We start from the raw sequence: 261,721 nt of genomic DNA, 5'->3' as shown, positions 1-261,721 counted from the left end.
GACAAATCCTAAACCGTACGAGCTCATTCTGTTTGCTCACAGCGGGGAGCCGTAATCTGAGCATGCAGATGACCGGAGGAAAAATCGATTAGCATTCGTGTCAGACACATCATGGCAGCGTCATGTGGAATTGTTGCTAATTGAAAATAATGCCATTTATTTGTTTTACAAGCAGATTCCATGATCAAATGACTTTTTGCAAGCATTGATTTGATGCATTTCACTTGGTTATGGCACATACACTTATCACACCCTTTGGTTTGGTTTTGTGAGGCTGGCAGCTTAATTCTATGTTTCAAAAATACGGTGCATGTGGGCTTGTTTTATTTTTTTTTAAGACTGCAGCCACCTGTTCAAGCTGCTTCTTGTGCTGCAATCACCCACATCTGAAGGATATTCCTCCACTTCCACAATAGATGTAAGAGCTCTCCCATCAGCTCACAATCCAAAGTACCAGTTACTGATCACTAAAGGCGGTCGGATTGAAAAACTATGAAAAACATTCCCACACACGCTGTCACAGTGTGAGGAAGACGGTGAGCGATGATTTAGAGCAAAATAGTCAGAAAATACCAAATCATTTTTTGATAATAATTTGGGCAAACAAACAAAGGCTTTACGATCTCCACCAAGGCCAACAACATGACCACCCATGTTTGTTATGTCTTCCAACATCTGCTGCAGGTGGTGTAGGACCTGGCCTGCCCTGCACAGACCTCTATAATACATACAGCATATTGTCCTTTGGAGGCTATGGAAATATGAAGATTTGTTTATTGATGTTAGTGCCTGTGAATTAATTGGATTACACCCCTTACAAGGCAAGGAGCAGTGTGAATGTTTGTTATGTACTCACTTTAGAGAAGTAGTGATCCGTGTGCACATATTGACACAATGTGCTTTGGTCTGTGCAAAGGCTTAATGCTGAGGTTCAGTTTTTAGCCTCGGCTTTGAATCTTTGTCAGGCGTTCCATGTAAAACAAATTGGGGTTATGCGTATCCTCCTCCCTCCTCCACTGTTCCTCTTTGTTCCCCTCTTTGTGCTGCCTTGTCCTTACTTGCACTGAGGTTGATAAAATATTGCCAAACAGACAGATGAAATATGGCTTCATCTCACGGCCTTTTTTCCCCTCCCCCTTCCCCTCTCTGTCTCTATTTAATTATAACAAAGAATTACCACCACACAGGGGACAGTTGGATAATGAACACACACACACACACACACACATATAAACATGAACACGAGGCATAATGATTGTCTGTCATATCCACACAGAAATGAATATTTGTGAAGCAGATAACTTATTTTAGCCTTTCCTAAATATATTTTATCTGTAAATACGTAAGGCGTTAAGATGAAGCCAGGCCCTAATGGATCATGTAATGGATCGCATCACACGCACACTGGCTATTTGCTTAAATAGCTTTGCATTTCAGTTTTTAAATGTGTTTTTGTCCGATGGGAATAACACAATGCTGTTATTGATGTATGCAAATGGGTTCTTAGTGTTTTCCGCAGGTTGTCAGTTTATTTCAGCGGCATCAGGAGGTAAAACGGGGTTTATTGATGATGTTTCATTGACGTTTCATTCAGGAAGCCCACTAACTCACATTTCTTCCAACACATGCGGTCTCGAAGTCCACTGTAAAATAATGGCCAATGCAACATTAGCCGACTATTATGCTTCCATCTGATTACTCAGGCTATATTTCAGGCCGTGTCTCGGTTCAGTTTGCGTTGGCACAGACCAATGAATTACAATCTTTGTAGTTCACTTACTTGCTTTGGGAGCTTGGCAGAATTAAATGGTAATTGGTTGAAAAATCTATACTGTCACCCATCAGATCCCCTAAGCGAAGTCAAACACACTTGCCCCAGATATTACTATTGAAGGGGAAAAGTTTCTTTCTACAGGCCTACACTGAGTTAACAAAAATAAGTATATTTATATCATTATATCTTTTTTCTTTCTCCCCAGGCCACAGATCCAGATGCAGGGGTTAATGGACAGGTGCAGTACCGGATCGTGAATCATCCAGACTTGTTTATAATTGGTGCTAACGGTAGCATCTACACAAGAGTGCCTCTTGACCGGGAGCTTAGGAGCCAATATGACCTGGTGGTAGAGGCCTCGGACGGGGCAGTGGATCCACGGCGGTCCACCTTGACCGTCTCAGTCCAGATCACGGATATCGATGACAACAGCCCAGCCTTCTCCCAGCAAACTTATGTGGTTAACGTACCTGAGAACAGCCCAGTGGGAACTCTGGTCCTAAAGCTAAGCGTACGTACTTATGTGCATGTGTTTATTGCCAACGTTTTTTCTCTCTCTTTCCTGAAATGTCGTCTGTCTCTCCATTTATGTAAAGTAGCATAAGTGCTTTAAACAACAGATGTAGTAACTGGCTTTTAGCATCTTTCAAGTGTTTAAATGTCAAACGTTTCCAGGCAGAAACATTAACAGTGACAGAAACATACAGGACACCCCCTTACATACACAGAGAGAAACTATTTTTTTCTCATGCCATGACGGCTCTTTGGCCATTTTTAGACTCAAACTGAATAAGAGTTAAAGCTAGATTATTTAAGTCAGAACCAGCCTTTGCCATCTGTCCCTGAATATAATGAATATAATAAATGAATATAACACATGAATATAATACTACACACATTTTGAAACAAATGTTTCAACTTGCTCACGCGTTTGCACTGAAGTGAAGTGTAAGGAAACCGTGTGCATGCAGTGCAAACAGAGCGGAGTTGCGAGTAATTGCTGGCATATTGTGAGTGACATTTCCCGGACAGGGTAAGTTAGCAGGGGGCGAGGGGTGTGAATGATAGTGGCACTGTGACACCATTAATCCCCGAGACAACGTCACCTCAACTCTAAACGGACGGGGCTGGCTGGCAAGACGCCTAAAGAGCAAAAGTGAGATGGATATAAAAAGAAAGTGGATGAGTTCGGTAGCTTGAAACCTAATGCTTATACCTGAGATTATTCTATCCTTTTGTTGTGTGTCAATGAATACAGTTTGTGCACGTGGGCGTATCCAAACAACATGTGTTCCAGCAGCCATATACTGCATCTTATCATTTTCTATTACAGTAGCCTTTGCATTTGATATCTACTTAGAGGTGTGATTTTATGCAATGAGGACCAATTTTATCTCCCCTTACTGGTTTAATTTAATCAGAACCTATTAATGATTGATGTAAGTAACCACTGCAGCATAAAAACGCATAATTCAAATAGAAATATGAATATTCATTTCCACAGCCACAGTGCTTCTATATATATATGTATGTCGAAATTTAGAAAATATATGTCCTCTCTCTTCCCATCACCCCACTTTTTCTCCACAAATGTACTGTAACTTGTTTTCTCACTCATCCTTCTCTTGCTTCTCACAGGCGGTTGACTCAGACCTCTTTTCCAATGTCACGTATCGGATCAAGACGGAGTCGGCCAGGCAGCTGTTTTCTCTGAACCCTGTCACTGGGGAGTTAGCTGTGCTGCAGACCCTGGACTTCGAGGACCTGGCTGGTATGGGCATGGGGGCCTCTATCACTTTCCAGGTGGAAGCTGTCGACCAAGGAGGGGTCATGCCCCCAGGGAAGGCCACCGTCACGGTCCGCATCACGGTAAGAGCCCCCCCCCCCCCCGTGGTCAGTCCACCACAACCTCTTGGTGATCTATTCTCCTTCCAGCCATCCTCATTGTCCCTGAGGCGCAGCAGCAGCACTGGCAGTGAATATGTGGTGACTCATTAGCAGAGTTTTACAGTAATAGTATCTCGTCTAAGCCATAGTCCGAAATCGGATTTGAGACATACTGTACAGAGCTGCACCTGTGCTCCTTTTGTAATATCAAATTCAGTTTTACTCCATTCAGTGTGAAAGCTGAATGCATTTCCTTTGTAAAACATATTTTGGCCTCCCAACCTGCTTGTCCTGGTAACATTATTAGGACAAAGAGAATTTGATGGATAGGTGTTTCAGCTTCGCACACAGTGCTATTCCGAGCTGAACGACTCATTAGCTTTGTGACAGCAATTATGTCAGCTTTTTCAGGAGCTTGAATTCTCCTTACAACCTTTAAAGAGATTAACGGCTGAATCCCAACGAAAGGAGACGCCTTATGTTGTGCTACTATTCATGTGTGTACGCGTGCGCATTTGTGTGTGTGTTAATGGGTGTGTGTTTTTGCTCTGTGGGTAATTCTGCGCTTCAAAATGTGTGCGTTCACGTTCATCTATGCGTGTGAATTCAGTCATCGCAAAGTCTGCAGAATTACGCTTTATATTACAGTACATTACAGTCATTTAGCAGACGCTTTTATCCAAAGCGACTTACAATAAGTGTAGTCAACCTAGGTATTCAAGAGAACTACTCGTCACCAGAAGTCAAAAGTGCATCTCCTTTTTTAAACAAGCATCTAAGAGCATAAACCAGAGCAAAAGTACAATGCAGAAACAAAGTAATACAATAAATGCAACAAACTAATATGAATACAAAAAGTGCTAAGTGGAAGGCTCGGGGTAGTAGTTCTTGAAGAGGTGAGTTTTCAGCCTGCGCCGAAAGATGGGCAGCGACTCTGCTGTCAGTTCATTCCACCACTGAGGGGCCAGGACAGAAAAAAGCCACGACCGGGTCGATCGGCCGCAGGGACCTCTGAGCGACGGGGCAACCAGTCGCCCCGAGGTAGCAGAGCGAAGAGGTCAGGCGGGGCTGTAGGGCTTGACCATGGCCTGGAGATAGGAAGGAGCGGTTCCTTTCACTGCCCTGTAGGCTAGCACCAGAGTCTTAAACTGGATGCGAGCTCTTACAGGTAGCCAGTGGGTAGCCAGTGTAGAGAACGGAGAAGGGAAGTTGTGTGGGAGAACTCGAGGTGCTTGAACACCAGGCGAGCTGCAGCTTTCTGGACAAGCTCCAGAGGTCCAGAGTTCTATATCACACTGAATGGGAAGCATCCAAGTTTATTTAGGCAGGCTCGCTACATGAACTGCCAACCTGTGGAGTGAGTTTGTCCTCTGATAAGGACAAGCTTTGTTGCAGTGTTTGTGCTGTCACCCAGGTTCTGTGTTTGATATGATAAGGCATTGCAGCCACTGATATCAAATCCATGTCTGCTATTTGAAAATGGTAGACATGAATCCGAATGAGCCTAATGGATTCACGCAGGCTTCTCGGGGACTAGAGTTGGAGCTGATCAACTGATTCCATTTCCTTCCTCATATAACACCTCCAGAGGGTTATTTGAAGTCGTTTGTGTTTGATTTCCCCTTGTATTGTTTTGTTGTTGTCTCTTTGGTCGGATGCCTTGCAGTGATGGATTGAGTGTCTTGTCTGTCTCTTTCTTCCGAATGATTCTCCCAAACCTTTTCTTCTATTCTTGTACTTTAGAAATGGGAAAAAGACACTTTGTGTGTGTGTGTGTGTGTGTGTGTGTGTGTGTGTGTGTGTGTGTGTGTGTGTGTGTGTGTGTGTGTGTGTGTGTGTGTGTGTGTGTGTGTGTGTGTGTGTGTGTGTGTGTGTGTGTGTGTGTGTGTGTGTGTGCGATGATCAAGCTTTGTTGTTCAAAGTAAGAGCTGGATCATAGATTTTCTGCTCGGAAACACTCAACCTGTGTATAGATCATAGTGAGGCTGTCCTCCACCACTGAGTTTATATTTTGAGGCCCATGGCTCATTCAAAACAGTGCACGAAAAAAGAGAAAAGTCAAGAGAAAGGAAGATCATGCTCCAGCAGTTTTACCGCAGAACTAATCTATTCCTGACAGCGGCTTACTTCCTTCTCACAAAGCAAAGCAACGGGTGGCACAGTTAACAAGATTCCATTGCGGGCTGATAAAATGGTAGACTTCTGCTGTGCATTATTTACATGGAAAAGGTGATTAAAAGTGGTGGTAACAGAGACCTTCGGTGGCCTTCTGGTTATCTTGAAATATGAAAGGGTCTTCCTAGGGCCAATGTTTGGTTTGGGCTGCTGTAGAAAAATGGTGGTGCAACGCCGCAGACTCCGTGAAGAAGACCAGCTCTCTGTGTAGATATAAAGGGTTCATTCTAAGGTAACAGAAACACAAAGATTAGTAGTTTCAGCTGAGTATACATACACCAATGGAAACATAGTTATGAATAGTATATTCCATTTCTGCTAATATATCCCCCGAAATCCTACACACTGTTCTTTAAACACAATTAACAGCTTTCATGTCTCGTCAGGTATTATGAAGTGGAATGTGTATATCAGTAAAAAATAAACCAAACCCAATATAATAAATCATTATTATGAATAATTCAATTTCACAGCAGCAGCAGCAGTATTTTGTCAAAATGTAATCAAATGTCGTGATAATTTACCAACACATTAATTAACACAGGCCTTGTTAAAAATGGTTGAATTTGCATCGATGTTTTAGTTTGAATCAGCCAGCTACAATGTATTGTGTAATTTTTTAATTTTTTTAATTTACAATAAGGATTGATTTTTTTCATCTGTATTGGTGTGATTACAGTAAACAGTATATCGTATGGGCACATTCAGCTCAGACACAGTTCTTACAGTACATGGACAAAGCCTGGGGCACGGTGAATTGCTGCAGTGGGAATTTTTGCCTGAATCCACAATAACTTGCTTGAAGTGTTAGCTGACATCAAACAAAGCAGCAGCTGCAAAATCTGCACTGCTACAATATTACTCTTTCCTGCATGCAGACAGCATCAGCAAAAGTAGTAGAAGAATACTTTGATAACTGTGTTTGACCCTATAAATGCCAAATCTGATCCGTCACCGAAAGAATATCTGTCCTGCCCGTTCTCTATCGCCTGTTAATCCGCAGTGTAGCTGAACATTGTGTTCTTTGCTGACTTAATAATGTCACACAACTGCAATGTAACCAAGGTTACAAAATATCACCAACACTGATACACCTACTTTCATGGAATCTCTTTTTGTTTTTAGGACATGAATGACTTCTCCCCCATCTTCACCCAAGATCTGTATAAGGGCTTGGTGGCGCCCAATGCAGAGAAAGGAACCGTCATCACAACGGTTTTTGCTGAGGACCGAGACCCACCAGTGAGTATAAAAAAAACACACGTCACACTTTAACTTTATATTCAAAACATGCAATGTAGAGCACATTGGTGGTTCAATTTCAAAGCACACAGAGCATGTTGACTCCATCTGTTTCTAAGGTCACAGCACATGCTGTGCTCTCGGAACATCAGGTAATTTCAGCCATAGCATTTAATACGATGCGTTTTAAAGATGTTTTCGATGCTCTCATTAGAGCTAGTGCTGTGTGTATATGTTGTAATGGGTCTTCGCTTGAATGAGTCGTCTATCAGTTGCCTCAGACAGCTTCATGTTTCCTCAGACTCCTTCACACCACTATATCTGAGCAGGTTCTCGTGGGGCTGGAGCTGCGAAGATCCTTTTTTCCTTTTTTATGGAATCTGCAAAACCAAGGAACACAATGCAGAAGAGTAATTGTGCCACAATAAGTGTAAACATGTACTTTAACAAGCACAATTCTGCTGGCCAAAACGAGATATTGAATTACAAATTAAGAAATTCAGAATCACTTAATAAAGGCTGGGGTCACTGAGAAAAATCTACCAGTTTGTAGTGATGTAATGATGTTTTTTTTATATGGTAGGCCATGTTGCTGTACTGTGTGGTGACGTAGATTCTGAGAGGTGTTGCTAACGGGGTCTCTTGTTCAGATGATGGATCCTGTCTAAAGATTTGGCTCCGGTGAAAGCTTGATCGAGGCCCTTTTTGTTGGAAGCCCTATGTTCAAATCGGTGATACATGTCTTTGGCTTTGTGTTCAAAAATCATTCTCATTATATCTCACATCCCTCTCAGCCTTTGATTACTGGCCATATGCTTAATTTGATATGAGGCATTTCGTGTGGTAACTATCCACCTTCAAGATGGTGACGATCAACAAAAAATGTCCAAAAAATGTGTATTACAAACTGCATTTGATGTTGGGGTTAGTGGTGTTAAGGTATATGAGGTACAAGAATAACAAAAAAGATCACCAACATATATCCTGTTCCACTTGAAGTTGTCTTTGAAAAGATTGGCCTGGCTGTATATGTGCCTGTCTTTCCAAAGTTCCCAATAGATAGAGTACAAAAAGCTGCAGGTCTGCTGAGACCCTCAGCTCATTTAAATCAAGATTGAAGACTTTTCTGTTTGCTGCTGCCTTTAATTGAACCACGTTCAATGAATATATGAATCAATTTCCTGCATTTCTGCATTTTACGACTGCATTTTATTTCTTACATGTTTTAAAGAATGTTCTTAATTGTTTTTGAAATCTCCTTTTCTTTTGCCTTATGTTTTGATGCTTTTAATGGTTTTATGTGAAGCACTTTGAATTACCTTGTTGTTGAAATGTGCTATACAAATGAACTTGCCTTGCCTTGCCTTGCCTTACACACGGCTGTGCCCCTCACCTGTCTGTAAAGTCTAGTTTATGAACTTCACAATAAAGTCTGTGGGAAGAGTTCACATTTGGTCTCTGTTGTAAACAGTGATGAAGCATCGAGGCTGTCAAATAGTCTTTGTTTGTCGACAGAGACTCCACACTATAGTGACTTAGTATGCATCGTCAATGCGCTGTAACTCCTCAAACGTTTTAACACGTGATGTCCTGGAGATATGCTTCCAGAGAGCTGGTGACTGGTTTGATGAGAGAGTGAATGTATTTTGACGCTGGATCAGTGATGGTATCAATGATATTATGATGGGCCTGCCTAGTGTTCAGATGTTGTTCATATTTGAAGGCAAACTAGGGTTTGGAGGCAGAAGGAAGTCACTGTGATCCATTTGTTTTCAAAATAAGTATCTTCCATCGCTTTAAGTTTGTATTCCATCATTTCAGTGGGATTGGAGGTTAAAGGGATATCTTCGCGGAGTTTTACTTTCCGTGATTACGTAGTTCCGCCCTGAGTCTTTTTAGCTACCTTGATTAAACGCATCAAATCCAGTGAACATTTGTTCAGGATTGTCTTCCATTTGTTTTTAAAGTCTGGATTGTCCCTACCAAAGGAGGGAAGCTGATTCTTAAACCTCTGGGCATAATTTCCTCTGTCCAGTTGTCGAAAAGTGCGGTAGCATGTAATTCAAATGTATTGTCCTTTTCTTAGATCCAGGTAAGAGGCCTGTGTGCCTCAGTGATTTATAATGAATCCATGTTGAACAAAGACTCTTTGACAATGATGTCATTGCCTTTTTTCGATGGTGAATGAAAATGTATTACTCAATCTCTGTGACATCCTGACTATAAAAAGGCCCACTATCCGGAGCAGCAGAACGTAGCGACTCGCCAGACTAAGCCCCGATTCACTGATTCTGAAGAAAGAATAGAGCGTGCTGTGCTGGGTCAAGAAACTGGGTGTTGGTGTGGTTGAAGTAAAAATTGGTTTCTCTTCAAGGAAGAGGCAAGTCGTCGAGTAAGAATAAAAACCAATGACTGTCCGGCTCACTTTAAATGAAGTCCATGGTATTGGTGGGTAATCTGAAAGCATCTGAAGATCTCTGATTGTACGTTTTCATTGACAACGGGAAAACACATTTTGACTCAAGTCTTCATCAGGCTATGAAGTGCAATGAGGACAGGTGTTTTTTTGTTCATGGAAACCCATCAGGAGATCATGTGACAAGAGGAAATCAACACGTTATCATGAGCACAGTGGCAGCGAGTGAATGACTCTGTGAAATGGCTTGACAGACAGAGGCATTCGATTTTCTAACAGGACCTGACTAACCTATATTGACCTGGATTTGGGAGCTCAAAGCATTTTATTGACAGGATGCCTGTCATAGACATCTCATAGTTGAACAGGGCTTAGTTGAGTGCTTGCTTTTGTCTGAAGGTTATAATGATGTAGTGACCATTCCTTCTATTTTGAAAAGAGGGCACAATATCTATCCCCCTGCGCCTTGGGAGTTATTCTAATGGTTTTTAAAAAGTGTGTTTTGGGCAGTGCCACTCAAACCAATAGCCTCCATGTTTAATAACACTGTGAATGAGAGAGGAGATCACCATGAAGACAAATGTTCCAGGAAGAAAGCTTGATTCTTCAGCACAAGATTTGTAGAGTTTGTTATTTGTGACTGAATTTGAAAGTTGTTGTTTTCTCTACGGCATTGTGCATCACAGCAGAGAACGTTCCCTGTTATAGAGATTCACATTTCTTCACTATTCTAGTACATTGCATCCCTCCTTGTTTTGTATAGCGCATAACTGTTTCACAACCCAACCATATTAAGTTGTATGAATGTGTTGACTTTGTGTTTTTCACTCTCAGCTTGCTCAATCCTTGTTTTTACGTTGTTTTTCTCTGACGCATCAGTCGGTGCTTCTTCATGCTTCTGAGCTTGTTCTTGAATTCGTGAACCAGCTGTTCTATACTAAAGAGAATTGGGTTCTATGTTGCAACAAGGAGGAATCATTTTGATGCCAAAGTACTACGAACAGTATATCTACATTTTTTTTGTTGCTCATCTGCAAAGTTAATAAAGCAGTGAGGTCACTCAGCGGTGGACATGAAACATTCAGAGTCGGTGAGTTAAATGCCAGACAAGAAAGTTGTCTGTGTAGCTGCAAATGTCTGTCGACAGAGACAGACTGAGATGTCACTGTAACGACGAGACACAGTTTTGAATGGTGTTGTATTATGAGTGAGGGAAATTGTCTCATTTTTGTTTATTTACTGGTTTGCTTTTGGTCCCGATATTCTAACGATACAAATGGGAGAAACAATAAAAGGAGGTTCGCTGCTGCTGCTGCTACTAAGTTGACGATACAATATGTTAATTCTTTGAGCAAAGTACTTTTAACTTTATCTGCTGCCGTCACTGTAAAAGTCTTGCTACTGAAGTCACTGTATTCCACTCTTCTGTGGGAGGTGTTTTCTTTTTTTTGTCCTGACATTTTCTCCATGAAATGTTGGAAAAAACAAGTTGAAGAGCTTTTAGAGATGAGGCCCTTTTTTTTCTGAGAATCCCCTTAGTGAATTCACTCGGATAGTTTTGTAACCTCTTAGAGACGCATTTGTGTGAGTAAGCCTCCCAAGGGATCCATTTACTGCAGGACTTACCTCTCTCTTTAGCCAAATGGTTCTTACCTCGTCCCAGGGGAGCCAAATCAGTTTCAGCAAGGGGGCAAAATCTCAAAAAGAAGAGGCCCAAAGAGATGACATGAATTTTAGATGCGATTACTAATCAGGAACTGTGATTAATCTTAATCAAAGGGTCATACTAAAGTACAGGCTCTCGCGAATGAATGTAAGTGTGTTACTCTGGAGACAAGAGGGGTGGGTTTAATGGAGAAGGTTTTTATTCCAAGATGAAAGGGAAGAGGTCTGAATCAATGAATAACTGTGAGAATACAGTCGACGGCCTGATGTGGAGAGAGACCAGTAAGACATTCGGGTGGTTTTTCAGGTTACATAGAGAGAAGAGCAACCTTTTCTTACTTTAACCACTTCAGCTCTTTATGTTTAAGTTTTTCTAATTGTCGGATACATATCTATAAATATACATACATACATACATACACATGGAATTTGTGTGATGAGATTATTCAAGAGAGTATTTCTAAGCAAACAATATTGCTACTCCCTCATGGCTTTAATACATTCTACAGAACCCAATTACTTTGACACACTGTCTTCCATCTTCACAGCTTCATTTGAAAATGTGAAGGTGGGTACCAGATAAGTGGCTTGATGTGGTTCATGTTCTTCTTTCTCCTTCCTCCAGGGTACTCCGGCAAGTTTTGTCCGCTACAGAGTGGACCTGGACAGGTCGCCGTACAGCGGGAGCATCTTTGATGTGGAAGAGGTAACTGGACGAGTCATCACTAAGGTCAACCTCAATGAAGAGCCCAGTGTCACCTTCAAGGTGAGTGGTGGTGATTATCTGCTGCCCATTGTAATGTCGGTGTGTTGGACTTATATAAAAAGGAAAATGTTAAACTGTCGTTAAAAATGTCGTGAGTATGTATAAAATAGCTACAGTATATAAGCTTTCAACATTTGACTTGAGCCAATAATGATGATGGGGATCTTATGGGGGCTCTAGTAAGTATAATTGATGATTGATGAACGCTATCATAATGATAGTCATCATTAAAATCTCATCCTGTATCACAAACACGAGAAGTTATTTACAGCATGGATGCTTTCTTGTTCTCCTGATTGATGTTAAGTGCTCTGCCTGCATGTTTTAGGGGACTAAAAGTTGCACTGAAGATCAGCGGGTCAGAAATTTGCACATTGCCTTTTTAAAATCGGAGAACAGGCATTATTACTGAATTGTCTCAGTGATCATGTCATTGCTTCTCGTGTGTCTGTAATATTGAGGTTTTTTTATCGATCAAACAAATTCCCTCCCGAGTGCTCACATAAAGGCTATTTTGCAGTGGATCTGGTGCTTTGGGACAATAGCAGATGTGTTGCTTGCGCTCCAATCTTGTCTGGACACCTCTGTCCTCTTTTTGTCCTCCTCTGTTTTTCTTTAAACATTTATCTGTGTTTATTCTTTTTCCGCCTATCTCCCGCTCTCTGCCGCCTCGCTCCCCCTGCATCCCCCCCCCAGGCGCCATTCTCCACAGCCTATGAATGTAGATCAATACGTTCACACTGGCTCTCTGGGAGCTTTGCAGGCTGCTCGCCAGATCATATTTTGCCAGTCTGTTTTTATTAGGATTCCAAACATGTCGAGCAAAAATGCCTGCCAACCTCAAAAAGGTTATTATTTGTGTCGTGAGTAGTAGTATGGTAAAGAACAATAATAATTGTGTGATTGCATGTGCATGTGTGTGTGTGTTGTTTATGTGCTCTCTCCTGCCCACTGCAGTTGTTTGTGATAGCCTATGATGATGGAGAGCCTGTGAAGTCCAACGGCACTTCGGTGGAGATCACCGTTCTTCAGCCTTCCCGCATCCCGATCTTCACCCAGGAGGACTACAGGTACGTCTCCTTGACACACTGTTGATGCAGCTGCCTCTGCCTGTAAATTCACACATCAAAGAGCAGCTTAGGCTGTAGCACCCGGCAGGGAGCGGTTGTGAAAAAAGGCTGGAGTAAGTGGTGGACAAAGAATCTTAAAAAAAAACACACATTTATGTCACATCTTCCATTCAGCTTGTTATTCTATTATTTTATCTCAAGGTAAATTATATGTTCTCACTTGAACTGCCGCAAATGGCTGTGAAGTGACTATTCGTCATACATTTATTGTTTTGTGACAACGATAGCTATCTGGGCATTATTGCGCTTCCCGAATAAAGAGGCCCCGGTTTTGATTCTGTGTCTCCGTCTTTATCGCGCTGTCTTTTCCGTGCATGATTCATGAGTTATGAGTATAAATATGCATAAGAGCTTCGGGGTAGATGCTGCAGATCGTCACTGCTGTAAACCACATTTGTTTCTCTCCGAGGGTAAAGCCTCTGAGTCTATTAAGAGTCTCATTTGACAAGATTAAGTGTTTAGACTGATGAACTGGAAGAGAGAGAGAGAGAGATGCAGGATGAGGGAACATAATCTGCAGTGCTCTGAGATGACTGGCTGCTACACATGCGATATACGGCTGTACCGGGCGAGGGCTCGGTGGAGTTTGTCTGTACTGATGGTATTGTGACTCAGGAGGAGGCCAAGCAAGATGTCATTTATAATTCAAGATAAACATGGATTATTAACACTCTCCAGCTGAAGCTGCTTTGAAAAATCCTCCACGATGAGCGAATGCTAGCACTAACCGTGCTGTCGATTTTGTAACGCTGCGGTATAGGTACCTGTCTGCAGTGTTCAGGAGACTCGAGCCAGACTGAGAAGCTTCAAGGTCTGATGGCAAAGTTGCCTGACACAAAGCAGTTCTTGGGAGCTTAAAGTAAAGCTTGTTTAAAGCGGATTGTTTTCCTAAGTTGCATGTCAGTCAAAGTAGGGAGTCTTGGCAGACTATACTCTAAAACAGAATTTGATATGCATAAGACAGGGAATGTAAGGCCTGGCCAACTTGTCAACACATCAAGCGAGGTGTGCGTATCTTTGTTTGTGCACTAGTATGCCTTTCTGCCCATCTCACTTACTTCCGTGACTGTGTGCCTGTTTGTGTCAGTACTTGTGTATTTCCTAATACAGATGAGTTTGTGTGCATTGCCTACATCCTTTGTAATCCAGCACTTTGTGTGTGCGCTCACGTTCTCCCGCTGCTCAGCTTTATTCAGTGATTGATACGCGGGCACAGCGGCACAGCCGCTGAAAGGCCATTGATTAAGACTTTGAATGAGTGCTCTGTCTGACACACACACACAGAGGGTCGGGACCAAAGGCACAGACCTTTGTAAGGTGTCACATTGACAGTGCCAACCACACGCTGTGGCAGTTCTGCTGTAAATTGTGAGCCATGAAAGCATTAAGCAGGTGCGCAAGCCTCTCCCGCTGGACAAGGCTCTCTCCAGCAGAGAGCGTCCAATCTGCTCGCTCTGCGATGATCTGTCTCCTCGTTCCTCGCCTCTCTATCTCTCCCCATCGTCTTCTCCCTGAGGAACCTTCTGAGCACAAATCACTCTCTAAACGTCCACAGAAGATCTCGTCTGTCTCCGTACAGGCAGTTAGTTATGGCAGCAATCAGGTAAGCTATGCCTACAGCTCCAGAGCACACAATTAAAACAACTCAGCAGGGCTTTGGCTGACTTAATGATTTCTGCTCCTGCTTTATGGTCGGTCCCCTCCATCTGTCAGAGGGAAATGAGGGGCTCCTAGTCGTTGTTGGCTAAAATAAATGGCTTATACCGCAGTTGCTACTGTAGCAACATGTTGCCCCTTGCTTTTCAAAAAGGTTTTGAGCAAAACACCTTGTGTTGTTTCTGTGGAAATACAAATGATATGTTTAGAGTTTCACAGCCTCTCTGAAATTATCTTTAACATAATCCTTGTGGCTACACCGTATTGGGAGAGATTCTCTGGTTTTTTAGAGCCTTAACATCATCTTGATAGCTACAAAATCTGCTGCAACTTTGGCAACACTTTTGCAAAGTATCTGTGTTATAACTGTCATCATCATTCTTTATTATTTTGTTGTTGTTTTTACTTTTCTATTTCTCATAAACACTGTAGATGTCTGATACCAATTCCTTGTCACACAGTCTTGTCTTCAGCCCTGTCTCAAAAAAATACATTTTCAAAATAATGCTTTTACGACACCACTATACAAAATGTATCTTTATTAAACAGCAGGTGTTTTGCAGACATGTTTAGCTCATGATCTAATAACCGAGCACCGTCTTGGCCTTGTTTTTAACTGAAACTTGGCAAGACCAAGAAAACAGTGCAGCAGTTCTTATTGAGTCAACTTCGGTTTCATGAGCGACCTCTCGGATGGTTGGCTAAAACTAAACACGGAAAAGCAGCATTCAGTTTGTATGCACCACATATCTGGAACAAACACCCAGAAAACTTTTTCTCTCTCAGTTCTTTTAAATTCGGACTTTTCCATTCCTTGCACTGCACTGCAATGTGTATTCTACTGTTTGATTTGATTTTACTTATTTATTTGAATCTTATTTTTAGCTTCTATTTTATTTTGCATACTCTTTTTTTTAAATCCTATCTTTGTTTTGTTTTTTCGACTGTCTTTTTCTATTGACTTGTGTTTTTTATATCTTGTCTTAAAGCCTTCGTGTCTTAAAAAATGTGCTTGTGAAAAGATTTTCAAATTTATTTTCAAATAAATGTACCTTGTCTGGCCTGTGCAGTATTAGTGATGTGATGTCATTATTTGATGCATAAAGGGAGAAATTAAAGGTACAGTTTACCCTTAGATCCATGCCTTCTTTCAAATATAATGGGACTAAATGTCACAAAAATGCATTTGAAAAACTCAACAGCAATGTCTCTTTCCAATGACTTGGTTACTCAAGATAATTCACCTTCTTTCGAGCAGTTTCATGAAGGAACTGTCTTTTTTAAGCATAGTTCCTTCATGAAACTTTTCAAATGTCGTTTTGGCGCTTTTAGCCCCCACAAGCCGAGGGCCATAGATATATCCAAAAATGGCAACTTACACCAAAACGATCCAGATTGAGAGACAGCAAAACAGATAAGAGTCATACAAATATGTAGTCTTGATTTTTGGGTGAACTGGCCCTTTAAGTGACTACTTTAGCTGCATCCTACAGCAGCCCTACCACCTCCAAAAATGTTGAAGGGGCGGGGGGGGGGGGGGGGGGGTATGATTAAAGCACTGAGAACGGCTCATTTATACGGTACTCACGGACTCAACCCTTTGGGGAGGTCTTTAGCACTGGGCACATGGGAAGGGAATGAATATGTATTTTTTCCCCTGCGTGTTTGGCTGGAGATTAGGAGGGCTAAGCTGCTATCTAACATGGGCACACTATGTGAATTCCCCTCTCTTGTACTGAGGCCACTTCACTGGCCTCGGTGTTACAAACCTGTGGTCTGAGCAGTTTTCCATGCTGCTTATCTCCCCGCAGCACTTCCCCTTCTAAATCTGCTCGAAATCACATGAGACTTTTGCCTCACTGCTCCTGAGCATGTCATTTTGCTCGCCTGTTCCTTTCATCCCCCCCAAGCCTCCTCTCAGCTTATACCTCTCTCTGTCAGTTTCTCTCACACTTTGTCTTCCCTTTTCTTCTCTCCTCACTGTACAGTCAGTAGCCTTTCAAATTCACCCTCTCAGCGAGAGGGTGAATTTCTTTCTGTGTGATTCAGTGTGCCTGTGCAGACACTTGGATGCGTGCATTCCTTCATATAAAGTCCTCGCCTGATATGTGTTTTGCTCTAGAGATTAACCTATTTTGGCCCAAACGATTCTTTGCTTTTGCCCTCGTAAAACATTTCAAAAGTTGGTCTTTGTAGTGATTGAAGAGGATATCATTTGGGAGTGAAATGTCACGCCATTATTTAGTTCACTGTAGTCGCAGACAGCAGATGTTATGCCATACCAGTCACGTTGTCATGCAGTCTGTCAAATCTGAGAAGAGCACCACAGCCTATTATTGAGCAAGGCTCAAGTTGTACTGCATAGTAAACAGTGTCAACATGGAGTATTACTACAATCAACAACATGATGTCACTATATGCTTGCCCCCCCACTAATTACTCAAATTAGTGACTGCATGCTAAAAAGACTGCGGAGGCATTTTGTTTGCTCCGCCATACATCCATCTGCAAGCACATAAATCGAACATTGTCTTGGTTGCAGCCGGCACTCTTAAAGGTGCATTTTGTATGTAATGGAGAGGCGACTTTTCTCAACGTTGCCTTTTCCTATTTCTCCATTAGCCATTCTTACTCCGGCCATTATTGTGAATGTCGGTGGTAATAGCTCAAACTGTGGAATATTATACAACACGTCTCTTTCCTGCAGTTCCTTGATGTTTACAGACCATGGAGACTGCCGGTGTAAATTGTATGACCGCGGTGTGACCATTGATTTAATGTTCTCAGCGGTCCGCCTCACAAATGGCTGCACCTGAAGTACTTGAAGTAGACATGTCATGTGGCTTGAAATACCAGCCGCACTGGACTCCACAGCCATTGGCCTCTTATCAAAAAGCAATTAATTGCCAAATTAACGTCAAGGAAAAAAACTGCTTCTCATTTTAGAGGATATAAAAGGAAGAAACTGAACTCTGTCCCCTCCATCAATTCTTCCTGAGATGTGGAGGAAAATAGCATTCATCATTTTGAGAGAAAACAAATCCATCCATATCATTTCTAATTCAGACACGGCTACAATTCTCCCATAATTAGGCAGATGCCATGCTTTCATAGCATACAGCTCTTTTATTGGCTGCCTTCTTGGAACTGTTGTCCTGCCAGACGTACACACAAGTGATGGAGGTGCTCACAGCCTACTCGTTTATGCTCATTGCCAGGCATTAAAAGGGTTCGCTGTAAACCCTATACAGCGTGCTCTCCCACACACTGCCGTCATGCCTCACTGCAAACATACATTGATAAAAGCAAACCTCAGCCCTCTCTTATTTCTTTCTATTCATCCATCCATCTATCGTCCCATCCTTCCTCTTCTGCTATAAGGTGTGGAGCGCTCTCATACTTCTGAAGGGCATGATTGATTTTCAGCCACAGGTTTGAATCTGCTTCCCTGAGTCTTGAACCTCTAAGCATCAAGAGTGTACTGACCTTTCACTTGTCTCTGCTAAGTAGGCAAGCATCACTTTGCTGTCGAACAGCCGCCAAGTCACACTCCTAGCACGCATCCCACATGTCTCAGCTAAAGGTCGGTGCAGAATGCCAGGGAAGAAAAGCAAGATGACCTATTATTAAAGGCTAACTTCCCGGATAATTATCAGTAAGTATAAACAGTATGTGTGGATGCAAACGATCTAATCCAGTGCATGCTGCTGACTAATTATAGTGTTTGTATTTGGTCTGAATGGCTATTTCCTGCTAGAAAGCTGAGCAGCTACATTATCCAATATTACTGAGAGTGGTGGTGAAGTTGGACGTTACTGCATGAGATGTTGTGTAAGCTTTTTAAAAAATTTTTTTTTTTTTTTGTGTGGCTCAAGGTGGGGCCATGCCCCATTGCCCTCTGTTGACCTGCCACCTAATTGAACAGAACAAGGGAGGAAAGCAATACAACAGCGTAAATGTGAGAGACAAGTGCAAGTCAAGGGTTTTATTTACACAAATTCCAATGTTCAGGACAAACGCATCATTTTCCTCAACACACATTTAATAGGTAACATGGCAAAATAACAATATTTCTTTGCTGTGAGTGATTTAAGATCAGAATTTATATTTGAAATGATATGACAAATAGTTATGACTTACGTTTGTATCTCTTTTGTAAATGACTACTATGGACATCACCTAATAAACCAGTAAAGGTAAAATGAAACAGTTCAACCCATTCACATAATGGCACATTCATGTCATATTGGAATTATCATCATTCCCGACACACCAGTAATAATTACTCAATTTCTTTCTGAAAGCTCGACTCTATCTGACTTGTCCCCGAATCATTTGGAAGTCGAAGAGTCCATCACTCAATGTGAGTCAACCAAAATGTAATGGATTTGGTATTATGTTGTCAATGCACAGTATTTAAATCCAGTAACAAGACCTTCTCTGCAATCTTGAAGACATGATTTCTGTGGGCCGGGCCTCCTGGTGTTGGTGTGGTGGAATAGATCATCTGTGCAGGAGCAGTAATTTGACAGTAAAACACGCAGGATGGCATCGGTACCTATATGGCACCGTGTATATCACTTTGCAAGCCTCAATGGCCGGGCCAGTTTGGACAACACATGCATTCACCAGCATCCAGACATTTGACGGCCAGGTCTCCTCTCGTGTGCTAAATGACCCAGTGGATGATATGTGAAGTCATGTCCCGTGGGCTCACATTGCTAAGCTGGCACACGGTGTACCACTGTCTGGCTGCACAGTAAATGTTGTTTCTCCAGCTTTGCTTACGTTTTCCATCTTGCCCTCCGGAAGATATTTTTGATTGAAGCCCCCTTTATTTCTCATGGACCTCAGAAAAAGGGCTCAGTGTGAATACAAAAGAAGCTGTGGGTCTGGTGTGGCAAGATAAGTGATCAGAGGAATAGCTCAGGGAGGAACATGACCAGACGAGGGGTTGTAAACATTTATTTTTCTTGTTTCATAGAACACAGTGGTTTAATGTGAAGACTTGCATTGTTTCATGTCAGAGGTGGTGGATTTCTGAGATGTTTGTGAGAACCAGAGCGTTTTAATTGTGTGCAAAATCCTCTCAGCCAGCGAGTCAGCAGCTCATAAACATTATGCGCTAATATCTGCTCGTGTTGAAGTTAATTTACAACTGAGAGAGCATTTGCTGGAGGAGGTGATGAATTGTTCATTTGTACAGAATTTTAAGAATTTGAGGAAGCCTCGATTGGCATAGATAAAACGTGTAATGATAGTCTGGAATGTAAGTAGCTAGGGATAATGTTGTGTTTGAAAGCTGCAGGGCTTTGATACTTAGAATAAGCTGTTCAGTGCTAGGGAGCTCGAACAGCAAATTTACACTTGTTATGCAAAACACAAATATATGTGACACTGAAAACAGTGTCACATATATCTACCGATCAGTATCTACTGTATCTAACCTTTCTGTAATCGTTTACGTGTACCCTGCCCATGCCCTGCACTCTGATGGTGTACAAACACATATGCATCATATAAACAGCTTTCCATACAATCCCCCAGAATGCAGTAGGACCTTTTATCTACCATCACACTTTACCCTGTATTATAATGTACATGGATTATTTTTTTTTTCTTCAGTAGCAGTTTTGTATTTGAGTGGGCAGATCTCTTGTGGAGGATGTGTGCTTATGCATCCTTTAAGAAGTATTAATGCAATTGAATCTGTACTTTCTAACAGGCTGATGCAGTAACCTTTATCCCGCTGGGCCATTGTGGATGTTGCTTTCACAGTTGGGTGTTTTTTTATCCACAATGGCAGTACCAAGAGGCTGGCTGTTAGACCCTGCACTATTTTCCAAAACCTTTCGAATATCTTGAGTGGTTTCAGAATATTGTAATAGCTATTTTTATCTCTGTTTCCCCGTTTACCTTTCTCCATTTCTCCTCTTGCCAACATAACCTATAATCTTTAATACCACAGCTCAAACATTAGGATAACATTACAGGAAATGGGTGACGGTTTATCTCAGCGTGAACTTTGATTTGAATGGACTGCAGTCCTGGGAAAAAAGGAAAATGCGTTCACTGAAGTGTAATGCTGGGCAAGGATTGACATTTAGCACATAAATATGTTAAAGACTCGGTTGCATGGTAAGAAACCAATGTTTTTCTCAAAGAACAGTTATGCATTTTTGAAATGACACACACGATACAGTATTTACAGTTGCTGGCTTAGATTTGTACAATAAAATACAGTTTCTAACATCTGGAACTGGGATGTTGTGATTAAAATGCAATACTTTAGTAATGAGCCAGTCATTGTTTCTGTTATATAAGATCATGAATTTTGAAAACCCGTAATAAGATTAAGGTTAAAAGGCTGGTTCTTATGTACATCATGCTGTGTGACTAAGCCGACTTTGCCTTTGCTGTCAAAATCACTTAGAAATGTGATTTTTTTAAAGAGACTAAGTGATTTTTATAGAGAACATGAGTTCTGGACTCAGCAATGTTTTTCATTTTTGTCTGCTTATGTTCGAGGAGGCGCTGAAATGCATCCCTTATGTGTAATTTGTTTTAAATCAGAGGAGTCTGTTTGTCACTCTCCCAATATGCTTCCAGGCAGGAACAAACAAGTTAACACCAGGGTGACATAACAGCGAGCTAACAAACTCTCAAGCACATATCGCCCTCTAACAGTCAATGAATTAGGCTGATTCATAATTGCTGAACGAAATGTGCCATGCAATACCACCATCAGTAGTCAGGCAGAAATGTGCTGCAACACATTTGCAAGTGCATATATACGTATGTATATGGGCATCCACATCCGCCCGATGTGTATAATGTTTGCTTGCGTGCACATTAAAGTTAAATGACTGATATCCGTCTTTGTTGTTGTTCAAGACCTTTATCCAGCACTGGATCCACACATTCACCAGATGAACACTGAATTAATCAGAGACTTGAGCACAGCGAAGGTCACTCCTTGTATCTCCCCTCGTGTCCATCGGCGCTCGTACACTCTGTGATGCAATCCGTGCATAGAGAGGGGAAAGCAAGGTAGAAAGAGAGTCAACGCGGTAACAGAGGCCCCTGCGGTGCACGATAAGGTTTCTACGCCTCTGCCTTGTCTCGTAAGCATCACTCAGCCATTGGCCCTGGGGCAGAATGCTCGCTGGCACCTGTGTGCCGCCCGCGCTTCTCAGTGGCATGTCATCCACCTTCTCTCATGTTGACACCAAGACTCTCTGCTGCTGCGTGTAGACATATCAGCATCTTTCCCTTCTCTTTATCTCCCCCTCTCTCCCCCCCCCCCCCCCCCTCTCTCTCGGATGGGATTTTTCCTCATCGGAATATTAAAGAAATGAAAAGTGTCTTTGGCCCCGCTCAGTAGTACATGGTATTGCATAATGCATAGTTGAGTCTTTGAATTCGCCCACCACTTGACTCTTGAATACACAATTTATTTACCTTCTCCGGTATCTTCAAGTCTCAGTATGTCTGCCACCTCATAACGCCCTCCATTTAATTATCAGATGTTATTGGAGTGCTTGTGCACAAGCAGCTATTTAGATTGTTGTTCCTCTTTGACATTGTGTGTGCCTACTATAGACACATCTGTCTATTTTTATTTTCGTCTGCTCTTCTGTCTGTCTATCTACCAATATCTACTGTATCCAACCTTTCTGTGTTCATGCGACCCCTTAATACTAATCTGCACACATCATACGCCTTTACACCGCCCTCTGCATTTCTCAGCAGCTTACAACCCTCAGGCAGAGCTACTTTGTAGGGAAGTGATAAGATGTCAGCTCTGCCTCTTCCTGGCAATCACATCACGCAGCCCAGTGCTGGCTTCACACAGAAGTTCCTAGCCCACTCACTCAAAGAACATAATGAGTGGGTGAGCACAGGTTACACAGCCTTCCTCCAGACTACAGTTTTACCAAAGCTGCAACCGCCAGAGCAGATTGCTCCAAGAAAATGAAATATTTTGGAAAAGGCCCAGAATCTCTGTAGAAAGGCATAGGGCCTCATGCAAGAACTACTTGTCCAAACAGATTTGTTCCTAAGGGGCACGTCCATGAGAATTAGTGACATTCACCAATTTCAACAATCTTCTAGTATCCACTGTTCTTTTAGGAATCACCTATTGTGTAATAATCTGGAATCTCTCTCTGTGATTGTCACATCCCCTTGACTTCCTTTAATGATGGACTGCTTTGCTTTAGAGAGCCGCGTCTAACTTCATGTCAATCTATTCACGACCCATGCTGTATTTCGTCTGCTGAAGTTGTAAAGTTCTTATCTTTTTTGAGTGACACCTTTTTTTGTGAATGGCTGACTTGTTCTGCTCCTCTCACCCTATATAGTAATCTGGAGTCATTGAGTATGCTAATGTCCAAATCTCATGAGTGCAAACCTCCTCAAGAACAGGTGATGTTAATCAGATTGAAAAGAGCAATTTACTTTTCTGCAAATGGGCTGGGAGCAATCGTACGACCAAATCGATCATATTTTCTTGTTGTCTGCCATATCTGGTGGTGATTTTGAAAGTGGCTATTTATAACACAGCAAGGCTCAAAAATAAGTGTTTTCGGGGGTATTTGTTTCGAGGGTCTTTCAACCTATAAAGCTCAGCTGGAGTGGTTGGTGCTTGCCTCCACCTCAGCTTAACTCAAGCGTCACACTGAGGCCCAAATTTGTTTTTCTGGCTGCAATAACTGCCAAGAATGGGTTGAGCAGAGAACCCTGCTTCAGGCTTCAGACATGCTACACATGTGGTTGAAACTTCCTGGCTTCCACATTAAATGGCTTAATGTTCCTTAATGCCACAGAGACAGCAATTATTCGGTTACAGACCCAACAGTACACCTAGAGGGAAATTGATCAGAAGTAATTTGGTATTATCCAAACAACACATTATTCACACGTCAATAAAGGCACTGTATGTTTCGTGAAATGCTTTAGGAGCACATTAGGTTCACTGCAGCACACTCTCAACAACATTACCTCCAAGGATGGTTATATCACCCACTGTCCAGGAGAATAACTCGATTCTTCCAGAATTATTCTCAACCCAAAATTTCCTTGGGGAATGTTTGTCTCGAGAGAGACGGTAAGCGCCGTTCTTAAGATGGATAAACGGATCTTTTTTTACTCAAATGTCCTTCAAGAACTTCCGTTTGCACCTGTGTTTGCCTTTGAGAGAGGTAAACACATATTCTAAAGTGACTGTTATACGTGCCAACTGTCCTCCCGTGAAGACGGTGTCATTTATTGCCTTGACACCTGCATATCTTTCTGCAAATGCTCTGCTTCTGTGCGAATGAAGCTCGTCCCTCTCTTCCTCTTCACCCTTCGGAAATTGTTTCAATCGCCCTTGTGAAACCTCCCACAGCTGCATTTATATATAAAATAACAATTAACCCTGATGGAGAAATTTTGCCTGACCGCGTTTTTGTTCTTTGGACAATTTCATTATTCACGAAGTAAAATGTGTTGCAGCTGAGGGGTCAGCAAAGACTCGAGAAGTCGAAGCATTAAATACAATGTTACAGTATAAATATGGACCGGAGGCATCTAATCGCCTCCAGTCTATGTTAATAACACAAACTGCCAAAATAGTCTTCTCCCAAAAATACCCCATAACACTGACGTTGACTGTATAATAGAATCTGACTGTCACAGATTATGCTGTGAATATTACTCCCACGACGATGTCACCGATTTCTTCCTGCTGCTGTGAATAATAATCAAACTTTAAATGAAAACTGCAAAAGAAACCGTACCACCATGCGTGCACAAACGAGTACACACCTCGTACGCAGAGACGAGAGTATAAGTGAGAAAGTAGTATCGTAAGTCACAGTGAGATGACATTATCATCTTAAATCTGCCCGTGCTGACACCCCGCCAAGACAGGGTTCCCTGCCATTTATGGCAGCAGTTATTCCTGTGGAGAGTGGTGACAATCATGCTGGAGATGATTACCCACTATTACGCCTAATACTCAAGTATAGTCATTAGCTGTTACAAAGTCTCACTTATCAGTGAAAAAAACGCTCAAATTGTTTCACAGAATAATTCGTGCTGCATTAACGAATCGAATATTTTGCTTGGATATTTGTTTTTTGTTTGATTATAAAATAGTCTACGTGGAAGAACATTATATTCAAAACAGTTGAATTAATAAATAGACAAGCAATTAAAAATGTATTGTTGAATTGACATTTTTATGTGTGTATCAATATATTTCTGTCAATTCCATGTTTAATTAAGCAGCTTGACCTGGTCAGGGTTTAAGCCACGAATGCATAAGCAGAGCAGCCTAAACATGCGTTACACCGACAACTTCCTCCAGCTCCCTCCTGGTGAAAACCCCAGCGCTCTCCGGGAAAGCTGAAAGATCGAATTCTTCCATAATATGCAGGGTCTGTCCTGGTGTCTCCTCCCAGTGGGTTGTTTCCGAAACCCGCCCGTCAGAAAGTTGTCGAGGGGTATCCTCGCTAAGAGCTCAAACGAGCTCAGATGGTTCCCTTCAACACAAAGGAGCAGCGGCTCAATACAAAGGTTTTCTTGAACCGCTGAACTACTCGCATTATCAAGTCGAGTAAGACCAGAGAGACCTCATCTCAGCTGCTTTAATCTTCAATCTCATTCTTGCGGTCACTACCCAAAGCTCTTGACCATAGTTGACGGCAAAAGGCTGAGCTGAGAAATGAGAGCTGTGCTTCATGGCCTTACCTCCACACTCAGATACAAAGCCAGCACTCACCTTCTGAGTGTTCTTATCCGACTCACTGCGTGGTTATTGTTGAATGAATATGTGGGAAGATATGGCACCAGTCCAAGCAGTTCTGAATTATTTATTTATGAGTCATATTGTTTTTATTCCAAACATTGTATTCTTTCTTAAACTGTACATAGATATACTGTAGCTTATATGACAACCTTTGTATTCATCTTGACTATTTGTATACTGTATCTGTGAAATATGCATCTCTATTGATGGCTGAGTTATGATTTGTGTTCTATGTTTTTCCAGGTTTCCTCTGGTTAGTGAGCTGGCTCCATTTGGCACACCGGTGGGGACTATTCTAGCTGCTGCTGTCAATCAAACCATCTTCTACTCCATTGTGGCAGGAAATGAACGAGGTAGAGTATCTGCTACAGATCATATACAATTAAGTCTTTTTTCAAAGTACAAAATGTTGTTAACCAACACTCCTAAAAACACACTCACTGAAATTATATAGTAGGCGCTGAGTTAGTGCGACAAAGCCCTCTTGGTCCTATTTTTCGTTTATTTTTCTACATAAAGCAAACACATTTTTTGTCAACTTGTCAACTTCAAGCCTTTTGTCCAGACTGCAGACTGCAGATGTCCACAAACCATATTTTATATATTTTATAACAAAACTTTTATTGTAATTTGTGCTTTTACTAACAGCAAAAGGTACAGAAACCAATTCTTAAATACTTAATTTGAAAATTGCAAGCTGCACGTCATAGCCGTAGGGTTTGTCCCGTCTTTGTCTGGAAGTAGAATGTTTTGACATACTTGCCGCTCTAGACTGCTTTTCACACTGAAATGAAGTCTGAAGAGCATCATTTCACCCTGGGAGAGAGCGAGAGAGAGCACAAGACAGGTGTGAGGTTAGCTCAGGCGTTTAGGACAAAAGTCGGAGACGCTAGCTCTGCGCTGGAGAGAGCAAAGAGTGCAGTAGGAAGCTGTCAGTCAGTAACTCCTTCCCACCATGCACCTCACATGGACCCCTGAGCTCGAGTCACTTTTCCTCGTGGAAATCGCAGGCTCGAGACCTAACGAGAGGGCTCTATTTCTACCTCCAGACCCCTTGCAGTAATATTCTCAGGAAAATCAAAAGCATTCTGAATTTTGAAGCATGGCCTTTTTACATAGCCAAATGTATTCCTGTGATTTTAGATTTTTATTTGTCTGTGCTTACACTCAACATTTGTTTTAAAGACGCTGTTAAGGCAGCCTCCATGAGAATTCATGAAGGTTCTTTTGTGATTACAACTGCTGTGTTTTATTCACTCTTTTTCTTTACAGCACATGTGTCAAGATGTACAACTGTGTTAGCATCTGGATAATTTAACTCACCATTGTTGCAGGTTCTTTGTGTGAAGGGTGCTAAAAAGGCCCCATTGAGCTTCACACTGAAGGACCAAGATTAAAGAGCCTGTGAGGGAGTATAACTGCAGTCAGTTGTAATACATGCAGAGTCACGTTTTACCAATATTGACCCGGAGATGTGTTGTGCCAAGAGTGCAAACAAAGCCGAGCCATATAGCTCTGATCAGAACACTACTGTATGTCCAGTATTCAGTGCGTTCATCCATACTTATCTCCTAGTTTTGTCTTATGTCCACTCACCTCATGTGCTCTGATATTGTTTGTGTCTAGGTCATTTTCAGGTGAACAACAGGACCGGTGTCATCTCCATAGCTAAACCTTTGGATTACGAAAATGTGACCAGCTATGTATTCCGGGTCCAGGCAGACTCTATGCTGGTTGTCATGGCCAACCTGCGGGTGCCTTCTAAAAGTAAGAAATAGCATCCAATGAATGGGTGAATAAGGAGGTTGTGTTGTAGGAAATCAGGGATGAAATTCTGTTTCATATTATTCCAGATGCTGCATTTGTATTTAATCATATTAATCCCTCACTGTGACAGACTATGGTTAAACACAGTTAAAAAAAAATTATGTTTGCAGCCTATTTTTAACACTCATATTTATATTCATTTTTACCTGCATTATATATGTTTGTACGTATGTGTGGATTGTTACATGCTTAATTCTGCGCCCTTCACACATTAAATCTATGTCTGCTACCGACACTGATTTGGATCAAGACCAGGAAAACATTGTGTCACAGTGTGCATAGCTGCACTTTTATGCTTTATGCACTGTTGCCTTTCTTCACTGCACTGATCCATCTGTATACTTGTTGGCAGGTTTACTGCAGCCTGTAATTGGTTGTTCAGTTTCCCACTTCAGTCTGCTTGTTTGTCTGACTCTATGTCTGACCACGATGGCATTTTCACACATTCAGACTAAGATGAATTGTGTTATTATTTGAGTGACTATGCTGCATTACCAGCAGTTTTTTTTACTATTCCTTTGTGGAATTACTCAATGCTTTAAGTATGTGGTTAATAATTGAACACCCTCCCTCCGCTCTACCCGCAGAGCACTGGCTCTTTGTCGAGCTGGCGATGCTAGACGGCGAGTAATATGAAAAGTTGAGTGTGATTATGTAGAAATATCAAGTCTGTGATAAATGCATCGACATTTAGAGACTCTATCAGTGATGGCGATTGTTAGAAATAACCTTAAAATATGATTTATCTCTATCTTTAAATCGCTATCTGCTTAAAAAGCAGCTTATCATAAATCACGAAAGACCTGTCTGAATTCGTCGCAAAGGTCTAACGATCAGAAACAGCCCATTTATTTTAATTAAGGAAGAACTCCCCCAAAATGAGGGTGGGTGACAAAAGATTAATCATTACAAATTCTCATATAGTTTGTTCCCTTTCTGAAGGCCTCTGTGTGCTAGTGACCGCATCCAAAAGGCGACGCTAAAAGCCTGCTGTCACAGTCTCATCCTGGCTGCGTCCAACTGCTTCCCCGATCTCTGTCCAAGACTGCAGTGTGTCTTTGGCGTGTCTTTGTAGTCCAAGCACGACGGGGGATAACGCCGCATATGTTCACCCCTCAAAGCCATGTATGACGTTGCACTCGGTTGTACACCCCAACAAAGTCATGGAAGTACTTGAAGAGAGTCGGAGAGACAAGTTCACATTTACATTGTATCATACCTGGGCCAATTGCTGTGTGTAGCGGGCGTTCATTTGTCGGACGCACACGCGGTCAGAAGTGAGGTTTAGACGATGTTTGATAGTTCGCATACTGAGCCCTTCAGACAACGCTCTTTTTTTTTTTGACCGTGCTTCAGCTGGAATATCATTGGGCTTGTTTGTGGACCGTGAAATTTAAATTATCAGCTCATTACTGGACTGATTTGTCAGATATATTAATTGTAACCCTGTTAAGACTAGTACACTGTATATGTACGCATAAGCCTGCATACCCCAACATTTATATGTACACATGTAATAAAATCAGAGAGAAAGTCTTCAGACCTCTTTTTTCCATCCCCTGGAGTCCTCCCTCTGCGCCTCGCACTCCAGCTTTTGTGCCTGTAATTTGATGTGCTGTGTTTTTGTTTGTCCAATTCCCCTGGTGCATCCTTAGCGCCAATGCCACATGGCTTTACATTTTTGCATGCCGCCAGAAGAATGATGGTCCTTGACACTGCATATTTTTTCCCTAAACTGCATTGTTGGAAGGATGCTGTATGTATTTATGCTGTTCATTGCATAGGTGTAACTGTGACAAATTAGGGGGCACACATCTTTATTCTCAATATATGTGTGTTTTCCTCTTTAAAGGGGCAGGATTCATATTTTACAAGCCTCACAAAAAGACCAGTTAACCAACAAATGTATTTTTAAAACACCAAATGATCTGCCTCCTTTCCCCATTTCTTATTTCACAATGTTTTCTCTAACCCCTCTCCTTGATTATTGGCTGCCCTTCAAATTTGTATTTCCTATAATGTGCATATCGCTTGCCAGTTTAGCTTTCAGAGCCTTTTATTTAGTGCAGCAGCAAGTTGTCCGGTAAACAAACTCAACAATAAATGATGCGAGGTAGACCTAACTTAACATTAATGGCTTCGTAGCCAAGATTTCATCATCATTTTTATTGTTTCACAGAGCCATATTTTACTCAGTGTGAATGTTCTCAGTAATTGGTTGGTAAACTAAATGCAAACTTGCTCAGGTGTTTTTCTGATCTACTTGTCGTGGGGCAGTGAGAGAAAAAGTCATCAACACACTTCAGACCCAGTTTCTCTCGATTCAAAATATTTGCTGTCATCAAAACAAACTTCACCTCCTCGTTATTGACTCAAAGTTGTACGCTTCACCAAAATAGCTGCTGACACTGTTTCCTTGGAAAGGGTTGAGTTAGGACTAAGGGAACTTGTGTTTCTTTACAGCATGGAATTACAAATCCACTTTAAAAAATCGTTGCAGCTGAAAATTGCGAATAAATGAAGAGGGGTATTACCAAATTCACTCAGTCCACTTTCGGTCAAAATGAAAACAAGCAAATAGCATCAATATTCCCACGTTTTTTTCAGTCCGATTTTAAAATCTGACTCCCCAATTTATAAATAAATGAAATTGATTTTATTGGCAATGGCCAGCCACAGGATCTTATTTTGAAGACATACTGTGAAGTTTTCAGCAATGATTAACTTTCAAAATATTCTGGGAAGTGATTTCAAGCTGTCTTTTGAAGTTGTGGACCAACTGATGACCATGAAAAACAAATTATATTGACATGACAATTTTGAGGCTAAGTTATGCAACATTTGATCAACGCCAGTTCGGATGACTTCAGAGATGTGTTTATTCAACAGCTAGTGGCCGTGACGACAAACTTTCTGGGCACGTGTGTCCCAATTCTTATTCTGTGAGGATGCAGCAAACCGTGGCTATCAGATGCTTGTAGTTTTAAGTACACAGACTGGAGTTATTTGTTTTCTGCTTCACATGAATTGAAGTGACGTTAAGCCTTATACTATGCTATATACTAGATCTCTATAACCCCAAAGGATTTGAAAGCATTCTGTTGCCATTTGCTTTTTGCAGCCAACACTGCCAAGGTGTTCATTGAGGTGCAGGATGAGAACGACCACCCTCCCGTCTTCTCCAGGAGGCTCTACATAGGCGGCGTGACGGAGGACAGCAAGATTTTCAGCACTGTGCTCAAGATAGTGGTAAGAAAACATCAGCTTTGGTCTTCTTGTTGGTTTGTGCCTGACTCTGGTCCCACATCTTCAACACTTACCCTGCAGCCATGGTGAGATAATTCATTCAATCTGCTCTCTGCAACACAGTTTCATCTCCTCCCACTATCACTCGCTACATCTCTCCATCAGAGTGAGTTGAACGGTGTAATCCCAGTATGTTCACAGAAACATTATCAGCCTGCTCTGCCAAGGAGGTTTCACTTCGTCATCATGTGTACTACACTGTATGTCTGGTTTCTGTATGCGTGGGGGGGGGGGGGGGGGGGGTGTTGGTGTGTCCTCAGGCTTGTGTTTGTGTTCAAAATCCTTGATGTGCCGGTGTGCTGAATGCCTACCTTGAATGTCAGCACTACAGCTGACAAACAGTCATGCATTTAGGTCAATGTGTCACGGCAACAGATTTGTGATTTTGTCAGTCTTTCGGTGTTTGTTGGGGTTATGTGTCTAGTTTGTCTTAACAGGGTGTCTTATCTGTAATTGAAGTACACAGTATTTAAATACAACCATGCAAAAATCTAATTTCCACTTTTCAAAATCCTATTTTTGTCCCCCACACCTTTAATGTGTCGGGTGGATTTAATACAAAATTCTGTGAATTATCCTTCTCTCCAGCCACCAAAGCTTATGTCATTAACAGTTTTAGGTCAGGAATTTGATATCGATTATATTTTCCGCCCACGATCAACCCAAACATCTCTGCTTTCAATGTCAGTGAACAAGCGTCATCAGCTTGACTTTGCCGCCATAGTAATAGCGGTGCCACTAGAGAGCACAACGCATACTGTACATATCAGCCGACGGGTGTGTTTCACTTTTTCTATCCCCCAGAACACGACTTAGTGTAGCATGACCAACGCCAAGCTCCGTCTTTAATGTGATGCTACTCTGTGATGCCTATAATCAGGACTTTGTTGTTGCAATTTAGCTGAAGGAAATTGTTGGGCCACAACTAACCTGTACCTTGAAAGCTGATTTTCAGCTGAGTGTCATCCACCTAACGACAGAAAATAGAAATGTGTCGAAGTGGAGAAATATAAATAGGTATACGGTGGTGTTTCTTCATTTGGTGTAATTTTAGCAAACTCCGGGTCATTTGCCTGTTTGGTTCGAGACTTTTACGCTGCATAAGAATGATGAAAAATCATTTCAACTGCATGTCACTGTGTTGTGGTCACAACACAGCACAGACTAACAAGATAGTAATAGTGCATTATGGAAGACCTTTTCAAATATTTAGAAGCTGAACGAAACTTAATTGTGAGGAACTGTATCTTGTAACTGTAGTTTAAATGTAACAGGGAACTGGCCAGAAACATGGGAACTTTGCAGTATTATGGACGCCAATGGTGTCTTGAGAATAGTTAAGGAAAGATGAAGAAGGTGTAATATACAGCAGGCAAGCAGGAGTCCAAAGGTCATGAAGGGAGATTCATAGAAAGTATTTAAGACCTTCCAGCAGCTGGGGAATTCAGCCTAAATCATCAAAGGATACAGAGGAGGGAGCTGTCACTCAACCTTTAAATCCCCATGAGAATTTATTTTGCTCTCTAAAAGTAAAAGATTGGAATACCAGGGGTAGCCGGGGATTATATTCATTTTATTGATGGTCTCAAATAAAAGTCATGGGTTGCTTTTTCTGCAGGAAATGAGCTTATCCTTAATCTTTATGTTGTAACTTTAAAAAGAAAAAAAAGCTCTCATAGGACAGAAACATTTCTCCAGGGCTTATTTAAACTGTGTGACTCATTCTTTACTGCATTTGACAACTCCAAACATGGGCACTGGAGGAGATTCAGCATAGAACCATTATTCAGTGCATGATCATTGTGTGGTTGGATGTTATAACATCAAACAGAGAGGTTAAAGTATTCGTCTGACACACGTGTATGTCCATGCACGTGATATGAACTTTTTTCAATTCTTGCTAATTCAATTGGTTAAAGTACGAGCTCAGTGTGCATTTTTTTGGACGGTCTCATTCATGATCCTATTGTCATATGTATCTGGTTAATAATCGCATAAGGGCTTTGTTATTTAAAAACTAGAGATTGATTTAACTCAATCTACCATTTAAACAGATACCCATTGAGAAATGTCAAGGGGACTGTAACTAATAGAACTTTGGATAGACATCTTGATTTTCCAGAGCAGGAAATGCACAGGTGTAACTAATAACATGAACAATGAATCAGGTCCATTTACTGTTAGTGTCCCAGGATGCCATACCAGGACCCTGTAACTGGCCAATGTAAATGGGATGGAGAAAATAATAATGAATTTGGCATGGCTGCCATTCAATTGAATTACTTAGAATGTGTTTTAACTGAAAATACATGTCATTTGTTACAATAGCAATTCAAAATCGGATGTTGTGTGAGAGAAGAAATGTGTAAAAATAACGATGTACAAACTGAAACCTGAAAAACATGGCTTGAAGTCATGGGAGCTTTCAGATAAGGAATGATGACGATAATTAGAAAATATGCCCAAGACCTCTGAATATGTAAAAAACATATCTCGTGTCGGCTCAGATGTACAGTAGATCATCAATGACTAAACACAGTGGCTTCAACCCCTCGACCAGCTCAGAATCCCTTTCCCGCCTTTCCTTTAACTTGGAATAGACACCAACGTGTAGAATTATGGGACAAGTGCTATCTATGATTTCCCCTGGGCCGAGGCTTCTTTGGAGTATGGCTGGTGAGAAGTGTTTGTACTTGACTTCATCAGTAACACGGCTGAGCGCTGCTTCCTCTGGAGAAATACCGTCAACGTTTGACATATGCTGACACTTGGTCCAAAATAGTGTAGTCACGTTATACAATCACAAGGAGTAATTTGCAGAGATCTGTATGTCAGCAAATGCACCTTTGCAGTGCCACACAGGTTTCAGTGGTTTGGAAAGATAAGTGGAAAATACTTCATTAGCAAGGTAAAAGTGTTCTGTTCAGAAAGAAATATTTGATTGCATAATTATACCCACTGCTCCTTGTGGCACTTACGTGACCCTTTAATCAGTTAGTTATTGGATTCATGGGTCGCCAATTATTTTCAGGACCCTCTCTGGCTCTTTACTGTTTTAAAAAAGAGTGAAGAAAGCTTTTTGAACAACAATCAAATGCCTTTGTGTTTATATTTTTAACGTAAATCATCCAAATCTACACATTTTCACTTTGTTGTCTTGTGGCAGCTTGCAAACAAACCTCAGTTTCCCCTCAGTGTCCTCAACAACTTTTAAAAGCTTTGCCCTACACACATGATGCTAGTACATATTTTCAATAAATTTGTCTTCACCCAACGCGGATATCTCACTCTGTTGATTTATGCAGCCCTTGCAGTGGGACCCCCCCCCCCTCCTCTTCCAATAGCTGGAGAAAAAAAGAGCGATTGCTCCTATTTATCAGTGTCACATACTACAAGCGCTCTGACTTATTTTACCAACAATGACACAGTGTGGTTTGACAAGCTTCATGGAGATTATGATACTCATAAATGATATGTTGTTTTTGTTGATTTCATGTTTTTTTTAACCCAGGTCATTTACTTGTTTTGATTTAAGAAATGCTATTTTTAATAATCATAAAGTCTTTGCTAACTTGTAATAGCTTTACCAAATTTAAAACACATCATTTATATTTTCATAGAAACAATATATCAAAAAACGACGTTCCCCTCATGTTTGAGTTTGCTGTGATCAGAAAATATGTGCCAAACTGTCGGTGGTTCCCACTCCAGCCAGCTGTAGATCAACACAATGTTATAATGGTTATCCATCAATGGTTCTGACAATATTAGATCACATTTCTTAACACCATGGCAGAAATCATGGCTGCACTAAAGGCAACACTGACCTCAAGAAAAGAAGCTCTATAACCGGACGCCGTGTCTTCAGATTATTGAATCGTTTAAGTTTGTCACATGGCTGCAGAATGTTTGTGTAGTAAATCAATGCAAGATTGATGCATCACGGGGGGGGGGGGGGGGTCGAACAAGAAAATCCCGCCTTCAGTGTTTTCAGCTACCGTCGAGGGCTCAAGCAATGATTGGTGGATTCTAGCTCAGGCTGTATTGAAATCTTAAATCAATACTTTTCTTTCCATGACACATTTCTCTTTTTGTCATTGTTGTTAGTATAACACAATTGTTTTCCTGTCTAACACTCTCTATGTGTGCGCTGCATTTGTCTTACAGGCCACTGATAAGGACACTGGGAATTACAGTAAGATGGCATACCGCCTGATTATCCCACCCACACCGGAGGGCCAGGACAGCTTTGTCATCGAGACATACACGGGTCACGTCAAGTCGGCCACCATGTTTCGAAATATGCGCAGGTCCTACTTCAGGTTTGAAGTTATTGCAACAGACGACTATGGAAAAGGTCTCAGCAGCAGTGCTGAAGTGGTGGTGAGTATCCAGTGTTGTGCCTTTTATAGCGTATATATGTATGGTGATCAATATATATACTGCGCGGAGCTGTGTGCACACTGGTCACCTGCACACCGGTGGCATATTGATTGACAGCATGGTATCTCAGCAGAGAACGGTCCTTTGAAACATGAAATCAGTTTTCAATGTCATCTGTCTATATTTCATTGATAGATGAGCCTTTTCAAAAGGGGCATCCCAGCGTCAAAGTCAATTTAGTAGTCAGGGGAGTGTTGCACAGACTGTGAACACTGTTGAGTGAGATCTTCTGTAGCCCTGGAGGAGTTTTACATGTGTTGTCGTGTCTGAGAAAATGACTCAAGGGTCATCACTTTAGAGCTAGCCTTATATTAAACAGACGGATAAGTCTGCATTATAAACGTAAGAATAGAAGAAGAAGGTGTAAGAAAGGACATTTGGGAAGTGTAGGCTCCAGTGTTGTTTTTAGATTAACCTAGTAAAAGTCAGGATATCTTGGCATCTGCTGCACAGACTTATATTTTCTAAGTCCCGCATTCTTAAATGTAAATTATTGGCCCTTATATTGTCGCATTATATTTTTTATGTTTGTAATTCTGCTCCTGTTAAGCACTTTGTGACTAATGTCTGTGAAAAGCGCTTTATGAATAAATCTTACCTACTATTTTCTGGAAGTTCAATATCAAGTCGCTGGAGTGCACCATAAACATGTTATTTTGTTTTATAGAGTAATGTTTTATGCAGCAGAATTGTTGGCACCAAAGTCTGTTTCAATAATTATGTCAGACTATCAAACGATGTCTGCCATGAAGAAACCATTTTTATTGTCATATACATTTATACATACACAATTTGACGACTGCATTTGACCCATCCCTGTATATAGGGAGCAGTGGGCTGCCATTGATTGGCACCCGGGGACCTGGGGGTTCAGTGTATTGCGCAGGTACACTTCGACACGTGACACATTCCAGTCGGGGATCAAACCGTTGACCTTCCGGTTCCCAGACGACCCTCTTAACCCAGTGAGCCACGGTCGTTTGTGGCGGTCTAGAAGAACCGCCACAAACTAGTTGTGGTTTATTGTTGGAATGCTGTTACGCATTCCAACTATTGTTCTTCGAATCTTTATTGTTGGAATGCTGTTAAGCATTTAATTGCTGTTAATTTCTGATATCTTTTAAACTTTTTGAACTGCAGCAATTTAACTTTTATGATTTTTCAGCCCTTTTCTGACTTTATAATGGGTGTGTATTGCGCAGCTTAGAGTGCACCAATTAGTGATGTTGATAAACACACAGACACACATGCACTCCTCTCTCTCACTCACTCACTCACTCACTCACACACGCACGCACGCACGCTCTCTCTCACACGCACGCACGCTCTCTCTCTCACACGCACGCACGCTCTCTCTCTCTCTCTCTCACACCCACGCACGCTCTCTCTCTCTCTCACACGCACGCACGCACGCTCTCTCTCTCTCTCACGCGCACGCACGCTCTCTCTCTCTCTCACACGCATGCACGCTATCTCTCTCTCTCTCACACGCACGCACGCACACTCTCTCTCTCACACGCACGCACGCTCTCTCTCTCTCTCTCACACGCATGCACACACGCACACTCTCTCTCTCTCACACGCACGCACGCACTGACTCACTCACTCACTCACTCACTCACACACACACACACACACACACACACACACACACACACACACACACACACACACACACACACACACACACACAGTCATTTCAGGTCTTTTAGAGGACCCCCCCAGACACACACACCCACCCCATTTTAAAATAAAAGCCGCACACACATGATTTGTTGCAGCTGTTATGTGTTGCAGCTCGGCCAATCAGATATGAGGATTCTGATAAGTTTCCTGATTCGAGTGACATTTACACACACGCGACACAAGAGGGAGAGACGAGGAAAGACATGGCAGAGCAGGACAACAGTCATGTAAGCTGTAAAAGATAAAACATAGTACAATCTCCAAATGAGAAAGTTTGCCAGAGATATCAGAGTCTCTCTCTCTCTCTCTCTCTCTCTCTCTCTCTCTCTCACTAATTCTTTCCTCTCTCTCTCTCTCTCTCTCCCTGTCTGTGTCTCTCTCTCATACAGTCATTCAGGTCTTAGAGACTTTTAGAGGACCCCCCCCCCACACACACACACACATGCACACACACACCCCATTTCAAAATAAAAACCCCAAAGAGTGGATTCTAATTGAAATGCTTGTGATGAAGCCAGGCATTTAATAACCTCTGTTTATGTGTGTCAGACATTATGATTATGTCTCCTCTCCCCCCCACCCAGCACCACCCTTTCAAAATAAAAGCCCCATGGATTAACTGTATTTAAACAAGCTCAAAATTAGGCTTTTTTGTTAAAAATGAATGCTCTTACTAATACTGCGACAACTACTACTGCTGCTGCTAATATAGTATTACTACTACTGCTCCTACTACTTCTACTATAACTTTTGCTGTTGCTACTGCTACTGCTACTGCTATTACTGCTACATCAATATTATTACTACCACTACTGCTATTACTACCACTACTACTATTACTTATACGACAACTGCTACTACTACTACTGCTATTCATGCTACTAAAAGTAGTAATACTACTACAGCTATGAGTACGACTGCTACTAGTACTACTACTACTGCTACATCTTCTACTGCCATTACTATTACTACTACTACAACTACTACTACTACTGTGATATTAAATACTACGACCAACACTACAGCTATTACTATGACAACTGATACTATGTCTTCTACTACTTCTTCTAATTACTAATACTTCTACTACTAATAATACTTATACTACAACTTATACTACTACAAATATCACCACTGATGAATTTTTTTAAGCCACAGAAACTGTTCAAATATCAAAATGTTCAGCTCTTTCAGGAGAGGTGTGATATGACTTTTCATTTTTGTAATCTTTAAACTTTTTGAATTGTTAAGCTTTTTGCAATTTGTTTTTGAATTGGATATCTATTTTCAGCAATGTTTTTGCGATTCATTTCAGTTTTCAGCATTCCAACGCATTTTCAGCAGGAAATGCTTTTTCTAGTTCATTTTGAAACCTCTTTTTTTTCCCCAAACTAATTTGTTCATGATGAGCCTAGATAGTGCTTTTTTTGTTTGTTTACTCAGTGCCAAATGTTTTGGTTCCAGTCTGTTGAATTATTCACAGTAGGTACAGGACACATAACATGTGGCCTCTGCAACCGGCTGATGATCTAATTACACTGTTTCTTTCAGAAATATGTATTAACTTTGTACACATTACGTGCATTTGTGTGTATCTGTTCGTGTGTTTGCCTAAATGGGTGTCTCTCATCTTTGTCTGGCTTTCTTTTTCCAAATAATTCCCCCACGCACACGCTGTGATTGGGTTCAGCTTTGTTCCCAATTCAATGCTTATCTTTCCTGACTGTTGAAAGGATTATTTTTCGTTTCAGTGAAATATGTCTGGCTAACAAGCCTCTAACGAGACAGAAGGAGGGTCTGGGACATTGCCTGCTTATGGGAGAGCAGCAAGTGCGGAACCATGGTGCTCGTTAATTTTCAAGGGGAAACCTAATTTCACAGGAATCGCATGGGAGATTTGGCTTCAGAGCACAGAGGCTGTTGCCTATGCACTTATATGCGGCATCAGAATTAAAGCCTGTTAAGTTTGCCGCATGCCACCAATGCAGGCAGGCAATTAGAGGGTCCCTTTTGATTTGACCGAAGCAGTCGGACATATGTGACACACTGGCTTAATCGCAATTTATTTCTATTTTCTGCTGTCTGCTTTACCACTTGGTCTGTTGTTTCTCTCTTTCCCTCAATCCTTCTCTTTCTCAGGTTTCTGTGGTCAATGCGTTGGACATGCAAGTTGTTGTGTCCACTGTCCCACCCACTCTAGTGGAAGAGTATAAAGAGCAGCTCATTAGGTAAGACAGCATTGCAAGCTACTGTGTAATAAGAAGGGGAAATATTCACCTTTCAACAAATGACCATTAACTCGTTTTAATCTTGCTCTCTTCCATACAACATGTTATTTTCAGGACATTTCCTTGCCCTCTAATATTCCTTTTGTTAATTGACACTGGAAAATGAATTGCATATTTTTGCACGATGATAAGGGGTGAACTTGGTTCAAGGTGGCACCTTGATTTGCATATACAATTATTATAGAAGGCCTGGAGTGACATATATGATTCAGCTGTCCCAAACGACAATTGGAAATAAACAGGAACCAATAAGAAAAAATGTTACGGACAACTTTGTCGTTATCAATTAGGATCATGGATTAGCCAATGAGACGGTTGAGTCTATCCTATATAGTCTGTTTTCCAAATTAATTAATGATAGAGATTCATGCAACGTCTTTTTGCAGCTCTTGGGGCACCGTGTTTAATCTAATTAGTCAATCTAAAAGGCAAATGGGTGTTAATAGTTGTTTTCAAGAGCTTGCTGTGTCTCTCCCACACAAATGGCACTGCTCTTTAGGCTGAAAAACGCACCCATTAGTCACGTTAAGCTCTTTGCAGTGATGACATTTGAGAGGTCTACGATTTTGCACAGTGCCTTTCATGATCCTGGGCCATTTTACCTGAGTGCTCAAACTGTTTATCCACCTTGGCAAATGCAGACAGCAAAGCACTTCTCTATTGGCTGTAATTTGAGGTGTGGATTGCTCCCTGCCTGAACAGGATTATCAAAGCCTGGCTTTGCCAAGAGCCCAGTTGTGAAGCAAAACGCAGCCCAATGAGACAATCATTGCCAGAACTGGAGTGCTTAAGATCGATGGCTCTGATACTGCTTCGGGCACAGAGGTGCCAAGAAAATATTTGAACGAATGCAAACCTGTTTTTTGGTGTATTTACGCCGTTATTGCTTTCCTCCAGTGGCGGGCCGTCAGGGCCTGCAAGGCCTTCTCTGCTGGCCTAAACAGAACCACAAAGCTATATATATTTATATATATATATATTATAATTTAATCATTTTTCTTAAATGCACTACATGTATTATAATTTATAAAAATATTTTTCCCATTATCTTATTTTCTCATTGCACAGCTACTGTCTTCCTCAGTTGCTCTGCTTCCAATGCAGCTTGTTTTAAGTCGAGCTTTTATCCAATCAGATCTCACCTGTGTGTCTCTAGGTAAGAACAGAGGCAGAGGCCTGCAGACTCTCACCTGCAGCCAGTGCAGATTAAAGTAAATGGGGACGATAGTGTTGATTGTCATGGTGTTCAACCAATCAGATCTTTAGTTTGACATGTTGGACGTATTCTTTGACGTGTCAGCGCCTGCTAGCCGGCCTATAATGACGTCAGCATTACATGCCGCTCAGTGTTCGTTTGTAGCTTTCCCGCTAGGTGCAGAGTGTGCTGTGATTGGTCAGTGGGCGAGCATGTGACTATCGTCAACCGAAATTTAACAGCCAGCAGAGGCTGATGGGTAGTGAATCACATCACGTGATGCAGCTCAGCCAATCAAAATGCACTCTGACTGAGTTGAGCTGCACCATGACAGAGAGTGCTGAGAGGAGGAAAGACACTACAGAGCAGTACGTTCAAGTTGTGAAAGTAAAATCCTATGTCACTCTCTTTGGGTCGCGGCTTGTCGTTACGGAATGACGGTGGATCCCACAGCCAGACCAGCTGAGAACATTATATTTTCCTGAATTTAGGCTTTTGCATTCTCTAAATGCTTGAGCGTCAATCAAACGACGAAAACGTACATAGTTACAGCCTTAAAAATGAGCTGTGTGGTTATAATGTGGTTATAAGGTGGTATTTCAGCTGCAGGACCAGCAGTGAAGGCCCAGGTATGAAATGCACCGCCCGCCACTACTTTCCTCATAAGTTTGACCTGTGGTTTTGTTTTCATTTCAGTGTTTTGGAGCGCCACGTCCAGGACCAGATTCCAGGTGCCAAAGTGATTGTAGAGTCAATCGGGCCACGTCGTCATGGGGATGGCTTTGAACTAGAGGACTACAGTAAGTCGGACCTGATGGTGTACGCCATTGACCCGCTCACCAACAGGGCCATTTCACCCAAGGAACTTTTCAAGTGAGTGGGTGTATTTTATTACACGATGTATAGGTTTAAATGTATGTTCACATGTCCGTGCCGTGCTGCATAGCTTCTTCCCTGCAGGTCTGCCTTTACTTTTTTTATAAGAGTTTGTTTATCCTGCAGGTGCAGCCAATCTTCCATATGTCACAGAAAGGGGATAACATCAGGGAGAAAAAGGAAGGGGTGTGGTTAGGAAGGGACCAAGTGAGAGTGAAGCAGGGAGTATTTCTATCAGTCCACTTAACCCATCATGCCAGAGCCTTTAAAGAGCCTGCAGAAATGCCAACAACACATTGTATTCCTTTTGTTTGGGGACATGGAGATGGAGAGATTTCTGTTTCTGTTGGACCACTGATAGACCATGTTCACATGCTATTAAAGCAACAGAGAAAAAGTGCCTACATGACACTATTTCATCCCTTCAGAAGAAAGAAGAGTCTGACCTGCCACCTGAGAACAATCTCACCTTTCTCATGTTCTGTCAAACCGATCGGACACGAATCTTAAAAAGGATGCTCCATCAGAGCATGACAGTGGCCAATCAATAGGAAACACCCCCTTTCTGAGTTGTCCCCTTCACTCTCTACCAATTGCTCCCCTGCTTGACTTACATTGAACTATCTGACAGTATCTTCGGTCTTTATTTGTCATTATATGCTTCCTGCCAATTCTGTTTTGTGTGTGGCTTCTAAGAAACCTTCCTCCTTGTCTTTGAAATGAGATTGTGATCATTTCAGTTCCTTTTTGAAATGCTCCACTCAAATGACATTTGGAGGTGCTTTGTGTATGTATTGAATTAATCTATATTAGCTTAGTGTCCTTGATATATAAGAGGAGTGCCTCAAACTATTATTTTAAGTGGGGATGGAGGCCAGTGCCATTGAAAAGATGGCACTTGTGTCATCAACCCACATTTGTGACCGTCGCCATCATCACAAATAGCAGCTTTTAAGAGAGCCAAGCTAATTTTAAGAGAGGCTTGCTGCATCCCTGCTTTAATACTGATTCCGTAGACACAGATACTGGCAGGAAAATCATTTAGACTAGAGGAGAAAGGCTTTTTATGTATGCAGTGTGTGTGTCTAACAATGTTGTGGGGTAATTGCATGTAATATATCTGTGACTTGCCTGTCAGAATACAGAGAGAGAAAGAGAGAGACACCATAGTGAGACAATGCTTGTATTATAGTGTCCTTATGCCACCTTGAATACAGCACTCTCTACCATTTGACCTCTCTAGAGGATGGATTGCCAGAGAAAACAGTTGATAACCTTCATCTCTGCTCATTTATTCAGCCCTCTGTGAAGCAGAATGTTTGGAAGCCAATCAAGTTATTGTTACAAAATAACAGTGGGAGAACAATGAGTGGATTGCTCCTATGCATGTTCATTTTATATATGTATATATAATATTGATGCAAATTCTGTCACAAGAGTGAAAAAACACATTTTTGGTAGAAAGGTCACACTAAGAATTTAATTTATCTTCTTTTGACACATCATTTGCACTTAAAGTTGAAAATGAATGAGCAGTATGTAGATAATAATACTAATGTGATGATCTAATTTACCAGATTCCACTGACCTTGAAACAATTGTCTCAGCAAATGACGCACTTAAACTTTTTTTTTTCTTGCGGCAGTGGAAACAAGATGAGTGCACAACATTAACATTTTATCACCTTTTGAGTTGTTGCGGTAGGTTTTTTTTTCTACTTAATGTATTTACCAATCCAGCAGTTACAGATCAGAATCATTCATTTAGCTCTATCTTGGGTCTCTAATATAGACAGTAGATGAGAAGTGGACGGAGTCACTGTGACGTCACCCATTGGTTTGTGGACTGCCGTTCTGAAGCCTTGAGTTTGGAATTTTAGTCGGCACCATCTTGGTTTTTGGTTGTCGTCAGCTTGGCTTTTGTTACAAGTTTAACCGAAACTACCAAAATTATTAAAATGGACTTTTACTAATTGAAAACACAATGTGAAAGGGTTAAAGTTGTAAGATGAAAAAATTGACAACTTCCAGACCAGACAACGCCGCCACAAGGTAGCCCGTCCTAAAGCATACCCTGCTTTGTCGTCTATTATGCTCGAAATGGTTCAATAATTAACTAAATGAACATCATGCTGTATTAAAGAAGACTTGAAACTAGCGACTGAGACATAAACAGATGTTCACAATGTTTACTGAGGTAATAAATCAAGTGAGAAGTAGGGTCATTTTCTCATAGACTTCTGTTCAATCACACTTCTCTTTGCAACCAGAGGAGTCGCCTCCTGCTGGCTATTAGAAAGAATGTAAGATTAAGGCACTTCCGCATTGGCTTCACTTTTCAGACTCGGAGGTTGCAGCTTGGTCTCCACCAGCTTAAAAGGGAAATGTCTTGCTCTTTCGCGGTGCCATCTGCCAGTTAGTGTACAGTGGGGTTTTTCAAACATTTCCCCTGGAAACAGCTGCCTGCTGCAGTGAAAGATGACACTATGAGAGCTGTGGGAGTAAACCAAAACAGTAAAGTTGTGGGCTAAACAATGAGCTAAAACTTTTTAGCGAGTTTTTGTAAAGCTGAGCTGCAGATGTGGGTGATGAATATCTGTAAGGTTGATCATTAGCGAGCAAGCCCTTTCACATTGTCTCATTGTTTTCACATCATCATTTGATACATTGTTTTTACTTAAATATTGATTACAGCTGCTTTAAGATGAATATGAGTTTGCAAGATTAATATTGAGATTATTCTCCTGTTCCTATTATGTGTTGTAAATCACAGATTTCTCGATGGGAACGTGCTGGAAATCAACAAGGAGTTCCAGCCATATCTGGGCGAGGGCGGCCGCGTCCTGGAGATCCGCTCCCCGGACATTGTGGCCAGTGTGAAGAAGGCGGCCCAAGCTGTGGGCTACACAGAGGGAGCTCTCCTGGCCCTGGCCATCATCATCATCCTCTGCTGCATCCCTGCCATCCTCATCGTCATGGTCACCTACAAACAGTGAGTACTCTCGCCTCAGTAATCATCACTGGCTTCTGTAATCGATTAATCACATTTAAACTGTTGTCAGGAAGTTAAGAGGGAAATACATTTTAATTAAGCAGACCGTTGTCTTGGGAGATGTTGTGTTTCACTTGGTTTTAGCGGAAACGTTTGCTCCTCACATGTCCTAATCAGACATTTATTGTTATTTTATTGTTCTCTGTACCCTCTGGCCCGCAAAACCGCAAACAGAATTGTTGAAAAGGGTATTTGTCAGGTTTTTAAGATAAATCGAGAGCAGTTCTTACTTGTTTGCTGCCTTTTTGTGTGTGTGTGTGTGTGTGTGTGTGTCTCTCTCTCTCTCGCCCCCTCTCTGTCTCTGTCGCTCTCTCTCTCACCAGACATGCTGACTGCGCACTCTGCTGGGCTAATCTCCTTGCTCATGCTCTGTGAAAGCAGATTAATTAACACTCATTTGTGACAAATATCTACAGCCAATTGTGACCGTCATAGTGCATCTTCACGCTACTTAATCATCTCTGCCTGACACACACACACACACAATAAACAGAGTCTGGCTTGTTCAAACTCTCTCATTCACACACACACACACACACACACACACACTGTGCAGTTTATGCTTTTTGTTCGAAGGTGAGGTAGTTGAACTCTTGCCTGGCTGGAGTTGGGGTCTTACCTCTAATCGTTAGTATGCTGCAAATGTTCCATACACAGTGATGTTTGGGAAATGTTTGTTCACGGCAGATGGGCAGAGTGGTTGTCCCGATGCACATGCACAGACCAAACACACAGCAGAAAGCTGTTGATGGTGACATTAGACCTAACACACAAACTGTCACGACAGATGGCGCTTTGTTGTTGGCGTCATTACTTTGGTCAAATTAAATGATTTAGGAAATCAGTGTCAACATAATTCACTGCTGCCTTGATTTGGGAATGAGCGTAATATTTAAAACATGAATCTGTTTATTCATGTGGAATAATTGAGTTTTGTTGTGAATAAGTTCTGTTGATATGAAGCACATGAAGATTCACTTAAGGATAAAGCCACGGCTACTTTTGCATGTAGCCCTGCAGTCACGGCTGGAGGCTTGAGTGCTTGCTACTTTGTGTAGAAGTTGGAGTGAACGTACAGAAAGTTTTCTGCTGTTTTGTGGTGTAATAGATTCACACTATCTGTTCTACGAAGATATAATGTTTATCACTTAATCCAACGTGTCTGTGTTATGTCACCTCCCAACATTAAATACCTCCTAGCATTAAAATTGTATGAAGCTTACGCTCTTGACAAATTCTGCAATTACTCAACTTTTTTGTCTCTTATTTCTCTCTCTTCCTGTCTTCTCTCATTTTCTTCTGAATCAAAACCAATAACCAGGTTCAAGGAGTAAGTAATCATTTGTTCTTCATGTTTTACAAGAGATTGCTTGAAGTGCGTGTGTCTCTCTCATATTCATTCTTCAGTAGTTCTTTAAAGACGAGTGGAATGTGTGAAGATAATGAATAAAACGCACGCTGTCTAATGGCACTCTTTGGGAAATGTCTGCCAGTATAATGACATAAAGCAACAGTGACTCATCTTGTAGGTTACAGAATGAATTTTTATTTTGGCAGTTTAGATTCATGTGGAGGAAGGAAAATCAACCCACAGTCAACAAGACATATAGTTCTGTGCAGCTTTCAGAGTAAACAAGTAGCTGGTGAAGAGAACAGAACAAGCTCACAGTAGACAGCTCGCATGTTATCCATAAGAAATTAACCAAATTGAAATAGCTTCTAGTTTGCTTTGGAATCTGTTTTCTGACCTTAACAGTAAAAAAAAAAAAAGAAGCTTACTGAAGTTTTAATAATACAAGAATAGATGTTACCTAAACCTCATCTGGGCATGGGACGACAGGCAAATATAATGTCACGATTGTCCGGGCGAAAATAAATGTGATTCACAATATTTGTATTGCATCACAGTTAGGACACGTATCTCCTTTTAGGAAACAATGTTTGTAGAAAACAAACAATCTTAAATAAGATGATTGTAAATCATAGAGTCCCCCTGCATGAATAAAGGATAAATGCAAATAAAACAAATAGCAACTGTTCCTTTTCCACAAACTCTACATCATCCCATTATATCGAGTTATTCTTTGCCTCTCCCACAATATTTATTTGACATGACCGAACATAACAGGAACTTTACTTTTACTGCCAGTTGCTACATGTGCCTCCTTTTTGAAAAGGAAAACTTGTGAAAACACACCGTTAATTCATGGTCGACTTCATGCATAAGTGATGTGTCTGGCTTCTGCTCACTTTTTAACCACGCCGTTCTAGAAAGGAGTCGTTCCTTCTTAACTACATTAACTGTGAAAGAAACATTTGGGGTTGATTTTCCTTCGTCTGTCTGTGCATGAGGTTTGTTTTTCTGTGGACCAGAAACATTACCTTGGTGACCGTAAAATGTTGACACTTTGCACAGGCGACAGGCAGAGTGTGCCAAAACTGCCAGGATCCAGATGGCTTTACCACCAGGAGGGAAAGCCGCTCCGGCGGGTGCTCCCAGTGCTAACCTCTATGAGGAGCTGGGCGACAGCAGCATGTGAGTCAACCCTGACCCCTTTTTATCGACCTCCCACCTGTTCCCGTGATAAGCAGGTACTCTTGGTCTGCAGGTTCCCTTCTTTTGAGTTTCTTCTCAGAAAAAAAAAGAAATGCTCTCATGTTGAATGCCCGTACCACTGCCTTAGTATTCTCCTGCTTTTGACACCAGCTGTTGTCCACTATTCAGAATAATTCCCCTCTGCTTTTCTAAAATGACTCCTAGCAGCGCTGCATGTTGACCTCAGACATCCACCTTCTGCTTTACACATATTCATACCTACATCAATGGATCTCCCTGCTATTTTGCTTCCTAACCATTGTCCACTTTAAATGTAGCAAACCACACAGCACAGCCTGACTTGAGCTGATATGCGCGTTCTTTTTTGACTGTGTATGCAAGACGCTCTTTCAAGGTAAGAGTGTGTTGTGTTTGTAAAATATCTGTATAGTTTACTGGAAACAAAAACAAATACAGAGTCTGGCCTGTGCGTCGTAATTGTTTTTTATAAATTACTTTAAACAATCCTTTGATTAACACCGACATTAAATGCTTCCTGAGCTTACCTTGATGTCTAGAGTTTTGCCATCTCATTCCTCCTTTCATTTTGAACAATACCCCGAACGTCGAATGAATTGTTAATACTTGCCGATTAAAGGAATTTTAAATGAGACTAAATTGAATTTAAACAGCTGCCCCGCTGGGTTTAATCATTTTGATTTACAGCTATACTGCTATTAACATTACATTTGCCGTGATAAAAAAGAAAATAAAAGCTCAACGGCAAGCTGTAAAGAGCGAGTGTAATGTTTGTAACAGATGTTGACCAACACTCAGCAACAAGCAGAAGCTTTTGATTCTGGAGCAGAAGAGCTCTCGTGGGGATTGGATTGTAGCCGAGCTACGTTTATTTGGGGATTATATTCCAAGAAGAGCTAGTCCTATAAACAACCCCATTAAAAGTTCGTATAAAGTTTTTTATACAGACAGGTATAGTGAGTGTGTGTGTCGATAACGTAAATCATTACATTTTAGGGTGAGGACTTGCTTTAAGGTTACATCTAGATTAAGGTTAAAGTTTAATTTAGGGTTAGGGTGAGGCTGGTAGCGGTTATTGTTGGGGTGAGTCTCCAAAAAATTGAGTGCAAGGCAATGTAATGTCCCCAAAAGTCATGAAAACGCGACGTCTGTGTGTGTTTGTGCCACCAGCATACTCTGCAGGTACACACAGCATATATAAGCTTACGTTTCATCCACACCTCTGACAGTTCTGCTATAGTCCTCTTACATCTGTCTGTGTTTCTATCTTCTCCATCATTTATATTCTTCTGTCTCTTTGGATTCAGACTGCAGTAAGTAATCCCTAAATATATGACGTCTGGGTACTTTGATTAATATTATTTGTATGATATAACACAGGGGAGGCACTCTAGTTTTCCCCCTTGCTGGTAGCTTTTGCTAAGCATATGCATATACTATATATAGTATGTGATTTTGGTATGTACTTAACACTCATTCAAATGGTAAGATTTTCCACCATTAATGCCCCTTGTGCTTAAATATATTTTGTTAATTGATTTGTTAGTTGAAAGGTTTTTTTAGGCTTAGGGAACGACTTTAACTTCCATGTAGTGAGGAAACGTGAAGTACCCTTGTTTAGATTCACTGAACAGTAGATATCACTCTCGCTGTCTCCTCTCTCCCGTCCCATTGAACAATTGTCTCCTCATGTGCTTTGTTGCCTTTACCCTCACGTCTCTTGGTGCTGTGACTGATTGCTGCACTAATGCATCCAATATGGGTTGATGTTGGTTATTTGCATCATAATTTATCGTTGGACCAAAGCCCAGCACATCTGTTGTCATAATCATTTTTAAAATATCAATATTGAATAAATTAAAAAACAAAAAAGTTTGTTAAAAGTCATCTTTTTGTTACTGTGCAGACGTTCTCAGCAACAGTCACAATACTTGGAGTCGTAATCAGTTAAGATGCAGGAACAAGTGATAGCAGTGTTGCTTTCGCCTCACTCTTTTTTTTCTTTGCTTCGCTCACCCTTAGACCATCAATTTTCACCTGTTTCAAGTCTTTTTTTCTTCTTCACCTCCACTTTTTTTTTACTGGGGCAGGGTTAAAAAGTCTGTCATTGAGGAGGCCAACCACCAGAGGATTCTTGGCACCTTTGCCTGTCGCGCCAATGCAGCCCGCGGCAACGGAGCGTTGCGTGTCAACCTGCCCAAATCAGAGAGCAACGTGACCATCCTCTCTGACCGCAACTCACTCACCACTCACAACCCCGTGTACGATGACAGCAGCCCTGAGGTCTCTCCGTCTGAAAAGCGGTTCTCCTTTTCCCACTCAGCGGGGTCGGAGTACGTCTGGTCAATGCCTGCTCGCATTCACGATGGGCTGCCCGGTTATGAGGCGCCAAGGAGACGAGCTCTTTTGGACCCAGACGACTGGGAGCTCCAGTTACGCAAAGCAGCCATGAGCGGTGGGCGAAGGCCGGAGAGTTTGGACACGCTTCGCCTGAGTAGCAGTACAGAGACCAAGTTGTCAGTCCGTGAACATGCCAGGCAGTTTGAGCAACAGGCCCTCCCGGAACAAACCCTCAAGCAGAGCAGTGGCTCCCAAGGCTCCCTCTGCTCCATCGTTGTCAGGGATAGAGACAGCGATGACATGCTGGAGCTGACCTCAGAAGCTCTGCTCTCCATCATGGATTACCCCTACAGCACCACTTCTGTGGGCAGGGATGTGCCCCCCAGCATTATCATTAATCAGGGAGATGACTCAAGGCCCCTTGCTAGCCAGAGACTGACACCACCCGTCCTCAGGAGGTTCAGCGCCAGCATCTCCAGCTCCATGACAGTTCAGCCTTGTCACATCACAGTGGAGATCATACCAGACCCACCAGAAAATCCTGCGCCTCCTCCTCCACGGCGACATCCACCTTCCCCACCCACATCTCCTCCCTCTAGTCCACCTTCTTCTCCACCTTCGCCCCCCTACGTTCATGAACCTCAACATTCCCCTCACTCCTCTCCTCCTCCTGTCAATAAACAGGTTGCGCCCCCACCTCCACCACCTCTTCCTCCACCGCCTCCTCCTCCACCGCCTCTCCCTTCCCCGCCTCTCCCTTCCCCACCCTCACCCGGTATCAGCCATCAGTCACGCCCAGTCATCCAGTTTGTTCCAACTTCTTTGCCGCCCGTCTCCTCGCTTCGCCCCGTTTCAGAGCGAAAACATCCCCCTCCTCTTGACGCATCGCAAACTGGTGTCGGGAAAAAGGAACTCAAAGGGATCCTGAAAAACATCCAGAATCTAGCCGACATAGAGAGATCTGTTGCCAATCTGTACAGCCAAGTAGACAAAACTTGCAAGGTGGCCAAGTTTAACAGGAAACCACAAGTGACTGAAGAATCGGAAGGTGCTAACAAACTGCACAGCTGTGATCCCTGGGAAGAGCAGCGCGCGCCAAAAACAACAAACTCCAGCACTGCAGTCCAAATCAACTCGACAACAAGTGTGAACTATGCTGAAAATGGAACGAGTGAACTGAACATGGCAACAGACGTTCAGCAGACAAGCCAATTGAACTCCAACAGCCCAAACACTGCTGAGCACTCTTCCTTTCAATCCACAGTGTTCTGACTTTTTCTCTCTGTCTCCGCACTCTCATTATTTCCATTTATACATATCCATGCCTGCATTTTCTGGTTTGTAACTATGTTTTATTTTCTGCACAGTTGGTAGTATTTTGTATCAGCGTGAGCCAAGTCTGACGAGTTTGACTGTGTGGGTCTTTCAGACAAAACATTTCTTTCCCTTGATACTTTGTGTGGAAATCAAATTGTAGTGCCACCTGCCAAGAAATGTACTCCGCTCTGCCACATTGACTGTGCAATGTGCTCACAGGCTTGCATTAGAACATCAAAGAGGCTTGCATATACAGGCAGTTTGGCCCCGTTTTGCATGTTTGAATTATCTAAACTGCGATGAGATCTATGGTATGATAGTGTTAAGCGTTACCCAGAGTTCATATTGTAGGTTATAGTTAGTGGTATAGGTTATTTCAGTTCATAATCTTAACATTTCTAAACCAAAGCTCCTTTAATTTGATGATGCTAAACACCGACATTTATAAATCTCAAAGCCCGGCGGTCTGTTTCCTAAACCTTTTTCTGGCTGCATTTTTGACTTCTTCACTGAAGAGCAGACCATGAATATTTAGGATGTTGTTGCTTCATGCAGAATCCAAATTCGGTAAATAATAATGTTAAATGTTTGTTTGTTTTTTCAAATGAGGGGAAATTACCATAACTGTTAAGAATTCCCCAAAGGTATGCAAATACTATGAAACCATGTTACATTTTTTTAAACTACTTCCTGTGATGAATGAATGTGAGGTATAAATGTTTCAGATGAATGATGCAGCGAAAAGCGTTACAACTAATTGTCATATCCACCCTTGAGCAAGGGAACAATATACACAGAAAGAAAAAGAGAATCTAGAAATATATATACAGAGCAACATTACATGAAATTGCACTGGATATTACGCTAAGACTGGCTACAGTAAATCCTTTTATTTAAAATGTAATACAGTTGAAAGCAGATACGACAGGGCCAAGCACTCCTAAGTGAAAACGTCTTATTTTGGCTGTAAAAACACATTGACTGGGTTACCCAGCAGGCTCATGTTGAATGAAGAGAGCCAACCTCTGGGGGACCTGTCTATTCACATGTCTGCAGAGATCCTCCCAGCATGATAAAGTAGTCACTGTGATGTCCGGGTGCACACTGGAAAAGGCTAATTAGAGAACCAATCAATCGTTAACTAGGGCCGCTGCCTGTGGGACTGTCAACTACTGTTACCCTCTCCTTTTCTTTCCATCTCTCTGACCTTCTGCCTTTCCCATTTGTCTGTGTTTCTCTCTCACTTCTTCTCCCCTGTAGTTGGTTCTAATACTCTCCAATCCTTGGCCTCTTCTTGTTAATCTTTCCTGGTGGTTCTCGGGAGATTCTATTACCTTCTTTACACTCATTGCAATGCGGCCTCTGTCCCCCACTCTCTCCCTTTTTTTTTTTGTGCACAGGTTTTTTTTCCCACTTCGACTCCTCTCTGTCTTTCTCCCACATACCCTTCATGTGTTTGTTTCACCCTCCATGGCCGAAGGCAAATGGTCTTAGCGTATACCTCCTTTCCAGAGCAATGTTATGTTTGATTCCTCAAACGTTCCCCTGATGGGTCGATCGAAGGCCTGCTCTAATTCTGTATTCCATGTTCACGACATGGGGTAATCTCTTTTGTAAAAGGCAAGCAGCTTACATGCTGGGTTTTTTCACCCAAAGAGCAGCAGGCGTTAATGAATGGTCTTCTTTATGTTCCATTTTACGTCTTTTTTGTGTGTCCTTACTGATAAATCAATGCAGTAACATAAAAAAAACGATCACTTGGAAGACAGAATTAAAACTTTTTACCAGTATTAATAATTAAAGTAACTTTTCTCAGGAAAAGTTTGAAAATAAGGGATCAAAAATCAAGACAAACTCACCAGATCTCGTCATAGCATCTTCAAGAAAATACAAACCAAAGACCTTATGATATTCAAAATATTAGGCTGCAATCAGTATATATGTACACACAAAATACTATTAAGAGGGATCCTTGTCGCATGAAAACATCCTCCTGCTCTTTCACCATATAGTGCATCATATTTTCATTGTTGGTCAACATTTTGGTCAATATGTTAGTCGCTTTTCTACCGAGAGTTTGATTAGAAGATCAATACCACTAGAGCAAGAATAAGCGTATTTCCCACAATTTGGAGCTCATCCTTTAACTTTCATTTCTGCTACAGCGGGTTATGTAAATGTGTGTTGTTGGTTTGGGTATTTGTGGCAGAATAGTAAAACGTATTGCATTGTTTTCTACATAGAAATGTGTAGTGACAAACATGTAAAGCGAGTTATTAGTGAAGATCACCTTACTGATGTTGATGAAATACACTGGGTTCTTCAGTATTCAAGTCTTGCTGTAATTCTGAGCTCAACTCTCTCACCTCTTTTTCTACAACATTACCTTATCACCCATCTTCCCCCAAGTCCCCTCTTGTGCAATCGTCCTATGGCTGCAGTCCACTGGGCCATTTCTCTTGATGTGGCATGAATCAGCAGTAGCCAGCAGCCAAGCCAACAGGTCATCCATCAGATCCCACTCCCATCATCCACTCTGCCTGGGAGGTGTGGCCATATGGCTGTGCCCTGTCCCCTGGTCCCTGCCCATAATAACAGATTACAGCTCTCCTGAGGAAGCTCACATCATTGCTTGGCCATATATCTGAGTGCGAAAGTCATCATTATTTATGGTCCCAGACAGGTTACAGTTGTACGCTTGTGAAACTGGAGGGTTCAGCCGGGCTGCTCCATTACTCGCCGTTTCTCATTGACTTGTACTGAATGCGCTGCAGATGCATTGTTGTCCTCGGGAGCAGCTCTGAGTTGTTTAAGTCTTTGATGGAGTGGAATTCCTAAAATTTACTTTGCCGTCTGTTGATAGAAAATGGCATATTCTGACGCGATAACTAAAGACGATTTTATTAACATTCTTGGAGTCAGTAAATCCTCCCTCAATCACAATGTCCTTTTTTCATATCTGCTCGGAGATTTATTTCTGTATGAACACAGATTTCTTGTCAAACTCCAATCTTCCCAGCCTCTTTGATATTTGCATTTATTCCATCTTCTTTTTTTTCTCCGTGTTTGGAAGATATAACATTGGGAAAAACAGCCCACACCAGCACGATAACATTGTGGCCTCAGGCATCCTTTTTTTTTCTTTTTTTTTTTAACTGAACAATATCTGCAACTCTGTAATTTAACATATGAAAATGCACAGTAAGTAAATCTGCAATTTACTCACTGGTCAGCAGAATGTAGTGCTGTAGACTTAACAATTCAATTATTTTAAAAGCATTTGAAATGTTCCGGTCAATCCATATTCATTATTTGTCTTGTTTTCTCCTTTCTGCGGCGCACAGCAGGCGAGGCAGACAGGTAAGCATTCCTGTTGTGATGTGTTCTTATCTCATTGTTGCGCCGAGACATTTTGTCACTCTCAAAGCAGGTTGCGGGAGCTTATATCCTATTATTCTTATCTACAACTGACTTGATGGAAAACTCTGAATGAGACTACCAGAAGATCCCGGTGATAGGACTTCTGACACTGACATTACAGTTTAGGTTTGTCAGTCGGTTGTAGTCCTCAATGTTCCTGTCAAACAGCAGATAAGCATTTGGATGACTTTTTCCTCCTGTGTTGGAGAAAGAAAACGAATCAGAGACCAAACAAAGTGACTCTGTTTGACTTCAAATTCTTTCTTTTTTTTTGTCACCTTCAAATAATCTATGAACTGTCAGCATCTGACACACACACAGAGGATGTTTTTGTTGCAATTTCTTACTTGCTCTGATGCTTGACTAACATCTTCCCACTTTTTCCTTGCTTCATTTCCATCAATATTTTGTCAATCTTTTCATCTTGCTCCTCTATTGTGTATAACATAGACCTAACAAGACACATAAAACATGCCTGCACTGTCTGGATCTAAATGTGAAATGGTTAGAGTGAACTCTTCCTTATGTTTGTGTCTCTCCTGACCATCCCTTCCTTTCATTACCTTATCCTTCTTCTGTACTAATCTTTGGCAGCAACAGCAACTGCTGAGGCCATCTCTTCTGAGACCTGAGGTAGAAACCCTCCTGCTTTACTTAATTCACAGGGATTGTCGTATTCTGCTGTAGACTCGCCCTGTATGCTGCTGCTGCTGCTGCTCTTCTTCTTCTGTCTTTCTCCGAGGAGTGCTGAGTAATTTCTCTCTCTGCCTCTCTGAAATGAAGGAACTCTCCATGGAGTCAGGTATCGACCCAGGCCAGGACTACGCACAAGACTACTATAATTACGACCAAGGGTGAGCATGCAGCCCGCTGACCCACTGTCTCATCTCTCATCATTCGTACTCTGATCCATGGAACAGATCTCACCCGGTTCATTTAAAGCTAAAACAATAACCTCATTAGGACGTTATTTATTGTGACCTTGCCTTCCGGCTCCAATGTCTTAGGTCCTTGGGGCGAGGCAAGCATTTTAAAGAAGTTCAGAATAAAATGATGAGCATAACTTGTGCTTCCCCCTCAGCTGTACATAACATCCGAGCTGTTACCCTTTCTACTCCCATAAAATGAGATCAATTATACTGCCTTGAGTCGAGCACCTCAGAGTGTGATAGTGTTTCCCCGTGGTTTATTGGATAGAGGGTGTGTTGGCTTGCCTGTTACATAGCCCATATGGTCTAAAGAGGGAAAACATGGAACTCAAAGCCGTAACAGATGCTGGGAAATTGTTATTCATTAAACGCCCCTGCTCGATGGCAGGTGACTTGAACCATACTGGGGAATTACAAGTTTATCACAAGAGGGAGAAGATTCTGAACTTTACCGGCTTAAAATGCTGAACGAAAATCTGACAAAGTTTAAAACCTACCATATTGAAATTAAGAATTGTAATTGCCTTCGTAGTTGCTCAGCGACTTACTGTATGCAATCTTTACAAACTCTAATTACCTCAGCTGTTGCTCACGCTGTTTGAATCACGCTGGCTTTCATTTGCAACAGGCTGTAATTATATTTGAACAGTATGTCACAAAGTTCATTGTAAAAGCTGCTACTGCCAATCACTGTGACTGGATGCCGTTGATGTGTTTCTATATGCACCGAGCACACTGTAATAGCGGTCAAGCTTTTAATCTGGCAATCACCAGACCGTGCAATGCGCCGCCTTCACGTGTTCAGAAGGTGGCGATGACACAAATTACCATCAGCGTCTTTCCTTTAGGGTCTTCTGTAATTTACTTGAGTAAGAGGAATAATTGATATGTTCAGTATCAATGATCCAAGCTAATTGAGGTCATCCACCACACTAATGCAGACAACCTAATGGTCGAAATGTTAAAAGTGTGATATACAAATATACTAGACAAATGATTAAATATCTTCTTCCTTGTCTTTCATTTTAATCTCATTTGGCAAAAAAATAGAACTACATTCTGCTCTCTTTGGTAGGTAGCATTGGATCTCATAGGCACTCATGCGCTGGAATACAAAACAGCACATTGGAGAAGAGTTATGCAACCAGATTATATTCAAGTTCAAGTGTTTTCATGGCCTTTTAGGCATTACTTAGTACTCCACAGGTCCCCATCTCAGCATGTCTGCATTCTTGCAAGTTGTTAGACCCCTTTGACAAACACAGGCAAATATGTACTCCACTTTGGGTTTTTTTTTTTTAAAAGCTCTGTCAGCCTCTGCAACTTTCTTTCTTTCTATTATATCCCTCCAAACTTACAAAGTGCAGCAAATCACCACAGCAACTACTGCCTATCCTATGCCATCTTGTTTACTTTAGGAATTATTCAAATCACAAGTTAAGTGTCAAGGTAGTCCACAGTAATTATAAACCCTGTGTTCTTGTTCATATTTTGTGTGAATCCATTTCTCAGGTATGACATTCCTCAGTATGGCAGCCGGAGGAGGCTGATATCTCCCATGTATGATGAATATGGAGAGGTGATCTTGGAGGATGATGGGTATTTCTACAGTCCTCAAGGCGCCGAGGTATTATCTTTCCTTAGATGTGAATTTCATACTTGCATTGATAATGTCAAGATTGTTAATTATTGTCTTAACAGGTTGTGTGTCCAATGTGTTATTGAAAGCAAAGTGTCAACCCTGATTTATCATCACAAAAAGTTGCTGAATTAAATATGACTGTCTTAGGATCGGGGCAGAGGCAGGGGACGTGGTCGAGGTCGAGGTGCACCCAAGAGGGTTGCATTTAGGGACATGCCGCCAGGGGATGAAATCGAACAAGCTGAGCCAGCAGAGCCTTCTAAGGCTGCCAAGAGACTGAAGTCTGTCATGAAACTCAGCAAACTCCTGGTAGCCAGCAAGCAGCCGTCTGATGCTGGTCCTTCTCGCATATCTCCATGGAAGAAAGCCAAGATGCTCAAGATGTTTGGTGCCGGGAAGAAGGACCAGGATTACGCCAAACTGATGTCAGCCCGTCGTATTGACAGCCAGGAGAGTCTGAGTGGCGGACCAGCAGTTTTGGGACCTATCGATAGCAAGTCTGATACCCGCAGCCGGCTTGCCAAGGTTTTGAAGAAAATCAATTTGGCCAACAGGTTGCAGTTTCGGAGGAAGTCACAAAGTAGTGTGAGCCGTGGCTCGGCCACAGGCAGCGAGGGAGACGAGGAGGCCTCACAAGTAGCCAGTGAAGATGACAAGTCTAAAGTGTCCATTAGTGTTACAGAAAGTGAGCCAGAAGCAGGTGCAAGCGGAAGCGTTCGGGAGAAAGACTCTGATGAAGAATCCTCTGAGAAAAGCAGTATTGACAGAGATTATCTGAAAGTAGATTTGGACCGGGATGATGCCAATGAAAGCACTGTGGACTCAGAGGAAGAGCCTGATGAGGAGCCGGGGGATTCTGATGAAGAAAGCAAGTCCAAATCTGAAGGAGAAGAAACAGAAAAGGAATCCATCAGTGAGAAAGAATCTGGGACTGAAATAGAATCAGAGTCGGAGAAAGAGTCAGAATCAGAGAAAGAATCAGAAACTGAGAAAGACTCAGAGTCTGAGAAAGAGTCAGACTCTGAGAAAGAAACAGAATCAGGAACAGAGAAGGAAACAAGCACAGAAAAGGATTCAGGGACAGAAAAAGACTCTGATGAAGAGTCTGAGGAAGGAGAGGCTTCAGGGAGCACTAAAGAAAGTGGGTCTTCTGCCCGCTCTTCTATGAGATCATCAGCTACTGAGGCCAGCAAGGGGAGCAGCGCTTCAGGCATCAGTGGGAGTGGAAGTGGGAGTGGAAGTGGGAGTGGAAGTGGAAGTGGAAGTGGGAGTGGAAGTGGGAGTGGAAGTGGAAGTGGAAGTGGGAGTGGAAGTGGAAGTGGGAGTGGAAGTGGGAGTGGAAGTGGGAGTGGAAGTGGCAGTAAGACTGGTACCGGAGTAAGTGAAAGTGCAAGTGAGAGTGGCAGCGGTAGCGCGGGTAGCGCTGCATCTTTATCTGGCTCAAGTGTTCGGTCGTCACAAAGGACCAGATCATCAGGAAGCACAGTGGCCTCAGAGAAGTCCAGTGAAGAACTCAGTGAGGGCGAGTCAGGGACAGGGACAGCCAGTGAGGCAGAGTCAGGAAGTGAAGGCTCTATGTCCCGAGGGTCCAGCCAGAGGAAAATGTCTGGTTCAGAGTCCGGTGAAGGCTCTTCATCCGGCAGACAGATGACAGACCAGAGTTCCCTGGGAAGCGGGGAGAGTTCAGCCGGATCGCGGTCCACCAGTGGCAGCCGGCATTCTCAAAAGTCCATTCTGAGCCGCGGATCTGAGGACACAATCACAGAGGAGAGTGAAGAAGAGGATGAGGAAGAATCTGAGACTGCTGACGAGAGCAAAGAGTCAGCCAGTAAGCTCAGTGATGACGCATCGCCCTCGAGGTCCAGTGTGGGGTCCAGAGACCCTGGGCCCTCTGCTTCCTATACTGGTACACCATACAGCTCCGAGATCAGGAGCATCGGTGACACCTCTGAAGAAACATACGGAGGACTGTCCCCCATCACTGAGGTGGACGAGGACGCCATCTCCTCTGACAAATCCTCAGCCAGTGGATCCGCATCAGAGGCCAGCAGAGCTTCGAAGGATTCGGAATCAGATGAAGCTACGTCGGATGAGTCTGAAGGAAACTCGACTGCCTTCTAGAGAAATATATTGTCCACTGTGAAGTAAGAGTGAATAAAATCAATTACCCTTGCATGGGAGTGAAGAAATATTGCTTGCCACTGCAGAGTGTTTCAAACGTCCACTTTTTCCTCATTTCCCCCAAGCAAGAAAAAGCATTGGTGGTTTCCTGCTGCAAAACATCAGTCTTGCTCTCTTTCTTACACCTTTGACTTATTCCTCTCTTTGATGCGTTCTGAGTCTTTTTACGCCTGTGCCTTTTGTATAACATTGTACTCTTGTTTCTGCTGTGAGATTTTGCATGTTGCAGTACTATCTGGTTTTACTGAATCTTTTCCTGTCATTTTGAACACACAGTATTACTCTTTTCCACAGAAAAATAAGAGTTCTCGCCATAAATTCAGTTCTAACACAGAACTGCAGATACTTGATCTTTCTCAGAGGATATTCTTTCACATTTGTTAGAGTATGATTTATTTTGTAGTACAACAATCCCACTTAAAAGTGCAGTTATATTACTGTAAATACACTATTGTATGGTTGGATGTCCATATTTTATTGGTAGCGTTAATTAGGTTTGCGGAAGACATCTTTGTCTCAGTATATGATAGTCCTCAAATATATAGGAGCATAGATTCTTCTAAAAACATGTATTTATTTTTTTGGGGACAAGGGAGAAAATGATGGCGAGAATTCCCTGTGAATACCGTGATCTTGATACCTAGTGTACAACCTAGCTAGCTATCTGCATTGTTTGCTTTTTTCTATGTATACTGCACCTTCTGTAAAACCTATATATTGACTTTGACCCCTTCGCTCCTCAGCCTGGGAAAAAGAAGCGGATTAAGCTGGTGGTAGATCGGGAGAATGAGACCAGCTCCACAGGAGAGGAGAGCACCACAGAGACTCAGCGAAACCGACTCCCCAACAGCCACAGCAACATCAACGGGAACGTCTATCTCGCACAGAACGGCACTATCGTCCGAACTTGGCGGCCACCCCACCCAAACAACTTGAAGGTGGGCTCTCCGTGCCGGCTCGGTAAGCATTTTAAAAAACTAGACAAGTTGGGGGTGACTCATGAAGAACCCCTACCCATTCTTGGTGTTGATGGCACAGAAAACGATACAGAAAATGGAGCAGGTACATGTGTTTCCTCTAACGTGGACATCAACCTCAACAGTCGGCCCTCCTGTGGCTCCCTTGGATCGACCATCACAGATGTTAAAAGTTTTGGGTCCAAAACCAATATTGCCAAGGTCTTGATTGACAGAAACAGCAGTAGCCCTTGTGTCAATGAGGAGCAGGAGACTTCAGTTGACAACCACAAGGAGAGTAGGGAGACACTGGAGTCTCACAGTGACCACACATTATCAGACGAGGAAGAGTTATGGATGGGACCCTGGAACAGCCTGCACATACCAATGACAAAACTCTGACTTACCATGCAGAAAATACATCTCCTTTTTGTTATTTTCCTATCTTTACCACGTTGTCTATGTGAAGAAAATGATCATGAAAAAATGATTGTGTGCCTCAAGTGGATAAGCTGCGATCACTGTCTACGACAGGTGATTGCACTTAAAGTCAAATTTGATTTGACCATAATACATTAAAGCTTAACTTCACCAAGCGTTTATCAAAGACAGGGCTATTACAGATGGGACCATAGAGCTGCAAGGCAATGAGTGCCTCAAAGAAAAATACATTTTTATGTGAACCGTTGACGGTAATTTTAAGTCTTTATTCAAGAGAGAAGATGGGCCTCCTTTATTGAGTGATTCCATGTTTACCTTTATTTTCTCAGTTTGAGTATTTTTGTTTTTTATTGAACAGATCACAAAGAGATTGTAATTAATTCCACGATAGATATTTACAGAATTGTCATTATACAGTCTATGATAAAGTAAAAGAAAATTATTTTGCCAATAGCATTTTACTTGCAAATAAGTTTGTCTTGATTATTTTATGTCGTGATCACTTGACAATGTTTTTGGAAATTTCTGAAATTATATGAAATTATTTTTGTCTATTTTGTATCTAACAGAGATGGAGAATCTAACATCTGACATTAAAGACAAAATACCCACATGAATGTTGTCGCTGTATTTCAACAGTGAGAGTGTGATTATATTGTTTTTATATAGTTTTATTTATTTTAAGGACTTTTGTAACTACAGAATGTGGTATTTTTAACCCCTTTACGTGATACAGATTCACTCTGCTCATAATAAGTTATTAACCGACACATCAGGAACCCGGGTGGGAATAGGACTGCCAACAAATGTACCAGATTCATCATTAATGTTCGAACCTATTGTAATGCGTATTGTGAAGCATAATTGCAGGATTTGATTATTTCTGCCACTTCATCCGATCCTCAATGTCAAGGTGCAACGTGGACAATTTGGTTAATAGCAGCTTTCATTTTTGAGACTATTGCAGTGCGTCATTGTGTGCCTTCATGACAATGTGAAGAACGCTTGGGGTTATAAAGATACAGTCCTTGGATGTTATAATGGGGATGAAAATAGCACACAGCAGAAGGACTCAGCAGTAAGCACATACAAATATGTCTGCAGAGAGAGCTACCGTATGTCAGAATGAGGCCTTCTCTGTGCAGTGGGCTGTCTTTCTAAAAAAAGACAGCCCACTGCATGGAGATATGGATAGTTACTATATCTCTGAAAAGCAGTGGGGAGTATGCAGGGAAGTCTGAGAAACTGACAGCACCCACTCTCTCACCTGTCAACAGAAACTGCAAAAAAAAAGAAAGAAAAGATGGCAGTGATTGCAACCAAAAAGGCAAAATCTGATGGAAATCTCAAGCACATTCTCTTTGTTTGTTTCTTGGTTGATAGGAGATTGACACTTCCAACACATCTAGAATGACATTTACAAAAAATGTCCTGCAGTCAATCAAGCTGTGAGAATGCCAATCAAGTTCACAGAGTTCTTTGGAGGCTGTAGTTCAGAAAGGAGACTGAGTTGAATGCCAGAGTGAAGTAGCTTGAAAAAGCTGCTCAGAAAAATAGGTCAGGAGGGATCCTGGTTCCCACCACAACGAGCCCGGTGTCCTACAGGATCAAAACAAACCTCTGCACTGTGCTGATGGGAGAAGAACAAGATATGGAAGCAAAAGATCAGTCTGTTTTAATTGTCAGTGGTGTCTTTTGCAACTGTTTAATGTGTGACATCTTGTGTGGCTACATTTTGGGATGTGCACAGAGAAGAACAGGGTTTCTCGTGTTCACTGTCTATCAAGAGCGCTCCACTCTGCATGGACCCTCGCAGGAGAGCAGCACTGTACAAACCCTGTTCAGTGCAGATAGGGCTCAATGTTTTTGGCAGTTTTCTTAGACAACTTTTATTGTTCAAAAATCAGTAACCAGAAAGACAAAATAGAGCACGAGATATGAAATGCATCTGTTCCCTCGTCTTCTCAAACACAAGGACACACTTCACCAATCTCTCCTGATGAATTGGATTAAAGCTGGTCCAACGAACAATGGAAGCGTTTCTACTGAGCATTTCCTTCTGTCACAGGATTATGTCCCGAGCATTTTTTGACTCTTCGCCCCGATCATGTCACTTAGTAGATTAAATTACAGCATTAAGAATGGAAATATCCCTGCGGCCATTTTTCTTTCTTGGGCTCGAGAGAACCCGCAATCCAATGTCTCTTCAAATAGGATTTTCTTATCATTTGCATTTAAATATTTCTAAAACAAGACTGTCAAAGGACAATGAAATGTTGCACACCTACCGGATATTTCTAAGAAGATCTAAAGTTCCATTTACTGTTCACTGTCACAACATTGGTTATCTGTCACAGCAGAGGCAGGAAAAAACAAAGTGATTATCTGCAACAAAGAGATTCCCTGCTCTGATCCACAGAACAACACTGGCATCGCAAATTCTTGAACAGGTTCATTAAAGTTAAATGAGATCAAATGAAATAGCAACTTAATAAAAGCCAGTACAATTGGATAGAATAAGAGGATGAAATATGGGACGTTAAGTTTATAGAAATTAAAAACAATCTTTTAAACTCCATGCAGCACAAAATGCTCGAGCCACTGAGCAAGACAAGGCAATTTAAAAAAAACTAGATGTTAAAAACATTCTCATTTCATTCCTGCCCTGGAAGAAAAATGGCGAAACATACTTTTCAGTGGGAAGTAGGCCACCAACGCTTATTGCTTCAAAAAACAATTCTTAATTTGATAGTTGACATTTAAGGCTGCACAAATCTAATTTCCATCTCCCAATTCGTCTTTATCGTGACGAGACAAAGAAGAGAAGAAAGTTCTCTTCTATTATCTAGAAAACAACCAGAGATATGTATTCCCTTGCTCAAGTTGCATTACATTTCAATCCCCTGACTTTGACCCACGCTGAATTGTAACAGCTTTGGTAACTTTTCAACGAGACCAATCATCAGGTCAACATCTATTATTTGTGAAGTACCTTGTGTTTATGACCAAATACCTACAGATGGCTTTAGTCTTGTGTGGGATATAACGTGAATGTAGATCTCCAGGTGCGTTTCTAGTTCATCAAAACATGAATAGTTGAGCTCATGACAGTTTGCACGAATGGGTGACATCTGCAGTAATATCATCAGTTTCCGTGTCCGTAAATTGTTATGACGGTAATCTGGGCTTCATAGTAAAGCAGATGTGTTGAAATTCCGCTTTATGAACTGATCACAGTTGTGGCATGCAGTATTTCTGTACCCCTTGTATCATATAATCTTCACCTCAGGGTTCATTGAAATGTATTTATACGTCCTGAACAAGAGGTTCTGCCACAGTTTGTGTTCATGTGAAGCAATTTTCTGATGCAGTAATTCTGTAATAGACCCGTGGATGTAAATCACGACAGAAATACTGCTGTGCTTCACAGAGATTCATACATCTTGAAAGGTTTTACGGAGGGTTATTATTCATACACCGGGGGGAGTCTGCAAAGTTGGTAATGCAATGCATGCACCGAACAATGGAGCAGAGTCTCGCTCTGTCTCTATGCTAGATTGTGACAGTTTATTTAATCTAAATGGTCTTTTGAGGCCTTGTTCCTGGCCCTTCAGTTTAATCAGTGCAACGAGCTTGTACATGCCCACCAGATCTCTTCAGCAAGTGAACACATTTATTGGCTTGCTGAGGATGTAGTACCCCTGTAGCTGATAGAGCCACAGAGCTCCTGATATGTGAACATTTAATCTGACAGAAAGAAGAAGTGGGAGCAACTTCACAGAAATGTATCAATATTAAATCACCTTGTAATCAAATATTCATAGTGAATGTAAAATAGAAACATAAGCTCAATAGGAACTTGGATTCAGATCTTTTTTTTTCAAATACAAAAGAGTCGGTAGTCTGTTATGTATCAACCCTGTGGAGTAATGATTCCCTGCTGACATTATATGGCATATTTTTCATCCCATTTTCTTGCATTTGATGTAACAAGAATTATATTCTGGAGAGCTTGCCTGTTGATAGGTTTAAAAAAAAAAGTTATCCGACGTACTTTTGATGCCATTGCAAAGAGCATGCCTATTATTGTTGTCGCTAATGTTTACAAACACAATTCACGTTTCAGGAATGTTCTGTGCTGTCCTGGCAAACTGTCCAATTTTGAAACACTGATGAATCAAAAGTCATGGAAGTGTCACAAATACTGCCTTTGTAGAAATACAGCATTGATAATTGTCTAGAATGAAACAACAGTCCTTGTGTGCGTGTGCAGAGGAGACGCAGCATTTGAATTACTGTTTGATTTGTTTGCCCACATTTGTTGATCTTTACCCAGCGTGTGTGAAAAAGCAAATACAGTAGCCACTTGTATCACATGTAAATACTACATGTCATAAATGCGTGGAGATGTTTGTTAGCTGAAGGCAAAACAAGCATGCAGATTTGATTTTCTGTGTGCACAGGAGGAGCGGCTAATACATTAATGTCATTTTCACTTGGTCAGGAAGAGGATTCCCAGATACAGGTAGGCATTGTTCTCATTCCAACCGGCAAGCCCCCTAAGTTTCACCTGTTAGCATAGCCTATATAGGATATCCTGGCCTACAGCAGACAGTATGGTAATCTACCCATGACTCATTCTAAAGGAGATTATCACAAATCCCCAACGGAGGCAGGAGAAACTCCTCATAATACCTATCCTTCACCATTGCTTATTGCATACCCAGACCTGGAGGGCAGGACTCTTCGGTTCCTCCCAAATAAAATTATCCATTTCATCACTTCAGTCTTGGGAGGTCACGCATTTATTCACTTTTGCAAAATCAATCGAGGATAGGAATACAACTGCAAAAAAAACCAACACATTTTCTGATCCTGAGCCCAAATACAGAGGCCGAGAGTTGTGTGCTTCGTGAACACACACCACAGCTGGTGAAATTACAGCTCATGCCATGCATCTGGGTGTGTCATTGTTTTTGTTATGCAGTGAACTCTGCCTTTTTCCTCATTAAACTAGATCAGATCTGCCCTGCAGCCGCCACAGGGACTGATTGGAATAGTTCAATCCTGCAGGGAAAACTGAGGCTGGTCACAGGTTGGTTATTACAGCGGAGCCACTTTAGTTGGTGCTGTACAATACTGTTCATTTCCAAACACACCATCCAGTGTAGGGGTAATTTCTTTGATACACAAAGCTGTGAGGTGAAGGTCTTTTGTTTTCTTCAGCACACAGGTAGAGTACAGGATTCTGTGTGAAATGTCTTCATTCTTTGATTTGAGGGAAAGATATTTAAATGAATAATATGCGACTGACTGATGCATATGTGTTCAGGACATCTCTGACTACACCCATAATGAAAATCAAACATTTTTACAGCACCAATTAAGACATTTTCCAAAGTAAAAGTCCTACATTTGTGCATTCAAAAAAGCAAATTTCTAAATATTTAAGGTGCTATAAAAAGATGCATATCTAGTGTATTTATGTGACACTTTCATAGCATACTATACTATGACATATGTTATGGCATAGTTTAACAGTTTTTATGACATGTTTACTGCAGGCTGCACTGTGTCATTTTCATGACGTGTTTTATGTCATTTGTTATATTTATGGCATTTTTGATGGCCTTTCGTGTCATTTCATGGGATACTGTACAATCCAAATTTTCATGACATACTGCACAATTACATTGTTTTTTACACTTTGTTATGGCATGACTTTCTTTCTGACTCCTATGGCTTGCTTTACAATGACATGCTTTCATGCATAATATACCATGCATTTCATGACAATTGTATGGCTTACTATGAAATTCGTTTTTCATTTTCAAGACATACGATAAATATGTATTCATGTTTGTTATTTAGTTGTTTTGTTATTTACATTATCTCACAGCAAGGGAAACAACCGAGGAGCATTAGCGACACATTTCAGTAGAAAAAGGTAACGTAACATAACAACAGTAATATCAAACGCCATGTTCTTCCACACAATAATCTTTAATTTAACCTCTGTATGGTTTGTTTATTCACCCCAAACAGCCATAGACGTTGGCATTGGTTAGCTGTAAGCTAGCTAGCCACGGTAGCAGTGACCATGTGTTTGTATTTGTTTAAGGCCGCTATCTAGTGGCTTCCAGTACTGTTTACCTGCAGACGTCATGGCCAAGGTCAAAAATGGTGTCCTTTACCCAGCATGCAACACGCCTTGCTGCATTACATTTCCTGTTTAAGTGCAGTCCCATTATATATGATTGCCACCTAGTGTACAAACTAATGCATTACACAACAGAAAAAGACAGGTTCAGAAGGCACAGGTGTCGTGTCAAAAGTGATCGTCCTCCATAAAACGGATTGCCGTTGGCAGCCTGTGAAAGCTGTCTATCGTGTTTATAGTTCACTGTTGCTTCTTCTGGATCAAACTATCATGACGTGCAAAACACATAAAACTGGATGCCCACGGTGATTGCAAGGCAAGTGTGAAACTTGAACTCCTAGATTAAAAAGATACCCATCAAGAAAAACAGAGATAACAATTTAAGCCAAAAGCTCTCTTTAATCTTTGAATATATTTTGTGGAATACATAGACGCTGAGAATGTCACCTGACCTGCCGGTCTACCCTCTATGGATACCTTAACACTCAGCTTTGAGATTGATCCGTTGTCTTACTCTCAAGAGACGCGGATCAGTGTGGTCTTTTCTTCAACAGTGCTGAAGTTAATGTACTGTATTGTTCTTGTGCCCTCAGCTGAGTTGCTTATCGGGTTTGATGTTTTTGCAGCTCTTGATAGTTAATTCATCCTGCTGACAAGTGATAGTATTGTAGGAGCTTTGGCCTTTACCGATCAATGCTAAATTCATCAAAGCCTCCCCATCGGCCATAACTTGATTAACCACACTAAAGTCCGATTCATAAACATTCTGTGAATTATCTTCGGGGCACTCAGAAGCCACTAATTTCACTGGTGATCTATTTGGCTCTCACTTTTTCAGTTTTGCCCTGCAGCTCAGCCACCTGTTAGGATTACACTTAACCCAGCTTCTTCCCATTTCAGCACATCACTGCTCGCTCATTAGATTTCCTCTTGGGTGCAGTGGAGTCGAAACTCTGATCGGAGAGATGGCAAGAGAAGCCAACTGAGAGCAACTTGAAGAATCCCTGCTTGACCCCGTGGAAGCATCCCAAACTGTTAATCCCACAGAGAGACACCCTGAGAAATGATAAATGCCATGCAAGAACATCATGAGCTGGACATTATTTTCTAAAGGAACATAGTACTTGCATTCAATCACTTCTTACAAGGTGTTCTTGTGCGGGTCTTGCATCATACTCTCTACCTTTTTCAACCTGCCAGGGTCGGCGGCAGCAACATTGTCAATGTTCCACTATTTGAACTGCCTTTGCTTCTCTTGAAGAGTGAATCTTCAGCAGTAATAGTAGTATGTATATCTCTCACTCTGGGTATTCCTCCTGTTAGTAATTCTTACACTGCATTACATTGTACATAGTATCAGAGTAAAACCAGAAAAAAAACATACAAACCATACAAAACTAAAGAAAACATCATCTGATGTTTGCCTTGAACAGTGCATTAAAACCATTTGATTAATTCATGATGCATTTTCGGCCTCATGCGAACACAGATGTTGTACACAAACGGCCACAAGATGGCGCCTAAAACTCACGACTGTGGCTTGACATCTGCCTGTGGCAAATGAAGTGATGACAATTGCTTATAAAGAGGTGGAACTGACAGAGTGGAAATTAAAGATGCATATATTTGACTTTTACTTTCTTTTGACATTAGAGGCCCCGCACCATGGCTGCCTATTTATCTTGTGTGGGTTTATGTCTCCACGAGGTGAGGACATGCTGTAAATGATGACACTGATCATTGTCTTTGACCAAAATAGGAACAGGAAAATGCTCTTAAAAGAGTAGTTGTTGCATTGAACTCGTTCGTATTTTAGGAGTCTTTCTGAACTGAACATATCTCTTCTCTTGTTGTCTGACCTTTTTTTTTTTTTACTTCAATGTTTATGGATTACTCAAATAATAATTTAGTTGCAATGAGTTTTATGCTTTTGCTCTATAAATATGGCCACGATGGTACAGTTAACATCAGTGACTTGTTACTGCTCCTGTCTGCCTAATTAGCTAACATTTCTTTCAATCTGATTTTTTCTTTTCTTTCTGGCATGTAGAGGACAACAGATCACTCCTATTTTAAGAGAGTGGTGCTTAGGCAGAGGGTAGATTCGAGTCCATCATCATCTCCTCATTTCCTGCAGCTATTTAAGACTATGCCTCTCCAAAATAGGCGCCCGATGACCGCAGACGAAGCTATCTGGGGACCTGCTTTCAAGCTAATTTGAGGATATTAGGATGTCTCAGAATGTTTCGTTTTGACATTTCTATATCTTCGTCAGCCGTCGTGTACAAAGCGTGTGCCATCTGACTTAATGCCACTTTAGAAGTCATCTCTGATGTTTTAGGTTTCCATAACTATATATTGTACAGCTTGAGTGCTTTATAATTTCTATGCTGCACATTGTTATTTTGGAAATGTACTCAAAACCCAAAGTGAGGTTTAACTGACAGACAGGTCACACACACACACACACACACACACACACACACACACACACACACACACAAAGTGCAGCTCAGTGAGCCCAGTCCTTTCGACATCCCGCCCAAAGGTTATATTCTATCCGAAATGTTGGGTGTGTAGTAAAATACATGCTCCACACTGTCTGGCTCTCCTAATGAAGGGGTTTATGACTGGCAGTCCTGTGTTTGTACCATGTATCATGCACCGCTCTATCACTAGATACGAGGTCAGATTATATCTCATCCTGTATCTGCCAGCAATGCAAGTCTGCAATGAGAGCTCAGTCTATTAGACACAGTGGCGACATTATTCCAGGATATGAAGCCACTACTGTAAAAAAAAAATTAAATAAATTGATTGCTTTTGAGGCATAAAAATATAATGTAATGCTTTTTGGAGGCTCTCTCTGCTCTCATTGTTCATGACTTTATAAACAGCACATAATGGAGTTTTTCACAAAAAGCCTCTCATTTGTTATTCTGAGACGCAGCTGTACGTGGCCAGACTTGTCCGACTGAGAGCTTTCAGCACCCACAGTGTTAATGTATAATGTCAACGCAGTAGGGAGCCTTGTTAAAAAGCAATTAAGCCAAAATGATTTAAACATCGTGCAGTTTGGACATTGGCGAGCCTCGAGGTACACACTGTGTTGTTGTCTTAAAATGAGAATTTCACTGTCTGCTCACACTGAAAACCGCTATTTGTGTGAGTGTAGCTCTAACCACACTTTCCCACACCCGCCAAACCATACCGAACCACAGACTTCAGATGAGTATGCTCACCACACACGCTCACACACTCACACTGAGACACACACACACACACACACACGCAGTATTCACATGAAGAGTAATTGAGGGGTTTGACTCGTTTTTGGTGCATTAAAACAGTAGCTGTTTTAAATGACAGGGGCTGAGACATACTTGCATTGATGTCTGTGAGGCTGGTAAAGATGGCTGATTACTCAAAGAGGACGTGGCATTCAGTAGCTCTTATTATATTTCTCTTTATTCGGTGGAGTTTGACTGAATCGCACCGTTTAAACTCTTCCTGACTGTAATACATTCTTAATCCAAGGCTTTCTTGCGAGGTAAATTCGTTTCTTGAGTGATTTCAGGCACAAGCCTTTCTGCAAACAGTGTTATATACTTGGTCTTATTTTTGATGACATTGCTGCTGACAGTTGAGACTCTTCAACAGGCAACCCGGAGCTCTTACGTTGTTCGCCCTGTTTCCAAAGCAACAGCAATTTGTGTGTATCTCCCAGTAAGTCTACCAGAGTTACGTAAGCAGCCTCGATTTTAGTTTCAGTGGCCGTTGTCTTCGACTTAGATTAGTGCTAGGCCACAGTCAGACACATTTTAGCTGTTGGCAGATTGTTAGCTAACATTATGTGTGCAAATGTGCTCATCACTGCCAGACGGCTTGGATGTGGTTTGGAACATCTGTGTGGTCCCCGCTCAGAAGAAGACAGACAGGGGAGAGACAGAGTGTGAGGAACAGGCCAGGGGAGGGGTGGTGGGACCCCAGGGCGGCTCAGAAAGAAGCCCTCAGTTTTTCCATCGAAGCTGTCGCCACCACCACGGTGGCGGTGTTGCCTGTGAGCAGAGCCAGGGGACAGTGTGAGGCAGATGCAAAGTGTTAGTGTGTGTGTGTGTGTGTGTGTGTGTGTGTGTGTGTGTGTGTGTGTGTGTGTGTGTGTGTGTGTGTGTGTGTGTGTGTGGTGGGAGAGGAAGCGAAAGAAATATGGAGGAGAGAAAGCAAGATGGGGACAAAGCGACTTGTGGGGAACTGTCAGTCTAGTCGATGGCTGATGAAGTTGATGGTTAGGTCTGGCAATTCATGGAGCTGCTGGTGGGGGGAGGGGGGGGGGAGTTGAAAGGAGCCTTGGTCCAAACCTGCGGTGGGCTCCCCCACCACCAGCAGCAGCAGCACCACAGCCCAGCTCCCTGCCTGTATGCGTGTGGTGTTTATTTACGAGCCTGTTCAACCACGGCGCGGTCCCTGTGGTGGACTGACACAAGATGACAGCAGCCTAAATGTCTTGCCCTTTAAATCCAGCCTAATGGTCGCTTAGTGCGATGGAGACAGGCACTGGGATAGGCGCCTGGGGTCTTTTCATAGGGGCCCTCTGAGTAACACATCAGCTAACACATCTATGGGCCACCATCCAGAGCCTTATTACTACCTGCTTCTGCGGCCATGGCGCCACAGATTTAGCCATGGATATGTATGTGTGTGGGGGGAGTGGGGGGGGGGGGACAATGCAAGCATGGGAATAGACACTATCCATCTATTACAGCTGCTCTGACAATGATTTTGGATATGAATGTATTTTTAATATCTGTGCCTGTGGCGTCTGGGACAGTTGGAATAGCCACTGGGTGGCTGGTTATATGTAGAGTTCAAAAAACAGCAATTTAATATGATGCTTGGTACGTCTGCGCTCCACAAGAGCTGAATTCCTAATTCTAAACCTACAATTAAATTTCTACAGCAGAAAAATTGCAGTCCTTTTCATTGTTGTTATTTTTAACATTCCATTGCTGCCCAGACCAGAACACAAAGAGTTAATCCCTTGTGTTTTTGCCTGAAGTAACTCTGTGGTAAGTTAATAGCAGATGTGAGTGTTATTGGGCAAATCATATGCAATATGAGAGCAAACATACACTTCACATAAAAACAACCTTCGTAAACACACCATTCATACCTGCATACCATTCTGTGTGGGCTTGCCAGCCAATGCAATTAGACGCTTTCTGAGAGGAAGAAAAGATTATCATCCAAAACCTTGTGCCTTGCTCAATTCGTGTGAAAAGAAAAGAGGTTTATTGTGAGTCAGAATCTGCCTGTCAATAATCCACTTCAGATCTTAAAGTCATTCTGATCACACCTCTGGGATCTTATGAGAGGAAACAGGCAAAGGGAAAATAGTTGGCCACAAATCCCATGGGAATCCATCTCTGCAGAAGAGTCGTCTCCTGAATCACCTGTTGGCCTCGCTTTCTGTTCTTACCCCAACCTCAACTTGTTGCTCAATAAAGCACACACGCACACACACACACACACACACACACACACGCACACACACACAAAGGCTTTGAGCTTCAATCTGCATGCTTCGGTCCTGTGCAAACACAGATCAGACCATACTCATTGGGCCGTGTCTCTGGCACTCATCGGGCTGTTTGTACTGCAATTTCCTCCCCGCTCTTATCCATGTTTTGTCCATAGTCATTCCAGCGGGATTATGGGATGCTTTCATCATGCAGGAACCTCAACCGAGGCAGTGGGGGAAATGCAAAGAAGGCATGTTGTTTTGCTCCTCTCATCACACGTAGTGTTATCATCACATGCCTAAATGAATGCTGCAGTCTGGAGTTCTCCTTACAGCTTATTATTATTTTGTTGCTGCTCTCCTGTCCATCTCAACAAATACTGTGTTTGAAGCACCTTCATATTCACTCCACCTCTTCCAGCCACTGGCAAATGCTGAATATATTGTACATGTGTCTTTAAAAGCTATCGGTATTTTTGCAGCAAGAAAGAGTAATACTGTAGCAATATAAAACTTCTAAAACTCATTTACACATACATGCACATACAAACTGTATGGGTACCTTTGACCTTACTACTTTGTAGGAAAGCATGTTATTAGCACCCGCCACAGCTTGTGGCTGGTTATTTTGTCACCTTGTAAGTCTGTGTGTGTGTGTGTGTGTGTGTGTGTGTGTGTGCGTGTGTGTGTGTGTGTCATCATGGCAAACTGTGGACACATCTTTCCTATCGGAGCAATGTCAAAATGTGTTTCACTGTCTTCTTGAAACTAGTTCTTTAGACATGCTTTTGTGCAAAAATCGACATTTGTTTTTACTCTCAGTTGTCTGATTATTTCTTTTAAAAAGTGAAATCGACATTATAAAGTTTTTTGGCAGAAGCATGTGTGCACACTTTACTCGTGTGCCTCTATGTGTAATCTCCTTACTAAACTAGACCAGTGATGTCAATATCCTCATCTGCAAATTCTTAGAATAAGTCATCAGCGTAGATTAAGGTTCCGTCTAGACATAATCTGTGGTTGGTTTTGTGTTTTCTCTTCACATTAGTTAAGGCTTTGGTGAGGTTAAGATTATCCAAAGACAGTGCTCCGAGGCTTCGGCCACTTGTGGCTCTAATCTGCGGGGGGACAGTTTAGTCGATTTTAGTCTTTGATGAGATGCACTCCGTCTCCAATGCTGATGAGCTGTTAGTCGTCACCACTGCCCAGCCTCGCTGCTGTGGTCAAGGCCTGCCGCCTCCCTTCTATCCAACAGACTCATTCATCCCAAAACAAACAGACACAGTCATTGCAATTAAGCAGTGCTATTAAAGGGACAGGCGACTGGCAGATTAAGAGAAGAGAAATGAAGTGGATCAGTGTGTTATTGCAAGCAGTCAACTCTTTAAAGGTTGTGAAGTTTTGTGTGTTAGTCCATGAGTCTAAATATACCTATTAGCGTGCATGTTGGGATTTGTGCAAGTCATGCTCCTGGAAAAAAAAACAGCTTTGTGACTGAAGAAGTTTTTTCTAACTTAAAATTGCACTGCTTTTGCTGCTTTGCGTCTCAAGAGCAAATGAAAACAAGCCAGAGGAGACACTGAGGGCTCAGACTTGGTTCTTAAGGGGCCTTGAGACTTGAAGGATTAAGATTTTGGGGGAGGTTCTTTGAAATGACTGATAGCACAAAGTGAGAGAGGGAGCAAGGCAGGGCAGGGCAGGAGTCTGTGTGGCGGACCAGCAGCAGCTTTACTCTTCAATCAGTGAGATGAAAATTGCCACCCCTGTCAAAGTAGAGGTGTTTACTGAAAGGAGGACAAGGGAGAACAAGAAATAGAGAGAGACCTCTTGAGAGGGAGAGTTATGCAACCTGCATGGTCCAGGGTTCCCATGGAGCAGGGCTGCTACATTTGGCCAATCAGGGCAGAAATAGCAGAGGTGTTGATAGGTAGGATTAGGTATGATCCTGCAATGATGTATATTGACACATAACCAAATTGCACATCTCTGAATGTGGCTAAAATGTGGCAAACAGAATGACAGCTTTCTGGGAATGAAAGTTGGAGCATCGGGGTGTAAGACACACTCTAGATCTCTTTGAGAAAGTAATTCCACAATGTATCAGGGAAAGTGAGGCAAAAATGCAGCATCTGAAACGCCAGGGAACTGTTTAGGGTAAGAGAGGCTGTCAACATGTAAATGTCACTCATGACCTCAGCTGTTAATCATTTGTAGGGGTTTGAACATAAGTGATTCCCATTAGAAGTAGCCTAAATGGGCTTGTGCAGATTGGTATCATGGTGGTCTCAATGGTGATTTATGATACAGTAGGGCCTCGTGGCAATGTGGCCCGCAGTGTATTTTGTGTTTTTCTAGAATTCATTGATCAGTGATGTGATGGACAGATGTAGTCAGGCCTCTTTGTCATTGTTAGGGCGCTTCAGCAGTGAGGATCCCTGAAGTTTTATGACCTCTCTGGCCTTAGTGATTTTCTTGTTTTTAAAAATGTATTTTTAAACATGAGTTTCTTTCAAATGTAAGTTCACTTTCAAACTCTGCCATCATGTTAAAGAACTTTGCGGCCTCCATAATTCAGAGCAATTTGGAATTTGATGTCACGAAGAAAGGCCGCTGGATTAAATGCTCATCCATTTGGCTTTTTAGGGAAAGTGGATCATAATTTTGTGGAGTGCATTGTGACATCTTCATAAATCAGTCTAATCATAGGGTTGTGGTACACCCCTGCTTTGTTTGTGTCTTTTTTAATGCCATGCACATGTGACCAATGACATGCTTGCAGAGATGAGCGAGCGCCAGCGTGCTCTTTCAGCTGTAGAGGCGGTTAGACGTCTGCTTACATTCAAGAACGTACTGTGGGGGGAACATGCCAGACGTTGTTTGGATGTTTTGCTGTGGGCTCTGGCATAAAGCAGTACTCCACAGCTTAAAGCTAAACCCCTACAGACGTGAATATCATCTGTCATTTTATAATTTGTGCCTACATTTTGGTTTGAACTTGTGTTTGATCACCTAGCATTGTCCATTCTACTTTTCTTTACATACTGGCTCACTTTTCCCTGTTGTTTCATACAGCAGAATTATGAGTTTATTCACATAGGAGCACACTAAGAGCCCCTTTATTGCAGCAATATATTTCACCAGGAAGAACTTGACTTGCTGCAGGCTGAACGCAGCTGGGCACCACATGCCTCATATCCTTGGTGCGTTCCATGAACCGGTCAGACATTTCTTTCATCCAAAGATTTATATCATTCACTGTATTTACATGCTGCACCCATCATCAGACACTGCATTTAAGTTGTCTTTAAAGACATCCATGCTGTCTAAAGTGGAGGCAGGCCTCGCTTGTATAAGCAGCTGATGAACGCTGGAATGCTTTTGGTCTTATCGTGTCGTCGTCACTATCCAGCCACAGCAGGCCGAGCCCGAGCGATGCGCAAGCGAGACACGATGTCATCAGGAACTCAGAGGTTTGAGCAACACCGTGAGTCACGCTTTAAATCAACATTTCCCGCTACTACTTTTACAGCTTCAAGTCACAAACAAGCAACTCCTGTGAGAGCAAGAGTGCCACTTTTCATATTTTGAAGTAGATTCCTGCAGGAGCATCTAATTTATGTTTTCGTGTTGAATTATGGCACTTTAATGGTTCACAATCAAATAAAAATAGCTCTTTTAGGGACCAGTTTTTATACACTGTGCTCTTTAGTATCTCCTGCTCCATTCATTTCAATGTCCCAGTGAGCTTGTCCCCTTTTTTCCTTTCGGTTGAAGTATACATTAACTTATTTTATTGTTATTTCTGCACACTGCAATCCCTAATCCTAGTTGACCACATGAAGAAAACTAAATATTAAACCAGTGGGTGAATACAGTTGAACTGAAATACGGCTCGCGTTTCTCTCATACGCAGAGCACTGGTGACACAGGCAACAACAGTACGACTGGCTGTCTGTCAAAGTTTCCAGCGGTGGCTGGTAGTCTACGGTGAGCACAGATCTGGTTGTGATTACTATAACAGAGAGAGTACATCATGACGCAGCAGGAGACTAATTTGTGGTGGGGGGAGGGGGGGGGGCGGTATTTTCTTTATGGAGTCGCAGTTAACTTCAAAAGACACATTAAAAGAACATTTCAGTCGCAGAAGAGCAACCATGAAATTGTATATTTATGTTTCATGCTCATGATATAATGTACAAATGAAGGGAAACACCAACATGAGGTGTCTTAGAAAGGTTCTTCGCCAACATCAATTCACCTCAGCATGGATCCTACACGTCTGTGAACTCTTCTACAGGGATGAAGACCACTCTTTCAAGAGATATTCTCTCATTTGATGTTTTCATGATGGTAGAGGAGAACGTGGGTTAAAGGGCTAACACATCACACACAACACATTACACATGACATAAGTATCATATCCATCAAAGACCCTTTGTGTCCTGTTTATTATGTTCCTTCACTCATTTATGTTACTTGACTTAATCTTAACATTTCAACCAACAAGAAAAACGCAGAATGAGTCATTTTTGTTTGTTAGCTCACCTGTGTGGACGTTGTGCATTTAAACAGGAGTCTTTCTGTCTCAGGCGCAGATCAGATCAGATCAGACGCATTTAAGTCAGAATTTTCCACTCTGGTTGGAGGCATAGTGAGTCAACATCAATAAAAATTTTAGGGCCTATCATGCCTTCTGTGAGCCAAAATTCAGCGCTACGAATAGCAAGCAGATAAAGTGGGATTGTCTCGCATATCGTCTTTCCTGAATGGCTAATTAGAACACTAAATCCCGGTCTGTTTGTTTTGGAACAAAAACATGTGGTTTTTTTTCCACTTTTTACTGTAAAACCACAAAATGTTTGACAAAAGAACATCCTTCCAGCGAAGCCATCGGACTTTGAGATAACTAATAGGCAAAAGACTCCTTCATTTTTCAAGTCTTCCATACAACACAAACAGTGTTTAGAAGTGCTCAGTCTGCCCCTTAATCTTTGGCTGCTGAGATGTTTTTGTCTCCACGGCTCTGCTTTTCAGTTTTAACTCCTTTGAATCTTCCTCTCTGGGTCAAATAATTCCCTGGCTTCACATCAGTTCTGTGGTGGCTCCACTAATGGTGCTGTAATTTTGCATCTCTTTGAAGTTCTCCCCGACCGTTGTGTTACCTGAAGTCTGCGCTTCTCTGAGGTTTTGGGATGGGGCAGGGTAGCTACCCTCTGCAGCCTAATTAAATGTAATTGCTCCATTTTGTAGTGGTGCCCGTGTGGAGAGGGGAAGCCTTGTAATAAGGGAGATTGCGTGAAGGGTCCGAGGATCACAGACGCCAAAGAGGAGCCACGAGGAGACGATCTGGAGACGCTTCCCCCTCTGACGCCTCCTCTGTCCTGAGCAGACCTAGTCATTACCCCCTCCACGCTTCTCATTCTGGCTCTGTCTCTCCTTTCCTCCGTTGTTCTCTTGCTCCTTCATCCTCTCTGTCATCATCACTCTGTCGTCCATTCACAGTCATGCATAAACAAAGCGAGAGCGTTTTGAATATTCCACTGAAAAACACGCTTCTTACGCAGTTAGCGTGTTGTCATCTGGACATGAAAGAGATTTATGTTGCTGCTGGAAGATGAATCCCGAGTGTGCACAGGAAGTGTCTGGTATGATCGCTATGGCCTTCCCTCAGGTGGCGTCACAGTTGTGCAAAAGCTGGAATTCTTGGAATCCTTCAGGCACCTCTGGGACTGAGTCAGACACCAAATTGGGCTGTTTAGCCCCCCGACACTGACTGGTGGAGCGGCAGGAGACACATTCTTTCCGGTAAAAGAGGAGCGGGAAGAAAGGAAATTACAGGAGAGAGACAACATGACACACAGGGAGCGCCAGCTTGGCCGTGACCCTGCGGGATGACAGGCTGACAGGGGATGCGTGTTGATGTGTGTGTTGTGGGTACAAAGGTGACTTAGATCGAGGGACAGGCATCATTCTCTCTCTCTGTCAACCTTTTTTTTTGGGGGGGGGGGAGGAGGTGCCAGAAATCCCTCCATGTGAGGATGATGGCATTCCTTCCTGCTGCTGTAGCACCACATACTTTTCCTGGATCAGGCTGTCCTGCTATTTGCCTCCCTTGTCCTCCTCCTCCTCCTCCTCCTCCACCACCCGACTTCTCCGCTCTGTGGTGCCAGTGCGTCTGCCACACGGCCTGTTAAGTCTAATGCGACACAGGCTCCGGATCACATTTCAGCCTCACATGAACACCCCCCTACTTGATCCCCCCCCTCCCTCCCTCCCTCCCCTTTCCCATCCTCGTCCTCCACACCCTCCACAGTACCTCTCTTCCACGCTGACCAGGCCTGGCATAGGAAGTATCCATTTGATTGGAGAGCGCAGATCAATAAAAGCGAAGGATCCCAAAGCCATCATTTGGTGTTTTATGATCCAGGAAAGTGTCCGCTAAATGATTTCTCTGCTTGTTAGAATAGTTTTGTGAAGCTGGAAATGGGTGGCAGTAGCCAAGCCTCTGCTCAGATGAAGAAGTGCGTCTGTGTCTCTGTGTGTGTGTGTGTGTGTGTGTGTGTGTGTGTGTGTGTGTGTGTGTGTGTGTGTGTGTGTGTGTGTGTGTGTGTGTGTGTGTGTCTGCTTTCCTGACAGTGAGAGTAGGGGTCTCTCGAGGAGCAAAGATAAAAGTTGAAGAGGGAAAACATTAAAAGTGTGGTGGGGAACGAGTGTGGTGAGATCGCACACAGTGCCGGGCCTGCTGTCTCTCTCATGACCTCCCTGTCATGTGGCTTCCATGAGAACCAAACATCCAGCCGCAGTTGTTTCCATGCTAAACCAAGCTGCTTTGGAGATCCGAAAGCTTTTTTTTCTTATTTTTGACGACCACAAAGCAAATCGTTTGGCTGTTTCTGCACCACTGCTTTCTTCATCTTATCATGTGTGAACGTCTCAGCATCACACGCGGTATCATTCTCGTTTTTTTGCAAAATCTCTTCACTCTGAACCAAATTCTCTGTGCCATGTGGTCAGTCCCTAAGTCACACATACATATTCTGGTAAACACAGTTGAAAGATACCAGGGGAAAAAAAGGCTTCTTCAAAACAGTGTTGTGTACGTGTGCACTGCTCCATAAATCTGCCAACCTTATCACGCTCCTATTCTAAACAGGGGGCACAACCAATTAATGAGGCCTACACAGTAATTCGCTGTCTGCGTGTTGAATAACTCCTCAATCCCAGTTCCCATTAGTGGCTTATAGCTGTAGAAGTTCATAATTATACCATGAATTGTATACGTGCTTGATTCGTAATTATACCATCTGTGTAATTATAGATGCATGCTTCCTCTGCTACCTGTTTTGACACATATTTCTTGAACTCATGTGATCAGAGCTATTGGTGTGTAAATGTTAGTGAGTCAGGGATCTCAGTTGATCTTTTGGTAAATGTTTTTGTTGTTTCCAAACATTGGTTAAAAACTGTTTTGGTATTAAAAAGTGGAAACGCTTCAACTCCTTTCATCTGAGGATGAGACTTTCGAATGGTTCTGGCTTATAAAGAAGGCAATGTTCTCCATTTATTTTCTATTTTTTAGCAAATAAGTCATGTGCGTTTTTCTTCTGGGGTGATAACTGGAGCAATGAAGTACTCACAACATGAAACTGCATATTTTCTAACCACGTGTCTGCTCTATGACTACTGCCTTTTCACTCCACAGTCATGGTATAGTAGGTGCCCTGGAATTTATGTAATTGTTTGATGTGTAAAGTGTAAAATCAGCATCAGATTGACTTCATTTATGAGTTTATCAAATCCAGATGGAGCCATATTTTATGCCATATGATTCCATATGGCATATGATTCAAATATCCATCTCCTTGAGTCTGCTTGCAATTAAACCATTCAGTGAATGTTCAACAGCCTGAGAAAAATCCAGTCTTTTGGAATCAGTGGGACACAAAGCAGGGTGAGCTGTTAACACCGGGAAAGACCACCCCTGATTTTGACTGTAAATGATATTATATGTCCGTCAGAGCTCAAAGTCCTACATCAAAGCAAAGCAACAATTCATCTGTGACTGGTTTTTGGCCTGTGTGAAAAATATCGGGAGTGTTTTGAGTGCTGTAGAGTTAATCTCTTCTTTGGATACACAACAGTGATCCTTCCGTACACTTTATGAAACATAGCCAATCAGGTGAAAAGTGAGCCTGCGGACCAATAAAAAGTGCATTATGTGAAACTCCAGATATTCTGTGAGATCGAGAAAAACAAGAAGAATCCCTTTCAGAAATTTCCCTCGGGTAACATGGGGTTAACGCATGGAAAATATTTTTGTGCAGTTGATTAAAAAAGAAAACTCAGATTAAACCCACTGATACAACTAATCGGAATTGTGTGTTTTGTGGCTGAAGAGTAGAAAGGCAAAGACAAATAGAAATATTTTGATATTAAAGTGTAACTAAATGACAGAATGGGGACTGCCTGTAATACAAACCATCTTCTAACCACGTAATGAGGCAGTATAAACATGTTTCTTTGAGATGGCATTGCTAATCCTGAAGACAGCGAATCTGTTGTGCATCTTTCTCACAAAGTTCAAAAGGTAAAGCTCCTGATCGGGTGACAACTGGCTCAAAGGGTTGAAACCTGCATTAGAGTATCTCTTTTATTTCCTTTCACTTTCAAACATTTACTGTCCTACAAGTGTAAATATATACGGTTAACCAGAAAAGGAGAAATGCATGAAAATAAGGCAAAGGAAATTTGCTATTTAATTTCCCTATTTTTATTAATTTTATCAGGGATTGTTATTTTTATAATAATAATGCATTTTATTTGTAACGCACTTTTCATTTAAAAAAAATCTCAGAGTGCCACAGAGCCAGTACATAGTAAAAACATAGTAAAAAACATAGTTAAAACATAGTTAAAACATAGTTAAAAAAATAAAAAAATAAAAATAAAATATATATATATATATATTATATATCATTATATAAATGACATCCAAAAATTTGACCATTTGACAGCATTTGGACTGTGTAAGTTCCCCTCAGGGACAGAGGTGGACCACTGAGCACTGGATAAGCATCACAGGGGTCAAAGGGGCAACATCTAAATGAGAGAAAAAATAAAATACGTTTCAGCCTCTCTCATTAAAGTGCAGCCGTGGGGACTTCCTGGGTTAATAACTGGGATGGGGTTTGCATTACTTTGTGTCTCAGCAGCAGGAGAGGAACACAACCCTTTAATACAGCAGCTTCAATTACACCACATCAGGAAAACGATGTCCCCTCAGATCCCATTAACAAAAATAATACTCAGAAACTGTAGCATGTGTGTGTCTGGTGCCGTGTGTGTTTGTGCATAGGACGAACTTTAAGTGTTCTTTGGTGAGTTAAATTTGGCTCCTCAACTCATATAGCTGATCTGGAATTGATACATTTATCAGAACTGGCTTTTAGTCAGCGCTGGAAAGACTAATGTGTTTAAAAGTCCACCAACATCTGTTAAATTGCTGCCATTGATAATCATCTCAACTACCGGCAAATTGCTGCATCTTATCGTGGGCAATTAACAAAATACGGAACTTCTAAAACACCCTCCGGCTGTCTTTTCTCTTCCTGAAATTCTCTCTTTCTTTTTCTCTCTCTCTTTCAGCTGCTCAGACATATGTGGCCTCATGTCAGGGGATGCCTCTTGTAGTGAATGCCCATTGAAGGAAGCTATTTTGCCAAATGCCAAAGCCATTGAGTTGCTTCATATCCTGTCAGATAAGCGGCCACAAAGAGCTCTCTTTCCCCCCCCACCCCCACTTCCAAACCTAACATCGCAACATCCTCCCCTCTTCCTCCCCGCTCCCCTCCTACTCCACTTGTTAGTTGATAAAGAGCGTTGTAATGTCAGGAAGGACACACATTCCTCACAATGTACTCACAGATCTCTGAGGAGCAGGGGTTAGCTTCCTCGCAATGTGTGTGACAGATCAGAGGCAAGAAGGGTAGAAAAAGAGAGACGGAGACGAGAGGAGCAGCAATATGCAGCATTTGAGAAGAACTGAGAAATACATGCGGAGATAAACTTGAAACACACACAACTCTACCTTCTAGCTTTATCATACATGAGCCACTAAATATTTTCTCTCAATCTCAATTGCATTAGTTATCCCCCTCTTTGGAAAAACTGAAGCCCCGAGGGCCAAACTTGGCACCGTGCCGAATGTAATGTCTCACAGCTCCAAAGTGCACCGAGTTCAAATATCTTCAACTTTATATGATTTCACCGCAGGACTCAACAGTAGCAAGGTTTCTAAGTCCCATCAGTTTGATTGCAAATGACATGCATAGCACAACAAAAAAAGCTTCTGTGTCTCCAGCGAGCCAATGTTTCAAAATCTCCCTTGTAGCAACATTTGGACGCTCCGCAAGTAGAACGCTCAATAAAAAAGCAGACTTGGTTCTCTACCCCAAACCATTAGCAGTGAGCTGAGTCACTCGACGTGGTACACAGGCGTTAATTGCCTCGTTGCCTGTAACTTTTTTTGGAATCCTTTTTTTTAACGCTGTTGTTTTTGTAAACAAGGTTGTTTGGAAGGGATCGTAAACACCTGTGTGCTGGGAAATATCCGATGTGATCGGGACACTTGGATGCTGAAGAGTCTGTCTTGGGCAAATAAGTGAAAAGCTACCAGTGTGATTGTTCGCAGGCTTGTGATTTGTGTTATCTCACAGAAGCTTGTAGTTCTTGTTGTGCAATCAAGGGTCTTTTATCACTTTCTTTTCTTTCATCTTTAAACCATGCTTTGGTTTCTTACACATCTTCTATTCCAAACATGAAGCTGATCTGTAAACTGTCTCCAGATGCTCTAGTTTTTGTAACTGACTCGATTTGTCAAAGCAAGAAAAAGAGTACCCAATAACAATATTAAATGTCACATATGTATTACTCAATACAGTGTTGGCATCACCAATCTTGAAATCCTGATAATAATATGTTTTTAAAGTTTAAGATTTTCACATCCCTGAGCTTTTTTTTTAAACCTTTTTTCCCATTCCTACACAAGTCAACCTTGGCCTTGCTCATTAGATTTACAATCTATAACATTGTACAGTCCATAACCGCCTTGAGTTTCTCTTCATTTTATTTGCACATTTTCAATGTGTCAACATGAACTATTTCAATTTAGTTGCCCTGCTGACTCTGCAAAAAAAGTCTGCTATATGTTGCGCTAGCAGAAACAGTATGACGCCTTCCCAGTTTGGCTCCTATCAAAATGTCTGAGATGCTTGTGGCTTCGTGATTAAGCTGCTGCAAACCACACAGCCCAGGGAGAGTAAACCCAACATTTAAACCAAAACCCAGATACAGGCAGCCTGGGCAACAACAGTGGCATATTAGTAATTACCCCAAGACAAAATGTCCGTCATTTGCGTGTAACCCACATTCAGGCAATTCAGCTTCTCAGCACATGGAATTAAGTTTGGGAGGCTTTATGGGGTTTGGGGGGAGAATTATGCAGCCATGAATTGTCTGCAGGAATTAAGAAAACTGTCTCAGGTGATTAATGTTGAGATTTTCAGCATCATACTGTTGTCATTTTTCATGTTTATTTTTCATTGTTCTCTCTCTCACGGTCAAATACAGATCACCTGATAGTTGGACTTCAAAGCAAGCAACAATTGGAGATCAATGGCACCATTACTTACCAAGTCCCTGTGAATCCCTTTCTGGCCAGTAGGACCTTTTCTAGAGGGGCAAAAAAAAAAACATCTGTCCGGCAAATGCTTCCATATGGACACAAAGAGAGGGGCACATTCTTGTGGAAATGAAAGCAAGTCCTTTAATCTAAGAGACATAATCAATAAATGATAAGGCCTGTAGTCAAAGGGAAAAGCGGTAGTTTGAAGATAACTAAAGACAAGATTAGTGATGGGACAAATGGGGTGGTGGGGGGGATGTTGAATTAAAACATTATGCACGGAGGACTTAGTAATCACGGGGTCCTATCAGCTCTTTAGATCACTTCCTGCAAGCTTAGCTAAGTCGAATTCAAGTGATCATTGTTTCATCTGGAAGGAATGCTAATTGGAGTTGTAGAGAAGCCAACCCTTGACGACATCACCAAAATACATTCTGTGGTCAGTTTAAATGAGACAACAGATGCATTCACAACAACTATTATGCAAAGGAGACATTGGAGTACCAATTTGGAATGCAATCTGAGTCCAGCAAATATTTACCAACAGCCAGAGAACAGAAAAAGAGCCGAAAAGACAGCAAGCTAATGACCGAGTACAGAGAAGGGCTGAAATGTACATTTCAGTAACAGGGGGTTAGGCTGAGGCTGCTGAGTGCGATTCAAGCCCCTCGGGAATGTGTTGTGTTGGACATTTAATGATAACCAAAGATAACCAAAGCAGTGGGCATTTTCAATCAACGTAGACTTTAAAGACCATAATTATATTTGAGTGCCAGGAGAATTTGTTCATCTCTGGAGCTGTTTCTAATGATATGGAATGACCCAGACGGGTGCTACTGGTCTTAAAGTCCCTAAAAATAGAGACGCTTATTTGCAATCCCACATTTGGGAAATGCACACAGAGGATGGCAAACTGTGACACCAGGCAGGGAGTCTAAGTTTCTAGCAAGCCTGGCAGCCTTTGAAATATTAAATATGGAAATAAATCCTTTGACACCTGTATTACTGGTGAAGAAGGTTGAGAGCTCTTGGCATTCACGTTATGATTCAGTCTTGAATCACTCAAGTGTAAGGCAACTGTTCAATTGTTCCCTCTTTTCCCCATGATCTGTCCTTCAATCCAAAACGTATACACCTATTCTTTTCTCTCATGTGAAATCTGCGGTTTCAGGGTGACGTTAAATGCAACAGTGGCCTTTTTTCAACAGACGCATGTTTAGTTTGTGGTTTGTACCGGCAGGCGTATTTGTTAAGGGATCCTTTTTCGATGTCCACAGTTTATAAAATTAGTGGAAAAGATGTCCTACACATAAACGTAATCCTTTGTCTCTGGCTGTAGCCGACAGTGGGTGCTGGAGTGCGTGTGTGTATGATTTATACTTTTCTCTAAAATGTCAGCTGTGAGAGTGACAGTAATATGATGTTTCCCACCCACAACGGAGGAACACACACACAGACAGCAACCTCAACATGGCTGTTTGCTGAGGCTATGGGTGTTCCCAATAATTTTCTTGCCCACAACAGAGACAATGAGCATGCTGCACGAGTTAGGTTTGGTCCTGTGAGTGGAAGAACCAGGACGTACATGAGGGAATAAAGCAGAATTCAGTCAGCATTCAGTCAGCCTGTTATTTGTGGAAATCTTGCTGTTTGGAATTAACATCAAGACTTTTTAAACTTGTGCACTTGGGGCGGGTTTAGCAGTGAATGTTGGCAGTGATGAAGGGAAGAGCTGTGCAAACGTCTGTCCAAAGAAGTGAACTTGACCACTTTGCTCATTTACATTCACTGGGTGTTGCCTTTAGTCAGCTCATTTAGGGTTCCTCAGATGTTGGTGTGAACAAATCAACATTTAGATAGCGTACTAATGTGCGCTGAGGAGACCCTCTGAAGATAACTACCTTTGATATGACCCCCTGCGACTCACACTGTCCCCAGCTTAGCCCCACCAGCAGGGGCAAGACAATCCAATCCATTTGCCCCCCAGAGAGATCAAAGCCCCGACCTCCTCCTTTTTATTCTATTACCAAAGACTCCACCTTTGCAAAGTCCCGACACAAATGAGATTGTGCATCAGCCATTTTCTTTGGTGGGGTTAGGGACAGTGTTTTTGAAAGGACAGAAAACAAGCAGGGACATTAAAGAGTTTAAATGATGAAGGAGAAGAGATGGACTGGGGGGCAGTGTGGCATGAAAGGAGGTGGCAAGTGGCGAAAAAAGGCTCTGATTAAGGCCTCTTGAATGTTAATGGGACAATGGTTTAACCCGCTGGGGCCATTACTGTGCCATTGTCTGATAGGGTGGTTCCCTGTTGAGTAAAGGCCAGCCATTACACAACATTCGGCTTTTGATGCTCCTGCTTAAGCACAGGGATGTTCGTCCATATCCCAGACAGACGGGCTCATCTCCTGTTGAGGACATTTCATGAAATGAACCGAGGGCTCAGAGATACCTATTTCCTGCCCCTTATAAAAAGTAGCCTGCGCTGAGCATACTGGATTCGGCATGGTAACCAGCAATGCCTACAGCTGCCTTGCACTCATACTGGGGTTTGCCAATCATTGGTTAAACTGTCTCTCCTCAGTACTATAAGGTATTTTTCAAAGTATACGGTTTCTGCGGTCACCTCTATTCGATCAGCTGTGCTAATTGACTGTGACTCCATAAGCCTGCCATCTTATATAACTGCATATAACTTTATTTTTTACTGAATAGCGACTAAGTCCGTGTTAGTTTTCCACCAACTCTCTCACTCTGCAATATATATTATTTTTGACTTCTTAGAAAACTACGTGAATAATGAGTAAATTATATGTGTGAAGCAGGATTGCGCAATGTGGTTGTGGCTGAGGCAGACTTAACATAGCAGCCAGGAGCTGAGCCAGCTCTGGCCCTGGCCCTTATCCTAGCCCCAGCCCCAGGCCGCCTGCATCAAACTTCTGGACCAACCATACTGAAGAGTAGTCATTTTTGTCCCCAGCTGTAGCTCTAACCCCCCCCGGGTGCATCTGTTCATTCCCGCTCTTCTGGCAAAGCGGGCAGCAATGGCATATTGGGATTTTATTCGTATAAACAATGGGCAGACTGTTTGTTTGCACTGAAGTGGTCGCAGCTGTGTAAGCACTGGAATATGCTGCACATGGAGGGACTGGAGAGAGTGAGGGAATCCACCTGAAGGATACAGGTGGTGGAGGATGAACTGAAGTGGTCCTCAAGTCCTGCCACCACTGGCTTTGGTGAAAAAGCCAGAAGCAAAGGGAAAATAAACATGTGCACGGGTCCAGAGAGCAACAGAGCATCGCAAAACACATGGTAATGCGGTCAGGTATATCTTTACTTAACATTACACAAGATAATATGACCATTTGTTTCTGTTTTAGCCAAACACACTTACCAACTGTGGGCCTTTACAGCTGAAGTCAGAGCAGCCGAGTTGCCTTCATGTGGTGAACGGGGAATTAAACATGGTATGACATCATCAGAGAGGGACCTGAGACCACAGAGGAGGTGTCAGCTGCAGATGGGAGGAACACCAGGATGGATCAAACCAGCCATTCATGAGCCTCCCCTGGTGTCAGGCCTCTATGTCTGGGTACAGCAGTGAGAGACGGCCTAGCCCTCCAGCACCACACGCAGTTCTCTAATGAAGTGGAAATGTCTCCCAAGCATCACAATGAATGAATCGTTCAACGTTCTGGGAAATAAGATTTTCTCAATCTTGGAAGGAAGCGCATTTCCAAAAGTACACTTCATTCTGAGTAAGATGAAAGCTGGTTAGCCTAGCTTAGCATAAAGACTGAAAACAGGTGGACACAGCTAGCCAGGCCCTGTCTGAAGGTAACAAATCCACTTTTACCAGCATCTGTAAAGCTGCACAGAAGTGCTGGATGAATTGTTAAACCCTTCTTTGACGAGAAATAGCTCCAAAACAATTGTGGGGCCAGAGTCAGGCTAGATATCGCTCACTGTGCCCAGGCTTTGCATTAAGGTAAATGCATCCTGAGTCTATAGTCAGTGGCGTTGTTTTTATCATCTCATTCTAGGACAGATTGCTTATACTTTTAAAATCTGCGCAAATATATGCAAAGAGAGAGAAACACGGAGCGAGAGACGGTGAGGGGTGAAATAGAATATTCAAATACGTAGGAGGTGAGTGAGAACAATTGTCACCGGTGAATTACCGGGTCATGTAACATGAGACCCAATCAAATCGCTCTGTGAAACCCCTTGTTTTTCCTGTTGTACTGACATCATCTAGAAGTTGAATCAGTGGAGCAAATCTGTTCTCCACCTGCATTCACACACTCAACTTATTGTGTTGAATGAGTTGTCCTTTGTTGAATTATTATTTCCCCAAGGATTCCCCGTATTGCTCAATCAGGCAGAGTATTGAGATGAATAGTGAGCATTGTGCTTCATCTCTAGGGCCAGCTCTAAGACGTTCGACACCTCCCTTTGAAATTTTGTTTACATAGCAATTATAGGTTTTGATCCGAATGCTCATTCCAGAAGTATGTCATCTCCTCATCTGACAAATTGACATGCGTTGCCTCTGTGTACACGGCACCCTTTCATCTCTCTCACTCACGAGTTAACTCGGGGATGTCTGTCAAGGGTGTTTGGCAGCGACACTGGAAAAACAAATGCAGATACGCCAGGTACTCAAGCAGAGAAAGGCTTTATTGTACCTCTGAGATCGTGAAGGGAGATTACAGATTCTCAGGTATCAGTATAAACAAATAAGTTCTGGGTTTTATTGCCCATTAAATGTTTTCATATAACACTTTGCTTGATGAATACTTAACCAGCTGAATCAGAGCATGGTTTGTGTTAAGTTTGCAAATAAAACACACATACAATGTAAGCGTTAATCAGTGTATTCTTGAATCGTAGAACGCATGCTTGTTGTTAAGATACATATTTGCTGTAGTTACATTTTTCGGCTTCAGCACAGTAGCATGAAAAAGCATTTCGGTGGAAATGCTGATTCATTCTTGTGGTATGACAAGACTACCAGTAAATGTTGTTGGTATGGATGCCATTGTTTTGGCGGGCATGTTATTCTAAACCTCTCACACCCCAAGATTTGCCCTTACAGTGTAAAGGTGTGTGAATGTGTGTATACATGTGTGGACATGAGTAAACTTGTTTGTATATGTGTAATCGCTGTGAGGTGGCATGTGGGGACACGGTTGTGTGCGTATGTTATCGTGGATGCAGATGTTGTTGCTGCTGTTGTTTCTCTGGAGTCCACTAAATGTAGCTGTGTGTGTGTGTGTGTGTGTGTGTGTGTGTGTGTGCGTGTGTGTGTGTCTGTCTGTGAGTGCCCTTGCTGGAGTTAGGGCACATGCCTGTGGCCTGTGTTAGCCTGTGGTTGGTGTAATGATGACAGGGACACACACACACACACGCAGATTCCAGGACCCCCACAAACATGACTTGGCCGAGCCTGCATGGTATATTGTAGTGCTGACAATGCTCCCATTACTCTTAATTACTCTGAAGAATGGACACTAAATTGTTTAAATGGAGTGTGTCTCTGTATGTCTGCCTGCCTCTTTGTCAATGCATCACTCTTCAACAGTGGAAGAAGTGTTCAGATCCACTATTTCAGTAAGAGTTTCAATAACACAGTGTAAAAAAAAAAATACTCTATTACAAGTAAAATTCCCATATGTAACTTCGGTGATAGTTTTTAAGTATTTCACAGCAAAATTGTAAGTACCATTCTCAGGTAGACTGTCTGACTGACTGGTTACTGTCAGTGTTATATTTTCATATATTATAATGCCGTGTTATTATTACACATGCATCTACATGTAAACAGCAAATTTCAACTGTTATTGCTGTTACTATTGGGTAGTTTAACGTGCTGTTATACAATGCATTGTATTTTATAGGCTCATTATAACTTTTCTAAAATATCGATCTGCTATGTAACCGGTAGTAGCAGCCGCCAGAGAAGTGTTGTGGTGAAAAAAGTACACGGTGTCCCTCTCCAATACTTAAGAAGTATAAAGTATAGCTTAAATAGGAAATACACAAGTTAAGTACAAGTACCTCCGAATTACACTTAATTAAAGCACTTGAGTACATGACATGAGTTACTTTTAAACACTGATCCTCAATGACAGTCAGATTCAACCTCACCGTGTCTTCCTTTGACAAACTTCAAATTAATGTCTATGGAAGTAAACAGATGAAGAGGTTATCTAGCTCGGTCAGATGTGCTCCTTTTGATCTGACATGAGAATCAAGAAGAAAGTACAGTAATTTCCTCACCATCTTCTAATCTAAACAGGTCTAATTACAGACACCATGGTGTATTTGGGTGGATTCATAGCCTACACATTAGAGCACAGCCGCCGCACAACAGCCAGGAACTGGGGTGTGCTGAGCAATTGGATCGAATGAGAACCAAGATCCTTTTTTTTTTTTTTTTGTTGCGTCACAAAAACTGTGGTGCAGCTCATTTCATGAATCCTTGTGTAGATTGAGTAAGATGAAGTAATTAAAGGCTTTAGTTTGGATCGCTAGCTATCTGCTCTTCTGCACATGAAGGCAGGGAAGTAATAGTATAATTAGAAACTAGCCAGCAACACCAAAGGGTTCGGTGGCAAACACTGGCCAGGACACACATACTTTGTTATTACCCCTTTGCAGTTATCACTGGATATGGCAGCATCCTCTCCTGTTTTTTTTTTTTTATCTTCGTCTGATGACATAGCCCTGATGGACCATCATCTGTTTCTAAAAGCAGGATGTGGCCAGCTGAGGCGCCATTAATGACTCATCAACGTTTGTTGTAAGTATGTTTTCGGAGTGTTTGTCTGCACATATTCCAGCAGCTGTGTGTAGTGAGTCTGAGAAGCATATCTGGGCCAAACATTCAAACCATATACCGGTACTCAGCCTCAACCACTGATTTGAGAGTTCTGGGCTACGAGTTAAACACCATCAAGTGATTGTTCAAATAACTTTTGCTTTCCAGAAGGGGGTGGGGGGGGGGGGGGGGTGGGGTGGTTATTGTGCAAGAAACATTTCCCACTTGTATCAGCTGAATATTTCGACTAAATGGTTTGGAGCCTGCTGCAGAAGACTTTATATTCAAGACGTTTTGAGTGACACCTCAAGACATTTCTTTTGTTTTTTTGTAACACAGTAGATCCGAAGACTACTGCCAATAAATGATGGGCAGAAAGAAGGAGTAAGGTTATCACATGATGTTTAATAAAAACAAATATATTCAAATTTTCTATTTATAACATTTTCTTATAAAAAACAATATACATAACACATTTACAAAGCATGCAGCATCATGTCTTTATAATACTAGTGTTGACAGAATTTAATAGCTCAATTAAGTGCCACCTTCAGGATAATATTTACAATACAGTAATTTACTGCAATAACTGAGGCTTGAAGTTCCATAAAAAGAGAAACAAAACAGCTCTGCCATTACCAACGGCATGTATCGATCTTCCCAAGACTTCTGAAATGTCACTTCCTAACTTCCGACTCCTCATTTGTTGATGGGGAATTGGATCAGTCCGTCTTGCACTGTGGCATCCCTCTGGGCGTATCACTTTTCCAGGAATCATGTCTATCCTTCCGGGTGCTGTTTGTGTCAGCAACTTTGGCAGGAAAGAATGTCTTAGGTGTTGGGTGTCTATGCGTGTGTGTGTGTGTGTCAGCATCTCTGGTGTGTGGAAGGCTAAAAAGTGTTTGTCAGTGTCTGTGACTGATTTGCGGGTTTGCTGAATGTGTGTGTGTGTGTGTGTGTGTGAGTAGTTATGTCTCTGTGTGTGTGCACGCTTTGGTGTCAGCGTCTCTGACAGGTGTGTAGGTTCCGGGCTGCTGTCCTGCTGACACTGTGGTCTCGCTCTCCTTTCTCGGGTCGGCAGGCCAGACCGTCGCCACAGTCACAGCGCTGGAACAGCTCCAGGCCGTGGGCGCCTTTCCTGCGGTGGCGCGTACACACCTGGCCCACCGTCAGCACGGGCTTACAGATGCGAGACCAGAAGTGTCTGGCGCAGCACAGGCTCTCAGAGCAGTCAGCAGATCTCAGGCAAGTATCCCCCTCCTGGCCTGGAGATAGAGGGAGATGAAAGTATGTTACATGAAACAGACTTTCCTGAAAAACTGCTTGTGCTGTTGTTGTTTTTTATGTAATAAAGACTGATAATTCTTAACAGGACACTCACCTTTTGAAGCATGAGGCTGATTGCTGTGGGCAGTAGTGGGCTTCTTGGCGTGATGCTCCAGAGTGGTGTTGTGTTTCTGCCAGCCTGTGATGATGGATGCATCTGTACCGTCGATGTCATTTGCCTGGCAAACACCTAGAATGGTCAAAAGAAAGAAATTCAGTTCGGCTCTGTATTTACCACATTCAGCAAACATACAGGCAGTATGACTACATGCAAACTATTCCCAACTATCAGAATTATCATCAACAAATTGGTACATTATGAATGTCAGTAATTATTTCGGATATGATGCCTCTGCTCACCATTGCTGCAGCGGTTTCCTGCGCAACACATGGAGTCCCGTGCGCAACGCTTCCGGCTCTTACGGCAGGGCAGACAGGCGCCGCGGGCGTCGTTGCAGAATTCATCACCTTCACAGTCTTCATCATCCGTGCAAATACCTGACCTGACCTGAAAGTTTGATAGAAACAAAAGCAGCGTGTCATTGGATAGTAAATATAAAACGTTACACAAGCGATAACTTTTGTCCCGGCACGCAGAACTGACTTTTACGCACGGGAAAGCGAATTACCTGGAAGGTGTCCCCGGGTAATTTGTGTGCCATACCACCGGAGGGTGGGGTGCGCGGACTCGGACTGACGGTTTCGGCGCCTTTGCCACCCGAAGCACCGGGCAAGTTTTTGATGGCATTGGAGTTCACCAGGACTGTCCCCGCGTAAACGTCCCCAAGATATCCAAACAGCATGAGACACACAGCCAAGAAGCGATGCGCCGTCGGGAACAGCATGATTCTCCTGTTAAATACTGCTGTGTTGCCAAAACACGGAAAAAAGATCCCGTCTGTTTTGCTGTAAAAAAAAAGTGGCTGTGTGACAAAGTCCAAAGGGCCCTTGAATCCTGAATCACAACGTTTCCAGAGAGTTTTCGGCACGATGCTGTCGGAGCCTCCTGCCTCACAGTCCTGGGATGATCTCTTTATACATGTGGACCTGTTTGTCTTCCCGCCCCTCGCTGAGCACAACAAAGGCGGAGGGGTGGAATTTCAAAGAGAGCCCCACTGTACAGGACTGCGTTTCACAATGTGCGTGTGTAATGATAATGACCTGCAAAGTCTGTATTACCATCACTAAGTTAAAAAAAAAGTATGTGCAGACAGGAATTCCTACAAAAAAAAGAAAAGAAAAATGTTGTCAAGGTCCACCAGTTTTGCGTTTCAACACAGAGCAGGAAAAAAAATGCGATAGTCTCACCACATTGATATAACTCCTACAATATATTATGGTTTTGTTTCCAAATAAAACAGTCATGAGACAAAAAAATCACTTATTCAGATGACGACTTTTCATTTGTTTTTCCTAAAACATTGGAGCCAACAGTTCCCTATTTAATTAATTGTAGTTTATTTGAATGACTTTCTGGCTAAATTAACTTAAAACAACAAATGCATCTGCTGCAAAATATTGCAGCACAATTTATATGCGATTTCTCTTTATAGCTGTGACAGAAACTCAAAATGAGGGATGGTTTCTTTCTTCATGAGCTCCGTTGCGCTTATTTATAAAAGCTGTTTGGTTAAACTAGTTTTCTTTGACATTCAAGTAGCCTGCTACCCTTCGGCTGTGTGAAGACAGCGATTGAAGTTTCTCGCGTCGATTAACTGGGTCTACTTCATTTGATCCTTCTGATTGCAAAGGGGGCAATTATCCTCCAAAGTGTGCTTGATTACACCAGTGGCGGACATCAATGTGTGGGATATGCAGACCATTAAGGGGTGTGAAAAGTTTGCCGAATTAATGGGCTTCCGTGGCGCGGCCTTTCAGGGTTGACTGGCACTCCGAGATTAAAGGCAACTCTGATCTGTCCCGCTCTCTGACCCTTCGGGCTCCACGGCTGGAAGAAATGCGCTCCCTGAAATATTCAAAATAAGTCTTAAAAGTATGTGTTTCACTTCAGTCCACCAACCACAGTCCAAGTCAGATAATTCCACCCTTTTATGTTATCTTGAATTAAGTCACATTTTGCTTTAGCAGTGATGTTAAATTCCTTAATTTGCGCCTGGGAAGTGAAACTGCATTCTAGGACCCCCTTTGTTTAGTTTTTTTAGTTTCCGATATCAAGGTGCTGAAGTTCGTGATGGGAAACGAGACCTTCAGTGTGTCTATGAAGATTTCTTGGCACTTGGACGTCATCTGCTGGTCACGTAGCTTACGTTTGAGTGTGAGGATGTGTGTGTGTGTGTGTGTGTGTGTGCGAGAGAGAGAGAGCGAGAGAGAGATGCGCCATAGACACCTGACAAACACACTGTGGCACTTTGCACGTTTGAATTGCTGTATCTCTTTTGAAGTGGAGCTTTTATCTCCACTTTACTAAATGTCAGTGCTGGTAAGGTGAGCTCCTTTGATGCACTTTGATCCCCTTTGATCTCGCAGAGGTGTCACCCTGTTGTTGTGACTGAAGCCACTTCCCTGTTCCCCCCCCCCCCCAAACAGATTTGTTGTGCGAATAACACCGCGACCAGAGAAACAGAATCATCTGCACTTACCAGTAAGTGGATGCCACTAACCAAAGCACCGATTACTAGATCTCAGGCAACCTTTAACCGGTTCACATCAGGCGGAGCTGGTTCGAGGGAGATCCGTCTTACCTGCAGCTCCCTCTCGTGGCAACGAGCAAACTGTAACGTCTCCCCAGCACCCACGTTCAGTCACTCTTCCGACTTGTTTAAAATAACTTAAGAGACAGACAGCACTCAAAAGTATTGTTTTTTACTCTATAATTTCAAAAATCTTACAGGTGGCACTCTGCAGAATGAATTTACAGCAGAATAAACAACATCACACAAGGCAAATATCAGGTAACATTGCAGAAGGCGGTCAATATAAGACTCTAAACCAGTGGTTTGTAAAGTGATGGCATACATAAGGCTTTGTGATAAACGTAACCTGCCCTTAATACAGCAAAAATACTGATGGTATACCCACAGAACTAAGATTCCTCAGCTCTCCATCGACATCATTCAATGATTTCTATCACGTAAATGTAAGTGTGTCGGTCTGTTTGGCTTCCTGGGATGAAATACGAGTTGAAGCTGTTGTAGAATGAGCATTTGGATGATGATACATTACGATCAATGCCATCATGCCATCAATGATTGTCAACAGTGGTAAAGAGGAATGATGCTTTTCCAATCCGTGAAATGTTCCAAACTGCAAATCATTCTCGCTTTCTCTACATGCTCAGATATCATGACCGAAACAGGTGATGGATGGATGGTCCCTCTGAGCCTTGATTTACAGTTCACTTTACATCAGGCCAGTTGTGGTCGACTTCATGAGACCATATTAGAATGTAGAGACAAGCATGTCATTGCAGGCGTATCATATGATCTATTTCTTTTTCTCCATAATTTAATATCATCATGTTCCTGTGAGAGAAATCAAAAGCAGAAAGCAGGAATTGTATTTCACGTGCAGTTTTGTCAGCCATCAAATGAAATTCTCTTATGGTGATTAATGTATTTATTAGATATAACAAAAGGATGAGAAGCAGCCATCTAAGAGGACACACACGTCTTTTGAGGTGTATATGTGTTCATGCAGCATCGAATAGGACTCGTGATGTTAATTTTGTATGCCATTGATTTAAGGCACTTATATGTCTTTAGATTTAATGCTCTGATTTTTGGACATGAGAGGTGATGAGCTGGGTGAGAGATCGTGGTCAAAGTTGTGAGTTTAAAACAATGTCATCTGCCTATCATTCTTTCTTCTTTGTTTTTCGGAGATATCTTTTTAAATCGATAGTTTTAAGATCATGTGAATCTGGTCTTTCGCCTCTCGAGATGAGGATTGTTAATGTATGGATGAACTCAACCTGTTTAAAAACCTCGAGAATACCACTTAGCACAATGTGACATGGTGTCAAGTGATTTCAAACAAAACTTCACTCAAGTTTACAAATTGACACAAAGTCTCCAATTTTTTAAAGGACGGAAGTCAAGTACGTCACAAAGGAATCGAGCACAAAAAAGCACTTCACAAAACAAAAGCCAGTACTGTCATTTCACCATCGCTTACTATAATTTATCAACAGCACCAAATACATTGAAACCATGTTCACAGTTAAGTCAGAACTATACAGGGGCGAACTGAGGACGAGGCATTTGGGTGATTTCAAAACAAAATTAAGAAGTATGCAGAGAAGCATTCATATGAGTGATTAAAAGCATATTAAATAACAACAAAAAGTGTGTAACTTCATCCAATGAAGCTTGAAATTAGCTGTAACTGCTAATTTATTTTTCAGTCAATGGTCTTAAGTGCATAATGACACATTGCTTCATGGAAATACCAGCTACTATTCAATGTGTGTTGGTGTGTTTCATTAAATATTGAGCAGGGCACTTTTAAGAGTCTATTTCCACTGAATGCACAGTGTTTGTGCTTTTCAAGGTTAATCTCATAGAAAGTATTTAATTTCGCTGTGGTCCTGTGTGTGAATGTACATTCAAATACAAGGTTTCGTGCATGCTGTATGCCACGAGGATGTTAAGTTCGAAGATAATCAGAGACATTCAGGTCAGTCTTGAGCACTTGATACCAGTTTTACTTGGTGTGAAGACCTCTGGAAAGTATCGGAGATTGCAGCAAGCAGCTGCACGTCAGAAACCAGGGAGCAACTGCAGTGACATCTTAAACCCTCCACACATCTCATCAAATATTGCGGATCAACAAACACAGAAAAGAAAAAAAAAATCAATCATCGGCCTCCTCTCTTTTTGAGCGGTCCACATTTTTCACACTCTTATTAGAACCAAAACTTAGACAAACTATCGAACATTCATCCACCCGCTAAACATCTTTCCCCGTTTCAAAAGGGAAACCTGGCTCCATTATCAGCCTATGTTGTGTGTATATGTGTGTGTATCCCTGCACTTTCTTTGCCTTTAGAGCCGAGTGTAAGACAACACTGAAGAAGTGCTACAGCAGTCCCATTATAAATGCTTGTTCCAGAGCCACAGTGAAATAAAGGCATATCGGTGACCCATCCATCCGTTTATCTTCTTTTCCATATCCTCTCTTTCTTTTTAAAGCAGTGTTCTTTTTTTTTTTTTAACAACACAACCATGTCCTCAAGACAGCCTGCAAGCCAACAAAAGAAGAGTTTCTTTTGGTTTTAAGACGAGAGGAGGACTTCAAAAATCAACGTCCCAGCCGGAGTTGTCATCAGGAGGCGGGTCCTCGTTGTCCTCTGGGAAGCTGTCAAAGTTACTTGTGTCGACAGCTGATGTGACCTGGTGGAAAGACAGAAGAATTGTTCACAGAACGACTAAACAAGAAGAAAAAAAAATATATTTTGAATGTGAGATTAATTACAAAAGAGCAACTAGAAAGAAAATGACGAGGAGTATCTGCGGTGTGCACTTACATTAGGGACGATAGGGGGTGTCAATGTACCCTTCTTCAAGCCCTCCCAGTTAAAGCCCTCAAACCATCTAAAGGAAAAACAGCATTGCTTCTTAATTCCATGTTTTACTACACAGTTATACTGGGAGAAATGATTAAATAAGATGATTATAATAATTTAAAGAAAAGCTTACTTGTGCTTTTGAATGTCTTTGACACCATTTTTCAAGTTTCCCAGTCGTTCAGAAGGATTATCCCTGCAATGGAAAAAACCCCAAAAGAAACCACATGATGATTCAGCACACAGACCACTTAAGTGAATTACTCTGAGCTTCAACTATAGCCAGAAGCGCCGGCACTCACCTGCATAGCTTTTTAATTAGGTTGGCAGCATTTTTGGTAATTTTCTTTGGAAATTCGATCATGTCGATGCCTCTCAAGATGATGTTGTAGGTTTTCATAGGATCAGGGCCAGAGAATGGAGGGCTACATAACAGAGGCAAAGATTGTTGTCTTCTTAATAGTATTTCATTTATTGTAGATTTGTATGTTGTTGTGTATGATATTGAAACCATATATGCCATCACAGGGAACACTTAAAAGAGCAGTGTGTAGGATTTGGTGGCATCTAGTGGTGAGGTTTCAGATTGTAAACTGAATACCCCTCTACTCCCCCCTCCCTTTCCAAATGTGTTGGAGAACTATGATGGCTTTCAGGTCCCCCTAAATTCTACACACTGTTTCTTTAAGATATTAGTTGTATGGACATGCCCGGGCTTGTGTGTACCTGCCAGTTAAGAGCTCAAACATGAGGATTCCTAGAGACCAGTAGTCGGCTGAGATGTCATGGCCCTTGTTCAGAATGATCTCTGGTGCTACATACTCCGGCGTCCCACAGAAGGTCCACGTTTTCTTTCCAAATCCGATCTTCTTGGCGAAGCCAAAGTCGACCTAAGAAGAAGAAAGGTTATGTTCCGTCAGTCAGATGAAGTTGAACGGGAATATGAATTCATGTCAAAACAATTTCTTCCTAATTTGAATCAGAGCATGTACATTCTTGTCTCTAATAAGGGCAAAGTTGGAAATGGTGTAATTATTTCAGTATTGCAGTTATCACTTGATGCTTTGACATGATGGATATAAAGAGTTGAGCAGCTGGTTGCTGCTCTGCCAAAAGCAACAAAGGGAGTGGCGGAACCCCAAAAAACACAGAACTCGACTAAGCCTCAATTATACTTTTCTTTATAGTTTAATTATACTTGTATTTACTGCCAACATGAGGCTAGTGTACAAGTTTCATTTGCTTCTTCATGGTAATATTATAGGAAGATGATATTTCTCTCACAAAAGACACAGAAAGGCAATTTTTTTTGGTTGGTAATCCCTTAATGGTCTCTTACCAGTTTGGCATATCCCCTGTGGTCCAAAATAAGGTTCTCTGGTTTGAGGTCTCTGTAGATGATTCCTTTGGAATGCAGGTAGGCGAAGGCCTCCACCACACAAGCCGTGTAAAACCTGGTGGTTGAGTCCTCAAATGAACCCCTGGCAACACAGCAGGACAACAGATACTTGAGGTTTTAGGACTATTACTGTCACTGCAACTCTATTCAGGTCGCTGTACTTACGGTTAGCATCACTCACATGAACAGAAATCTGACACAGCTAAAACGATTCACTCGTATCCGACCTGGTGAAAAAGAAGCTTACCGGTCTCGAAGAATGGTCCACAACTCTCCTCCTAAACAAGCCTCCATCAACATGTAGAGGTACTTGCTGTCCTTGAATGTTCTATAGAGTCTGAAAACACAGAAGCCAATGTTACCTAAAACACCTTAAATACAAAAGCTGTGAATATCTAGTCGGATAAGTGCAATTAATTAATATTCCAAAGTTAAACTCTTACAAAATGATTGCTGACACTAGTATGCGCACAGTGCATCTAAATTAAAAATCTGTATGAATGCTTTTGAATGTAATCATTTTATCAACACAAATACAACCTCCAGTCAAATGCCTCAGGTATCTATCTTTATATGGCCAGAAATAGAGCCGTTATGTTGATACGACTAGACCTGTATACACCTTTAACTGTACAGTGTAGAATAACAACAACTCTCGTGTGCCTTCTTATTTTCTTTCAGGGTCACAAGAGATTCAAACATCTTCCAGCATACACAGAGAAGACAACACGAAGCATCGCATGAGCGTAGTTAGACACACAAGCACACAAAGAATCAGGTCCTCTGAGGCAAAAAAGCACTGATTCTTGTGACACGAATGGAGAAAAACCAGTCAATGAAGCTGCTCAGGGGGGTGTACCTAACAATGAAGTCAGAGTGGGCCTCCTGCATGATGAGTTTCTCTGAACGAATGTGCTCCTGCTGTCTTGTGTCGACAATGTGCCGCTTCTTCAGGATCTTCATGGCGAAGGTTTTGTTCTCATCGCTCTTGAGCTGAACCTGCATTGAGGAAAAGAAAGACATTGAAACACAAAGGATGGGCTGCACATTAACCCGCACAGCTTGCTGCTGAGACGACTGTGAAGATGTTACTGTCAATGTGCAGCGCTCCCCCACCAGCTCAACGCGGCCAAATCCACCAACTCCCAGCGTGTCGATGATGTTGAAGTCAGCTAGGTTGAGATTGCAGAAAAACGCATTCTCTGCTTCATATCTGCGGTGCCGGGAAAAGACGGGGGAAAAAAAGACAGAATAGGAAAAGGATTAGAGATGAGCTGAAGGATGAAAGAAGAGATAATCCACTTTCAACAACCTGAGACAAAATATCTGTGTGCTCATTTGTTTGCAAATCTTAGAGGGCTTAACTCAGAGTAATCTAACAAGGATGTTATTGAGGATGTGGATTGTATTAATGGGAACAGGATGTGTTTGAGTTTAGTCCTCTGGCAAACCACTTTGACCTCTCTTTGAACACATACTGTCTATCCCCAGGCTTGATAGAAAAAACCCAAAGATGGGACATCCGCCACACAAGCTCACTGCTCATCTGGCTGTGAAGACATGCGCCGGCTCTGCCACCGAACACCCCGACATGGCACTGCAGACCTGCACATGTCGGCAGAAAAAGATTGCTTCCTCGTGTCCGACCTGTATCTCCAGATGCTTACGACGGTTCTGAGCCCGGACAGCCTTTTCTGGGTCAGTCAGAAAAGACTATCGCCATCAACATCAGGCCTTTTCTTAACAGCACAGCTGTATTCCACTGGTGGACATTTACCAAAAATACCCCTACAAGGAATACTTGTTCAGATAAGTCAGAAGTCTTCCTCCATGTTGCGGCAGGGATTGAGTTTATTTACATAAAAGTTAAACAATGACTCAGTTCTGGGTTCGAATTTGATAAATAAAATGGCAAATGATACTCTGAGCTCATGTGGCCATTTGAGATGTGGAAAGAGGATTTTACTCCACCAGATCCACCAGATGCATCGGTTACACTGCAAGCCAGGACAACAAAACCTTTTCCCTAAGCTGCATACCAGCAGGCACCGTGAGGGCATGTGTTGGCAGGTCACTGAGCCACGATGTTTCTCAGAAACACATCGGGTTTCTAGGACAGTCACTGTTTATTTGTGTTTAAACAGGCACTACTACAAGCATGTAAGATTTGTAGGTGATCCTTTCATCTTTTCCTCCCCTCCCATCACCTGGAAGCAGGCCCAGAAAACACTCCAAAATCCCCAAAATGCGCTCTGCTTAACAAAAGGATGGAGAGAAGCAAACGAGAGTACATGCATTCCTGCGTGTGGAGCAGGATTATTAATGAGATCGTGATGCCTGACACGTACGCATACATGGACTTACCATAATGAGGGAGTTCCCGTAAATTCTGTATCGATATAAAGGGGTCAGGAATGAGGGGATCATTTTACATCACGCATCATTTTACATCACGCAGGCCATTAAAAAGGTTTTAAAGTAATAGTAGGATCTGGCCAACAGATGGCAGCCTTGCTCCACAAGGAGCTTCAAGGTAAGGACCAAATACAATACTCACTCTATTCTGTGCGAAGGATGAACTCTTCTTGAAATGAATACAATGTAACAACCTTGAAACCAGCTGGTGAAGTTATCAGAGCATTGCAATGAATGGGAATGAATCGTTTTGTTACAGGAAAAACATTTCCCTTCGCTGAATGTCTCAGCCGAGGACACGTAGGCTCTGTGGTAGTCGATGTATTGTGGAGATATTTACAAAAGCGGCAACACAAACCTCACTCGTCTATGTCCATGGCTGAAGAAGCACTGTGGGATACTGGCGAGTAGATCCAGCGTGATCCAGCTAGCTCGTGTACATTTACATTTGTATGAATGTTGATTAATGCACATTGTCCCTTTTCAAAAAAAGACATTAGAATTGAACCCTAGTACGTCACATGGAGGCCTTTGTGTATTCTGAGGTGCCTTACATGAAGTTGAACTGTAACTTATTACTGTTAAGTAGAAAATCTGTTGCTAGCACTGAAATGCAAAGTGTTCCTATGCAGGTCAAATAGCGCCCCAGTGAGTGATAATCTGTGTGAGTGAACGGATGAGATCATAATAAATGATGCAATCCCCATGTGTCTAAGTGTGTGAGAGTATCGTCCTCATTTCCTTTGGTCTAGCCTGACTCAAGGGAGCGGAAAGAGGAGAAGACAGCATCTCTGACCTTAAAGCTGACTCTCATTAAATGTCACATGTATTAACCAGTAATTCTCGCTCATTGAACTGCTACACCTGCTTAACAGATACTGGACGTGGTGAGTCATACTGAGTTCGTATTTTCTCATCAATCTTCATCATGCTGGACAGGCCATGATTAGCAGTGAGTGGAAAGTAAAGTATTTATACTAAATACAGGACATTCTGCAAGTTTCATGAACTTAGATTTGAGAAATTTCATTGACAGTTTGAAAGGAAAACAAGATCTTCACAAAATAATGGGAAACAAAAGCAGCTGTTGACCTGTCAGAGGATAGTTTAAATTACTTTTTGAATTTGAGAACCAGGAAACAGAAGTTTTAAGGAATGAAATGCAACAATATCCCTGACCGGATGCAAACCATGATGTTGCAGTTTGAGGTCGGAGGAGCTATAACCCACGGCCCAATGTTTTAAAGACTTTTGCAATTGTATTCAAGATAGGGGAATTGAGATAAGACAACATCATCTTTTGTCTCTCATCTACAGACGCTCATCTCTCCGTCCACTTAAGAAAAGACTTAAATCTATGCTTTATGCATGCAGACATGTCAAACATTTCAACAGTGACTGATGTATTGGCTCTACTTTCTGTAGCGTGAAGCTCCTCTCCTGCAGAGAGAAGCAGCGACTTGATCAAAAGCAATGTGCACATATAGCGCCGCAGTGAAGTAGTCTTTGAAGAAAAGACATGTCAACCTCACAGAGAGCAGCTGTAGTAGTTTGCTGTATAGTTAGACGACTGCTGCATGGTGCTCATCCGCTGTGACCAATTAGAGATAGTTTCCATCACTGTGGGATCCCGACTCAGGCTTTCCTCACCAAGAAACAAATGTGCTCTGTTGGGCGGGGAGCGCCAGCAAGAGACGACACACACACAGCAGGGAACGATACCTTAATCAGGGTGGAAATGTCTTTAATGTGACAGATTGTAGGCAGCAGAGGGAGAGAGTGGCTTTTTAGATAAACTTCTGTAGCAAATAGGGCTGATGATAAGGTTACAAATGGCCATGATGTGTTGCTCATTTGCATGAAATCAGTCTTAAATCAGCTTCCCTACAGGCCTAGAGAGGGATGGGGTAGAGAATGCACACCGCCGGTCTCTTTCTATCACACATATCTGCTGGAAATCATCAGTGGTAGTGATCCACTGACTTGCAAAAGATGACTGACACTCTCGGCAGTCAGCTGGAAATCCAAAGCGTCGGACAGAAGTCTGATCTGCTTTGTCCCCCGTGTTGTTCTCTCCTCCCTTATCCCTCCATCTATGTCTCTCTCTTCCTCTCCGGGGCGATAAGCTGTTCCTTCTCTCTCGCTCTCTAGTAATCTGTCATTACCGGCTTCTTGTTTCTCCTCACCTTGACTCGCAACATAGCACCGGGCGAGCGACGTATCCAATTATGCCAATATGTAGCTGCATGTACCCCAAGATGCCCACCTCATTGCCTTCTCTCGTGCTATTCTCTTGTTTCCATAGCGACGATAAATAGAGTACATATAAATTCCTCCAAAAATAGAGGCGAAGGTCTTAGCCTCTGCTTTCTGGCCTGCCACATGGGCATTGTCTTGTTATATAAGACACAATACATTAACAGTTGGCCTCGAGCATGTTTCTTTCTAAAGTGTGGCCGCCGGTGAGCAGTCACAATGTGGTTTATTGAATCTAAAAATGACTCAAGTAAGCCCAAAGTAAAAAGATATATTTGCATAGTGGGTATTTTAATGAATTTGTGCGTACTAATAAATTATACCGTAACTGTCTTACTTGGCTTTGGCATCAGCATCCTCATGGCCTTTACTGGAGACATCCTCCAAACCTCCGATCAGGTGCTTGAATGAACTGAAACACAGACAGCAAATGTTAAAACAGCAAACATTCATGATTTGTTTTGTTCGAGAATTTATCGTAATTATTGAATGCAGTTTGTACACTACAGGCGATCCGTATAAGGTGCAATATATGGCCAGACTGTCATTAACAACACTGCCGGTTACCATTAAATATTCATCGGTCTGCATTTACTGTGGAAGAGATGAGAAGACAGAGCAACCTCGAAGAGATGTAAAACAGTGTGATGGCAGACGTGGGATGAGTGGATGTGTCAGAGACAAAAGAAAGTCAAGGAAATGTTTTAATGAATGAATTATAGAATAGAAAACATACCCTGCTGGGGGATATAAAAGAAAAGTCACTGGGTATTATGACCAATATTATAATGCCTAAAGAACAATATTTTCTGTTCGTAAAGAAACAGCACAACCATGTTCTTTTCAGGCCACAATAATACAATTACAATAGTGAATGAAACAATTTTGTCACTGGCTATATCAGAAAAAAATGAATTATTATTAGTATGACTACAGAGGATACAAACATTCAACAAAGTTTACGATTTGAGGTTGACTGCAGAATAACAAGCTACATAATAAGCTAATTTGCTGAAATAAAATCCTCCAAAGTTGCACTTCTGGGGAGATCTTGTCCATGAAAAATAATAACTACGCTTGGGCTCATTTCTATCTGAAGTATGGCTGCCTAGAAGAACAAATAACTAAGACAGTTTTCATGCAAGGCTCATCAAGCTGCCAGACGATGTAATACATCTGTTGTTTTCTCCTGTTGAGACTGTAATGCCTGTAAGCTGGGACTGCTTCCACGCTGAGCTTTTCCTTAAAGTGTTTTGCTGCTTACAGTTTCTATCGCAGTAGCGAATCGGCGACTCCCTGCCTTTTGTTGTCATTCCCCATCTCTTTCCAACTGTCTCCATCTCCTCCCGCAATTATCCTCATCTTACCTCTTAAGCTGCACCGTTTCGTTTAGATGCACACAGAGGGTTTAAATACTATAACTTGGAATCTGCACCGACGTCTTGGCTGGGAGACATAAACACACACACACACACAATGAGCTAGTTTTGGGGGCAGTGAGGGTATTAGCTGCTCGTATGACAGGCAGAGTGAAAGGCAGTGATAATCACCTGAGCTAGATGACTCACTCACTCACGATCCCCTCTGCTAGCCCTGAGGATGCCGTGCTCCCTGAGGCTAGAGGGAGGCCCTGGGTAAACTGATACCATCTCCTCCCTGCGCCCGATCCATCTGTCTCTCTATTCTCACCACATGACTTAATCCTCAGATAGTGACCGGAGATAAACTTCTGAGGAGCTACATTTTTAAGTACAAAAACACGATAAGCAAAGCTAAAAATGTGGTTTTGCTCTTTGATAATCTCCTGACAAACACCACTGGAAAATCAGCCCTTGTGAGTCATAGCACAAACTGAAATTCTTTGCTGAAGTTAATTTAGGATTCAACACACATGCCTTCTTGGCATTACTTGAAAAGTAAATCTAATAATTCTAGCTCTTTGTGTGATTAGAAAACTTGCATGAGAATTCGGTGAGTCCTGAACATCGCCTGTTAGGACTCCCAAAACGTCGTGAGCACTCAAACAAGACACTGGAGCTGAAGCTAAGGGGAAGCATGAACCTGGAGAATGCACAATTCATGTCTCACATCACGTGTATTGGATGTGTAGGAATGTAATGTGTTAGATCATGTCGGATAAATTGGACATTTACACGAGAGCTTGATGTTTCTTGACACCTAAATGTGTGCCATGTTCATCCATAAGGTGCAGAAGTGGGTTCATGTGGATGTCTCAGTGAAGGTACCACCGAGAAATTGTCCTTGCATAACCACGCTGAGCAGAGCAGAGTTTGTGGGCTTGTTTTGCAAGGCTGCTCATGGCAGACCACTTTAATGCTGATGAAACAAAAAGGATCAACAATGTACAACAGTCGTGATGTTTCTTGAGGGAAAACTTTATTGATACTCACTCTCTGTCGATGACTAGACAGGTGACTGCCTCTGCTGCGATGACGTTGGCTGTCCTGATGTCCTCCCTGAACAAAAAGAACATACAACACAATCAGGCACAGAAGCCACATTTGATCCAATGAGTACACACCGTGCGGCTGTTATTATTAAATCACATTATTATTCATTTTAAATGTTTTATCAGAGCTGTGATGATGGAAACAGTCGAAACGTAACACCTGGATATCAATGATGGGCTATTCAAGTCCATTCACTCCATAAATGCCACTGGCACACAATGAAAGCATTACTCTCAACGGGCAACACACATCGCTGCATGATTGGCATTACTCTTTATTGTATTTGACATCAAGTTTGTCTTCCTCTGATGACGATGCTTCTTCAGAGGAGTCGCCCCAACCGCACGAGTCCTCAGAGTCTGTATCCCAAGAATCCATCCTTCACTGTGAAAGACTGACACACAGAGTCCCGAAAGGGATGAGCTCCAACTCTGAACCAGCGCACTGCCCGGGGCAGCCCTCCGACAAAAGACACGGCTGTCGTACATTAATCCCCAATCCAATTGTGGTGTTACCCACTTTACCGCAGACAAAAAGATTACAAAAAGACGGGAAATTCTTCAGGGGATGTCCCACAAAAGCAGATTATTCCGAGCCCCATTTTCTTTTAAAAAGAAAAAAAAGATGATACTCTGGATGAATTTACTATCCAATTGGGGAGCAAATAAAAAGCCAAAACAGACTCTGCTTGAGATTCAATGAAATTGAATTGCTGACAGTAGCTGACAATCACTCTCTGCGTCTGATCTGAACTTAGACACATGGCAGCCTATTTCAATGAGCTGAGCTGACAATTCCTCCTCATACCATGTCAACCGCCTCTGCCTTCCCTCTTCCAAACACACCCCCCCCCCCCCCCCCCCTTCTCGAGCACAAACTCTCACACACATACACTCTGCCTCACTCTGTCGGCTGACCCCTTTGAATAAAAGGGCACAGCTGGTGGGGGGGAACAACACATTTTGAAAGGTGAGGACTACAGCGGCGTGTTTGTCAGGGGGCAAAGGATACATTGGGGCCCTCGCGCTATCATCGCTAATACAGTATTTCATTCATGCCTGATAAGCTCCTATGGCCGGCTTCCATGCTCTTACAACACAATACTCTGGCAAACAGCGCTCCACCTGTTCTTCTGTTTGCACACAACAGAATTCAAAACCATTTGAACACGCACACTTACAGTGTAACCGGGCTAATGGGTGAAAGCACTTGATGTCCCCGTTTGGATGGAGACACTGTGTCACACAACGTGGTTGTCACTGTTGGTTATGTGTTGATTTGTTTGGGGAACAATCGTCGTGATGATTGACAGTCAGTGGGAATGATTTTTCAAGACTGAGGTGGGAAGAGAAGATGTGAAGAAAAGTTATTGGGTTTGTGTTATTCATGAAGGGAGGCGTAAGAAACCCTCATAAACGTTGGCCTGAATGTATATCGGAGTTGAATACTGTATCCCTTTTATCCTGATATAGGTCCTTTCATAACTGTTCTGGTCGTTCAATAAATAGTCTATATGAAATAACCACAAGCGATTGACGAATGAAAAGTGCTGAATATTTTCTCACTTAACTAAGAACTTTAGCGCACAATGAACACGAATGAATTACAGAGAAACAATAGATAAATATTTACACTAACGATGTTTACATGTATGCACAAAAATACAAAGTAATCAGATTCAGATAATAGTTTGATTTAAGTACACCGGGGTAATCCAATAAGCTGATGTTTTGAACGATAAAGCTGAATTAATGAATGTAAAAAATCCTGCTCACTGCTGTTGAGAAGCACTCACAATTAATTTTAACCAACAATTGGGTTCACAGTGGAACTTCACACATTATTCTCCACGATTATCATCGTGTCCTTAGCTGGATGCACTATTGTATTGTGGGGTAATGAAGCTGATGAGAAGCTAATGACTGGAAGGCACCAGTTGGAATGCAATTCGTTAATTGCATTGAACTGAGTGGGAATGTAATGTGTGACCAAAACCGAAATCTTCAAACGCTATTCCCTCAATCTATTTCACCGGCTGAATTCCGAGCCGTGGAGTAATGAAAGGAGCTAAATAAAAGAAACACTATTCGTATAATTGGATGATTATTCAAATATTCAGAAGCTGAATGAGGGGTCAACTTGCTCTGTTAAGGGCTGTTGAGGCACAAATGCTTGTAATGTCCCAGCTGTGAATCCGCCTGCTGTGGACTCACTTTTCAAAAGTGTTCGACCCTATTTCTACAAATTGACCTGCATGTCGAGTAACTTGAAGAAGCTTTTTAATTCATGCCAAATACTCTATGTCCAAGGACAAAACTAAGTTGCTTATTCAATTCTGAGAAGTTATGCAACTGCTTTTAGTGCGTCTTTGCTTGTGCGTCTGTGTGCGAGTGTGTCTGTTCAAGAATGCCAAGGATTTCAATCATTTTAAATAGCTTTTGTCATAACTTTAAGTTCAAGAAGTTTATGCAACACATTTTCTAAATGGCCGATATTTAAACAAGAGTCAACTCATCGGACACAAACGCATCCGTTTTCTCATGACAATGAGCTACAACTACAGGAACAATCTGTTACACGAGTTAATTTGTCTCATGAAAGAAAGCATACAGTGTTTGGGTAATTCAATTACTATGGTGATGACAAGACAACACAACACAACACTTGGGCTATATTGAAAGTGTGATTAAGCATGAATTATCCTTTAGAGACCGCAAGGGCTTCATGTTAGAGAGCAGCTTGTTACACCTGTCCCCTGCTGCTCGAGTGTGGCTGAGGACAAGAACTTTGTGTGCCATTGCGTTGATGCTAGCGATGTTCTGTGGGAAACACAATCGCTCAACAATATGTGTCAGAATGATTCATTTGCATGCTGATGAGCCTAAGTCATCCACTAAGTTAACTGTAGCGCAACAAGCAACGCATTGGAAAACAGACACCCGCTCGCACACAGACGCACTAGAAACAGCTGCATGGCGTGTCTGGTATGTCCTTTGGCCGTATACACAGGAGGGAGCCCGTGGTGTTGATTTCCAGGAGATAGTTGAAATGAACCTGGTAATTGGACAGTGATCTGGTGTCCCGGGAAGGGGGTTATGTAAATAACGTACAGGCTTGGAGGCTGAGAGTGGGGCAGTAGCTACGGGACTGCAGTGAGGGAAGTGAAGCCGGGGTCAGGACTGGGGCAGGAACAAGAGGTGGCTGTGGGACACACAGCCAATCATTTGTGACTGGCAGGTATTCAGGTGGGCCTGGATAGCTGTGTCACAGATTTCTATTAAAGCACTTACGTAAATGACTGTGCCAGTGCTTTTGTGCAGCCTTTTCCCATTAACTACAAAATTGCGGATTTTACACATAACTGCAAAGTATGACCACTTTCCAATTTTTCCATATATGAATATATTTATCCTCCTCTTTCAGGCAGCCACTTTCACACTGGCTGGAAATGATTCATTAGGAACAAACCCTTGATATGCACCATCTCGTTTGCAAAGGTGCCTCAACAACAATACAACATGAGCACAATTAGACAAAAACATTGAACACAAAATAAAACAAGATCATCCAAAGATACAAATGTGACAAAAACAAACAAACAAAACAAACAGATATCAAGTAATAAGCCAAACAAATTAGGACATCTAACTGAGAAAAGACCATTCATTCATAGATTATAGGAGAGTATTAAAGTCAGTGATCACATTAAGACAAGTAATAAAGTTGTAAAATATAAAGTTATAGAGACGTTATTACTGAAATATGTACAACTGATCCAATAGTAAGGAGACAGTGTAAGTGGACAGATGATTTTGATCGGATATTCACAGGTAGATTATTCCAATCAGAGGGAGCTTAAAACTTCCTGGTTGGTGCATTTGTGTTGTTGTTTTCTTCCCTGTCCAACATGTAAGTGTGAGCAGCGGTTCCCAAACTTTTTAGGCCACGCACCCCTTCTACATCCCGACCGGGTTCGCGCACACCCCAATCAATAAAAAAACAAAAGCAACAGAGCCTATTTATAGCCGCATAAAAATCGGACCAATGAGAGAACAGTTTGCTCGCGCGTGGCGCTTGTTTACAAGATTTAGTCCGCTGTTAAATGTTGCAGTGTGAACACAAACTGCAACATTGTATCATATTAATCCCTGAATCGGAACAAAGCAAAGGAACTGACGCCCTGAAACACTGCAACAAAGTTTCAATAAATTTCAGTTACACAAGGCTTCACTTTTAAAGAGCAATACGGATGGCGAGGACACACGCACAGATTCAGAGGCAGATTATCACATTTAATTTACAATTAACCATAGCGGTTACATTCATCTGAATCAAATTACAATACAGTTACACATCACGATTGTACGTTTTTAATTTTAAATCGTACAAAGGGAATTTTTATAATTCATGTTTTTATTTTGTGAAAAATCCCACTTTTTAATTTAAAAAATACTTTTTTTAATATTTAATATTATTACACCATCAGACCGCCATTACACTTTTCCTCTCGCACCCCCTAGAGGCAGCTCGCACCCCCTAGAGGCAGCTCGCACCCCCTAGAGGCAGCTCGCACCCCCTAGAGGCAGCTCGCGCACCCCTGGGGGTGCGTGCACCACACTTTGGGAATCCCTGCTTTAGAGCAAACTAAAATATACGGAGGATACGGACAGGAACATACAGCAGCAATGACAAATATACAGATTTGTAGTTAATAGCAGATGGCAGAAGGTAATGCTTTGACTGGTGGGGGACGAGCTATTAAAAGACTGAGGGTACGGCTTGGAGTGAAGGGAGATGGGTGATTCTACAAAGCAGCATTTAGACCAATGAGCACTTTGTCACTTCAAAATATAGCATTGATTTAAATGAGACCATTGTGTTGCAGATTGCCCTGGCCAAAATTATGGGCGCGGACCAGGTGTAATGATACTCTACAGTCATGGTAGCACATCTATTGTGTTGAGCTAAATGTTAACATGAGCATGCTAACATGTTTAAATGACAATATTTACATGCCGATGTTTAACAGGAATAATGTTCATCATCTTATTTAATATTTGCTAATTAGCACAAAACATAAAGTACAGCCAAGGCTGATGTGAATTTCATGTTTTTGTGTTTAGTCGTGAACCAAAGTATCAGACAAATAAACAATTTGAATTGATGATGGCACTAGATAAAAAGTTAAAAGGCACAGTGTGTGTAGGACTTGGACATACCCGCACTACCACAGCCTCTCAGGGTTAATTAATCAGAGGGCTATATTGTTTGTCTTCAAGTGGTCTGACACTGACACCAATCCCAATCACATTTCTGTCTGTGACATTACACTTTTTTTTATTGCTCACTCTCTATTAAAACACACACACACCGAGTACACTTGGGTGAGGAGGTCAGGGCACATATTGTCTGTGCTATAGATGGATCTACACCTCAACTGGGAGTTCACACTTCACCATGACAGGAAGAATGTGATGTGAGATATGCTGTTGATCCATCTCTTCCTGGAACATCCACCAACGAAGGATTCATTCAGGGCTAAGACATGTCATGTGATTTTTCTTCAGCTGTTATAATGTACACATAAGCCCGAACAAAATCATGATGTCTGGCACTGGCAGGGGAACAGACTTTGATTTCTAAATATGTTGTTCTTACAGATCAAAGGCAAAGTCTTCAGTTGGACACAGTGGCCTTTGAGTAGAGGCGATTGAGTTCCATGAGCGAGGGCACACACAGTTAACATCTGATTACAAAGATGGCCCTGCAGAAGAGCCCTGTGATCAAAAGCCTACTTCGAAGATGGCCAGCATCTCAATCATGTAAATTTACGAGACATGCTTGACCATCAAAGGTGTAGTTCAATGGGCTTCTCTGGCTCAAGACACTCCAAGACAAAAGGCGGTCAGGCCAAAAGAGGATAACAATACCAAGCAGATGCAGAGGTAGAGAGAGCACTTTGTTTTAGTGGGATGTGGAAAGGGTACTGTTTTCTTGAATAAAAAAAGAGAGCATGAGATGCTCTAGAAGGTGCTTTGAAGAGCTTTTCAAAACGGCACACCACTATTCTGGGAAATACTAAACGTATTCGATATATTCACGGAAACGCGTGACATGGTATTTATATAGAGACGTGTGTGTGTTGTGCACACATGTGTGTGTGTGTGTGTGTGTGGACATACAAAACCGTCAGCGTGAGACATCAAGATGTTTTGCGGTCTTTCTTTGAAACAATTACGTAAAATCATTGAATTCCTGAAAAATTCAAATAGTTCAACACAAAAGTAGCACAGCTGCTAAATCCATAATACATTAGTACTTTGGTGTCATGATCTCATTCATCAAACAGCAATTAGTTTTTTGTTGACATCTCATCAGTGTAAAGTATTAAATGTCTGTTTTGGGACAACCTACTCCTCACACTGCAAAGAGATCAAGCTTCCATGCCTCATATGTTCTGCATGAATATTAATGCTCTGTCATATTTTATATCCTGTGGTTGTTAGCTTTAACATACGGGAAGAAGCCCAACCATCTGTGCAATTCCAGCTGTCGCCTCACAGCTAACATCTGGAGTGTACCTCTTAAAAATCCAAAAAAAGAATGATTGACAGTTTTGGCAACACATAAGCTGGCACTGCTTTGGTTCAATTTAAGTCTCTTTGTGTTTGAAGGCGTTGATATATGCTCTCGAGATGTGATTGTTAAGGGCTTGAGACATAACATCAGGAGGCTTTCACTGTCATCAGCCACAAGATGGCAACATCTACATTTGTTTCACGTTGACACTGTTGGCTGTGTGTTTGCACGCATTCAAATGTTCTCTCATGAGTGCATATGCTCTGTTTCCCCTCACAGGTATAATGGGGTGGTCTCGTGTGACGTCACAGTTTAGCTGTCGGCCATGTTGGAGTACACACAAAGCCACTGGCATGCACGGCTGAGTCGCATAACCTATCGGTGGTGAACTTTTGTGCTGTCTTTGGTTGTGGCAGCAGAGCTGATAGAGACAAGAAATCATTCTTTCGTTTGCCAGCGGTCATTACTCATCAAGGAAATAACACGAAGGAGCTATCCGTCGCGAGAAATGTCTGTCACGCATCTCTCGAGATATAAAGGAATGGAATTTGGCGTACACTAGAGTATGTGCGGATCACTTTATAAGTGGTCAGTGATTTTATTTGCAAATTCGTTTGTGAACAGTATTTAATAAAGGAAATATAAATTAAACTTGGACATGAGAAGGTTACCGAAGCTTCATCGGCCCGTGACAGCAGTCGGTGCCAGAGACGTGTCGAGCGTGTACAACAGGCGAAACACAGAGATGCAGCCTCAGCATTGCTTGATATGAGTTTAACGTCGGATCATATATATATATATATATGTGTGGGGGGGATGAAGTTAGGAGTTAGTTGAAAGTGAATTCCTACACACACGCACACAATGACATGCACGTACAATGTAAACAAACACACGTGTCTGTTTGCGCTGAGTAAACATTGAATATTGCTAAATATCTGACCAGATCTGTATATATTTATTCTTCCAATGACGAGATGAGAATTGTCGACGACTGTTGCTTTGACGTCTCGGACCCATCCACTGACAAACTGATTATAAGCGTCGAGCCCTTTGTAGCACTCCAACTCGTCTTTCGTGTAAGGACTGGGGGTGTTACGAGATACGCGTAGATGTTGGCGTAGTTTACCGATGGAAGATAAGTAGGATCGGCACTGAAACGATCTGCACTCATCGTATAGGGATCCAAGTTACCAATAACCTTCAATTTGGCCAGGTAGCGAACCTTTGATGCACTATCCAGTGATTCAAAGTATTGTATTTTCGCCGCACTTCCTTGTTTACGCGCCGCCATGTAGGATCTGTATGTACTCCAACATGGCCGACCGACCTCGTAACTAAGGAGATCGTGACGTCGGTGAGACCACTCCATACACTCTCTTCCCCTCACTCTGTTTTAATAAAACATTGTACACAGAGGCACACAGTGTAAGATAGACCAAACAGCGGTTTATAAATATCCCATCGGGGGCACGGTGCTTCGATGCCAGAAGCCACATAAAATGTATTTATTACACTGAAGTGTCCTTTCAGTGAAAGTATTTGAGAGCTTGGATGCCACTCAATGTTAGCAGTACGGCAGCAGTGAGTCATCTGAACCCTACAGTCTATAAAGCCTGGTGACTTCAAACTTGCCTCAGTACATCTTCAGAGCTAGACAATTCTGGCCGAGGCATCTGAAGTATATGATGTTTGTATTACATGCTTTTCTCTATTGAAATACGCTTCTGTGTTAGTAACAGCCACTATGCTCACATACCACACGTGTTCATCAAAGAGAGGGATTGTTACAATCAGGGACACCAAGAAGATGTCTGTGGCCCAATCCCAATGTCCACCCAAAGGCCTGAAGCCCTGACGTCACCTGGTGAATGGTGTGTGAGAGCCAGTGAGGGCATGAAATGGTTTGAATACCTGAGGGACAGCACTTTGCGGCAACATAACCAGTACCATGACAACATCATAACATGTTCTGTACAATTGTGGTTAGTTAATTGTCAAATAATCTATTTACTTGTTTTTGTCAACACAGAAATGGTTGATGAATAAACCAGATGTGTACTATAGCCTCTGCTTGCATTCCAATGATTTCAAGTGTTTTATATGTACTAAATTATTCATGTTAATGTTTCTGTGTAACTGTAATATTCCAGGCTGAACACCCATGTGCCATCCTCTTTGTTTACCTTTGTTTTTTCTCTGCTTTCTACGTTCGCCCTAGTAACCCGGCGTTTAACGTCACAATACTATGAATTGTGGGTAACTCTCACAGGCAAAGGCTGCACAAATGAGGACTGAGGGCTCAAGATGTCTGGGAGAGAGCCCTCAAGCACCTGACGATTTGACAGTGGGACAGCTCTAAACCCTCAGGGTCTCTGCGGGAACATGCCTCAAAGTCTGAGTCTGTGAGTGTGGAGATTGGGATTGGGCCCTTGATATGGCAACCAAGACAGTGAATGAGAAGAAAAGACAAAAGAATCTAAGAGACACACACATATATATATATATATATATATATATATATATATGTGTGGCATGGGCTTTCATTTCCAAACACTTAGCAAGTTATCATGCCTCTCAGGACGAGTGAGTGGTGTAAAAAATAGGGACAGACAAGAGCTGGAGGCTGATGACAGCAAATTAAAAAGGATAAATGCACATTAGGTACAAGAGGGAGGATATTAAAGAAAGGTTGCGAGTGAAAACTAGAAGGGAAGAGGGTGACAGAGAAGCAGACAGAAACGGCGGGAGAACGGAAGATTTAAATGGGAAGAGGCATTGTTATTAGGAACAATCTTACCCTTGCAGTGCTTTCTCTCCAAACCAGTCTCCTTTTCCGAGGCTGCGCAGGTAGACGGGCTCTCCATTGGGCAAGTCTTCCCTGGTCACATTCACCTAGAGAAAGGAGGACAATGCAGGTGGAAGAGAGTTAAACAGAAGAGTAGTGTGACAGGAAGGAAGATGTGAAAAGTGATGTGAGAAGGGTTGATGTCTAACAGTATGAAGATGTGTGGCAAGTAAAGGAGAGGACATTTCATTTACACATCGCTCCAAATGAAAGTGACAGTGTATGACTTCTCAATATGGCAATCACACTATTACAAACAGGGGAGGGGCGCTGGTGTGAGCGATATCTCTGTTCATGGGTGGTTTGTTACAAATAGGTGACTGCCATCTCTGTGAGCATCTGGAAGACGCCGCTGATCACTTCATTAGCCAGATGACATGTGAGTGATGGCACTGTGCCGTGCCGATTGTCTTTTCAAATCAAAGTGGATGGTACGTCGATTTTTAGAGGAAGTGAATGGAGACGGTCGTTGGGGGCAGGGGAGAATAACGCAAAAAGAAGCAAAAGATGGTAAAAGGTTCAGTCCGAACGGCAGCTTTTGTGTGTGTTGTGAGATGCCAAAATGTGGAGGCATGCTCTCGAGTGTTTGTGGTCTGGCTGGAGACAGTTGTGTGGTGAGTGATGTGGAAATAGCCAAGCGTAAAGCATTGATAAAATCAGGAGCGTGTCCGCTCATGTCTGCGCCAATGTGTGCGTTTTCTGTTTTTGATGTAGTTGTGCCGATCTTGTCAAGTGAGATCTGTTTGGGGTCAAATGGGAGTAAAAAAAGACAGGAAACAAAATGTATCTTCATGCTTTACAATGACAGGTACATCCTGTAAATGTCAACTGTTCGAAAATACGACATAATTACCGTGAATGTGTCTCACTCACTGGGATTTGTGAGGGAATTTGATATATATAAAAGTAAGACATGTTAGCATATGTGGATTTGTGGAATCTTAGCATATGTGGATTTAAGAGACTTATGAGAATTATGTTGTTAACAAATGCACATAATGATGAGGAGGAGGACGGATAGTGAAGGAGAAACATGAACAGTGGAAGGAGCCTCAGAAGGAGGATAAACAAGATGAGGACGAAGAGCAGAGAGAAAACAAAGGAGAAAGAGTAGCTGCATCAAAACATGTTAACAATGCAAGCACATGAAAGCCCACCAACGGTGCTGATGCCGGACGAGTCAGTGTGTCGTCTGCGCTCAGCGTAAAAGCCAGTGTTGACGACAGAAAGGTGAAATGAAAGTGACTCCATCCTCATTTCTAGATGCTCCAAGAGCATCTGCAGGAGATGATGACAGCCTCTCTCCCTTATCTCCAAGATGATTGATGACGGCCAACTTTCATCCAAAAACACGAGCACTTTGCTCCAAAAGAGAAGTGTCTGTTGCCATGTGTGCAACAAGGCCCTCCGTTGCGATGTCGTGATGATTATTTTGGTGGTAGGCTCGACGGACAGTTCTCACCTTTCCCTTACTGATGATGAAGAAGGTGTCTCCTCTGGCCCCTTGTCTGATGATGAACTCTCCATCTCCATAATGTGTCTGTCAGAAGAGAAGACCAGAGAAGAGTCGTGTTATTCAGGCACACTATCATCATTTTCTCTCCTTTCCCACATTGGGAGTGAGACTCCTCACTCCACGGACCAAAATGTACCCTTCAGAGGAGGTGAGGCTGAATCGGGTGCAGTGAGCGATATAACAATTAGATGCTTTTCATTGTTAACAGCAGAGACTGGCCGGCTGTCCAGGTGAGTTCCCTGCTTTCCACCCACTGCTTGCTTGGACATTGCTTCGACCTTGAATGAGCATCTACAGACAACGAGTAAATAAAATAAATAGCACTGCATCAAATCTGAAGGCAAATCACACCTCCTTCCCAAGAGCAAAACTGATACATCCATCCATCAATCCATTTTCTACACCAAGTGTTCCTGTTGAGGGTGGCTGGTGCCGGAGCGTATCCCAGCATTCGTTGGTTGAGCGAAGAAAAACACTTTCACCAAGACATTCCCTCCTTGCGTTGAAAATAACCTTTAGTGCCAGATCAGAAATGCATACGCTTGCCTGATGCGTGAGATGTGACACAATTTCATATGATGTGAAAAACCTCTCGCGCAGAGGTACAACATGATTTATAGAACCAAGGCACAAGAAGCTAAAGGCGTCACTAAAACCCTAAAACGAGCATCAGTTTTTGATTTTCATAATGCACGTTCCGGTGGAATTTTGACGTTCCCAGCAAACTGTATACACAAGATGCTGCACTAAGTCTAGACTGAAGACAGAGCTCACTCTTTCCTGTTCCATCATAAGCAGACTCCGCACTCCAGTTGACATTTGCCAGGTTTCTATTCTCACACTATTTCACCTACGGTACCTCACATCTTACTTCACACAAAGCAGTGAGTGTAGGATTCATTTCCGCTGTGCGTCACTCAAAAGCAGAGCTTCTTGTTGATAGTGGGTTGCAGTTATGATGTTTAGTTCAGGTTTATCTATTTATATCATGTGGCCCATTTTCTCAAGCTTGTCCTCAAGGAGAAGAAAGCTGGAGGGAAAAAAAAGAACTGCTCGAGCTATTCAAAAATCAATCTACAGTAGGAGCAGAGGACAAGACATAGGACAGCATGATGCCATATGTGCACACATTAATCAGAGTACATTTAATAGGCATTTCTAGAATGCCATGCAAAACATCTCATTTTCACTGGGTTAACATGGTGTGTCATCCCTGTACCAAGCCAAAAATGATAATATCATTAATTTTATTTGCCGGCAAAATAGTTTGCACTCTGGCTGCGGAGGATTTGATTACGGAACTGTGAAGGCTGTCAGACAAGACTGTGGGTCACTGGCCATACATCGCCACACAGGCTTGTTTTAGGTAGCCAGAGATCTCGAAAATCCAAAATCTGTGAAAGTGCTTTATGTTTGCTTGCAGTACCCAAAGTTTCTTGTAGCCACTTTAAAATTCAGCCGTTCACACTGTTTTGATGTGGGTGGCATAGCTTGCAGCCTCCCCCTCAACGATGTACTTTCCTACAACCTCTTTCTTTTCCTTCATGGAGTTGTCCTTCGATATAGATTTTGTTGTGCGAACGCTCATAGATTTCCTTTTCTTGCTTCTCCTGGCCATCTACATCCCTGCTGCTCCATCCCGCTGAACTGAACTGATTCTCTCGAGTCTCTTGCTCTGCTGACCCTTTCAACCGATAGGTCTTTGAGTTATCCTCAATTTTACCTTTAACCACTTGGAGCAAAGTTCGACTGTGGCTTTCTTTGTTGTTGTACATCGTACATTCAATGATACGAATGAGGGACTTGTTATTCACCATTGCATGAATAACACATAATGGTATTGGCCACGGTCCAAGTCACAACACTGTGCTATGACAGCAGTGCAAGTCAAACCAGAGCAGTATGTTCATATGCAGTAGATTTTGCAGTGGTGCATTATTGATCAGTGTACAATTGACACAGTGGTTACATGACTGTATGCATGTTTATCAAGTTGCTGTAAACTGTTAAGCTATTCACACTATTACCTAGTTTCATTATTTGTATATAAACCCACCTGATGGCAGCAACAAAAATAATAGTTCCAGTGACATTGAGTAATTTAGTAATTCTATATCAATGCATGACATAGCTAATGAATCCTCAGATCCTGCTTTTTATTTGTCATTTTTCTACAATCTAATAAATTTGCATGCTGTGAAATTGTGTCATTTTCTGGCTTTGCATCTGTTTGAAGTTGTTGTCGCCACTGTTCCACTTTGATGATTTGATACAAAGATGAAATGATGACATGATGATTTGAATGTGATGCTATCTTTTCTGTAGTTTCAGGGTTTGGGAATTAATTGCAGGTTCAAAATGTGTCTGAGTAATGTTCATATCGAAGAACTAAATTATATCTCAAATTAGTTGACGACACAACTAAAAAATCCTAAAAACCAGCGTTAACATTACATAATCAGGTATCCTCTGGATGAGTCTATAATAAAAAAAACTCTGCAACAGATTGAATCATCAATGTCCTTTATCTTTTCTTAAAAGCAAAAGGATCTGGAACAGATTCCTCTTACTCCTCATTAAACAACATAAAAAAGTAGGCAAAGGCCATATTTTAATGCAATTCAACATATCGAAAGCCTCAATGTTAGCAGCACACATCAAAAGTGTCAATGAGAATGTGTTTGCATAACGAAATTATGCTGGCAAAAACATCAAACGAACATGCACATGGGCGGAAAATGTGATATTGAGACACATTGAAATCAGCATGAAAAAACCGAGGACATACTAATTATTTGGCATATCTTTGACATATTTCAATTGCTGTCCATTTGCAAAATATGCTGAAGTGTTTCAGCTTTTTGAATGTGTTTTTCTGAAGTCTTTCTTTGAGAATTGGTTTACATTACATTATAAAATACATTGTCCACTTTGTGATTACGATGTGATCCCCCACTATGCACACTTTATGTTTCTTTAATTCCCTTCCAAAGTCTGCACCTGCCTTCACCCAGAGCTCACTATCTGGATTATGTCCTCATTCCCGTTCTGGTTCACCGCGCTCTCTGCAATAAAGGAAAGGGCATGTATGGAAATCTATTAAGATGTGTGGAGTAAGCTTGTGACATCTGCTTTGTGCTGCAGGTGTCACAGGCTTTGGAACAAGGCACTTACCTCCTCAAGGACATCGGCAAGCTTGCTCAGAATATCTTCCTGCAGGTCGTGGAATGTGGGAACGCTGCAGGAGAAAGAAAATAAAGTGCTTTCAGATCGAAAAGGTTCCTACATATTACATTACTGATTCAGACTTTTGTTGTTGTCGGAAAAAAAAGGATGTAGAAAGCAGCGTGGATGGCAGCTTAGTATCGGTATTGGCTTTGAAAGTGTTGACGAGAATCAAAGCAGACCCTTGATCTGTAGAGAATAACAAAAAACTAGCAACAGGAACACATCTAAATCAATATTATGCTATGGCAGTTGGCCTGTATATTGTATTACAGATGGTGCATATAAATATTTCAGCATAAGCTAGGCAACGTGTCTAGTTACTCAGCAGGGAATCAGATCCGAGGTTGAATACTCCAGTATCAGGCCCTGATGTTTGTTCTGTTGGCTTCCCGGCAGCCTAAATGAACCCTATCTGCCTGTTATCAGGCCTACTAAATAAAACCGGCCCAGTGTTTATCAAGGAGGAAAATAACCCCTGTTGGTGAACAAAGGGCATATCTCCCTATATCATCTCTCACTCTGTGTGTTCCTCCATCTCCCTCTTCCCCCTCATTTTCCATGCTGTATTACAGTAATCTGAACCATCTCGCCTTGGCCCCCAACCCGGGCCCAAGCCGCTGTGTTCATCCTCGGGTTGTTGCTTCCTCCACAGAGGCTCTAGTTAATCAGCTGACCCTACTTCACATGAAACATTATGGCGTTTCAAACCCTTTGAGCTGCGAAGCTGTTGACACAAACAAAAAGCCTCTGTTGTAGTCACATTCCAATCCAACAACTTAATTGTGTTGCAGGAAATTAATTATGTTTTACGAAGCAAGTGGGGAAGTGCCGTTTCGCTAATGTGGTGTTTTTGATCATTTGAAACAGTCTAACATCACTACACTCATGGCACTGTGCCACTGTGAGTAAAGCATAGTGCAACTTTCTCTGGCAATCCTGGAAACGCAGAGAGAAACCAGCACTTCTTTGGGGTCTGATTAACCCTTTCCTACGCTCACTTCCTGCACCTTTTCACATATTGTTTAGTGGATGGCCGTCTGCTTTTATTCCATGCCGTATAGCTAGCGAGGGTAGATTAATAGCCCACCAACCTTTAAAAAAAGATCAATTCACAGCAAAATGCAACACACACTACCCCCACAGTTGCTCTTCTTGGAGCAATGTGCTGGAGCGATTTCTAACACATGCTAGAGAGAGAGAAAAACGTCTTCACAAGCACCCGTATGTAATATCATGTGGGATTTCCCTGTCAGTTTTTCATCTGTGTTCCTCCTCCATAACTTGTGAGAGCAAATATATAGTTGGGACAATTTACCAGTGGGTAGAAGACCAGCGTGTTTGTTCATACGCATGAATTAACGACAGCTCTTTTATTCGAGTTGCTTCTCGGAAGCAGCACATATAATTATTTACATTACAATAACAAATGATGCGATAAATGTCTGATTGCCCGCCCCAGCTACCCCTTTATGAAGCAAACACACATAGAGTGAGCCCAAACCAAGTGATATCTGTTAAACTCATCTGCTGTTATGGTCTGTTGGACTGTTAAGAGCTGCTGAGAGGCCGTAGCTGCCACACAGTACATGCTCTCAGTGAAGAGACAGCAAGTATCTTTCTTCAGTCAAAGCCAGCACGAAAATTGCTTCAGTCTTAAGACATGAAAGTAAGATAAGTCGATTTTTTTTGGAAAATATATTTTTGGTGTTAAATGTCTTCCTTTGTGGTGAAAGGGTACTGAGGATACAGCAAAGTATTGTGACTGCCTTGCAAATGTCACAGACTGTTACACTATCCAGGGAGACTGTTCTCGCCAGAAACAACGAAAGCATTTGTCATTGTGGCCAAACACTTGAAGCAACTTGTGTTTATGTTTCCCAAACCGGCAATATCTTACATTACTGTGAATAATACAGTCCACTCTCAGAAGCAAAGGCAGAATTAGTCTGACATTTGTATACTGCTGCAAAGGCAAATGAGTTAAAATTGGGTTTACCCTTGCCCTTACATAAGGGAAGAGGTGAAATGGCTGGGTGTACAAAGGGTTTGACTACGAACAGTAAACAATGGTATCTTTTAACCATGTCTGTGATCTTTCCCTATCATTAATTAGGTAGTTTAATTTCTAAAACATAACTATACTTTTACCTTAAAGGCTTAACATAAAAAAAAACAGCAAAGGAGTCATTTCTGGAACAGTCAAACGAGTTGAAAGGTACTGACGTACGGCCGATTTTGTAGTTTAGGCATCGAGTGAAAAGTTGGTTTCCTGCCTGCCTTGAAACATCTCTGTAGTGTCAGAGTCTGATCATTATCACAGTTATTCCCGAAGCCTCGCTCTGTAGAAATGATCCTCGGCAGAGCGTGTGCTTTTATCACCGGCAACTTTGAACAAAAACAGAAACGTTCGAGAGGAAGAGAGAAAGACAATAGAGCAGCTTCTAATATCGGCCCTGAAAACAAAGTCATGAGAAAATGGTGTGGCATTTGAAATATAGGGAAGATGGTGGTATAATATTCATAATTGGCTTGATGAAGACCAAAGTGGATGAAAGAAAAACAGGAAAGTTGAACAGAGACAGGGGGACAAGAGAGATTTACACTAGAATTGAATCTGTCGTGCATCCGGATCACTGCTCTCCCGCTGTCTTTTGATGAGTCTTTCCTTTTATCCTGTACTCCATGCAGGCCTTTTAAGTGATAATGGGCTTCTGGTGGTTAGGCTACAAAGCCATCCGATTGAGATCGGGATATTAAAGAAAGATGATACAGTTACTCTGTATTTTTTCAGTTGGATGAATGACACCTTCAGTGACACACCAGCAATTAATTTAGAGTTCGATAATTTGTTTGTAAAAATGAATAAGGAATCCTTAGGGCAACTGCTCACACATATTCTCCTTCATCCATTTCGTTAATTCATTCATTGCATTTCAAATCGAAGTCCTATTCAGGGCCATTTGTCTGTGGGACAATTGGGGTTTCTCACCTTTTCAGAAACTCCATATACTCTTGGTGCTTGATGAGACCCGTCCTCATCATGATCGTCTGAAAACATTGTCGGTCGATGGCCCACAGCTTCACATTTGTTAGAGCTGGAAAGAGGAATACACGAGATAAGCAATGTCGAGAAAGACAGTTTCTACCCTCAGGCATTCAGATTAATTAAACAGCACATTTTACGCATTATACATTCGCTGCATTATGGATATTGTGAATATCCGATGCTCTTTAAAGCATTTGATATTGAACTTGAGATGTGAGAATATTCATATTTGTGTCATTGCATGTAGCGTGTGAGAGTTCAAACTAAAACCCTACACTGAAATCACTGCTCAGAGAGAAGGTGGGGGGGGGGGGGGTATCTGTGGGCCTTTATGTTTTTTTTTCTTTTATTCGTTCAACCCCTTGAGTTGCTGATTTCTCTTTGTATTAACGACAATCGTAAAACTGTGTGACGAAAGTTACGTTCAGTTTCAAATGACAAACGGCCACCCCTGGTATTTGTCTGTAAAATGTCTTGAAAACAATTTGGAATTAAATGTTCCACTAATGATTGCAATCTGCGTTGGCCCTGAGGCGCCAACTCCATAACCATAATACTCGCTGTACATTCAGCAGATGGAGGTTAAAGCGTGTTTTTCTTTGTTTCAATATCGCACTGTGTCTCATTTGTCCACAGAGCATTGTTCCATGAAGCAACCACGTAATGTGAGACAAACATTACACGTGCAGACAATACTTTGTCTTTTGAGAGCAATAGTTTTCTCTGCATGGCAAAAAACTCATGTTTTGGCAATTTTCTTATTGTGGGATTTAGTCGGTGCAAGAGATACCCAGAAAGCATCGCTGTTACGCTACATTTTTTTGACACCTCTTTGAACAATAAAGTTCTCTTGCAGCGATCCTTACAGAATGCCCAGTCCCTGATCAGAAATGGCGCTGAATCTCTTGCATTTTCTTCCATTCCTCTGCCGAGCTGGTGATTGATGGAGGCGTGGGTCTTTGAGAATTGCCTTTCTTTTCATTTTCAGTGTTTTTTGAGCCTCAGCAGCTTTGAGGTCCCCTGTAGTCACTGTTAATCAGAATATGTTTCACCTCGACAGATCTCTGTTGTGAAGAGCCGGCCCTGCTGGAACCAGGCCACACAGGTTTTCGTCAGCGCAGTGGACCTCTAACCCACACCTGCATGTCATTACATTTCCACATTCAGCTCCATTTCCCAGAATAAATTGGCTTGTTGGGGCAGAAACTTTATAACAAAACATGTCAAAACCCCATATTTCAACTGTAAAGTAACTTCCAGAATTCAGTGCTTCACTTTGTTAAAAGCATTTCATGGCAATTATTTCAAAATGACTTTGGAGTATCTCCCCCGGTCATTATCTTTTACAAAAAATGCTCTCATTTCGACTTCACGGCTTCAATTGTGCAGTTATACAGTAGACTGTTAGAGATAATGAAAAGAGAGAGAAAATACCAGTCTGACCCCAAAAACTGGAGATCCCCAAAGAGCCTTGTGGCCACAGGGACGTGTAGTAATATTAGAAGAGAATTCATCAGATAAGAGTCAGACTGCTTGGTATTTTTGTTTTGAGTGTCTGTTGCAGAAGCTGATCGTTGTATCTCATCCACGTATTTAACATTAGTTTTTAAGATAAAATCCAGTGTTGTCAATATCAATGTGGTATGTATTGATCACAGGAGAATAATTGAACCTTCACTTTCCTGTGTTCTGTCTTCTTGTCTTATCTGTGTGTTTGGTATCTTGTGCAAAAAGGACCAAGTCAGGCTGCAACGACAAATCAGGAAAGCGGGAAAAATCAATGGCATTGACCAAGAAACAGCCACTAGCCTTTTTTACAGGATAGTATCCAACCCCATTCATTTCGATTTTCAACCTGACGCAGCGAAAGACTCCGTCACAAAACCAACACAGGTCGATACAAGAACTCTTTTCCCTCAAGTCATCAGCCAGAATAACATATAGCTTAATAATCAACAGGTCTCTTGTGAAGTCACGTTTGATTTTAAAGTGAATTGACAGGTTTAATTTCACCTTATTCTTTATTTTGTCTCAGTCTCGGCATTATCAAATGTGTTTTATTATGAATATATTGTGGTATTTGATACTGCTACACTTAATAAATGTGATGCCCACTCGCTCTCACACGCACACACACACACACACACACACACACACATACACATAAATGTGATGCCCGCTCGCTCTCACACGCACGCACGCACACACACACACACACACACAATACTAATTTAAATATAGCTGCATGAACACACATACAAAAATACACACGCGTACTAACCCACAAACTCTTATACTCCAGGTATTTATGTACAAATACACACACACACACTCTCTCTCTCTCTCTCTCTCTCTCACATACATCACAATTTTTCCTCTGCTGACCAAGAGTTTGGCTGCAGTTTAAAATAGGGCCAAACCACAGGAGAAATGCCCTCATTAAACAGCCTGACACGGTTTTTGGTGAAAGAGACTTTCTCGGAGTGGGAAACCCAAAACACACAGCGTGACATAAAAACGTATTCAGACACAGATGTGTGTAGACACAGACATGCAGACATCCTTTACAAGCGCACACATACATCAGATACATAGAGCTGTGCAATATGTTGATATTATATCAATGTCGTGATAAGAGAGGTATCTTCTTCGAGTTTGGATATCATAATATGGCAGTGTTGTCTTTTCCTGGTTTTAAAGGCTGCATTACAGTAAAGTAAAATATCAGACTATTATAGCTGTTATATTATTTGCCTTAACTTACTTAATCATTATATCCTCATTACTGGAGATGATCAAAAATCGCATTGTGTAAATATTTTGTAAAAGCACCAATGGTCGACCTTACAATATCGTCGCAATATGGAAAGAGGTATTTGATGAAAAAAAATAAAGCGATATTTGATTATCTCCACATACATACCTACAAACACACAAAGATACACCCCGAGATTCCCGTATAGTATGTAATACATACTGTATAAACACATGTGCTGCTGTGTGCACATACACATAAACACACCCGCAAATGAACAGTTACCAAACACACATGTTCCACAATGATTCCCCCTCCTTCTTGCAAGCTTTCCAAAGGCATTGTTGTAAAAAAAGAAAGATACTCCCTATCTGGATATCATTATGTCATTTTTAATCAAAGAGGTTTTTTCTGCAGGGGTCATGTGGACAAATGATTCCAAGGTAGACTGAGAGCCCAGCCAACCTGGTATATGGAGATCGGTCTTGGGTGAAATCATGAAGAGTAGTCGTCTAATTTGACCCAGAAACTACAAGAGTGGGAGGTTAGACATCACTATGCAGTGTGCAAAGAAGTGTTTTGGCGTGTGGGAGTGTTGGGCACTGGGAAATAAGATATGTAGGGAGCCTGCAGCGCACCATAGTAGGTAAACGTATTATTCGGAGGGTTGAATAAATTGCGGTGAGACTCGGGGAGCTAGTTATCCCGTAGTGAGGGCGCAGATGAATGTCATAATGCTCATGGGTTTGCCGACCATTAGCTTCACAGCTTTCTGGATGCTCGTATCACCCCAGGCAGTGCTGGAAAGATAAGGGGTGTTGTCTGTGAAAGCTTTTGAGGAATTTGGCTGTTGTTCCAGTTGGATGGGGCTTCAACAATCATGCGATGGTGGGCTGTAAATGCATGCGATATGAAACCAAAATGTGTACAGGGGTAGACAAAAAAACAAGAACACCTGTGCAATTGAATGCAATACAACTGAGGCTTGACACGTACTTTTTTCAAGAAAGTTGGTGGTGAGCATGTTGCTCTTGATTGCATTGTATTGTTGTTGCATCATATTGTAACTTATCTGCTGTTGTCATGCCCACTTAATGTAATGCACATCATATATAGCCTGAGAACATGATCATTAGCATTTGTCATTTCTGTTTTGTGGTGAAAAGTTCAACATGTGCACATCCGTTCTCTTTCCAAAAAAAAAATGTTTTCATGCAACACACATTGGCAGCGTTGAGGAGTGTTGATGCACGTCGACTGACACCTGGAGCAAACATGCCGTCATGCAGACAGAGGAGGTAGTTTGAATAGTGTAGCAAGGATGAGCCGATTCCAGGTGCCCAAAGGGATCAAATTGCTGCTATTGTGGAAAGATGTACCGCCATTGACGCTGCGAAAGTGGCCTCTTGACGTGCATCCATCCAGCGGTGTGTGGGTGTACATAGACAATAATGGGTGCATTTGCAACAGGTGCGTGTTGCACTTTATTGCTTATTACTCATCTCAAACATCACATCATTTCAACAACGGCTGGTTTTCCTAAGTACATGTAAAGTGTGTAATTGACAAATTTGAATTAAAAATGGCGCTCCCTAAATTGAAAATCACTATAACCCTGTGGATTACTGTTTAACACCTATTTTCTCATTGCCCCTTGAAAGCTCCTCTAAATTGAATGCAATCCCACCTCGGAGTAAGAGATGGCATGTCATTATCATTTGTTCGTGATCTTCCTTTCCTCCCCTCTCCTTGATGAAGGGATTGCTATTCCTGAGCCTTCAATTCATCCCAATTATTTGCAACAATAGATTGTTGATCATGAATACTGGCAAAACTAGACAACTAGCTCCTTTGACATGCCAGAGGGCCCAAAAGAGAGGATCTGTGTTTAAACCTGAGGACAAGAGTGAGAGGTAATATACATATGGATGTTGCCCCATGATAGAGCGCCGGACAAGGCCTTCCCCATTCATTTGGCCCAGTCGTAATTCATTGTAACTGAATTTAAACCCAGGGGATTATGCAAATGCTCCATGTGTGTTTGTTCCTGTAATCTAATTTTGGCTCATTAAATGACATAAATATGTAGCTCAAGCGCAAGTTCAATCAGGAAGACACTCACTAGTAATCTCTATCTTTCCTCGCCTTGTAAATACTCTATCAGCTGATTGGGGGCGTGCACTTTTAATTAACCAACCAGATTCGGCACACCGGGTCCTCAAGCCAATCATATCGGTGCTGTCAAGCTTTAAATAGTGTTCTCCTCTCTGCTGCTGTCAGGTGTCATTGCAGATAAGCAGATGCGACCCTCCTCCACCCCAGTCGCCTCCAGTCAGCGTCACAGTCGGGCTCCTGAGTCATCATCAGATAGCAGCGACTCCTTTCATCACCACCACCAGTGTCTGGACTCCAAGGGGGGATTAGGCCTGTTGGACCTCAGTATCCCTACCCTCGGTGATAGTACTTCAGGATGGAGTCCAATCGCCAAAGACTTTGCACTTTTGCATATTTGACGCTTGTATAATAAATCATTGTTAAACTTATGAAACAAGTCTCTCCTGATTGAACTAGCTCCTTTGACATGCCAGAGGGCCCAAAAGAGAGGATCTGTGTTTAAACCTGAGGACAACAGTGAGAGGTAATATACATATGGATGTTGCCACATGATAGAGCGCCGGACAGGGCCTTCCCCATTCATTTGGCCCAGTCGTAATTCATTGTAACTGAATTTAAACCCAGGGGATTATGCAAATGCTCCATGTGTGTTTGTTCCTGTAATCAAATTTTGGCTCATTAAATGACATAAATATAGAATGAGCTCAACAGTGTTTCTTCTCTGTATTCGAGTCATGACAGTTTACATCCACAGAGAGAGTGTGTGTGTGTGTGTGTGGGGGGGGGGGGGGGGGGGTTGGACACATCAGAACTGGCATATGTTTGTTACTGTGACTGTAATCGTGATTTTGGTAGTGTGCCGTAACGTTTAAAAATGACTCAAAACTGTCTACGTCTGGCCCCTACGATGGTTAAGTATCCACAATCCTTTCCAAAAGCACCACAGGGCTACATGAAAGTGGTACTGAAATAAAGATTAGACCAGAGTCTCAAGCAGTGAAGTGTGTGCAGAAGCGTGCACACTCTGTTGGCAAGAAAAATATTTGTTAGTAACACGGTATAAACACCAGTGCTCAATGTACGTCACTGTGTTTACACTAAAGTAGAAGACACATAATGACATGTATCGTGACACAATACTGTATGTTATCAACAGCAAAGTTTTAAGTTGTGATTTCTGTTCATTGTGTTCTCACACTTTTACAGCATCATCGTAAAAGAACAACAAGAAAACCTTGGAAAAGTGAATCAACATGTGTCTTTGGTGCCGTGTTGGTTATTAGGATGTGCTCGGCTGTGAAATATCATTTTAGCACTTGTAGATTTTTAAACTGGTGTTACACACAGCTCTGAGACACGGGGAGAGTTGGCGTCTCCAAACTAATTAGTGGAAGCAACCACCATAATAATTTTCACCCTGGAATATTGTTTTAATGTTTGGGTTTGTGGGCATTTGAATTGGTTTTCACCGTCTCTAAAAACCTTGACTTGACTCCTCCTGCAACTTTATTTCTCTCATTAACATTTTTTCCTAAACGTTCTCCCTCTTTACTTCCTAGTAATGTCTAAGAAAATGAGCAAATTAACCGTCTTCCTCTCACTGACTCAGAGACACACACACATACACACTTAAAATCACAGTCACGTGAACTCCTTCGAGGCCTCCCACATGTCTAGTTTTGGAAAGCGTTAAGAGAGCGACGCTGTCAGGGCGGCAGGGTGGAAGAGTCTAATCTCTTTCCCCACTAAGTCATTAATAATATCAGCCAAGTCTGATTACATCTGGATGAGCTCTTTAGAGCGTGAGAAAGCAGGACAGGTCATTTACGCCAGTGTCACACAGCCTAACGAAAAAGAAAAACATTAGAGGGATTCTCCTCATAATTACGGATCTAATTATTATCAATATTGAGGCTTAAAGAAACACAAGACAGTGTAGGAAATACAGATTCCTCCTTGTTATCTCGGAGCATTGCAAGTCTGTAGGTATAGGGAGGTATTGTGTGCTCTTATGACAGCATTTACATCTCAGTGGATCCCGACATGGAAAACTAGCCGGCTTAACCAGATGCCGTCTCCAGCTGCCAGTTCTACCAATGCTCCCATGTGGGAGACAGGAGTCCATGGACTTGGAGCAGCAGCTGCTTGGAGAAATATTGTGCTGAACGACATGCCACCCGCGATCCACCCACCACGCTCACCCACGCTATACGTTGTAAGAAAACCCATCCTTTGTTTTAGAGAACAACAGATTTCATTGCTGTTACATTCGGGGTTTCTATTTCAGCTGCAGTGACGTAAATATTCGTTTTATTTCAAAACCAACTATGTTTAACCATGTCCACCATTAAAAATGAAAAAGACACCTAGACGTGCGGGAGTCATAATATCTAAACGCATTTGAAATGCATAAATCTAACAGTGAGCACAGACGGTATGCATTTCGGTTGGAAACTTTGTGTCAAAAAGGCTGATTGAATAGGAGCATATCTAAAAATGCTTTTGGCTCGTCTCTGTAACGTTAACAAACCTTACTCTCAACCTTTATTCATCAATTACAGCTTATCTTGTTCATCATAAACATGCACGCATTTAGAAGACTGGAGTTTTGGTGTCGGACTGAATACGAATCCCGTTCATCCGTCTAAAGTTAGCTCTGTGATTTAACTCATATCCGAAGCAAAGCAGTAAATATTCCTTACTGCCAGCTTGTAATCTTATGCATAAAAAAGCATGATTGTTGAGAAGTTGAATTGAATTGATCTCATCATACTGTCTAACAGCATCTACTAAAGTCACTCAAGCGTCTCGAGAAGGGACGTGCTGTCTTTGTAGACAATCATTCATGATGGGTGACATTTTCATTACCGTACGCTATTTTGAAAACAGTCTTGTCGCTTGAAGTTCGCTGCTAACATTTCAAATAAGCAGAAGGAAAGAAATGTACAAACTGTCACCAATGTACGGGAAACATGTAAACAGGAAGGCTTTGCTCAATACCACAGCAAAACACACACTTTATAAGGAATGTAAAAAGGAAATAGGTTGAATTGGAAAGTACTGTAGAGCAGTGATTATATATTTTATAGTACAATGAGATGAGTGCAATCCAACCTTCTGAGTCACAGTTAATGGACTTGAGTAGACATTCATAACTGGCGGGGAGAATGTTATGTTTGGTGCAGAGTGAACGGATTATAAACCTCTAAAGGATGGGAAAAACAGACTATAGGGAATAAAATAAAATAAAAAAATGTTGTGTAATGTAATATATTTTAATATAATATGTAAACACATCATATTTGTAGTATTTTAATTATAGGGATACATTAGTAAAACGGCAAAACAATACAATGCCAAAACCGTGAAATGCCATTATTTTCATTTGAAGTCTAGAAATAGAGACGGGGAAAGGAGGAGGTGGGCCAAGAGGGAAAGTGGAATTTCTCTTTGAGGAGTAATTCATGAATGGTAGAAAAGAAAAGACCAAAGTGAATTTGAACAAAAGAACAGTGCGTTATATTCAAGAAAAATGAAGAAAACTGTTAACATGTTGTTCTTTCTAAAAGCCTTTAATTATCCCAGTCAATTTTCAACAGGCTTCTGTCTTTTGTTAAGAACATTTTCCATGAACAGGAATTCATCTTTTGTTCTTCCCACTTAGATTTAATTTCATGGTGTCAAGATTGAAGTACTGCCAACTGAGCTGATGACTTCAAAAGGAAGAGGAACTCTGAACTCCAATTAAACATTACCTTTCAGCACAAGTTGCTTCGTCGTCGGTTTGTAAGATCAATTTCAATTGTTTGTTGTCGTCATCGTGATACACAAGCTACCAGAAACAATTTGCCACGGAGGAAATCAGTTGGAATAACGTGATAAGTTTCATTCTGCCCGGCTGTAGAAAATCAAACGCAGGAAATGAAGTGTGTTTGCTATTCATCAGCATGTAGGCTATATTTAGGCCCTGGTGCAGGTTGTATCAGGTTACAGCAGATGATGTATTTCTCTATATATCTGGTTCTGTGGACTACTCAAACGCCACACTGAAATTATTGATTTTTCAGGCAGTCAAATCATGTGTATGTCCTTGTGGGCGTGGCAGTATGCTGATTGAAAATAGCGAACATGTGCCTGTCATTTTAGAATGATTCAGATTCACTGACATGCGCACGGGGGTAAGAATTACTTTGGACAGTGCACGTGTGTTCTGTATCCCGATGGTAAGTTCGGTGTGTGCTTATTATAAGAACAAATTAGTGAATGAGGCGCATTGTCCGATTGTCCCGACATCGGTCCAAACTTAAAAAAAAGTAACTTACGTCACAAGACATCCAGACATCAGTGTGTATTGCTAATCCTTGTCTTTTTGTATCATTTAGTTTAAATCTGTAGCGATGTCTTACTTGTTTGTGCTATGTATGCACCTACTGTGGAAAATAATGTCCTCCTTGAGGACGAATACTAAACCATGACGTAACCATATAGTGTCTACACTAAAATGACATCAGACTTGTGAGTTCTTGTTTTAGTTTCTGTCAACAAGAAGAAAGAACTTGTGTCATTGTTGCATGTCATCAGGCTTTCTGTCAGTCAAAGTTGATGTTTTGAAACCCGTTGAGCGCCAGCACCCAAAAGTACCGGCCGGCGTGATAATTCCCCCCACTGCTTTGCCAGAACGTGATGAATGCATGTTTCTGCGACGGTGTGTGAGTGAGTGACTGCATGCCAGCATGGGTGCGCATACTCGTTGTATACGTTTGTCTGCCACTCTTGATCTTTTTTTGTTTTTTTGTTTTATGCGGCAGCAATTCTTCTGACAAGAGACTCTTTACTCTGCAGGAGTCCTAGATTCAGCTCAGGTTCTGAAACTGAGAAACTGTTCATCATAGGAGGAAAAGATGCATAAGCATGCAAACATTAATCAAACTAATGTGTGGCCCGGATATTACAGATAGCTTCCTCTGTTCAGTGATCTTGTGTGATTAAAAAGAACAATTCTGCCATGTTTGAAATATAACATCTTACGTTATACATTTCAACTTCAAGCGCAGGCGTTAGTGTGTATCCTTTGATATTCGTCCTTGTCCTTTACACACGATCGCCAACCTGGTCAACACATATAAAGTGTTATCATTCTGCCACCAACAGTTCGTTTCAGTTTAACAGTCTGTTGCTAGTAGCAACCAGTACCAGAACAGCCTAAAGCAGTTCATGAGTTTATGATTGGTACATCCACCGTTTTGTTAGACCTGCGGCCAAGCAAATATTGTTAAGTATCGAGTAATCCTCTAAATGCAGTTGTTGGACCATCAGTTGTACTTCATCTCCTATAGCATCCTGTTAGCTTATAGTTATCCTTTCCTTTGTTTCTTCCTGCAACCCTGTCTCCCAGAAATTGTGTTTGTATATAAAACATTTGCAACTGCAAATGTGTTTTTAGAGTCACGTAATGCCATCTCAATTATATTTTATTAACATAATAAGTAAACATTTTATATTTGGATTATGTTTATGCTGAATGTGGCAACAACACAACAAACTTAATTGGTTTTCCCTGCGCTTACAATACATTATCTGCTTGTAGCAACTATCATAAATGCATTTTATGGTTACAATTAGGCTGTCAAAGCACTTGGTTAAGGCTAAGGAAAGATTGAAGTCGCTGTTAAATATTGAAATAAAATAAAAAGGACTTGACGGCCATCCCCTGTCTTCGGCCTCTATAGGTGTGTTTAGCTTGCTGCAAAGCACGAGCACCTATACATATAAAGAGGGCAGAGGATATATTGTAAATAAATGCCAGAAAATAGCACATCTTGTTCGCCATCATCCACTTCTCACAGGGCATGAAATGAAGCTTGGTTTTGGGAGGATGGAGGTCAGCAAATAGAAATTGCATTGCCTCTCTGTCAGTTTCTTTAATTGTATTGCTATGGTCCCAAACATCAGGGCCTCCTCGCTGCCTCGGACCAGAATTGGCAAACCACAATTTACTTGATGAAATTGTGACGAAAGCAGGTGGGAAAGGAAATATTGTGGGCAAGATAGCATGTAAAAGCTAGCTTATAATTTCTTTCCCTTTTTAGAGGTATTCCTGAGTGAGAAGTTACAGAGTCAAATTGCTCAAGTCTTGCCCATCATCATTGAAAGCCTTTTTTCCCTTGCGAATTGATCACCCACTGTTTAAGCTGTATCTACAGAAAAAGAGCAAAAACAACATTATTGGCTGAGATATATGTGACTGTCGCTTAACTGATTCAGAATAATGTGTGTGTGTGTGTGTGTGTGTGTGTGAGTGTGTGTGAGTGTGTAGTTGCTGCGCTGAATCTGAGCCAAGATCATTGGACAAAGGGGTACAGCTCTTTAGCTTGCTTGCTTTTCCTGGTTGTAAGAACAACCTTTGGTCCTAATTCCACTTCCTCACTGTAGTCATCCACAGACAGAGGGGAAACAACAGGGTAGTGGAGGGACAGTCAACAGAAGACGGAGAATCAAGTCTCAGACAGCTGTGATTTTCACTGTTTGCACAGCTGTTTCTATACGCCTCCCTCAGCTGATTTTAGACATTCGTTCATAAATTCAAAAAACTCTGACAGTGCTACGTTCTTATGCGAGTGCTCTGATTAATAACTGTTCATGTCTTCCTCTTCTGCCCTTGCACTCAGTGCCAGCCGTACAGCTTGTTCTGGTATGATTGTATTTGTCAGGTAACAAACGACAATCCAACCTTCTAAAGGGGAACGGTTAGTCACACCTTCTCTCCCAGATTTGCTCAACAAATATTGACTAATTGCAAAATTGTATGTATCCTAGACCTATCTGATCTTTGCACTGGGAAAATCAAACAAAAGACACATTTAAATCTATAACAAGCATCTGGTTTCACACTGTTTCATGCTACATTTTCTACATTGTGTGAGAAACAGCTCACTTACAGAATTCCTTTTCCTCAGATGAATCAACAAGTTCCTAAGGTCAATAAGTCCATTAAACAGCCAAAGGTGTGAGTCACACATGCCCCAGTTCGGTCTATGGAGGATTACCGTTCATGTTCCTCTCAAGCAAACATCTTCCAAAGATCACTATATGTATCCGAGAGCCCGTTAACACTTACCATTTCAAGTGGCTTGTATCTGGATCAAATCCAGATGAGATGTAAGGCACATCCATTCACACCTATAGCCACATATATGCGCCTCCGTTGGCCAGATCACAAATCTGATTGCTCGAATAACACACAGGGTCGCTCTTGAAGCAGTGGGATTCATTATAACACCACACGGGAACAATTTCAGTTGGTCGCAATCTGCAACCTTGCCTCTAGATGCCACCAAATAATACGCCGCACCTTTAAGTGACGATGTCAATACGGTAGAAGATTCCAGACAAGTATCACTCAGTGATACTGGGCTATAACTTCACCAGCGACGAACAGCTTGTAAAACAGGAAGAAAAACAACAACTAAATAATGTTTGAGCGCAGAGAGATGTCCTCAGTTACCCTGATATTCCCCCGAATCAAACTATGTTCTTACTGTCAGCCTGTCCATATTGTAACATAAAACAAGAGGAGCAGTTGCTTAAAGCTACACTCGTGGAGCGTTTTTGTTTTTTTTGACTGACTGACTGTACATTGCTACCTCTCTGGGTGTTTTAACCTTTCAAGCTGTCTAAAACCCCTGAAGAGCCTCGCTCCAACCAAGTATCACGACAACAGCAGCAGCAGGGGCTCTCAGTCTAGAAGCACACACACACACACACACACACACACACACTAACAACATTTGACACAGGCACTTACACACAAATTAAGATGCCTTCATTGAACTAAAAAAAGGCCACATTGTCAAGTTAAAGGCACCAGACAGGAACAACCTTGACTTCAAACAGCTGGGTGGGGGCTTCCCCGCCACCATCACAATGCCACCACCACATTTCTTGCTGCACTGTGGCAACAGTGTTACCATGGCAGCCCTGGAAACAGAGAAGATTCTTCTCCCGCTCTGTCCCACTGGAATTCTATCTACCGACGCCATTCTTCCTGTCTTCTCCTCTCTGTCCCCCGTTTCTGCATTTCATTTGTTTTACCAATGAAACCCTTTATCATACGGCAATATATCACTCCTGAAGCTCTGCACACATCTGCACCGGTTGATGGAGACACTTTTGCAACAAAATATCTGAGCAAAATTACAGACATGTCGGTCGGAGCAAACGAGATGCCAATTTGCGAGTCATTAGTATTTCCTATGGCTTTGTGCGATTTCAGATGTGTTTTCTTCGTTTGTCTAATTGCTTGTCTGAATGCCGACGTGTAATGCCTACTCTCATATTCACATTTGCATGTTTTATCTTTTGATGCATTTGCATGTCCATCAATCTCTTATTTCGCTGCTCTTGGTTGCACCTCTAATTGTGTTGAGTAGCCTGCAGCAGCAGAAGAGATGGTTCCTCTGGGCTTCTTGTTAAGAGTGCACTCGCTCTAGCTTTCCTGACTCTAAGAGCCCTCATCTCCATCTCTTCACAGCCCGGCCCTGCCTAATAACGGTGCTCAGGTTCCACACACAACCACCTTTGGTTCACAACAAAGAGTATCATTTGTCATTTCTCTTAAGAGCTGCAGTGGTTTTGAATCTCCAAGATATTCATAATATGCAATTAATACTCTTAGCATACTCTCTGAGCCATCTGTCAATTGTCTCAACAGTACAATGTTTTACCATCTTCAGCAAATGTGCTCTTCTCTCACTTAATACAAAGGGCCTTGTATATATACATACACACCTTTATGAATTATAGCTACATAGCAATAGCGTTATTGTACATCAACAACAATCAATCCAGAATTTTTAATTCCACTTTTTTCCAACCTCATCTCTATGATTGAATGAAAATAAGCAAAGATGGAAAGAAGCTGGCAAATTACAAATGTGTCTTATGTGAGCTTTTATATGACATATAAAAATCTGAAATTAAATAAAACCAATATAGGTAAATGATGCGATATAAGGCAGCAAGTGTTCTCCAGGTTTTTCCACATTTGACATTTATTTTTTCATATATCTGTAACTGGAATGTATCATGAAGCCTCGCATTTAAAAAGATTACGACACAACCTGACACTAACGTTTTGGATTGCAGAAACACTTACTGTGGTGTTCTTCCGGTACTGTCGCTAATTTCTTTCATCTATATATTTTTTTAGCACCACCGAATAACATAGCTGGCTACTCGTAGATACAGATAGCTAGAATGAGGCTGCCCGTCTGGCTGAATTTATGCTTCATTCTGCTAGAAAACATGTCCAGCTGATTAAATACAGACAGCGTATACTCCGCTTATAAAATGTTCTGCAGGAACAGGAAAAAAAGAGGCAAACGGCTGCAAAGCATTTCAGCAAACTAATGCTTATGCTTTATATCATCAGCTGATGCTGTTTGCGTGAATGTTGAATGTGGGTTACGTAGCTGCTAACGGATGCTAATTATTAGAATGAATGTAAGACAACACTCGCTCCAACATATTTCCTTCGTTGACGTGGAAAACCTTTATCACTCGTCGTTCTAATATCCAGTTGAATTTATCGGCACATTTCAAGTGCAAAGTGAAAGTGCTCCTTCTGGGTTTCAAAAAGCACAGAAATAATGCCTTTTGTTTGGAGGGTGCTTTTATATTCTCTGCACTCGCTTGATTTGAATCATACTGTAAACAAATCGTATTAAAAAAGCTGCTGTTTTTCTCTGCTGGCGAGGCAAACAGCCGGTGCTTGGGATTCTGCGCCAAATTCAACATGAGAGCAGTCCCCAAGAGTGAGAGGAGACCATGACCAGGTACTGATGTTGAGGAATCATACTGCTGGGTCAAAGAAAGGCTGGAGGGCAATCTCACATTTCATTATCAAGTCATGTGGAAATGGTTAAGTGCAGAAACGTTGTTTTCTTAATAGTATGCAATGCTGTACTTTGAGAGTTCTAGTGCACGAGACTAAGATGGCACACTGGCAGCCGTACAATCAGCATGCTTTATTGCATAAACACAACAGAGTCCGCAGCAAAGGCCGCCATTCTCCACCAGTCATAATGTTTAATAACTCGGTGCCTGGTTCTGCAAGGAGCCATGCCTGCTACTTATCTAGTTCTGCCAAAACAAGGTTCACTGGGAACAGGGTGATTCCTGAGACTGAGCAGACGTAGCCTACTACACACACGCTCACACATTTACACACACCGGGCATGCACATGTTCCTCTCTCAGATTGATTAGAAAGACGACTGTTTGCTCAATCCCCAGCGGAAGGAAGGGCTTTAAACAGCTGAGCTGTCGCTCTGTCACAAGGGCCATTCTCCAGAAGTCTCCAGGACAATGCTGCTGCTGAGGTGTAATTTTCTTTCTGTGATACCATGATACCAAGTGCTTTTTTTAGTAACACGTGTGTGTGTGTGTGTGGATACTGATGCCCAAGCACTGGGCCTGTGCTAGCTGTCAGGTGCTGTGTAGAAGGTGTTTGAGGGTGCTTACAAAAGCTCCAAACATTCAGGAGGTAAAGATCACAGGAATGAATGCAGTGGGGGATAAACAACGTGATCTCAGCTCAGACTCCAACAGGGGCCTCTGGCAGCAACCAGCCTTTCTGTGGACAGACCCAGATCCGGCGCTTTGCTGCCGCATTCAACATGCAGTTGGGACTCCAGCGGGAGGAGGCGAGCTGAGACCGTATTGCTGGGTCCACTGGAGGGAAGGGAGGCGTAGAAGAACCAGAACCAGGACTGAGCGGACGGTTAGACCCTGTTGCTGTTAAACTAGAGGTTTTCCAAAGGGACTCTGTTGCTTGGAAACACACTTTGTCCACAGGGGCAGCCAAAATCGACACGAAATGAAAGTTCCCCGTAACAGCTTTAAATTTGGTTACTGGGTGAAAGTCCCATGTTGGACCCATCCATCCACCCTGACCACCTCCCAAACTTTGATTGAAACACATTTCTGTTGAACCAGACAATTGGCGTGTCCACCCCGCCAAAGGATCCTCGTTGACTTTCCATTCTACGTCATTTTAACACATTACGAGCCACCACCATCTAATGCACTGTTACCAGGTGGTGGTTATTTCAGATCAAGCTGTGAGACAAATATTAAACTCCTGTCAGTACAGCTTTTCGGGCTCTATATTCACGAGTCACTGCTGCATATTGCAAAGTCCCACGACTTAACATGTACCCTCATAAACATAAAGCCCTTAATCTTTCAGTCATAGCTTGGATGGCTGCCAACTATATTAATTACAGATAGGAGATAATAAATGTCAAATAAAAGCAATCATAAGACAAAGGAAATGTCGATTGGAGATCTCTGAAGCACAGTATATAATGTTTATGCATGGACTGGTTGGCATTAATATGCATCTTATACATTTATACATTAGAACCACATCAGCGACCCCCAAACATTCAAGTCTGATGTAACCTTTCATCGACCACCAGAAAATACATTTTAAACTGAATGTTTTTGGTAATTATGTAAAATTTGATCTTTCTGCAAGACGTGGTGATCCTGGCAATGTTGATGTTTAGGCTCAGTCTCTTTTTCCCCCCTTTTCAGTAGCATTGGTCCAGTTTGAGTGGCAGAAGCCGGTAGTTTCAATCATTCTGCTATTTATTTAGACTTCTTTGCACACTTGGTAACGACTTTAATGCAGTCTCAATTGCACTATGTGGTGTTACTGTATGGTCACAACTGAGGGGTTCTATTATAACAGTTTTTTGGTTATTGCGGCTGAAAATATATATTAGCATCACACCAATTTATAACGTTATTTGTGTGTTTATGTTCCTTCTAAACACAGACGTATCTTTTTGGTAAATTGTAATTGCTAATGAGTTGAGTCACTTTGGCTGCAGAGGAGCCCACTGGGGAACACGTACCCTCCTTTGAGAGTGACTGCAATACATTGTCAAAATATAGGAAAGAACAACACTATGTCCTGATATAATTCATTAATTAATTCTCATTCATATTGTCTGTAATAATTCCAGTAGGATCATTTTCACCCAATTGTGCATTTATGGAGTGACCTTCAGGATGACAATGACAATAAGCCACAAATAAAGCTGTTGTATTCATCTGAAATCGTTAAAATATAAAGAAAAAAACCTCCATTTCGAGAGCTTGCCATGGAAACGCTCTCATTTACTTTCCAGTGAATTTAATAGCAGCATTTTCCTAGCCCATTTTTCCCCCACGCCAACAGACCACCATGCGTTGGAACAGCTGGAGCCTAATTCTCAAAATTACATGTGAGTATGACGGGGATTGCCAGTGTAAAAGATGGCCAACCCATATTAGGACATTGAGCATCATGAAAATCTGACTGCACTCCATAACATTTGCTGTGTGTGTGTGTGTGTGTGTGTGTGTGTGTGTGTGTGTGTGTGTGTGTTTGAGAGAGAGTGAGTAACAGTCTCTGTCACCCAAAGTGACAAATGAATGTGAAATGAGTGTGTGTGGTTGTGTGTGTGTTACTGTTACAGTATACTTGATGAGTAGAGCTGACTAGGATTTCCTACGAAACGCACGCTGCCCCCCCACCTCATCTGGATCCCTTTAAATGCTTAAAGTACTTTTCAACGTGAATTATGACATTGTTTTTATTACAAAAGTACAATTTAGTGCATGTTTAAGTCTTCATGTACATGTGCAACTGAGAGCTGTGCTGAGTTTCTGCAGAGACGTCTGAGACTGCTTTACCACCACTATCATTAAGATGGAGCGCACTGATAATCAGTCTGACTGATTATGTTAGTGACTGGCAGTGACCTCACTCTCTAAGACAGGACGAGTCCAAAAACAATGTCAGGATTCCCGACACTCGTTTGGTGCTCCTATGAATAAACAATACGCTTATTTGTGTGTGTGACACAATCTGGTATCATATTTGTTTGAGCCATAATGTGATTCTTAATTTTCTATTTTATTTGCTAGTAAGAAAAAAGACTATATTTCAATGTGAGGATACATTCTTACTGATTTATTTTACTTTGTTGGTCCACTCTTTTTAGAAAGACAGACCTTGAGATGTGGTTTAGAAGCTACAGAAGAAGAAAAAAAATGTAGGATGTCAAAAGGTCTACATTCATAGTGTAGAATGTTAATAAGGGCCACATCTGCAGATTGTGCTTGTGATTGGTTGATACTTAGAGCAAGTATGTTTGGAAGAAGTGACGGCTTGTTGGCAGATTTAGATGGAACTACAAAGCCTGCAGAGTAAAGTCCACGAGTGTTGGACCATATTTATGGTGCAGTTCTGAAATCAATTATTTTATTGTTAAATCAATCAGCAAATGTAATCTCCAACTATGTTAGTAATTGGTGATTACGTCATTTTTTAGTCAGGATTGCCAGACAGTATAGGTAGTCACAACTTCTCCAATGTGAGGATTTGCTGCTTTTCTCTGTTTTGTATCACTGTAAACTAAATATCTTTGGGTTTTTGACTGTTAGTTCTAAAATAAATTAGACATTTGAAGACTGTTACAGCCATTGTTCTCTATTTTCTGACATTTAATATACCAAACAAAGAATCAAGAAAGATAATTGTCAGATTAATCGATCATGACAATGGTTGCTATTCGCCGAGTTAAACCTTTTACCATGATTTTGAAGTTTGCAAATATATTCTTGCACTCTAAAGTTAAAGCTCTTTCCAAACAAAAGCCTGAGCCAAAACAACAAGATCAAAGTATTGCTTTCCTGCTGTTGTCCTGTGGCGCAGTGATGCTCAGTACAGTCGACTGCTGCACAGCTTCATGCCGCACCATGCTGAATTGCATCCAGTCTTCATGAAACAGTGACATTTTGATGCTATAAAAGAATATTTTTTAGCAGAAGGCCACTGTCCGTCAGTCTGCAGACACAATAAAAATACCAATTTTGTCCTGTTTCCCTTGAGGTGGGTCTCTCATTTAGTTGTCACTGCTGTCCAGCTCTCTCTTTTGTCTCACTCCTACCCCTTTCTTATTCTCTAATCTTCAGCCAGCATCCTCCCAACTGATATCATGTGAAAATGATCTGATATGAATTTGATGGCAAGGGGAACATTTTTCTCGCAGGCTGCAAGTGAAATCCCACCTCATTCGCCAGGACTGGCAGAGCCAAACCCCAAATGTGTCCACAACTCTGTATCCTGAAACTAAACACAACATATTGATTGGTGGCGCTTGTTGGAGACAATGCGCTCAAGTCAGGGCTTACTTTACAGGATCCATTTCTCTTGGGAGAGTCCAAGCAAGTGAAACCCCCTAAAGGCTGAAAAGGAGGGGGGTTGGTAAGCAAATATCTTTGTCAGTCCCTCCGGGGATTTGTATGATGTGGAAGAATGAATACAAATTCAATCAATCCTCGTATTACTTTGAAGAGCTTGCTTGCTTGCTTGTTGTCAGAGGCGTGTTATCCCATTGTTGCAAGTGCAAATTGATTTGGAAAGCCAGCAGACAGACACTCGCTGTGATGAATTTCCAAAATCTAGCCAGTTTCAAGTCAGTGACTTTCTTAATGTTCTAAAATGAATTTAAACCAAATGAGCCAGCCCTGGAGGATTATAGGACAGAAACAATGAAAAATCCAAACGTCTTTGGAATGCTTTGGAAAATAGTTGGCACTAATGTAAAGTTACAGGGCTAAAATATGCTGGTAAGACTAAAACAGCTCGTTTTACTGTTGTTGGAGTGAATGAAATCATGTTTTCATGATACCTAAAACATTCAAGTCCAATTTTAAACATTTGTGATGACAAAATGTTGCACACTGCACCAAAATTGAAACAAACAAACGTCATAATCGTGTCAGCTACCTAAACACATTGTGACATTAAAGCCTTCAGGTGTGCTTGATCAGTTTGACTGTGTTCAAATCATAACTACAAACGATTTCTTTAAATTAGTTATTGCAGATAATGGCTCCTAATTGTTCCTGTGAGCCTCCAATAATCTCATAATTATCACATTGCAATAATGTCATTACATTTTGAGTTTCCTTTGCAGTTATAGGACAGAAGGGGGTACTGTACACACCTTTATGGAGTCCACATGAGCAGGTGAATCATCTAAATTCTACTGATATGTAATCATTCATGCATATGAAACTATGCAATGTGTGATGCAATTACAGTGAGGATATATCCTCCTACAGGGTTCCACGAGCAGATCAAATTAAGTTATCTGATTGGAAGCCGATCCCTCATGCACACTCATCAGGTAGTTGCATGATTTCCATTGAAAGCCGTCACTTCTAATATCCTATGTTAACGGTTGAATTCCTCGGTACACTCTTGTGTAAAGACACTGCCACCGACCCTGTTCGACCGTAAACACACTTCTGCCTGTGTAGACAATTACGTCATTTCTTCCATGCAGAGTTTTTATGAAGCCGCCACATCGCCAGCAAAGCGCTGACGTACACTTCTAAAGATCGCGAAAGAAAGTTCCTGCCGGTGGGCTGGTGGCAGGCAAGAGGATTTACAGAAGAAAAAGACAGACGTACTGTCACCTGTGGGAAGGAGAATATTTTATCCCTGAAGAGCTGGCGCATCTCCCCGTGGGCACCCGTTGCCGTAGCAACGGGAGTCGGGAGTTTTCCGTCGGGTTGGCTGCTCGGCGGTAGGTGATCACAGGACATGAAAGGGGTGAGAAAGGGGAGCGCGACCTCGCTGCCACCACCATCAACCCTGGTTCCCTCAACACTCCAACTGGCGCTTCCTCATTTTCGTCGACAGGCCCGAGGGTCCCCTACTGCCCTTCATGCAGTCATTTCCACCTGGGTCACACGCAGAAATCCACCGCCTCACGGTGTGTGGAATTATTTACCAGGCCAATCGTGATTATACTGAATTATGATACAATAAGCGCCAGCTGGAGCACTTACCCAGACACTTGATTTGAGCTGCATTCATCTGCACAGAAACGCTTTCACCCATGACACATTATCTCACCATTTAATATTCTATCCAAAGACACGTTTCCAGCTATTTCCTGCCTGACATAAAACACACATATTTCCTCCTGACACACTCTCTTCTCACACCTTACGTCTCAAATGTGCGCAGTCCACCATCTGTTCTGTCCTTTCTCCGTCTCCTCTCCTTACTCTATTAGCCTGACTATTCAAAATCCCAAGTTAGACCACCTACTCACCCACTGTGCGTCCTTGATAGCTGGAGCTTTGACACATGAAAGAGTAGACCTTGACATGCACCTCACAGGGGGGTCTCGCAAGACACTTGGCCGGAGTGTTGTGGAAACACGGCGGGGGACGATGAGTGTTTCATCACCACCGAGGAACAATGCTATCTGTGCTATACGTGACTGTTTGATCATCCTCTCTGTGTCAATGCAAGACTGATGTCTTACAGGCAGAAAGAGCCCTAATCCTCCACACCAAGGGAGCAGATTTCAGTGGACGTGGGTATGTGTGTGTGTGTGTGAACAGGTGACATGATCCGTCACCTGGGGAACCTGTGGACATTCAACACTTTGGATGGATGTTTTTCCAGGTGTCTGTGGAGACTCACTCTTGACAGTGGCGGTCCTGGTGCAGTTGTAGAGGATAGCAAGCTCTCCAAACACCTTTCCTGGCCCCATGGTGCAGAGCTTCAGGCTCTCCTTCGTCACCTCCACCTTACCATCTGAAAACATGCAAAGAAATACACATTAGGCATATTTGATATTCAAATTGCACATTCATTTTCCCACCTGATTACCCAAGCGTGAGAGTCCTCTGCTACATTCAATATGTGCAGCAAACACAATTTCGGTGAAGAAATGGAGTGGATGATAGGTGTCTGGGGGCCTTTGCTGCATTTTGGGAGGCACCCAGCCAGTGCCATTGACTCACTGGGCCGGAAAAAAATAAGATTATTTCGCAATGTGGAATTTCCAGGGGCTACTGGCCTCCTACCAAGCCTGTACGTGGCCCTGTTAAACAGTAATGCAGCAGTACCTGTCACGGGAGTTCACAGATAGGACCCAAAAGCAAGACCACAGGAGACAGAAGTGAATGTTCAACAGGTTTTATTTATAGACAGGTGGGTGCAGGTGTGGAGCCCGTGGTCCGACACCCGAGTGGCAGATCGACGGTGTGAGTCCCGTGGCTCGACACCGGAGGCCTGGCAGCTTGACGGCGATTGTAGTCCGTTTAACCCCAGGCGGGTAGAGCGACAGAGTGTAATCCGTAGACCACAAGGAGAGCAGAGCGGCGGAGCGCAATCCACAGACACAAGGAGGACAGAGCGGTGGAGTGTAATCCACAGGGTTTCAGCGGGTTGAAGACGGTACGACCTGACACTCCCAGACTGCAGGACCAGAGTTTATATAGTGGCAGGCTACTCATTAAGGGGCCCTGAGTCTGGTGTGTCAGGCTGCAGGAGGTGATCAGCTTGAGTGTCCTCAGCCGTGCACAATTAAGGGTGCGGCCCTGGGAGGTGTCTGAAGGCAGAGGACAAACAGCGCACATGGCACACCACAACAGACAGGGGAATCCTGGATCCTGACAGTACCCCCCCCTTAAGGCACGGATTCCAGACGTAACACAAGACCCAACACAGGGCGGGTGGAGGGGGTCCGGAGGAGGGATGTCCCCACAGCTATAAGGCCGACTAGGGTGGGCGGCGGGGGTCCGGAGGAGGGGTGACAGGATCTGACCGGCCACGGGACCGCCGAAGAGCGTCGGCCACCGGTGCTCCGGCGGACGGCCGGGAGGGCAGAAGGGCTCCGGACACGGGTGCTCCGGCGGACGGCCGGGCGGGCGAAAGGGCTCCGGACACGGGTGCTCCGGCGGACGGCCGGGCGGGCGGAAGGGCTCCGGCCACGGGTGCTCCGGCGGACGGCCGGGCGGGCGGAAGGGTTCTGGAGAATAGGATGCTGGTGCAGCAGTGGCAGGTACTGGAGGTCTCTGCTGCTCCGCGACGGCAGCGGGCACCGGAGGTCGCTGCTGCTCCGAGACGGCAGCGGGCACTGGAGGTCGCTGCTGCTCAGAGACGGCAACTGGAGGTCGTTGCGCCTCTGGGACGGCGGCCGGGTCTGGGAGAGCCTGCGGCACGGAGGCGGCGGCGGCCAGGTCCGGGGATAGCTGCGGCGCTGAGGCGGCGACAGGAACTGGAGTGGACTGCGGTGCTGAGGCGGCAGGACCTGGAGCGGGCTGCGGCGCTGAGGCGGCAGGAACTGAAGCGGGCTGCGGCGTAGAGGCGGCAGCAGCAGGAACTGGCGTAGAGGCGGCAGCGGCAGGAACTGGAGCTGGCGCTGCGGCGGCAGGAACTGGAGCGGACTGCGGCGTAGAGGCGGCAGCAACTGGAGCTGGCGCTGCGGCGGCAGGAACTGGAGCGGACTGCGGCGTAGAGGCGGCAGCGGCAGGAACTGGAGCTGGCGCTGCGGCGGCAGGAACTGGAGCTGCGGCGGTAGGAACTGGAGCTGCGGCGGCAGGAACTGGAGCTGCGGCGGCAGGAACTGGAGCTGCGGCGGCAGGAACTGGCGCTGGCCCTGCGGCGGCAGGAACTGGAGCTACGGCGGCAGGAACTGGAGCTGGCCCTGCGGCGGCAGGAACTGGAGCTGGCCCTGCGGCGGCAGGAACTGGAGCTGGCCCTGCGGCGGCAGGACCAGAGAGCGGCTCTGGCTCCGCGGCCGCGAGGTCCGGGGATAGCTGCGGCTCCGAGACCACAGCTGGGACTGGAGGTCGCTGCTGCTCCGGGACGGCAGCGGCAGGACCTGGAGGTCGCTGCTGCTCCGAGACGGCAGCGGCGGGACCTGGAGGTTGCTGCTGCTCCGGGATGACAGCGGCGGGAACTGGAGGTCGCTGCTGCTCCGGGATGACAGCGGCGGGAACTGGAGGTCGCTGCTGATCTGGGACGGCAGCGGCGGGAGCTGGAGGTCGCTGCTGCATTGCGACGGCAGCGGCGGGACCGGGAGGTTGCTGCTGCTCCGGGACGGCAGCGGCGGAAACTGGAGGTCGCTGCTGCTCCGGGACGGCAGCGGCGGGACCTGGCGGTTGCTGCTGCTCCGGGACGGTGGCGGCGGGAACTGGAGGTCGCTGCTGCACTGCGACTGCGACGGCCGGGACTGGAGGTCGCTGCTGCTCTGGGATGACAGCGGCGGGAACTGGAGGTTGCTGCTGCTCCGGGATGACAGCGGCGGGAACTGGAGGTCGCTGCTGCTCCGGGACGGCAGCGGCGGGAACTGGGGGTCGCTGCTGCACTGCGACGGCGGCGGCCGGGACTGGAGGTCGCTGCGGTACGGAGACGGCGGCGGCCGGGACTGGCGCAAGCTGTGCCGCAGAGGCGGTAGGAACCGGAGCTGGCTGTGGTGAAGAGGTGACAGGAACTGGCTGCAATGCAGTCTGACTACGGGGAGCCGGAGTCGACCGGACCACCAAGTGTTCCGCTACCCTTGCATGGCTCCGTCTCCGGCTGAGAAGGTGCGTGACCATATACTCAGAGTTCCCCAGAGGGTCAAAAACTCTCATCAGAGCAGTCACAAAGTCCACATACCCCACAGTATTAGGCTGGTCGCTGCTCACTGTGTACATGGCCCAGTCCAAAGCCCTTCCCCGCAGTAAGCAGACCACGTAAGACACCTTGGACCTGTCTGATGCGAAAGTCAGGGGCTGTCGGTCAAACACCCGTTGGCATAGCAACAGGAAGCCTTGACACCTCCCCAGTGTTCCATCATAGGGACTCGGAGCCGGCACGGGGGATTCCCAGACCGGCGGAGCGAGGACAGGCGGGAATAGTGCGGGTGCTGGAACTGGTGGAGACTTGACTGTCCGGGCTAGTTCCTGCCCGCACCAGCCAACCCGAGAAACCTCCGCAGCGAACCGTCTCATCTTCGCCAGGGAACGTCTCGTCTCCTCCAGCAGCCTGGTAGTGCTGTACAGCGCAGCTGCTCCTGTGGTTGCTGGGTCCCCCTCAGAGACCTCAGCTTCCATGGATTGCAGGGCTTGACGCATCTCCATGAGCCTCTGCTGGTGTGCCTCCAGCTGCGTGCTATATCCGGCCAGCGTAGCTGCTCCTGTGGTTGCTGGGTCCATTATGGTCAGGTCGTTCTGTCACGGGAGTTCACAGATAGGACCCAAAAGCAAGACCACAGGAGACAGAAGTGAATGTTCAACAGGTTTTATTTATAGACAGGTGGGTGCAGGTGTGGAGCCCGTGGTCCGACACCCGAGTGGCAGATCGACGGTGTGAGTCCCGTGGCTCGACACCGGAGGCCTGGCAGCTTGACGGCGATTGTAGTCCGTTTAACCCCAGGCGGGTAGAGCGACAGAGTGTAATCCGTAGACCACAAGGAGAGCAGAGCGGCGGAGCGCAATCCACAGACACAAGGAGGACAGAGCGGTGGAGTGTAATCCACAGGGTTTCAGCGGGTTGAAGACGGTACGACCTGACACTCCCAGACTGCAGGACCAGAGTTTATATAGTGGCAGGCTACTCATTAAGGGGCCCTGAGTCTGGTGTGTCAGGCTGCAGGAGGTGATCAGCTTGAGTGTCCTCAGCCGTGCACAATTAAGGGTGCGGCCCTGGGAGGTGTCTGAAGGCAGAGGACAAACAGCGCACATGGCACACCACAACAGACAGGGGAATCCTGGATCCTGACAGTACCAACTTCTGAAAATTCGACTGAAAGCGTAACACTCCATAGCTCACAGACACAGTATGTTACGCCTTCAGGTAAGGACCAGTAAATTCAAACACACACAAAGAATAAGACTACTGCAGTATAGGTTGATTCACAAAGTCACCATTAAGATCAGACCTATTTCTGCATTAAAAAAGCATTGCCTACCATTTAACTGCTTTTGAACTTATTAATCTAACATACTCCAATAACAATAGTTTTTTGCAAACAAAATCACATTAAAAACATTGAAGCTGGAATCATGTGGCTGCAGAGATACACGTCAACGTCTTGGCGAACCTACGCAGAGAAGGGTGTTACCAACGTGCACACCTCCCAAATCTCAGCAAGCTGATGGAAGCTGATGGTCCTGTCGGGAACTTTTCTTTATTTTTTCTGCACCATAGTACTGTCACAAGTGAGCAATACTCTGGCGAAATGTACGCAAAGCAGAGCATCGGAATCTTAAGCTCTGCAACGCACGTCATACCGTTGCTCTTCTCGTCAATGTCCCGTCCGTTTATGTTTATGAATCCAAATTCTTTGATGTTTGATTTTTCACGGATGAAGCGGCTTATTGCCACGATTGCCAGGGTGAAAGGAGGTGCTGCCACTGTGTTTAGAAAAGCTTCACCAAGCATGTGTACTTTCCTGGAAACTCAGCATTCCAGGAGGACCATAACTCTGACTCACAGAGAGCAGAAATCCCAAAGAAAACAGTTGAAGTTGGCTCTGGGCTACTGGTGAAATATGGCATGATGATAAGAGCAGGCGAGTCATCCACGGAGGAAAGAGTTTGACACTTTATCTTGTTGCAGAAGGCCGTGAACTCCTTTGAGAGAAAGCCTCCAGAAAACTTGCCATGTGTCGGGACGAATTATCTTCTCCACTTTGTGTTTGTTGCACCTCATTGGAACAATAGTGCAGCTTTTGCAACGTGGTAAACAATACATCATCCATTAACACCCAGCATGTAACATTACACGCAATTTTCAGCTCATGAACCGCGGCACCATCTTACAGTCTACTTCCCCGCTGTTTTAACTGCCCATGTTTCACAGCATTTTTATTTTTGTGTGTCTCAGCTTCCTGCAACACTCCCATTTCCACTCGAAGGGAGACACGGCTGGAGATCACAAAACCGAACTGGGATGTCTCGCCATTCAGCTTTTTAACAATGTGCATCTTTCTTTATTATCAACTTAAGAGCTCTCTTAAATATATTAAAAGACCTCTTTCAGTTTAGCATGGCTCATATCAACCAAACTGCTTTCAGAAGCTTGTTGAGTCTGAATCTAATAGATTACAGCTACGAGTGCCATGCTTTTGATGTTTGTTTTTCAGCGCACATAGAAAAACTCATTGTAGATTGTAGCATCTTGGATTTCTCATTACATTTTTTTTTTTTACTCCTTCCAAACAAACTCGTGTTTCTGCTTTCATGAGCATGAAACGGACATCTTCCTGTGCACATTGGGATTTCTCTCAGTCAAAATAGGGAACGCTTGTTCACAAGAGAAACTGTAAAAACATTTCAGAACCCAAGTATGGCTGAATTATCTTTTGTAGTGTCAATCAAGTTTTGCAAAGTAATGACTGTTATTATTGAGCTTGATTTGCTGCATGAACACCCATTGAGAATCGATGAGCCCAACATATATGTGCCAAACTAATCAACGGACTGTGAGGGCTGTTGAGATGATTCATTTGAGTCGTTACCTCCCAAAGCCCCTGAGACACTTTTCCAGTTTGAAAATTGGAAGCAATTGTTTGTTTGTTCATCTCACCAGGTGTTCAGTTCCTACTGATTTCTGTGTGAGGGAGGAGACTGTCCATCAACAATTAACCCCTCGTGTGCCTCTTAAGCCCTGCCACATCACAATAAGCAAAGCAAAAATGGTTGGCTTCGATCCATCAGTAGCAACATGGACATTGTGTTTCAGGAGAAAGAAACAAAGTAAGTCTCCGCAGTGAACTGCGAATAACACTGTTATTCAAAGGTTTGGGATTGCCTGCCACAAAAGCTTGATGTGTTACAGTCTGATGGCTGAGCGGAATGCTCGATATGTTTCGAATCATCTTTCGCGCATTGTTAAAAGGTCGTAGATTGCCTCTTTACAAACAATGTTACTTTGTATGAAGACTTTTGTACGTGGAGAACAAAACGCTGAACAATAATTAGCTCAACCAGACTGACAATTGAAAGTGCAGAAGGAGACAAAAATCGACCTAACACTGTTGAATAAGAATACAATTGTTTAAAGAAACTATTATAATGTGTGCAGATTTAAATAGGTACAAGTTCCTGTTTCAGTGTCAAGTGCACAATAAAGCCTGTATAATCAACAGGTCCCAATAGAAATAGAAGGTAAGAGTAGGGTTAGAACTAATGGAATATTAGATGAAGATACTATGGACTGACATATCACAGTTTTAACCTATTCAGACAGCAAAGGGCCCAAAGAGCAACGGCTACCCAAAATATTAGAGCCCAAACATAAGCACCGTGTGGTTCAATAATGATCCAGAGTCACTTGTACGTTTCTGGACTGGAAAATGAATACAAAATCAGGAAGAAATTGTTCAAACAATATTCTCCCCAGACATATAACACTGTGGGGACATTGACTAAAAGTCCTGTTGAATAATTTAATTCTTCTACTTTTGGGGCCAAAACTATTTCGGATGTAAATAATACATTTGGTGTCTGAATAATACTATACTTTAATATATTATTGAAGGAAAGACGAAAAACATCAAGTGACTCAAAACGTTTGCAGTTTATTTCTGTATCAATGCAGATAATGGCCGCCCTTCTCAAAAGGACACAAGACACAGAGCTTCATTAAGTGCAATGAAGGGCGGTCTGAGGTTTAATAACAGCAGTGTCTTGTGGATGGGTTCGTGTAAGGACACAGACAACATAAGGGAGCAAAAACGTAACGCTTGACTATGGACAAGGCTAATCATTTCCTGTGGATGGTCACGTGATTACTCCCTGAGAGAGGTGAGTAGTTGGAGCACAGTGCTTGTTTTGGACGACTTGCTGGCTGAAGGCTGTGAGGGAATTGCTAGGGAAATTAAGTAATCCAATTATTAAATGATTAGCAATATAGCAAAGAAATTGCTATTCAGGGGTCCCCATTAAATCTATCCACACACACCAACATGAGAACCAGCTCATTTCCTGTTTGTCCTCAATAAAACCTGTTTTTATCACACTTCTTTACTACAATAGCTCCACAGTTACTTGTAATTCCCCTCACATGCAGGTTCTACTCAAATCCCATTCAAATAGCAACACCACAGGCAAATACATGCTCTCTTGGGCAGTCGATCTGATATCAAAGTACAGCAAATTTACATCTCACAGAGCCATTGAACAACAGCCGTTTACTGTCCTGTCTGTAGCTAATTCAAAACGCAATAAGAGGAAGAAAGAAAATATGCACAACATTCCACCTGTATAATATCAACTGCCAATAGGGATGATTATTATTTTTCTCCTGTCAATGTATTCCAGCGTGTCGCGGTGTTAATGGCTGATCATGTGAATGCACACAGCGGGGCATTAGGACAGACGGACGGAGCAGACTTCCCTCTGGCTCAAGATCCGATGCGATTCTGGCTGCATCCCAAATAAAGAAGCTGCTGTCTTTTGGGTTGACTTCATCTCACACTGGTGCTGAAGACTGCACAGATGAAAAGCCAATGCAAATGTGCTCCGACTAACCCTCTGACAGGAGTGATTTAAATAATCCTCTACGATCTGAAGGATATCTGACCAAATTAAAAGATATTTTCTATTAAGATATCTGTCTTTTAGACTGAACCTCATGGCTACGATTAACACGGTTAAATTGAAGATAAAGGCATTTTTGTAATGAGTCTACTCAGCTGTGCCTGTGAACTGTATGTGACACAATGTTCTTAAAAGGGGAATCTGTTGAGTCTTTCACACTGAGGCCATTAGGCCGCTTCTATCAATACATTTTAGAGGTCAGGCGCAGGATACGGTTGAATTATTACTTCCCTTCTTTCATTGACAGTTTTTATGTTTTTCAAGCAGCACAAAATGGACATCAGGAAACAGGATGCGGGGGAATTAAAAATCCCTAGAGGATAACATACAACCACTATCCCATCTTGTTGGGCCGTGTTCTTCCGCCACTGCTCAGAGGTTTGATTTCCCGATACTATCCCTATCCATTAGAGCAAACACTGAAAGTAGATCAAGCCGAACATTATTGCATCCTGCTCCCACTGGAAAGACGGGGCCATTACCACTGAAGGTGTTCAAATTCTAAAGTTGACACAAAGGGACTTCAGCTCAGCAATGATAGAAAAAAGACGTTGTGTTCTCTCTGACAGCGGGAATGGTTTTGTGGAGAGGAAGCCAAGAGAGGAAGAAGACTGATGCTGAAAGCTGTTTTTGGTCGAGCGTGGGATCTATTCTTCAGGGACTGAAATGGCCTCGGAAAATTCCGAGGTTTAAAAATCACTATCTGCTTTTCATTTGTTAAAAAAATAGATGTGGTTTAAAAGATGTCAAAAATCGCAGCCCGTTGAAAAGTTTGACTTCAATAGGCCTGAAGTGTTAGCCTTTCATTGTGCATCTGCTCTGAGCTGTTATTTGTCTTTTCACCTTGTTTTTCAAAGAACCCATGTGACCTCTCAAAAAACACTTTAAGCAGAACAAATATTCATAGCTGCCCGGTCATGAAAAATGGCACACGTGAATCAACAAAGTGGGCAGCTGTCAGCAAATGAAAAATTAAATAAATAGATCTGAAGATGAAAGCAACAGCTCTTCATACTTTCAGAAAAAAAATTGTTATTCAAAGAGCTGGAAATCAAAATGATTGTGTTTGGGTTTGAAGATATTGAATCGCTTATTCAATTAAAACATGTTTGTTGCTAAATTGGCCATTTCTCCTGATCACAGAACTGTGACCATGCAGCATTCAGGCGTGAAGCACACATTATTATTCTCTCCAGTTAAAAACAAAACAAACCCGAAAGTTGAAGAAAATACGGACGTAAGCTGGAGCCAACAGCAAGAATGAACACAAAGAGAGAGAAAGATAGTCAGGGCACTGTTGTGTTATTAATTGGGTAGGGGGGCTCAGAATGGGAGAACCTTGTATTAAGCGTAAAGCGCCCCGGTGCTGAAAATAACAAACAATGAAAGTTGTTGTTTCAGAGAATCCTTGTGTGTATAACTGCAGGCGGAAACAATACAAGCAGCAGGACGATGCTTAGCTGGCGACCGCCGGTGTTTTGAGGTGTGTTGTCTTTGATACCTCTGTACCTGACACACGGTTGTGTTGGTTTTCTGTATTTTGAATGGGCAGCAGCAGCAGCAGCAGCAGCAGCAGCAGCAGCAGCAGCAGCAGGGTGCAACTCTGCTGTCACGGCTAACAGGTAGATCCAATCCAACCGTACAGCTGTACCATGCGCTGCAGGCTGCTGCTGCTGCTGCCGCCACGGCTATCGACTCCGTTCATATCATCGCCGAGCTACGGTGTTCTTAATTTGTTTGTTTGTTTATCATATTGCTTTTGCAAATTTTAATATTTTCCATTTTTAAATGATGCCTTTTGGTATTGTTTACTCTGTTTACTGTCACGCACCAATCACCACGCCAGATTCCTTGTATGTGTAATGTACACGACAATACAACTGATTGTGATTGTAGCTTAAAGGTGCAATGTGTAAGTTATGGCCTGAATTTTTGTTTAAAATGGAAAAAAATGAACTAACATTGTCAACAAAATGTGAAAAGGTCACAGTTTTGTTGCAGAAATATCGACTGAAATTAGCATGCTAACCGATTGGACCCAGCCCGTCATCTTTTGAAATACCAGCAGTGCCTCAAGAGGCGGTGGTGAGTCACTGGAGTGGCAGTCTGCCCTCACGAGAAGGAAGAAGTAGAGCTGCACGGAGGGCTTGTCAACAATGAATCCATGGTCCGTGTACTGAAAGAAAGTCAGTTAATTGGAATAAATCTAAAGTGGCAGAAACAAGAAAATCACTCCCACCCTCGCCGCGTCCTCCCCATCGCAGAGAGGCTGCTTCTCTGGGAGCAGAGCGTGCTGCAGCTACGCCCAGTTAAAAATGAACTCAAATGAAACACCCGGGAAGAGGTTAGACCCAGCGCTATGAATCCATAGCACTGAGGTCTCCCAGAGCTGCAGAGTGCCGACTGCTCTCCTTCCGGCAGGACGAGATGAAGGTGTGGGTCGTTTCCTTGTTTCTGCCCCTTTGGATTTAGACCCCCGGTTAGTGGCACCAACACACAGATGTCTATCAAAAACTATATGCTGGCATTTATTCAGCAATGTGCTTGTTTGCTTGGATTGCTGGGTTTGTTTTAACTGATGACTGAGGTGAAATGCTGCCCACTATTGCTTTGTACCAGGTGGCTAGGCCAGTTTTGTTTAATGTGTTTTAAAGAGGTATTAATTCAACTTTATTCTTATTCTGGAAGCTGCCGTCGGCGGTGCTGTTCTTAGAGTTATATTACAGGAGTTTATTTTGTTTATTTTTATTATTTTGTCCATCCCATTTATATCAATGGATGCAACAAACTGCAGCCTCCAAAATGACCACACACTTGAATGAACAGTATGTTACGTGTCAGTTTAATTATGTTATATTGCTTTACCATTCTCTAACCTTTGAGCAGCAACCCGCGCTGTTTAGCAACGGGATGATGTGGTTAGAGAAGGTGGAAAAGCTGCAGCCTATAAACATAAAGACAGTTTGATGTTTACCCAGAGTCCTCTATCCGTGTTCCACAGAGCGGCACGTCTGCATCATCTCCAAAGAAAAAGACACGTATTGACTGCCATCAGCTTTCTGTCAACAGACTTGTGGAGCAGTCTGTGAAAGCTTCTCCAGCTTCACGAAATCTGTAGATGGAGGGAGGAGAGTGCAGTTCCTATACCGTGCAGCGGAAATCCACTTGTGTTGTAAAAAAGTGGTGCCAAAATATTTCAACTTCAAGATTCTTTTGTGAATCTCATTGGTCGCTGTTGTGGTCATGTCAGTGTTTTTCTCAAGGCTTTTTCAAGGTAGAAAAGCAGAATAGAATCAAAATGAATTTCAGTCAAACAGTTTCTGACTGACTGTTATCTGTTATGGCTGGAGTGCACTCAGTTCACCTTCATTCGTTTTTGTGCACCACCGACGAGAGCAGACAGTTGTGTTTATATTCACCGCTTTACATGTTGGCTCTCAGTTCAAACTGGCTGACGTCAAAACACTCAGGAACAACAGAAGGCAAATAAAAAAGTCTGTGAAAATGCGAGTGGGTGAGAGATGTAAGAAGGCAGCGCTGAAGAGAAACACAGGGAAAGCAGGGGGGGGGGGGGGCCGACGCAGGAAGACGAGGACGGACACCTGATGCTGAACATCGCATCATTTGAGATGAGAGCAATTCACATTCTTTTCAGTTCAACTGAGGAACCCTCATGCAGGGCTCCCTGCCATCGGCACAGTGGGAAATTGCACTGCAGTTTCCGTACAAGTGGTTTCTTAGACCTAAAGATGCAAAAAAAAAAGAAAAAAAAGAGCGTCGTCGATGGGATACGAGGGCCAGCTGGTTTCATCCTCTTTACATCATTTTACAGGGATCCAGCAGGAACACACAGTAGTACCGCGTCTACCTTTGGAGCCTGTCAGCCTCACACTGGAGGCTACTTTCACACAGTGAGAGTAAGAGGACATGTGAGGTGAGACACGACAGTTAAATTCCCTTGTCTAGAACCCGCTCCTGTCTCTTTTTTCATGAAAACATTATAATCCTCCTGGTTCCCTCCCTGCTAGTCTCTGATTATGGCTGTTGTTTTGACAAGCTAATTGATGGCTTGAGCAGGGGGCAGTGAAAATGATCATTTTATATTCACAGACAAAATCACTGTGTTGTAATTAGCAGTTAGCGTCCATGCCATGTGCACATACTGCTGCGTTCCTTTTACGCAGACCAGACTTAATTAGACAGCGTCAACATCAGAATACAAATTAATATGGCATCTGAAGTACTACAATAATGGGCCCCTCTCATTTCCGCAGCCTTCTCCCATTTCAGTAGCCGCTGTATCGCTGTAGACATGAGAAGGCATTTGCATGGACATTTGTATTCCCTGCCAGTGTTGTCAAAGTGTTGGCGACACGCTTTTTTTTCACCAACATACACATTGAATATTCCCATGCATAAAGGGAAACGAACGCGCAACAAGACCAGGAGTCTAGTCACGCTAGTGGCTCTGTGAGGGTGTACTGCACAGCTTTGAGTTAAATGCTAACATGCTAATGTTGACAAAGTCTGCATCTTATTCAGCATGTTAGCACATTCAAATTAGCACTGAACACAAAGTGAAGCTCAGGCTGATGGGAAAGTCATGAGCTTTGTAGGTATTTGGGGGAAAAAAAGACTTTCCTCCCCCCCGACTGATTGAAGATTACATGCTGCTTGATGGGCTGAGAATTGTTCAGCTTTCTTGGCTCATGTAATCATTTCAAAATCTCTTAATTAATGTAAAACAAAATGCTTTGTTAAGCTTAAAACAAGGCTGTTTTTCTTGGTATCGCAAAAGTTTAGATATTTAAGATACAACAGCGATATGCTAGCTTATGACAGTGAATTGTACTTTGCACAGCACAAAATGTGAGAATTCCTATGCTGGAGTGGAGAGACATTGGAGGAAGCAATCATGGTTTTTTTTTTTTTTTTAAGTCTGCAGTCAGAGAACAGTCATTTAAAAGAAACCCTTATCTCACGGTCTCCTGTAAACCTTGACGCCAGAGATACTGATTGATGAAACTGGCCTTTCCAAGCTCACCGTATTCAGTTATTCTCAATAAAAGCCTTGAACACAGACCAACTGTCAAGGTTCAACATCGTTGCGGAGTGCAAATATATACAATACGTGTGTGTGTGCAGTGCATGTGCCAATTTAAGGATGAAAGGAGCAAGTGGAGCAAATGCATCCCCATGCATTATTTAATCAGGGGGAGCAAAGTCTTTTGCTACCCCACGTTTTGTCTTTGTTAAACTTATCATCATACAGTCCCCGCAATCACGTGACAATATGAAAGCAGCCTATAGAGATGATCATTTCAATACTGTCAGCAACTGACAAAAACAAGTAATCACTCATGTGTGATGAATGATGTATGTCGAATGAACCCGCTTGGCCCGCTGTCTCCAGTCAATCTTTAAATTGTACTGTTAACAAAATGTCGGCTAACTTTTCCAGCCGGCCCATTAGCTCGATGAACAGACAGCATTCAGCGGTGGAGATCGGACGTTTGCGAAGGAGCCAGTTCAAAGAGTCAGCTCTTTAAATTGTTACATGGCTATTTATATTCTACATATTTGGGGTTTTCATAGCATCTTCTAACTATCTCGCCCATGAAAGGGAAGGGGTTCATCTATCCCTGTAGCACAGCATATTACTCGTGCCCTATCTTGTATCCTCAGTGTGAACCTCAGCAAACACGCAGCTTATCCAGTCACAGCAGACACTCAGCATCACTCCAAGTCCATGGCCACCACCTCCACAGGCACACACTCACACACACACACACACACACAAATCCGTACTCAATACAGTACAGTTTATACCTATTTAAGTCAAAGCAAAGAATGGAGTTTCAAATAATACATTCGCATAATACTTAATGGTGTTTGTAAGCTCTTTTTGTCTGTTTCTGCCTTTTCTTCCTCCTCCTCCACTCCTCTTAACACACACACACACACACACCTTACAACCTCTTTCCAGATGAGGAACTCTGAAAAGTGGCGTTAACCACAAAGGAGTGACGAAGGCTCAGGGATCATTCACAAATCACACATTAATTCTTGCTCCGAGATGTATTCATCGGCCTCTGCGGAGTGAAAATGGGGATCAATTGTTATCCAGGGGTAAATAAATGAAGGCCATCTCACACTAAAAGACAGAATAGAAAGGGGGTGTATGGGAAAGAAAGGCAAAGAGTATCAAGAGAATAGCAGAATGAAAATGAGGACAGATTGGGGGACAGATTGGGGTCAAAGTAGATAAAATGTGAGGAGGAGCGACGGAGGAGAGACTGGTGCATGTCTCTGGTTTTGTATTTAAGCGTTTTTAATTGATAACTTGAACCTGTGTGTGTGCGCGTTTGTGTAAAAGTGACAAAGGGAAGGACTTTGAGGTAGAGAGCCCAAATGAGAACAGACACTTGCCAGACAAGAGTATCTTCCCCAGTTCAGGGCAGATGGTGCACTGCTCAGCGTAGGGGGGATTATTAGTCTGCAACACACGCATGCACACCATTTGCACAGAAATGACACATTAGCGGACATTTTATTCATCGTGATAGAGGTATTTCAGATAATTTGGCAATTGTGTGTCAGCAAATGCTGGTGGATTCCTTCTTAACATCCAACAAGCCACCTGAATGTGGTGTCGTGTGTGTAGAAAACTGTCTCTTCTCACCACTTTTCATGGATAAAAATGTCTGATATTGTCTCTTCTCACCACTTTTCATGGATAAAAATGTCTGATATTGCGTTGAACTAGCCTTTGCATCCGGTTAAAACTCAGCTTTGAATCAGAAATCAAATTGCAAAAATGCTAAAAAGTTCAAATATCTTCTTTTTTTTTTATTTCACTGTAATTGATTTTTCATGCCTCAACAGTTGCCAACAGTCATGTGAATAAAAAGGATTACACACGCACATGCAGACGTGCTGTATAGATTTCTAAAAGGTGTAAGAGAATTAACATTTCCGGCTGCAGCAACATGGAAAAATGTAATTACCGTACATGTGTTTTCATCTAGTAATGTGTAACTTTGTCAACCTGGTCCCTCTGCACTTTCTTCCATTTCATTATAACGGGGAGGGGCGGCCACATTTAAGTGGACCGATAAAGGGCTACTACCTGATCCTGACTAGGGAGTGTGTTTAAATGTCATTCCAATTACAGACCCCTCACCTTTCACCTCAATAGGGTTAACATGAGAGCCGACAGCCTTGAAGAGTGACAGCTATATGTGACTCAATCGCCGGGTCATAATAGTATTGCATGCCATGTTACCAAGAAACACACATATACACACACACACACACACAATGTCAATCCTCAATTCGATTTTAGTCCCAAGTAGTTGAAATTGAGTTCCCTGAGAAGCCGGCGGGGTGAGTTTGAGCCTCAGCGGTGGGTTACAGTGCTGTCAATGTACAATAGGCAGCGGTTGTTGTACTGAATGCGTGCTACATGCTGTATTCTCTGGGGCCAATCAACTCAAATTCTGTGAGCATATTTGCTTTCCTGGGCTGCATTAGTTAAGTTGCCAGGCAACAATGCTGTGCAGTGGGTTTGTGCACTCGCATTTCTGTAACCCAATGCATTCTCTATCTCCATATTAGCTTATCAGTGTGCGAGTATATCATAATAATCAGCCGATAGTTTATCAAAGGCAGTGGCTAGAGTAGTAATTTGCTTCATGTCCTCTCACACATGACACTGAGTCACACTCAGGTGGCCCCCCCCCCCCGTTGATTACATCTCTATACTCTGCTCAGGCGGAGATGGGTGATCATCTCCCTTTACTCTGTCTCGTAGGCCAGCAAGCACAGAGGGCATCTCTCGATGGACTCAAGCCTGTGACACAGCGAGAGGACGAGCCTCAGACAGAGACATTCATCTGTTGTATTTCTTCAACAAATTGGTCCACTTGATACTTGTTCAGGTGGTAGACTGGTTGTTCTTTTGGCTGGTTGCCATTAAGTTCATATTATTTTGAGGTTTGAAGAACGAACATATTTTATCCTGGGGCTGATGATGAAGTATAAAAACAGATAAAATACGGAATGTTAAAGGGTACCAAGCGTCTTGAGTGTCAAGGAGTCAAAAAAAACATCAAATACTCCCCTTTCGAAAGAAACTAGTATCGAGTCACAGTGGGTAAACATCGCCATTCATTGGTATTCAGAGGTATATCTCAGTAAAAGCAGCAAAAAAAAAAGGAAAATTTACTGACAGGAGTAGTTTGGCATCAGCCTCAAAACAGCACGTTTGTTTTTGTCACATTCAGACATTAAAAAGGATGCCGTTTAAGTCTTCCTTGAAGAAATCTGTCAAAATATTGTATTTGTCTTGCCTAAGAGCAGGTCAAATCAAATAATTGGGACTCTATCCAATTTGTGTTGAGAAAGTGCCAAATCCTAGGCGTCTTTTTAAATCCCCCGAACATCTCCAGCTGAATAAAATGGTCTACAGTGCATCAATGGTCGCATTGAATATGGTAACCTGTCAGAGAACCTGTCAATGTACCGGTACTGTGAACACCTGGGATTTGGAGCTGACTCGTACTGTAACATTAACACTCTCTCCTCACTTTTCAGTCTGCCCTCCCAGTAAACGTAGTAAAGAGAAGAGCGCATGAGGGCAGACAGCTCGTTCTCCCAAAAAGTATATAAAAAAAAATAACAAAAAGATTCTATGAATAATGTAGTCAGTATCACCTATGCCTGCATCCTCCAGGCCAGGCTTTTTTTTTTGCCAATGAATGCACTTGTACTTGTTTCCCAAACAGGGTGAAAAAGAAGGAGGCAAAGAAGGAATCCTAAATTAAATTCATTCATATGAAAATGCGAAGTTGGCAAAATGAAACCGAGTTAAAAGAGACCTCATACATCCTGTTATCACGATGAAGCTGACAAAGTGGTTGTTATGTGCAGGCCCAGATGTTTACTCTTATATCACCGAACCATTTAACTTAACCGTCTAAAGGCCTATATCTCGACATAACTGAAGCAACTCAGTTGAGCTGTTTTGAAAATATGAGCCTATTCTGGTATCAACACAAAACCATTTACTTTGTGTCTTTTTTCCTCCTTTTTATTCCCCAGCTAACAGGTGTAATGATCACCATTGTTACTGCAGATTAGACTGAAATTAGATCGATCGTATGCCCTTTATATTCCTGAGCATTTGCATTTTGGCCTCAGCTCAGCTTTCCATGTGTTCATGCCATCCGAACTGATCACGATCAGGATTTGGCTGTGTTACACCTTTGACAGGCGTACTCTGTGTACTACTGCAACAGCAGCCAGGGCTACCTCTCGGTAAATCAAGTTGAGTAACGACTATGAACAAAATCAATGGGGTTTTACTGTCATGGCAGTACTTGATAGTAATTGGATGTGATTACACTAGTTATTATCATCAGCCACCTGTACGGGTCTTCGTGGATGACGCATCCAATCAAAAGCGTCTCTCGTCTCCATGGAAACGTGAGAGCTATTGTCTCAGTTGCAATCAATGTGTCACACAGCGGACCTTCAGTTACAGCCCAGTGGATGCCCAAAATACAGCAAACGTTCATTAAGGCAGCTACGGCGGCCTCATCGTAGATGCGAGCCAGAGCCGGAATCCATTCTGTTTCTTCAGCTCCTGCGTCGTCTGATCTTTAATTATCAGGTGCATCAAACAGGTGTTCAAACAGGGAGGCTGTGATATCAGCCTTTTCTTTATTATAGGGGGTAATACGTTATGCATATGCTTTCGCAACAAAATTATAAAAAATGTAAAATAAAAAAATGATGATGTAACACACAATGATTCTATTTGTTGCATTGGTGTAGTTTACTCGTGCAAAACAAATCGAGGCCAGATAGGGTGAAAACTGCAGGCAGAGAGAGAGAGAGAGAGAGAGAGAGAGAGAGAGAGAGAGAGAGACAGAAGAGAGAGAGAGCGAGAGAGAGAGAGACAGAGAGAGAGAGAGAGAGACAGAGACAGAAGAGAGAGAGAGAGACAGAAGAGAGAGAGAGAGAGAGAGAGAGAGAGAGAGAGAGAGAGAAAGAGAGAGAGAGAGAGAGACAGAGAGAGAGAGAGAGACAGAGACAGAGAGAGAGAGAGAGAGAGAGAGAGAGAGAGAGAGAGAGAGAGAGAGAGAGAGAGAGAGAGAGAGAGAGAGAGAGAGAGAGAGAGACAGAGAAACATGCAGACGAACAGAAAGTGGAGCAGGAAAGAGTTTGGGGCCGCAAGAAAGAGCTGACAACGTTCATTGAAGATAAATATGTTAAGCTTCCCTTAAGGATTACAAAATGGAAATCAATTAACCAAACATTTGACATTAGTGGCACATGAGCACTGCTGAATTGAAGCCCTGTTTAAATTCATCCTACAGGTCTTTCCCCTACCACTGTCTGAGAGGAAATCACGAAGCCCTTCAACAATTATTATTACAGGTTCGTATCTTGCGTCCCTCTCTTTCTGTTGCACTCAACAGGAACTTATTGATCATGTCAGTGTGGCGCTTGCTCATTTGTGACCTAGCACGACGAGTCACCTCTGGTACAATCGACTTCTCACAGCCTTCATAACAGGGAGAGCTTAAAATCTATTCAGTACCTATTAAATGGTAGCAATCGTTATAAAAAGACCACAGATTTGTTTGACAACCAGCTCAGCATCTGGGGTTCGTGCCTTCGCTTTTTTTTTCGGAAAACGGAACAGGTTTATTTTTCCTGTTTTCATCCACAACTTTTTTTAAACAAAACACGGTGGATCAATAAACAGGGATGTGGCTTCAAATTTCTTTCTTTGTTTTTTACAGTGCCCCATACCCAAATATCAAAATTTGCTCTCAGGTGACTTTTGCACAGGCCACCGTTTTGCATTTCATTTGCATGATGCCAGTTACATGTCAGACTCTTTACATATCTGACTCTCCGCAGTCTGCAGATAAGGGCGACAAGTGATGACAAGTGCAACGGTGATGTGAATGGAAGCACTCGCATTCTTTATTGAAGTAAAAGTATCAATACCACAATGTAGAGTATTATCAGCGAAATGTACTTCTGCAGAACAATGGCCCCTGTGACTGACATACGATAAGAGTCTACAGCCACTCTAGAAATCAACATGCTGACATGCTCACAGTTACAAGGTAAACATGTTGAGGTTTAGCAGGTATAATGTTCAACATGTTCACCATCTTAGTATATAGCATGTTAGCGTGCTAGAATTAGTAGGCTAACGGTTAGCTGTCACGCTGCAGAGACAGTCTTTTCTAAAGAGCTCCAGGAAGGCTTACTCCTTCCTTCATAAAGGCCGTTTATGGACACACTGCAAGAGTACGTTATCAGTCACGTACGGTGTAAACGCCGATAAACAAAGATCACATTAAGACGGCCAGATAGCAACATACAATAGCTGGCAGAAAATATGTCACAGTTGGCCATTTAGCAGGCAGCCTGCACTTGTGCACACTAACGTCTGTTTCGTTTTCAAAGGGTATCTGACAATCAATAAATATGTTTTATTACACAAATGCAATCCTTGTATTTTGTGTTTACTAGTGTTATTCAACAGTTTTCAAATCAATTATGTTCTGGTGGATTTTGGGAGACAAAACATAACTTGTTCATCTGCTGAGGCGCTGTCCATGGTGTTGAAAGGTGTGCTCGGCAGGTGTGCTGAACACTGAAGTAATTGCTCCCCATCCTGATGTGTGCGCATGCATAAGCGCATATTTTGGTTAACCTAAAGTAATACATTCTGTTTTTGTTTTATTGTGCTTAATATAATTACCCTTTATCCGTTTCTCCCAGATGGCAGTAGAGAGAGAGAGAGATCTGGTAGTCTACTCATCAATATGACCGAGTCAGCTCCCTAATACAATAACCTTTAAAGTCACAGTTCTTTGATGCGCCACAAAAAGTCTTTGAATTCAGACCCAGTGACTCACTAAAGACCAGATGAAGATGGAAAAGCAGCCATAAAACTTCTGCTGGCATCTCAACACAGACACCGTCTGTCTCTGGAGCCCTTTCACGTGTGACAAATCCTGCCTGCCTCAGCTTGAGGAGAATGTGTTTGTAGAATTACAGAGTTGTGATGGAACTGAACTTACAAAAAAAAGTTCAGAAAATTAGCTTTCTCATTATTTTGGTTCTACCATCCCACATCTGGGAATTGTCTTTCCAACTCAATAATTAAAATTGTAAGTGGCCGACATGAAACAACGGGGGTACCAATCAATATCAGCATTCTTCCTAGTACAGTATTAACCTTTAAATGCCACTGGCTACATACCAACCAAAAAGATTCAAGCTTATGGCTTTGCAGTTTCTTTATTCTCTACTCCTTCTCGTCATTGTGCCATGTTGTTTTTGGTTTAGAGAAATGTATTTCCATCGTGAAACATTTTCAATCCATTTTAGATCATTTACACCGTCCATGCAATTGATTGTATGTGAGAGCTAAATTCAAGTAATTAAGGTTTTAAAGAGGCAGTGAGCAATAATAGTGATTTAGACGTTATATATTTTAATCTATATTAAGTCGGTGAGTGTCGAAGTTCAGCTCTATGTAATGATCAGTTATAGTGCGCGAGCACTGATTGAGGCCATTTTCCCTGAGGTCAAATCTATTGTCATTGATGAGGGCTCGCTGAACATTTTGTAGGGGTGTTGGTTGTGCGAAAAAAGCCCTTTCAACAAATCCCATCAGCGCCAGGCAGCGTGGACTGTTGTTCATGTCATCAGAGCTCTCACACTCTGTATCATCGAGGATCATTTTCAAAAAGAAAAAGATGAGTATGAATACCCCATGCTGAAACAATACCGCAACAAAAGAATGAAATAGAAAGGATCCCAGCGTCCCACAAAATAAAATGAATGGGACATGAGTGAATAATAGAGCATCACAAAGTGAAAATTTGAATTTGAGTTCATCGCTCCGCAGATACCCATCAATAATGCCCTTTCATTTATTGTCATGCTGGCGCTCCTAAAGCTCGCCCTACAGATCTACTTGCATCGCTTTAAAAAGAGTCGCTATTCTTCTTGGGGTAAGTCTACTCGTTCTCATTGTGGCTTGCGTTTCATTGCAGGATAGATGTTTACATTGGTGCCTGTGTGCTCTTACCTTCCATGACGTAGACCAGTGAGCCCACGTCGCCTTCCTTAATGATGCAGCTGTCCTTTCCATAATCCACAGGGTACATGCAGTCCACGATCTCTTGAATCTGCGACAGCTCCAGGTTCTTCATGAAGTCATTGTCCAAAATGGCCTCCTTGATCAGATCCTTGGACCTGAAGACAAAGGCGAAACAAAATGAGACCATCACTGTGCAAACACAGATTCATATGGCATCGGTGGTATTGTAGTAGAAAAAATAATGAGATAGGATTGGGGATATCAATTAGTATTAGAGTCTAAATGTATCACACATACACACACACACACACACACACACACATCTCAAGCAAAAACCCTGGCTGAGATAATATTCTCTGAAATCCATTGAAGGATGTTGAACAATTCAACAAGCAGGCATGTTAATTATTTCGATGGAAATTCAAAGTTCACTCAAACTGCAACTTCTACAGGAGCGTGATTGAAAGCATCCTCTGGCAGTGCTTTGCTGTGTGGTACCCCAGCTGCACAGCAGAGAACAGGAGGGATCTGGCCCGTGTGGTTAAAACAGCACAGAGGATTGTGGGAGTTACCCTCCCTGCAGATGCTGGCCGCCTCCTTCTGGAGGCGGCCAGCATCTGCAATGAGATCACACACCTGGGTCACTCTCTGTTTGTTCCCCTGTCATCAGGGCGAAGATCCAGGACTATCAAAACCCGGACTAACAGGCTGAGCAACAGCGTTTTCCCCAGAGCGGTTTTCGTCTATCACCCCCACAATATATGTATTTAATGTCTTGTTTTAAATCATAAATGTCTTGTCTTAATGTTTTTTATAAATTTTTTGCCTTGTTGCTGCTGTACTGACTGATGAGTCACCAAATCAAAGCAAGTTGTTTGGATTCAGAGGTGCACTTCTGAACACCAAAAAGGCCTCCAGACTGTGGCGTCATTAAGACATTCCACAGGTAAGTCTTTTTTTGCAATGCCTTTGCAAGGAAAGGAGAAAATGTAATTAACTGTAAAACGTGCAGTCGCCAAAGTGCAGCTCGGTGCACAGAGCAATTTGTCAGGCGGCCTTAAAGGGGACATTATGTCAAATTATCATTTGGACCGAGAGACAATTAGATGCTAATTATGAACCATCAACGGAGCAGACAGACATTCGTTCATGTGTTGACAACATGTGAGCGAGAGCCACGCGCAGAGAAGGTTCAAACTGCCAAAGCAACAGTCAACGAAGTGTCCAGAGAGACAGGAGAGAAATACGAAGCGGACCCGTCGCCAGAAAGTGAATCAAGATCACTCATTCATTGAAGCGCTTAATCATCTGACTCAAAGTTGCCAGTGTCTTACTTCTGCTCAAGGGCCTATCTTGAATTGATAAGGTCACACGACCGCTTCTCTCTCAACTCTTGAGACACATTATCAAATCTGTGGAGAGACACTGTTGCTCCTTCCGATGGAAAACTGCCAAAATGTTCCACCCCGGCCAGCATCTACTCAACAGACATATTACACCATCAGCTGAGTGATTCGTTTTGGTTTGTGTCTCAAAATGGCATGCTATCAATAATATCAAAAAACAAGATTGTCATAATGTGTGATCTGTATTCATAACAGTCTGGTGAATTTTCACTAAGGGTACCAACAACTCTGCTTTTACTCTCTGAGAGCAGTGAGACTAGGAGCTACATTACTAAAGACCAACATTAGCTAGCTGTCACAATCTGCTGGGAATACACAGATTACTTACTTCGTTATTTTAAAGTGCAAACACTGGATTGATTGGATAATAATCTCAGTGACAGATCAGAAATACTAGTATATTAAAATTTCACCATGTAAATGCCACTGTACAAAAGTCAGATTTTCAGACAATGCCTTCTTATGTTAGCATCATTATCCCAGATGTCCCCGTCATTTTTAAACATGCCTTTTCAGCATTTACTTCAGGGAACCCATTTTGTTAGACACTCCCCAGATATGAGAAAGAAGAAAGAGACAATGGGGTAACAAGCATCCAAAGTGTCAGGATTTTCATCTGTTTGAACTGTAGACAATGCAGCAACCAAGATGATCCAATGGTATCTTATTCCACCCTTGGGTGTCAGAACAATGCTGACGCCCTACTCCTGGGAATTGAAAGAACTAAGGTGTTGCACCTATTTTTATATTCCCGTCCCACAATCTATGTTCTTCAAACTTCACTTTTTTAAGCAGAGACTGCGCACAGAGGAGACAATGATTTAGACTTAACTACTGCAGTGCCCGTTTAAAAACATATCTGTTCAGAACAGACCGATTGCTTGGCCTGTGGTGTTGCCGTCTGCGGCTTTCTCCAGAACCGCTCATCCAAACAATTCCCACTCAACAATGCGCTGCCTTGGGTCCTGAGCAGTACACCTGCCATGTCTGCATCACACACCCAAGTCACGGTCAGAAACATCGGCGAAAAAAAACGCCCTGGCCCTGGTGGGTTTTTACCTGTGAACCAGACATAACTGTTGTGCCTGGGGCCCCCAACTAAAAGGGCTCCAAACAGCAACAGCTTTTTTATGTTAAGATATGAAAAATGTTCTTTCAATTCTGACTCATCGTACCCCGAAATAATTTACAAAGGTCCTCCAAAGCACCCAAAAAATATGCAACTCACTTTTTGTACTGCTAAATTAGCCTGACAGACATATTTTTGGTTATGTTGCAGATTGATTGATATATATATATATATATATATATATATATATATATATATATATATATATATATATATATATATATATATATATATATACACTTTTTCAAAGCCATTCTGTCAGGACCCGGCCTTGCTGTTTACTTCCTGTCAAACATTGCTAGAGGAAATACAAAGCGGCCCATTTTGAATGCATATCTTGTGAAGTCTGAAAAGGCCAATTCAGGATTATATTTGTATCCACGACAAGTAAAAGCTCAACCTTGAACCTCGAAGTTGAAAATGTAAAGTTACATTGTGCTGATATGCCTCTCTGTCATCCTTCACTTGAGGTAAAGATAGATAGATAGATAGATAGACAGACAGACAGACAGACAGACAGACGGACGGACGGACGGACGGACGGACGGACGGACGGACGGACGGACGGACAGATAGATGATAGATAGATAGATAGATAGATAGATGGACGGATGGACGGACGGACGGACGGACGGACGGACGGACGGACGGACAGATAGATAGATAGATAGATAGATAGATAGATAGATAGATAGATAGATAGATAGATAGATAGATAGATAGATAGATAGATAGATAGATATCATGTATGGTACAGGCAAAGCAATACAAATAACAGAGTAAAAAATATTAAATGTAAAATTAAAAAATCAATTATTGAATGATTGAATGCAGTCCATTTATATATGCTGGATTGAAATATTTCCTAACAATGAAGCTTCAAACACGTTATTCAGAGCATAACCTTACCTGACGATTCGCTGTTCCTGTAGTAGGCTATCCGCTCGCGCTGTAAGGCCTGTAAGGCCTGTAAGGTGTGCTGTGTTAATGATATTCAAAATGATTCATGAACGTTAGACAGCTCTCTCCATAACGTTTCCTATTATTGTCAGGTGGTGGCGCTAATCGCCAAATTGTAATGCCTTTATTAATCTGGGCCTTTATGGCCTTCATACCGGTAATTGTTACTTTGCTTGTCAATGAATTGAATTAGCTTTTACACTTTGTTTAGCAAACGTTAGCCAGCAGTTTCTCTGCTATAATAGCGGAACCTGACAGCGATAATAGTTTGATCAAGATCTATCTTGAGTTGAGCTTGATGCCGTTTCTAACAGAGCAATGATCTGAATAACAAGGATTAGATAAAACATCGCATAGTGTGTTATTTCTATTTTGTGGAAGCATCTTTTTTTAGTCAAAGGTGAAACAGATATGATTGTTATCGTGGGACTTGCTATTCCCCCTTTGCCTAAAACCCAGAAATTAGCAGTTTAGCTTGTTTTGTTTGTAGTAAGATGTCTGCAAAAAGGTCTGTGGTTAAAACAAGCTTAAGAGGTTTTAACGTTTTTTTTCTAAAACATAATAAACATTAAAGAGTACCCAACTCGTGAAATTTTAAGGTTTTAACGTGTCCTAAAAAGGCGGTTGCTAGCAAGTGGCTAAATGTGACTATAAAACGTCCTCACGCGGACTAATCCGCCGTACGCTTTGTGGTGTTGTCCTTTATAGCCTAACGTTAGCTTTTTACTTCTGCCGATTGCATTAACGCCTCAAAAATCATTGAAGTTGTGTCAATTTGTAATGATTATCTTACTGAACAAAACGTGTAAGCGTCATGAACGATTGTTCGCCAGAAAGAATATTTTCTGCAATAATCCAAAATGTCGGGGGAACCTGTGCGACGTTAACTTCCGGATTGGCCTACAAAAATACGTCAGCACTCTATTCAAAGAACGTGTCGCTTGGCCAAACTGCACCGAATTAGACAAAGCACTTCCTCGGGTCCCCAGCAACACACCTGCTAAGTGTGAAGTAGATCGGAGGGACAATTCTTGAGATAAATTCTTTGCTTTATAGCTGGATGTTGGCATCTGTCATTAGGTTTAGGGAGTGATTCTTAATAAAGGTGTGAAGTGACAGTCTGGACTGTGATGATTCTTGTGATGTTCCAACTGAGTTAATGATGCTTTAACTTTACTGAATTGTATTCGTTTTATGGCAGAACTCTGCATATCATTAACTTAACTAACAGGAACCGATTGGAAATCCATTATTTCCCCAAAGGGACCTCCAGCCCTCTGGAAATATGCCTCGTTGACCCTCTCTCTCTTACTTTACTCCCAGGAGATGTCTGGCCTTCTCAACCCTGATCTGGACCCCCCCCCCCCCCCGACTTGAGCCTCTCATAGCAATGTTAGGCAACGTCTTATAACCAGACCCTTGTAAAAACATCTGCCTTCCTCTCCTTTGTGAGGATGATATATTTGCCTTCATCTCGTAGTGAAGTTTAGGGCTGAGGCAAGTTCAGCCTTCCTTAAAAGGAGAAAATATGCTCTTTTGGGAGGAAAAAATAAGAGGGGTGGCAGAAAAGTGGGAGAGGCTAACTAAAATAAGAGGCGGACAGAGGGAAGGGGTGGTTAGCTTATGTGTGAGGAATGGTCTATGTGTCTTGTAAAGAAGATAAAGCGAGTGAGAATGGAAGAAAAATCTAAACATTTAGCCAAATCCAACAGACATTATCGCTACACTTCAACAACCAAAACAAAATGAAAATGTAATGGAGCTGTTTTCATCTCCTGAGGGTACTTGCGTAATTTCTTAAAAATTAAAGTTTTCCATTCCTCTTCATTTCTAGTGATAATAATGATGAACTAATAAGAGAACAGTGCTCAAACAGGCTCAAGTCATGAGCATTAAACAGTGGGCTTCTCTCCAATCATCATTTTTCATGCATCTCCTTATCGGAAGAGGAATGTCATGAAAAGGTGTGGCTGACGCGATGAACTTTAAAGCTGTCGTTGAGACTTTGATGGAAGTTCAAACTCGGTTAGAAGCAGTTCATTTGATTGTTTCATCTGTGGGGATCAATCATTCTTTCCCCATCGTAATTGACAGATGATTACATTGAAACTCCATAATGGCCGACACATCAAAATGGGTTGTTTGAAAAATGTCAATATGCAGGACAATGGTTGTTCTTGGGTTTTTTTGTTGTTGTTTTTTGCAAAAGGATGACAACAACAAACTTACCATCAAGGTCTCCCTAAAAGCCTCTTTGGGAACTCTCTTAATGAAAATATGTATACAAAATAATATATTTTTCAATGCGTTTGAAGAATGAAGAGTAGATGTTTGTCCTGTCCACCAGGGGGGGTAAGTGTATTGATTCATAATATCACAACCTTCAAGTTCAAACCCGACACACAGCTGGATTATTTCGCAACAGATGGCTGTTTTAGTGCCAGTTGCAGTTTGAGTGCCAGACCTCATGTTGCAGACAAGGCTGAGCAGGAGAGAGATGTTTGGGGGAGAGTTTGAAAAGAAGAAAGAGAGAGAGAGAGAGAGAGAGAGAGAGAGAGAGAGAGAGAGAGAGAGAGAGAGAGAGAGAGAGAGAGAGAGAGAGAGAGAGAGAGAGAGAGAGACTGCATACCACTGTGATAAAAGAACTGGAGCGCAACAGCTGCTGCAAAACAACATATATTATGAACGTAATGCCTTTATAATACAAATATAGTACAAATCATAAAGTAAACATGCACAGGGAGCCTGTTAAGACTGCCTGTCACAGAACCTGCAGCTTGTGTAAAATTGACACTGTACATTAGACAAAGCTGCCGTCACTGGCACTCTAAACCTATAATTCCCATCACTGGATGGCATTTAATTTTCTCTCATGCTAGGCTGGGATCAGGCTTATTGATATCCAGCCTTTTATCACCAAGCTGCTGATAATCCTATTGATAATTGTCATCATGACAGTTTCCTGACATTGTTTCGCTCATTTTCATAGTTGACGACACAATTTCCTTATATCTAGTGCGCGCGCGCGTGTGTGTGTGTGTGTGTGTGTGTGTGCTACAGAGCACCACTTCATCCATATTTGCTACAGGTGCCGTACCTGCTGCGCCACACGTAACATTACGCACAGGAATCAGAAAGGTGACAACGGATAAAAGAACTGGAGCGCAACAGCTGCTGCAAAACAACATATATTATGAACGTAATGCCTTCATAATTTGGACACCTACTGTGGGCTTTTGGGGTAGAAAGGTAGGGTGACATGGCTAAGATCCTGGATGTCGAAGGCTGTGGGTTCGGCCGAAATTGCCTGCCTCTTCGTCCGCTGCTGCTCGTGCAGCTCGCTCTGCTTGTGGACCTGCTGGGTCGCCGGTTTGATAACGGAGCGGTATTTATCCAGCTCGGTCTGTAGTCTCTGTATGAGTTCGTCTTTCTGGTCGAGCTCCAGCTCCAGCTCGTCGATGAGCGCGTCCCTCTGCCGCAGCTCCTCGATCTTCTCCTGGAGCGCGTACTGGAGGTCACGCAAGGTGCCCATTTCAGACGGAGACGAGCGACTTCCCGATAAGTTTATCGAAAGGTATGCAGTCTAGTCTTTGTCCCCTCTCCTCTGCCACGCTGCTCATAAACTTTATCCGGCATGAACAGCGTCAGAGGATGCAGCCCCTGTCTCTCCTGTAGGGGGGGGGGGGGTCCTCGTCGCTGTCCGTCACTTGCGGATTTTGGGAATGTAAGAGAAGGTATGTTCGGTGGTTGACGCGATTGCCAAGGTGAGCCCGTAAAGCGTCTCTACCACTATCACGTAAAGTTTGCCCTCTCTCTCTCTCGCTCCCTCTCTCTTCCCCTCTCTCCTCCCTCCCTCCCTCGGCGGAGGAGAGTCCTCTCCGAGTGCGTCAGGCTGCGACCCGGGGAGAGCGCATGGTGAGGAGGGCGCCTACAGGAATCCATGGCACAGTGCAGTCTGCCACTCCAGAGAGAGTCGCGCGCTCGTCTCACATGAATAATGGACTCGGTGAGAAAAGCCACTGCTCGGAGAACCGTGGCATCATACCTCGGCAGATCGCCCCGAGGCTGCCGAGTTACAAATAGATGAGCACCGGAGCCTTAATGGAGGTTGACGGTGATGGAAACATAATGGCCCTCAGTGTTACAATAAACAACGCGGATTTTTTTGTTTTTTTTCCTCTATCCATTGGGGAAGGAGACTGCATCTATTGTGTCGGACTACCTGTGTGTTTTTGTCTACATGGACAAAAATGCAATGCTCCATATTTCAACCCAAATTATGCTTTGGGCACAAAGTGGACAATAATATTTCCGCTTTTCCCAAATACCTGTCCACCCTTCATTTTGAAGACTGAGGAGCAAGTGAAGGTGCTAAAGGCGAAAAACGATAGCAGCAGCAGCAGCACCAGCAGACATGAATATGCCAAAGATACAGAGGCTCACGCCTCTCCACAGCAGCTCCACATTCCTCATTCGATCATGTCTGCGGTGACTGTGCGCGCTGCTGGTGTCTGTCCATATTATCCCAATGAGTCATCTGAAAGCTCAGCGAACAGCATTTGGCCTCATGCGCCCTGGACAAATGCAGACGAGGGTAAACTGCCTGTCTGATACAATCTGATAGGGTGAGGAGCCACAGCAGCGACCACTGCGCTGAGACGAGTGGGAAGTAGGATTGCAGGCTGACTGACTATAAAAAGGAGAGTGAAGGAGATTGTTTTGGCTGTTCGGTGTGTTTTTTGCGTTTGGGGGTAAATAACATTTTTCCTGACGAAAAGCGTGTGAACAACCCTGGAGAGACGGTTGTTCTAATAATATATCGCAGCTGCCCTCTTGTGGTGGGATGAAGCCTCGACTCATGCAAACAACAACACGGTGGCATCATGCCTCTCTGCTGTGCAGGCAGACATGCCCAACACTTAATGATCATAATATGCTGCTTGTCTCATTGCCTTAGTGGGTGACTGAAATATGTATAGCTTGTACAGTGTGAAATGAACAATTACTTCTTCCATTGCAAATACTGACATGCGACACGTGCAATCAGTGAAAAACAAATGCACATCTAAGCAAACAATTCTAAACCTGCTTTCAGACATCAGAGTGATATAAAAGTATCAATGAGACAAAGCAACTGTGAGGAACACCTGTTTAACAAACAAATTCTGTTGATTGTCTGTTTGAGTCATTAAAGTCATACAAAGTAATATAAGTATATTTGTCCACCTCCAAAGCGGTGTTTTAATGAAGACAAGGCAGCCTTTCTCCTCTGAGCCAATTAAAAACCAGCATGTTTTCTTTTAATCTCCGTCAAGGGAAGGGCGCAGGACACAAAGCCTGATCAGCAGCAAAGTTTCCTACATATCGGGAAACTGCAAGTGCCTGGAGACTTCAGGCTCTCTCCAGTCCAGGGTTGCATCCCCACATCCTCCCATCATCAAAAGGCCCTCCCACTGTCCTTCAAAAGCACCTCTGCGCTTTAAATTTCACCTCTCTAACCATCCAGCTCAGCCCTTTTCCTATGCAGATCAATAGAAACAGGATCCTTTGCTCCACGCTGCGGTAATCCTATGAGCAGGGCGGGACGCCGGCTGGTGCCACGTCCTGACTCTAATGGGGGTCACACTGTCTCCGACCCCGCAGCGGCCCGGAGGGCGCGGCAGTGCAGGCGGATCCCTCCCTCCCCCCCCCCCGCCCTCATCCAGACAAACTGGTGGCACTGACAGCATTCATGTCACCTTACGAATGCAAACAGGTTTACTTCCGTTTCACTGCACAGAGTGTACGGCCATGTGCAATTAACTGAGTTAACCAATGAAGGCCCATTCAAGCACAGCTGCCTCATCAGCTGGGTATACTCGTGATGAGCCCTGTGATACGATTAGTATGCTTTGAATGTAGCTTGTTCGTCAATGTTTCATTCATGACCTCTGCACTTCATTCTTAAGTATTTCTGTTTTATTTTTCTTCCCTCAGGACTCTTTCTGAAGACTTCTCTGTTTGTTTGAATGCACACTGTGTGTATCTGTGTGTGTGTGTGATATCAATATAGCAAGTAATTAATCCTGCTGAGATTGTTATAATGGGAATGAGAAGAAAAAGGTAAAAGATCAGGACAAAGAGGGTCAAACCTTTTGCTGGGAGCAATTACAGCAAAATGAAAAGTATGAGATAGCAGCTACTATTCAGGCTCAGGTCTGATTTGAAACCCTCAAAAATCAGAACAACCATATCGTGAAGCTAAAACGAGCACCTAAAGGTGATGAAGGAAGCATATGGTCAAACAAAGCGTTTTCTAATGGAGTATTAAATATCCTCAGACATGCACTTCGGGTCCTCAGCGTCCAGCTACTAAAAGCCAATAATGCATCGCACTTCCTGTTGTCTGTGTCCCGTGGGACTGCCTTGATGGATCTGATCAATTAGGAGCTCTTTCTGAAGCTCGCCTTAGAGCTGCGTCATCGGCCGCCAAGAATGAAAGTGCTCGTCCATTCATGGCAAACGTCTCCATCTCCCATTTAGAAAAAAAAAGTAAAGGTAGAAAACAGACTTTGTGGAGAGAGAGGACACGGAAGTACACAAGAACCTATGCGAGTGTATTCGAGTTACCATCAACACATGCACGTTCATTGAAGCACATTTCTTGTGAGAGAGAGTTGTGCTTCCCAATTACACATTCACACCATCAATGGCAAAACATAATGATTCTGGTAGCAAAGAGAGAGAAAAACACTCAGAAATATATTTTAAAACAGGACACAAAGTTTGCACATGGGCGTCACGGAGCAAACAAAGCACACATGCCCGCTCTTACCAGTCGGATTTGGCGTATTTCCGGAACGCCTGCCGTGACAGGTCCTGGTGCGTCTGAGGCTCCGCGGAGATGCCCTGCGCCCTGCGGGTCCTCGGTCCAATAAGTTGAGCGCTGGGCAAGACCGACTGACATTTGTGTAATTTCCTCTTCAGCTCCTGGATCTCGTCTTCCCTGTCCGCCAGACGCCTCTCCAAGTCCCGTATCCTCTCCTCCTTCAGCAGAAGGATCTTGGCAAAGTCGTCCTCCAGGTCACTCATTTTGGAATCTCGCAACGTTAAACTTTGCCTGCGATTCTCCGCGATACGGGGCAAAACAAAAAGCGAGTAAATCTCCCAGTACTCGCACAGGTTGTGAAAACGGACACAGATCCCCCCCCCTCCCTCCCCTCTAAGAACGCGCAGGATGGTGATGCTCCCTTCGCTGTCCACTTGTTTATTTCAGGAGAAAAGGAGCGCTGCGCTACAGTCCACCAAGCCTCCGGGGAGCCGCTGATGATCCTTCATTGAGAAACCAATTACAGCAGCTCTTTCTCTCCGAGGGACGCGGGCAGGCCGTCAAACAGGGCACTGAAAGAGCCGAGGCAACTCCTGTAGTTCACCGCCTCTCGCGCGCTGCAGAGGTAGCCCAGCGCTGCTGCTGCTGCTGCTGTCAGATATGTGTTTACCATCTATATGCACGATCCCGAGCCGTCCTTTTCAGCGCAATGTTAAACACCCACATCACCTTCCCCGACCTATTGCAACTAAAAAAAAAAAATCAATTGTCCCGCACCCGCACTCCTTTCGCAGGACAGTGCTGGTTTGCAATGGTCACATGGTGTAGGCACACATCGGTGGAGTGAAAGCAATGAGACAGATGGCCTTTATCGAGGTTGCCCTTCAGCATGGATGTGAAGATTCGTTTATTTCATACATGCATGTTTTTATAGGATGCACCTTTTTTTGTCAAGGGGATTGATCCCATCTTATCTAAACTCAAAACATTAAAAAAAAGTTAGTTTTTAAAAATGCGTTGGATATGAAACATCAAATTCAGTCCCTGTTGATAAACAAAAAGTCTATTGAGATACATTTGAAATCTTGTCTTATACAACAAAATGGATGATTCAAAGTTGCAGAAGGTACAAAATAAATGTCTGTTATCATCCAGCATGAAGTAAAGTTAATTACACAACCGATCCGGAGCCCGTTGTCTTCATGATTCGAGTAATCAGTTTCCATACTTTGGCAACAGCAGCTCATCACTTTCATCCTCGGTCTGCTGCGCGGACCCGAAGAGAGTTCAGTAGATCATCGCTTCTCCCACTGTAATATTAATCCCCAAACCCAGCCTGTCATTTCTATATGCACCATTTTTCATTCTGCTGCCTAAATCTGTTTCAACTCAATGAATTCATTGGGGGGGGGGGGGGGCTTATGGGCGCTTGGGGGGATGTTTCATTAAGATTCTGAGTTAAAAATAGAGTGAACAGATCTTCCCTTTGCTGGTGTGGTTCATCATATCTCACCCTTGTCTTGGGTGAGGGATGAGCCCTTTTTGCCGGAAAAGCGTGGCTGTATGAGTCTGTTTCCAGAGTTTTAATACACACTGTTTGACATTTTCTTTCCCCCTTTTAACCTGCAGCCCTCCTAAATGCATCTAAGGGGAGTATATCACCATAACATGCTTGTAAAACCTTCATCTCCCATGTGACACTTGTGATGGCCAGCTTCGCTGATGAGCGTTATCAAGTCGTCGTGAAACACATTATGATCTGCTTCTGTGCTGTGAGTGGAGTGGGTCACGTGTCTCACAGTAATGATGAGTGGCGACGTGAATGCACTCGGCATTCAAAGACAAGGTGAGGACCCGGGTCGTGTCGATTAATTATGTATGCAGCAGACACTGCGCCCATTATGACGGTGGAAAATGAAGTGTCACTCTCTGTGACCCTGTCCATATCCACTGGGAATATGGGTGCACTGAGAAAAGCACTACGGACATCCTATTCACAAAAAGGGCATTCATGCATTCAGACAAAAAGATTTATCATCAACAGAGTATCATCAATCTAGAATGTCTTTGATCTTATGTCATTACCGCAATTAATACCCCCATTGGCGCCCGTACACATGTGATTACATCATCACCACGACTATATCAGCATCACTGGCCTAAGAGGTGCATCTGTGTTGCGTACTCGACTATTCCCCATGTTTACACAGAGTGAGTAATGCTGCACTACCAGTTCCAGCTTGTGTTGTCTGAGCACTACACTGGTCATCTCCCTTGTGTGTTGTGGCAATAGGTAATGGACGCCAAGGATAACCCCGCTGCACCCGGAGATATGTGCTGTGGGTGCGTTGCGAGAGTGGCCATTCACGGGTGCCATTGAGTTCATGATTTCATTCTTTATCCAGGGCTTTATAAAGGGCTCCATGTGCTCGTCCTTGCCTTGTTTCTGAAGCGTCTCAGGCCAGAGAAAAGCCGGTGCCCTCTCATTCGCCTCAGGGACAGATCAGCTTACGGAAGAGACGAGGGCAGACATTAGTCACTGTTTTCCTGTAATACACTCTCTCTCTCTCTCTCACACGCACACACACATGCTCACACACACAGAAGAACTCGAGAGAGGTATCTTGGGTATTCCCAGACATATGCTTGCACATCATTGTCACCCACGCACTCACAATTGCATGTAGAGATTGATGTAACCATTCACAAAGCTGAACTCCCTACAGACACACACTCACACACACATGATCATGCCAGTATGGAAACCGTAGACGGGATTACTGTAAGTGCAATGATAGGAGAGGTATGCTGCTGTGTCTCTGGAGTATTGTCCCCCTTAAGCCCCCGTTGTCTTTGATACATCTGACTGTGCTGTCGGTGTCTCTGCTTGCCGTCCCAGTGAGACATCACCAGCTGGCCGCCTGCCTGGACCAGCCGTCCCAGGAGAAATGGGTGCTGGGAGAAGGTGGAAGACGGAGAGAGAGACATCCTGGGACGAGGACGGGAGAGATGCTTTATCCCCGGGGCAATCTATTTCTGAGCCTCCCCAGTCCCGTAAAAGACTGCACAGCAAATCCTGCACTTCAGCAGCAATATCATCACAAAGATGCAGTCTCACGTCGTAACTTGATATCATATCCAGAGCAGATTGATCACTCCGCTCACACCGGAGATGGGTCGACCCATAGCTCAGGAAATTGACTTAGCAAAACGCAATGATGATACTTACGTCCTGCTTTCCTGTATTAGCACTATCAAACTCAGATAGGTGATCGCTCACCGTTTCCTGGGCCTCAACTAACGATTACTTTCATCATTAATTTATTTCTCACTTACGGTAATCTCTGTGAAGATCTTCGGTCAAAGCTAACTTAACTTCCGGTAGATTATTTAAGAGCAGGCTAATCATCTTTAAAGTGTCTATGATCAATATTTCTACATTAACATAGAACCTACATCTGTCAGTAGTTTACAGCTTGTTTCCCCTGCCCCCATATCGCCATCAACACATTTTTTACTGCTTGAGCAGAAAAAGTCTAATTAGAAAAAAAAAAGCTGTATTGTGATCAGAAGATGACAGTAAGTGTGAGAATAAGCTCTGGTTCTGGTGCGACTGAGAGAAGAAATGTGTCTGTGAGGCGAACGGGAGGTCATGGGTCACTGGTTGGAATGCTGCATTCCCGTCATCTTCCAGGTGTGCTGGGTGACGAACAGTGTAAATGACCTCAGTCAATCGTATGGTGGCCCTGAGAGCTCAAAGCACTGCCACAAACACGAGCAATCGACAGTTTGACAATGCAATAAGCAAAGAACACAGCAAATTTAGGTAAATAGAATATGGGCAAATCCAATCATCAACATGACGACATGTGTAGCCAAAATACAGGAAATATAAACCACTCCAGAAACTTTAAGTTTAATCTAGGTTAAACATTCTGATTTCATGGTTCAGATCTTATTGCAAGATATTTTCTACCGTTAGCCAAACTAGCCTCCAAATTCATTGAAACTGACAACATATGGTGGCAAATACACACAATTTGTTAATCTGTGTACTTAGTGTGAGCTAACAGTTTTTCTGTGGATCTCCATTTGCTTGAAAATGGGGTATCTATCCATCCAACGTATCCTCATACTAGATTATTTTCAAAATAAACTTTCGTCTTCACGGGAAACAACGTTTTTAGGTTTTGGCAACACAACTATTTTGGGTTTGGGAAAAGGTCATGGTTTGTCTTGAAATAACTACAGAAGTTACATGACAATAAATCAAAGCTGTGACTTCTGGTTAAGCACAGGACATGAACAGTGGTCTCCCAAATAAGATTCCGGTGCTTCTACCCATCTACCCTAACCTCCTCTCTGAGCAGTTTTTGTCGCGTTTTCTTGTTGGTGATTACATGGAATATAGCTGAGTATAGCAGCGAACGGTGTGTGAGAACAGCCTGATATTTGCATTACATTTCGTCATGCTGTATATGTGTTGTCACATTGGAGAAGATATGCTCTCTATTTTGTTGTGTTTTGTCTTTTTGTGTTTGCTTTAGTTGCATGTGTTGAGCTCTCAGGGCCACCGTACTCTGATGGGGTCTTCAACCTTGTGACAGAGGGACTTTGTCTCAGAGTTACATCTTTTGCCAGCAAAATGTCAACTGACAGTAACAGTTCAGGGTAATGAATTATTCATATCTAGCAGACAATGAGTATTTCATTTCTACGTCCTTTGTTTTAGTGATTCAAATGAACTTGCTTTCGCAAATGTCACACTCTAAGTCCACTGATGTTTTCTAGTCACGATAAGTATATTGCTCTGAAGGTGTTCGCTGTATTGGACAAACAGAGTGGACACTTCAGGAGAAAACATACAACAGCCGGACGGATGTCTGCATCAGCTCTTATCCCTCATGCCTGACTCCAGATGGCTCCATAATCAGCTCACCTTTCTTGAGAAAATGGATATTGTGCCACTCTGCACTCGCTCGCTCGAAACCGGATTCTTTTTTGATCCCCTAACAATTCTCGGGTGAAACAGAGGTGTCTCTTTTCACGCCTGGCCCAAGCTGTCTGACACTTTACCATCAAGGAGCAGCGACAAAAGGCTTGTGATGTCGTCATCGCAGGAAGAATTCCTGCGTGTGTTTGTTTCCATTGCACTTGAGGCATTTGCTGGAGGAGTTGAAAAGGGACATGTTACATAAGCTGTGGAGAATTCCTCTCATCTCTCAGGCTGCGAGACAACAAGTAGCCGCCTTTCCTCCCCAGCTGCACTAAAGCAACAAAGTAATACAGCAGTGGAGGTGGGATGTAATTGATGGTTTTGAGTGAAATGAAATGACCCCGTTGACATCTTTAGCTCACCTCAGCCCTCTCAGCTTCACACATAGGCCGACATGGATGCTGCCTCACTCTCTCTCTCTCCATCTCTGCCTCTCTTCCTTTGTGTTTGTGTTAGCGAAAGTGCGTGTTTGACAAGGTCGTCACCTGCCACACATTTGCGATGAATAACCGCCTGAGAGGATGACCTGCTTGGACTGTTTCTTGGAGCACGAAACATGTGTTGCAAGGCGAGGTAGTACGTCTCCAGAGAAGCTTCTTTTTCTTGTGTAACAAGCTGTAAACACACCTGAGGTATGAGTCACATCACCGGAGAGCTATAGGATCTACTAGCGTGCCATTATCAGGCTGTTAACAAGGAATGCGTTTAATGGAAGCCAGTATGAGAGAGCACGTTCCTCCCCCTGTAAACCATACCATATGGAGGCTGTATGCCAGGCGTTGCTCTGCGAGGGAATAAATCTGCACAAAGCTTTCACAATGAGTTGATAATAGGTTTATCAACCATTTAGAGCACATTCTGAGCTTTGATATCTTGCGGAAAAACAAGTTGTGCTTTATCCAGCCTGACTGATAATGTCCAATAAGCGAAAAATAAGCACACATGGAGTTTTTCTAACAATATATATTATTAAGTTGAGTTTTTGAGGGGTTAATAAACATAATTATGTAAATTAATAGCCCTCAAAAGTCTGATCATTTTAATAATTGTTCAAAAACATGCTCTACTGATAGAAATATCCATCCGTAAAGGTACCGTTGAAAGAAATGGAAAAAATATAATTTAAGAAATGAAACAAAATAGTTTTCTGGTAATAAATTGTTTGCCATGTGAGATATCTAATGTCATTTCATTATATCATTTATTTGTCGATGAATCAGTATGTTTTTGATGATTTTTAGACAATACAGAATGAGACTGATGATATTGGTAATCATTTATTTTATTTATTTGACAATAACAGTGCTCAGTTATTTTGGTTTACCAGAGTTAACTATAAGCTCATTTACATTTAACAGAGATAAGAAAATGAACAAATGTAAGCACACTGGTCACTGTGGACGATACAACTTCAGCCCAAAATATGCATTTGTATTGAAACATCTAGAAAACATTCAGCTGTTCTTCCTTTGAGTCTCGTATTTTTGAAAAAGCAACAACTGTAATTAGGATGCCTCCTGGGCGCGTCCAACTGGGAGGAGACCTCGGGGAAGAACCAGAACACGCTGGAGGGATTATATCTCCCAGCTGGCCTGGGAACGCCTCGGGGGAGAGGGAAGTCTGGGTCAGCCTGCTGCCGCAGCGACCCGACTCCAGATAAGCGGAGGAAAATGGATGGATGGACAACAAAAGGAACAGAGAAATGTGAAAAATATTTTTCCTCTTAAAAATGAGATTATTGTAAAGCGTTTAGAAATCACCTTAGCCTGTTATTCAGCTTCAGGTGAAGGCCTGCAATGAAAAGAGAAATATGTTGTATGTAGCTTAGATGGAGTTTGATGTAACTTGGGAGTTTTCTTCAGAGATGTACAGTGTATGAGCTCTCCACCTTCTGCCAGAGCTCCAACTAAAGGTCAGAAGCGGGAGCAAAGCCGAATCTGTAGTCTGATTTGAAGGAGTTTCTGTTGAAGTATGATTTGATTTGATTTTGCAACGCAGTGGCCCAGTTCACAACTATTAAGAGCAACTATTTAGGAATCAATCTTCTCGCTGACGGCCTCGTTTACTTGTGTAGGTCATGTAAAGCCATCAGTCGGCTAGCAAATTGAGAGCATTTCATTACCGTTTAGAAGTTATTCAAAGTAACTTTCACTGTAGCTGTTAAACAAATGCGGCGAAGTGAAAAGTGCAATATTCCCCCCTCTGACTTGTAGTAGAGTAGAAAAAAAGAGCAAGGAAATGGAAATAGTCAAGTGGAAGTGTACTTAAGTACAGCACTTGACAGCTAGAAGACAGTGGCAGTTGTGGCGTGCAGAAGTGTAAAATCACAGCTATTGGACCCTTGAATTCTTCGGCACATGCTTTCTCTACAGGGATCCCGGGCGAACTGAGCTCGCTTTGCACGACCAGTGAAAGGACAGAATGTAAAGTCACAGCGGAGGCTGGTCCAAGCGTCTGCAGCGAGCTGGAACAACAGTGCCACAGCACGCCTTCACTTCAACAAACTCATAAAAGTCTGCGCCGCTAAAGACAGACACATGCGGTCAGAGGGACACGGCAATAAACCAGCAGGAGACCCCTAAGGCAAGGCAAGGCAAGTTTATTTGTATGGCACATTTCAACAACAAGGTAATTCAAAGTGCTTCACAAAAAACTATTAAAAGCATCAAAACATAAGGCAAAAGAAAATGAGATTTAAAAACAATTAAGAACATTCATTGCATTAAAACATTTTTAAAAAAAGTGTAAGAAATAAAATACAGTAGTAAAATGCAGAAATGCAGGGAATTGATTAATATATTAATTGAATGTGGTTCAATTAAAGGCAGCAGCAAACAGAAAAGTCTTCAATCTTGATTTAAATGAGCTGAGGGTCTCAGCAGACCTGCAGCTTTCTGGGACTTTGTTCCAGATATGTGGAGCAGAAAAACTGAACGCTGCTTCTCCATGTTTAGTTCTGACTCTGGGAACAGAAAGTAGACCGGTCCCAGACGACCTGAGGGGTCGGGATGGTTCATAAGGTAGCAGCAGATCAGAGATGTATTTTGGCCCTAAACCATTCAGTGCCTAGGGCCCTCGGATGCTGCTTAGCTTGCTGCCATTGGGCCGATCCTCAGCCTGTCACTGAACTACACCCTTCTCAACATGTCACCTAAAGACCTATATGGAGAATGCTGCAAAGCCTCTTACGGTGCTTTAATATCCCAAACAATGACTTGAGGACGTGTCATACCGTTAATATACTGTAGGAGAACTCTCTCCCGTCTGCACGGTTGAGCCTGACAGCTAGAAGGCCCCCACATTCCTGGCTCAGCTGGACATTCAACAGGCCACCACCTGCGGCATGTCAACAAACTCTACGGGGTTAATAATCCCCCCTCCCCTCACTGTGAAACCATTTACCATCAGCCGAACTGGAAGGTGCTGTAAAAAAAAAAGAAATAGTGTCTGAAAGCACTTACAGGACCTGTTAGTGAAGACTGTCCAGCAATAATAATAGGAAATAGAAACGTCAGAGGCAAAGAGAGTAAAAGTATTTTAAAGATATACAGCAACACAAAGCGAAGAACAGAGATGATGCTGCATACACAATAAAGAGAATGTACCAAGAAGAGATGTTGAGGATACAGCTGACGCTCAAAACAAAAGGCTGATGTCTTTGACTGACATTTGCCCACAGTGCTGACGGTGGGGGAAGGAAAGACACGGCGTCTTGTCTCAGCTGTCACTTCAGAGCCTGTGGTGGGAAAAACGTGAGAAAAACAATGTTCACACTCTCAGTCACCTCCACAAGCTGAGATCCCCTCTCCACCAGCCAAATACAACCACACTGGAACATCTTTTGTTCTCTTTGTCTCGTTCTTATTGTGTACAGTGTTTCCCTTATTCATCTTCTTGGAAAGATTTGACTGTATGTGATAAAAAAAAAAGAAAGAGGATGACACAATTCATTTTCTTTGGCAGCTGAATGCAACAATTGACTGATGTTTAATTTAAGAAACCTTCGAGGTTCACTGTGGATTAAGTGCAAATGTAATTTCCCTCTTTGCATAACAAAGACAAGACTGATTGATATTAGGGGAGATTGAGATCTTATCGCCTGATCTGCGCTTCGTAGCAGTTGCCTAGTAGCCAGCGACGCCCTCTTCCTTTCCAATCGACATCACATGGCGCCAGAGGAGCTCACCCAGAATAACTGGACGGGCCTCCAGGGGCAACCGCTCACTAATGTAATATGCACGAGCTGAGTGGCCATCTATTTCTTGGATATCACGAATAGTGTGTGAGATATTCACAGAAACAGAGAGACTTTCTTCATCGATGCTTGGGTGAATCTGTGCCTATGTTGCGTAACAGTGTACAGTAACAAAGTCTGACCATAGTTTTCTGGATGATTCAGGACATTACTGTGTTGCTGCGGGAAAAAAAAAAAAACTGGTGGATGACTCAGCCCGAAAGAGCGCTCGGAGGTATCTGGTAAAAAGTCAGGCATGGCTGTTAAACACTCCTCGTCTTCATGTTCCAGGGGTGATCGCTCTTCATTTGCCTGTGCTGTAGTAAATCAGCCATGCAGGCCTTCAGGATGGAAAAACCTTTCACCTTGTGCATGCTCATCAAGACAAACAGTGTCACTCTTCATCCGCATAGATTGCAGCTGCAGTGTTTCTCTGTTTTCCAGCACCATTGCTTCCTAGGCCATGTCAGACGTACATATTTCATTTTTATCTGATCTCTAGTCGGGTTATTTGTCACACAAACCTGTCTTCCTTTTTTAAATGTTTCATCGCAGAGGTAATGCTCCTACGGCCAAAGGAAGTATGATTACTTCACAGAGTGGACTTAAGAGGATCAGGTACATAAATCAGCTTTTTTTTAAATACAATAAAGATGAGACAGCGGCTGAACCTATGGTTACAGGCTCTACTTTTGAGTTTTTAAAAAAGACCCGAATGGAGCAGCTACAGAACATCAGAACAGAGTCTCTTTTGAATATCAAAGATCACTGATTCAGAGTAAGTCGTTCAAATGAACAGTGGCCTCGAAGATTGTTTGATGGGTTGAGATCTCTTCAGCTCGACTGAACTACAGATCATATACCGGAGCACCTCTATTGTGCTCCGGTATATTCCTCAGGGACACTTGTGCTCTCTGGCTTCAACAGCCTCATCATTCCTTATATATATGGTCAGTATTTTCTCCCCGGTCATGCTGTGACTGACTGAACTAACACGTACAAGTGTTACATTAGACTTTATATCGTCTGAATTTATCGCTGACACTTCCCCTGTTTCCCCATCTGCTGATCAAATCTTTGTTCTTCTTTCCAAATGCCATCCCGGAGCTAACAAGTCACCATGACTTAGAAAACAATAGAAAAGAATCTACGTGTGTCACAGTCTGTGACAGCGGGGCTTGATACAGAGCACTAGAATACAAGAATCCTCATCAGAGCTACACAGCAACACACTGAGGACAATCAAAGGAAGACAAAGGAGGATGGAGGCTTGTGGCTTTCAGTCAACGTTGCAGTCGGCTGCCATACTTCAAAATCATTCTCTATTGATTTTACTGGACGGGCCTTTCAATGCCCTATCAGGTCTGGATTTTTCATTGTGGGCTTTTACAGGAAGTTGTGATTTTGTCCAATGACCAGCAAGAAGCAAGCCAATAGTTTCCCACAATGCCTTGAGAGCCAAGAGAGCCAGAGAACACACTGCTGCTGTGGATGCCAGGAGCAACGACCAATGAAGCCCAAGTATCAATATCAAATTCAAATATCAAGAGATGTTCTGTCTACCAATAGCCAGCAATAAATCACAAATATTTATTGATATTCTTATGTTCACGACATTAAATCTGCTCTAATATAATCATATTTAATGAGAATATAACGATACAATATTTTGACGATATGTCTAGTGTGAAAAGGGTCACTTGATGGACTCAGATTTGTAGTCCCCCTCAGATCTACAGAACTTTTAGCATCTTTGAGATGGTTCATTCTCACCACTTTCATCAGCACCATTTCGAGACCCAAAGTTTACAAATTTACGTTCGCTAAATTAGCGACTAGCTGGGGAACATAGTGGAGCATTTAGCAGTTAAAGAGCCAAATATTTTTCGTTGGTGGGGACCAAAAACAGAGTTTAAAGAGAGTGAATATTGTATATACATTTGTCAAGTGACCAGAAACACGACTCCCAATGAATGCTGATGTTCCGCCGAATCTGCTGTGTGTGTAAATAGGTTACTAATATAATAATAAACCAATATCACATAACATTCATATTAATTAAGGTTGTAAAATGGCAATGTTGTTTACTGAGCCCAAAATAATAATTACTTAGCATCCCATGAAAATGTAGTTTTTGCCGACATCCAGTGGTTTGGTTATGATCATCTTCATGCAGTGACAGATGTTCCCCAGGACCCTGTGACATCACTGTTGGGTGTGGTTACCGCAACCAGTCAAACACTGCTTTTCAACCTGGCGTCAAGTTACTCTTAAAAGAAAGGCACATACTAGTACACATATCCAAATAAGAGGAGAAACTAAATCCACATGACAGTGATCAATAAATGCCTACAGAGCCACAGCTCAGGAGCGGTGTGGTCTCTATCGAAATTACACTTTGACAACAAGGATCTGACAATAATCAGGCTGCCATCTGCTCAGCCGAACATGGCCCGTTTCCAAAATCCATCAACAAAAATAAACCACTCAGTAGCCAGAGATCAGAGTGTCTCTTGAAGGATGATGCATTAAAAATCGTCCTCACAGGCATAGCGGTGACAATTCCGAGGACGTCCATATCTGCATATCGGTCTGCTGTGCCAGCGCTGGTGGCGAGGACTGTGAACAGATGTCACAGAAACTGTTTCCAGAGAGACAACTGACAGAGCGTGGCGAGATTAACAAGCTCTGAGGGGGAGGGGGAGGGGGGGCATTTCATGGCCCTCGGTTGGCGTGAGATGACTCTTGACTTGTTACATCACTCGGTATGTCGCTCTCCCTCGGACGGGAACCTGCTCCAAAACCTGTGAGATTTAGAGAAGGGAGAGGAAGCAATGTCACAAGCCCTGACCTGACTTATCAACACCTCCACCACTGACAATCACCTTGTCATATCGGCTGTTAGGCCGGTTACTGAGTCACCTCTCGAGTGGTAGATGGAAACTGCAGTGCAATTTCAAGTGGTCAGAGGCTGGAGACAACTGACAGAGCGTGGCGAGATTAACAAGCTCTGAGGGGGAGGGGGGGGGGTAATTTCATGGCCTCTTAAAATTGTGTGTGGGGCCCTGATGGTGGAGAGGGTGGCATGACATCTCACTGATAATGGTGTGTGTGATGAAAATAACTATCATCGTTACAACTGTCTTCAGCAGCAACAGCCTCATTGGTTCTGGGGTGCTTTGATCATATCAAGTCTCTTGAGAGGAAAGCGTGCTGTTGATCGTGTTTGTTTCTCTCTTGACCTCGCGGCGCGTCAAAAGTTGTTGGCAATAAAAGGGATATAAAAACGCATCTTGCTGTTTTGGAGTGCTGATAGTTTAGCCTTTTATTTGCAGTCCTTCAAATCTGTGCTTGCAGCAAAGTGAACCAAAGAGCACAGAGATTATTAAGCTCGGGGTCAGCAACAATGAAAAAAACAGCGAGATGTCATGAGAATTTCAACAAATATAACAAAAAAAGGTTTGAAAAAACATTGCCAACCCTTGCCGTATCTTGGCTACAATCAATATTTTATCATAACATTGTGTCAAATGACAATGTGAATCATCACCTGAATCTGCAGCTTATCTTTACGGCGCTTCATCGTGAGTTTCAGCTCATTGTTTAACTGTTTCAGTTTTGGAGTCTTACTGCAGGATGTGTAACTCAGCTTGTTTGCTAACAATAACGACATTAAAAATGATGCAGTATGAAGGCCGATTGGGACTTGATCAACTATTATAGATGTCAATCAGAGGAGGATATGTACTCTCATTCCACGGCACTAGATTAGTGATTGCAAACGCAGAGAGGCATGTGGAGGCATTAATGTTCAAACTGGAAACTTCTTAATCTTCACGAGACATCGAACAATCAACAGGCTTTATGTTCTAGAACATGATTGCATACACCATGGCAGTTTTATTAGCCCAATCCTTCTCTCTCTCTCTCTCTCTCACTCAAACCACCCACTTTCCAGGTTCACCCATTCATAGACAAAACTCCACTCCAACAACATTATCTTCACAGGCTAAATATGGTATCACGGTGAACAACCGCAGCACTGCTGAGAATAGCATAGAGTTTGTTTGTGTTCACATTTGTTCCCATTGGGAACCCATGAATCAGCTGTTTCTCTTGGCTTCACGGCCTTAAGGGAGGGTATGATGCAGGGGTGTAACTGTGAAAAGATAAAGTTTGTATTTTCATATATTGAGGCACAGGCAGTAGAAATGTTCTCCTTTAGGAAAAGTGATTGATGGACGGCGGAGCAGAGCGTAGAGGGCGGCCATATTGGAAATCAGGCGGCTGCAGAGTGGACAACGCTAGAGCAACATGGTAACGCACATTATTCATGCTGTAAAACGCAGAAGAAGTGAATAAAACCTTGACGAGCTGAGACACTGTTCATTTTAACACCCCGCATTTTTTAATCCAAAGCAAGCTGGCAGTAAGTAAGAACAGTCTGTTTTCTGTCCACACTGCAGATACCTGCATATTTAAAAATATGTTCAGCCACATTAAGCTGCTATATTTAGAGCATCACTCTGGCCTATTTATTGAAGTCAGCTGAAGCGACAAGATGTTTGGCGCAGACTCGCGCCTCGCTCTCCATCCTTTGTGTACAGTTGTAGTGTGTGGGAGTTTTGGGCTTGGCTGGTCAGAACAGTCTCCCCAGGGTGCCAGCAAATTCCCCAGTGGGCCCAGGAGCCAGCTCCGGACTCACAGATGATCCTTTTTCATGCAAGGAATTATGAGGGAACCTCTTGCTCTTTTTAGCAGGCAACTGGAGAAAACTCATCAAACCCCCTTTGCTGCAGTTCACCAGCACCTGAGGTCGTGATATAATTAGATTTTGTTTGCAACCAGCACGGATCAGTCATTTGACAATTGGCAAGATAAAGGTTTTTCGAGGGGCTGGAAAGCGTAAGCGTGTGTGTGTGTATATTTAAAAACCTCAGCAGACTTTAAAACACCTGGGTGGATGAGAGGAGAGGGTACACGACTACAGTTTGAAACATCAGCATAACGTGTTTAAAGAGATAACATGAGGCCCAGAAAGAGCTACATTAATGGAAAATGGAACTATGTCAGACACGTAAACACAAACAGGATGCATAAACACATTTAGGAAGGAGAGGCCACCATGTCTTATTTATGAAAGTCAATACGACCATCTGCTGGCCGTTAGTGGGTCTGCCATGACGTCATCTTTTGGCACAATGAGTTGCCACGAGAATGCGATCTGCTGCATGAAAACTTCAAAAGAAAAGACACGGACAGGAAATAAAATACATTTTAGTAAAAGGTTTTATTCAAAAGCGTCCCAAGTACAATCCTTTATCTTACAAATATCTGGGATACACACACACTGGGACAACGCTGTTGAGAAGTTTACAGAGGAACATAAGAGGACAACAAATGCTGAAAGAATTAATCCAACTTGATCGGCAAACAAGAAGATTAACATTAACTCCAACTTTCATCCTTACCAGACCCCTAAGACATGACTAGAGAGCCGTGTTTGGACCGTTACTTCAAATCAAAAAATATCTGAATGTGAGGAACCTGCTGTGCTTTTAAAAACTGAGAAACCGTTCTTTAAGTGAAATGGTTGGACAACGCTACGGGACATTTGTCTCAAACAACAAGACTTGTCGGCATTGAAAAGGTATCGGCTTCATGAATTGGAAATAATGCTATTTTCTCACCACCATCTTCAGACAAAGTTTAAAGAAATTAAATCACATCATCCTTAATATATATATATTTGGGATTTGTATAATCTAAAGCTTAGTGCAGTTTCTCTTTATCAAAGCTCATTAGTTTAACTTGAAATTAAAGTTCCACAAAACGTTAAATCTTTCCCTACAGATGAACTTGTGCAATACTTATTCTTCACAGTTCATAGTTATACAAAGAAATGCAAAAAAAAAAAAAAAAGCCAACATGTACATGATTAGGATTATCAATAAAGACGCTTTTTCACATTAATGGAAATCAATGTCATTCTGCACACACACACACACACTCTCTCTCTCTCTCTCTCTCACACACACACACACACACACACACACACATGGCCAAATACATCACCAGCTCTGTGCACCATCCTTCAGCTTCTTCCCCACACACACACGTCGAGTGTTTGCTTCTTCCAGTTTTTAAACTGGAAGGTAGCAGCTTGATTTAGTGCACGACAAACCACACAACTGCATTACAGACATGCTAAGAAATTTCATCTGCAGCTTCCGGGGGGGGGGTTATACTCTAAGATTCCCTAACACTAGTTTTGACGTTGAACATTGTCCTCTAGATCTCATAGCCCCCACAAAGGTTACAAGACCAGACAGCAATGAGGATGAATCTGATGTCAAAATGGGACTCAATGTGGGGAACAAGAGAGGAGGCGCTGATGACGACGACGATGCACAGACATGTCAAAAGGTCCCGTATAACTTCACTTCAAGAGACACGTCTTCTCAATCAGGAAGTGATGTTTTGCAAATAGTGTAGTTGTGGAAAAGTAAAACTAACAGACAATTTAGCATCAATGATCAGGCTTTGAACATGGCTGGTGTTGGTTAAAGACCGATTGGTAAAAAAATCAAATGTTACAGACAAAAAGAAAAATACAATTAAGTCTTTTTTTTTTTTTTTTCTGCTAGAACCGCATTATCCAACGAATCACAAACTGACATCATAAAGCATCAATAAATAAACGGGACATTTCACTCACTGCACTTAATTTGTGTGAAAACCAATCTTGTGGTAAGGCTGGCGTAGTTGTTTTTACATTCATGGGAACGAGACTGTTAACGAAGTACCACCTCGTGCCGCAGCACGGAGACACGGAGTTTTACAATCAAGCTAGAAAGGCACTGGAAGTACGTTATACCACATTCGATTCTTATGCTCTCAGTTATCCATCTTGAAAAAGGTAAAAATCTAAAAATCTTTTGTTGGACATCATTTCATTTTGAAAAATAAAGTTTGACATACTAAAAAAAAATCTTTTTTTGCACCGTTGACTCATTTTAGCAAGGACAGTTTACAAAAAGTAATTTGCTATATAAAAAAAAAAGACAATAAAGAAAAATGCTAATGGAATCTTGGTTATCAAATGATCGACACTATTTTGCGCTAAAAATCTTGTAAGAACACGAGGACGTTAACTACGGTTTTGTGCAGAAAGGGGAAAAGTTTAGAGTCCTTGTGGCCCAGAAAAGATCTTTGAGAAGTTTGTCGAAATGCTTCATAAACCGTTGTGTGGCCCACGACGAGGACAAATCGCACAAAACAAATATAAATTAGTGCTCTGTGTTGGCAATACTACCAGAAGAGAAAGAAGAAAAACTAAAGAAACTAAAAGAGGAACCGGGTGAGTCACAGTGCTACCCATGAGGACAGGGACGTGTCTGTTACTGGAGGTGAAAGGTCAGCGCTACGTTTTGTCAGTGCCGTCTTCCATCGGGTAAAAACAGCACTTATGGAAGTCATAGTCCTCGCTTGCTTCGACGGGACAGGGGTCACTGGATGTCCAGTTTGCTGTACTTCACGCCGCGCCTCCACTGCAGCGATCGCAATGACAACGGCAGCTGATAGTTGCGAGGCACTGTGCCGCTGACGTTCTCCTCGAAGTACTGGAATAGTCTGTACCACCACACGCGAGAGAACAAGTTGCTCTGAGACGTCTCCTTCAGCGACTGGAAAAAGAAAAAGGGAAAAAAAAGACAAATAGCGTTAAGTGGGGTCACGTACACGGACAGAATACAATGTTGTACTTGAGAAACATTTCATAGCTAAAATAACCAGACAAAAATGAGTTTCAGGTATTAAATTAGCTGGATTAGCCAAATAAACATCAGGTTCTTCTTCACATTAATGCACAAATATTAGGAATAGGTGGGTATTTTTTGGAAATATCCATTTCTCTCTCAGAGGAGACTGACACCACTGTCTTCAGTGCGTTAAATATGAAGCTACGGGCAGAAGTCAGTTCGATGACGCTCGAAGAAAAGATTCAAAACAGCCTCAGGGTGTTATGTGCCAGACTATGTCCAGATTTTAAGTTAATTTAAAACTTCAAAGCCAACAAAAGAAAATTTGTCAATGATTAACAAGCTGTATGACTGTACATGGCGAGGCCTCTGCAAGCAGCTAACGACAACACAGGAAGTCACATGACATGTTTTCCCACCTGGACACCCCTCTATGTAACCTCGGTACTGAAATACAGGTTCCACTTAATAAACCCTCTACTTTAATACAAATGAGTCCAACTGAGTAACCTAACTCATGTCGCACTCACCTGCTGGTTGGCCATAGTGTGGTACCACCAAAAGAGGCGTGTAGTGATAAAGTATGCAACCACCACATCCACAGTGTAGTGGTCATGGGCCAGAAGGATGCAGAAAATCCCCACAGCGCTCAAGCTCCAGCAAAACCAGTGGTACCACCAGAACCGCTTCGGGGAATCTGCCAATCAAACATGAAAAACATGCAGGGTTTAATACAGGAGAGACGCAGGACCAACCCAGCAGCATCAACTCGAGAAGAACAGACAAACGGGGTATTTGGCCTCAGACGTTCAGACTGTGGCTGAGGAAATATGAACCAAACGTTTCTCCTTTTCACCACTAGATGTCACTGCTGTGGTGGAAACGCTTTGCAGTAGTAATGTGATGTAGCAGAGTTAAAGAACTGTTAACTCAAAGCCTTAGAAATGTACCAATGACTACAACTTGACCCAGAAGCAGTTAAGATGCGTCTGACTTCTGACCCGTGTGCTTAGCGCTGAACCAAGTGGGCAGGCAAACCAGCTACTTTAAGATAAAGGAAATGCCTGGTGAGGAACAGAAAATGTGGTTACGTAACAGAGCGATGTCTTAACACGGTGACACTAAATGTGAACCGCTGTGGACGTGGATAGCGGAACGTTTCCTCTACGTTTCCTTTATGGCTACATTTCCTGCTACAATTTAGAGAAGTGTTGCGAAAGCCAAAGCAGCATCGGGAAGATGCAGATGCTACCGAGGACGGTGGTGTGTGTGCGTGTGAACCTAAAACATCAGTTATGAAATTGAGCGTTATGTCGTAATAAATCCGCCTCGATAGCTGCGAGTGCCGACCTGCTGATTACTCTGAATAGTACATCATTCTTTTGACATCTCAACTGACCGACTGAAGGAAGAGCTCACTAGTTTATGGCAGCTGCGGTCGTCAAAATGATCTGCTGCACAATTGTAAATATAAAAACAGACTTTGTGGAGGTTAAAACGAGTGTCACATGTGGCTTTAAAGCAAAAACCTTTGTGTACATTCATACTAAACCTAGTCTAGACACCGTGGAACTTACACTCCTTGATGAAGAGGTACGTTAGCGTTAACATGACGGTGTGGCCACTGTACAGATAATCTCCACACATGGTGTGGGAACCTGTGATGGAGAGGCCCCCACCAGCAATCATCTTCATTATTCTCCTCATCTGCACCTCCCAGTTCCCGAGAAGCTGAAAGAAACGCAGTCAGTTATTACAAAAGGTATTATAAACTGATATCACTCATAGCTGCTGAAGAAATATATGATGTGTAAAAGTAGGATGTAGAGGAGAAAGTGCAGCAGCACTTACAACACATCAGGGTCTCTCACTTGTGATATCATCTGTAGAATAACTATTAACCCAGTCGATAACATTTAGTGGCACAAAAAAAAGATTATCCCTTTATATTTTCTTTAAAATATAAGTATTCGTTTATTTTATTATTATTTATGTAGAAGAGGCCACGCATTGTTACATTAAAAGCTTAGCGATGCAAAGACGACACAGACTGCATTGGTTTTCTAATCTACTCTCACCGGGATTGTTTTATGAACAAAAACACAAGATGTCACAACAGGAACACACGGTGGATTTATATAAAAGGATATGAAAGTGCTTTCCTCGTAGAGCATTTGCAATATTACAATTACAACAGGACCTATTTAAAAAAGTGAAGCAACCACTCGAAGCTCCTCTGACTCACAAAAACAGTGGACATGCACATATCTTCCAATCGGTGGTCAGTGGAGAGCACTCGCAGGCTCTCAGCTTACAAAAGACATCTCAGTTTTTGCTGAATTTGCCCATTCAGCACGTTTTTGCCTGAAGCATAAGTAAGAAAGAAGCCTTTCATGCTCAACAGACCTATATTAGAAATACGTGTGAGTGTGTGTGTGTGTGTGTGTGTAATACCTTTGGAGAGCATTTGAAGTGCATCCCTGGAACAGGCAGAGTGGTGATGTACATTGTAATACACCGGTACATATAGAGTGTGCCCACAATGAAAAAGAATCGCCTGCCTATAATAGACCTGGGACAAACAGACGAAGAAAGTTAATAACATGACCATTTCAATAAAAAAATTTAAAATAATAATAATAATATATAGAGTGTACCTGTGCTTGAGTAGAATCCACTGTATCAGCCACAGTCCCACCAGCAGCATGCCGTTAATCTCACAAATGGAGAAGGCCCACTCCACCCGGTCAAACAGGTCGAAGAACTTATCGGGTAGCGGCGGGGTGTGCTCCTTCGCCGGTACCCTCTCATGAACCACCGAAATGACGACCGTGGTGGCCACAAAGCACACCACCGCGTAGAAGAACGCTATGCCCGTCTTCCCCCACTCGACGGGGAAGGAGGTGCGCATAGTTTCTACCGTGGGGATGGGGATGTGGACCATCTCCATCCGGGCCTTCATCCCCATCGTGCCGTTCCTCTGAGGCTTGCTAGTCCCGTTAGGCAGCCCGCCGGCGTGTCCGTTTGCGTGGCCGTTTTTGTGAGCCTCGATGTGATTCTCTATCCGCAGCGTCTCCAGTCGCTCCAGCAGCTGCTGCCCGCCATCGGACGACACCAGCGAGATGGGGGGCATCTGGAAGTGCGCCTCGGTGAGCCTGAGCAGAGCGGGGCCGTCCGTCTGCCGGAGGGCGTCGATGTACTCTGGCATCCCCTCTTTGTTCAGCCAGTCATAGACGTCCTCTGCCAACCATGCCGCCACCTTCTTCATCTTGGCCGGCGGCGCAACGTGGAGAATTTACGGGTCCTCGGACTGGGGGAAGTTCACCAGAGGTTTCGCAGTCTACGGGGCAGTGGGAAGTCCTCTCCGGTTTTGGCACATGGTGTTTCTTGCACCTAGAGGGAGGCCCAGTCTCCTCTTGAAGTGATGGTGGGAAGTAGGCCGCAGGGTCACTCGGGGGGGGTCAAGGCCGACAAGATAGCAGGTGAACCGCGGTGGCCTCCTTCGGCTGTCTTCACCTCATCAGCTCCTCCCACACACACACTGCACCCCTGTGTAAAGAAAAATAAATCAGAATACAGTGAAGACTGAACGTCTGTGTGCGAGGACGCTGCACCTCGTGACTTTATGATACGATACATAGAGCACTTGAACAGGGCTATTGTACTGTTGAGTTGTTGTTGTTAGTGGGATCATAGTCGCCTGTTAATGTATCTGTCATTTGGCAGATGATGAGTTTCCAAAAGGGCTAACTAATAAATATAAATCTGTCTATTAATAAAACAGAAGGTACGAGAAAGTGATGGATGGGAAGATAAAAAGGAAAACACAGCGGCAGTGATTAATCATTCATTTACCAATATCTACAGTTTGATGGCGTAGCAAAGTCAACGGAGCATGTAACTCAGGTTAACTAACCCGTTTAATCGTCTAAACCAGGGGTGCACGAGCTGCCTCTAGGGAGTGCGCGAGAGGGAAAATGTAATGGTGGTCTAATGGTGTAATAATTAATATTAAATATAATTGTCACAAAATAAAAACATGACTGTAACAGACTGTCTCATATTTGTCGTTCTTCTGGTGTTGATATGTCCCTTGAGGGTTGCCGTAGCGAAGGCGCAACCCCTGCCTCTGGCCAAAGGAGAAAACGATAATAAAGAGTAGCCGTGGGCTGATACAAGATGTCTAATCTCCCGACTCGTTATTACTGTATGATAAGTGCCCTTATACACGAACCCAAGACGCTCGGTTACATGCATTATAAAAATCCTCCTTGTAAGATTTAAATTTAAAATTAAAGACGTACAATTTAATAAATAAATGCACTTCTGCTCCTGCCGCCAGACTGTCTTTTACGTACACTAGCTAGCCTAGCTTGTGCAGCTAACTTCATTCATTCAGCAACATTCATGCAAATATGATAAACTGGCTGAAAATCGGGGAAACTGTCAGGTGGGACATCTGAAGCTATCGGTTATAAAAGAGAGGGACAGAGAGAGAGAGAGAGAGAGAGAGGAATCGGAGGCGAGAGGAACAGAGAGGTGTGTTGGGGAGAGACCGGGAGAAGAAATCGAACAGGAGACGGAGGAAGGAGGAAGGAGGAAGGAGGAAGGGATTGCACAGACAAATCGGGAGCACATAGGTCCATCGCGGAGTCAAGGTAAAAAAAAAAAAAGAGGAAACGAGAGAGCATCAGACTGGGAAAAAAAGGAGGCAATATGATGAAAAGTATCTGTGTCTGAGCTTCACTTGGATTGGCAACGCAGATTGCCCAAAGCCACAGTGCGTGTGCGCAGTGAGGTTCTGGCTAACATCTGTCTGAAACCCTCTTATTTATGTCGCCACCTGAACACCAAGCATGCCAGTGCAAGTCAAAAGCCCCTTACATTGTTTATATTGAAATTGGAGGAGTTACAAAACAGCCAAAAACAACTGCAGTCTCATTCTATGTGTGGTTAATTGTAAATTAAATGTGATAATCTGCCTCTGAGCCTGTGCGTGTGTGCTGCCTGTGCGTGTGTGCTCGCCATCCGTATTGCTCTTTAAAAGTGACGCCTTGTGTAACTGAAAGTTATTGAAACTTTGTTGCAGTGTTTCAGTGTCTCAGACCTTCAGTTCGTTTGCTTTGTTCTGATTCAGGAATTAATATGATACAATGTTGCAGTTGCCCCTTTGTTCGGTTTGTGTTCACACTGCAACATTTAACAGCGGACTAAATATTGTAAACAAACGCCACGTGCGAGCAAACTGTTCTCTCATTGGTCCGATTTCTATGCGCTATAAATGGGCTCTGTTGCTTCTTTTTTTTTTTAAGGTGTGGGGGATTGGGGGTGCGTGAAGCCGGTCGGGATGTAGAAGGGGGTGCGCGGCCTAAAATGTTTGGGAACCGCTGGTCTAAACTAAGTACAGCAGGTAGAAAATACTACCAGCTCTCTCCCAGATCAAGTTGTAACTCCACTTTGTGTTCCATAGCATCAGGGCTTCAGGCAACAGCCGAGGTTTAGCATCAACAAAAAGGAGATGAACTCGCACATCTGCTGCATATCAAGCATTTGTTTATAGAGCGTGATGTCAGTGGCGGACACAGGGTGGCCCAGCTTGTGTCCGGGGGAGTGAGAGGTACAACCGGAGGCTAGGTCCTGATCTACTGCATGGATACGAGGAAGGAGGGAGGATGGGGAAATAGACTGCAAAGAAGGAACTCATAAATCAGAGTGAAGGTCAGCGCCGAAGCACCCCCACCCCTGTTATGGGAGGGCAGTCAGGCACAGGCGGCTCAGCTAAGGCCAGCGACAGCTACATACACTGGCAGGCCCGGGCCGGTTGGCAGGACAACAAACTGCATATCAGTACCTCATCTCACCTCAGAGGCTCGTTCATCTGGGTCAGCAGAACAGAGCCAAAGCAATGGGGCTGTGAGCTGGGTCGCCTACAACTCTGACAACACCTGGCGTCAGATTCGATTTGAACAAATACCCCCACAATTCTAACTAACGTGTAAAAATAAACATATGGATAAGCAGTCAAACAGCCCAGCAGGAGAGTCCTTACGCAACAAGCTCAGCTACGTGACGACCCAGCTGTGTACCTTAACGTAGTGTGAGGAGTGCTAAGGAGAGCCGTGTTTAGTGGAAACAAAAAGAGAAACGGAGACAAAGAGCACTCGCGTCTGTCTGTTAACAGTATAGGATTGAGACAGATCAGAGATTAGCTGTCACTGAGTCAGCTGTGCGCCGAGGACCTTTGGTCTATGAATCAGCTCACAGCGTGCTCAGTGAGGAAATAATCGCACTCGACTGAACTGGGAAAAGGGAAAAACTAACTAATCCTGGATCTAATGAAAATACCCGTATTTACCCAGGTATCTTAATGCTGCGCTCGCCCAGACATCCTGGATACGAGGGTTAAAATATGATAAGTTTTGTAATTTCGACGCTAAAAATCACATGACATTATGCCTTTCCACTTTGGTAGTGGAATGATGCTATTTCAAGCAAAGGTCTTGACATGGAGAGAATACAAGTATCTGGAGAACATATGTATGAGAACACATATACTGCAGGAATGCAAGGTAGTGGAAAACACAAGTCTTTGTGTGCTGTGGTTAACCACCACCCGATGAGCACGTAGCAGGCTTTGGAAACAGAGCAAAGTCTTCAGAACACTATTGTTTGAGGGCTGCAGAAACAAAAGGAGATCCGAACGCTTCAGCCTTAAGATGTTGTGAATTTTGATACAAGATAAGAGAAAAACACTGACGCTACTCCCTAAACATTTTGACCGTGAACGCCTTTTTGTTTCCCCTTCAGAACTTTAGTAAACATGACAACACCAGAGAAAGAGTGTTGAGGAGTTTGCTTACGGAGCAGGGAGAGTACTACCGTCATACGTTTACGCAAATGCGTCGAGTGCATTTGCTTACTCATAACACATTTGCAAAGCAGATTTTTTTTTGAGCATTATAAATCCAGCATTGATCAAAGGTTCTTTATTAACTTAGTCCTCCATGCCTATGCTGACCCATAGCAGTGTTACCACACCCTGGTGATCAGTGGACTAGTGCGAGGCCATTGGTAAGGCCGTGTGTTCCCTCACCGGCGTTTGACTGTGGGTGGGCGTTTGACTGTAACTTTCCAACTCACACTCACTTCACACCCCGATTTGAACATTTCTCTCAGTTCTCTTGTCATTTTCACAATTGGAACCTCACCGGCATGAATAAGATCACCACATCCTCCTACATTCACATCTCTGGTGTACAAACACACACAAATTAAATCAAGCGGAAATCTCACCACAGATTAAAAAAAAACGAATACAAAAGTGCTGGTTGCAAGACAGCTAAATTAGCTGAGCTTACACTCGAAAACACATTACATTTCATACTCAAACCACAACACTGCAACTCCCCTTTTCCCTCATGTGGCAAGTCTTTGGTCTCATAGAGAGTTTGGTGGGGGAGGGGGGGGCAGGTGGTTTCGCACATGTGACATCACCGGAAAAAATCCCACCCAGCTAGGAGCGACAATATGTCAAGCCGACAAACATAAACACACCATCCGTAGCCCGTCTTTAGGCCACCAAGAGAGGTACGACAATGACGAATTCACAATAGCTTTGAACGGCCTTTCAGGGAAGTTTCACGAAGACATGCAACAACTAAAGATGTACTTGTGTCAATAGCAGCCTGGATGTACTCTGCAGAGTCTGTTTGTCGAAAGAAACCTGTTGTGCTAGCACTGGCGCTTTTCCCAAATGCCTGATCTGAATCTTAGCATCCGTGTTGTACAACTCAATGTTATGCGTTCCTAAATTCCGTCTCGTCCTTTCATCGGCTCAACAGGCCTCAGAGGGGAGGAAAACTGTTTCTCTGACCAGTCGCCACCTTCCGCCTGTTAGTTTCCACCTCTTCCTTCATTCTCATCTCTGCCGGCAGGATCGGGAGCCAGCGCCTATTGATCGTACTTTCTCTCCTATATCTATTGCTGCACATTTGTTTCCTGTCGTTCACGTCATTCTTTGTTTCGTTTTTCTGGCCCTACAACACTTACAACTTGTGACGGTTGAAATCTCCCAGTGCAAAGAATGGCCTTCATCAAAATTGGCAGAAGTACAGACATGTGAATGTGAATGAGATGTGAGAACAGATATACAGCACACATTACCCTGAGGCTATAATACAGTTGGCCTTACAGCCTATTCCAGTGTACATCAACTTCTGACAAATACAGTATGCTTCTTAGGTAAGAATAACGGCTTTTCACAACAAAGGCATGTCTGTGCTTGAGCTGGGTGTTCCAGTGTTTCCACCAAGGAACCCGAATGAGAGCTCTGGGGTATGACTAGACGAGAACTTAAAACAAACACACGTACTTCTGTATGAGAGCAGTGCATGAGAGAACTCACGACGGGGAAACATGAATCCAGAAATGTGCAGAAAATTGGAAATAAATTATAAAAACACTGCCGCAACAGAACAAAAAGAAGGTGCTGACAGCCTAAAGATAAGAAGGGTATCCATTTTGTCTCGCTGGATGACAAAACACACTGACCGGGTAACTCACCATGTTTGGTTTCAGCAACATGTGTTTGACATGATATGAGAGTTTGGGGTCAACCACAGTAGATCCTGATCAGATGACAGTGAATTGAAAAGAATATTTTGAGTTTTGGACTGTCGGTCAAACAAAACGAGCAGTTTGAAGACTTCCCTGTGGCCGTGGAGATTTTTTAATTGAGAAAATAAGTACACAATTCTCTGTGTCTTTAAAGGGTAACAATCTGGTGTTACCCTTAAACTGGTGGAAATGTGGGCCAGGTCATGAAAGTCATGAAGTCATGAAGTCCAACACCAGTCCAGTGCCGACTTCTGAGTCTGTGCAGAAGCTCGAAAAACTAAATTGATAAGCAGTCCTGTATGTGGTTTAGCTGAAACTTCCCAAATGTGACAGCTCATGTTGCATTTAACTAGAGATGCACCGATCGAAGCCGGACGGTTCTCAGCTGATGGCTAGTCAGTTTAATATTTACATTTTTTTTTTACATTTGCACACGCATGATAGTTTTACAGCCTCGGTGATACTCAAATGGACGCACATGGACAGTAGCTGTGTTCATACAGTCTCTGCTTGGAGGCCGTATTCCACACACGTCGAAGGATCGTGTAGAAGTTCTTTAGCGCAAGTGAAGCACACATAAAACTCGCAATTTGTCACAACTGCGAGTCCAAAAAAAAAAAGCCGTGGAGGAGCAACCTTAAAGATAATCGGAACAACTGACTTAAATCAGTTATTAAAATGTATATTGAGCCAAGGTTAACTATAATGCCATCATGATTTGTTCATATGTAAAATGTAGTTTTGACAAGAAACATGACTAAATACTGTTGTTTGACTCCTACTGTCCATCTCTACAATATATATGTGCATGTGATGCTTTCACACAAACTTGACTCAATATTTGAACAGAGAAGATGTGACATTGCACATCCAGCAATGTCACGAAAAAGCCAAGCAAAGAAGATATTATTATGTTAATACTATCTTTGCCCTCTGCCTGCCTGGTGCCCTGGAGGTGTTGTCCTTTTCTTTAGTTGCTATGCAGATTTTGAAAGAGAAGTATCCCGTTAGCGTTTTTTCCTTGAACAACGCAACACACTCTCACCCGTCTCCCTTTACACCTATAGTGTACAAACAGCCCACAGGTAGACAATGCGAGGCCAATATTTACACAAGTGGGCAAGCCTGGTTCACGTGATTGATGGTTAAATATTAACTATGTATGTTCAGGCTTGCACAGTAGTTCAGTCCTATTATTAGAATAAAAATAATTAACTTTCGCCAAGCTTTATACAGTATGGTGCTGCGGCTCCTGCTATTTCTAATAAACTATTTTCGAGACTAGACTCTAATTTGTAAAATCTGTGGCTGAAATCACTCATTCAACTACTTCGGTGATGCGCTGTAAACTTCTCGGATGCTCAGCGACCAGCAGGACATGCACAGCAGATCTTTGAACTATCTGGGAAGGAGAGACTAAATGAAACAGTGTTTGGCTTCAGTGTACAGAGGAATGTGCAGCCTTTTAGAGATTAAACGGTCAACTCTCCAAAAATCACACACACAAAAGGAAACGCATCACCACTTACTCACCATGCAGATAGTTTCAGGTGTTTTTGTGCCATGGTTTTGACCAAAAAAAAAACAGCACATATCGAGCAATGAAAGAAAAGTATTTCTAACATAATCATAAACATGTCTTTCCACTTACAAGTACTTTGATATTATTAGTAACTTACTAATAAAACAAAACCTGTGTTTATGTGCAAGTGCTCTGCTTGATACTAGTTAGTTTACTGCAGGCAATAAATATAATCAAAACCGTCACATCACATGATTGTATCAACTGTACGATTATGATGTGTATACAAGCAAACTGTAGATTGAGGAAATCAACGCAGCCTTGGATCCACAGGCATCAATTTCACGTTTTTAAACTACGTCTACACTTTTGCTTCTCGTCTTAGTTGTTCACAGTCAAGAAATATTGTGTGTACTCGACGTCTTTCTGGAGAAACGGATTACTCTTCAGCTCAGGAAACAATGACCGTCAGCAATTATTCAAATATCTGGCATGTTTCCATGAATATAACAGCTCCTGGAGGAGCTTCCTGAGACAACACATACATAAACCGGTACCAAATATTAAAAAATCACTCCATTTACAAGAAATTTCAGATCAGTCTTTTATGAAGTTATTAATAAAAGAGGTCTCAACAGTCACACAAGCTATTCAGGGAAAAAGAAACAAATGAGAAATTTAACACCGAGGTCTGATGACGGCCTCGACTTAGTACAGTTATTGTGAAGAAGGGCCGCAGGCGACAATGTCGGATATTTATTTGTGTCAGGGAATAATCAATCTGTTCGCCATAACAGCTGACACCAGAAGCTGAAAACATGCATTACATAACACCCTCCCACTACTGCCTCGCAATATTGCACTTCTAATTTTGTCAGAAAACTAGACTTCAGTTGCAGCGAGAGGCTGAAAATGTTTCCAGTGTGGACACATTCAAGTGTCGCTGAAGTGGGATCATAACTCCCTGATGGACCGGGTTAAGTTTCATTGCATTGCCTGTGTTGTTTGTACACAAATTAAACTACATTCCGACCGTGTGGTATCATTTTTCTTGCCGTTTACTGTTGTAACATATAAATTCAATGTAATAATATTTTTATTAAAATTTGCGAATTCGATTCCTTTGCAATTTCTGTTTTTTGAATTTCATTATTCATCTCTAAATCGAAACCACAATGCCGATCTGTCACTAGGAGGAAAAAGTCTACAATGCCAATTAAACCTTTGAAATGCGGTTTATCATAAAGACTATGACTGCTATCACAGAACAATAGGATGTCGTATCCGTTGGTTGAATAACAGAGAGAGTCGTTAGCCGAGCGTTAGGACGAGACAGGCCATGAAGCATAGACGGCTCTTTGGAGAAGTCCTGGGGGAGCTGAGCTCAACGGGTACAACAACCAGTGTATTGGTGACATCTGCTAATGAGAAGGACCACCTGTGGCTTCATGAGTCACTGATTAGGCTGCGACGCCCTCAAAAGCCCAGAGGACCAACAGTAGACTCCATGTGGTGCAGACACATCACAAAAGATATCTAGAATAATACTGAAGGGACTTACGGTGCACAGGGAGTAATTAGACTGCAGCAGAGCATTTAGCCCATCTTTTCAGATACCAACTTAAAGGTCTGTCAACCAGACTGACGGCTGAAGACTTTGCATGTTTGAGCAGAACGAGGCAATTTTCTAACCCTATTTTTCTACGGCTGAAACACAAATAATTTGGCTCCTTTATTAAACTGTTTAAAAAAAAAAAAAATTTTAACTTTAAACCCAGCAACAAGGTGCTGAAATCAGAGCAGATTGAGGGATTGCCTCCACGTGGTGTTGTTAAATAACATGCTAGAAGCTAGCAGTGCTAACAAGTGAAAACAAGGACAACAGTGGTGATAGAGCGAGCATTGTTTACGGAGGAGGGGCTTTATCAGGTCTGCGATATCAGATGTAACCGCCGCATGACCTCGGAGCCTATTAGCTTGCCAGTGGGGCGCACAGACGTGCGCTCACGTGCGCGGCCTGGCTACATAAACAAAGCCCAGAGAAGACAGCTCTCTGCTAGCCTGCGTGTTGGGATTTTTGATGACTGATGTGTTGTAATTCAAGCCAGCAATTGCTCACACGGCAAACAGAGTTTTAACCAAGATTTTTCGGTTCCATTGGACCTCTTTCATCACCATGTTTGAGGAAAACTCCATGGCACTATAAGAAAAATCCACTTTCTCTAACAAGGATAGAAAAGTAAAACTCCACCATGAGCTAGTGGTTCATCCACTCCATTTAGTTTCAGTCACGAAATCTAAACCATGTACAAACTGTTGCATTCTTTAATTATTAAGCATACAACAGGCTTAAACAGAGCGCTGTCATACTGTACATTATCTTCTACACTTATAGTAAAAAAAAGGAACTAGATTATTCCACTGTGCATTCGCATAGGGACATTTTTCTACCCTAAAAAGGCTTATTAACATACACTGAGGTGGGTGGAGTTTCTGTGGAGCCAATAACAAACTATCTCTCATGACTCTTTTGGCCCCGCTTCATAATTAGTGGCTCTTTCACATGCATACTTTCCAACAGTTGTGAGCACAAACCGACACTGGCCTGCCATTGGCCAAAGTCGCTCCAGCGATCTTCAATATAGCATCATGTTGCATTTTGCCTTAAAAAATAGGCCAAAACATGAACAAATTAGGGCAGGTCTGCGGCTTCCTGGGTATTCACTGAGGGGATATAGTCACACACTGGTGTCCCAATATTTACACCAAACACCATGGGAAACTTAAGAGGAATGCAGGAGGACATATGAAACAAGTCGAGACAGGGGGATACCCGGCTCAGGTGTAAGCAGGCTAGACAATAGCACAAAACAGAGAGGGGCAGCTTGCACGACTTAACATTCCTGACTAATTCTACCACTCGACACCCTTGTCTTATCCGCATGCATTGGTCATACCTGAATCATCTAGTGCAATATTAAATACACACCCTTTACGATCCTCAAACTGTTCTGAATCTATTTAAAGTCTGTTTGGCTCCTTCATGTGTTCAAACAAAGCCCAGCAAAGTCAGAGGACATTAGACCACCTAAACGCAGCCCTTCTGTCCTGTAAGTATAATTAAAATTCCAGCTCACACTTTTTCTTTTTCTTTTCTGAAAACACACAAAATAGGCTACATGGAAGTTCTACTAGCCTAGATTTCCAAAAAAAAAAGCAGTTGTAGGCCACAGGAACCTGGGACATCATGTGAGGAGCGGTACAACTTCATGCGTTTCTAATTACGGCACAAACAAGATTGAAGCCATTACATGCAGTTTCTCTGGAGGCAAACCTATGATGGAAATCATAAGGATCAATGGCTATTGTCCCAGCACTCGCACTGTAGTACCATGCCGTGGAATAACAAATGGGCCGAGGCCCATCAGCTAATAGCATTATACCCTCGCTGTGGCTTGAGCACAGGCTCAAGTGAAGCAGACACATATGCAAATGTGTAATTGTTCTAAAAAGAAGATTTCAAATGTCAAACTGGTATGAATTTTGAAACGGCCAAAGAGCCACGCAGTACTTCCTTTTATGAATCTGATGAAACAAACTGATAGATGACACAACACAATGATTGTTGAGGTGTTAATTCTATTACATGTTTGAGCATTTAGGTCAGAGTTAGTGGCAATGTTGTACAGTTCTAAAATTATATTGACATGTTTCTAATAACCCAATCTTTTAATACAATGTAGTCCAGTACAACAACAACACGTTCAACTGTGACCTCGTAATAAACACATCATTTAAAAACATATTGCACCAGAAATGGAATATTATAAACTTTGTAAAGATGTTGTGTTAGATAGCATGTACCCAATAAAGTAGCCTCTGAATGTTAACCTCCTTTATTGTGACTGCATGAAAAATATTTTTGGATGAAGAGGAATACAGCCGTGGCACATATTTCATATAGTTTTATACCTAGAAATGAGGCTTTATTAAGATAATTTTAATGCTGGTGCTCTTTCTAGGCGTGTACACATACAAGCTTTAAACTGCTGAGCATATAACATCAACAGATTCTCCATTCTATTGTAATGTTTTGAATTGACAATCTCATTTTGATATACATTGTTAACAGTTTGTTCCCTAACATTAACTTAAACTTAGTAAGTTGATGGAGCGTTATTATACACAAGCTGACACTAACATGGGTAACTGATAAACGCAAACATCACGAAGAGGGATGCTAACACTAGTTAAGTATGGAGTTTAATATCTGAAGCTCTGACTCATTCATCAGGTCATATCCAGTAAAGCGTTGTGGTTTGCATTCATAAAAATGACGACTCCGTCTAATGTCATTTAATAATCTGCAGCCTATGAATCCAGAATTACAAAAAAAATGCACATTTATCAGATCCAAACATAAAAAAAAATAAAACTTTAAGAAAAACACGTACTGACAAAATAGTATGCCTATTCTCTAAAGACACGAGTAACATTAAAGCACTTTTTCCAGAGGAAGTCAGTGACCTAAGCTAATATTGGCCAACATGTTTGGTCATCAGCTTAGACACTTTTTCCACGACTGATTCACAGCTTTGCCTACAGAAAACTCTTTGTTTCCACTTGTTGATAGTCTGACATGCTTTTGTTTTGGCAAGGAGGCTTCCTCAGCAACTGGGCTGGATGCATTGGTGACAATAACCCCCATTGACTCACTCTTACATTTTGCCCCGTTGACATTCACCACCGTCATACTGTCTATCTATGTCTGTGAAAAGTTGCTTTCTCACCAGTTCCGCTACACAGACATCTCGCTACACAGACATCTCTCTGTTTATGTCAGTCCATGTCTCTGTCCAGGCAGTTAGTGGATCTCGGGTTAGCGGTCACACATAGTAGTGTTGTCTTTTCCCAACTGTTCAAAACATGTCTGTTGCTATAAAGTGTTTCCATTAGAAAAGGAGCAATGTACGTTTTCAGAGACTTTGTGGTACACCGTGCAAAAAGCAGGTCACCAGCTCCTCCCTTTTCTTCCGCGAATAACGAGACAAAATCATCAAATTATGACCACACACACACACGTATGTGACTACCATTAATACTCCAGGTTAATGTGCACAGAGACAGCAGCTGAGAATATATCAGTGGATTCACTGTAACGTTAGTGGGCACAGCTGTGAGACAGTGTTAAAGTCAACGTCATGGCTGACACAGGTGGCTCCTCAACATACGGAAAACACGGATTCACTGCATTCACACTGGAGTCTATATATCACTGTACCGTGTGGCTCAGCAGCTTAGTTTGACCTCCTAAAAATAGACAAGCTGGCGTCTTCGGCGTTTTAGCTAAGCTAAGTTAGCTCGTCAGCTAAAACAAGTCGGGCTCTTGTACTCCCAGGTTAGCTAACGTACATGATTGTGGCTCAAATATATGTGTGTATATATATATATATGCGTGTGTATTTGTCAGCTACAAATCAATCAACACAACATTTCAATTCGGTTAAAAAAAAAAAATCAACGCAGCGCGAAGTGACCGTAGCTTCTTCAGTTAACGTTAATCACGTTGGATCTGGATTAACAATAACCGGAGACGGGATTCTGATACAATGTTGCAACACAAGGCCAGTGATTAGTTAACGTCAGCTCACGTCAAGAATACAACGGTTGTCGAATAGCGCGCACCGAGCGCAATTTACTGACATGATACAATACAACGGTACTGAGTTTGTGGTGCAGCATAACGCGTTAACTAACACGTAACGTTACCTTGCCACGGGCCACAATGTTATTGTTAACTCACCTACCGTTACCTCTCTCTCTCAGGGCTCTGCGGATGGCTAGGTCTGCTGTCGACTAAAGAGTAGTAACGTGTGTGTAGTGTAAATTACCTTGCCGTCGAAATGTTTAAGGACTTCTCTTTATATCGCAGTGGTTCTTCACCACCGTATACTCTGTGGTTTTATCCGGTGTTTTCATGGGGAGGCGGTTTGGGACTCGAAAAACTGGGAGTTCCCTTATTCACACCGTCACCGGTGCTGCCTTCACGTACCAACAGAAATATGGGGCGGTGCTTAAGTGCCCGTGTGACAAAAGTTGGCATACGGTGAGGTCAGAACAACACAAACACAATAACACCACTATCAACAACACATGTCATAGAATATTTCTTTGTCTATATTTGGGGAAATAAAGCGCCAAAAAATACATATTTAGACATGAGAGCTCTGAAGTTGTAGCACAGGAGGTGCTTTGAATGCAGCAACAGTAAGATCTACGAAGAAAATGCAGCGTTGGAAGAGCTCGAGCCCTACCCACTCACTCATCTGAAGCCATCTGTTGGTGAAGGACTGAGCACACACACTGTATTGTGATATCGGAGAAATAAGGGAAAATTGGGCCATGCAATGGGTCGGGCAGCGATATTTTCCCTGAAAAACAACACAGCATACAAAGCAAACCTTTGAAGACCTGTTGGTCAACAAGTGTTCAGGTTATTTACCTTGATTTATAGGTGACAACATCAATCAATGCAAATGTGCCACTGTTATGAATAACAATCAGACAAAAGCCGAACAAATATAAAGTAAAACTTGCAATAATTAATACTGTTAGTTTTTAATAATGATGTGCTTCAAATCATTGACATGGATAATAATAACACACATGATCAAATCTTTGACATAATTCAATTTAATTGAACATTTTTTATTTAAAGGGCAGTGGTGGAGGGGGTGGACACAAGCAGTCCTAAAAAGTGGATGTAGCATACATTAAAACAATTCTGATATGAAGTTTTGTCAGAAGCGTCACTTGACATTTAATGAATACTTGCCTAATTCTTTCAATTCAGTCACACAGCTTTTAATACCACTGATTATAATGCTGATTATATTAAGCTCATAATGCTTGATAAGGCAGGATAATTGAGTTGGCATATCTTGAATAACCCCTGATACATTTAATCTGACAGAGCATTCACTGTTTCTATAGGTAGCTTTACATCCTCTTCAGCCTGAACTGATAAGTGATTCCTTCATGGATCTTTGAGGACATAATCTGTTTAACTTGTAGCCTGTGTAAAGCATGGTTGCCCGACTGCTATTTAGACCTGCACAACACATCATTTTCTCCAACTAGCATAAAAAAACAGGAATGCTTGTTATAGACCTTGACGGTTCATAAAACTCTTTAAAACCAAGCACAGGTCATTACTTATATTTGCACAGTACAGTATATGTTGTATTCAGTTTGAAACCCGCTTTGCAAATGAAACTATACCTGCATCCTCTCCAAAGTGGACTTCTGCAAAATGCAAATTGTCAAAGGTCACATCATTTTCGAGCACAGAAGGTTTTTAGTTACTTTTAGTTCCTGTTGGTTGTTTAAGTTTAGAATGGACCTGGCCACTGAAGGGGAACTCCTTTCTGATTTTCCTGGACAGAATAAACCAAAACTGAAAACTAGGATATAACATAATAGATACTTGAGTAGTAATTATTGAATCATAATAACTAGCAGAATTGGATGGGATACTGGTTAAACAATCAGTAATTGTTAACAAAATGTTAACAAGAAAAACAAGCTTTTTATTGTTATTATATATGTTAGTATACATGTACCATGTTTAATAGTTGCATATTGCAGTTAAATATATTTCAAATTTCCAGTTGGTATCATTGCAAGAATTTTATTATAATTTATGTCAAAATCTACAAATGAAGGGTCTTGCACTTTCGAGTTCCTGCTGGATACATTTCAAAATGTCAGTTTGACATTTTGCAGACAAGTGAGATGATAAATAAGCGCCATAGTGACTCATCAATAATGTAATGTGGATGGGGAAATTAATAACAAAACGGAGGTCCATGAACCTCCACAACGCTGCACGATGTTGTGCATGAGGACAGATTTCGCTCAGATATCCACGCTGCCTCTTGATGAGTTCCTAGACTGCAAGCTCAGTGGTTAATGTGCTACTCTGATCTGAAGGTGGATGAAGTGAAACTAAAATAGCTGTGATCGTAGGTGTTCGAGAAGGTTGTTACACCATGAAGTTGTGGTAAGAGAATAGAAAAACAACAACACTGTCTCCCTATAACTCAGTGACACTGAAATATATTAAATCATTGTAAACAACAGGATTTCTGTGAAAGTAGAGACAATTTTAGAATGCAAACAGGGAAACAGGAAGGAACTGGAAACACAAGGAACCTTGATAATCTGACAAGACTTCTGATCCAGTTTACATTTCACTGTTTTAATATTTCTTTTGAGGTTATCAATCAATGGCTGTTGTGTAAGAATGTGTTTTCAGTTCAGCATATGCTGTGAGGACATTGGGGTAAACAAACTGGACTGGACTCTGCTCAGTCCCATTTTTGCCGCTGTCACACAGAAGGTTTTGGGAACAGCTGCTTTTTCAAACCAATACTTGTGTGCGTCATGCCGACCTTTCTGTGGAAATTCACTGTCTTTTGTTTCCTCATCTTCACCTGCTGTTTACTTAACTATGTGAATCCTGAGCAAAATCTGGATACACCAGCGATCTCTAAATATTTCAACACGAAAGGGAGGTACGAAGAAGTGAACCCGTATCTCATAGAGGACATACTCGCTGTCAACAGGTCCATCCTGCAGCCTCCATCAGCACAATGCCAGGAAATTCACCTGACCGCCATCATAAGACACGGCACGAGGTACCCGACGAGCAAAAACGTCAAGAAGATGCATAAGCTCTACGACATCGTCCAACACAACGCCTCGGGTAAAGCCAGCTGGCTGCGTGAAATCCAGACCCAGTGGACCATGTGGTACACGGAGGACATGGACGGCCGCCTCGTCCAGAAAGGTGTGAACGACCACAAGCATCTGGCCGTCAGGCTGTCAAAGCTGTTCCCCTCACTGGTTTCAGAGGAGAAGCTCAGAGGTGGATTCATCAAGTTCATAACCAGCTCAAAGCACAGGTGTGTCAACAGCACACTGTCCTTCAAGGCAGGACTGACAGAGCTGTGGGCTATTACAGGTAAAACCACCTAAAATATATGATGATCGACAACTTAGACGCATTCTCATTAACCCGTCACCTTCTCTCTACCCAGATAAGGAGTTTGACCATGCAGTGAACGATGCTCTCATGAGGTTTTTTGACCAGTGCGCCAGGTTTGTGCAGGAAGTTGATAAGAACCCCTCAGCTCTGTCAGAGGTGGACCAGTTCAGGCAGGGACCAGAGATGAGGAGGGTCACGGAGAAGATCGCAGACCGGCTCAGGGTCCCCTACAATGTCATCACAGACGGTCATATCAGCAGAAGCACTGCCTTTTTACGCTGTTGATGTGTGTCTTAACGTATTTAGCATTTATCACAAGCTAATTTAGAAGTGTTGAGGCCTCTGCCTCAGGTGGTAAAGCCTCGATTTAGTATTCTGATAAAGTGAAGGTGCAATAATGAAGTGCCTATAAGTGCTTCATTTTTAAGATGATCACAAACTACTTTCTGATCAACTGTACTGTTCTTGTAGTGTACTTCTTTCTTGTTTAGCCTGTTTGGAGCAGATGCCGCTTATCACAGATCTTTAAATGATTGCATTTCCTGCGTTCTTTAACCATTAATCAGTTGATACCGCCCTCTCTCCATGCAGATATGACTGCAGCGGCGTTTGACCTCTGTGCTTATGAATTTGCAATTAAGGCAGTGAACTCCCCTTGGTGTCAACTCTTCGATGAGGATGACGCAAAGGTATGGAGCAATTAATGGTCAGCTGCATGTAGATTTAATGCGGCAACAGCAAATGGTTTGTTTCAAGTTCATTTATTATTGAGCCGTGTTCTCCTGCACAACAGGCCTTTTTCACAGGCTTTTGTCATAGTCGTAAAAGCACAGGTGTTAGTAACGACATGAACAATACCAGGACTGTGAAACTGAAGCAGTTAAAAGGAATTCAGCCATCATCAATTTACTATTCTCGTCCTTCCTTCAGTGACATGTCAAAATGTGTATGAGACACTGCTGAAACAGCCCAATATTTAAAACAATAATGTCTATACTCTGGAACTTTGGCAGCAAAATTATGTAGGCTGCTATTTGACCCCCACAATGTATTTATAGAGCTTTTTGTCACATAGAAAATGTTGTTTTCCTACATAATACTGTTCAAATTTATCACAACCAATTCTCCTGACTTTACAGAGGAAAAAAAGAAGCACAGAAGCTAGTGTAAGTGATATGTCTATTTAAAACAAAGTGACAGTGATGCACTTCGGCTTATCAGACGGGCACTTTAAGCCAACCAGAGGAGCACTTAGGTCAACCAGGGCCTCAGAAAATAAACCGACTATCGGACAAACAAACAGTCTAATCTAGGCTGGAGGTACACAGCACCCTCAACAGGACTACAGATGCAAATTTGCTTAAAATCTGTCACGGTTCATTCCATGGGAACATTGACGTTTTTAACTGAAGTCCCTTTTAAATGAAAAATAAATGAAAGAAAAGCATTCAACAAGTAATGTAGATATCCTATTGCTTCTTTCTAAGTATACAATCAAAAAGAAAAGTCACAATGCATGCCTTCTCTGTTAAGCCACCCTATTAATTTACTAGGAAACCCTTTAGCATTGTGTGTATTATAAATTGTGTTCTGTGTCTTGTGTTACAAGCTGACCTAACACTCACGCAGCTTGAAATGTTATCGCACAGAACAGCAAAAAAAAGTGCTGTCTTGGGAAATTCTTCTTTGTGAAAAGGCCACCCACACGCAGGCTACATGTGAACTATCTGCATCAACAGGTCGTGGATTATGCAAGTGACCTGAGGGAATTCTGGACGAGAGGCTATGGTTACGATATTAACAGGAAGTCGAGCTGCATTCTCTTCCATGATGTGTTTAACCGACTGAACGAGGCAGCCAACGAGAGCCAGTAAGTGAGCTTTAAATGACCTGCACAGTCCGTACAACTGTGGGTAAGACTTTGGTGAAAACCTTCAGTGGAATACATGAAATATCTACCGGTATATATATTTAATGCTTCTACTTTTGGTTGTTTTGCTGTTGTGAAATGTTAAGTACCCTTAGACTGGTCAGTGTTCTATCCTTTAGTTACAAATGATGGAGGTTTAAAATGTGTCTGTACGCAGATATGGCAGGATAAATAACTGTGATATAAACACTTGTCTAACAACCCAGCCATTTCTTGGCGCAGATTGCATATTGTTCTGCTTTGTAGCAAGTGCTTTTTGTGTTTTCTTGAGTTTTATTTACACTTAATTCTATGAAATAAGCCATGTTAAATTCTGAACCCCATGTGGTGTTTGTCAGGTCAGGGCAACAGGTGACTGAGGCTGTGACGGTCCAGGTCGGCCATGCAGACACCCTCCTGCCACTGCTCACCCTCCTGGGCTTCTTCAAGGACAGCGAGGCCCTGACTTCCAAAAACTTCGCCACACAGGCCCAGCGCTCCTTCCGCACCAGCCACATGTTGCCCTATGCAGCTAACTTAGTCCTGGTGCTATACGACTGCGGCGGAGGCGACCTGAGACTGCAACCGCTGCTCAACGAGAAGCCCGTGACCTTCCCCGGTTTGAATAACCAGCAGGCCTCCATACCGCGCTATCAAGACGTCAGAGATCACTACAGGGAGCTGCTCCAAGGCTGTGACTTCGAGACTGAGTGTCAGCTGTTCAAGAGTCCAGCTTAAGTCAAAGCACACAGGGTAGATCGTGGAAAAGTGTTACTGCATGGTTGAATGTGCGTTTTTTCTAAATGTTCTGCTTTTGAAAATTGAAATATGGATGCTGTCACCAAACATTTTCAGGAGGCACTTTTGTGTTTCTTGAAACACTGAATTAAAAATTAAGAAATTACTTCATGTTTTTATCGTCTTTCTTTCTTTCATTCAATAAAAATAACTATAATATAGAAAACTGATCATTAATTCACAATAACACCTTTCTTATCAAGAAAACTAAATTCACATTTGTGATTGACTCATCTGGAACCGTCAAACATGTTATTCAACAACATCACTTTTCTTTTTTATATGGAATATCCTCGAGTTTTTACCAGTGGGTTGACTTGTAACGTCTAAATTGATTAAATTACTGTACGGTCAGAAAGGTTGTGCGTAAAATAGTTTTTATTGAGATACCTAATGAATTACAACTAACTTTTATTATAAAGCAAATAATAGACTAAAATATACAGCCAGGGAAATATTTAGTGACGAGAGTCGTTGAGACCAGCTCAACCAGCTACAACAGTTAAATGCTGCTTGCCTCAGTATTAATTATGTCATATATTATAATATATCAATCACATGGGCCGATTTTCTACGAAGCCCGTTCTTTTACTTTAAGTTAATTTAGTCTTGAATACTTCTGTACTTTTATTGAAGTAGCAATTTAAACAGGACCTTTTACGTGGAACGGAGTGTTTTGACATTGTGGTATTGGTACTTTTAACTAAAGTAAAGGATGTGAGTGCTTCTTCCACCATTGAGAGCAATGACAAGAATGCCATGAATCCCACAATGCACTTCAACGCAGGGCATGTACTTTGATCATAAAAAGTGGTTTCTTTAAACATGACACACTGCTGTACAAGAGTACGCGATAGAATTCATAGAGAAATATAGTCATTGTTGGCTACAGGGTTAATGGCATATCTCTGACGATCTTTTACAAAAGTTCTTTAAGTTGTAGAGACCCATTTAGAACTAAGATGTACAAAAGCACCTGTGGTCAAATCTATTCAAGTACTGTATGTAAGTACACTTTTGAGGTACTTGTACTTGAGAATTTCCATTTTCTTCCACTTAATACTTCTACTCCACTAATATTCAGAAGGAGATACTGTACTGTTGACCACACTACATGTGTTTGACCCCTTACATTGCAGATTAAGATGAGTATAACTAAATATAATCATCAAATTGTTTTATTATTATGGACAAAGATAAGACCTTATTGATCCCTTGGTGAAATTCAAGCTAAAACCAACGTTTGTACATATGAATGCATCAATAATTACAATTGATAACTTAATAATATAATATGTATTATATCTGAAATGGGCCATGCTGCATAATGAGCAGGCTCCTTGTATAGTTAATGCGGACTTTTACTACTAACCAGTACACTGTGTTATTACTACGTGGACACCACTGAGTAAAGTACAAGCTGTCATGTGATTAAAAGTGAGCAATGTCCATTATGAGGCAAGCTGCGGTCCATTGTGTAAACTCTGTTTTTGTTTTAGGACAGGCTCTGTGTGACGGATTGGTTGGATAGTCCCACGTGGTCCACGTCACTCGGTTTTGTGTCTGGTATGGGGGGGTTTGGGGGGGGGGGGGACACCCGGCAATACAAACAAGCTGCTCGTCTGCACCATGTCGATCCCATTTTGGAAAATTCTTTTTCTTCATTTGACCATCACAACTGGCTTTTGCTGCTGTTTTCGTATCAAAGTGAATCCTCAGGAGAATCCAAACATACCAGCGATCGCAAAATACTTCAGCACGAAAGGGAGGTACGAGGAAGTGAACCCGTATCTCATCGAGGACATACTCGCTGTAAACAAGTCTATCCTGCAGCCTCCGTCCGCGCAATGTCGCGAAATTCACCTGACCGCCATCATAAGACACGGCACGAGGTACCCGACGAGCAAAAACGTCAAGAAGATGCTGAAGCTCTACGACATCGTCCAACACAACGCCTCGGGTAAAGCCAGCTGGCTGCGTGAAATCCAGACCCAGTGGACCATGTGGTACACGGAGGACATGGACGGCCGCCTCGTCCAGAAAGGTGTGAACGACCACAAGCATCTGGCCGTCAGGCTGTCAAAGCTGTTCCCCTCACTGGTTTCAGAGGAGAAGCTCAGAGGTGGATTCATCAAGTTCATAACCAGCTCAAAGCACAGGTGTGTCAACAGCACACTGTCCTTCAAGGCAGGACTGACAGAGCTGTGGGCTATTACAGGTAAAACCACCAAAAATATATGATGATCGACAACTTAGACGCATTGTCATTAACCCGTCACCTTCTCTCTACCCAGATAAGGAGTTTGACCATGCAGTGAACGATGCTCTCATGAGGTTTTTTGACCAGTGCGCCAGGTTTGTGCAGGAAGTTGATAAGAACCCCTCAGCTCTGTCAGAGGTGGACCAGTTCAGGCAGGGACCAGAGATGAGGAGGGTCACGGAGAAGATCGCAGACCGGCTCAGGGTCCCCTACAATGTCATCACAGACGGTCAGTGCTGGAGGAAGTACTCAGATCCTTTATTTCATAATAATTGGTTTATAACTATTATTAAAAAAATATGCCTTTACAGGTAAAAGCCCTATGTTTAGAAAAGCAACTACAGTTAAAGTACATAAGTATGTTCCACCAAGTGTATGTACTTAAAGTATCCAAAGTAAAAGGTGGTCTGTATGTCAACTGGTTTGTGGTAATTTGATGAAACACGTCTTTATTTCGGAAGCTGCACCATGTGAGCACAAGACAGAGTAAAATAACAAAGACGTTCGAACTTGATTGAGACACAAGGACTCAATATTAAAATAAATGCAATTTCCCAAACAAATGTACAAGTAATCAAATGAACAAATAAACACAGTGAAGCTTGGACTCTTGGTGGCCTCAGAGCAGTTGCCTGCTTAGTGATCCAGCTATGATGCCTTATTACTTCTAATATATTGTATTGGACGTGTGAATGTGTGAATAGCATTGACTGTTTACAATTCACTGAAATTTATCGATCTTCAAAGTAGCTGTCAAATATATAGTGGTAGAAGTGGGAAGTAGCATACACTGTAAATGCCGATGTAAAGTATATGTATATCAAACCTTTACTCGAGTACATAGCATCACGTAAATATACTACTTTGTTATATTCCACCATTGGGAATGGTCCGATTTGTGACTATCTTTTCTAATACTTTGCTATCGAGTGCGCTGTGTGCTAAGTACTCCGATTCATTTACCATTATTTAGGTCCAAAGTTTCTTAAGAATATGGATCCCAGGTCTGTTACTTGCAGGTAACCAAAATAAAAGAGCTACTCCTGATTGGCAATAGTTGTTTCTGAAGGTATTTGTCTTATTTCTCACTGTAAATGTGTGTTTTTATTTTACACTCCTGTATTATCCTAATAGTTCCTTAAGAGATTTTCTGGGGAAAAACTGTAATTTAGTACTGACGATGTCGGGGAAATAGAGCCTAAGATCTTGAGTATTTACGATTATACACAATTGACGAGTATTTTCCTTAAAAATTGTCCCATTTCAACTATTAATTATTCATTTATTATGAAAAACGTTATTTTCTATAAGTGGAAAAAAAAACTGGTAGGCTTGCCTGTCAACATAGTTCACATTTTTTGGATGTACATCTGGTCTGCTGTGCAACGACAACAAAAAACGATCAAAGTGATTGAAAATAATTCATTGAAAGTGTCGCAATTGAAGACGTTCTCCATTTCCCCAATCATTACCTTCTCAAATGCATCTGCTGCCATTGAACACAACAATTAGCAGTCGCTAAAGCATGAGATATGAGGGAGACAGTGTGCTGGACATCCCATTCATAATTCACAGAGTGTATGTGTACAGTAGATGGAGCTGTTTTCTAATTTGAAAGTAGACTGAGCTGGCAGCCAATATTGACTCTTCATTTGTGGCTTTGAAGAAGTGCCACAAGCCTCAAAGACGCGTTCCAGATACATGAGGTCACACGCCGGTGCTTCTGATTGTGTGTGCTTTAATGATTGCCTAGCCCGTCTGATTTCACTACTTATCTACATTTTATTATTGCATCCCTTCTCCTGCAGATATGGCCGAAGCTGCATTTTATTTGTGTGCTTATGAGTTTGCCATCAGGACTGTGAACTCCCCATGGTGTCGGCTGTTTGATGAGGTTGACGCACAGGTGAGGCCCTGTTTGAACCATCAGTCTGAAACCATCCTGCCTTACCGAGTCGGTAATGGTTTCTCTGCTGTGTTCATCCATTGAGAAACCGTGGCAGTATTCATGTCACAACGACAGATCCCTGTGTTTTTTTTTGTCTTCCCTAAAACCCCACATCTTGGGACTATTTGGGCTCAACAGGTGATGGAGTATGCAAACGACCTGAAGCAATTCTGGAAAAGAGCTTACGGTTACGATATCAACCGCAAGTCGAGCTGCATTCTCTTCCACGATGCGTTTAGTCGACTCGACAAAGCAGCCGAGGAGAACAAGTGAGTAAACCTTGTCCTTCAAGTTGTAAGATTGTCGGATGCTGTTACTTCTGCATTTTACTACTGTATTTTATTTCTTACACTGTTCTTAATTGCTGTTAAATCTCCTTTTCTTTTGCCTTATGTTTTGATGCTTTTAATGGTTTTAAAAGGACTGCACAATATATCGCCATTTCCTCCGCGACCGAGTTTGTGCAAGGCGTACACTATAAAACGCAGATCGGCAGAGATCTTTTCCAGACGTGGTTTGTGTGCGAGTAATTGCAGAATTGCGGCAGTGTATGGTTGATTGCGTGCAGCGCAATGTCTCAGGGAGACATCAATTATTGTTTCAATGTATGTTTTAAATCTCCTTTGCTTTTTACTACTGAATTTTATTTCTTACACTGTTTCTTTAATTTTTTATTTTTTTATTTTTTTATTTTATTTGTACAGGGACAGTTCACACTAATCGACAGCACACATTAATAAAAACATGACTGTAAATGTGACAGTGTTAGCTAAAAAAGCTAATTTTCAACCGTTGTCCCTGGGCACGGTGTTAGAAGCCGCTAAAAACATTTAAACATTTAAAAACTGTTTAAAAAGACAACAACACAAAAACAAGCAAACAGAGCTGTGCAATACAATCCTGCAGACACAGGATCAAACATGACAGACAAGCAGGCAGGCAGGCAGACAGACAGGCAGACAGACAGACAGGCAGACAGGCAGACAGGCAGACAGGCAGGCTACATACGGACATGGCAGGCATGAGACTGTTAGTGCTGACACACCTGGTTGTTAATGAGCCAGGCTTTGAGGTTGTGTGTGAAGAACCTGTATGTGGTGCTGTTGGAATTGTTGGAATGCTGTTAAGCATTCCAACCCACACACACACACCCCATTTTAAAATAAAAGCCGCACACACATGATTTGTTGCAGCTGTTACGTGTTGCATCTCGGCCAATCAGACATGAGTATTCTGATAAGTTTCCTGATTCGAGTGACATTTACACACACCGCGACACAAGACGGAGAGACGAGGAAAGACATGGCAGAGCAGGACAACAGTCGTGTAAGCTGTAAAAGATAAAACATCAGACAATCTCCAAATGAGAACGTTTGCCAGAGATATCAGAGCCTCTCGCTTGCTCTCTTTGCCTCTCTCTCTCTCACAAATTCTTTCTTTCTTCTCTCTCTCTCACAAATTCTTTCTTCTCTCTCTCTCTCACACAACTTCTTTCTTCTCTCTCTCTCTCTCACACAACTTCTTTCTTCTCTCTCTCTCTCACACAAATTCTTTCTTCTCTCTCTCACAAATTCTTTCTTCTCTCTCTCACAAATTCTTTCTTCTCTCTCTTTCTCGCTCTCTCTCACAAATTCTTTCTTCTCTCTCACAAATTCTTTCTTCTCTTTCTCTCTCACAAATTCTTTCTTCTCTCTCTCTCTCTCTCACAAATTCTTTCCTCTCTCTCACACAAATTCTTTCTTCTCTCTCTCACACAACTTCTTTCTTCTCTCTCTCTCTCACACAACTTCTTTCTTCTCTCTCTCACACAAATTCTTTCTTCTCTCTCTCACACAAATTCTTTCTTCTCTCTCACAAATTCTTTCTTCTCTCTCTCTCTCTCACAACTTCTTTCTTCTCTCTCTCTCTCACACAAATTCTTTCTTCTCTCTCTCACAAATTCTTTCTTCTCTCTCTCTCTCACAAAGTCTTTCTTCTCTCTCTCACAAATTCTTTCTTCTCTCTCTCTCTCACACAAATTCTTTCTTCTCTCTCACAAATTCTTTCTTCTCTCTCTCTCTCACACAACTTCTTTCTTCTCTCTCTCTCTCACACAAATTCTTTCTTCTCTCTCACAAATTCTTTCTTCTCTCTCTCACAAATTCTTTCTTCTCTCTCTCACAACTTCTTTCTTCTCTCTCTCTCACAAAGTCTTTCTTCTCTCTCTCACAAATTCTTTCTTCTCTCTCTCACACAAATTCGTTCTTCTCTCTCACAAATTCTTTCTTCTCTCTCTCTCACAAAGTCTTTCTTCTCTCTCTCACAAATTCTTTCTTCTCTCTCTCACAAATTATTTCTTCTCTCTCTCACACAAATTCTTTCTTCTCTCTCTCTCACAAATTCTTTCTTCTCTCTCTCTCACAAAGTCTTTCTTCTCTCTCTCACAAATTCATTCTTTCTTCTCTCTCTCTCACACAAATTATTTCTTCTCTCTCTCTCACAAATTCTTTCTTCTCTCTCTTTCTCTCTCTCTCTCACAAATTATTTCTTCTCTCTCTCTCACAAATTCTTTCTTCTCTTTCTCTCTCACAAAGTCTTTCTTCTCTCGCTCTCTCTCACAAATTCTTTCCTCTCTCTCACAAATTCTTTCTTCTCTCTCTCTCTCTCTCTCACAACTTCTTTCTTCTCTCTCTCACACAACTTCTTTCTTCTCTCTCTCTCTCACACAAATTCTTTCTTCTCTCTCACAAATTCTTTCTTCTCTCTCTCACAAATTCTTTCTTCTCTCTCTCACAAATTCTTTCTTCTCTCTCTCTCACAAAGTCTTTCTTCTCTCTCTCACAAATTCTTTCTTCTCTCTCTCTCTCACACAAATTCTTTCTTCTCTCTCACAAATTCTTTCTTCTCTCTCTCACAAATTCTTTCTTCTCTCTCTCTCTCACAAAGTCTTTCTTCTCTCTCTCACAAATTCTTTCTTCTCTCTCTCTCTCTCACAAATTCTTTCTCCTCTCTCTCACACAAATTCTTTCTTCTCTCTCTCTCTCACAAATTCTTTGGGGCTTTCAAAATAAAAGCCCCATGGATTAACTGTATTTAAACAAGCTCAAAATTAGGCTTTTTTGTTAAAAAAATGAATGCTCTTACTAATACTGCGACAACTACTACTGCTGCTGCTAATATAGTATTACTACTTTGACTATAACTTTTGCTGTTGCTACTATTACTGCTACTACAGACCGCCTAAATACTGTGCAACCTTCTTTGATGAGTTTACTGAACTGCTGTCTGTAATCTGTATTGATTTTGATTGTGTTGTTATTGTTGGTGATTTTAATATCCATGTTGCTAATCCCCAGGACAGAGAGTCTATAGAACTATGTGGTGTCCTTGATAACTATGATCTGACTCAGCATGTGACAGGACCCACCCACAACAAGGGGCACACTCTGGACCTAATCATCACCAAAGGTGTAAACATTTCCAAGGTTGCTGTGACTGATGTTGCACTCTCTGATCATTTCTGTGTTTTCTTTGAGAGTGCAATCTCCTTGCACACAAATGTCCAAACCAAGGTTGTGACAAAGCGTTACATCTCTGAAAACACCAGTGAACTATTTATTCAGAAGTTCTCCTCCACACCAGCCCTCTCTTGCCTCTCAGTCAATGAGCTTGTAGATGGCTTAAATTTTAAAGTAAAAAATATTATTGATGCCATTGCACCCACTAAAGTGAAGGTTGTCTCGGGTAAGCAAAGATCTCCTTGGAGAAATGCTACGCTGGTCAAAATGGAGAAACTTGAGTGTCGGAAAGCTGAGCGCAGGTGGCGAAAAACTAATCTCCAGGTTCACTGTGACATCTATAAAGAGAGACTTCGCAAATATAATTTGGAACTTAGAAATGCAAGGCAGTCATTCTTCTCTGACATCATAACCAAAAACAAGAACAACACACGCGCCTTATTTGCTACCGTCGACAGGCTAACAAACCCTCCAGTGTCGGTAGCTGCTGAACTCCAATCCACCTGGGCATGCAATCAATTTGCCTCCTTTTTTACTGACAAAATTCAGAAAATTAGACAAGCAGTCAGTGCCTCCACATCAACCACAGGATATGTGTTGTCCCGATCTCTGAATAACATCCATTCAAATATCATGACACAATTTCATTCAATCGACCGTAGAAGCCTAGAAGACATTATACAACATCTGAAGTCATCCTCCTGCTGCTTGGATATTCTACCAACACACTTTTTCAAAAATATTTCAAACTGCATGACCACTGATCTTTTACAAATTGTAAACACATCCCTTCTCTCAGGTGTCTTCCCACAAGCCCTAAAAACTGCAGTTATTAAACCGCTCCTAAAGAAGGTTAGTTTAGACTCCGCAACGATGAAAAATTATAGGCCAATATCAAACCTCCCATTTTTGAGTAAAATAATTGAAAAAGCAGTTTTCCAACAGCTGACCGACTTCTTGACCGTAAATAACTGCTTTGATGTTTTCCAGTCAGGCTTTCGACAGCACCACAGCACTGAAACTGCTCTTGTTAAGGTTTTCAACGACATCCACTTAAACATAGACAATGGCAGAAGTTCAGTCTTAGTCTTACTAGATCTCAGTGCTGCATTCGACACGGTCGACCATGCCATACTCCTAGAAAGACTAAAAATCTAGGTGGGACTCTCTGGCACAGCACTTAACTGGTTTGAATCCTACTTGAAGGGCCGAGAATACTTTGTGTCTGTGGCTCATTACACATCGGAGCTGACTAAAATGACATGTGGTGTTCCCCAAGGTTCAATACTGGGGCCTCTTCTGTTCAACATCTACATGCTTCCACTAGCTCAGATTATGAAAAACAACAAAGTGTGTTATCATAATTATGCAGACGATACACAAATCGACATAACTATGTCACCAGGGGACTATAATCCTATACAAGGGATGGGTAACTGCATTGAACAAATCAACAACTGGATGTGCCAGAATTTTCTTCAATTAAACAAAGATAAAACAGAAGTAATTGTTTTCGGTACCAAGGACGAACAATTGAAAATCACCGCTCAGCTTCAGTCACTGATGTTAAAACCCACAAACCAAGCCAGAAATCTAGGTGTAGTTATGGATTCAGACCTCAACCTGAACAGCCATATCAAGACAATTACAAAATCAGCCTACTACCACCTGAAGAATATATCAAGGATTAGAGGACTTATGTCTCAACAGGATTTGGAAAAACTTGTCCATGCATTTATCTTCAGCAGACTGGACTACTGTAACGGTGTGTTTACAGGTCTCTGTAAAAAGTCCGTCAGAAAGCTGCAGCTGATTCAGAACGCTGCAGCTCGAGTCCTCACTAAGACCAGGAGGGTGGACCACATCACTCCAGTTCTGAGGTCTTTGCACTGGCTTCCTGTCCAACAAAGAATTGACTTTAAAATCCTGCTGTTGGTTTACAAAGCACTGAATGGTTTAGGGCCAAAATACATCTCTGATCTGCTGCTACCTTATGAACCATCCCGACCCCTCAGGTCGTCTGGGACCGGTCTACTTTCTGTTCCCAGAGTCAGAACTAAACATGGAGAAGCAGCGTTCAGTTTTTCTGCTCCACATATCTGGAACAAAGTCCCAGAAAGCTGCAGGTCTGCTGAGACCCTCAGCTCATTTAAATCAAGATTGAAGACTTTTCTGTTTGCTGCTGCCTTTAATTGAGCCACATTCAATTCATATATTAATCAATTTCCTGCATTTCTGCATTTTACTACTGCATTTTATTTCTTGTACTGTTTTTTAATGTCTTAATGAATGTTCTTAATTGTTTTTAAATCTCCTTTTCTTTTGCCTTATGTTTTGATGCTTTTAATGGTTTTATGTGAAGGACTTTGAATTACCTTGTTGTTGAAATGTGCTATACAAATAAACTTGCCTTGCCTTGCCTTGCCTTACTGCTACCATCAATATTATCACTACCACTACTGCTAATACTACCACTACTACTATTACTTATACGACAACTGCTACTACTACTACTGCTATTCATGCTACTAAAAGTAGTAATACTACTACAGCTATTAGTACGACTGCTACTAGTACTACTACTACTGCTACATCTTCTACTGCCATTACTATTACTACTACTACTACTGTGATATTAAATACTACGACCAATACTACAGCTGTTACTATGACTACTGATACTACGTCTTCTACTATTTCTTCTAATTACTAATACTTCTACTTCTAATAATACTTCTACTACAACTTCTACTATGACTACAAATATCACTACTACTAGTACTTATTCAAATGCTACTAATACTTCTACGAATAATACTTATACTAAAACTTATACTACTACAAATATCAGCACTGAAGAATTTTTTTAAGCCACAGAAACTGTTCAAATATCAAAATGTTCAGTTCGTGCAAGGCATACACTATAAAACGCAGATCAGCAGAGATCTTTTCCAGACGTGGTTTGTGTGCGAGTAATTGCAGAATTGCGGCAGTGTATGGTTGATTGCGTGCAGCGCAATGTCTCAGGGAGACATCGATTATTGTTTCAATGTATGTTTTAAATCTCCTTTACTTTTTACTACTGAATTTTATTTCTTACACTGTTTCTTTAATTGTTTTTAAATCTCCTTTTCTTTTGCCTTATGTTTTGATGCTTTTAATGGTTTTATGTGAAGCACTTTGAATTACCTTGTTGTTGAAATGTGCTATACAAATAAACTTGCCTTGCCTTGCCTTACTCTGTAATGTTGTTATCGTTAACAAAATCCAATGAAAAAGACAAAAAGAAACAATCCATCTCTCAATTCTCACCCTGCCTTTAGCTCTCGGGCCCAAGACCATTCTTTACCACTCAAGGCGTTTGATGGGGTTTATTTTCAGCTGTAAATGAATACAAATGTGTTGCTCTGGTCTTTATGAACGACTGCTCTAGTGAGTATTATTAGAGAAAGACGCTGCATGTGCGAAGTCCACTAACATAAAAAGAATCAACATTTTTGCAGCTGTATTTTGTAAGTAATGTGTGTGATGTGGAGGAGTCTCAGAGATGTTCCGATACAGTTTTTTTCCTTACCGACACACATTTCTCTTCAACGTCTCTTTAATTGAACTTTTTACAGAGCTTATTGTGTGTTAGACCTGAAACTGATGTTGTGTATCTTGTACGTCAGGTCAGGGCAACAGGTGACTGAGGCTGTGACGGTCCAGGTCGGCCATGCAGAGACCCTCCTGCCCTTGCTCACCCTCCTGGGCTTCTTCAAGGACAGCGAGGCCCTGACTTCCACCAACTTCGCCACACAGGCCCAGCGCTCCTTCCGCACCAGCCACATGTTGCCCTATGCAGCTAACTTAGTCCTGGTGCTATACGACTGCGGCGGAGGCGACCTGAGACTGCAACCGCTGCTCAACGAGAAGCCCGTGACCTTCCCCGGTTTGAATAACCAGCAGGCCTCCATACCGCGCTATCAAGACGTCAGAGATCACTACAGGGAGCTGCTCCAAGGCTGTGACTTCGAGACTGAGTGTCAGCTGTTCAAGAGTCCAGCTTAAGTCAAAGCACACAGGGTAGATCCTGGAAAAGAGGCCTTGCAGTGGCTTTATTGTGTTTTATTTGTCTTCCGGCTGAGAAAAGGTGTCTCTGAAACTGATCGCAGCCTCGCAATTTCATTTCAAGTTCACATGTACTATTGCAGTATTACTTCAAATATATTGCTTATTGTTTGCAATGTTTCATTCCACGAATTAAAGAATATATTTTTGCAGTGTACACATTTTATATTGCTTCGAGATTGTGTGGTCAGTATGTATGACGAGATAATCGGTGCTGTTGAAAGAACAAGGTTTTAAAGATTGTCCAAGATGCATTTCTTTACTTATTATCAGTTTATTACTCCTGTCTAGATGGATTCAAATGAAACCCTTTTGTTAATAAATTCCAGAGAGACGATGTTAATGTGGCAGAAAGGTCGAGGTGGGATTCGGGCTGGACAAAGTCCTTCAAGTGTAGAAAATACCAGTGATGGAAAAAAAATACGACTCACATCTTTATAGAAGTAGAAGTAGCAATGCCACAGAGGAGAGTTACATTACACTACAGGCAGTGGCGGCTGGTCAATAGAGGGCCATGGGGCATGGCCCCACCATGAGCCACACAAAAAAAAAAAAAAACTATGTTTTTGAACTATGGAATGTACCCAGTAATGTGTGTAAAATATGATATCTGCGCAAAATATGTGCTTTTCCTGCTCGTCCTCTCTGCCTGTGTGCTCGTCTGCTCGTGCTCTCTGCTTGCACTCCTCCTCCAAGACCCGTTTGAGAGGAGAACTTCAGAGAGATTCTGCAGCCAAAGAGCTGATATCAGATCAGCCTGACCTCACAATCAGACAGCAGACTACATGCGAAGCTTCACTAGCTGCACACCAGACAGGTTTGGCCAGCTGGATGACGTCATGCTAATAATTTATTTAGCTTTTTAAAACAACGGGGACGGATCCAGCACGGACAGTTACGGGAGTGAGGGATGAGGAGGTAAGGAAACATGAGAACACCAGGACACACATGAGAACTCTGTCAACATATTAGACAAAGTGAACATCTTTTATTCTACATAGTTGTCCTCAGTCTCATCTGCTTAACTTGGTCATGGAGGCATCAACATGTAATAGAGATGTTAAATTAACAGTGAAAACTCATCATAGCTTAATTTAACATCAGTATTCATAATTACACTTCATGTTTACTTCTCCTGATCTTTACCTCCTATAACAAGGTCCATAGGGGCATCTCAATAAGTAAACATGTTATATTATATTATATAAGTGTTATTTACTGATTGTTTTCGTGTTGGAATACATGTTAAATATTTAACTGCCAAGTAATAATGCGTGTTTGATACTTACATTTTTTTTGCATTAAATCATACTGGGATGTTTGCTGAAATTGATAAGATGGCCCTACCTAGAACATGTTCCACCAGCCGCCACTGCCTACAGGTAAAAGTCCTGCATTCAAAACTTTAAAAGTATTGTACGTTTTTCTATCCTATCAGGTGGAGGTGAATTCATATAGATTCATCAGCATGTATTGTTTTGCTCGTATATGTTACATTAATAATATGACTCCGCAAAGTATCTAGAAATAATTAAAAATAAAAATAAATGTAGTGGAGTGAAAAGTACATTTGCCTTGAAACTGTGGTAGGCTATGCAATTTACGTTAACAAGGTATACTGTACTCAAGCAAAGCACAGAACCATATTCCCTCACTTTACGATGAATTGGTTAACGATTAAGATAGCATTTCATGTGAACTTTGTCACTTCGGCTGAATGGCATTAACGTTGCTGGACCTTTTAATGTCACGTTGCTCCCGATAGAGTTGGTTGATGTTCGCCTCTTATATTACAACGAGTTTAAACCAAGTAACGTCAGCTCACGTTTCTGCTCTCTTAACGGTTCCGCTTCGATAAAACCGCAGAGATTTGGGTTTGTAACCGGAGCTGAGTGCGACTCTGTAGCTGAAACAATACGAGCAACGCCTAATTTACTCGCTGCTTGGAGAGATAGTGTTTGTGTCATTTCGCATAGCAGCTTAACTGCCAGAGAGTAGTGTGCCCAACCCGAATGAACTAACCTCTGTGCCACTTCTGCCGGGTTCGATGCTCGGCCCCGTCATGTACGTTTTGCTCGAGTATTGGTCGGTACACAGCAAATTATGCAGATTTTTTTTTGTTGTCGGCATCGGAGGAGGAGGGCTGGAGGCTGGGCCAGCGTAATGCTACGTGTCTTGGAAGTCCCTTTTAAACCCCCCTCGTCTTCTTCGATCACTAAGTTTCTGGAGGTTTTACGAACTCGTCTCCCTCATCCAGGCATCTGCGAGCGTGAAGAGGTCCGAGACCCGGTGTTCAGCAGCCCGTAGGCGGTGTTCCAACAGCGAAATGTCCGGGGTGAAGAAGCTTCGTACGGTGAGTAGATGCTCAGACAACGGTGAGACAAGAAACAACTGAAATGCAATCTGTCATCAGATCAGCCCTGAAGTGTTAGTCAAAAAAAGTGTGTGTGTGTGTGTGTGTGTGTGCGCGCGCGTTCTAATAAACACTCTGTTCTCCTTGAGACACAGTGAAAAGTAGTCTCATTAGTTGATGACTTTTTTCCATTCAAAGGTAACCCTTGTTGGTGCCTCCCTCTTCACTGTATGAGGCTGCTGCCAGGTGTGACGGTCACAGACTGGCCTCGGCTCTGTATAATAGGCCGGTTGTTGTAGTCGCGTATCCACGTCAATTTGGCCCATTCATAATGCAGCGAGGCTGGAGAAAGAGGCCACTGTGAGACGGCGGTCCGATGCTGCACAGGAATGCTGCTAACTCGGAGAACATGTGTGGAGGAGAGCTAAGTGAGAATGAGAGCAACGAGAAAGGCTGTTATACAAAAACACCGTGCTGTAGGCTCACAGACATCCATTCACAAACCTGTGTTGCGTCTTTGTCTAGTATTAGAGCGTGTGCCCCATGCACGAGCTGCATTTTGTAGATTCACACCCCTCACTTTATGCACAATTACAGACAAGACGACTCTGATTTCACCGGAAAATCTCAGAGCTGAATATGAGCCTGAGTCACTTTTAAACTGCAGATGAATGTATTATTATTAGTGTGTAAATGGGATATATTTGGGTTTTAGACTGTTTATTGGACGGAATAAACACAACACACAACACACATCACACATCACACAACACACAGCACACAGAACACACACATATTTAGATATGTAAACATTGGCTTTTCTTTATAATTGTTGTTACTTTGACAAAAGGCCCTTACTATTTCCCCATTGTTGTACATATTCAGACCACTGTATTATCAAAGTCTATCTTTTGTAATTTCCCCACAAAGAGGATGTAAGCTGCACTGGGAGCCAGAGGAATGGAGTGACATAAGGGAATGCAGTTGAAAGTCCTTTATAAGAGCACAGTTAAATTCAAAAGCATGCTAAATTAAAGGAGGGAAGTGATTTAGAAATGAATTCAAATGAAGTGAAGTAATGGTTCTGGGGGGGAAAGCATGTCTAAAGAGCACGTCTTAAAGTTTTCTCTTAAATAAATATTGACTAAATATTGAAAAAATTGATTGTCACACTTTTGTAACCAAGCTGCACATTTTCAAAACCTTTCAACATGTTATTAGTCATATTTGGAGTGATTTCTATTCATTTTTTTATTACTAGCACTTCCCAGAATGGTTATCATTAACCCATCCAACCATAGAATATATAACTTTATATAGCGATCTTCACCACTTCCTTGACTGAAACACATGTTTCATGTGTCATAGATTTTGAGTCATGGCTCTGTTTGTGTGTGAAAGACGGCTCTTTAAACGCAGATTGTCACACTGAGACTGAAACTCTCTCTGAGTCTCGGGGATGAGCCTGCAAAAAGTGAAGCCATGGGATGGATGCAGGGACGAGGGGAAAGTGGGTGCAGAGGGCGAACGTGTGGGCACGAGCACTGCCACATCATCGCTGGGCTGCACACACTGGACACATTGTCCAGTCAGTCCTCTCCCCCCCCCCCCCTCTCCTTCCATGCCTCCCTCATCTACCCCTCCCCTCTAGAAGTCAATACAGCCCCATTTATCCACAGCCTGCTCCTCATACTCAGGACAAGTAAAACCAGTCATGCCATGCTAAACTGGTTTGCGTGATGTGACAAGTATTGTTCAGCATCAAAAGGTGTCAGGCGAGGTGAGATGGCTCATTGCAACCAGTCCCGTCCTCTTCATATGTACATCATCACATCTTATGTAACTTCCTCTGAACCGCTTTCGCTTGCCTCTATCTGAGCACGCGCTCATTTAAATCAAGATTGAAGACTTTTCTGTTTGCTGCTGCTTTTAATTGAACCACATTCAATTAATATATTAATCAATTTCCTGCATTTCTGCATTTTACTACTGTATTTTATTTCTTACACTGTTCTTAATTGCTGTTAAATTTCCTTTTCTTTTGCCTTATGTTTTGATGCTTTTAATGGTTTTAAAAGGACTGCACAATATATCGCCATTTCTTCCGGGACCGAGTTCGTGCAAGGCGTACACTATAAAACGCAGATCGGCAGAGATCTTTTCCAGACGTGGTTTGTGTGCGAGTAATTGCAGAATTGCGGCAGTGTATGGTTGATTGCGTGCAGCGTAATGTCTCAGGGAGACATCAATTATTGTTTCAATGTATGTTTTAAATCTCCTTTACTTTTTACTACTGAATTTTATTTCTTACACTGTTTCTTTAATTGTTGGAACGCTGTTAAGCATTCCAACCCACACACACACACACCCACACACACACACCCCATTTTAAAATAAAAGCCGCACACACATGATTTGTTGCAGCTGTTACGTGTTGCATCTCGGCCAATCAGACATGAGTATTCTGATAAGTTTCCTGATTCGAGTGACATTTACACACACCGCGACACAACTTCTTTCTTCTCTCTCTCTCTCACAACTTCTTTCTTCTCTCTCACAAATTCTTTCTTCTCTCTCACAAATTCTTTCTTCGCTCTCTCTCCTCACAACTTCTTTCTTCCCTCTCTCTCACAAATTCTTTCTTCTCTTGCTCTCCTCACAAATTCTTTCTTCTCTCTCTCTCACAAATTCTTTCTTCTCTCTCTCTCACACAAATCCTTTCTTCTCTCTCTCTCTCACAAATTCTTTCTTCTCTCTCTCTCACAAATCCTTTCTTCTCTCTCTCTCACAAATTCTTTCTTTTCTCTCTCTCACAAATCCTTTCTTCTCTCTCTCACAAATTCTTTCTTCTCTCTCTCTCACAAATTCTTTCTTCTCTCTCTCTCTCACAAATTCTTTCTTCTCTCTCTCTCTCTCTCACAAATTCTTTCTTCTCTCTCTCTCCTCACAAATTCTTTCTTTCTTCTCTCTCTCTCACAAATTCTTTCTTTTCTCTCTCTCACAAATCCTTTCTTCTCTCTCTCTCTCTCACAAATTCTTTCTTCTCTCTCTCTCCTCACAAATTATTTCTTCTCTCTCTCTCTCTCACTAATTCTTTCTTCTCTCTCTCCTCACTAATTCTTTCTTCTCTCTCTCCTCACTAATTCTTTCTTCTCTCTCTCTCTCACAAATTCTTTCTTCTCTCTCTCTCTCACAAATTCTTTCTTCTCTCTGTCTCTCTCACAAATTCTTTCTTCTCTCTCTCTCTCTCTCTCTCTCTCTCTCTCTCTCTCTCTCTCACTAATTATTTCTTCTCTCTCTCACTAATTCTTTCTTCTCTCTCTCTCTCTCTCTCTCTCTCCCTGTCTGTCTCTCTCTCATACAGTCATTCAGGTCTTAGAGACTTTTAGAGGACCCCCCCCCCCACACACACACCCCATTTCAAAATAAAAGCCCCAAAGAGTGAATTCTAACTGAACTGCTTGTGATGAAGCCAGGCATTTAATAACCTATGTTTGTGTGTCAAACATGATGATTATGTCTCCTCTCCCCCACCCAGCACCACCCTTTCAAAATAAAAGCCCCATGGATTAACTGTATTTAAACAAGCTCAAAATTAGGCTTTTTTGTTAAAAAAATGAATGCTCTTACTAATACTGCGACAACTACTACTGCTGCTGCTAATATAGTATTACTACTTTGACTATAACTTTTGCTGTTGCTACTATCACTGCTACTACTGCTACCATCAATATTATTACTACCACTACTACTATTACTTATACGACAACTGCTACTACTACTACTGCTATTCATGCTACTAAAAGTAGTAATACTACTACAGCTATTAGTACAACTGCTACTAGTACTACTACTACTGCTACATCTTCTACTGCCATTACTATTACTACTACTACTACTACTGTGATATTAAATACTACGACCAATACTACAGCTGTTACTATGACTACTGATACTACGTCTTCTACTACTTCTTCTAATTACTAATACTTCTACTTCTAATAATACTTCTACTACAACTTCTACTACGACTACAAATATCACTACTACTACTACTTATTCAAATGCTACTAATACTTCTACGAATAATACTTATACTAAAACATATACTACTACAAATATCAGCACTGATGAATTTTTTTAAGCCACAGAAACTGTTCAAATATCAAAATGTTCAGCTCTTTCAGGAGAGGTGTGATATGACTTTTCATATTTGTAATCTTTAAACTTCTTGAATTATTAAGCTTTTTGCAATTTGTTTTTGAATTGGATATTTATTTTCAGCAATGTTTTTGCGATTAATTTCAGTTTTCAGCATTCCAATGCATTTTCAGCAGGAAATGCTTTTTCTAGTTGTTTTTAAATCTCCTTTTCTTTTGCCTTATGTTTTGATGCTTTTAATGGTTTTATGTGAAGCACTTTGAATTACCTTGTTGTTGAAATGTGCTATACAAATAAACTTGCCTTGCCTTGCCTTGCCTTCTGTTTCAGGACCTCAACAGGTCGACCAACGTGGTGTATCAGGCCCACCATGTCAGCCGCAGCAAGAGAGGGCAGGTCATGGGGACCAGGGGAGGCTTCAGGGGCTGCACCATATGGCTGACCGGTAAATTTCTATACACTCGTATGTGATCTCCATCTAAAAGTCACGAGGCGGCTCATTCCTCTGTCACATAGGAAACCGACGGGGTTAAGCTCACCTGGACCGGACTAAAAATATCGTGTCGTCATGCTGATATGTCTCTTGTCACATGTTTCCATCTAGGTTTGTCAGGTGCCGGAAAGACTACCATCAGTTTTGCCCTGGAAGAGTTTCTCGTGTCCCACGCCATTCCCTGCTACTCACTGGACGGAGACAACATTCGCCAAGGCATGAATAAGAATCTGGGCTTCTCGGCCGTAGACCGCGAGGAGAACATCCGCCGTATTGCTGAGGTGGCCAAACTGTTTGCCGATGCCGGGCTGGTGTGCGTCACCAGTTTCATCTCACCTTTCGGCAAGGTCAGAAAACACGAGCAGTCAAAGTCTACACAAATAGCTGAGAACCTCCAATGAAGGCTTTGGTGAAAGTGTGGAATACACTGCAAACGCAGAAATGAAATGTTTGTACTGACTTCTTCCGCAGGATCGTGACGAGGCGAGGAAGATCCACGCGAATGCCGGGCTGCCGTTTTTTGAGGTGTTTATCCACGCTTCTCTGGAGGTGTGTGAGAGCAGGGATGTAAAAGGACTTTACAAGAAGGCTCGCGCTGGAGAGATCAAAGGTCAGCGGGACAGTGCAACACTTCCCACCAATGTTTGATACGCTAGCTCTCTAGGAGTGATACGAGTAAAGCCAAGCCCTCTAACCGTATTAAAGTAAAACATAGAATATGAACGCTGATGGGGGTCTTTTTTAAAAATTTGTTGCCAGGTTTCACTGGGATCGACTCAGATTACGAGTGTCCTGATGCGCCAGATCTTGTGCTGAAAACTGGAGAGCTCTCAGTGAACGAGTGCCTCCACCAGGTGTTGGAGCTGCTCAAGGAGCAGGTGGGTGTAACATAAAATAAATGTACTATACATGTTGCTTCTCACACAGGCTTTCATCAGTCTCAGTCACTTTACATGTCTGTTATGAGGGGCACTGTATTTTCCCGTGCACAAGACACATGTTAAAGCTCACAGAGCACCTTGTAAGTAAATATCAGACGGTAAGTCTGCTACATCCCGAACTAAATAAGCAGATTTAGTCTCAAAGCAGGTTCCGTATTGACACGGATAGACTGTATTACCTCGCTTCCCTGAACCAAACGTTTTTTTGAAAGGCAATTACAATAGAGTGGTGCCGGGACGACGTGGGCCATTTGGGAGGTTATGATCACACTGGTCCATAACCAGTTTTGGCATCTAACCAAAAACCCATTGATTTTGAGACGATGGAACCCAAAGAGCATTTACAAGCAAAACTGTAGCATCTGCAACTAAAGACAAAACACACACAAAAGTCAAAGTTCAAAGTTTGCTTTATTGTCAATTCCACAATGTACTGAACATACAGGGGAGTTGAAAAGACATATAAAGACATATAAAGTGAATACAGTGTAATAGATTAAAAAAAAAGAGAAAAAAACAAAAAAACTATCAATCTGTATTTAGCAGCAGTTGGACGTGGGGATTTAGCAGCAGTTGGCCATGGGGAGTCTTAAAAAGCATTTTTCAAGCAAAAAATGCTAAACGTCTCCTGATTCCAGCTTCTCGAATGCTGTAAATTGGTGCTTTTCTTTGTCATATATGATAGTCGATGAAATATCTTTGGGGTTTGAACTGTTGGTTGGACAAAACAAGCAATCTGAAGAAGACACTGTGGGTTGAAAATGATGGGAAAGGTTGTGACAGCCGCTTTACAAACTTCTTTTTACCATTTTACACACCAAACGACTAACTGACACATCCAACTATATGATATGATTAACATCCCCCTTTTCTCCTCGTATATAGAACATCGTACCAAACGAGATCATGGAGGAGGTGAATGAACTCTTTGTTACGGAGAACAAGCTGAATCTCGCCGTGGCTGACGCAAACACGCTTCCCACCATCAGCATCACCAAGGTAACCATCATTCCAGCATACGGGCTCCTTTTTGATCACAAAGCAAATGGACAAGGGGGCCAATGCTGGATGAGCCCATAAACATTCCCCACTGTTTAGAGCCTGTGCACATATTAGTCTGCTCCAACTTCCCTGGGTACTAATACAAATTGAAGTGAACTGTCTTTTTAATTGTATCTTCTTCTAAATGGGCTTAGTCAATGGTTATTTCACTCTTTATTGGTGTATTTAAAATAGTAACACCTCCATCTTTAGTCTGTTACTCATCCAACAGACTAAAGACTTGTCGGATGAGTAACAGATGAGTTCTCTCAAACCATCTTGTTGCGATGATCATAAATGTGTCAGCAGCAATGTCTCATTCAGTGACGCCATAAGCTGGATGTTAACTCTTAACCAGCCAGTGTTCTTACTTCCACGATGAATTGATTCTTTCATTCATACTTGTATTTACAGACGTGTTGGTTTAGCGCATCAACGCTGACGGTGCGCTGATCAGTGCGGTTAAGTCCGTGCGTTACATGTCTGTCGTGCTGTTGATGATGAGACATGATTCCTCGTCCACAGTTGGATCTACAGTGGGTGCAGGTCCTGTCAGAAGGCTGGGCGAGCCCTCTGAAGGGCTTCATGCGGGAGAGAGAGTTCCTGCAGGTCTTACACTTTGGCAACCTGCTGGATGGTAAGAGCCCGCTGCACGTATTGACTGTTCTTATAACATGCCAGGACATTGTGTCGCACATTGCCCTGAAGGCAAGCACAAGCAGAGTAACCTACTGAGGACATAAGTGACAATTAAATATGATTGTGCATGTTGTTTTTGAAATTGCTGTGCAATGATTGACAGCAAATGTGCCTATTTCCAAAAAGAACAACTCAGTCCCACCTATCCAAACACTTTATACTATTTTCCACAGTTTCATTTTAATTTTAGACAGCTACGTGAAGTGTTCAATCATTACTTTTTGCTCCTGTTTCAAAGAACAGCACTGGGGGCTTTTTGCGATGGAAAATAGTTTTTTTTTTCTCCTCTTCCAACATGTTTCAAGTTAGGTTAAGAAGTACGCCTGGTGGGGAATAACTGCTTTAAAGTGCTCATCCCCAAACATGAATTGTAACTTACGGGTTGTCTTGAGCGTGCAGTGATTTGTATTTGTTTTGCAGTGTTCATTGTGTACTATAACATTTCTGGAGTAATATTTTCTTTGGTTCACTGGTTGAGATCACTGCATCCTCTTCTGTCCCAGGCGGGGCCATCAACATGTCTGTTCCCATCGTCCTGCCTGTCAGCACAGAGACCAAGCGGGGGATGGACGGCTGCGCGGCTGTCGCTCTGGAGTACCAGGGTTCACGTGTGGCTATTCTCAGGAACCCAGAGTTCTACCAACACCGCAAGGAGGAACGCTGTGCCAGACAGTGGGGCACCACTTGTCCACAGCACCCTTACATTAAGGTGACAAGGCATTCATCGAATATCTTCAACGCGTACAGTTGCAATTTCAATGTCTGTCAGAAGAGTGCACATCAAAGAGTAACGTCCTTTGGTACATACGCCTTTGTTAGCCTTTGCTGTGTCAATATTGAACTTTGGGATTTTGCGGCAAACTAAATATTCGTTAAGCCCCAGAACGACATGACATAATTAACATCTAAAGCCAATAACAAAGCCTTGAATAACAATACTACAGATAACATATTTACGTCCTCAAATATAATTATCTGTTTGTCACCTTTGTCCAGATGGTTATGGAGGGCGGTGATTGGCTGGTAGGTGGTGACCTCGAGGTGCTGGAGCGAATCAAATGGAACGATGGACTTGACCAGTACCGCCTTACTCCACAGGAGCTCAAGCAGAAGTTCAAAGACATGAACGCAGGTTAGAGAATCGAAATCACTCGATCGCAAAACCACCGTAACAATCAGGGAACACACAATGGCATACAATGTGTTCAGCTTATGACAACAAAAAAATAGAACTAAACCTTTTGAAAAAGTTGAGAAATACATACTCACTTAAAAAAAGGTTAAATGCTTTCCTAAAATAGACTGCGGTTTTGACAAACCATTACTCAACCAGAGGGATGCAGTGCGTTTGTTTTGGATTAGTGTCTGCAGCAGATTTATTATGTTAGTGAGTATTTATGTAGGATGGTATATTTGGGGCCGACACTGCGCATGTTCCTGTTAATGATGCCAGCCGGTGCAACAATGATGAGTTTTTAATAACTGCTTCTGACAACAACGGAGCTCTATGGCTGAGAGGAAAACGCTATATTGGGTTTAGCAATGCTACACAGAAAATGCTTGTTAGTGAGATCAATTCATTGTTGATTTTGGGCTTTTTGTGGGGTTTGTTGACAGTAAGAAAAATATAGATGAATTAAATAGAATATATCGATACATTTTTCTAAGAAAATGCAATTTCAATGTCTGTCAGAAGAGTGCAGAGCAAAGAGTAACGTCCTTTGGTACATACGCCTTTGTTAGCCTTCGCTGTGTCAATATTGAACTTTGGGATTTTGCGGCACCCTAAATATTAGTCAAGCCCCAGAACGACATGACATAATGAGTTTTTAATAACTGCTTCTGACAACAACAGAGCTCTATGGCTGAGAGGAAACCGCTATATTGGGTTTAGCAATGCTACACAGAAAATGCTTGTTAGTGAGATCAATTCATTGTTGATTTTGGGCTTTTTGTGGGGTTTGTTGACAGTAAGAAAAATATAGATGAATTCAATAGAATATATCGATACATTTTTCTAAGAAAATGTATGAAACAAAGAGATGTGTGGACGGTATTTTGAGCATGTTTACTGTGACAGCTCCTAAAATGCACACTGTTCTTCACATATGTTGGACTGCACGGACACGAAAGCTCAACACCTCCATTGTGTTGTCCTGCTTCTATTACGCTGCGATGCCACTGCTGTTATTGTCACGTGACCTTTATTTTGTGCTCCTCCATGTTGTCCATCCTTAGATGCGGTGTTTGCCTTCCAGCTGCGTAACCCGGTGCACAATGGTCACGCCCTGCTGATGCAGGACACCAAGCGGCGTCTGCTGGAGCGAGGCTACAGGAATCCGGTCCTCCTGCTGCACCCGCTGGGCGGCTGGACCAAAGACGACGATGTGCCTCTGGACTGGCGTATGAAGCAGCATGCTGCAGTCCTGGATGAGGGCGTCCTGGACCCGGCAAGCACCATCGTTGCCATCTTCCCCTCTCCTATGATGTACGCTGGACCCACAGAGGTGAGGAGGAGTGGTGGCTTGTTGTTTAGTCAGCGGTATCTATCAGTCCGGCTTCCTACTGTGTAACCATTTACCCTTAATATGTGCGTGTGAATAAATATCAACATGCATGTCTTCCTCATCAGGTTCAGTGGCACTGTAGAGCCAGAATGATCGCCGGAGCAAACTTCTACATTGTTGGCCGGGACCCTGCAGGCATGCCTCACCCGGTGACTAAGCAGGACCTGTATGAACCCACCCATGGAGGCAAGGTCCTCACCATGGCCCCGGGCCTCACCTCTGTGGAGATCATCCCCTTCAGGGTCGCTGCCTACAACAAGACTAAGAAGGCCATGGACTTTTATGACACAGAGCAGTGAGTGAAGAGATTTTTCAAATTGTTTTTTTTATGTAAAACATGGAATCTACTGACATGGTTATCCCGGTGTGAACCCAAGTGCAATAAAACTGGAGCGAACTGGTAAAACAAATGTCAGGCTTGCTGTGATAAATCTGATAACGCATTTGTAGGCCCAAGTCTTTCAAGCCACAACATGACTTTTATGGAAATGTGAACTGTCTGTGACCCAGCCTCTTATCTTGTTCGCACTGCAAGAACATTGTCGTGTACATCTTTAGACAGCTCCTACTGAATTCTGACTTCGCTCTTGTAGATGTACAGCCACCTTTCTGTGCAGGTGTAATTATGGCCCCATCATGTGATTTGTAAATAAATAACATATCTAATATGCCTGTCCTGCCCTTCCCTTCTCCCTCACTCTCTCAGACATGCTGACTTTGAGTTTATCTCTGGAACCAAGATGAGGAACATGGCTCGGAGTGCAGAAAACCCTCCAGATGGTTTCATGGCCCCCAAGGCCTGGAAGGTTTTGGTCGACTACTACACCTCTCTGCAGAAGGACAAGTAATCAACAGAGCGCTTAGCTCACGGAAAGCCATCGTTTCCCAAAGGAGGGTAGAAATCCCCCCCCCATCCGTACAGGAGTATTTCGATCGATTTTTGTTTTATCTTATCCAAAAATACTTATTTAGATTGCTATAAATAATCAGTCTCGTCACCATGAAGAAATCTATTTTCTTCAGCAGTTAAAGCATTACATTTTTATATTCCTGTAAAACATGCAAACCATTATAAATGCATTTTATTTTAAGTTATGTATTTGAATAAATTAAAGGTAGATTGAGATCATTATTATTTTTGAATTAAGCACAACCGAACACTGAGAAATCATTTGTGATATTTACATGTAATAGCTGAGGGATGCATGGCAAAAGAAAATTCATTTTTTATAACTACTATAATTACTGATAATATAATTACTTTTTAATTTTATGGAGATTATAAATTATGTTAAATTATGTATGAGCTGAATGAAGGTTGCTTGCCGTTGTATCACTACTTACAGTGCACTTTATTTTGTGAACTGCAACATAGGTTTTTTAATAATGTGAAAGTGCCTTTCTCTCAAATGTCAACTTTTTGAAACAGAAATTGTTTAAATTTCTAACTGGCATTTGCCCTGAAGTGTCTATGTGATTTGTGTGATTTTACAAAGTGCAATTATGTAATAAAGACCTGCAGTTTTACGGTGACAAATAAAGAAGTTATTATGAATCAAATCGAAACAAGATGGATTCAATTTCTTCTCTTTTCCCTGATACCTCTGTCCTAATTCGTCTTTGTGCCACATTGTTTTGCGCCACACCACATTTAACTTATGTCTGTACAAGGTGCCTACCTATCAATTGAGGGTTAAAGGTTGAAGTCGACTGGCCAGTGTGGCATTCTGGGGCTGCAAAGCCAAGAGTGCAGTGCTGCCATCTGCTGGCAAGAAGTGGTACGGGAAAACACCGAAATAACAGAAGTACTTTTTAAATGCATGCAAAAGGGCTCAGTCACTGTGGGGTTCTCTGACAGGAGGTGGGCTTGATAACGACACTCATCATGACGACATCTCTCACTGACACCAGACCCAAAGATAGTCCTGTGTTTCTACCTGTTGTCTCAAATATTGGGTGAACTTGGACAAGCAGCAGTCACAGTGGAGATGTTCTTTATAACTGTCGAATATCTTTATGCACCTTTGTTGGAATTGTAAAGCACTGGGGTTTGACTCTGGATTGGCTTTGGCAGACAGATCTGTTATAACAGATTAAGGAGATCCTGAGACACACAGTTCATTAGGAGAGATGGTGCCCCAATTATTTAGCATTATGACCATGGCGATCATGAAAGTGACCTCATGCTGTGTGGCTGTTTGGCTTTAGCAAGAATGGGCCAACAGAGCAGGACATAGGCACATGCAGTGCAGTGGATTTAGAAATAAGTCTTAGGAATAAGAAAACCAGCAAATGTTTTAGGCACTTAAAATGAAATAAATTATCAAATAATCAACAGTAAAATTGCTTGCTGTTTATTTTCTGTAGCTTGACTAATTTGATTATTTGACCAATTGTTTCGGATCTAATCCAAACCACTGAGAATCTCAATTACTTCAGATAAATATTTTTGATGCATTCAACATTTTTGATTACTTCTTTGTGTTCTTGTAAACTAAAGTGTCATTATTATTATTATTATTATTATTATAGTATTCATTGAAATAATGTCATATGAATCTAGGCAATGACTCTATTTGTAATTTTATTATGCATAATGTAACTTTTTTCACTGTAAGTGAGCGTCAAGGACAAGAATAGAAACAATAAAATAACAGACTGTGGTCCATGCAGTGAACAACGTTAGTATAATTTAGTATTGTTTTAAAGTGATTGTATGAAGAAGGCAATGTAGGAACTGCAAAGTATACTATTGATGAATGAATGAATGAATTTTATTTATATAGCGCTTTTCACAGACAATAGTATCACAAAGTGCTTAACAGAGCAGACATTTAAAAGCATAACAAACACAATGTGACCCTAGGGTCAATAAATTATATACACAGAGAAAAGTAAAAAAATAAAATAAAAATGTAAAACATATTTTAAGAGCAGGTCTAGGACATGGGTTTACTTTTACACAAACGCCAGCCTAAACAGGTGGGTTTTCAGCTGGCTTTTAAAAGTATCCACAGTATCTGCGAGGCGCAGAGTTGCAGGCAGAGCATTCCAGAGCCTCGGGGCCACTGCCTCAAAGGCTCGGTCACCACGGCTCTTAAATCGTGTGCGTGGGACTGACAGAAGACCTAGAGCGTTTGACCTGAGAGTGCGGGCGGGTGAATATGGGCGAAGTAGATCAGCTACATAAGCCGGAGCCTGACCGTGAAGTTCTCTGTAAGTGATGGTGAGAATTTTGAAGTGTATCCTAGATGCTACAGGAAGCCAGTGGAGAGATCGGAGTACGGGGGTGATGTGAGACCGTCGATTTGTCCTGGTGAGTAATCTGGCGGCAGCGTTTTGGATGAACTGCAGACGGTTAAGAGCAGATACACTGAGTGATGTGAAAAGTGAGTTGCAGGAGTCAATGCGTGAAGAGATAAATGTGTGTATGATCATTTCTAATTCAGGTGTTGATACTACAGATCTCAGTTTGCTGATATTTCTTAGATGGAAGAAACATGACCTGGACAGCTGCTTAACATGAGGGTCAAACGACATGGATCGATCAAAGAAAATCCCTAGATTACGCAGGTTGCAATGGGCAGCAGAGGAGAGTGGACTAATAATCTGTGTGATAATATTCAACTATAAACATGATAAACGTCTTATGGATTGATAAATTAAAGGATATATTTTCTACGGCCTGAAATGACAGTTTAAACCGCGAAAAGTGACATTATGTTTGAAACTTCCCTAATTATAGTCACACGTGATCACTTTGACAGAAGGGAGCGTCGCATGCCGACTCACTTTATCCTTCCGCCAGAAGCATGAAATAACTCGACTATTGCGTTTTACAAGGCTAGAACAATTACTTCTGAGATCAGTTTTTCATCAGCATCAAAAAAGAATTTTCGAAACACAATGAGCTAATGCTGCGTTGGCCGGTTTTATTTAAACGGCAGACCTATATGGAGTAGGCGGAGGGATATTTGTTCTAAAATCCCAGCCCGCTCTACCTTCTTTTTTCCCTTCGGTGGAGGCCATGATGGGAGCCTGAGAGTTCAGCTGGAGCGAAAGGAGCAAGAAAAGAAGATGATTCCTCGGGACGGAACTGTCAAACCAATCCGTGCAGATGTCTGAGCTTTTTGTATAGTTTAAATACATTCACGGTGGAGCCTGTCACGTTTCTTCAGATGTGTTCTTGGCAATCAGTCGACGACGATGTTGAATCGTTAGGAGGCTCTTGGATCGAAAGAGGAGGCAGCGTTAGCTATTGTCGCTAGCTAGCTAGCTGGCTGCTGCTAGCTTAGCTCGTCAGCTAGCGAGCTAGCTGCGTCCGAGTGACTGGAGACGGGTTTACCGGTGAGTCCTCTATAGTCTCGCTGTCTGAAGAATCATCGGCCTGGACCGTGTCTGGCATCTTAAAGGACAACTGCATGTATTTTATTCGGGAGCGTTTGCTTCACGAGTTGCTGGATTGGCGAAGTCTGGCCTGCACGGAGGAGCGGAGCGAGGCCCGTCTTTATGCTCCAGAGGAAGCCTTTCTAATCCCACCGACGGACACCAAGAGCTCTGCTGGCTCGCACGTCTCCCGCGAGGACCTGACCCACTGACCGCGACACACACGACCAGACGGGTAACACTAGAATAACCTGTTTTCATCATTTACCCCTGAAAGACTCCTGTCACCTGCTACAATGGCTGCGATTATAAAAGAAATGGTCAGCCGGAACAAAAGGAGATATCAAGAGGATGGGTTCGACCTGGACTTAACATGTATCCTTTCACACTGCTTTTTTTTTTTTTTTATTCATTTAATTTCCCCAGCACCCAGATCATTAACCGGTAACGTGTACTATTAGCATTGAGTAGCAGAACCGGACCCGTAATGTAGAGGTAGTTAGCTTCCATGCTAACGTAGCTAGCTTCTGCTGTCACCCCAGCATGTTTGAAAGATGGTGGATCTGTCAAACCTGCACGGATAAATGTCGCAGTCGTATTATAGATGGAAAAAAAATGTTTAAGTGGACATTAGTGTGTGTTTGAGTAAGCGAGGTTTACCTAACGTTACATACCAGTCGACCAGCGGTGGACCTAGCTTTGGGTTTGTTAATGGCATTAACTCAGGTTTTTAAAATCAGTGTGTCTGAAGACAGGTAGGGTTAGATGGGGTCTAGTATTGTCTCTGTATCTTTGTGCATCTCGATGCATTACATTCCGTTATGTGGTAGGTTTTTGGTCCCTGCTGTCACCAGCTCACCTTTCCTTCATATCGGCTGTGTCCTCTATGGGTGAGTATTCATTGATGGATTTCGACCAAAATCTTTCGAAAAATCGAATTAACATTTGCCTTCCCCTTTTTTAATGGAGCCAGCTTTAAGAATGTCTATTTCAGGCCCTTCTGCAGGACTCATTTCTCATCTATTACCACTGATGATGACCTGGTTCCTCGGTGCTGTACTGCTGGTACTGAAGCTGGTACTGGTCATGAACTAGATGATACTGATTTAGTTTACCACGGGCAACTAAATATGAAATCGAATGTGTGTCTGTACTGAGATTTTATCACACTTTTTATCACGATTTCTATACAACCTTTTTGGCCTTTTGAGTCCTGAGTTTGATATTTCTGGTTGTAGAGCCGAATCAAGTGGGCAAATAATAGATGAGTTCATTTTGATGTGTTTTTAATGCAAATATTGTCTGCCTCCGGCATCTAAAATGTGACGATTTGCTGGTGTTCTTAGTGTTCTATGAGATGAAATGGAATATCTTTGTGTTGGACCACTGGTCAGATAGAACAAGACATTTGAAGATGTCAGCTTGGCTTCTGGGAAACTGATTGACAGTTTTTTCCCCCTTATTGTTTGACACTTTATAGACCAAAGGATTAATTGATTAATCAAGGTTACAGTTGGGGAAGAAAGGTATTTTTGAAGATGAATCGATAATTATGATTGTAGGTTGTAGCCCTATCTGAATCGGTACGGCATGTAGATGAAACATGCCTTAGTATTTCTCCATATCATTTTCTCTGGTTATGATCTGAACATTGCTGCCTCACATTTCTTTTCTTTTGTAGACTAATGGAAAATGTAAAGCGGAGCGCTAGTTTCCTCAATCTTATAGATAACATTGAGCTGAACTGTCTGCTGGGATGATGAAACGTGTGCATCACAATATTATGATCAGATGTTTCTCACCTAGTTTGTTTTTAATGTGGTAAAACTTGTGGCAACACTAAAGCTGCCTCTCGAGATCAGTGCAGGTGTGAAGGGGGCACGTCTTTCTTTTCACTTGAAGTCTCGTTCAGATGTGGGCCCTTTCTAACGTCTCCTTTTATCATATTTTTTGGCATGGTGTCTAAAAACAATATGGGCTCTCTGCAGTTATGTAATGTAGTATCGCAGTTCTGGGAATTGCCCTTAAAATAGAGTTGCCTGTGATCTTGTATCAGCGTTGCCTTCTGAGTGCTCTCTTACCCTCTCAACCCACCACTTCTCCTTTTGCTCTTTTTTTCCTCACTACTCTCACTCTAATTCTCCCTCCCTCTGCTTTGCCCCCTTTCCTCTGCTCTCATCCTTTCCTGTCCTCCCCCACCCTCACTCGGCGCTCGCCTGGTTCCCACTCTCCCTTTTTCCCCCTTTCTCTCGCTCTCAGCCGTGAATTTGGCATACGCGCTGGGCTGGCTTTAAAGAAAAGGCGTGCCCTGAAACGGCACCTTTTTTTTTTTCTTTCCTCTTCTCCCTCCTACTTGGAGCTTCCGTCGGGGGTCCCGTATGTGCGTTTCCTTCCAGCTGCAGAGACCAAGCCCCCCCCCCCCCCCCCCCCCCCCCCCCACATGCCCTGGGCTGAGGCTCTCCTGGGAGCTCTGGAGCCTTTTAAAAACACTTAGAATAGACTGGGATCACTTTGCCAGTAGGTCCAAGGGTTAGATAGCCCATCAAATAGCATAGCAAAGCTGTGTTTTGGCCCCTGATTAGGTCTTTGAGGCATTAATGGACTGGATTAATGCACAGTGTGTACACAGTATGTCCCTGTAGCTCTTTATAGGGAGCTACAGGTCAGTAGCTTGGCAGTATGCTAATATAACCGTAGGGCTTGTTGAATTCATGCATCAAGGCCCGTGTTGAGCATACCTGAGCTGCATAAAGCTATTCCTCTCACAGGGGTGTGTGTGTGTGTGTGTGTGTGTGTGTGTGTGTGTGTGTGTGTGTGTGTGTGTGTGTGTGTGTGTGTGTGTGTGTGTGTGTGTGTGTGTGTGTGTGTGTGTGTGTGTGTGTGTGTGTGTGTGTGTGTGTGTGTGTGTGCGCGCGAGCGAGCGCACTGTGTGTGTGTGCGCGTGTGTGTGTGTGCGCGAGCGCACTGTGTGTGTGTGCGCGTGTGTGTGTGTGCGCGAGCGCACTGTGTGTGTGTGTGCGCGAGCGCACTGTGTGTGTGTGTGTGCGCGAGCGCACTGTGTGTGTGTGCGTGCGCGAGCGCACTGTGTGTGTGTGTGTGCGCGAGCGCACTGTGTGTGCGCGAGCGCACTGTGTCAAATCTTTCTGACCAGCTAAAAAGTGATTTGACTCTGAGAAAATAAGGTCTGCTCAAAATGAAACGGCCGCATCCAATGATAAACATTCAGCTGTTTCTATTTTTTGACGCGGTGGCGCAGGAAGTGTAAATAAAGGTTGCCCTTTTGAGTCTGGTTGAAGTGTGAAATCCAACAGCTTATGGCGACACGCAGACTTCAGTTTACAGGTAGGTGATGAGGCCTCAAAGACATGCGTGCCAACTCAATTATTCTTTTCTCTGCAACATGACACTGATGTGTGCGCGTTTTTTAAAATTGTATGTATGTCACTGTATAATTGGCCACAACATTTTCCATCCCAATCGTGCGCTGACATACAGAACCCCGTTTGATGGTACGAGGCAACTTTTAAAGGCAGGTGTAACACGAGCGAGGTGGTGCTTTCCACTTGTGTCCACGCCGCAAACACAACTGCCTTCCGCTGCATGTGCAAGTCAAAACACAACCGCTTCTTTTTTTTGTTAGATCAAAAGGTTTTTTATCATGCCGTTGCCTGCGTTCGATCTCTTATAGATATTCAAATTGGTTTTCTGGCTGAGCTTCGAAAGAGAGATAAGCCGAAACATTTTGCGATGATCCCGATATAACTTTTGGGCTCTAAAAATAAATGCGGGTCAGAGAGCGGAGACTCTCCTCGTGCAGCCACATGTGGGCCCGGCTAGTGCAGGAGCGCCGTGACTCCCGTCCTCTCTGCCTGCTTCTCACTGTCAAGGCCATCTGTCACAACACACACGCACACATGGATCAGTGCCCCTCCTCTGTGCTCACATCTATCCATAACTACAGTGACACCCTCATATTAACGATGGTTGTTACTTTTTCAACTCTCTGCTGCATGTTTCGGCATTCTTGTCACTGTGCTCTGATGGCAACTTTTTCTTATGGATCGTAACTTTGGTTTTATTAGATAGCTGTTGAAGGCAGACCTCATTCTTCAGGTTGAAGATGTGCCTCTGTAATGCTGCCTTCATGCCTTTTTAGTTTTTTTTTAAGTTTTGATGTTCAGTCATGCACAATGTACAGCTCCTTGACCCCGGCCTGAACAGATATCTACCCAAACATCATTGCTATGGGCTTTCCAGCAGAGCGACTCGAAGGCGTGTACAGAAACAATATAGACGACGTAGTGCGGTGAGTTGCGTCACTTCTGTTGTGTCGTCCTAGAAAAGCAATTTATCACACATTGTTTCTGTCTATTCATTTTGCTCTGGCACTTGATCTCATAAATATATAATGTTCTCTCTTGCAAAACAGGTTTTTGGATTCAAAGCATAAAAACCATTACAAAATCTACAACCTGTAAGTGTTGCACGTTTTGTTTGTCCCTGTTCACGTAATAACGTTCTCTCTCTCTCGCTCTCGCTCTCTCTGTGTATGTATGTATGTATGTATGTATGCTAACCACATATTGTTCTTCCCATTTCAGCTGCGCAGAAAGACACTACGATACTGCCAAATTTAACTGCAGAGGTAGGCTGCTTGACATGTTCTGTAGAAGAAAATAAGCAGTGTGACCTAAAAGCCCGATGACACACACGGTTGATAAAATGTCTCCTGTGTCTCATCTCCTCTGACCCGTCTTGCTCTGTGTCCGCGCTTCTTTGTCTTCTCTGGGTTGCAATATTCAGTTGCACAGTACCCCTTCGAAGACCACAACCCTCCCCAGCTGGAGCTAATTAAGCCGTTTTGCGAAGACCTGGACCAGTGGCTCAGCGAGGACGACAATCACGTGGCGGCCATCCACTGCAAGGCCGGGAAGGGCCGCACCGGAGTCATGATCTGCGCCTATCTCCTCCACCGCGGCAAGTTCCAGAAGGCCCAAGAAGCGCTCGACTTCTACGGAGAAGTCAGGACAAGGGACAAGAAGGTGGGACGATAGTCTGAGACCAAATGTCTTCACACAGCAGCTGCTCTTCCAGCTTCAGATCAGTTGTTGCAAAAAAAACAACCTTTTCTACGTTGTAGACCTGTAAACATTGTCCCTGTCGTTGCAGGGAGTAACGATCCCGAGCCAGCGCCGCTACGTCTACTACTACAGCCACCTACTGAAGCACCAGCTGGACTACAAGCCGGTGGCGCTCCTCTTCCACAAAATGGTGTTCGAGACTCTCCCCATGTTCAGCGGGGGCACCTGCAGTGAGTCACGCTCGTGTTCCAACCTTCACTCCGCACTAGGGCGTAGGCCTGCGCGCCGCTGTTCAAACGCAGCGAGAGCCTTGGATGTGTTGTGCGCTGTCGGGGCTCCGCCCACGCTGCGGAACAGAGCGGGTCGTCTACGGCAGAGTTCAGTCGGCCCGTGCCGTAGCGTGGCTGAATTAGCTGCAGTGTATTTCTTCTAAAGTCCTTTTGTCACTGCTTCCAACATGGCCAGCTCATTCTCTGCCCTCTGAAAACACGCCTTCAATCAGATCTCCTCAGTTTGTCCCAATGTACAACAAACGTACACAATTTGAGCCATCTTTCAATAATATTTTTAGCTTCCTCGTGAGGCCGGCCTCTAAAGAAGCCAGGTTCTGCTTTCATGCGTCCATTTTCTGCTGTGTAATACCGTTCTGTGCACAGTGTTCACTGTTTAAAGAGAGCACGAGGGAAGTGAAGTGTGCACACACACACCCGACAAGTACAGTAAACAAGCCAGATGCATAACCAGGAAGTAACTAAAAGTCAGTAAAGCAATTAAACATTCTGGTCGGTGTTGTGTTTTTACACACGCGCGTTAATAAGTCACTGTAGTGGTGCTTTCATGCGAGTATTTACATATCACTGCATGTTTGCTCTGAGCTCCAGTGGTGTGTTTGCTGTGTTCAGTGGCAGACAGGAATTAGCTTTATTTTATAAAGTGCGCTGAAACCAAACCTTTGTCAACATCGGTCCACAGAGACCTTTGGGTGAAATTCCTCAGCAGATAATGACACTTTATTTTTCATTGTGCATGTCTATTTTTCTCAACATTTTAATGCTGTTTTACTAACCAAACGGTTTAATAGTTCTCTGTAATGTCTTTATGAGCTGTTGTGCCTCTCTGTATCTGAAGAAGAATGCGCCTCCTTCCTTCATTTCTGTGACTTTTTCACCGTAACACCTGACTGTGCTGAACATCCCGACTGTTGATCTTCCCTCCTAACACTCCCTTTTAAAAGAAAGGCCCTATTCTGAGTTTGACGTCTTCATACATGTACTCAAATCAACCTTTTCTAGCCTCAGGTTCTAGGCTCACCACAGCAAAAGATGAACAGCTAGTTTGAAAACTCAGTTAAAAATAACTTTATTTCTGTTTTGCTAAATTCAACTCTGTTTCGTGGTCGTCGGCGATCTCGAGTTCCCCCTTTCCTCCTTCCCCTTTGTGCGTCTCACAGCGCGCCGTGTCTCACGACGCGCACCTTGTAGCCGCATACCGATTGTTGTTTTTCTGAAGGTAAAACTGTGTAGATGCACTTATCTGTACATGTTTGTGTGGCGCTCTTGTGTTTGTGCCTGCTGTCAGGCCCCTTAATGGTCCAGCCACGTCCTGTTTGTAATAATCTCCTTCTTTCTCTCTTAAGGGGACAGTACCTTTAAAAACAGGAGCGAGCCGACCCCTCAGGGCTTCAGGAAAGGGAATTGGCATTGGGGTAAATGAGCCTTTTCATCCATTATTATCATTTCACTCATTTGCTTTTTATATGGCCCCAGAGATCCACCAGGCAGGAGCAGTCTGAGGCAGGATAGGACTAGTGTCTTATGAACGCCGGCACAAGACCGAACCGTGACTATCAGAATAGGGTCGTATGTCTCTGGCTCCGGGTCTCTTTGGGTGCTCCATATTGTGCTCTTTCCCCTCCTTAATTTGAGCATGTGTCACACTCTGAGGGGAGAGGTGGTGGTGTGCTGTTTGTTTGTTTTTTTTTGGTCCAACTCATGCATTAACACTGGTATCTTGTCTTACTTCTTCTTTTGGCACACTCCCTGCTCCTTTACTGTCGCTCACTGTGTTTTCTGTCCCTCTTTTCCCTCATGAATCTCTCAATCTTGCCCTCCTCTGGTGCAACGTTGACTCGTTTATTTTGCAGATCCCCAGTTCGTGGTGTACCAGCTGAAGGTGAAGATTCACACGTCGAACCCGGCGCACACGCGCCGCGAGGACAAGCACATGTTTTTCGAATTCCCCCAGCCGCTGCCAGTTTGCGGAGACATCAAAGTGGAGTTCTTCCATAAACAGAATAAGATGATGAAGAAGGTTAGTTGTGTGTCTTTAATTGCAGCTTAATTTAACATGTTTCTGTCATTAAGAGCTTATTTCAGGGTGTCAACAATTATGCCTGTTAAGTAAGTCTGGCACCATTCTGGGTTTTTATTTTTACTGTCAACAAATCCCATGAAAATACATAAAACATAAATGTAGTTTTTATTGCGAAAGCCCGTTAATAGTCTATTAGTTCGTGCCATAGACGTCTTTTGTTGGTGGACTAAAACAGCGTTGGTTTAGATTTCATATAGACTTTTGTTGATGATGACAATATAGCCGGCCGTAATGAGAAGTTCCTTTTTGAATCCTCCGCTTTGCACAATTCCTCACGAGATCTCCTCTCGTCCCCTTTATTTTTTTGCCCCCGTAGGATAAAATGTTTCACTTCTGGGTGAACACCTTCTTCATCCCTGGACCAGAGGAAAGCGGGGACAAGATGGAGAACGGGGCGGTGAACAACGCAGACAGCCAGCCGGGGGTACCGGCACCGGGCCAGCCGCAGAGCGCCGAGTGCAGGGACGGCAGCAGGGAAAGCGACCGGGACTACCTCATCCTGACGCTCACGAAGAACGACTTGGACAAGGCCAACAAAGACAAAGCTAACCGCTACTTCTCTCCAAACTTCAAGGTACGCATTTCATTTGGCTATTTGCTCGGATGACTCTGTTAAATGGGCCAAAGAGCAACGATTAAGACTTGTTTATGAGTATTTTTTTTTTATTGCACAGACTGAAGTTAGTTTCTGATTTGTAATTCCAGGTGAATTTGTATTTTACGAAAACCGTGGAGGATTCGAATTCTGAGGCAAGCACTTCGACATCCGTCACCCCGGACGTTAGCGACAATGAGCCAGACCATTATCGATACTCTGACACCACTGACTCTGATCCGGAAAATGAACCTTTTGATGAAGAGCAGCACACGCAAATCACAAAAGTGTGAACTCTTTTTGAAACAGGAAAAGAAGAAATTATACACCAGGAAAAAACTTGAATATAAACTCAAAAGAAGAACCTTTGTCCCTTCCCTCCCCCAGACGGCAATAGAATATCATCATGTCAAATGCCAACTTTAGGGAAAAAAAGATAAATATCCTGACCAATATATTGTTTTTTTATTTTTCTTTTTTTTCTTTGGTGCGGCCATGTACCATGTGCAAGGTATTGACACTGTTGCCCCATGGGAAAAGGTGCTGTAGCTATGAACATGTGTTTCTATATATCTATATACATACGTCTATGTATATACATATATACATGCATATATAAACTTTTTTTTGTGTCAAAGACAATGGAAACCACAATCAGGAGACGGGAGTTGAAGTGTGGGAGAAGAATGATATACTAGGACTATGCTGCTCCTTCTCCTGTCTAAATAAACCAAGGCCAGTGCTGCAGTCACTTTGTTTCACTCCCTCTCTTCTCCCCCCCTCCTCCCCTCCGTCTCATCTTTTACTCTCCCTCCCCTCCATCTTATCCTCCTTCCTATCCTCCTTTACTGTGAATGCTTCTTGTGCTCTTTGCAGGCTGTCTCACGTGACTTTTGGTCTTTGTGCAGTGCAAACTGCATGCGGGCAGTGGGTTTGGGGCGGGCGGGGTTATGAAGAGGCTGTGATGTCTAAAGCATTGCCATTCCTGTCCCCACTGTGTATACGTTTAAATTATGCAGAACAAGGCATCCCATGTAATTGTTAATGTTTTTTTTTTTATCCTAAGATAATAAAAATATAATACACAAAACAGCAGGGAGACAAGTGTTTGCAATAATGTCGACACTACGTTTAAAGGACAATGGTGATTTGCATGTATTTGGAATTGGCGTCCATCCCTAATAAATGTATGCAATGTTGTCTTTTCTTAAAGAAACCAGCCTTGAGATGTGTCTTCTGCGTGGGGTTCCCCGGTGCTTTGAGTCATGCTCAGAAAATTACATCAGAGGGTTTATGTAATATTCTCCCGTTGCTGTTCGCAGTTAATGAAAGTCATGCAGAACGAGAATGTATTCTGCAACTAGCGGTTGAATCTAAAGCAGTCTTTTAACTAGGCGGGGTTTCAAGTCTGGCTTTTAAGCAACAGCCAGCCGAAACCTGAACTCTGGGCGTGTGAGAGGTGGAGGAAAATGTGCACAAGCGCTGCACTTGATAAGGAAAATGCTGTAAAGCAGGTTGTTGCTGCAGCTGCTGGAGCCGCGTTCACAGTAACTTCCTGCTTTAAAGGTCAGCGCTGCAAATAGCGGGTGGGACTTGAGGTAGGGAAGTGATGGAAGGACCATTATTAAAAGCTCACTTCAAACAAATGCGTGACTCAACTAGGGAGCAGAGCATCTACAGTCTGTCAATGTGTTGATTATCGTAGCAACAGGTTGAGGGTCAGACTCGTCTGCTCACTGAAGTTGAATAGAGAAGCTTTTGTTTTTACTCGTTCTGCAAAGTTAACGTTTCCATTTCCGGAATTGCGTTCAAAAGCAAGCTGACCTCGTGACATAGACGTTAATGAGCTAAAAGCCGCCCGGCCCTCATACCGAACCGCCAGTGCTGCTGCTGGTTAATCGAGGCGTTCTCCACATGAAATGAGCAGAGGCAGGCGCGAGGGCTCCCAGCCGGGAGGGAGGAGCGCGAGGCCTCCGGTAGACGGAGCCCCAAATGAAAGAGTAACAGGATTAACGACCATGTCACTGTGATAGGAGAGCAGAGAGTGGAGAGGCCCCGGCTAAAGCATGGCCCAAAGTCTCCCGATAATAAAATAAAGTATGAATTAAACACGCATATATATATGAAATGTTCCACCCCTAGAGGCAGGCAGTCACATAATCCCCTTCTGCTCTATTAAGACTCGGTCCTCAGCTCCTTCGCGTTGATAGAGACATCAAAGACGAAACCAGTGCGGCGTCAAATGAGACGGGCGGCCGTCGCAGGGGCCCGACTGTAATTGGCTGAGCCGAGGAGGAGGGAGAGACTCCGGTAGATTAATAATGAATGTGCTGTGCTGGGTCGAGAGAGACGTCTCGGCTCTCCACAGGCAGGCGAGACTGGAGACGGGCTGACTTCAGTGGAGCTCGAGAGTCCACATCTTTGGCCTTTGATTGCCCCCCTCGTCACATACACAGGCGCAGACACGGCGGCATCTGAAATATTAATCTAATCAATATACTGCTTCATTTGTATGTCTTGAGCGCTGGCTCCTCTCAAAGTTTTTGTTTGGGTTTTTCTGGCTCGGCCACCTCTCTGGAGATGAGGCAAAAATATGGAGATCTGAATATTTACTTCATGTGGGTCAGATATGACACATCATACAGCCAAATAAACACGTGATACTGAAAAACTGTTCACTGCCATTTCTCCCACCAAGCCTATATCTGTTTTGGATGCCCAAAAGAAGATTCAAAGTTAGACATGATAGAAACGTTTCATTCTACATTCATTCAACTTAGGAGATAGCCTCCGAGCTCTAGATCTAGATCTACTAGAGATAAGCAACAGGAGTTGGGTCGAAGCTGTGAGAGACGATAGGCGTCGTACAACGGCATCTAAAGTGGTGAATAGTTGTGGCAACTGCAACTCATCAATTCATGAAACGAATCCGTGCGAAATATTTACGTCAAGTTCAATTTTGTCAAAGACCGGAGAGGCAAAATGGAGGAAGCTATACGTAGCATATTAGCTGTGTTGCACCATTCACTTTTATTCAACCTTCCTCTGAGTGTGACCTGCTCAACAAAGGATGGAGAGTTGTTTTATTGCCGTTCTGACGCCTTGATAACTATTCTTTCTGAAAAACGACATGACGCGTATGTTTGGTTGTCAGTGGTGCATCTTTTGAATGAACCCTGTAAAAATTGTGTCCAATGGTGAACAGAAAGGCCAGAAGGGGAGTGAACAGATCAGTAGAGAGGAAATAGAGAGAATCTCCAGAAGCTACTGCGACTGACTGCGAGCAAACCCGGCTGGATGGCAAGTTAGCAATTAGCTCGCCACAGCTAACAGCAGTTCACCAACGAGCTCTGTGACGGTCACGATGTTTCAAGAACCACATATTTTGCAAAGACGTACGGATTCATTTCATTGTTCCGGTTGGTGGTTGTTTGGTTCTGGCTTCGTCATATTGTTTTACCGTTCGCATGTATCATGTATAACTTTTCACATTTTATTTTGTTTTTGTTTTCTGGCCTTCCAGAGTCCATCCATCAAACCACAGTGAAAAGAAGAAATTTTAAAAAAGCACACCAAAATATTGAGATTTAAGCTTAGAATTATGATCAAATGAGGGGGTGGTCGAGTGTGTGTGTGTGTGTGTGTGTGTGTATATGTGTGTGTGTATGGGGGGGGGGGGGCAGTCTGGCCTACAAAGACAAGATAAACCCAAGCTGGTAACCCCATTTCCCTTCCATCTGTTGGTAGCAGTTCAGTTGTCGAGCATGGCTGCAGTCACCCGGACCTGGCAACCCATCCCCCCAAGCCCTGTCTCTCTCTCTGGCTGACTGCACAGCTGTGTTGCGTTTGGATTAGGCCAAGAATAAAACAGGAAGTAGAAATTAAACAAAAGCTTAAACACACAGAGAGAGAGAGAGAAACACACTTACACACACACACACACACACACAGGCAGTGTAAGTTACCAAAGACTCGGCAGCAGCAGCAGCACGAGTGACGGCCAGTGGAAAAAGTGCACACACCCACACACACACACGCGCAGAACCATCGCACATACACAAATATACTAGAGCATGAACAAAGTCGTACTCTACCTCCCACAGACTCGCATAAGCCCGGGCAGGACCACAGGCGTATCATGTCTCTGTGCCCACACTCGTGCTCACACATATGGTCTTTTTACGTATGCTAAGTGCCTCTCTGCCTCTGCTCCCCTCTTCACGGTGGTCTGAGGAAAACGAGCAAACACGCTCAATCAGTCTCGGAGCAGGCCAGTGTAACGTTGCAGGTATGGGAGTGTGAGATTATTTTCATAACACAAATGTAATGAGACAAAGACAACATGAACTCTGATTACCGAGCGAGCGATCGACGTCCGGAGATGTAGAAACACTTCTTTTCTTTACAATTATTCCACTACATTAAAGCTGGAATCCCATCCAGCACTTCTCTGAAGACGAATATTAAAACAATCACGACTTTCATCAGCACATTATTAAACATATGAAAACCTGATCAAAAGCAGCAGGAGACTCATTGTCACTAACACTAAAAAGAATATATCAGGTGTTGGATGTTCTCACTCTGCTGTTCTTGTTTGACATTTCAGCTTTTCAAAGTGTCATTAACTTATCTGCTGTGAACTTGCTTCAGCTTTCAGCGAGACCTCTGAGTGTTTCTTTTTTCTTTTTGTGTGAGTGCACACAGGAACTATGGTGAATGAGGAAGTGGAATTGGTAAGAAGGACAACGCGTAGCTGTACGCACGCATGAAGCAACAGTTGAGCTGGCAAGGTGCAATTTAATGGAATGTCCATTAAAGTGCCTCTCGTTGGACCGACTGTTAATGAATTCACGGTAAATGTTTTCAGATGTTATTTTTACTGTCAAGACCTGAGTCCACTAATGAGTCACACCAGCTCTGTTTTTTCAGTGTGTGTGTGTGTGTTTGTTGACATGGATATGCCAGCATGCTTGTCAGTCTGTGTGTGTTTATGTGCGTCTTCATGAATAAGAGAAGCACATGGAAACACTTACTGTATTGCTGTCGCTGCTGACCCCACCCCTTCCTCAACACACACACACACACACAACACAACACACACACACACTGCTTATGTGATCAATGCAGAGCACATATGTGTCCATTGTACTGAAAAGCCCTCAACATGCAGAGCCAGAGGCAAGAAAACACGGAGAGAAGCGCATCAGCTATACCAGCTCTACATACATCCATCCAGCTCACACACACACACACACACACACACACACACACCTACACACACACATTTCTACAACAGGAACTTGCATTGTGTTTAGGGAACCCAGTAGTGAAAACTGCGTTTGCTGCAGGGCTTTTATGTACATCTGTGTGTGAAAATGTAAATTCATACGAACTTACGAGTCAGTGTGCTCATCAGACTTTACTCTGACAGGCTTTGTTCTCCACCTGACTTTTACCCTGAAATCTTAGAGCCGGCATAATCCTTCCCCCGAGCCTCCTCCTACTCCTCCTCGCTCTCTTCCCTCTCTCCATCTAGTGTCACCGTGAGGGGTAATATGAGGCATATGTGCTGCTGATGACAGTCTCTAATCCTCACGCCTATGACTGATATAGTTACCCGCGCACTCCTCATCCCCATCTCATCCTCGTACACCGAGAACAAGGGAGGGAGACACCAGCGTGTCGGCTGATACCCTGCTCGGCCCCCGAGCGGCTGATGGACAAGACCGATATTAGAGTTTGGGGCTGGAGCGTGAAAGTCAGAAAATGGTATGAAATGGTAAAAAATGAAGACTTTCAGAGTTTCAGAGAAGAGGAACGGCTTCAGGGTTTTACAGCTCGTAAGATGAGGTTCATTCTTTTATTTGTTTCCATCACAGTGACTCTCATTTGATCACCTTCAGCCAATAATGCATCAAGAGACCTTTCTGCATCTTCCCGTGGGTTAAAGTTAGCCTTTGTGCAATAGAAACGGACTCGTCTGTGGACCGATGGAGACTGTATCTCTCCTCAAATGAAATGAACATAAATACCGTATTTCCATCAACTTTTCTACATGATGTTCCATGTAGTGACGATTGACTATTTCTTGGCTGGACACAGTGACTTCCTAAAGTCTTCAGTGGTTGCCTGGAAACCACACAGAGACAACAAGACTGCTTTTGTTTCACCTTTGGACAAAGCCAGGCTAGCTTTATGCTAAACTAATAAGCATATTTCCCAAAATGTCAAACTATTCCTTTTAGTTGTACGTCGATTTCCACTTCGATTAAAGATATCGAACGTTGTGAATTTTGTGTCAGCCAAAACGTCTCTTTGTCGAATCTATTCAACAGTACGGTATGCATTCATTAAAACCTTCCTTCCTGTCTGCAGATGTCTACGAGTAAAGCTATTTTTTACCCCTGGAGAAGCAGTGTGCGATGGAAATTTCTGGAGTGTGTGTGTGTTTCATACTTGTACAAACAAGTGACATACTTTCTGGAGGCCGAGTGGACGTCAGTCGCCGGAGTTGTCCATCCTCTCACTCAGATCCTGCCAGTCAACCAGCCACTCAACCAGCCCTGGAACCAGCCAGCCAGAGCTTTTTAAAGAGCCTGTGATTTGACCGAATCCCTTGTGGGGTGGGTGGGTGGGGGGCCGGGGGGGGGGGGGGGGGGGGATTAGGATTAGCAGCTGTTTCCCCTCAAACACTGGAGAAGATACGCTGCAGCTACACCACGCTGATGGCAAATTAATAGACGAACAGAACATGCGTGTGTTGTCTCAGATAATGTGCTAAAGCTCCTCGTTTCATAAATAGTGGGTGAAGGTGTCCTTTTCTTGAACCCGGCAGGGTGGATTTGCTGTCACACACACACACACACACACATACCGAGAAGCAGGGAGGGAGAAGCAAAGGCATATTGCGGCCGTGAGAAAGGTTTAAAACATCATCACTTTAATCTGGGTGCACAAAGCCAGCTACAGATTATGCTTCTGCCTCTCAAGCGATTCTGCTGCAGATCCGGTTTAGATGACCCCCGCTAACACCCTCAGAGACAGGGGCTTTTAACCCCAAACAAACACTGATAGCAAGCAGCCATCAAATGAGAACACACACACATATGATATCCACATCCATGCACCACAGCATCCCAAATACACATACACACAGAGGACACCCGTAGCACATGCTCACAGCCGCAGACAATAACAGATAAACACACCGGCTGATGTCGGTTCCACTAGCGACCATTTAAGCAAGACACGAAAAGCCCCAGACTGTTGCGTAGCGAACAGGTTTTGAAGGTAAAAAAGGACACACTTGCTGGTGTGAAGAGACAGCACACAATGTGGCCGTCCCCGAGACTGTCACAGAGAACACCTGAAGCGAGGACATATAAAAAGGGCACAAATGCTCGTGTGAATTGTTGAAAGATTTGCTGAAACTCCTCCACTTGTGAACCTGTGTTACCTGTAATAATGGAGCTAAAGCACCCCGACGTAGCACGCAGAGTTTTGTCTTGTTTAAACTGCAGCACCAACCACACAATTAGCTCCCTGTGAGTTAATGACTAGTCTTCTCTGTCGCTTGTAAAAACCCGAAGGCCGCATTGAATGCAGAGAGAACCCAATTCACCCCTGTCTGGCATTTCTGTCTCAATATTGAACTGTTTCAGCTCACAAGATTGACCTACTCTGTGTAATTTACAATATATATATATATATATTTTTTTTAGAAGCTATCTCATTTATATGTAATGAGAAATATGCATTATTTAAAGCCATCTACATTGAACTAGAACTTAACCTTTGCTAACGAGAGACGGAACGGAAATGGAAAGAGGGAGAAAGCGGGATGCTGGAGAGAAAAAGGATATTAAAATTGAGCGAATTTGACGGCGGTTCACCACAATACACTCGAGACCTGAAGGATGAGTCAGAGAGGAGATGGCCGTATCAAAGAAAATTGTGAAAGCAAAAGACATCAGAGGAAAGGTTTCAAGCTCAAGTAGCATTCTGGTTGAACTTAGCTCACGATTTTGAACACAGAGAGAATAACATTTGAACAATGTCACCGAAGCTCATGGAAAAGTTACACTCTGGCGAGACAACGCTGTGTTTTTTTCTTTCTTGTGAGTCTCGATCTAATTGGTCTCACCCCCCACTCCGCTTAAGCCATTCGTGTCTTTACGTTGAGCCGATGTGGCAGATTTCGTTCTCTTTTACACTTTTACAATTGCAAAGTTTAACCACTCAAACCGCATTGGAAAATGTCCCCACACCCTTAAATAACGGTTACGTATGTGTGTGTGTGTGTGTGTGTGTGTGTGTGTGTGTGTGTGTGTGTGAAAGAGGGCGAGAAAGAGGTAAAGAGAGTGAGAGCACACCCTGATGTTTACTGTCTCCAAATAAAGACTGATGGCATGTGCGCACGAATACAGTATGTGTGTGTTTGGAAAGCTACATTCTTAATTTTTGACATCTAACGCATGACATGAAAACGTGCAATCAGCTCCTGCAGTCGAGATGTTAAAAACTGCCATATATAAATAAATGTCAGTGCAGCCATATACATGTGGGACACACACACACACACACTCCACCTGTGACATTGCTCCAGTACAAGTCAGATAAATCACGCCGAGAAGGACGAGCCTTGAAGCCGCCGCGTGTTCATTCTGCGACACACAAATGCCAGGTTTGAGTAGATTGAATACAAGGCAACGGAGAGATGGTGCACAGTATCATCTCTCATCTCTGTGACGCCTTACATGTCGTGATGCAATACGGGAGACGTCAACACGCCATTTCACATCATCACAACTAACACCAACATCACGCTCTTTCTGCAGGATTTCAACCGTAACAGAGACCTGCATCAGATAGAAATGACAAAGTGCTGAGGTTTCATGTCTGTTCACTTCCTCTGTGATTTCTTGAGAGGGAGAGAGAGAGAGAGGGAGAGAGAGAGAGAGAGAGAGAGTGTGTGTGTGTGTCTGATAAAGTGAGAAAGAGAGGCCCTATCTACACTTGAACACTCACTACCACAAATAAGTGAGTGTGATTCATCACTTCCTTCCTACGCACGAACAGTGCAAGAGCGGAGGGCGTAAACCAAACAACACAGTTCAGAGCACCACGCCCCTCTGCACGGTTGCACTATACGTGCACCTGCACGCCTCTATCACACACAGCATGCTTCTTTTTTTACTTGCTACAAAGAGCATTTCGCATGTAGTAAATCAGCGTGTCCAATCATTCAAGTGTGTGTGTGTGAAGCTTCTCTGTGTGCTTGTGTACATGCAGTATGTGTCGTGTGTGACAGGGCCCTCCAAAAAGTTCTGCTTTCGACCTCTGGTGCCATCTGCTAGTGACAGGGCAGAAATGCAAATCAGATGCAGTCAGATAATACACCACGCTCGCTCCCTTCATTAGAGCAGCCTACAGAAATAAACTAGGTCAGCCAGACCAGCAGCCAGCTGTGTGTGTGTGTGTGTGTGTGTGTGTGGGGGATGGGTTTCCAGTTAGCAGTGCCGGTTCATAATATCCTTACTTGTGTGATAATGCACCCTGAACAGTCCCCAGTAACATATCGACAAAACGGCAGCTCATCCAGTCAGCACTCCTTCAAAGATGTCAGGCAGAGAAGGCCCTTCTCGGCTCTGTGACGTGGGCGAAGGAGCTCGCGCTGACAAATAGCGGCTCTTATCTGAGGCTGAAATTAGCCACAGCCCGAGCACAACTGATAGGGAGAGCGTATTAAGACTCTCGAAAACGAACCACCCGGGAGGGTGATGCAACGCAGAGGCAACGCAGAGGCAACGCTGGCGTAATGCAGACAGATGCGTCCTCCTCTCTCATATCGCTGCGACGCCTCTGAATTATGAATGAGGCCCCGCGTGCACCTCTTCAATGCAAAAAGCCTTCTTCTCGTCACGCTCACAATATGCTGTTTGTTTCCCCGTCGTCACTGTTGGTTGTGCTAAAAAGTCTTAGATGAAGGTTAATGGAGTATTTAAATCACCTTTGTCTGAGCACAGTCAAACAGCGCGCATAGCAGACATGCAGGCTTATGTAGGTGCTGATCTGAGACAATCCGATTGCTTGCTGTTGCATTTGAGGGGCTGAACTGATTTATGATTTACAGGCAACTTTCTGGCAAATGCAGTTTTTGATCTAATTGTTGACAGTAAAGCTTCAAGTGCCGTGTCCTTCTATGTGGTTGCATCCTGATGCTGCAGGATATTATGTAAGTTTGTCTTATTAAAAAAAAAATATCACACTGCACAAAAAAACATATACATAAGAATTAGGGGTGTAACGATACGCGTATTCGTATTGAACCGTTCGGTACGAGGCTCACGGTTCGGTACGCATGACGAACCGAATATGTTTGAATAAAAAAAAAAGCCTTTATTTAACCAGGTAGTCCCATTGAGATAAAACATCTCTTTTGCAAGATGTAAGTAACAATACAAGATGTAAGCAAGATGTAAGTAACAATACTACATAACATGAAGGAGCAGTTTTAGTTTTTTATGCTTATGTGTTGCTAAGAAGACACCCCAGAAGATGGGTCACTCAGGTATAGTTCCATCATTGTTCAAAGACAAAGAATAACTTTATGATGTTAGTTGTAATGAATAAATATATTTTAAAATAAAGTACATTTCTCTGGCATTTATAGTTTTCTACTGTACCGAAACGTACCGAACCGTGAATTTTGTCAGGTTTCTTTGACTCATTATATGTGATAGACATTGGGCAATATGAGCTGAATAATAAATGACTGCGTGCCTTTCAGAAT

General features: G+C 42.6%; 8 protein-coding genes across 9 annotated transcripts in view; 5 read left to right on the top strand and 3 right to left on the bottom strand.

The window, feature by feature from the left end:
• The window catches only part of LOC306785940 (protocadherin-15-like), a gene marked incomplete at both ends in the record, with an annotated part of 133,896 nt that extends 73,956 nt beyond the window's left edge, over positions 1–59,940 (top strand). The window contains 18 exons of the mRNA XM_079280524.1: positions 1,980–2,285; positions 3,413–3,643; positions 6,962–7,078; positions 11,785–11,925; positions 12,883–12,995; positions 25,750–25,859; positions 27,133–27,273; positions 30,455–30,582; positions 34,807–35,022; positions 38,908–38,996; positions 40,948–41,124; positions 43,900–44,118; positions 46,595–46,714; positions 53,755–53,770; positions 54,425–54,463; positions 54,614–54,684; positions 56,272–56,386; positions 59,326–59,940. Coding sequence (XP_079136650.1) covers positions 1,980–2,285; positions 3,413–3,643; positions 6,962–7,078; positions 11,785–11,925; positions 12,883–12,995; positions 25,750–25,859; positions 27,133–27,273; positions 30,455–30,582; positions 34,807–35,022; positions 38,908–38,996; positions 40,948–41,124; positions 43,900–44,118; positions 46,595–46,714; positions 53,755–53,770; positions 54,425–54,463; positions 54,614–54,684; positions 56,272–56,386; positions 59,326–59,940 — 2,964 coding nt within the window. The remainder of the gene's footprint in view (positions 1–1,979; positions 2,286–3,412; positions 3,644–6,961; positions 7,079–11,784; positions 11,926–12,882; positions 12,996–25,749; positions 25,860–27,132; positions 27,274–30,454; positions 30,583–34,806; positions 35,023–38,907; positions 38,997–40,947; positions 41,125–43,899; positions 44,119–46,594; positions 46,715–53,754; positions 53,771–54,424; positions 54,464–54,613; positions 54,685–56,271; positions 56,387–59,325) is intronic.
• Positions 59,941–90,558: 30,618 nt separating this feature from the next.
• On the bottom strand, positions 90,559–92,334 carry LOC306785672 (dickkopf-related protein 1-like; the record flags this gene model as incomplete). The annotated part of the gene is made up of 4 exons (XM_079280127.1): positions 90,559–91,428; positions 91,545–91,679; positions 91,850–91,997; positions 92,119–92,334. The coding sequence occupies 4 exons, from the start codon at positions 92,332–92,334 to the stop codon at positions 91,163–91,165; spliced, it is 765 nt and encodes a 254-aa protein (XP_079136253.1). The 3' UTR covers positions 90,559–91,162.
• A 3,773-nt stretch (positions 92,335–96,107) lies between these two features.
• LOC306785941 (cGMP-dependent protein kinase 1-like) lies at positions 96,108–172,276 on the bottom strand. Its single transcript, XM_079280525.1, has 18 exons — positions 171,957–172,276; positions 165,223–165,389; positions 144,202–144,315; positions 122,715–122,820; positions 119,672–119,735; positions 116,444–116,521; positions 114,934–115,028; positions 105,495–105,560; positions 103,421–103,495; positions 99,529–99,625; positions 99,272–99,411; positions 98,660–98,749; positions 98,353–98,494; positions 97,740–97,903; positions 97,316–97,438; positions 97,147–97,209; positions 96,975–97,041; positions 96,108–96,840 (listed from the first exon to the last, which is right to left on the bottom strand). The coding sequence occupies exons 1-18, from the start codon at positions 172,259–172,261 to the stop codon at positions 96,742–96,744; spliced, it is 2,055 nt and encodes a 684-aa protein (XP_079136651.1). The 5' UTR covers positions 172,262–172,276; the 3' UTR covers positions 96,108–96,741.
• A 17,830-nt stretch (positions 172,277–190,106) lies between these two features.
• Positions 190,107–208,621, bottom strand: LOC306785942 (phosphatidylcholine:ceramide cholinephosphotransferase 1-like). Its single transcript, XM_079280526.1, has 6 exons — positions 208,557–208,621; positions 195,185–196,076; positions 194,982–195,099; positions 194,105–194,258; positions 193,058–193,224; positions 190,107–192,452 (listed from the first exon to the last, which is right to left on the bottom strand). The coding sequence occupies exons 2-6, from the start codon at positions 195,793–195,795 to the stop codon at positions 192,276–192,278; spliced, it is 1,227 nt and encodes a 408-aa protein (XP_079136652.1). The 5' UTR covers positions 195,796–196,076; positions 208,557–208,621; the 3' UTR covers positions 190,107–192,275.
• Positions 208,622–211,110: 2,489 nt separating this feature from the next.
• LOC306785671 (multiple inositol polyphosphate phosphatase 1-like) lies at positions 211,111–214,361 on the top strand (the record flags this gene model as incomplete). The annotated part of the gene is made up of 5 exons (XM_079280126.1): positions 211,111–211,690; positions 211,767–211,961; positions 212,306–212,403; positions 213,454–213,584; positions 213,983–214,361. 5 exons carry the CDS (start codon positions 211,111–211,113, stop codon positions 214,359–214,361), a joined length of 1,383 nt encoding a protein of 460 aa, XP_079136252.1.
• Positions 214,362–216,031: 1,670 nt separating this feature from the next.
• LOC306786256 (multiple inositol polyphosphate phosphatase 1-like) lies at positions 216,032–226,382 on the top strand. Its single transcript, XM_079280971.1, has 5 exons — positions 216,032–216,639; positions 216,716–216,910; positions 218,490–218,587; positions 218,768–218,898; positions 225,798–226,382. Exons 1-5 carry the CDS (start codon positions 216,051–216,053, stop codon positions 226,174–226,176), a joined length of 1,392 nt encoding a protein of 463 aa, XP_079137097.1. The 5' UTR covers positions 216,032–216,050; the 3' UTR covers positions 226,177–226,382.
• Positions 226,383–228,455: 2,073 nt separating this feature from the next.
• Positions 228,456–240,090, top strand: LOC306785497 (bifunctional 3'-phosphoadenosine 5'-phosphosulfate synthase 2-like). Its single transcript, XM_079279910.1, has 12 exons — positions 228,456–228,589; positions 233,081–233,195; positions 233,355–233,590; positions 233,715–233,853; positions 234,003–234,121; positions 235,070–235,183; positions 235,751–235,862; positions 236,428–236,633; positions 236,921–237,056; positions 238,163–238,431; positions 238,557–238,786; positions 239,198–240,090. The coding sequence occupies exons 1-12, from the start codon at positions 228,563–228,565 to the stop codon at positions 239,337–239,339; spliced, it is 1,845 nt and encodes a 614-aa protein (XP_079136036.1). The 5' UTR covers positions 228,456–228,562; the 3' UTR covers positions 239,340–240,090.
• A 2,425-nt stretch (positions 240,091–242,515) lies between these two features.
• LOC306785270 (phosphatidylinositol 3,4,5-trisphosphate 3-phosphatase and dual-specificity protein phosphatase PTEN) lies at positions 242,516–252,114 on the top strand. 2 transcript variants are annotated; one of them, XM_079279575.1, is made up of 10 exons: positions 242,516–243,252; positions 247,099–247,183; positions 247,307–247,351; positions 247,479–247,522; positions 247,681–247,919; positions 248,047–248,188; positions 249,595–249,663; positions 250,102–250,268; positions 250,648–250,905; positions 251,037–252,114. In XM_079279575.1, the coding sequence occupies exons 1-10, from the start codon at positions 243,174–243,176 to the stop codon at positions 251,217–251,219; spliced, it is 1,311 nt and encodes a 436-aa protein (XP_079135701.1). In that variant the 5' UTR covers positions 242,516–243,173; the 3' UTR covers positions 251,220–252,114. The 2 variants fall into 2 exon arrangements, with proteins under 2 accessions (XP_079135701.1, XP_079135702.1); XM_079279576.1 differs by lacking the exon at positions 249,595–249,663.
• Positions 252,115–261,721: the final 9,607 nt, after the last annotated feature.

The sequence above is a fragment of the Melanostigma gelatinosum genome (genome assembly GCF_949748355.1).
Source record: "Melanostigma gelatinosum genome assembly, chromosome: 12".
NCBI classification, from domain to species: Eukaryota; Metazoa; Chordata; class Actinopteri; order Perciformes; family Zoarcidae; genus Melanostigma; species Melanostigma gelatinosum.
This window is presented reverse-complemented; position numbering and strand designations above follow the sequence as displayed.

Excerpts from the sequence above, each read along its gene's own strand:
- LOC306785941 (XM_079280525.1), bottom strand. The coding sequence starts at position 172,261 with ATGGGCACCTTGCGTGACCTCCAGTACGCGCTCCAGGAGAAGATCGAG. Across the intron at positions 144,316-165,222 it reads ACTGGTCTACGTCATGGAAG|ATGGTAAGGTGGAGGTGACG; the intron begins GTAAGAGCACAC and ends GCATGTTTTCAG. Across the intron at positions 98,750-99,271 it reads CACTCTGACTTCATTGTTAG|ACTCTATAGAACATTCAAGG; the intron begins GTACACCCCCCT and ends CTGTGTTTTCAG.
- LOC306785942 (XM_079280526.1), bottom strand. The coding sequence starts at position 195,795 with ATGAAGAAGGTGGCGGCATGGTTGGCAGAGGACGTCTATGACTGGCTG. Across the intron at positions 193,225-194,104 it reads GTACCTCTTCATCAAGGAGT|ATTCCCCGAAGCGGTTCTGG; the intron begins GTAAGTTCCACG and ends TTTGATTGGCAG. Across the intron at positions 192,453-193,057 it reads ACACTATGGCCAACCAGCAG|TCGCTGAAGGAGACGTCTCA; the intron begins GTGAGTGCGACA and ends TTCTTTTTCCAG.
- LOC306786256 (XM_079280971.1), top strand. The coding sequence starts at position 216,051 with ATGTCGATCCCATTTTGGAAAATTCTTTTTCTTCATTTGACCATCACA. Across the intron at positions 216,640-216,715 it reads AGAGCTGTGGGCTATTACAG|ATAAGGAGTTTGACCATGCA; the intron begins GTAAAACCACCA and ends CTCTCTACCCAG. Across the intron at positions 216,911-218,489 it reads CTACAATGTCATCACAGACG|ATATGGCCGAAGCTGCATTT; the intron begins GTCAGTGCTGGA and ends CTTCTCCTGCAG.
- LOC306785497 (XM_079279910.1), top strand. The coding sequence starts at position 228,563 with ATGTCCGGGGTGAAGAAGCTTCGTACG. Across the intron at positions 233,591-233,714 it reads TCATCTCACCTTTCGGCAAG|GATCGTGACGAGGCGAGGAA; the intron begins GTCAGAAAACAC and ends CTTCTTCCGCAG. Across the intron at positions 238,432-238,556 it reads TGTACGCTGGACCCACAGAG|GTTCAGTGGCACTGTAGAGC; the intron begins GTGAGGAGGAGT and ends CTTCCTCATCAG.
- LOC306785270 (XM_079279575.1), top strand. The coding sequence starts at position 243,174 with ATGGCTGCGATTATAAAAGAAATGGTCAGCCGGAACAAAAGGAGATAT. Across the intron at positions 243,253-247,098 it reads GTTCGACCTGGACTTAACAT|ATATCTACCCAAACATCATT; the intron begins GTATCCTTTCAC and ends CGGCCTGAACAG. Across the intron at positions 247,523-247,680 it reads TGCCAAATTTAACTGCAGAG|TTGCACAGTACCCCTTCGAA; the intron begins GTAGGCTGCTTG and ends TGCAATATTCAG.